The sequence below is a fragment of the Pholcus phalangioides genome, unplaced genomic scaffold, assembly GCF_987345545.1.
Source record: "Pholcus phalangioides strain wild (caught in Gottingen) unplaced genomic scaffold, Ppha-v1.0 ptg000017l_1, whole genome shotgun sequence".
Lineage (NCBI taxonomy): Eukaryota > Metazoa > Arthropoda > Arachnida > Araneae > Pholcidae > Pholcus > Pholcus phalangioides.
In genome coordinates this window covers 58736533-59024890 of record NW_028301610.1, presented here as the reverse complement: position 1 = coordinate 59024890, position 288358 = coordinate 58736533, and the positions used below count along the sequence as shown (strand labels likewise).

General features: G+C 36.8%; 2 protein-coding genes and 1 non-coding gene across 3 annotated transcripts; all 3 read left to right on the top strand.

Moving 5' to 3' along the window:
* Nucleotides 1-65442: 65442 nt before the first annotated feature.
* Nucleotides 65443-65958, top strand: LOC149074184 (uncharacterized). Its single transcript, XM_089247345.1, has one exon. The coding sequence runs from the start codon at nt 65443-65445 to the stop codon at nt 65956-65958; it is 516 nt and encodes a 171-aa protein (XP_089103471.1).
* A 63010-nt stretch (nt 65959-128968) lies between these two features.
* LOC149074182 (uncharacterized) lies at nt 128969-262468 on the top strand. The gene is made up of 13 exons (XM_089246718.1): nt 128969-129251; nt 183521-183578; nt 205184-205241; nt 217314-217469; nt 227352-227486; nt 237508-237657; nt 239461-239613; nt 243669-243839; nt 246635-246751; nt 246849-246962; nt 247620-247745; nt 248686-248808; nt 262159-262468. Exons 2-13 carry the CDS (start codon nt 183528-183530, stop codon nt 262176-262178), a joined length of 1374 nt encoding a protein of 457 aa, XP_089102844.1. The 5' UTR covers nt 128969-129251; nt 183521-183527; the 3' UTR covers nt 262179-262468.
* TRNAA-GGC (transfer RNA alanine (anticodon GGC)) lies at nt 175220-175291 on the top strand. Its single transcript has one exon. It is a non-coding gene; the product is annotated as a tRNA-Ala (tRNA).
* Nucleotides 262469-288358: the final 25890 nt, after the last annotated feature.

Genomic DNA, 288358 nt, shown 5'->3' with positions numbered 1-288358 from the left:
GAATTAAATTACCAAGTCTGCCTGTGGACCACCTGTGCCATCGCCGCGGACCACCTCTGGCGATTATCGTTTTCAGGGTCTCATTAGTGGCCGTTGTCGGGAGGTTTTGATGTACATCAAATTATTTCAAAAACGTGCAACATTGAGACGCCAGACTTCGAGAGGACTGTTTCCAGATGGACAGACATCATCTCAAACGTTGTGAGTACGACCTATATTTAAACGTAAACTGTGGGCTATAAAAGCGATATGTTAGTTTACCTAATGTTGCCCCAAAAGGTCATCATTGCTTCCGGAAACAATAGCTACTCGGTTGTAATAAGACAGCTCTGCCTGTTGACCTCTTGACTTTCTCATGAAATGACCGCCAGACAATATTTGTTCATGTTTTTTCTCTTGATGCCTGTTATAAAGTACATATTATTCTTCTCAAAGATGGCGGCAATTAGCACAAAAGACTTGTAGGCGTATCAATACAGCTCAACACATCAGCAGGAAGTGTTTCAACAACTAATAATTTCCGACGTGTGCATATTATTATTGCTAATATGTATTCATCATTTCAATCTTCAACGGATTGAGATCGTTGTACGTGTGAGACTGACCTAAACAATGACCTAAGTTTTCGTAGCATTGTTTCTTTTTTAATATTGCGGTTGTTAAATTAGTCAGACACGATTATGAAGACCATGAATTATATGATAATTACAATGATTTTTTTAAAAGAACCGTCACTGTAATTGATGGATATTTCTGAATTAAAAACCACCATGTTGTCTTAAACTTGATTGGAACCGGTCTTGCATACCACCGGGGTTGTGATTACTCCGGTTATTATCATTATTAAAACGATGAGTGAATCTGGGTACTTTTTTTGTTTTTTGCTGAGAGAGACCAGATTCGGCCTATGATATCCTACAAACATTGGAATTTCTAACACACATCGTTGTCGTGTTTTTTTCTCGCAGAAAATACGGACGTAATTGAAGAATCACTGAAAATGTTTCGGTTTTGTTGAGAGTAAATGCATGATGTTAACGAAATTTAAGGCCGGGATTATGTAAACTATAAAAGTTTGGTAAAAGATCTTTTACTAAATGTGGAAAAAACAACCAATGAGCCTATTGGTTAAATTCGCTCGAATTTAACCGATGCGCTTATTGGTTACATTTTTCAAGTTTCATGAAAGTTCTTTTATAAAACAGGAATAAAACCACTATAAGCGTCTCGGTTACATTCGCTCGAATGTAACCACTGGCCTAACTGCACGGGTTTTGTCCCGATTCGACCTGGTTCCATGCTATCGTTTCGCTCACGTGCCATTCCCGGCTGGGTCGCATGTGTGTTGTCTCCATCACGAGTAAGCGTCTTGTTCCGTTCATTGGATCCTTGGCCTCTTTTCTGTCAGGTGGGCCTTGTACCTCTTTTTATTCTCACCAGGAGTTCTGTGGGCTCCATCGGGATATGCATGACATTTATAGTGAAGTGTTGCATGTTTCATCAGAGAGAGACACGAGAGAACGAGTTGCAAAAGAGACAGTACAACAACAGAATCAGTGGCGTAGCCGTGAGGGGGGTGTGCCTACATTGACGCCTATTCTCCTAAATGACTTTTGATCTTTAAAAAAATTTAAAAAAAAAACTGTATTTTTCATTTTCTACCTTCATTGACTGAAATGATGAGAGAGAGAGAGAGAAATCTCCATTTATATTATATGCATCTCTTACAGTTTCACAGTCATTAGGTTTGTACTAGCCATTTAAGAGAAGAAGAAAAAAAAGAAAGTGGAGGTTTTTCATTATATATAATTTTTGGAAACTGCTCTTAAGCTCTTCATCTGGAAGCAGGTTCAGATCAGCCTCTGCTCCAAGAGTATTGACCAAGACGCCTTCTGAAGAAATTAGGCACGGAAACCTATTGTGGAGAGACCACTAACCTAGCTAGGAAGTTATGGCTAGGATTCAAACTCCAAGAAGTGTCGCCTTTTCTTTGGGCAGAGGTAGAGCTTGAGCTAGAAATATAGGAGACTTGGCTAGATTCAGAGTGCCTAGAAATGCCACGTTATCTTCAGGTGCCTTGACAAGAGCTACTAGCTTGTACATAGGAAAAGGTGGAAAACTACTCTGAGCTTTTGAACTCTAAAAATTCCAAGATGAAACACAAAAAGGGTTCTGAAAGAGTTTTTCTTAAAGGTGGGTGAAATAAAAATCTATAATCTCTTGGGTCAATAGCGCTCTGAAATGCAGAAAATGAGAGAGGAAATTATATAGTCATCTAATATTTGTACGATAATATATTGTGCTATACGTTGATAATGAATAATTTTTCTGTTGAAATGTCTTTCTGAGAATCATTGTCCTTTTTCATGGCGTACAGCCTCTCTTTTCTTTGAACCATTGTTTATCTCATCATTATGCATATACAGTAGTGTGCTGAATCGGAGAAATTATTCTCTGGAAAAAGTTATGAGAGAGAGAGAGAGACCGGTGTCTTTGTTAACTCATGACACGTCCAATTAATCCATTGTTTCTTAAAGTTTTGGCGTCCGTGGCCCCCTGACTTCGTCATCGTTTATCCGTGGCTGCCCGGAACAACCTAACGCAGGGTCTCTTAAAATTTTCCCATCCGAGGTACCCCTTTCCTGTATTTAATGCTTATTCATGGACCCACCGCGGCGGATCCATGAATAAGCAGGAATAAGCGGGTCCATATTTTTTGTTAAAAAACCGTCGTCAGGGTCACCGCTTCGTGGCGCCCCTGAAAAAGGTTATAGATGCACCAGGGCGCCGTGGTGCACAATTTGGGAATTCTTGGCCTAATGTAAAAAAGAACTGAATAAGCACGCATCAACACACCAACGCGTTGCAACGCCCCTCAAAAAAGGTTGGCGATGAGCCACGACACGTCTCACACTTTGAGAAGCCATTGAATATTTCCGAAATAAAATAATATAAATGCACTATATATACTCATCGCTTTTAAAAGCAGATTCCAATTTTCTTATTTCTCACAACAACACATTGGTGGCCTACGCAGTGCCGAGTTACGAGCATCAAAAGAACTTTTCTGAGTCCCTGTACTTGTTCAGAAATGATTGCCTAACACAGTTTACCCTCGAAAAATTTAACTGGATCTGATTTTCATGAAGTCCCTTTTGCGGCACCTTTGGGGCACTCTTGAGGCACCTGGACACCGGACCTGGAATTGCCCACGTGGAAAGTTTAAAAGTAACTGTGAGGAAACATATGTCACAAAAACAAAAAGTGCCCGCGAAACGTTGAGTCTACTCTTAAAAGATTATCGAGAGTTTTTCAATTAGCACTTAAATGAGGGCTTACGATGCTTACTAATGTGGACTTTGCCGTCGTGCGGTTCGCCAGCACTTACCCGAAGTTCCTCTGGCCAAACAACGAGGGGAAAAAAAACCAAGAACTCCCTTGTCCAGGGGTTCTCAAATTGTGCACCGCCAACCTTCTTCGGGGGCACCGCGAAGCAACAAGAATGTCTATCAAACAGATTCTTTGTTAAACTGTTCTGGGGAGCCACGGATAAGCGTTGATTAGGGTAGGAAGGGGGCGCCGCGGATGGAAGAAGTTTGAGAACCCCCCGCACACAGTCTGTACCATTCATCACTCGATATATTTTCATTCTTCTCTGATTTGTTATAAAACAACACCCTAAATATACATGTACTGTGCACAATGCCTGCTTAAGTTTTTCAATTCAGAGCAGATCTCTCCTTCAAACAGTTTCTCCAAAGGAAGCCGGTAGACCATCAAACATGAAAATTATTTCAATCGATTCATACACCTGCCACTTTCACTTCGATTCGGAAGATGAGCAGTGGCATTTCAAACACGCCTCAGACATATTTAAATACATTATGTACACATGCGACAATTTCCGGCAACACAAATTGGTTTGAAGAAGTGGTTCCCAAACCTTTTTGGATTCATAACACCCATTGCCTTTACGTCTGCAATTCAGTAGTACGTGATAGCCACTGTGCGATCTAGTGGGCATTATGATGGACTCATATCGTGATGATCCAGCACCTCGGGTTGCCAAGTTCATCTGTAACGTCATTAGGACTACCTAGCAAGTTTTCCACATTTTGAAACACAGCATCCTATTTCGTTTCTTCTTGGCGTAGAATCTTCCTGATTGGCTCACTAATACCACATAGTGATTGGATGTGGGGCATAGAAATCGCCAATTCTGAGCCCGAGATCATTTCTTTTCCGCACAACGATGATACTAGCACGAGCTGAGAATTATTTCCACCTGAATATTCTGAGGGAATATGGACTACTTGCTGACGTCACGAGCAGCGTGCGAAGGCCTTTTATCTCTAGGAAGTGCTGGATGTCATCCAGTTTGAACCCTACTAGCGGCAGAGTGGTAGTTGACTGGAGTGAGTGTGTTTTTCGTTTTTCCAATTTCGAGGTACGAATGCTAATCGATCTTTCGTTTGACAAGTTTTCCTGCAGAGATCAGCCAGATTTTGACCATGGTATTTGCATAACACGAAACTTCATGCATCTGCCAGTTTTACTTCTAATATGGAAAACAGATGGCAAAAAACTTCTCGAACACAAACCGCGCATAACCATGACATCATAGATACGCCATGGCCACGCGTAATATAAGAAAGAACTTTCCGGCATGCCCCAATTTGTTGAAAATTCTATAAGAGAAATGTCTTGGAGTACATGTACGCGCGATTGAGTAGTAGTACTGTACATGTGATATGTGCTTACGATAGGAGTATAACATGATGAAAGCGATTATAAATGTGGAAGCATGAAGATTTTTCTGTACTTTCATATCTTGGAATAATGTTAGAGAGGGAGAGAGAGAATTTATATTTTTTTGTTTTTATTTTTTTTTATTCTTTTAATTTTTTGTGTTTTAAACTAAATTTTTTCCCAACCGCCTTTTAGAGCGATTTCCCCGTTGTTTTTGGTGTTTGTAAAAGTACACGAAACATAAAATAGAATTTGCATTTTTTAAATTAATTAATTAAAATAAATTAATCAATTGAAAAATATATAATTTCATTTGAAAAATAACATCAACTGAAAACAAAATAAATTTAATTTGATTTTTTTTTTTTTAAATTGAAAAAAGTTTCAAGTTCTTTCTATACTAATGGCATCATTTTAAGTTTGCGCTTAAAGCAGAACAAAAAATGGCGCCTTTCCGAATTTCGTTTCCCCCCCCCCCCCCCCACTGACCAAAACCTGGCTACGCCGCTGTACAGAATATGACAGGCATGTTGGGTCGGGTGCACAAAACTCCTAAAATCAAGCGGGTGTTGCTGTATAGAAGGGGAAACACACCTGATGCAAAAACAGAGGGAAGAGGAGGGCATGATGTGTGGTACGGAGATTATTTGCGACACTCAATTATCGTATGCGACAGTTCTACATGATACAGAGGAAAAAGAGAGGGATCTGTACAACGTGTGGGGTCCAGGCCCAAACTCTAGGGTGCCTGTGACGCATTTCTCTGCGTTGTGGCAGACGTTTTTGCAAGAGCATGTTGCGGCCAAGTACAATATATTCAACAGTATAATTGGGTATTATTTTCTACAAAGGGAGGACGTGATACAGTACGGTAAAATTTGAGACAAAAACAATAGCATATGCAATGGTACGAATACAGAAGAATATATTGCGGCAAAGAGCAAATGTATTCGAGAGTGCAAGTGGGCGTTATTATACAACGGGAGGACATGATGCGGTACAGAAAAATTGCAACAAAAAAGTGTATGTGCAATGTGCAGTGGTTCGAATATAGAAAGAATATATGTTGCGGCATAGTGCAAATGTAAATATTCGAGAATATATCGTTAATTATTCCTAATTAATTAACCGTGTGGTGGCAGTGAAAGTGGGTATTATTATAATACAAGAGGGAGGATATATAATGCGGTACAGAAAGTTTGCGACAAAGAGGCGTATGCAATGGTACGAATACAAGAGAACTGAAAGATTTGTGTAATATGTAGGGTAAGCATCAAATAAGACAACAAACTATATTCATGAGAAAAAAGCTTAAAAAACGGATAACGAATATATACAATCTCGCTGCCCGGCAGTTGAGAAACACTGACCTATATGATGTTATTGTTTATGTGGATCCCGGATTTTCCCACTGAATTCAATACATCCATCATTCGGGAAGGGTTCAATATTTTCTATATAGTTGGCAACCCGGATGTGTTTAGTTTTTCAGTATCTTCAGTCCAATAGATTCCAATTCTGACAAGAAAACCAAATGTATCTAATATGGGAAACCCCTTATCAAATAGAATGTTTCGAATCAAAATAAATCGTAAACCTAACGCTAACTCTTACCCTAACAATTTCATTTTTATATAATCACGAATAGATCAAGAAACTGATCACCCCCCCCCCATCTATATATATTCTTAATACATAACATCCACTAGTAATTATTATAATAAAAAAAAATTTAAATATATAATAATTGTAAAAAATAAGAGGGTGTGTGTTATTTCTCCGGTCATTCATTTTCGAAACCAATCAAGACATCATTCATGTTGGGGACACACTTTGCTTCCTCATACCGCATTATAACTGTAATTACACGACGTACTTGACAATTGTATGTCAGAATAATATATATATTTACATTATCGACATGAAAAAAGAACGGCAATTTTCAATCGATCCGCCGTGTATTTTTTTTTATTATTATTTGAGGTCAATGATGAAGTTTTATCAAGGAACGCGGTTAAATACCTCTCATACATTGACGGGTATCTCTTTATCTTGATCGTATCTGCCGTAAATGCTTTAAGTATTCAATATACGGTGTATAGTTGTGTGTGTATCTTTCTTTTTATTATATATTTTATAAACTTATCTTACGGTTGCTATTGCAAAGAGGAGTCGGTTGAACCGTTTTGTCATCGCCTGGAATTCACAAAACAGCATTTTTGTAGTTATATTCGATTTGTTAACCCTTTAAGTGGCATTCACGAGATATCTCGTCTTCATAAAAGCCTCTTATTTTATCACTGACAAGCCCGGATATTTTGTAAAGTTGATTTCTCAATGAAAAACTCTTTTTCATTAGTTTGTACCTGCTGAAAATCGGAAGAAAGCTTACTTCATTAAAAGAGATATGGCATTTTGAAGGGAGGTTTAGTGATTTCTAATTCCCGATTGAGGGGTTAACGAGATGTATATCTTATAATTTGTTTTATCTCGATGCACACCTACTCATATAAAATGTTATATCCGCTCCATTATGCGTCCACCAGATGTACAGGGTGTCCGTCCTCAACTCAGATTCGGATTGGACTCGATCTTTGTGAATGGAAGAATAATATCAATAAATCAGGCAGAGGTTTGCTCTTTCTGTAATGAAATGGTAACAGATTCTTGGATTCGGATTGGACTTGATCTTTGTGAATTGAAGAGTAATAACTAGTAGTTTAGTAATAGTAATGTAATAACTAGTAGAGCCCACAGAAGTTTTCAGGCAAAATGCCCTTTTTTGGTTATTTTCAGACTTTTTGTTAAAAATGCCTTTTTTTTTTTAAATTTTCGTGCCATAAATGTGTGTGTGTGCGTGTGCGCCTACTTTAGCATAGTTTTAAGTTTATCAGTGAATTTTAGAGGCCATAAGTCGTAAAGCACTTGGATATTTTGAGCATCGAGAACTTTAAGAGAATTGCTCTTTTTAAAATTCCCTAACTCTCAGTATTATTTACCATCAGAAAGCCCCCCCCCCCCCCACCATCCAGCCTCATTTAGATGTAAACAAATGATCTAAGAAATTGGTGGTGCGATGCAATTAACTGCTTTGATCGGATGGTGTTAGATGTGAATGATTTTGTTTCAGATGAACGCAGTCGGTGTAAGAAAAAGTATGCATTTTGTTTCTCCACATGCTTCACATAATACAGGGTGTTTCAAAAAGAATCACCCGGTTTGAAATGCGTATATTACGAAAAATATTGAACATAGACACTTAAGAGTAATTTTATGTTACATGAATAATCATAAAGTTTTTTTACAAACCAAATTAAAGGTGCTCAATATGTCCACCTTGGGTTGCACGCATATGTCTATTATGTTCGTCCCAAACTTTTACGGCTGCTGTTATGTGTATCTTGAGTTCGGCTAATGTAGCTGGAAGGGGAGGCACATAAAAACGTAGTCTTTTATAAATCCCCAAAAGAAGAAATCGCACTCTGAGCTCCGGCGATCTTGGAGGCCAGTGATGATAAACCGAATCGTCTGGTCCCGTACGGTCGATCCATCGTTTAGGAATGCGATTGTTCAAAAATTCTCGAACGTCCAAGCTCCAGTGTGGTGGTGCCCCGTCCTGCTGGAAAATGAAGTCATCCGAATTGGTTTCTAACTGTGGGAAAAACGAATCTTGACAAACACTGAAGTGGCGGCTGGAAGAAGAGCGTTAGCGCCTGCCGGCAACTGCGTGAAACTCGAGATTTCCCTCTTTCTACCTATACGGGGGTATAAGAGTACGATCCACCAATTTAATTTAGGCCTGAAGGACATTTGCTTCTCACTTGGGGTCACGTACTTGGAGCTTCCCGCATTTACCGATAGGTGGCTTCGTTGGGATGGGATCCATCTGAATAGGAGGTGGTCAGGGAGGTTTACGATAGGCTTAGTTCAGGTTTTTACTCCCAGATCACGTAGACGGGAATGCGGGTCAGTTAATGATAATAATAACAGTATAGACAGGGAATTATGCACCTATGACACAGATGGCTTCCCGATTGACACTAAATCGCAGGTCAAATTAAAATGTGTGCTACAGAATGCCAGGAGCTTGCGTAATAAGAAAGATTTTATAGAAACTATGAGGGACTAGACCTTGTAGCCATGGGTGGAGATACGGGGGGGGCCGTGGGGGGACATTGCCCACCAGCGTCAAAGGTGAAGTTGGCTGATCTAGTGTATATATGCATATATGTGAATTGACATCATCATCATCGTGCCCCCCAGAAATAATGACCGTGCCCCCCAGACCTCCAAGTCTATCTCCGCCTATGCTTGTAGTCATTACATTGCAGAATCTTGGGCAAACGATGGGGATGAATCTTTCTTACACATCTCAGGATATGATACTTTTTTAAGAAATAATCTGATAGGAAAGAGGATGGAGTCTTCATATGCGTGAAATCATGTTTAAAAACTAGAGAGTGTAACGTGCAGCAAAGTGATATTCAAACTATATGGATTGAGCTTGAAAACTAAAGACGTCATAAACTTATCGTTGGGGTTTGTTACAATCCACCGAATAGGGATCCAAACTCCATCGCCAAACTTTATGATGAAATTTCCTACGCGTGTAAACGTAAGAGGGTTGTAATACTAGGGGATTTCAATTACTCGGGTATAGATTGGGAGAATCCTTCAGCTGGAGATCAATATGAAAGAGACTTTCTTAAGTTGGTGATCGAGAATTTTTTGTATCGGCATGTATCAGAAGCCACTAGGGGTACTGCTATTTTGGATGTAGTTCTCACTAGTTCCGACGATCTTGTTCAACATGTTTCGGTGGGGGACGAGTTTTCTTCCAGTGATCATCGTGTCGTCAATTTTCTCTGTAAGTTCGGATTGTAGCGTTAAGTCTGCTTTAAGACCGTTCTATCATTGTATTGATATTTTGTACAGTGTTTTGCACCTTTTATATTTTTTACTGTAGACTTTACCGTGGTATTGCAAAACGGTCTATGAATTTGTCTTATAATATGGTATAACAGTCTTACTCTTATATCATACCTGTATTTAAGTGTATTATGAAATTATATCGTAGTGTATTGTCAAATAGTATATCTGATTGTGTTGTAACCTTTGCAATTGGTTTTATGACAGAAACAATGAACTTGGTTGATATACAGGGTCCCCGGATCAAATAACCACAAGTGTTCTCCATTAAGCTGTTCTGGCGGGGGTGCTAGGCGGCAGATGACACGAATAGTTTCATAATAACTATTACATGTAGTTTTTATTTTATATAATATATTATTCCTTTTTTTAAATTATAAGTATAACCAGCGAGAGCGAGTCAACCAAAACAACAAGACCGAAGCTAATCCTTAGCTAAGGCTCTTTCCAGACAACCCCCCATTTAAACTAATCCTACATTGCCCACCAAAATAGGTTTAGAGCGAGATGACTCGGCCTGGCAGTTATATATATGCATATGAATTTATGTGTATTTCTCTTTCCTTTATTCAAGTTCTTCATGCATTTCATGTCCATAACACACGTGCATACTCATATTGTCGTATTCATGTTGCTCACCAAATAAGGTGCTAAGCGAGATGCCACAGGTGATTCCCCCTAATTGTATATATTCCCCCACACAATATTTCTATTTTGTATATTTTCATCAAATCCACCGGAGCGAGTGAACTCAACCCAATAAAACTAATGCTGGCTTCCAGTCCGCAAGTTATCAAACCCATTTGCTCATCAATAAGGTGTTAAGCGAGATGACTCGCTCCGATGGATATTTTATATTTCACAATAAGATTCTCATTTCGTTTTTTTTTTCTCTTATCCTATGTATATAATACGGCAAGTGTAAGATAACAGATGACATGGCATGTGGGGGCCCCCTCCAACTGCTTTTAAAATATGCCTCCATCCTAATTATGGTACATTAACGAAACCCCGAAACTTTTCTCCAACTCCCAACCCCATCTCGTCTGTAATCACCACAAAATTTGTTAATCGCGACAGTACCCAATTGTCCGAAGAAAATATGTTGTAAAAATTTTGTATGTTATTTTTTTTGACACAAAATAAAGTGTTCCAGACTCTGCCACGAAGCTGGGCTGAAAGAGAACTCGGCAACGGGATAAGTCCAGTGGCAAAGTTCTGGCATTCATTCATTGCCATTGTTACGGGCAAACAAGAGAAAAATGGTATCATCATAGAAGGTACAAATTGTTTATGCAGATAGCTCTCATTGAAAAAGTGATCCTAATTTTCTCTCCAGGACCATTTTTTCAGATGAAGCAACATTCCATATTTCAGACAGAGTAAATAATCACGATTGCAGAATTCGGGGATCAGAAAATCTCCATACAATTTTTGAAGGGGAAAGAAACAATTTCAAAATGAATGTGTGATGCGAGCTCCCACGTGATATAGCCATTGCAACCATCCGGGCCACAAAAAAAAGGCAATAAAAGGTTTTTTTTTATAAAACTTTTCTGATTGTTGCTTGCTTTTTTTATTCGACTTCTTGTGAAGCGCAGGAACTGCTCAAAAATGGGGGCCATTTGAACCGGACACCCTGTTTAAATATATATGGGCTTTCCCAAATTGTTTGCACAGCTCTGCAGCCGTTGACTTTAGAAACATACTTTCAATTACCTAAAGTTTTCAAGTAATGTGCGGTCACTCAAAATGTCTTTAATTTCTCAAAGAGCCTTACATTTTGAAAAATAGAAAAATTAGATTTTTATGTATCCCCTGTGTGCTAAAACTTCCAATTACAATGAAATACATAAAATGCGGCTCTGAAAAGTCATTTACAAAAAATTGCATATTTTTAAATGCAATATTTACGGAGATATTTGACTTGAAGTTTTCAGCATTTATTGCCAATGATTGATGAGTGTGGTTTACTAATTGTGAAACGCAAATAAAATTCATTGCAAAATTCTGTAACTGTCAAAAATGTAATTGCTATTTAACAATGAATAAAAAAACTAAAATGTTTAGTTCAGTTTATTCTATTTATGTACGGTCATTAAAAATGGCAACTTTTGAGCCAATGAAAACTTGCCAACACATAGTGATTTCATGTATTTGATATCTCGGTAGATATTGCATTTGAAACTATAATTTTTTTTGCTGCTTTAAAAACATTTCAAAGCGGGATCTACACTTTAATAACTGGACGTTTTAGCACATGGAGACTGTATAAAAAGTAAATTCCTCTATTTATTTTTTGCATACGACCCCTCAAAAAAATTTTGAGATTTTAATTAACTGCACGTCATTTTAAAACTTTCTGTAATTTAAAGTATGTTCGTAAAGTCAATGGTTGCAGAGATATCTGCCGTATAAACCATTTGGGACAGAATTTATGTGTTACGGAGAATGATAAATCCGGCTATTATACATAATAACCGGTTATTATGCGGAATCGCCGAGCATTTTGAATATAAGTTCGATAAATTTCCCTAAATTTATCGCTTTTGCCGGCGATTATACATAGTACCCAAGCGTCGTTGATAAATTTTCCTAAATTAATCACTTTTACCAGTGGTTACGCTGTGGTGGTCGAGTGGTTATAGTGACGGACTTGCGATGCGAGGATCCGGGTTCGAACCCCACAGTGGTGGTCGGCTGAAGTTGGTTTTCTGTGGTTCCCAACTTCAAGGCGCAAATGCGAGCCGATCTCCCCGTTAAAAAGTCTCGCCACAGAGAGCAACAGATAATGTCGATACGGCAACGATAAATCATTCAATCATAACACTTCACTCATAGTTAGAAAAACTGGTGGCAGATGGCAGCACTACACATAACAAGCATTACAGAGAAACAAAAAACTTCACGTCAGGTTTCATTACACGTACACGCACATTCCCGCATGTACCGATGGCTCGGGGATCCATGATGTTCTTAAGTCAGCCACTTCGTTGGGCAATATGCCTGTTGTGGCGTTGTATTTGTATTTGTATTTGTATTATGTATAATACCCAAGCGTCGCGTCGTTGGCTAACATGATAAATCGTACTATATGATTCATGTGACTATATGATATATATGTATTATATGATAATTCATACATATATTGCACCATTATCTCGGAATACGATAATAAAATTTGTTATCATTATATTGGGGTCTCATACCCATACATACTAGACTCATTTGGAATGTTTTAATGTTTATCATTCAACAATTACACTAAGGTATCATGCATAATCACAGATAAAGGCGATAAAAATTTAAAGTAATTATCAAATTTACCAATGACACTTGGATATTATGCATAATCGCTGGTAAAGGCAAGCACGGATCTAAAGGGGACGATGGGCAAGATCGCCCCTCCCAAGAGTTGAATAATATGAAGAAAATTTATCTCTTCCGTGTAATACGTGATGATGCGATGCAGCTTCACAATAAGTCGCTTCTACGACACATTGACCGACCTCGATCCGCCTGACTCCGCCTTCGCTCCATTCGAAGCGGAAGATGTCTGCCTTCGCTCCATTTGAAGCCGAGGATGTCTACTTCGGCTTCATTCGTTGCTAAAGATCTCCGTCTGGGCTTCATCTGCAGCTGAAAATGTCTCCCTTGGCTTCATTCGTTGATAAAGATCTTCACCTGGGCTTCATCTGCACCTGAAGATGTCTACCTCCACTCCATTCTCAGCTGAAGATGCCTGCCTTCGCTCCAGCGTTGATCCAGAAAAGGGCGGCCTCTTCCAAGAGCCGAATAGTATTGTTAAAATATTCTGTCTCATAAAATACGGGACGATTAAAACTCACACAATTCACCCCTCCCACCACATCATCCTTACCCCCCCCCCTACCACGCCTGGTAAAAGTGATAATTTTTTAGTATTTATCAAGCTTACCAAGACTATTGGTAAGTATGCATAATAACCGGTTACTATTCATAATATAATCACATTTACCGTAACATATGCATGCAACTCTCTATCTAACAATAGTCATCCCGTCAATAAACGTCAGAAAGCTATTAAAAACTGCTTTGGCGTAAGTACTATATTTTATTTTATTTCTTTGTAAAATGGAGGCCATAATTGATTTGCTGTTGGCGTTTTCCTTAAGATGGAATCCCCATTTGATTAATCACTCATTTTAAAGAGATACAAGTATCTATTCTTTTTTTTTTTTAATTATCTTTATCTGTTAGTGGAAGTTCGGCACAGGGACTTCTTTGCTCATCAGTCGAGATACTGCAGATGGAACCTGACTCTCTTTTCTTTTGTATCGATGTGTGTCTGTGGATACGATATCCATGTCTTCCTGTCTTTAAACTTCCCTATTCCATGTAACTTATTCTCATTGTCACCTAACCGGGGTGGAAGGTAGGTTTGAACAAAAAAGAAATGGCGGCACAACAAGAATGGAAAAGAAGCAGCAAAAAGAAAAAAAAAGAAATGGAAGACAAGTTAGTAGTGATAGGACAATCCCCTCTTGTCTTCTTGTGTTTTGTCGCTGTTTGATAACCTTCTCCTGTTTGAGAGTCTTTTGAAGTCATCGACTCTAATATGACAAGTTTGAGAGCTGGTCTGAGACTCACACTTTGATTTACAGCGCTTCCTCTTGTGGTAGTAGTAATATGTGTGTGTGTGGTTGGCGGGCTTGAGAGAATAATCTGTCGTAAATCGCCATTCTGGTGGCTCTCACGAACAACAGCAACAATCAAAAAAAAAAAGAAAGCTTCTATGGCGTTGATAAAAAAATATCGAATTCAGATCTCCATTTTTCTTGTTGTTGTCTTATATATACTGAAGAAGACAAAGAAGACATATGAGTAGTCTTTAATTGATAAGCGACACCAACATTCTCACCATCTTAAATTTTTTTTTTTGTCTTAACAACAACACAATGAAACGGAACTCAATGACCTGTAAGACGATGGCTTTTTAAGACTAAAGGAGAGAGGAAAGATAATAAATGATAAAATGGTAAATAACAATGTTAATACATATAAATTGGTTTTGATTGTTTGTCTCACATCCGGGGGGGAATCAATTTTTATGAAGGACACAAACAAAATCTAAATATGCCGTTTGATGTCGTATCGCTGTGTCTGTAAGAATCGATTTTGAAAGATTAAATAAAAGGTAGCCACTTTTTTTTCGTATGATTGATTTGGTGAAATCAATGAATCATGATGCTTATCTTGGACTATATGTGAGATTGTTTTCAAAACGGAATATATTTCCAATTCTTTTCGAAACACACCAACCTGGAGTTGTCTCTAACTAAACGGGGAGCAGTTGGTTGGCGATTGTATTAATAACTCATGGTCAATTCTATCCATCCCGTGGAAAATTTTAAACATTTCGATCCTCCAATGTAAACATATTCAATCAAGTCTCTCTTCATAGCTCAAGCCTTGTGTGCCAACAAGAGCGCAAACGTAGCTCTTTTCTGCAGCCCCCAACTAAATCTATGTAGTCTATAAATCTTTGGGATGAGCTCTGACGGATTATGCAACAGGGTTTATTCACAAACGGGAATATTTTTGATAGAAATTACAATGAAAAGTTGGTCGTTTCTACCAAAAGGGAGCATATTTATCTCGTTCATACACACTTCGGTATTTTTTTGGTAGAACCTCTCGATAACGACATGGGACCTAAAATTTTGTCGGCTAACGAGGATCGTTATTATTAACTGTTCGTTAATGGATAGTAAAATACATTGAGTCCGATCGACGTAATTCAAAAAGTGTCCTTTATGGGAGGTTTTACTGTAGAACGATCGTGTTTCTTATGTTAATGATGAGAGGGTAGTGACCTTGCTGGGCTAGGTAAAACCTTCTGGAATCTACAGACGACGTGGAAATTTACGATTTTTCGGACTTAACCAGCTCCACTTTCAGTCAAAGGGTAAGATTTCCACTAATTTTCTTTCAAAACGGAACATTTTCAAAACTCAAATGCAGATAACTTCCTTGAGTGTTGATCAAGAAACATTTTATTTAAATATTCTTCTACCACTCTGTTATATGTTACCTGATGGGCTATTTTCTACATTTGTAAAGCAAACGTATTCCGGAAGAATAATATTTTTACTTCTAATGTAAATTTAGCAAAAGTGGAAATGTTCCCTTTTAAGAATAAGCTCCTCAAGTATAATAATCTCAAAATGGATTGGTGAGATTACACGTGGAAATTATGAAATGAATAGTTTTTAAATTAAAACATAAAACATGTTATTTAGTTGCCATTTTTTTAATGGTTTCTGTGTCGAAAGCGATCATGATTGTCAATGAGTATTTTTGCTTTAATTTCAATGTATGGCGAAATGGAGCGTGTGTTTGTTGAGATTGTGAATCCATGGGTATTTCGACATTTCTGTTTGTATTTTTAACAGCAAAATATGGCCCACAAGCCGAAAAGTTTGTGCACCCATGCGTGAGCTAGATTCCAGCTCTCGAAACAACAAGGCTGGGCCTTTACGAGTCCATTTTATACCATGCTGCTGAATTAGATTTGCTCTGTCAACAATTAATTCCAAAAAATGTGTACATTACTTAAATTTTTTGATCATGGAAGAGATTTATCTCGTATTTTGAAACACCAAATACAAATGCAATGACTAACCAGGCAAGATTCCCAATGAGGTGGTTGAAAAGAGTTGCCCAAATGTCAAATATATCTAAACAGAACCCCAATAAAAGAGCAATTAGCTCGGAAAAAATGCTTATGATAAAATATAATGCACTGACCCTAAAAAAAATTATGGTTGTCTTGCATGGATTAGTGTAGTATGGATAGCTTCTCGATTTATCACAATATGTTTGTCGTATTTCTTTTTGAACGTGTAAATTGTGTTAGGATTCGTGACCCTCACAAGGGTAAGCTATTCCATTTATTATAAAAAAATTCCTTGTGACATCACAACCCGGAATTGTCCAATACTGGTGTCCCCTTGTCGGAGCAGTCGATTGACGGTGTATAAATAACTCATGGTCCATCCCGTTGAAAATTTAAAGCACTTCTCTCTCAATCATATCTCTCCGACACCTACGCTCTTCCAGTGTAAACATAAGTCTCTCTTCGTAGCTCAAGCCCCGTGTACCAACAAGAGCGCGCGTAGCTCGTATTTCACGAAAAAAATATTCAAATTATCACATTACTATAGTTCATTGAGAAAAAATAGGTAAACCGGGATCTTGAATAGCGTAAAGTACAGGACATTGCCAATTGTGATCAAAATCGTCGTCAGAAGTAGACGCAATCACCAATTGTTATTAAAATTGCGAAAAAACTGACAAATATGTGAGATGAATATTTTTATTTTTCGCCATAATTATCATAATAGAAATTATATATTATGAAAATACATTGTACTCAAAACGTAAGACTCCAAAAATTAAAAATCCAAATAAACTGGAAAAATGGGACAAATCTATAAAAAAATCTTAACAAACAAAAATTACAGTAATCTGTCAATTTGTTTCAGGTCCTTGGATTCAGAAAGGTTGTGAAACGCTCTGCTCCGTTGGTATGGTCACCAAAAATTTACGACATACAAAATTTTAAATAACAAAAATTTTGATTAACCAGTAAAAAATTTAATCGATTTCCAGCCTTAATACCGGATATGTGAAAACATTATTGAAATTATATGATTCATTATTTTCGGACACCATCAAGTTGCGACTTAAAATCCAATCGCGAGAGCGTAAGGAACTCGATGTGAGGAGTCATTCGACTCTTTCCAAACCCAATCAAGGAACTTGATGAAACATTGATGCATATCTGAGTAAAAATAATTGTCGATATATCGCATGGCCTCATAAAATGAATACCACGATAAATTCTTTGCGAAAAGCGGTCCAACAAACAATTACTTTCCGATCAGGAATTACACCGGTATGATAATTTGTGTGATTGCTGTTCTTTCTTACTAGTACCTACTACTATAGTAGAGTTAAATTTTTCGTGAAAAATCACGATCACATATTTGATGAGATGCGTCAATTTCCAAGTTATTATTGAGCGTTGAGGAACTAATTATACAAGAAAGAAAAATGGTAACACAGAACGGTAGATAACAACGAGCGATTATTATTATTATTATTATTATTATATCATTTCCTTCCGCGTATTGAAGAAAAAGGTTAAACGAAGCGATTTTTTTTTCATTTGAAAAGAATGTTATAAAATAGCAGTTTTTTGATCGATTTATAATCATGATAATAATGCACCGGACCCAAATTAAAATTATATTCGAATTATCAAGGAATTGAAGGTACACATTTATTTATGTTTTCAGTGTTTTGTTGCTTCTTGATATGAAAAGTAGAAGAAAATGATAAACTTTCACCACGGAATCTATGATTATATGGTTGATTTCGAAGACTCGGAACAATTATAATATATACATACATATATCCTTACTTATTATTCACGTGCAATTCAAATTATTCAATATATATATCTAATGTAAGAAGAGAAGAGAAAAACGACCGAAAATGTCAATTTGATAAATTGAAATGGAGTTTTACGGAGAAATCGTTATCGATGAATTGAAAATGAATGAATGATCCGAGAAGTTCCGGGTCTTTCTTTGAGGGAAATAATAACAATAATTAATAAGCTCAAAGTACAACATTATCTTTCGATGAGGAATTCGATTTCGATATCTAAACGGGAAAGGAACAAGAAATGCTTCGGAATGCCGATAATGAAAATGATGATATTCCTACTTTTAAACACCTTTATGTTTTTTAAGGAAGTTGTTAATTCACCATTTGTGGTGATATCAGTGATAAGCACGAATATGTCTCTCCTCGTGGCCATTACAAAACTAGATAACAATCATTTCTTTCGCTTAATATTGTTTCGATGAGTGTGACATAACGCGCGGATTTCATCGATATTTTACACACGGTACGTTAGTCGCACTGTAAATCATCATTATCAACCATTTTTGGATATAGTGGCTACCAAATGATTCCACATTTTTTTCCTACCCTTTCCCTTAAAAAACCTACAAACATTTTGCTAGTTCTTGTGCAATTTCTTCTAATTAATCTGGGCCGTTGCTAATAATAACACCACTGGCGAAATTTGAAATAATTGAGAAATTCAATATTTCTTTCGATTCCTTTATTATTCCGATCTAGCTTCCAAAATATTTATTTTAATATAACGGGAAATAACCTTTATATATATTTGGGTTTGGTTGTGTGTATCTCACTTTAATTTAGATGTTGAATTTTTAAGGATGGGGGTATATATGCTATAAAATTACTATGCATGTGATTGTCAACGCATGCGCGTTTCCTACATTCTAAAGACAAAGACAATAACAGTGGCGGCCGTGAAGTTTACATTCTTCTATTACACAACGACATACTCGGATTCAATAAACATTTAACAAAGTTAAGGGGGGTTAGTGCACGATCTTGGCTTCCCATGCTTTCCTATAGGAAAAATCTCCTTCCTCTAAGGAACATTTAAAATTGTTTTATTCGCTTTAGGCACTCAATTTTTTTCCTCAAATAGTATGGATATTTTTATGCAATTTAACACGAGCATTTAGGATATTAATTGTTTATTTTTTCTGGAATTTTATGTTCAAAAACATGCAACATTTTCAAAAATCACCAAAATTTACCCATATTTTGTGCCAAAATTTTTTTTAAATAATTTTAATGAAAAATCCTCGTGGTAAAGTATGTAACACCATAGTGGGAAAGGCACACAAAGTTTCAAGACATTTGAAAGACTGATGTTCGAAAAAATGTTCCTTATCTAACCAAAAACTTTGCTTTGAGATAAGAGCATTTTAGCGGAAAACATTAACTTATATAATGTCTGTCAGCAGTTTATATTAAAATATTTTAAAAATACTTTTAGTACAGGTAGAGCAAAAAGTTTAACACAGTTAAACGCAAAAAATTTGTAACAACATCCTTAAAAAGACGGAACACAAAAATGCTATACAGTGCTACCCCAATGTTACGGAATAGATGAGACCGACGACAACGGGAGTCGGGGGTTTCCATAGAAATACATATAAATATTAGTTAATTAAGACCAAATTTTCGGAAGAACCCCTGTATTTTGCTTTTCTTACTATTACAATAATGCCACGGTATTCTTAAGTGCAGATGCAGAGGGGGGCAATGGGAAGAAACGAACAATGTGGGAAAAATTGTCTATCCCATAAAATACAGGATGATCCGATGACCTATACGAAATAAGTCGCTTCTCCGACACATCCAGTGGATCCGCCTGATTCCGCTACATTTTCAGCTGAGGTATCTGCTTCAGTCCATTTGAATTTGAAGTTGTCTGGCTCAGCTCCATCTGCAGCTGAAGATGCCTGCCTTCGCTAAGGCACTGGTCCAAACGGGGGTAATGTAATTCCACTGAATTTCTTTTATATTCCTATGTATATGTACATAGGCGTACGCAGTATTTTCCCGAGAGGGGGGTTTAAAACAATTTTTCTTCTGACGTGGGGGGGGGGGGTTTACGTTTATTCCTACAAAATCACACTATAATCTCGGCTTGAGGTGGGCTTGCTTTCCGACCCCACATTGTACGGTGAAAGTTTGTTTTGGCGAGTTCTATCACCCCTAACAGTTCTGACCGTTGGTTTAGTTACACCCTGTATATCAAACTACATTCATAATTAATTATTATTTTTATTATTTTAATTAGAAGTCATAATTCATTGAGAAAATATTCATCCCATTCCGCCATTTTATTCTTTACGTTCGAACTAAACAATCGGGGAAAAAAAGTGATAAAAAAAAATCAGGAACGGATGTATTGGAACTGATATTCGACAAGAAAAAGAGCGCTCAGAAAGCGTGAGAAATCCTCGCACAAGTTCCTTTCAAGGCCTAAAAAAAAACACAACAACAAGAATAATATAACCAATAGAAGAAATTATCGACAGCTACTGTATTTTTTCTTTTCACCCCATCACAACCATTTCTTACCTTATACTGTATATTTCTCCTGAATTTCTTTTATATTCCTATGCATATGTACCAATGACCCCCTGAGCCGTATGTATAAATCCTTCTTTTTTAATATTATTAAATATCAAGTGGGTGTCAGTTGCATGGATTTGATTGTGACAACAAGATTACAGAGCATCGGACGTGAGAATTAAAGCAAAAAAAAAAAAAAAGAAAAAATATATAATATAATAATATTAAAAATAAATAAATAAATAAAAACACGACGGGAGAGACGGCAAAATGGCGGCTGCGACAAAGGTTGAGTCATTGCACTGAAGAAAGTGATAATTTTTGGGGAACGTATAGGCCAATATACGTATGTATGATTCTTTTGGGAGGGGTTAATTTTATTATTTATTATTATTATTATTATTTGATGATACATGACAATAAAATTAACGCACAGGGGGTTTTCTCTCTAGCCAAAAAAAAAAAACCCAATCTTATCCTCTTATACAGGAATACTCTCGAGTTCATTCGTATTAGATGAATGCGGAACAAAGGTATTGTATATAAATATACATATAAAAATATGATCCAATACCTATGTATCAGGTAAGAAAGGTGTGCTTGTCTTGTGTGAATTTTGTGTGAAAATTTCTGCACCTGCTGTTGCTGTCGATCAGTTTTTCCAATGTCTTACGAGGTATTTTTTTTTTTTGCTTTGTTTTGTTCCGGCTTGACACCTTGCGGATATAATAATGGAGTACTTCTATAACCAAATTGACGTCTTGAGATTATATTATTACCGAGAGAGGATCTTAAAAACGTGATTAACAAAAAGCACGGAGACGTGAAAGAATAGAAAATTTCACTTCTCCCTATAGGTGCTATTGAGATTTTCTTTCTTTGACGTGGAACGGTTGTGGCTGGTCATTGGGATGTAGGGTATTGACTGTTTAAAAGTAGTAGGTATTGTTGAGTTATTAGGAAAAAAAAATAAATAAATAACACATCAAAAACAGTGAGTTCGGGAATCTTGTCAGAAACCAGTTGACTTTTGATATCTTTTCTTCAAATGTATAATCGGAAATGGGGTTTTCTCTTGAATGATTTATAATGCTAGTCTCTCAGAAGTGAATCGTTTTTTTTTTGTGTTGTTGTTTGTTATCGAGTTGCATCGGCTACTTGTTTATGCGTGATTTTATCACTAAGATTTTTCTTGAAAATAGAATGATAAATAACAAGAATCACAGAAAAAAAGGAATACCTGTTTTTGAAAAACGCATACCTGAAGTTTAGAATGGACTTCGTATCGTTATCGTGAAATCAGGGAAGCCCTTACCAGACGTGGGGCCAGAGGCATCTTAATAATTTCTAGCGCCGGTATTATATTCTGTGAGTGGAGGAGAATCGATAATTCCGAAGGTGGAAGAGTGAATGAAACAGAATAATTCCAGCACCCAATGCAAATTCAGAATATATGAAAGAAATATTTCCAGCATTCATGAAAATTCATAATAAATGAAACATATAATTTCTGAATTGATGAAAATTTTCAAAATAAATGAAAGAAATTATTCCAGAATTTATTAAAATTTTCAGAGTAAATGAAGTAAATTATTCCGGAATTGATGAAAATTTTCTGAAAATAAAGGAAAGAAATTATTCCATAGTTTATATGAAAATTCAGAATTCCAAAAATGACAAAAGTTCGGAATTCCAAAAATGATAAAAAAATTCAAAATTTATTAAAAAGATAATATTCCAGAAATGGTGGAAATTCAGAATTTATGAAACAAATAATTCCAGAAATATTTCTTTCTAGATGAAAATGCAAAATCCCAGATTTGATGAAAATTCTGAATTTATGAAAGAAATTATTGTGACCAGTGCGACAGCACCTATTACTTTACCGCACACCAACTCTGGTCACATATCGCCATATACGGCAATTTCCAGCCAGTAGAGTTGAGTGGGAAATGAAGGCTCCATCTATCGGTGGTCGCCCCAGGTTCTTTAAGTAAACAAAATGCTCCTGATGCTCTTGGCTGGGATTCGAACCCATGAACCTAGACGGTAACCGTCACAGTGGAAGACGCGCATCTTACTATTGCGCCACTCGGACGGCGACAGCACCTCTCGTAGAAGTAGTAGTAGTTTGAACTTTTCAAGAAGAAGAAGTAGTTTTTCTCTATGTTTTTATGGAAGCATAATTGTCAGATGGGGTGACTAGGGTACTCCAGTGTTTCTCAACCATTCTGAAAACAAGGACCCGTAAAATATCTGACACTATTTGACGGACCACTTGTGTCCAATATTACAGGACATTCCTGTAATTTTCGTTGTTCCGATTTTTTACACATTTGTCCGGTTTTTTCAGCGATTCTTATTCGAATTTTTAATATTTACTTTGAAGTCGTAAACACATACACACACACACAGCGTTTTCGTAATATAAGTTATATTATGATAATTATGGCAAAAATTACAAATATTCACCTCCCATATTTGTCAGGTTTAGCTTTTTGTCCTCATGTTTTTTTTAAAGTTTTAATATTACGATTGTGCTTACTTCTGACAATGTTTTTGATGACTCTGTCCAGTATTTTATGGATTATTATTTAAAAGATCTCAGTTTTAACCGAATTTTATTTTTCTCAATCTCTCTTTCAAACCGAGCACAACTCAGGTATATCACCATCTCTATGGGCGATTTACTACCTAGTGAGTAGTGGCGGAAGTGTAACTGTGTGTGTACCTAACAGTCTGAGCTGAGTGCGTATGTAGTGTTGTGTTTGATTTTTCAGTGATGCCATCTATATTTCAGAAATGATGGAGTGATGTGTTATGTGTGGCCGAGTGACATGATGTTCGTCTACCATCGTGAAGGTTGTTGTCAGGGTCCCGGGTTCGAACCCAAGGGAGGATATAGATAAGATATTTTCCCTAGCGAATTCGAGGCGACCACCGATAGACAGCGCCTTCACTTCCAACCCATCTCACTAATGGCAGTAAATTGCAATATAGCGATATGGCCAGAGTTGGTGTTTGGTTCAGTAGTGATGTGTTACGATTGAATTACATTTTTAGGTCTGCTGCTCTCTGTTTCGAGAATTTTTAAAGGCGAAATCAGCTCGCATTCGCGCTTTGAAGTTGGAAACCACAGAAAACCAACTTCAGCCGACCACCACTGTGGCGACGGTGGGGTTCGAACTCGGGACCTCGCGGCGCGAGTGCGTCACTATGTCCACTCGACCACGACAGCGGCTTTTTCCGCAATCAAATAAGGTCATCAAATCATTTGAATAATTTTTTCATTAAATGCATTTTCGTTTACTGCGATTTTTGTAGCAACATTTTATTTCCACACCCTTCAACAGTCTTGGCGGTAAAAAACAAAATTGTATTTCACTCAATAAACTGCAGTTTTTGGCAAAATCTCGTATTAAGAATTGCCGTTTCCTGCGTTCTCATCGATGATGTATGCTTTGAGAACTTGAGTATCAAGGTATAATTTCATTTCGACCCATATAATTGTTACTAATATCTATTACAACGGATGAATAATTTTATCGAGTGTGTCTGCGGACCACAGGTTGAGCCACGCTTTACTACTCTATTATCTTGATATTTGTCCTATCGAAGCGTATGTTTCTATCTCACCCACTGGAAATAAAAAAAAAGTATAAATACATATAAATTTTGTTTTTATTGTAAATATTTAGATTACTAGTAATTTTATTCTTTAGTGCCTATAATGTAAATCTGCCTAGTCAAACCACATGCCTGTTTTGGAGGGTTTACCTTTCTCAATACCAAAAAAGTCAGAGGAATACCAAATCTCATCCTTTTCAGCTCTGATTTCCAATATATTTTACCATGTTTTTTAATGATAAATTTACATGATATTCATCATAAAAAACTTCAGTAATCTGAAATTCACAGGAAAATTCTGGGTATTTTCTTTCCTCATATTTGACTAAAATAAAATCCCTAACTATGATGTCGTGTCTACTTTGTCCTTCATCGAACTGTTCTGTAGTAAGTGTTAGAAGAAGGGCGCTCAACCTTTTTTAGGAGAGTTCGGGCCATTTCCTTGGTATGAAAACGTGCCTCGGGTCACTTAAGTGATCTGTAAATATGCTACGGGTCAACTGAGTGATCTGGGAATGTGCCGCGGACGACTTAAATCTTGCGGAAATGTGCCGTGGGTAACTCAAGTGCTCTAAGTACTCCGGAACTCTGACGCAGGCAACTTGAGTGTTCTAGAACTGTGCCACAGGTAAATTGAGTGATCTGTAGCTTCACCATGGAAAACGTGAGTGAGATCTGGAACTGCATGGCGTATCACTCAAGTGATCTGGAGAATTGCTGCGGGCCGCATAAGTGATGTGGCCTGTGTCACGGGCCACTGAAGTGATCTTTAAATATGCCACGGTTTCTTTTTAAGTGATTCTAGAACTGTGCTATAGGTATGAAAACTGCGCCGCGGGTAAATTAAATGACCCAGAACTTCCCCACAGGACGCATAAGTGTTCTGGATACGTGCCGCGGGTCACTTTAGTGATCTGTAAATGCGCTGCTTAGTTCATTTTTAGAAAATAAGGTTTGGGGTCGTGGGCCTCATCGGGTGACCCCGAGCTCCGAGGGCCACATTTGGACAGCGGGTCATAGGTTGAGCATGTATGAGTTAGAACAACATGCTTATCTTTCATCTCTAGTGGTGTAGGAGCATCGATTTCAGAATCTTCTAGCATGAAATTTAACTCTTATGTAGTTTATCTATTTATTTTTGGTTCTACTATGATTAGTACTACTGGTTGTGTGAAGCCTCCTCAGGGCTTAGCCTATCCAGATCATCAATGGTTATTCTTTTTCCTGGAGAAACTAATATAGAATACTGTCCCGAAGTCACACCGCGATTCTTAAACGTTTCACTAATCATAACATTATTAATTAACAAATTGATTAAATCAGAATATAATCTATCATCCACGATAAGTAAATCTCTACCAAGACTAACGTGTAACCACTAAGCTCTGTGAACAAAGGCAATGGTTTCATGAAACCTTAAAAACACAGGATATTATAAAAGTAGGCGTAAAAAAAAGATGGGATAATTATGAGAGATTTGGGAGCCATTTTTAATCATGGAGGCTCACTCTTGCGGCTGTGCACTTGGAATCACTTTCTATTTTTCTATACCTTTCTATTTCATTCACAGTGGCTATGGCGTCATCTTCCGACACAACTCTGCCTCTTTTGAGGTAACGGAAGTAAGGTGCTTTGCATCAGTCCGGAGTTGTGAGCGAAATTGATCACAACTTTGGCTGATAGATATCGCCATAGTTCTTTAAATGGTGGATGATATTCTCCTTCGCAAACATGGATCACATTATGATGGATTCGAAATGGTCCCTATCCATACATCCATATTTTTTATGGGCATCTTTTTTCAACCACCTCGTTAGGCATTTTGCCTGTTGGAGCCTTTTTGTGTTTGTATCTGTATATATAATCAATGAAAGTTCTTCGATTTTTTGGAACAAGATGCTATAACTGCTTCGTCGTCATCGACATCTTACTTCTCTTTCTTTGTAGAAACTTATCCATGAAAAATGTTATGAAGAAACTTGACATAAATTATTAAACTTCTGTTCATTCACTTTTTAGTTTGCTTTTTTTTTAGTTCAGCAATTAAAACGTTTTCGGTATAAGGGCCTACCTGGGGATTCAACTTGTGGATGTGCGGACAGACAAACGAAGCAAATTTTTACAACGGTTATCAACAACAAGGTTGCTTCACTTCATTTCAAATTCATCTTAATAATCATTGTTTGGATGCGGTCTTTGCGCGGTATCATTTGTACTCGATAGGATAACAGAATTCAGAGAAATCACAAATAAATACTTAAAAAAAAGCAAGACTTCCGTAGTTTTTCGCGATTCACCGTAATTCCGTCTTTTATGGTAGAAATCCGTGGAACCTACGGGCATTCCGTAATAGTTGGCAAATATGCTTCAGGCGTATAACTAAGAGTTGCAGTTTTCTTGTCACAATATCCGTATTCCTGCGCCGAGATGAAAGTGGCTCATAAGCTGCCCTGCCATGATGCGTCAATCACACTTTGCTGTAACGGCTCAACATATATATCTTCCTCTATGAACTGTACTAACTTAGAACGAGGGCGATGTCCTAGTATGCGTCCGTTGATTTGGAACGTGGCCTGGCCTAAGCGAAGCCTTGATGTCCTATGAATAACTCTAATTTAACGTCATTCACTCTACGCTCTTCCTCCAATTATTGTTCTCCGCGTGATGTCACTTAAATGGTATTTTTTGGGACATGATGGAAGTTCACATTAGCAGTTTCAAGTCAATCTTATCAAGAATTATCGACAAACAGAATTCATGTTAATTTTTTTTTATTTGTTCTGAATCTACCCCATGTAACTATAAGTAACTATAATCAGTTCAGTAAAAAGCTAGCTCTTTATTGGACGTCCATGACTGTTACTTATAGCCATAAGGTGTTTCATCGGACTTGCGGTATTCATTACTATAGCCACTGAAAACCCAGGCAGTCTCATCACCCGAGGTGACCACCGATAGATGGCACTTTTATTTCCAACCAAAAATTTCATCGGTTGTAAATTGCCGTAAGGCGATATGACAGAGGCTTTTGTGTGGTGAAGTAGTAGTAGTATTATCACTACAGACGACTTTATATCCCAGCGGGCTCATCGAGGCACGGTGGAACCAACTCAAGGCCAATGAAGCTAGAGATTCCGTGACTTTATCCGTACGACCTAGGAAATATACTCCCTCTACGATTGAATATATCCCCTATTCTAAATGAATATATTCCCTACGTTTATCCTCAGCGCGTCAGCTGAAATGTGTCACGTGACCAAACACATCGAGTCGGCCACGATCGAGATCGGACGGATAAAGTCACGTGATCTTTAGCTTGAATGGCATTGGATTGAGTCGGCCGTGATTGAGGGTGGAAAAAGTTTGCATGCAAAGTGACGTCTAAGAACACGAACATAGTGCACGCGGGTTCTAATTCTGCGAGCTAGTGTCGTAACGGATTGGTTGAAAAACCTGAAATATTCTGGTTTTTAACCAATCGGCAACAGCTCCGATTCTGAGAATCAGAAACAAGCGTGTACCATGTATGTACCCTAATTTTTTTTAAAAACAAGCCATAAAAAATAGCGCCGACTATTAATTGTAGCGATAATATTGACGTCACACTGCACAGTAATGGCGGATGATAAGCCATTGATTTATTTCTAATTTTTACCACATGCATTAAATTGTGTATGTATTCTATATACTAGAGAGAGAGAGTGCAAAATTTTATATATATCTCCAATACTTAATTTTCTACAAATTTTCAAAGAAATGCGTTAAAAACAGCTTTCACGCCTGATAAAATACCATGGTATCAATGTAATTGAATAAAAATTGATTCAAAATGAAGGAAACTGTTCAATTCATGAAATGAAGCAAAAGTTTGAGATTTCATTGACTCAATCTTATTTAAAATTAAATTTTGAATTAAAAAAATTTTGAAACTTAAAGTTTAAATTTTAAAATTTAATTTTAAATAAGATTGATTCAATGAAATCTCAACCCTTTGCTTCATTTCATGAACTGAACAGTTTCCTTTATTCTGAATCAATTTTTGTTCAACTAAATTGATGCCATGGTATTTTATCATGCACGCAAGCTTGAATTTTTTTTTTAATTTACAAAATATTAAATATCCAAGATATGTAAAAATTTGTACCAGCATAGGATAGCACATACAATCAAGGACGTGTGAAAATTTTGAAATAAATTAATGGTTCAATAATATTTTTAATGACATTTATAATAGAGCATAGTTTTTCACTGTGTTAAAGTCCCCTTAAACAGAAAACTGTTTTTTCCACCCTCGACGAGTCTTCTAAGGTGTATAGTCACCTTATTCATTATTTGTGATCTGATCGACGAATGATCTTTACTAATTTTATAAAGCAAAATGATCACTATCCGAAACAGATATCGAATTCGACCGCTCATTCAAATACTCAATCACCTTATTGTTTATGCATCAAGAAAGCAAAACTCGAAATAGAAAAATCCAACGTTAAATCATCCAAAACTAACCATAAAGAGTGACGACGAGTAATAATAGTACCCATCTTATATTCGGGCTCAAAAAACAGTCAAGCAGCTAACTATAAATTCATGATGATAATTTCCACTTTCCGCTCACAAAAAAATGATCACGGAACTGAAATATTGGCGTAAATTGAAGAAGGGGGGAAAAAGCCACAAATATTCAATTACCAATTATTTCAGCTTATGGTACAGTTTTGAAGCACTTTCAATCCTCTTATTTTTAATAGATTTTCCAATGAAAAATGGCTCTTTCTGAAACTGTTCTTCGCATATCTTCGTTAACTGCAAAACGCCTATAATTTTCTGAGGACGTGATCGCTTTTCATCCTATCATTTGGAGGATCACGGACGGCATCCTTGATTCGATTTGGATCGCTCTTCTATTGTATATATTATATACTGTATAGTGCGAGACGATTATCAGACACTTAAATTTTAGTGAAATCACAAGGAGAAAAGTAAAAAATTTTCAAAAATTTCAAGATGTTTTATATGACGGCAAAAAATAAGTTTATACCAAATATTGGAAATTTAAAAAAATATTTTCACGTTATTTTATGGAAAAACAGAAAATGTAGTATGGGCAAAATTATAAGACACCTCCTGATTTTTGAGGGAAAAAGTAAAATAAAATTCAAACAAATTACATATAAATTTATCAAAATCAAAATCAGTATTTTGTACAACCACCTGTTGCTAATCAAAGCAGAAATGCAATTTGGCATGGATTCAACCAAATCAATGAGAGTGTCACAAGCGACATCATTCCAAGCCTGTTGTATAGCTGCTTTTAGATGTTCGATGGAAGAAAATTGCCTCCTACCTGCGTATACTGATCTACAAAGCATGCCCCACAAGTTTTCCATGGCGTTGAGGTCAAGGGAACGCGCCGATCATGAAAGAACAGTTACAGTTACATCCGACATCAACCCAAGTCATGAAAGAACATTGATGTTTTCTTACATTGATGAGAGATGATATTTAAAAATACAGGGTGAACGTGACATGTTCTGTCAAACTGAAGGGGTGATAGACGAGCCCAGGCCGAACATTAAACACTGTACAATACTGTTCTATCTCTAATTCTTCAAGAGTTATGGTGAATAACCGATTATGGGTGAAAATGCGTCTGGTCTGAAAAAACCCACATTTGTGTAGTTGCTGAGAAGACTTCACAAAACTAAGTACATATTTATAAAGAACAGAATAAATCCTATAAAGTGACATTAGTTTCATCCGAATATCTGGATTTAATAGTCAGTTACAAACGCTGAAAATTGGCGAGTTCAAAATCCAATTTTCGCCAAAGTTTTTCATCGCCAATCGCGCAAACACTTCTAGCTCAATCGGTAAAATTTATCAAAAACTTGCCCATTGCACCAGCTTTTGAAAGAGCCTATAATAAACCATATCGGTGATCTAGTTCTGGAGAAATTTAGTCTTGTTTGTAATACATCACTGAAAAGTGTGTTCTTCGAAGTAATTTCAGTAGGTTTTGACGTTCGATTTTTTTCATTTCAACAGTCTCTTAACGCTTGAAGCTCGCCATTAAATACAAATGTCCATCAGATAGAGGTAATATCACTTCACAGAATGTTTTCTGCAAAATAAAATTGTGCGTCACCAAAATCTGTATTCGCCAATTCCGAATTTCCGTCGCATATCAACTTCGACAAACTCTGATTTCAGTGATGTACTGCGAGCAAAAGGCTGAATTTCTCCAGAACCAGATCACCAATATGGTTTATTATAGCCTCTTTCGAAAGCTTTTGACCGGTTGAGCTAGAAGGGCGTTTGCGTAATTAGTGATGAAAAAAGCTTAGTGATGGTTTTGAGCTTTGCCAATCTTTCAGCGCATGTAGCTCACTCCAAAAAAATTCAGATATTTTAATAAAATTGTATCACTTTATAGGATTTTTTTTTCCAAATGTGTACTTAGAATATGTGTTGGGCTCTCAGAAACTTCACAATTCTAGGTTTTCAGACTAAATGAATTTTTTCCCCTAAAATCAATTATTCACCATAACTCGAAAACGGTTCGAGATAGGACAGGGTTGGTAGGGAGTTTCACGTTTCACACTTAGGCTCGTTTATCACCCCCCCCCCTTTCGTATGGCAGAGCATGTCACGTTCACCTTGTATAATGACAAATATCTAGAATTTATCTTGATTCTATTTCGTGTGATTTTGCATTAACCAATGATGAACATTATGATTATATTTCACACTTTTTTTTAAGTACAGAAAATTATCTAGAAATTATTCAGTAAAAATTCGTACACAGGATTCATTTATGTTATTCGTTCCTTCAAACTTATATATACAAATCATGAAATTTCTGAAAACATGAGACATACTATGTACTACTGGGCTTCTTTTTGGTACTACAAAAGGCACATCTTCGTGATGTGACACTTTACTGGTACGTGGATGTTACGTTTTGTGTTTTTCTTCGGAAAAAGAGGACACCGACCTCGCCAAAAACGCATAATTCAGTCACTTGCAAGCATATCATATTATAGCCTGGCAACCAAAAACGTCACACTTCTTAGCTCTGTCGCGAGAACAGATCATGGCATTTATTAAATAAAAATAAAAAGCGTATACTCAATTAAAAAACTGAAACATCCACGTTGTGCAGCATATTAACTTTAATACTTTGGAACTGCATTTTCATTACGATTTTGAAGGAGTCCCCTGCTCAAGAATCGCGAGAACCTCATACGTCAACCCTACATACGGAAAGCCGAAAGAAAGTGAGTGTAAAGAGATACTTCTACGTTATGAAAAAGTTCCGATTTGATTGGTTAATTGAAGCGGGGAATGGAAGGATATTTACACGTATGTTTTGATGTCTGGGCGCCATTCAGTATAAACCGAGATAGGAAGCTTAGTGCGGGGTAATGTAATCATTTAAGAAGTAATAAATGAGTGTAAAATAAAAAAAGGAAATGTGTTTTTTTCTCTCTGATTAAAATAAGAATAATTCTGCCTATGCAATTTTAGAAGTTTAATACTTTAGATGGGGAAAATATGGTTATCACGACAGCTCTAAGTAGGCGGAGATTTACTCGTGAAACCACTTCAGAACTTTAAAAAAAATATATAGAAACTACCAATGATTTTTCTTGGCCTTATGATTTTAGCACATAAGAGGATATGCAGTTGAAAAATTTATAAGCTTCGTCCAGGTTATTGATCACATTTTTTTCGATTAAATGAGAAAAATCAATTTTTTTCATCTCCTTGTAGCCAAAGTTCACATATATTTGGCCTATAAGTCAATAAAAATTGGTTGAGTCTTAGTTGAGCTCTGTTGAATCTTTGGCTAGGTGCACACCGGTTAGACATGACCAGACAAGAGATCTTTGGACAAACTGCCATTGTTGTTCACATTGTTTTGTATGATACAACGTTTAAATTCGTCTTCGCCATACAAGTCAACGTGAACAACTACGACTAAGCTTGTCTAAAGCTGTCTTGTCGTGTCTAACAGGTGTGCGCCCAGCCTTAGAAAACATATTTTTCCAAATGAATCAGCCATGAATCAGAGTCCGGCCGAAGAAAATTTTTTTGAACAGGTGGCTTTTTGCAGCGACACTACCACCCTTCAGAGTGTTTATGTTAAAATGGCAGCTGCTTCACACGTGGACAACAGCGGTGAGTCAACTGTTGAAGACCCTCTTCCTTACCACGACGTGATACTTTAATACTCCATCACCAAGTTGCGGAACCTATATTCAGACCATAGTCCATATTTGTATCTTCTTCTCTACTCCATAATCCCCATACTTTTTTTATACATTAAGTTATTGTATTACGTGTAATAAAGTTTTTCCCCCTACTCTAGTGTCCCTTCTAGTGCTTTCCAGTGACGTTTTCATGCGAGCCGATCTCCCCGTTAAAAAAATCTCGTCACAAAGAGCAACAGGCCAGCAAACGGTACAAATATGCAATCATTACATTTCACTTCTGACATATAGATCACTGAAAAATCAAACAACACTAGATACGCACTCAAAGACTGCTAGGAACACACACACACTTACCCTTCCGGCACAACTTACTAGATATTAAATTGCCCATAGCGATAGACTTGAGTTGTGCCAACCCCCATTTATCGCAGAAGCCCTCCGCGCAAATCTCGTGACGTCGCTGAAGAAGTTATTTCACCTTTAGTCATTGGATTTGCCGCTGTGGTGGTCGAGTGGTTATAGTGACGGACTCGCGATGCGAGGATCCGGGTTCGAACCCCACAGTGGTGGTCGGCTGAAGTTGGTTTTCTGTGGTTCCCAACTTCAAGGAGCAAATGCGAGCCGATCTCCCCGTTAAAAAGTCTCGCCACAGAGAGCAACAGTCCTACAACGATAAATCATTCAATCATAACACTTCACTCATAGTTAGAAAAACTGGGGGCAGATGGCAGCACTACACATAACGAGCATTACAGAGAAACAAAAAACTTCACGTCAGGTTTCACTACACGTACACGCACATTCCCCATTTCCGCATGTACCGATTCGTTGGGATTTTTCAGACCCTGGTGCCACAAATGTGTGTGAGTTGCTTTTCTCACCATAGAATTTACCTCAGGAAATTAAGTCCTGACCCAAAGGATTGTGCATGTTTTGAGTTAGAAATATGCTGAATATGAACTTAGAGAACTTTCATCAGAGGGGAGCACTTAAAATTGAACTTACAGGGTTTTTTTTTAAGATGGCTTCCAGGAGAAAGTGCCTTTGGGAAAAGTGTGATTTATTACTTAAAATTTAGCAATAAAATTCTGGAAAAATTGTATGTGAACATGAATATACCTTGCATCATCTTGGCTAAAAAAAAATTGAACGAAGTGAATTATATTTTTTCACAAAAAAAAATTTAAATTTCAAGATTTACTGACATCTATGTTTTTAATGTATTTCTTTTTTAAGTACCAAAAATGCAAAAACATTTTGATAATTTCAGAATACTCGGGTCTGAAAGGGATATAGCTATAAATATGATAATCTAAAGTATATATAAAACTCGAATACTACGTTGTAAAGACCTTTTTATTACGGGTGTGGTGTATTTATTACAACTAAAAGTACCGATTGGGAAAATATTAGAAGAAATAATAAATCAATTGAACTTTGAACTTGGATAAAAAACGAGGAAGAAATACTACACAAACGTAATTGATTAACGTGTGTATATACAGTTCAGTATATTTTAACACAACGGTATTTTTTTACGGAATTTTTATGCTTTATTCTCATGTCCCGAGGCAAATTTTTGCAATTGTTGCGGTTCAAGACTCCTAAAGGTTTAAAAGAAACAGACGAAGAGCCAGACGATTGATTGAAAGGGTTCGTATTCTTATTCCGGGGCTGTTTTAAAAAGGGGTTAGGCTTATAATTAAGTTCTTATTATATACATTTCGTTCTTTATCTTTTGAGGTCTGTAAGTAATATTATAGAAACGTAAGAGCTTAGTGATATTATGAATGCAAGCGTAAGAGAAAAGTTATTACCATAATTAAAATTGGTTATTACTATCACTATACGGTATAGAGCTGTGCTTTATGATTATGGGTGTGTTCCGATGTCCGTACTGTGTTGCTTTTTTTTTCTCCCAGAATTGTTCGATAGTTTTATTCGCTCAGAATGCAGCAACAACTGATGAAACAATGAAGCAACTATTTCCCACCGATTTTAATCTTTAAGTTCATTTATATATCATTTTTATGAACAGATTAATTGGAAGCGTTTATTTCAGAAACCCTATAAGTGCAGAATTTTTCAAATTTTGCGATATTCAAGGAAACAATCGTCTAACTTGACTGAAAGAAGATATTTTCTTAAGGAAAAATTCATGAATGTGATAGACGGTTCTATGCATAAAATGGGAAAATGATATGTTCATTGAGATTCAGGGAAGGGGGGAGGGGGTAAAAAAATTCCAGCCTCTGTAGTTATGGGGTTTCTGCAATACAATAAATTTACAACACTGTTTTACCATTTTTATATTAATAAGTTTAGTAGGGGGTATAAATGAACAAAGTGGACTTTTTTAATAACATTGAATTTCATTTTGGTCAATTACAGATATTTTGTAGAAATAAAAAATAATCATATATAATATCATTCATTATTCTGCAGTGAGACTCTTCTGTTATTTCAACTTCAGATGTCGGACAACTCAAAATCATGGAGAATTCAGCATAGTCTGTGGTATATTCGGCAAGCTTTTGCAGATCATCAGTTTTTTTTATTTATTATTGGAATTTTTCCAGTAGGATAGGCTTTCGTAGTTGGCGGTTCCGGAAGGGCTCTAGTGGTCTTTCTCAAATAAATGTTGACGTATATAGTAAAGCCATTTATGAACGCTTTCACACACTTTTCCAGGTAATGTAGAAACACGGTTGCGAATTTTGGGGATCAAGGATGCGGCTTATACGCCAAAGTAACGCGTAACTAATGTCTCGCATGGGTGAAAATTTGGTCTCGAGGTTCGAGTCGTCCATATAGTATGTCTACACAAATATGTTTTTTTATATTTTTTCAATATTAATGTTTATTTTTACAAATAAGTTTTCAGTTTTTGGTATCCTTCAAGAGGAGAGGCGTACACCCTGTGTGAGCAACCACGGGTCAAAAATAGTTCCGCTGGCCCTGGTGATGTCATTCTCTTGTGGGGTTTCTGCACTAAAAGAATATTTCAGGGACGCAAAACGGGGGTTTACGAAACGTTTTTTTCAGTTTGGATTTCTGCACCAAACGAAGCGTCACTCAATCAACTAGATTAAATAAATTTCGAATTTTTTGTCAGTTATGGTGTTTCCTGAAATAAGCGCTTGAATTAAAAACTTCAATTTTTAAAATTACAATTTACAATTACAAGACACCATGGAAATGGACTGATGATTTTTAAAAAGCAATATCGGGAAAATATTAAAATAAAAATAATTATAGCAACAGATTTGTGGGATGAGCCACAGAATTTATTTATGATACTGCCCTGTTGCTACAGCAAAATCTTACCGACAGATGGGGCTTCTTTCTTACAACTGACAACAACTCGGGCATATCGCTATTTATGCCGGGGGGACGGGGGAATTGCACTATAAAAGTTTTATAGAAGACATTTTATAAAACTTGAAAAATGCCACCAAAAGCGTATCGGTGGCATTCGAGGCTCATTTCGAGGCTTAGTTCGTCCTGGACTGGAGTATGCTGTAAGGTTTTGGAAACCATACCTACAGAGGGACATAGACTTGGTTGAAGGGGTGCAGAGAAGAGCTACGTGTGTCCTTATTGGCACACAGGGCTTGAGTTATGAAGAGAGACTTAATTTTTTGAATATGTTTACATTGGATGAACTTAGGTGTCGAGGAGATATGATCGAAGTGCTCAAAATTTTCAATGGGATGGATAAGATGGACCATGAACTTTCAGTACACCGCCAATCGACTGCTTTTACAAGGGGACACCAGTATCGATTGGTGAGGGACAATGCAAGGTTATGGTGTCGCAGGGAATTTTTCTCTAATAGGGTTGTTAATAAATGGAATAGCTTACCCCCGGAGGTAGTAAATTGTAACACAATTGACACGTTCAAAAAGAAATACGATAAACATGTTGGGGTAAATCGAGAAGCTATCCATACTTGGAATAAGACAACCATAAGTATTCTTTATGGGCATTGTATAATATTATATCATGTGTATATATTATTTATAATTTTTGTTAATTGTATTTTTAATTGGGTTGCTGTATTTTTGAAATATATGACATCCATATTTTTATGGGCATCTTTTTCTCAGCCACCTCGTTGGGCATTTTGCTTGTTGTGGCGTTGTATTTGTATTCCAGTGAAAGTAACCAAGAGGCCGGGCCGATCCTACAAATTTTTCCGCCCTTTGAATACGTTTGTCTGAAAAGAGTTTTCTTTCTCCACGTCTGTTACCCTAATACAGTGTGAGTCGCGCCCCCTTGAGAAGGAACGCGTGAAAATGGTGATTTAGGCCCCAAGTTCTCATAATTTTGCCGACCGCGGCTCTCTTGTCACGACAGGGTTGTCCGTGGCTCCCCAGAATAGTATAAAAAAGAGCCACTTCAAAGCACTAAATAGAGTAATAGACAATCATCAATGTCAACTGCTCGCCGCGACGTCCTTATCAAAGGTTCGCGACGCCCCTAGGACTCGTGGCGCACACGTGAGAAAACACATTGGTCCGGTCTCATAGAAAAGACACAGAAGATAAAAAACTAAAAAATTTAAGGTATTGTTTGTGGTGTAGCTCGAAAATTTCTCAATATGTCCCTTCTTTATTAGAACAATATGCTCTAATTGCAAAACCATATATTCCCCAGCTGAACGTGGTTAGCTTGCCGAAATATCCATAGTGCCGAATGCTGTCCTGTGCGATTAGAGCATATTGTTCAAAAGGAAAGACATATTTAGAAATTTTAGTGCTACATATATTAAACATTTGTACGTGTAAACATATTCAATATTTATATGTGTGCTCCGGTGCCACCTATCGACGGATTTTTATACTTTTTTATTTAATAAATGACACACGCACACACACACACACGAAAGCGCATCTTATTTGATCTTTATCCGTAGTAAAAATTTTTTGTCTCATTTTGGAGCAATAGAACGCACTCCAGAGCACTCTGAAGTGAGAAACTTATTCCTCGTTAACCCTGTATATGGATTGCAGAGATAGAACCGCTAGCAATCATAATTTTATACCTAATTTAATTAGACAACCATAAGTATTCTTTATGGGCATTGTATATAATAGTTTATCATGTATATATATTGTTTTTAATTACATTTTTATTTGGGCTGCTGTATTTTTGAAATATATGCCATCCATATTTATCTTTTTCTCAGCCACCTTGTTGGGCATTTTGCCTGTTGTGGCTTTGTATTTGTATATAAGAGCCGGTCTCCTATTGACGAAGTAAAGAATGGGAAAGGATTTGGTCAGTTTTTTTTTCTTAGTCGCTCAGAGCACAGTTGAACAGAACACCCGTAACCCCCAAAACTTCGGTGACTCGGCATAGAATTCTTCACCTTTCGACGGTTCGAAATACCAACGCACAACTTGTTTCGATTGGTTCAAACCGTTCAAAGGTAAGAAATTCTATTTCAAGTTACCGAATTGGATCCTACCTGCGTTTTCTCCACCGTAGTTCTAGGAGTGCCATGTTTTCGAAGTCGAACATTAACCCCATTTTATTGAAGGGAGGGAACAATCTACGAGGATATGAGAAACATTATTTTCGATAAAATAGGGTCTCTCTCTCTTTCAAGACTTCAATTCTTCACGGATTCTTGAGTTTTTTTTATTTTATTTATTTATTCTCAAACCTTTATTACCTCGATCAAAGAAAAAAAAACACGAATCATTCCCCTCCCCCAATATTCTTGGAGTATCACTCAAAGCGATTAGTACCTGTACCGTGAAAACGAACAGCTTTTTAATAGCCATCTTGTTATCCAATCCCATGACGATCGGCTTTCATTTAAAGATACGGGGCCACCCACGATTCCTCCAAGCGATGTCGAGAGAGGAATCCATATTTTTACTCACAAAAAAATACCCCCAAAAAAACTAAGCTTCAGTAAATTAATGGAGCACATAATAAAAAAAAAAGATACAAAAAGGCATCATTTGGTTGTAAAATTGGGCATGGACCTGTTTTTCTTTTGTTGTTTAATGGAATACCAGTGTAAAAATACAGTGCTACCTCGGCTGACGAACGCCTCGACTTACGAATTCTTCGGCTAACGAAGAATTTTTTGTTTTTCGTGATTTTTTTTCTGCCTCGGCTAACGAATACTTTCGTTGATCTGCACATGGCTGACATAAAACAGCCCCGTCACGAGCTGAATTATAGTGGCAATTATCAGAATTACCGTCACTCGAGCGCGATTAACTCATGCCCACCTTGGAATCTTTTCCCCAGATGTACTTCCACTTCTCTTTCTGAAAGTATTTGAACAATTTCATGTAGAATGAAAGATTCAGCATTCACAAAAAAAAAAGCCTATGCGTTCAGAGCACGCGTCCAGACTCTTAGCATCAAACTGAATACTCTCTACATTCTAGGAGCTTATCTTTTCCATCTACATGTGTCAGACACAGAAATGAGCTGACCAAATCACAAATGGATTGGGACCACTACGAACTCGACTGGGTTTCGTCAAATTGGTTTTCTTCACTATCTCGCATCTCTCTACAGATTCTCAGGGCCTCCCTAAACAGATGCAGGGCCCGGTGCGAAACTAATATCGGGGTCCCTTAGGTATGAATTTTATATATTATCTGGGAGAGAGAAGGGCAATCAAAGATTCAGAAAATTGAAATAATGGAAATTCAGAATACATGCAAGAAATAATTTCGGCATTCATCAAAATTCAGAATAAATGCAATAAATAATTCCACCACCAATGAATATTCAGAATAAATGAAAGAAATACTTTTAGAATTAATGAAAATTCAGAATAAATGAAAGAGATTATTCCAGAAATTGATGGAAATTCAGAATAAAATGAAAGAAATTCTTTGAGAATTTATGACAATTCAGAATCCCTATGAAAGAAACGATTGCAGAAACTTGTGAAAATTCGGAATAAATAAAAGAAATAATTCCAGAAATTGATGAAAATTCAGAAAATTGTAGAATTATTTCTTTTTCGATGGAAATACAGAATTCCAGAGAATTTATGAAACTAATTATTATTATTGTAAGTGCGGGGCTTCCTAAAACACAGGGCCCTGTGCGACGGCACCCATCGCACACCCCCTAAGTGCGGCTCCGTAGATACTCATTTATCCAATTTCGAACCTGTTCGTTTTAGCCTCCGGCCATCTTTTTTTTTTGTCTTTTTATAGCGCTCCTTAGTGTTTAAAAAAATGTTATCTAAAAATCTTGGGCCATATCTTTTAACGAATTAAATTAATTTCCCATAAGGGAATTATGGGAAATATCGTTCCGGCTAACGAAGACCTCGGCTTACGAACGCGATCGCGGAACGAATCATCCTCGTTAGCCGAGGTATCGCTGTATAGGAAGAAATCTAGTGAGACAGATACTTTTATGTATAGAAGGTGAAGGTCACTGTCCAATCGCAAGCAATGCCTCGTTCCCGCCCTGTGATTCAGGTGACAGGACAGAAGTAGATGACAAGACAGAAAATAAAATAAAAAACCAAATGCTTCTTCACCAAGCCATTTCGGTAATCTCTTTCTTTTCCCGACCCCGTTTTTTTTTTGTTTATGGCTTATCTAATGTCACATTGAATTCACATCGTCCATTTTTGTTTTATTATTTTGTGTCTTTTGTTTGCTCTGTCTTACCCGATGAGGAAATATAATGCCAATGTCTTTTTTTGTTTTTACGCGTCTCTTGTTCCGGAACGGAAGAAAGTTTGTTTTGCACTTTCAAATCCGTCTTTTTGGAAGTTATACAGAGAGATGTGGATGTGGGCGTCACATTTTTTTTCTTCGAGGCACTGCAACGTAACACACACACACACACACACACACACACAAAAAACAACTTTCCAAATAGTTTTCTTTTAGCTTCGGAAAATATAAGCAGATTATACTTCGACCGTGGGGGCAAAACGGCGATTATTTCGTTCCGGCTTCATTACACTTTTTCCCTCGAACACTTAAATTTTGCAGGTGTGTGTGTGTGTGTGTGTGTGTGTGTGATTCGTACTGCTGCTATTACAAACATGTTCGTCTTTTTTATTTTCCCCCGTGGAAGAGTTCTTTACTGTGGGACATTAGTCGGGGTTAAGCTGCTATTACGAGCACATATTATGTACAGCGGCGTTTCTCAACCTGTGGTCCGCGACGATGGCGTAGGTGGTCACGCTGGCAGACTTGATGAAATTATTCACCCGTTGTGATTGATATTAGTAATATCCATATGGGTTCAAATAAAAACCTTCTTACTTGGGTTTACATTACATCATCGAGTAGAATGCGGGAAATTGCGATCCTAAATATGAGATGTAAGTAAATTTTGCTAAAAATTGCAATTTATTGCCTTAATTGCAATTTGCTAATTACAGTAGAACCTCGAAATAACGGACACGCCTGGGATTAAAAAAAATTTCCGCTAATGGAGCGGTACGATATACAGAGGAACCTCGTTTATACGACGTTGGTCTTCGGTAGCAATTGGTTCCTATTAAAATGTATATGTTACAGTAAAAGCATACGCGGAGATAGACTTGAAAGTCTGGGGGGGGGGGACGATGATGGTGATGATGTCAACTCATATATACACATATACATTAGATCAGTCGACTCCAACTTTGACGCTGCCCCCCCCCCACCCCGTATCTCCGTCCATGAGTAAAAGCGATACACACAACACACAGAGGTGGTTATGCATAATCACCAATCGTCTCGATAAAAGAGTAAGTGACTAAATTTCACAACAAGAGAACGCGAAGAGACCTTTTTTTAGAATGAAACCGAGCATTCTATTCGATTCGGTCCATAGATGTTAGCGTGTATGTTTCATAAGCTATTGTACAGTGTGATTATAATAAAAGTTCCCGTACTCTGAGTGTAGTCTTCCTCAAAAACTGCTCATTCGAATACAGCCAAATTTTCAGGATACCTTAATGAGATCATGGAAGAGAGATTTATAAAATAAAATAAAAGGTTCAATTTTCGACCACTAGGTGAAAAAGTGGCGCTTTTTATTGCATATTTTACGTTGTCCAATGGTCCATATAGCGTATATACCAAGTTTTAATGGAATATGCTTACCAGAACAGCCGCTATATAGGTCTGAGTAGTTTCAGTATACTGACACTGCTCAGATCAATGTAGCACCCGTTCTGGAGAACGTATCCCATTGAAACTTGGTATATACGCTGTATGGTCCATGGAAAAAAAAAACACCACTTATTCACCTGGTGGTCGAAAACTCTTTACTACTTTTTTATTTCAAAAAAATCTCTCTCACATAGTCTCATTAAGATATTTTAAAAATTTGGCTGTATACGGATAAGCAGTTTTTGCGGAAAACTACTCAGAGTACGGGAACTTTAATTATAACCACCCTGTACTTATAAGCTATCCAAAAAAGCCAACATCTAGGGGCCTTTCTGTAATAGTAAAAGGGGTCGTTATAACGATGAAGTACCATTTTTCCCAGATGTCGATTCCACTTAGACGTAAGATCACAAAAATGCAGATTTTTAAGATCTAAATGAAAAAAACTTGCAACCCTAGGTTCCATTTCAAAAAGTGAATGTCTTGACGTGTAAAGTCACCCCTCAGTTTATGAACTTCATTCGTTCCTGAAGTCCGTTCGCAAACCGAAATAAAACTTTTCTGTAGGAATCAATGTAGAAATGAATTAATCCGCTCCCGGGACTCCGAAGATTTTTAGTGTGCAGTTTTACAGAGTACTGCTCCCCCTCTTCTGTGCATAACCAATATATACCCAGTGGCCGGAAATTAGAAACACCCTACTACTACTCGTCTGGCTTTGATGACAGCAGATATTCTTCTAGCCGTGGACTCTACAAGTTGCTGAAACCTTGAGAAGGAATATTTGCACATTCTAACGAAATGGTAGTCCTTAATTCCCTCAGATTAGGAAAGTAATGTTTCGGAGCTTTTAACAGACCTTTCAACCTCGTCCCACAAATGCTTAATTGGGTTGAGATCGGGTGACTGAGGGGGACCATTGAAGCAAATGAAACTCTGAATCATATGTTCCTCAAACCAATCTAAGATAATTATATTATTCCCGCAAACCAATCTAAGATAATTACATTATTCCTCAAACCAATCTAAGATAATTATATTATTCCTCAAACCAATCAAAGATAGTTCTCCTGGAAACAGCCGTCATCAGGAAACATTATGACTATAAATGGGTGCACATAGTCAGCAACGATGTGAAGATAGGCTCTCGCATTGACGGATGTTTCCAGTGGAAATAAGGAACAAAGAATAATCCAGGAAAATGCACCTCAAACGGTGATTCCGCCGCCACCCCCAACAGCTGTCGTGCGGCATGATGTATCCCATGGCTTCATGCTATTTGCGCCACACATGGATCCTGCCATCAACGTCATGGAGAAGAAATCTTGACTCATCAGATCTTTTTTCATTCATCAAGTGTCCGATTTCGGAGTTTTCTTGCCCACAAAAACAGTTTTCTTCGGTTTTGCAGCGGAATCAAAGGGACTTGAGGCAGACACTGCTTATCGCAAAACGAAGAACATCTTTGGTTTTGGTTTGGCTTTGAGACTGGAACTAAAACTAAACTCTCCTCCCCCCCCCCCCCAACTCATGACGAAGATCTTTCTTATACTGTATCACTCGCTGACTCACACAGAGAAGCATGTTCACGTTCAGTTTGTCTGATTCTTAGTTGTGTCTTATATTTGTGTCTTGGTAATTTGTGCTAAAATGTTTACGACACGACCACCTCGTTTTTTTATCCATGATTGAAGAAAAAGTATTGAAATGCAAATTCACATATTATATCACATTCACGAACTTCGGAGTATGCAGATTGTTTTTCTTGTGAAGTCAAAAATCACGTGTCACCGGCAGCAAATGGAACATGGCTTGCAGAAACGATCGAATGCTTTTTGGTTGCTTCAACGAATGAGGGCTATAGATCGTCTTGAAGCAGGTCAAAGACAATCCGTTGTAGCTGAAGCCATTGACGTTTCTCAAAGTATGATTTCCCGTCTCTGGAATCGATTTTTGGAAACTGGAGATGTAAGCTGAAGATCAGGGCAAGGTCGTAGGTCTTCAACATCACAGAACAGTCGAGTACCCGGTACGAAGGAGGCAGATTGGTGGTCTAGGTGGGTATTTCCATAAATAGCCGCACTGACTTGCAAATCATCAAGAATAGATCAGTGACTGTTCAGCGCTATAGAGATGATATTCTCAGACATTTTGGGATCCCCCTTCGCTGCAGCAATTGGAAATAAATTCTTTTGCATGGGTGATAATGCTATCCCACATCGTGCTCGGCTTGTGGATGACTTCCATTTTGACGAAGGAATCCTTTAAATGGACTGGCCATCGTGTTCTCCTGGCATGAATACGACTGAACCATTTCGGGACATTCTAGGGAGAAGCGATGCTGGTCGTCCATCACCCCCCATAAACTGTTCAACAGCTAAAAATCGCACTTCAGCCGGAGTGGGGCAGAATACCTCAGTCCGTCATCTATAATATCTGTTACTCCATGCCTCACTGGTATCAAACATTATTTTCCGATTATCTTTTCTCATTTTAAATGGTTGTCTTTTCTCATATCGCACTACACCTCTGGATCACATTTGAGTCTCCAAAACTTTCTCTAATCTGCTGTTCATAGCCGAAACCACTATATCCCCTAATTGTTTTGAACACTGTAGTAAGACAGTTAACAGATAACTGATAAGACAGATAACTGATTTTTGGCAAGCAATACTACTGTCATATTTCTTAATAATGACTGAAGATTGAGTGCGTGTCGAAAAATCAACATTGCTCATGATTTCTTACAAAATCGGTAAGGTTTTTCCAAAATTGATATTGACTTTCTTTTTTGTATGCAATATCTCATATAGTTTTTGGCATTAGAGAACTTTTCTGCATTTTCCCATTAAAGATAGTGAAATACGGAAGTTCAAGATTGTAAAAAAATTGACGCAATTGGAAAAAAAATCGATAAATAATAGATATCGGCATGGCTCATCGCATAATCCATCTACAAGTGAATTGAAAAGTGATTAATTACAAACATAATATGATGAGTTCGTGCCTTTGGATTTCTGTAGAAATGATTGCGGATTAATATTTTTTGTAATGATTATCTAAGGCAGGAAATTATATCTTGTGCCGCTTAATTTGATGTATTAGGTTATATTTGTTTGTTGATGGTGATTAGAACGAAAAACATCTGTACTTCAGAGATCCGATTTCTGAGGTAACAAGATATGCCAAAAACTGCTGTTGATATCAGTTTGAAACAAATTAATTTTTCATATAATAGTCACTTTATCAGTAGCCATTCTTGGTCACGCTGACCACGCCTGTCCGATAAAACATTACAAAACCCATGATATGTATAAAAAAAAACCCCCCCACCTGCTTGAGCATCATCGATACGAAAGATATACAAGTTCCGTGTCCAGAAGGCGTGGAATTCGATTACCGCTTCCACCATTGTTCTCCAAGTTTTGTTTTAAATTAGATATATTATATATGTGCGGCATATTTTCCCCTCCGCATTATTACGGCAATAAACTGATTGTTTGATGCTACGATTGTTGATCGTCTCGTATGAGAATATTGCTTTATTACACAACGGGGATTCTTATAATAGTTTCACGTACTAATGGATAGATCTATCTCATCGCCTAGATCTCGATTGTCCAAAACTGAGTTCAGCTGAAAATTGTATTGGCAATACTCAAGCGAAAATTAGCCTTGACCTATAATTTAGATATTGTGTAATTTTTGAATTATATCAATTATCGTTAGTTAGATTACTCACACGTAAAAACAGGGGGGGGGGGTTTAAATAAATATGCAAACTAAAATCTTACGAATCAACTTCAAAAAATCGCATATACCATTAAATCTCAGAATTCATTTCATTCAACGGTGGTTTTATCTGGATTCAACAAAACGACTTAACGTGGTATTCACCGACATGGTTTAAAGGGGTTTTGGTGCACGCAAAATTTCTAAAAAACACATTTTCGAGTTTTGCAATTTACAAATGCTGTAGTATAGAATTTTCTGCGTCTGTGTTCGAGTTTTTGTTCCACCCTGCACTAGAAGTATTTTAAACATATATTAATATAAACTGTGGCAGGCATTATAGGGTAGGGGGCCCAAATATCGCCAACGGAAGCCATTATTTTAATTACAGGACTAATTCATGTGCAATTTGTGTAAAAATTGTTCTATTTTATTGTCCTGGCTATTATCTAAAAATAAACTGAATTACAACTCTAACAGATAATTTTAACACACCCCAAAAAAATTTGTTTTGCGACGTCTGAATTTTTCCTATTAAAAAAAGTGTTCCCAATATCGCCGACGTCATAAATGGGTTGAAATAAAGTTTAATTTATATGTTTTATGGTTTATACTTTCTTTATTAAACGTAAAAATTAAGACACAACAAAATCTAAAGTAATACAAGACAGTTTCTTTGTACTATTAGAAATATAATTAACGTACAATTTTAACACGTTTCCTAAATACAACATAAAAAAGGGGGGGACGATCATATTTTCCAAGAATTTAAATGGGGGAAATTCGTCTGTTTCGTAAAACACGGGACGATCCAACGAACCTACACAATGAATCGCCCCCTCCCGACACATCACCTTCGACCCGTGTCTACCCTGGGCACGTCTCAACATCATGAATCCCAGGGTAAAGTGGTGTTCTGGGACCCCTATACAGGAAGTAACAGTTAATGGGTTTGCCTACTTGCGAAGATCATAGTACCACACTAGCTCTCATTGTGTAGGCCTTCCATGGGCATGAGGCATATGGGTCATGCCCAGATGGGCCCGTGCATTGACATGGTCCAAGTTTTATGAGACTATTGGATTCTGAAAATAGTCACAGCTTTTCCAACTATACTTCACTTAAACACTATATCTTCACAGCCGATTTTTTTCTCATCTCTGTGTGGCCCGTAACTACCTTCTGTGACTCCCCTTTCACCTAATTTTCACTCGTGGTCCCCCCTAGAATATCCCAAGACCACAAGGCCATATAGTCCCAGGTTGAGAACCACTGAGCTAGATCGCAATTTTTGAGTGAGAATGGAAAAATTTTCCTAATTTCCGAAAATTGCATGTACATTCACAAATATGAGATATTTCGACACACGCTATGCTCTTTTAATTTTAATTCGAGATTATTCAAAAATTTTTCAGAAAAAATTTCAGACAATTTTTTTTGTTAATTTATAGATGATGAAATAGAATTGTTCAACTGTATGCAAGTATACGTGCATATAAAAATGATATCAAAATATTGTGAGGGTGAGGTCAAATGAAACCTCGCCAACTTGAAATCCTCTTACGGGGTCACATACCTCTTAACATGGGGGAAAGTTAAAATAATATTTAACTATTGACTTATTAGAAATTTTTTTCACATATTTTTGATTAAATATGCTATCCTATATATGCTGGCATAAAATTTTACGTATCTCTAAGGCCGGTATTACACCGTAAAAGTTTGATAAAATTCCTTTTATAAAACTTGCAAAATCTAACCAATAAGGTTATTGGTTACATTCTAGAAAATGCAACCGGTGACCTTGTTGGCTGCATTTTTCAAGTTTTATAAAAGGACTTTTACAAAACTTTTATAGTGTAATACCGGCCTAATACTTAATTTTAAAAAAAATACATTAAAAAAAAACAGCTTGCGCGCATAATAAAATGACATGACATCAACGTAATCATACAATATTGAAATTAAAATGAAGAAAACGGTTTATTTCATAAAATGAACTAAAAGATTTCAGATCCATTTCATAAATATTTGATTTATAAAAAAATAATTTTTTTGAATATTTGAAAATTTAAATTTTGAATTAAATTTTAATTAAGAATCAGTCAATGCAATTTCAATCTTTTTTAGTTCATTTTATGAAAAATGAACTACTTCCTTCATTTTAATTTTAATATTGTATGGTTATATTCATGTCATGACATTTAATCATGCGCGCGAGCTGTTTTTAATGTTTTTTTTTGAAAATTTTTAAAAAATTAAGTATTAAAGGTATGTAAAAGTTTATACCAGCATAGGATAGCATATTTAATCAAAAATATGTGAAAAAATTTCTAATAAATCAATGGTTAAATAGTATTTTTAAAGATATTTTAACTTTTTCCCATGTTAAGAGGTATGCGACCCCTTAAATCGATATGTTTATCGACACTTTTGTGGTGTCGTATTATCGAGGTTCCGCTGTATTTTCAAAGTGAACTGATGTTTTTAGTTGGTTGACACAATACACACTCCCGTGTAGTAAACGTTCTAGGCCGGGTACGCACTGGACAGATACGATAAGCGATACAACCTGCAACTCGATACGGATTGGTTAAATAAATGACACTTTAATACATGAGCTACATAACAGGCCAAGGGATCGAAAAGCAGGTGGGGCTACCGTCGTATTATGACTATACAGCCTTGACATCAGGCAATGATTAGAAGAAAATGATGGTAAATTGGAATCATGTGAATCAGACTCGCGATTTATAGCTTTTCGATTCGATGATGTGTGATCTAAACGTTACTCGGAGCAGGCTATGGCCTTTCTTTTTCCCATATAGTATATTACATTGCCATTTTCTCATGCTTTTTTTTTTATTATCTTATATATATATACAGGGTGTTTCAAAAAGAATCACCCGATTTGAAATGCGTATATTACGAAACATATTGAACACATAGACACTTGAGATTAATTTTATATTACGTGGCTAATCAAAGTTTTTTACAAACCAAATAAAAGGTGCTCAATATGTCCACGTTGGGAAGCACGGCATATGTCTATACGGTAGCCAAACTCGTCCCAAACTTTTGCGAGCATGTTTGCATCCACTGCGAGTGGATTTCTGTGGAAAATGTCGGATGCGCTCCATATTTTCGTCTGACATGCGGGGACGGCGAGGGGATTTCCCTTTACACGGACGACCCGTGTCTCGGAATTGTTTATACCATCGCCTAATGCTCTGAGCGGTAGGAAGTTCAACACCAGGGTGTTGTTGACGAAAAGCATGATGAACAGTTGTTACTGACTCACTCGCACTTCGTGAAGCTTAGAAGACAAAACGATTTCTGTTATGAAGTCGCCATATTGACAAACACTGAAGTGACGGCCGAAGGAAGAGCGCTAGCGCTACCTGTCGGCAACTGCGTGAAACTCGAGATTTCCCTCTTTCTAGCTATACATTATTCGATCAAAACGGATTAAAACCTGAATAGTTATGATTTTTTTTTTAAATCGGATGATTCTTTTTGAAACACCCTGTATATATATACACACCTTTGTTTCGCGCGTGTTCTAGTTTTTTTAGAGCATTGTTGCGGGAAGAGGGTAATATGCGTACTACTCCAGACCAGCATTACTGCCCTTAGGGGTGTGTGACTGATGCGGTCGCACTGGGCCCCGTGGTATGGGAGTCACCGCACTCACGGTAATAGAAGTGAAAAAAATATGCAGCCGTGTATGTATCAAATATATTTCCAATTCAAGGATTTGTCTTCCATTAATTCTAAATTTTCTTCAATTCTGGAATTTTTCTCTCATTTATTGTGGATTTTTATCTCTCTTAATCTGATTTTTTTTCCTTGATAAATTCTGCATCTTCATCATTTCAGTGATTTTTTTTTCTCTCATTAATTCTGAATTTTAATTAATTATGTAATTTTTCTCTCTCATTAATTCTGGATTTTCTTAGATGATTAGATATTTTTCAGCATTCCTGTATATATTCTGTGACAATATAATAATATCACTCTTTCTTTGGATGGCGGTTCCCCGCCCCACAAGGCATAAAATCGGGGTTAAGGAACCCCGGAATCATTTTCGCACCGGACCCCGCGCCTCGTAAGGGCGGCCGTGGACATCAGACAATGATTAGAAGAAAACGATGGTAAATTGGAATCATGAAGTGAATCAGACTCACTTTCCATTGACGATTTTACAGCTTTTCGATTCGATGATGTGCGGTCTAAACGCTATTCGGAGCAGGTTATGACCTTTCTTTTTCCCATATAGTATGTGACATTGACGCTTTCTTATTCTTATCCTCCTTTTTTTAATATATATATATACACACCTTTGTTTCGTGTGTTCTAGTTTTTTTAGAGCATTGTTGCGGGAAGGGGGTAATATGCCTACTTCACCCAGACTAGATGTTTATTTCGGATGAGTAAACTTTTCGTTTTCTTCCCTTCACTCTTTCCACACCTTCTTTCAACTTCTTCATAATGTATACACCTATTCCGAAGAATCACTAAAAAAAAAAAAAGAGAAGAAATCAGTAGTAAATGCTAATATTAGTGTAGTGTTTCTCAGGTATGGAGATGATTCAAAAGCGGATATCCCCAATGCTTCTGTTAAAGGCCATTGTACCGAACGCAGGACCGTAAACGTGAGATATTCTCGAAATGGTTTACGATGAAAAAGGAAAATAATAATATATCAACTCTTTCTCCAGTTTTTTTCTTTACCATAAGATACAGATGAAAAGAAGCAAAATCAGTTTTCGGAGTGAAGTTTTTGTTTTCGTTTACCGTCGATGTATCGATCACCTCCGAAATCAATAACTAAGCAGTAAGCCGTATTTTTCTGGGTTGAAAATAATGTTTTGCACGCCGTCTATACCAGGCATCTTAAACCCGTTGCTCGCGAGCACCACGGTGCTCCCTGAACCACCCAGAGTGCTCGATGCTCGTGTCCGATTTCGTGCTCGCGAGTACTTGATCGACAATTCCAATTAAACACCGTGTACACATGCATTAGTATGTCAAACTTGCTGAAAGGGTGCTCTTCCTTTGATGATGAGTACAGGCAGTGCTCGCTACTTGGAAAAGTTTGAATACCTCTGGTCAATAAACTTTTCCTACTGGAAATATAGTTCAACTTAGATACAGTGAAACCTCACTACAGATATACTCGATATAACGATGAATCCCTCTACAACGATGTTTTTTCGAATCTTGTTTGGAATTGCCTATAATCTAATGTTAAACTACTCTTCATACAACGATATCTTTTACTATGACAAATCCCTCTCTAATGATAAATTGTGAGAATTTTATCTTATTAGATTAGAATCTCCCTATCGCTTGGATTTCTGACTACTCCTATTATCTTCACGTCATCTGCGAATTTGCCAAAAATCCCATCGACACCTGAGTTTTTCGATAAAAAGTGAAAAACGTATGGGCCCAAGGACACTTCCTTGAGGGACACCGCTCCTAACACCTGTCCAATCGGGAAATTCCCCATTCACCATAACCCGTCGCGACCTTCCTCTCTCTCAACCACGATTCTATCCAATTGAACAAGTTATCTCCAAATCCAGTCTCATGTAAACTCTTCAAGAGTTTAAGTTTACCACGTTGGACCCTATTGAATGCCTTCTGCAAATCAAGATAAACAACATCGATGCTTTTGCCTTTTTCAACAAACTCTCCTATTTCTTGAGCAGCAGCATTTGCATCTGCCGTTGGCAGGTGCTAATATAGTCATCTAAGATCCGGTAAAACCGCAACTATGGCCCCGCGGAAAAGCAGAAGTCAGCCAGGGAAAATCGAACTGGTATCGAAAAAACTAACTGGTATCGAAATCTTTGCTTTTTACTTTGCTTTTTGCCGCCTGGCAGTCGAGTTGTTAGGGAACTAGCTTCTCACTGTGCAGGTTTGGGTTCGAATCCCGGTTCGGGCATGGATGTTTACTAACACTAACAAATTCCCTGGACGGATCATGCTGATCCCTTGGGAATACGTGAGGATCACGTTATTATTATTACTTAGAGCGCAACAAAAAAAATTCAAATTTTGTTTATTGAATTACTTTTAATGTTTTAATGTAATTAAATATTATTTGTTGTAGTTAATTATTCAATAACTATATGTTATATTCTGGAGAAGATCAGTAAACCACGAAATAAACAAAATGATGACTAAAAGTTAATCAGAGAAATTCTGAGCAAAAGTAATTTTGTGAAAACATATCTGAACCAAAGGTCGGTCATCAAAAGCATTTTAAAAAATACAATTAAACAGGTAATTTCAACATTAAATTGAATAAGAAACTCAAGGTTAAGTCCTAAAATTCAAACTAACCAAGTTTGAATTAGCTAAATTCGCCTGTATATTGAAAATAACAATTAACAAGCCTGCGTCGGGCTCACGGCCCCATATCTTGAGTGTATAGAATACTTACCTTGAGATATTAAAGTAATCCAGACGAACTAGAAGAAATGATACAAGAACTGGCGAAGGCAAGTATTCAGGTGGACTTGAAAATGAATCCGTAAAAGAATAAAGTTATGTTCAACCCCTTTGCGTTGAAGAGGACAATCTTGCTCAACAACACAGAGATAGAAGAAGTAGAAAGCTATCCACACTCACAAGCAAGTATACTCACAAGCAAAACGATACAAAGGCTACAGACAACAAAAAGGAGCCTGGAAAGATGTAGACTAGGAATCACAAGGAGAGACAGAAAACGAATCACTTGGATAAGGAACCACACAAAGGCATATGATATCATGGAAAGAATTAAACGTTTAAAATCGAAATGGATTGGACATATTGCAAGAAAACAGGACAACAGATGGACCACAAGTATTCTAGAGTCGTACCCCCGTGGTGTTAAACGTCCGAGAAGGCGTCCTCCACACGCAAGATGGATTGACGAGATCAGGAAAGTGGCAAGAATCAACTGGATGGCTAAAGCATACATACAAATACAAATACAACGCCACAACAGACAAAATGCCCAACGAGGTGGCTGATAAAAAGATGCCCATAAAAATATGGATGTCATATATTTCAAAAATACAGCAACCCAATTAAAAATGCAATTAACACAAATTCTAAACAATATATACACATGATAAAATATTATACAACGCCCATAAAGAATACTTATGGTTGTCTTATTCTAATTATGAATAGCTTCTCGATTTACCCCAACATCTTTATCGTATTTCTTTTTAAACGTGTCAATTGTGTTACAATTTACTACCTCCGGGGGTAAGCTATTCCATTTATTAACAACCCTATTAGAGAAAAATTCCCTGCGACACCATAACCTTGCATTGTCCCTCACCAATCGATACTGGTGTCCCCTTGTAAAAGCAGTCGATTGGCGGTGTACTAAAAGTTCATGGTCCATCCTATCCATCCCATTGAAAATTTTGAACACTTCGATCATATCTCCTCGACACCTGCGTTCATCCAATGTAAACACATTCAAAAAATGAAGTCTCGCTTCATAACTCATGCCCTGTGTGCCAATAAGGACACGCGTAGCTCTTCTCTGCACCCCTTCAACCAAGTCTATGTCCCTCTGTAGGTATGGTCTCCAAAACCTTACAGCATACTCCAGTCCAGGACGAACTAATCCTCGAAAAAGCGGAAGAGTGACTTTAGGAGAACGCGAAGAGACCTTTTTGAAAATGAGACCAAGCATTCTATTCGCTTTTTTGACCACCGCTGAACAATGTTCAGAAAACCTAAGTCGCTCGTCAATGAGAATTCCCAAATCGGTGACCCTAGTTGCATCCGGGATAGTGACACCATTCAACTCGTAAGAGAACCGTGGGTTGTTCGAACCAAAATGAGCGACCATGCACTTATCTACGCTAAACGTCATGCTCCATTCATTTGCCCATGCTGCAATCCTGTTTAAGTTGGTCTGGAGCAACTCCCTTTCATTCCCGATTACCCCCATTATCCGCTTCCTTCATCTGCGAATTTGCTAGCAATCCCATCGATACCCTGATCGAGTTTGTCGATAAAAAGTGAAAAAAGTATGGGGCCAAGGACACTTCCCTGAGGAACTCCACTTGTGACGTCTGTCCAACCAGAGAATTCCCCGTTCACCATAACTCGTTGCGACTTATCTCTTAACCACGATTCTATCCAATTCAGCAAGTTGCCCCCAATTCCAATCTCGTGTAAACGCTTCAACAGTTTGCCATCTTGGACCCGATCGAATGCCTTCTGGAAATCAAGGTAAACAACGTCTACATTTTTGCTCTTACGCAGAGCCTTAGTCACGTGATCATAGAAGCAAAGGAGGTTACATGACTTCCCCTTCCTGAACCCATGCTGATTATCCGACAATACATTGTTCTCGTCTATCCACTTCACAAACTGCCTTTTGATGATAATTTCCATAATTTTCGAGAGGGAGCTCGTCAAACTCACTGGACGATAATTTGACACCACTTCTCTACTACCCTTCTTAAATATCGGAACAACGTTAGCAAGTTTCCAATCTCTTGGGACGATACCCTCAGCAACACTACTCCTGTATATCTGTGCGACTGGCCCTAACAATTCATTAGCACATTCCCTGAGGACCCTGGGATAGATATCATCTGGTCCTGGTGCTTCGCTTGCACATACATTTCTTAGAAGATTTAGGACCTCCACGTCTTCTACTTGAATATCGTTGAGGGTTTTATTATCCCATGCAACACCCGTATATTGAATATCATTATCTCCATTAAAAACCGGCACGAAAAAGTCATTGAAAGCACTACACATGCCTACATTGCTCTCTACCCTAGAGCCTCCTATCGAGAGGGGGCCAACTGTCTCCTTACATCCATTATTGACGTATTGAAAAAGTGATTTTGGGTCAGAGCCAATGTTATCTGCCAACCTAGATTCAACTTCCTTTTTACTATCCCTTATCGCTTTCTCCAACAGTCTTCTTTTATCAGTAAAGAATGATAGTTCACCTCGTCCACTTTTATACTCTCTGAATGCTCTTTTCTTTTCAAGATAAAGATTCCGCACGCTATCCGTGAACCATAGAGGGTGCGATGTACAAACACGCCTTTTTCGAACAAAGGGTATGACGTCGTGCAAAACAGAGGACAGCTTCGTACTAAATTCTTCCCATTGACTTACCACCCCTACTGATTCCAACCGGTCTTTGAAAACTTCCGCTAACCTTCTTCTCAAAACATCAAAGTTAGTTCTCCGAAAACAAGGAACCAGTCTTTGGTTATCAACCTTACCCGAGGAAAAGTTACAGTGAAATCTGACTATACGATGATCACTGGAAGAAAACTCTTCCCCCACCGAAACATGTTCAACTAGATCCTCAGAACTAGTAAGAACTAAATCCAAAATAGCAGTACCCCTAGTGGCTTCTGATACATGCTGATGCAAAAAATTTTCGAGCACTAACTTAAGAAAGTCTTTTTCATACTGATTTCCAGATGAAAGGTTCTCCCAATCAATACCTGGGTAATTGAAATCCCCTAGTATGAGAACCGTCTTTCGTTTACACATGTAGGAAATTTCATCATGCAATTTGGCGATGGAGTTTTGATCCCTATTCGGTGGATTGTAACAAACCCCAACAATAAGTTTATCACGTCTTTTGTTCTGAAGTCATCAGATAAAGTGCATCAGATAAAACAAAATGCAAAAATTTAGAGGAGACCTTCATCCAGCAGTGGATTGAAAATGGTTGTTGATGATGGTGATTAAACATCAATAAAATATCTACACAGTACTAGTTAGAAATTTTTACACCCGAAGATAATGTATTTGACGTCTTGTTTTCAGAATGAAAAATGTGCAACTCATGCACTTTCAAACACTAATTTGATAAGGAATAGGTTTGTAGATATTCGCTCAAATTTTGTACGATTTTATGCGTGTACTGTGTGAATTTTTATGACTAAACCAATTGATTTCAAATAATTTTAAATTACTTAAAATTTGTGTGAAAAGTTTTCACGGGAACAATAATCTTGCGCAAAAACAGACATCTTCCCACAAAAATTTGCTCATTAAATTAAAAGCAGGGCTGTCTTAAGAAAATCATGGCGTCTCCCCCCCCCCTCCGACCAAGTGATTTCTCTGAGGCCCTACCAGGTAAATTCTCGAAAAATTCAACTATAATTCTCTCTTTTTTTTCTTTCTTTGAGGCCCATCTTCTCTTGAGGCTCTCAGGACGTGACCGGGCGGACCCATGCATTAAGAGAGTAATGCTCTTAGAGAAAATATTTTCGGTAGTGTTTTTTTTTCATTGGAATCTATGAACTAAGCTTCGATTCTCAAAAACAGATTCTGGTAAGAATATTATTTATATAAAAAGTTCTGTTAAGCTAAGAAGGCAACGTTTTAAAAAAAGAAAATCGTATGATAAAATCCTCTATTTTGATTTTGATTTCTTGCTTATTCAACCACGGAATAAAAAGATAAGTAAGAAATTTGTCAAGCAAAAATAGAGTAGGCTTTGTTGTAATCATGCTGTCAAATAAATGTTTTTACTACTTATTATTGGGTTTTTTGTCCCACTCGACGTCACACCCTTCATAAGTATTTTTGTGATTTTCACCTACTAAACGTGGTTTGCGATACCGTGTTCTATGCCAATTTTTGTTCCTCTTGATTCCTAATATCACACCTCTGAGTCTGTCACCACTTCAAGGCAGCATCCTGTATATTACTTATTGAAGCCAAAATAAGTTATTTTGCAGAGAAATTTACTAATTATTTCTAAAATTGGTGAAGGGCGGGAAAAACGGGCTGTTATACAAATCTCAGTAAATAAAAATGTTTCTCAAGAAAACAGATATTTTCTGGATATTATGCTGTGTGTGAGGTGAACTCGGAAAGAAATGTCATCTTGTCTCCGCCGGGACTCTCACTCAGGCCCTCTTTCATATCTCTTGCCCGGTACGCAAGAAGACCTGGGTTCGAGTGCCCGCTCGAGATTAAATATCTATAAAGATTCCACTGCAGATCGTACCTCCCTATTACCGGACAAAAATTTGTGGTCCCATGGGTGTCCGTTATCGAGAGGGTCTACTGTAATTGTTCTTACATCAAAATACTCTCAAAAATTGCCTGATAAACTCTCGAAAGCGTATGACTCACCTTCTGTCAGTTTTGAAAGTAATTTTCCATTCAAAAAAAAATTATTATAAATAAAATTAAATCAAATATCGTCCAAAATACGAAGATGGAAGAGAGAAAAAAGTGATTACTTTCTATTGGTTCATTGCGACCAATCACGAGACGAAGTACGAAAATGCCTGCATAACCAAGCGGAGATGAAGACAAAGTTCGGAAAGAAAATTCACATTTCTCTGTCTGGAATCCACCCACCAACCTCTCACTGTCCGAGCGAGTGCTCTACCATTAAGCTACAGGGGCAAATACTTACTTTCTTTAGAGCATATCGTTGAACGCTGAATGGGATTGCGCATGAACAGCCTCCTACTTCAGCTAATAGCTCTTAACGCCCCCAGATGGCGACGTATAGAGAGAAGCGCGCGGGCGCCCGGAAAGAAAATTCATATTCCTCTGTGGGGAATCGAATCACCAACCCCTCACTGCGTCACTTTGGTGTTCCAATTCCTCTAAGAGGAATGTTTATTTTCTTTCCAAACTTCACCTTCATCTCCGCAATGTTTCGTGCTTCGTATAAACAGCGGAGTGTGACATCGCGCGTTTCTCCCAATCATGAGACGCTAATTTCCTCTATTATGCCTGGTATATACAATCGAATCCCGTTATAACGAGTTCAAAGAGACCGGAGAAATCACTTCGTTATAAAGGAATTCCAGATTTATTGCATTGTTCCTTATCTGGGGGATTAGAAAAGTATTCGTTAAAACGGGATTGTGCTATAACGGTATTCGTTAAAACGGGATTCGACTGTATATACATCTAGGAATGTGAACCCTGTTTATACGCATACGGCACATGTAGTCACACCATTCATGCTTTGAATTAGTTGTCTGTCGTATTGTTTCAGACATTTTACTGGTCCTTGGGTACAAAAATGTTCAGAAACGCTGGTATAAGGTGTACGTCCTGTTGATGTGGGCTACCACACCCGTAGGGTTAATTACAAAAGCTTTCATTCCCAATGCATATTGGGGGAATGTATATTTTGAGATATTTAACATATTGTGATATAGATTCAGGTGTGACAGGATATTCAAGACGTAATTAAAAAGACCGGATGTACTTCATACAATCAGGTTATTAATGTACACGAAACGATTCGTTTTCTTCCAAGAGATTATTACAATGAGAACGAACTAAATTCAATGCTCGGGTATAACGACATAAAATTTAATATTAGTGTCGTCTCACAATCATTGAATTTGAAATAGCATGGTCGATGATATAAAGCCTCATAATATTGTTAAGATGGCTTTGGAAAGCCCTTCATACACTCGTATATATCGAGATGGGAGTTTCGTAATGGCTGACTTTTATGGTTTATTAATCTGCCCTTAATTGGTTGGAGGTTTCTTGTTATTGCTATTTCTAGATGGTAAAATAATAAAGGAAAAGGTTGTTGTGTTTTTGCTTCTCTCAATCTTTAGATGATAGTTAGTAGCCTGACATTAATCTTTATGGGAGGAAAAGAATGTAAGCCTATTAATTTGTGGTTGTTGAATTTTTTTAAGGAGCGTGTTTTTTAATTCAGTATAACTTTGAAGAAATTGGCTGATTCTCTTTTGCTCGCACGCATTTTGAATCCTGCTTCAAGATTCTTGAAGTTCTGGAAAAATCATTTTTTTCCCAGACAATGTTCACATTTAGAGTCGCACTTAGGGAAGTGCGACAGGTGCGGTCGCAACGGGCTCCGCGTTTTGGGGGCCCCACACTTATGGTGCTAATGTTTTCTTTCATAAATTTTGAATTTTCATAATTTTTTTCATTTTATTTCATAAATTTTGAATTTTCATCAGTTCTAGAATTATGAATTTCTATCAGTTCTAGAATTATGAATTTCTATCAGTTCAAGAATTCTTAATTATCATCAATTCTAGGATTCTTAATTTTCATCAATTCTAGAATTCTTAATTCATTAATTCTAGAATTCTTAATTCATCAATTCTAGAATTCTTAATTCATCAATTCTAGAATTCTTAATTCATCAATTCTAGAATTCTTAATTCATCAATTCTAGAATTCTTAATTCATCAATTCTAGAATTCTTAATTCATCAATTCTAGAATTCTTAATTCATCAATTCTAGAATTCTTAATTCATCAATTCTAGAATTCTTAATTCATCAATTCTAGAATTCTTAATTCATCAATTCTAGAATTCTTAATTCATCAATTCTCTCTCTAGAATTCTTATAATTCATCAATTCTAGAATTCTTAATTCATCAATTCTAGAATTCTTAATTCATCAATTCTAGCATTTTGAATTTTCATCAATTCTAGCATTTTGAATTTTCATCAATTCTAGCATTTTGAATTTTCATCACTTCTCGAATTCTAAATTTTCATTAATCCTGGAATTCTCAATTCTAGTAGAATGGCATTAATTTTTATAAGAGGAAAAGAATGTAAGCCTATTAATTTGTGGATGTTGAATTTGATTAAGGAACGTGTTTTAATTCATTACGACTTCGAAGAAATTAGCTGATGATTCGCTCCTGATCAGAAGTTCCACAGAAATCAATTTTCCCAGACACTCAGAGCTGCCCTTAGGGGTGTGCGACAGGATGCAACAATGCGACAAACCCCCGTGGGTTGGTTGGTCCCGCTCTCACAAACACATTTTTTTTTGTAGGAAACAAGGTGTCTGAGCTTCAACTCATTTGATTCTGGAATTTTCAGCAATTCTGGAATTTGTCCCATCAATTCTGTAATTATTTCTTTCGTCATTTCTGGGAATTTTCCTTTCAACAAAATTCTCGGATTTTTCTTTCATTAATTTTGAGATATTTTTTTTATTAATTCCTTTTTTCTTCAATTTTGAGATATTTTTTTTATTAATTCCCAATTTTCTTCAATTTTGAGATATTTTTTTTATCAATTCCCAATTTTCATTAATTCTAAAATATTTTTTCTCTCTCAATTATGAGATTTTTTTTTTCATTAATTCTGGAATATTTTCTTTGATTAATTCTAAAATTTTCAAAATTGTGCTGGAGAATTATATCTTTAAATTATTTATTACTTTTAATACATCAATTTTAAATTTAAATTACTCCTCAAATCATTTATATAGGCCCTAATTTTTTCATTATTTCTTACATTAATTTAAAATATTCTTCCATTCTGATTTTCCATCGATTCAAAATTTTCATCAAAATGAATGAACACTGATTTATTTTGATTTCCAGAAGGCATTCGATCGCGTCCAACATGGTAAACTCTTGAAGCGTTTACACGAGATTGGGAATGAGGGGAAATTTGCTGAATTGGATAGAATCGTGGATAAAAGATAGAACAACGGGTTATGGTGAACGGGGAATTCTCTGATTTGACATGCATCACAAGTGGAGTTCCTCAAGGAAGTGTCTTTGGCCCCATACTTTTTTCACTTTTTTCGATAAACTCGATCAGAGTATCGATGGGATTGTTAATACATTCGCAGATGACGTGAAGCTAATGGGAGTAATCGGGAATCAAAGCGATAGGGAGTTGCTCCAGACCAACTCAAACAGGATTGGAGCATGGACAAATGAATGGAGCATGAGGTTTAGCGTTGAGAAGTACATGGTCGCTCAATTTGGTTCGAAACACTTACATTTGCCTTACGAGTTGAATGGTATCACTATCCCGAATGCAATTAGGTTCACCGATTTGGGAATTCTCATTGACGAGCGTCTTAGGTTTTTTGAACATTGTTCAGCGGTGTTCAAAAAAACGAATAGAATGCTCGGTTTTATTTTCAAAAAGGCGTCTTCGCGTTCTCCTAAAGTCATTCTTCTTTTTTTTCGAGGATTACTTCGTCTTGGACTGGAGTATGCTGTAGGGTTTTGGAGGCCATACCTACAGAGGGACATAGACCTTGTTGGCACACCGGGCTTAAGTTATGCAAACACCAAACATGGCCCCCGCTCTGTCCCTTGTGGGATATAAGCAGGCTACCTTACGACTGGGCCATGCTGGAAAAAAGAAAATGCCCCGCCAGTCACCAAGGCCACGGGCCGAACGCCGGCGGGCATCGTGCCACCGGACCTCCGACCCGCGCAAAGGACAACACCAACACCAAACATGGACCCGCTCTGAAGCAGATTACGTTGCTGCTGGGCAATGCTTGAAAAACTCTCTTGATCTCCGGCCCGTAAGCCACAGGACCCAACCCCGCGGATCCCCATTGCCTCCGACTCGCGGCAATCATACCTCCAAAGGTTCCCGGAAACCCGAGCCGGCCGCCAAGGAACACGAGCGGATCGCCCGCCAGCACCTCGCCATCGAGTCACCACAACCCTCGTAAGAGACAACGAAAACATCCCGAGCCATCCGCCTTCATCACCGTACTCTGTCCCCAACCATCAGCCGATCTGCAACACCAACTCCTCTCCTCTTGTTCTCTGTTGGAAGGGTTTTTCATAGGCCCGAATCTGAAAATAGAACATGAAAAAAAAAGAGGACACGTGTATACCAATTCAGGTCCAATGAACTATAAAGGTGTAAGCTCTGTTGTGCTACCTCGTCCCGTCCTATAGGACATGCGACTATTTCCGATGATCAGACGCCGCGAGAGCCGTCCCGCTCAGTGTTTCATTTGTTAAATGTTATTAATTCTAAAACTGATAGCTAACCCCCCAACTTGATCGCTCGAGAATCGCCCCCTCTCCTAGCTAAACTAAGCATATTACATAAGGTTCTCAATGTTACAATACCTTATTATAAGGTATTAGTAACACGAAATACTGGACCAATATATGATTAAACATAAAAAGATATATATACACATTATGTAAAATTTTGTCAGTCCGTTCTGCCCGACGTCTGTCTTTCATTCATCGTTATTGATGCTTTTGCCCCCTCAGTCTTCTCAATTCTTTTCCATATAGATACTGCAGTCTCTGGAATTACTCTTATGTCCCGTGGGAATCGTAGTGCCCTTGGCCACGTTGTGCGTATGACAATTGCTGCATTTAACTGCAGCTTTACACTCCCTCTCTTTGTGGTCCACAAAGCTCCGCAGGCTCTGCGCAACTCCTTAAAGGTGTAAGTGGGAATTATCGATATTGATCAATTACTAGTATCAATAATAGTTGATCATTTTTGTCGCACCACGGTCATTTGTATCAATAATATCACAAGACTGAAGGAGCTGGGGGAACTTCGTTGCCAGTTAGAGACATATTTAGATTTGGATATACACTCATGTCCATAAATTAAGGATAATGCCAGCTCCGGCAAATAAAGGTTCAGAAACAAAACAAACGTTACTTATTCATAAAGCCTATTTATTAAACAAAAGATAAAGAACAAAAACGATGGTGTATGTGTGATACCATTCATAAAAACTATGATTTTTGCTACCTGGAGCAATTGTAAAAAATATCTCCTTTACAAAAACTTACTATTACATGGTTGGTATGATGGTTAATACATTGTATGTCTCCCATGCGATGAAATACAGTCTGTACAACGCCTAGGCATGCTGAGTATCAAATTATCGATCTGATCTTGGGGAAGATCACTCAGCAAGCAATGCTCTCCGAAGTTCCGGTACACATGTAGGAGGTGGTTGACGGGCTCCAACTCGTCGGCCAAGCATGTCCCACACATGCTCTATCGGATTCAAGTCAGGTGAGAATGCTGGCCATTCCATACGGGTTATATCCTCAGATTCAAGGCATTCGTTTACGATGTTTGCTCGGTGAGGACGGGCGTTGTCATCCATAAACACAAATTCTGCGCCCATGGCACCCCTAAACAAACGTACATGTTGTTCCAGAATGATGTCCCGATAAATTTGGGCTTTCGTAATTCCGGTTTGAACATGCAGATCTGTTCTGGAACCCAGTATAATTCCACCCCAAACGAGCAAGGCTGCACCACCGAAACGGTGTCGTTCAATGATGTTGTCTTGGTGGTAACGGGTACCTGGCGTTCTTCATATGAAAGTCCGACGTGAATCAGACTGCAAGCTAAACCTGGACTCGTCGGAAAACATCACACAAGCCCACTGTGACGATGTCCACATTGCATGTTCTCTACTCCAGGCTAATCGCTGCAGATAGTGAGTTGCCGTGAGCGGAACACATCTGACAGGCCTGCGAGCATATAGACCAATGTCTCCCAAACGTCTGTACACGGTTTGCCTTGAAACTGTGGTACCCGTGGCTGCAGATAGCTGACGAGACAGGTCGGATGCTGTGCTCCGTCTGCTTCTTTTGGCAGTTACTGCCAAATACCGGTCTTCATTCGGCGTTGTAACTGTACTGTAACGTCTACTGACATTTCCGTTATCTTGGAATCGTTGCCAAAGCCTAGAGATGACACTTTGGGCAATTCCAAGTTCCTCGGATACTTCCATCTGAGTACGCCCACATTACAGGCAGCCGATAATTCTACCACGTAAAAAATCATCCATATGCGTCCTCTGTGTCATAACTATTCGCTCATGGCACTGAGCGCCTTACAGAACTCTTGTGAACAATTTCACTTCTTTGCCACCATTCCTTATATACCCCCCTCTTACACTCTCGTCATTGTGACGTACTATCGGCATCATCTGGTGGCTTCCTGAAATTTGCATATCATTCTTGGAGATGTGTGTGACAATTCTACAGGTGAAATTTTTACTTTAGATTTCGATTTCCGCGTGTGATTCTGAATTATCCTTAATTTATGGACATGAGTGTATTAGTCTTAATGATGATCAAGTCCGGAGAAATTTCAACGTTCACTTGAATATATAAAGTTCAGTTGTGCAACAGTAGATTCACCGGCGGTATACATTCGAACACACGAATATATTATAAATAAATGAATAACAATAATTATGACGTTTCGTATAGCATTGAGAAAGTATGATGTATTTAATTTTATTATAAGCAAGTGTCCGGGTACAACGGCAGAGATTTTGTAACAGATATGCTTTAGGAATGATCTAGACATAAAGCGATACCACGAGACGTAAGATATAGAGAGTACATACATGATAATACGATGTAAACATTGTATAGTATATAACATATATGTGGTAAATATACATGAAAAAAATTAGATAAAATATAATTATGAGTATATATAGGACAACATCTCCACAAACTATGTATGGTTCAATTATAAAAGTTCAATTAACAACTCAATCAATATTAAAAATTCAATCAACAATTGCGCTCAGCCCATCAAAGCAGAGTAGCAAAATTCAAACAAGATATTAAACATTAAATTTGATAGTATATGCTTTGGATAAATAATATATCATATATGAACATGGAAAAAATACAAAATTGGTATCACTGACAGCCACGAATGATCGGGAAGTTCCATCAAAATATCACTATATAATTTATTATTACCGCACTTACGGTACTATAATATTTTTTTCATAAATTCTAAATTTTCATCAATTTTGGAATTATTTCTTCATAAATTCCCAATTTTCATCAATTCTAGAATTCTGAGTTGTTATCAGTTTTTTAATTCTGAAGTTTCATTAATTCTGTAATTCTGAAGTTTCATTAATTCTGTAATTCTGAAGTTTCATTAATTCTGTAATTCTGAAGTTTCATTAATTCTGTAATTCTGAAGTTTCATTAATTCTGTAATTCTGAATTTTCATTATTTCTGTAATTCTGAATTTTCATTAATTCTGTAATTCTGAATTTTCTGTAATTCTGTAATTCTGAATTTTCTGTAATTCTGTAATTCTGAATTTTCTGTAATTCTGTAATTCTGAATTTTCATTAATTCTGTAATTCTGAATTTTCATTAATTCTGTACTACTATTCTACTACCGAGAGGGAAGCGTTGGCGGTTGTGTGGGCATTGGATAAGTTCAGAGGATACGTGGATGGCGCAATCCAAGCAATATCCATATTGCTTCGGATCACCAGCCCCTAAAGTGGCTAATGAGCCTGAAGTCACCATCTGGTAGACTTGCTAGGTGGGCTTTGCTCATACAGGCTCATAATCTGAAAATAGATTACATACCAGGTAGGGAAAATGTACTTGCTGACATGTTGTCCCGGTTAACAAATGCACCTGAAGAGCCTTGTGAGATCCATACAATTACAGTGGATTTTCCTGCTCGCAACCCTAGTGACATTAGGAATGAACAACTCGAAGATGATGATTTAAAAAAAAATCATAGAGGCTTTTGAAAAACCTCAAAGGGACACTGATTTCACAACATGGACTGCTCGTGGCTATCTTATGAATCAAGGAGTGTTATTCAGATACGCCCCAGACAGTGAAAATGAGGAAGCCCAATTAGTCGTTCCTAAACACGAATGTGAACGCGTTTTGAAAGAATACCATGATGCACCTACCTCTGCTCATTATGGTGCGGATGGAACATACCGCAGAATCAGTAAACGTTATTATTGGACTGGAATGAGAAAACGCATTGCCGACTATGTCAAAAGTTGTAGTGAATGCAATCGCTACAAGGCTGATAACCAAAAACCAGCTGGGTTACTTCAAACCCCTGTATATAATCAACGATTTGAGACCATTGCTATTGATCTTTTTGGGCCTTTACCTGTAACAAAGGACGGTAAACGGTGGATTCTTATCGTGGAAGATTGTGCAACCAAGTGGGTGGAGCTGTTTGCATTGTCCCATGCTACTGCGAGACAATGCGCTACAACGTTGCTCGAAGAAGTCTTTCTGCGCTATGGATTACCGAGACGTATAATAAGTGATAATGGCACACAGTTTGTCAGTGCAGTAATGCAGCAATTATGCTATATTTTGGACATAGCCCAAGCACTTACTCCCGTGTATCATCCCCAAGCCAATCCAGTCGAAAGAAAAATAGAGACCTAAAACCTCGTCTCGCCATACTGGTCGGAGATGATCATTCCTCCTGGTCTGAAAAACTATCAATGATAAGATTCGCTATGAATACCGCAACATGTGAAACCACAGGCCACACCGCTGCGTTCTTGCAGTTCGGAAGAGAACTCCGAACTATAGATGACGCTAGACACGACATACGAGCGGTCTTGGCTAACGATAACTTCGTACCTGAGATCACCCCTTACCTCAAAAGTTTTGCGTTCATTATGGACAAACTGAAAGATTCAATCAGTGAGAAACAGCACCAAAGAAAGGGATATGCGGATCAAAATAGAAGAAAAGGACCTGTTTACAATCCCGGTGATCGAGTATGGGTCAACCAACACCTATTGAGCAACGCTGTAAAATGCAAGACGAAGAAGTTTATGCCTCGAAGAGACGGACCTTACATCGTCTTATCCCAGAGATCCCCATGTACATATGAAGTGGCTAATCCGTCTCAACCTCAAATACCGCTTGGAGTGCATTATACATCAGCACTTCGACCCTGCAACAACATTGCACAGACACCGGTGATGCCTATGCGGCGACGAGGCCGCCCTCCGAAAAAGTCGTAGATTGATCTACTTACAAGTCATCGTTCTCGTGAAGAATGAACTGTATATATATTATTTTTGAAAATATGTGTGATTTTTATTTTATTTTATTTTTTTGCCCTCGATTATTGAAATGTGTTCGTCAAATATTTTTGATTGTTTATATGCACCGTATTGTTTATGTTTGAAGACTCTTCCTGGTTTCATACCGAGACGGTTTCATGAAACCAGAGGGGGAGTCTGTGACGGTCAAGGCCGACCGTATTCACGAATATAGGTGGCGCGCCCGAGATTCGCTCTCGTGGCAGTCGTGTTCGAGAGTGGTTCGAACGAAGTTGTTGTGATGTCGCCCACGCGGTGTATATGTTGTCGTATGCCGGATTTTTTTCCCCCCCAGATGTAAATTTTCAGTCCCTTGAAAATAAAAATATAGTAGTTTCAACCCTACGAGGCTACAGCACTAGAATATCACCCGAGGATGATGTCACTCTCCGCATGAAGGTTTTTAACAGCTGGCTGATGCCAAGATACATTTAGGAGAGAGAGAAAATTCAACTGCCCTTGCGAAGGATCAAACCCTCGTCCTCTCACTTGCCCGGTGAGCACCCTAGACCACTAGACTACAAAGGCAACGAATATCGCGATCTTTCCGGCAAGAACGTGGATTTTATTCTCCGCAAGGGCAGTTGAATTTTTCTCTCTCTTTCCTAAATATATCTTCGCATCAGCCAGATGTTAAAAACCTTCGGACTGCACTATCATTTTGAGGTGTGAATATCAGCTGATTCTCAATCCTTAGTATCCATCAAATTAATTTTTATCTTTTCTGCCTGACAAACATGTGGATGGTAGCTTTACCCTAGAGCAGTGGTTCTCAACCGGTGATCATACGGACCCACAGATGAAAATATCGCAAAAGGGGAACCATGGCTGCTGATAAGGGGGCCACGAAGAAATTTGTAAAAAGAGTGATAAAAAGAATTTAATTTCAAACAAAATGCATAGAATATTTTTTTTCGCAATTTTTTCCCATTTAAGTAACATTAACTTGTTGCATTAAGTAACAAGAGGGAAAGAAAGTTTTGCAAGTAATCTGGGTATTTTTACGACATACGTTGTGGGGCTGACAGAGTAGGCCATGACACAAACTGTAGAAGTGGCTTCAGCATAATTGAAGTAACTGTAAAAACAGGAAATTGTGTATGTTCAAAGACTTTTCACGCAAAGAGGCTGCCATTGAAAAAGCAGACAGTTGGGGGCTTGGGAAATCGAATAAAGAACGATTGCTTTGGGGTATTTTTTATGACTTTTGAGAGGAATGCTAATCCATTGCCTCTACTGAAAAGAAATAGTACTGTGTTGTGCTATTACTGCTGGAAAAATAAAAGAAGGGAGGATGACACCACACGTGTTTTTTAAGGATATTTGTTAACCTTCCCACCACCTAATTCTGGGGCTACCCAATATGGTGCTTAAGGCAGGGTCATAAATACAAATATATGAGAAAAAAAAATTAATTTAGACCCCCCCCCCTTCCCCCTTGATTGGTTGGCAGGATATTTCAATGTCTATCATAGGATCTGAGCAATTTAAAGATGGAATTTATCACTTGAAGTCAGAGAATTTCACGAAAACTATACAGACTGTCACTTTATTGGATTTGATATCATATTTTGCAATCGAAAAGAAGGTAAAACTTTTTTTTGTATTGATTTTTTCTCAATTTTAATTTAAAATATCAAATAAGGTCTTTAACAGAAATAAGTCGAAAAATTATATGGTTACTATAGGAAAAAAAAAAGTTGCACGCTTTGTTTTTCTGAATTTCAATGATAAATTAGTACTACGTGTTTGCTTAGAGTCTGAACAATTAGTGAGGAATGTAGATCTTGATAATAATTCGGGACTTTTTATTCATCTCTACTTGTATGCAAAAAATGCTCAACTACACAAAATATGTATATCACTACATGTGTGTAGTACATCAAAATTCACAACATAAACTTCGAAGCCCTGAAATACTGGATGGCGTTTGTCGTAGCAATCTTCATTCCATTATGCATATATGTATCCTTCAATATTTAAACACACTCATGTTTGCTTTGTTAGGAAATTACTGCATTACGAGTACTTGATACAGTGTAACTTCGTTTAAGATTGACACCACTAGCAACTCTTTAAAGGTTTTTCAACCGATATTGTGTGTACATTCTATTAACAGGCTTGCAGAATCCCAAATAATTTCAATGCCCTTTTCATACTCTACAAGAACAGTGCTGTGAAGATTTAAAAAACATTTGAAAGGGCTTAGGCCACTTTTCAAACTATTTAACCCTTACAGCGGCAATACCGAGATATCTCGTCAAACTTGATCTGCTTTATTTCAGTTACCCCGAAATATCTCGGGTTCTTAACACGCTTTTATATTAATGTAGCAGTCATAAGGCGGATCAGGAAAATTTAAAAAAACACTTAAAGAGTTAAATCCGTTTGTTTGATTTCTCAAAAACATTTCTGAAAAAAACTGATTTCTCAGGAAAGTGAAATAAATTCTCACGTAAGCGGTCATTTTTCAATGTCCATAATCGGCTCAATGCGTCTCTTCGTATCTGTCAAATTAAAATTTATGGTTTTTCTGTTGATAATACGCGTGCAAAACTAGTTCAGTGATACGTTTTCACAATCTTCAAAAAATTGCGCAGATTTCATAGTTAGAAATGATGTCTATAGATTCCAAAGATTTGGAATTCGAGTTGAAGTGAAAATGTCAAATAATTGGAATTGCGCTTTGCTTAAATGAAATATTTTAACGTTGAAAGATACGATGAATCGTGACCGAAGTCGAACGTCTCATGAATGTGAAAATCATAACTTGGAGACATAAATTGGGTCTCACTGAGGCGCGGATACCCTTGCGCACAAGTGGAATTTGCAGGCATTTACACGCAACCGAGCCCCTCTTGGCCATCCTTTTCCCCCCCTTACCCCTCTTTCATTTATTTAATTCCTAAAGTTATAAGAGGGACTGGTTTTGCATTAAATTCTTGAAATTCAACTACCTTCGCCCAAAAATGTCAATTTTTTTTGGCATATTTCATCTCAAACTTTTTTTTCATCTATATACAAGGTGTATAGATAACAAGGCGTATGGTCCCAGTTCAAGAACCTAGTTACAAAGTTGTTGTCCTGTCACTTTTGATGCCAACAAAAAAGAATTCCATGTTTCTAAGTGCAATATTCACTGAGATATTCAAATTCGGAAAACGTAGGAAAGTTGGTAAAAAAAAAAAATCAGCGTTAAATACCGGTAAAACGGTTTACCCGCATTTAATGCTGTATTTGAATAACTATACAACCCCTTGCAATTTGCAACATGAATGACGTATCTGAGTACTAAACGTTATTTGTGGATACTTTTTCCAATTGGAAGTATGCCTATAGGATCAATGGTTCACCAGTAAAATACCATAAGCCCTGTCACTTATGCACCCAAATGTAATACGGACTGTTATGTGTTATGTGAAATATTTTGTTGCCACCTCACACATTGCTTCGTTCGCCACTTGGACGTAGCTTATCATATAATGAGACATCAGGTTTTCGCAATCAATACGAATCTCACCGTGTCGAAATTAAAGTCAACAAACCAATAATATTATTTGAAAACTGATTATTTTATATCATTTGATCATTTTTGTCGCACCACGGTCATTTTCTGCACACGAGGGCTAATTAGACCGGGACCTACAATTTATTGCCGATTCCGAACGGCAGGCTTGTTTTTTTACACTCATCGAGAGGTTGGTGCGCTAACTCCTCGATGGGGGGGGGGGGGACTCCTTTCTGTTGTTTGTACACCTGTCAGGAAAGTTTTCTGATTATTTATAATTTCTTATGGGTTTGAAATTCTGGTAATGGATGATTATATGTGCTCACAAATTATCTGAACTCGTTTTAATTCAGAGTATGGCTACAATATTGATCTATATCCTTGATCATTATCATTAGCGTACGCAAAACAGGGGGGTTGTTATAACCCTCTTGAGCCAAGATTATAGTGTTATTTTGCTAGGAAAAACGTAGCCCCCCAGCCCATTAAGAAGAAAAAAAAATTGAAACAGTAACTACTTGACGATGTTGTGCCGTCTTCAAGTGCAAATAATTTATTGTATTTTTTTACTGTATTGTATTTTGTTTATTTTCCTTTTTTCATTATTTTCATAAATGAAAAATTAATTAAATTCAAACAAACACATATTTATACTTCAAACAATATTTGAATAATTTTCTTCTAACAAGAAGATGGGGGGGGGGGGGGTAAGGAGGTAGGAAATAATCATGGTCGAAAAGGGGGCCCACAGGAATGAGAAATGGTTGAATGGGGGCCACGGGCAAAGAAAGGTTGAGAACCACTGTTCTAGAGAAGTGGTTCTCAACCTTTGTGAGCTCGCGGCCCGGTTTCATTCATTTTTGTGAGTTGAAAACCCAGTCAAACATACGAGCAACAGAAAATGAATGAGGAAAAAGGAAACGGCTAATCACTCGCGACCCGGTATGAACGATGTCAGGGCCTGGCGGTTGAGAAACACTGTTCTAGAGGGTGCAAGAAAAGACAGCCCATTCCAAACCTTTTTTTTTTCTGTCTTGGAAGTTTTGACATCTAAAAATGCCTTATTTTAAAAATAAAGACTTGTGCATTCGTGAAGATATTTTGTATGAAGATTCACATACTATTCAGTATATATATTCTAGGAAGTACAGTAGAACCTCGTTTATCCGAGCATCAATTTTCCTCTCAACTCGGTCAACCGAACACCTTTTCAGCCTAACTCATTTTCAGTTTTCTATATTCAATGATGCTCAACAGTTGGCATTTTCTTGGAACTTGAATTCTCTTTTCTCCCAACTCGATAGCTTCGCTCTATTGTACAATAACTCACTTCCAAACAATTGTACACACCGTACCTGTGAGATATAGATATGTATGTAGGGGGGCAGATCCGGGTACAGACAGACAGACATGACCGCTGACCGCCCAGAGAGACCATCTTGGGATGGTTTGCGCTCTTTCCCAAAGGGATGGAGGGTCTCGGAGATCCGGATACACTGCATGTAGTTAATAAACGATTGACAAGCAAACAAACGTGTGAATAGGAGCAGATGCAGCCGTCATCTTTTTTTTTTTCGTCTCACGAATCCCACTCAAATTCAATTTATTCCTTTGCTTCATGAAATTAGTTTCGGAATCGATTTTCGGAACTTATCACTTTTCCGAACACCCTTCGGTCCCGATGTGTTCGGATAATCGAGGTTCTACTGTATATATCTTTGACAGAATGTTTTCTCGAATGTCAAATAAGGGTTTGGCTGCGGTACTAATTGTTTTTTATGGCTTTTTCACCCCTTTCGGTGGTGTATGTCACGCTTTTAAATAATAAAATATTTATGAAAACAAATTATCATTATTCAGAATAGATTTCGTTTGACGGACCAGTCATGATGATTACGGACCAGTAGGTTCTCGTATTCACTGGTTCGTGGGATCAGTGACCTTTATTTTTGAATTCTAACGTTACTCATAAGTAACACTCAAATCTGTTAATGTACGTGCGAATTTTTCGAAATTTCATTCTACAGTTCGTGTATAAAAAAAACACCGTAATTAGATAAATACATGTGACTGTCTGTAGATTTTGATTCCGTGAGCTCACCAATGTATAGCAGCATGCCATGTTAAAATTTCATAATAATGTTATAATAAATTTTTATAAATCATGTTTCAAAACTCAAAAAAAAAAAACTTAAAAAATAGCATTTCTCGTAAAACGCGTTTAAAGTTTTTATTCACGGATTACTTGTATGTAAAAACGCAACACTAAAGTGGACGTAACTTCAGTTCTAAGCGTAATATGAACAAAACAAGGCCTGTTTGGGAATCACAAAAATAGGGCTTTCATAAAAAATGAAAATCGATCTTTTCTTCCAAAAAATGACGTTTTCAACGTAGTCGGATATCTTTACATGTTTAGAGCATACAAATGAAAACGAATGAAAATTAAAGTTGTACAAATGAGATAGTTTTCGTGATCATTAACGTTCTATATGACACGTGCTCCACCCGTGACCTAAAGTGGCCCTCGGAGTCATCTGATGCGGTCCGTGATCTCAAACCTAATTTTGCAAAAATAAACTGAGCAGCACATTATCAGATCACTTAAGTGACCCACGACACAGTTACAAGGCCTTCTGCACATTTCCAGATGAATTGAGTGACACGCGGTACAAGTACAGATCACTTTATACAAATACAAATACAACGCCACAACAGGCAAAATGCCCAACGAGGTGGCCGAGAAAAAGATGCCCATAACAAATATGGTGAAATTTGAAAATGATGGACGTTAGAGTGACCCACGTGCAGTTCGAAGTCACTCAAATGGCCCTTTGCACGTTTGCAGATCACTTTAGTTTTTCCGTGGTGCAATTCCACATCACTTAGGTGGCCCGCAGCTCTCTTCTAAATAACTGAAGTGACCCGGGGCGCGCTCTGAGATAACTTGAGTGAACCGCGGCACAGTTCCAGAGCACTCAAGTGGCCCGCGAAACTTTTTTTCATACCAATTAAGTGACCCGCACTTTGCGAAATGTTGAGCGCCCTTGTTAATATGAACACTAGTGCAACAACAATTGATGAATTGGATAATTCGAATTTTTTTGCTGTTACCTTGAGCTTCGAATTAACCAAGTTCAAACGTATCGTATTTCTCCCTTAATTACCTAAAAAAAGACTGTTTTTCTGTATTATATCTTTTGTATGAAATCACGACATTTAAATCGCTTCATAAAATTGTATTCTTTAAATAAGTAAATAAATATAAATAATGTTCTCTTTTTAAATACAACATCATGTTTTCTTGTTAAAAAGAGAGAGAATTGTGTGCATGTGCTCATGTAACCAGTTGCTAATTGTTTATCGACTGGGAATAATTGACTTTTGTGTTTCCTTAATTACGCGAGATTGTTAATCATTAATTTTTGTTGTTGTTGTCGCATACATTGTATGATAAGAAGAAAATTGGAGTCATATATATATAAGCTGTATAAAACTCATTACTGAGTAATAGTTTCAAAGAAAATTAAAAAAAAAAAATTATTTGAAAATATTCGAATTAAAGTCAATGAATTTTCTTAAATAGGTATTTTATTTTTATTCTTACGTTGTTTAAGTAATAGATACTCATCTTCGAATGGAATACACAATTTTAATGAAACGACCAGAGCGTTTAAAATATACGGAACGGTGAATTTTCAGTTATATGAGAAGTCGAATCCATCAAAAATTTATTTCATTTTGTTTTTTAGATCCCTGCCGTTCAATCGATAAATGAATGGTATCCATTTTAATCGTCACGAAATCTCGATTCGTGATGATTTTAAATACTTTCTCTTCTCCTCCCTTATTTTAATTTCCAGACGAAATATATAAAGGTGACCTGAAAAATAAATAATTTGATAGCGCATCTAATGGTTGGAAGCGTGATGCTATAAAACTCGCAGTCAGATGTGGACAAATTACACTAGAGAAAACACGCAAGATAATTTCCTGATTTGAAATACGAAACTAGAAAATGTTTAAGAATTAATTGAATGCCAATTTTTGTTTTGTTTTTTTCATTCTTCGATCACTTAACTTTCATCCGCTTGTGTGTTCTAGGATCTCTTTATACTCTGATTAAAAGTTAAAATATTTCAGATGAGAGTCAGTCTTGATCGATTGACGTTAATGGATGTTGACGCATGCCTAAAAATCACACACCTGAAACACCTATTTTTTTTATAAATGTTAGAATTCAATTTACATTTACGTGAGATTTATATGTATATTGGATACGCTAGATGAATTTGATTAGTTTAGCTTTAAGGGATTGTAAGATTTAAATTTCTCTTCTACACACAAATAACTTTGATTACCACTCGAAGCTTTTGATACCTAACGATGGATAATGGGATTTCTAAGTCTGACGATCCGACGTGATCCTAATTAATATGACCAGTATACTAGACCAAGACGCCCGAGCGGCGTGGTGGTAAGATGCTCGTCGATGCACCGTGAAGGTTGCTATCGCGGTCCGGGGTTCGAACCCAAGAGAGGATGTAGATAAGATAATTTCCCTAATTCCTTCGATAGACAGCGCCTTCATTTCCAACCCATCTCAATAATGGCAGTAAATTGCGATATGGTCCGCTTTGGAGAAGTAGTATATTAGACACTACTGTGTATTGTCCCGAAATTTTGACCTTTCCGACTTTTTCCATTACAAAAATATCCTGTTATCCCCGGTTATTTTTTGGACGGAATTTATAATCTAGTTCTTAATCTTTATTAGAATCAGAAATAGAGGGATTTTGTGCATGATTTATAAACTGCGAAAAATGAATACACGACTATAAATGAGGGGGTTAAATTCAGAGTGGTGTAAGTCAATTTTCAGCAATTTTGACTCAAGTCCACAAATGCAATCTAAAAGTGCTAAACTATCGGAAGAAAAAATGAAGTAAGATCCCTTTCACACGCAGCGGTTTTGTCGTGCCGTCCAGAAACCGTGTCGTCGTACGTTCGCACCTTTCACACGCCCCGATTTCAACAAAAGAAATTTATTCTTTTTTTTTTTTCATTAGTTTTTAGTTCTATCATGGTTCTTATGTGATTTATGAACATTAATTTTATGAATGTAATTTTTTTTTGTAAATTTGATGACTCGGAAGTACATTCCGATTGTTGTTTTTTTTTGGAAAAAATATTCACTATAACGCATTTAAAATTGGAAATTTTAAATCCCCAATTTTACTTTGAACCTGATCTATGACAGGGGTCTTCAAACTTTCGGATACGGCGGGCCAAATTGAAACTTCGCACAAAGCCCGCGTGCCACCAGTTGATGTAATTTAGTGAAATCTAAACAGAAGGAAAGTCTATTGAGCCCCGACTCAATTAGGGAGAAAAATAATTGAAGCCTTTTATTTATTCTGAAATTATTTCTTTTATTAATTGTCAATTTTGATTAGTTCTGAAACATTTTTTTTCACTACTTCTGAAAAGGTTTTTGATTAGCTGCTGATCAAATTAATTAATTCTGAGATTAATTTTAATCTGAAAGCACTTTGAATGATTATTTAATTACTTATTTTTCGGTAATTCCGAACTTTTCTTTTTCAATATATCTTGAAATCATTTCTTTCAATAATTACTCAATTAATTTATTGATTGTGAAAAAATTTCTATCAGAAACTACGAAATTTCTCTCATTGATTGGCAAGTTATTTTCCTCACTGTTCCTGAAATTATGTTTCAAAATTTCTGAAGTTATTTCTTTCAGTAATTCTGAATTTTCATCAATTCCGGAATTATTTCTTCCATAGTTCTGAGTTTTCATCAATTTGTTCCAGAATTATTTTTTTCATTTGCTCTAGAATAATTTTTTTTCATTTATTTTAGAATTATTTCTTTCAATTCTGAAAATATTTCTTGCATCAATTTGAAAATCATTTCTTTCATTAATTGTAAAATTAACCAGTTTTCAATGTTCTCAACCATTTTCTGAAAATGATCGGCGGGCCACATTAAAGGCCATGTGTTGAAGACTACTGCCCTATGGTACAGTCGAACCCCGTTATAGTGAACCATCCGCAGATCCAATAGAAAGTTCACTATAAACCAAGGTTCACTATATCCAAATTTGTAGAAACATTGATATTTCTTAGCATTTGATGGCGGTTCGGTTGGAAACATTCACTGCGATAACACATAATTTACTAATAAATTATTAATCACCTAAATAGACAATTAATCAAATATTAGAAAACAAAAATTTTAAAGTATTTCTTACTTTTACATCCTATGGGAAAAACTTATTATTTTTGATTGAATACATTTGGATTTTAAGTAAAGCTCAACAATTTTCTTATCGACGATTAGGAAAGAGTCCAAAGTTTTTTGTCCACATTTTCCGTAGAAAAAAGAGTATTCAGAATGTTTGCAGCCGCTTTCACTTCAGGCACCGACGTAGCTTCTGTACTCCATCCTGATCTTTTTCGTGAGCAGCGATGATCACGCTGAGATTTTTCCAAATGTTGGGAACTGTAGATTTCAGTAAAGAAAATTTCTTGCATATTGTCAATTGCTGGCTCCAGGGCCGTAACTAGGCTGGGGGAACCGGGCACTGAGCCAAATGGGGGGGGGGGGGGCTCACAAAAAATGAACACTTATTTTGCATTATTTTTTCCTTTCGTCTGAGAGAAGGTAAGCTACGACCCTGATTAGCTCCATCTTCAATACGTCTGGTTATTTTTATTTCATCATCAATTGAAAATACTTTCCTCTTCACGGAATTCGCCATTTTTACCGATTTTTTTTAAAGATACTGCTGAGATGGCAAAATGTCTGTTTAGTCTGAAGCGGTCATGTGGATATGAAGACAGGGGCAAGAGATAGAAAGGAGGGATGGGGGACATATCAGATGCCTTTAGACCAGCGGTCTTAACCTTTTTTGACTCGCGGAGTCTTTTTTAATGAAAAATTTCTATTGCGGAGCCCCGTGGGCATATTTTTTATTCATTCGTCAAAGATACTGATTTATTTTTGATTTAAAAATATTTATATATTTTTTTTTCATTTTCCTCGAGCGGTCATGGGGCCCCCTGAGAGCGCACACGGTGCCACAAGGGCTCCGCGGAGCACCGGTTGAGAACCGCTGCTCTGGACTATTCTAGAAACATTGGTCTCTAGGTCTGTTTCACAATTGTTCCAATTTTTCAGGGGGTCATTTGAAAAGAGTGGGGGTCTTTTGTAGTGGACCAGTTGATTCCTAGAAACGGTGGGAAGAGTGAGAGTGGAATTTGACACGGAAGTCAAGGAAAGCTGTCTTTCGGGATCCTAATATGTATAAGCTTACCTTCGGAAAACTGGAAAAAAAATCTACGGAAGGGGCATTTCAGTTCACTATAAGCGGACTTTCATTATCTCAGCAGTTCACTGTAAGCGTTTAAAACAACATTAGTTAAATAGGTGCTCAGTGGGGACCACTGAAAAAGTTCACTATAACCGAGAGTTCACTATATCCCGGGTTTACTATAGGGAGGTTCGACTGCATTAAAATCCTCTTTCAGATCCGCAAAAACTTCTTTCTTGGAACACAAGAAAAGTGACATTCCAGTCCTTATAAATACCTAAGGATTTATCCCATAGTACTGGTCAAACTTCTATCAGAGAAATTATGATTTCCACATCGATATGTTCATTCATGTTCTTTTCACGTGTCATTTTAACTCGAAAATAAATAGAGTACTATGGCCGACAGACGCAAGGGCGTAGCCAGGGGGGGGGACTTGGGGGTCTGGTCCCCCCCCCCCCCGAAATGTGAGAAAATGACCGAAAAAAGGGAAAAAGATGGCCAAATCCATTGTTCTGTCACTTTGGTCCCCCCCCGAAATGAAACTGGTCCCCCCCCGAACGAAATTTCTGGCTACGCCCCTGGACAGACGGTAATAAGTCGTGACGTATGAATGCATATTGAGTTGAGTCACATACTCGACTATTAAGACGCCTTCATATATTAAGGAGTATCGTGTATTAAGGAGTTCTATCGACTATCAGCACGGCGACGACACGACGTCATCCATTGTCAGTCGTTGGGACTAAGACGCCTTCATATAGGTGTATTAAGGAGTTCTAGTTGGGACGGCTTCATCAGCGCCATCGGACGACAAAAAGTCGTCTGTCGTCCTTTGTGAAAGTTCTATTCTTTCTTGACTTGACTGCTCCCCACCCACGGTAAAATGGCTGCCGGCACTTTTCTATAACGACCAAAATCGTTGCGTGTGGAAGGGGCTTAAGTCTCAGCTTCAATTCACCCCTAGATTATGAAATTATAAAATTTTCAACATGGGATTTTATGACAAAACAACTCTATTAAAACCTCTTTTTTCTCAAAATGAGGATTACTGACTTTAACCCCCCTCAAATTTTGAATTTTTAACCCTCCATTTATTTTCCATATTAATGTTTGCCCCTGTGAAATACAATTCTAATCACTACATACTTTCTCTGTTGCTGTTTTTCTCGCCAAAGGTTATTCGTTACCAATATATGGCGATTTCTCTGACAGTTGGTTACATTTTTGGCGAGAACTGGTGATATCTCGTATTTATGACGCAATTTTCCATTCTCTCGATCAAATATGGTCCCCCTAATCATAATGAAATAACAGCTTTTCTTGCACAGCATTTGGTTACATCTAATTACATTTTTTCGTCAAAAAGTCTCGAGAACGACAACCTCGGTTTTAACCATACTTTGGATATAACAACAAAAATTCAAGAAATCTTGAGAAGCAAGATGATTTCCTGATTTGAAATCGAAACCATACTTCTTGACAAATGCTAAGGAACAGTGAAATTTTTCGTCATACCTGACGATAGACATCCTTCAGAGAAATGAAACTTGACACATTTTTATTAGACATTCTAAAGTATCTTTATACTGCAAAATGAAACAGATATCGCCACATGGCAAAAAAAGATAAGCAAAAGAAAAAGATGCTCCTTACAGCAATTGTAAACAGTTGCGAAAAATGCTCATTTTGCTGGCAACAAGGACAGATATTGTTCTGACAGATCTTCGTTCGTCAATACGAAGTGTGACCTCGGACACTGATGCACATTTGACATCTGTTGTACACATGCTGTCCACTAAATCGTTGAGGACAGCTTGAGGAATTTTGTCCCATTCATCCTTTAAGGCGGTTTTGAGTTCCTGTATGGTTCAAAGAGGGTTGTGTCTTTGAGCAATACGTCTGCCGAGTGCATCCCAGGCGTTCACAATGGAATTTAGGTCCGGTGGATATGAAGGCATGGCATACGCTCAATATCTTCACTTGCTAGGGTGTCTGACACTCTCTTCATTTGTTCTATGTGGACGGGCATTGTCATCCATGAACAGAAAGTCCGGACCAACTGCACCTCGGAAAAGACGGGCATGACCCAGGAGAATGTCGGTGCAATACCACTTTTGATTTTACGAAACCTCCATTAAAGATAAAAAGCGAAGTTCTGCCGTTTTGCATGGTACCCGAACACACCATTACTCCTTGGCCACAGCGATCGATTTCCGTTATATTCTGCTGATGGTAACGAGTTCCCTGCTTTCTGCTCTCTCCACAGTAGCTGGTGTTTAGAATCACTGTATATGATGAAGCGTGATTCTTCAGAGAACATGACTCTGGACCACTGTTGCTGTTCCCCACGAACATACTCATTTCACCAACGTAATCGTTTTCGACGATCATGCGATCGTAGCGGAATGCATCTTACAAACTCCCTTGCATATAAGCCAACATTATTTAATCACTGAGAAATGGTTCTCTCATATTCGCGAGTGCCAGTACCGTTATCAAGGTCTCTGCTGCTGCTATCGGCCCAGAAATGTAATTTCTGTTTCTTTTTTTCACTAGGCTGACATATTTATCCTCTTGAGGTGTCGTGATCGTCCCACGGCTCCCAGCACCCTGCAGACGATTGCTTAAAGACATAACCTTCCCTGAACCATACAGGAACCAATGGGACAAAATCCCTCAAGCTCTCGTCAACAATTAGGTGGACAGCATATCCAACTGATTCAAAATGTTCATCAGTGTCCGAGGAGGTCACACATCATACTCTCTGACGAACTCATATCTGTCCTTATTTCCAGCAGAACGAACATTTTTTGTAACTGTTTACGATTGCTGTAAGGATCATCTTTTTTTTCCCTTTTGTTTATTTTATTATTTTTATTTATTTATTTATTTACTTTTTTTTTTGCCATGAGGGGATATCTGTTTCATTTTGCATTATAAAGATACTTCAGGATGTTTGCTAAAAATGTGCTGAGTTTCATTTCTTTGAAAGATGTCTATGTATGACGAAAAATAACACTGTTCCTTAGCATTTGCCAAGCAGTGTAGCAAATGTTTGAGGATTAATTAAATACAAAAGTTTTTGTTTTCTTTTGTTTTTTTTTTTCATTCTTTGATCACTTAACTTTCAACCGCTTGCGTATTCTAGAATCGCCTTATACTAATCGCCTAGTCTTGATCAGTTGACGTTAATGGATATTGACGCATGCCTAAAACCACACACCTGAAACTTTTTTTTATATATGCTAGAATTCAATTTACTTTTTACTTTTACGTGAGATTTATATTGAATACGCTACATCAGGATTCTTCAACGCATTATCCGCCGGCCACATTTGGCCTTAGGAACTTATTGTCGTGTCCAACCAATCATTTTCAGAAAATGGTTGAAAAGATTTGAAAACGATTTATTCTAGAACTAATGAAAAAAATAATTTTAGAATTCATGAAAATACATTATCAAAGAATAAGTGAAAAAATAATTCTTTAGAACAGCGGTTCTTAACCGGTGCTCCGCGGAGCCCTTGGGGCTCCGTGTGCACTTCCCAAGGGTTCCGCTGCCACTCGAGGAAATAAAAAAAAAATAGTAAATTTGAAAAAAATATTTTTTCAGATAGTAAAAATAAATCAGTAACTGATAAATTAATAAAAAATAAGGGTCTCCGCCATAGAAATTATACACCAAAAAGGGCTCCGCGAGTCAAAAAAGGTTAAGAACCACTGCTCTAGAATAAATCGAAGAAATACAAAAAAGTCTCTAAGGATAAATGAAAGAAATAATATTCTCTCTCTCTCTCTCTAGAATAAATGAAATAAATAACTCCGGAACAAATTGATGAAAATTCAGAATTACTGAAAAAATAATTTTCGAATTTTCGAAACGGATAATTTCGGAATTAGTAAAAAATAATTATTATTAATCAATGTTAGAAACAATTTCGTAATTTCTGATAGAAAATATTTCATAATCAGCAACTCATAATTAATGAATAAATCACCAAGAATCATTTAAATTGATTTCAGATTAAAATAAATCTCAGAATTTATTAATTTAATCGGCAATTGTTCAAAAACTTCAGAATTATTGGAAAAAACTATTTCAGAACTGATCAAAATTGATAATTAAGAAAGGAAATAATTTCAGAATAAATGTCTCCAATTATTTCTGTCGTTGTTTAACTCAAGCCCCATTGTTTCCTTCTTTTGAGTTGTCACTAAATTACATGAATTCGTGGCCTGCGGTCTTCGTGGGAAGTTTTAGTTTTGCCCGCCGTGTCAGAGAGGTTGAAGACCCCTGCGCTAGATGAATTCGATTAGTAGAGCTTTAAGGGGTTGTAAAATTCAAATTTATCTACAAATGAATACATTCGAAGGTTTTACCTAACGATGGTTAATGGGATTTTTAAGAAGTCTGATGCTCCGACGTGCTCCTAATTAATAAGACCAGTATACAAGACACTAGTGTATTCTTCCAAAATTTTGTTTTTTCAACTTTTTTCATTACAAAAATGTCCTGTTTCCCCGGTTATACAAAAACCTGCTAATATCAAAATTTTATTGATATTAGCAGGAGGGAACATTAATGTGACCCGACTGTGTCGTATCTATAATACCGCTAAATACGTAATACCCAACAATTATTTTTTATCGAAGAATTAATTATAGCTTGACTGCTTTTCAACTAGGTTCAAAAATCTTTTTTAGAGATTCCTATTCCGAGAATAATTCACATTAGTAGTAGTTAAAGGCTTTGGCAACTTGTTGTCGGAGCATTTGGAGAATTTCTTAGGAAGAATAATAAACATTTCATAAAGTACAGTTCATACATACTGTAGCGAATCTGTTTAATTTACGTTCCCCTAAAAAAACAAAAATAAATATTTTTTGTAATTTCTGATTCAAAATTAAAAATCATACACAATATTTTTTCATAATTTAATGTATGTAAAAAAGAGCAATGCTGAGCTTTTCCATGTTATATTTCACTAAAAAAACACTGACTTGATCATGTAAGCAAGAACAAGGAGAAAAAGTGTTAGAATCATCGAAGGAATGTTAAAACATTTCTTCAAAGGGCTGAGAGAAAGAAAACACCAAGGTGTTCTAATAACAGGAAATGTTGACTGAGATGTTGAAAGTAAAAGTTTGTGTATGTGTGTGTCTCAAAATGAAAGTGACACGACTGAAAGATTGTTAAATAGTATTAGTGGTGCGAGATATTCCTGAATGTATTCCTCGAAACATTCTTAGAAGATTTTTAAGGTCATTTACTCGACAATTTGCGTCTTGGTGAGATTTCTTTCCTCAAAAAAAAAAGAGATAGTGTGTGTTGTTGTTCTCGTGCCACAACCATTCCATCACTTCGTATCAAAATCTGTAGGGGGCGTCCTCCTCTTTTTCGGGAGGGGATGGTTTCTTTCACCCAGCCAACAATCATATAAAGCCGAGCACAACATCTGACTTATATAATAAGAAAATCTTTTTTTTTTTGTTTCTTGTTCCTATTTTTTTTTCACTCTTTTCCTATCATTTCTCTCTCTTTACCTTCTTTTAAAAAAATCAGAAGAGGACGACGTTCTTTTTATGAAGCAAACGTGATAGTACAATAGAAGAAGGGAAAATAATAATAATAGACAGACCAGATGGGTACGAGTGATTAGTGAAAGAAAAAGCTGCCACTAAGATACAATTAGCGCGCGCCCCCTAGCGAATGCCAGTTAAATAAGGAAAAAGGGGAGAGGAGCAAGGTAAAAAAGACTAAAAATGACGGCAGCGTTTGGAATAATCGCGTCGAATATTCGTTCGGATTTTTCTTTGGCTTCTGGCAAGTTACCCATCACAATATATATGTGAAAAAATAATAAAAAGGTAAAGAAGGTATGTGCGTCTAAAGGTGTTGAATAATGGGCGCTCTAAATAGGATGAGGAGGCCAAGAGCGGGAGAAATAACCGACACGAACAACAAGTTGTTTGAAAATTTACGAGTTCTTTGTCCAATGGCTTAGAAAGAAATTAGATTTGAAGAATAAAAAGAAATGAAAAAGAAAGAATACAGAGAAAATGAAATCCAATCAAAGTATGTTTGTAATAGAACACCATCCGGGAATACTGAACAACGATAAATTCGACGCAATGCAATATTCGAACAAAAGCTCTTGTATCAAATTTTCTTACTTAATTTTTTTGATACAGACAAAGTGATGAGCCTGAAGGGTCAGTAACAGAAATAAGAAGTTGTTTGCTTTTTTTTTATAGAATTAAGCTGCGGAGTGTTAAATTAAACATGGTAAAAAATTTGACGGATAGAAATTATCCTCATTTAAAGAAAAATTTAAATTATATGTGTTTAATAAAATATGTGCATAAACATTTAAATTATACGTATGTGCTGTATTCTATAACACAAATTTACAGAATATACTTTTCGTCGAGTTTATTTTAAACAAGTTATTTTAGAGACTTGATACTCATTAATTATTATGTTTAAGAGACTATTTTCCATGCTTTTAGGAATTCATCATGGACGTACAGCTCATAATAACTAAAAGAACGTTAGAATATGCAACTAAGTGGTTGTACGAAAATGAATATGAGGATATATTTGATTTAATGGTTTTCATAAATGCCATCTCAAACACTGACTATGTTTTCGATTCTCAATCTTTTTTAATGATTAAATAAATAAAAACACTTCTCTCTCCCATGATGTATAGTAATAGGTATTGTTCATATTTTAAATATAGGTGAAAATAAATTCCGACATGTGCTGTACAAATACAAAATCAGAAGTCACAATAGGCAAAATTGCCCACCAAGGTGACTGGAAAAAATTAAGAAAAAAGGTAAGAAAAAAAATCAATATAAAAAGAAATACAGTGGAATCTCCCCTAAAGGACACTTTCCTGATTCCCGGTCCCATAGAATAGGGCTTTAATGTATTTCATTCCCCGTTAGCGGACACTCTCGATAGCAAACAGTAAAATCAGACAATTTTTTTCCGATCTGAAATTTATTAATTTTTGGTCATAAACCGATAATTAATATCTAAGATTATGTTTAGTCCCAAGTTCGTGTCAGTAAATATGAGAAATCGTCAATTAATTACTTATTAACTGAACATAACTATGGTTCAGGATGATGAATTAGAATGGTAATGTTGGTTTTGTTTGTTGATATGTGTGAAGAAAGCCAACATTACATGACCGATAATGTTGTTATGAATGTTTTTATCCTTTTCACGCCTATTTTAATTTAATTTTTATTGCAAAATACGTGTAGTGCACGTACGAGTAAAAATCATTAATTGGTTTCCATATTTATATCACTTTCCGACATTATTTGGGTATTATGCATTATCGCCGGTAAAAGTGATAAATATACTGGAATTTTATTGAACTTTCTTCACACACACATCGGGACGATTGGTGATTATGCATAACCACCGGTGTTTCACTTTCAGAGAGAGTAACACATACATTTTAACATTAAAAGGAACCAATTACGACCGAAGCCAAACGTCGTATAAATGTGAAAGTCATTTAAACGAGATTCCTGTATATAACATACCTCCTTTATTAGTGGACAAAATTTTTGGTCACATGGGTGTCCGTTATCGAGAGGTTCTACTGTAATTAATATTGGAAAGAAGCTCATACAAATATGGCTGTCATAGCCAAAATACGGCAACCAAATAGAAATAAATCAGAAGAAAAAACTAAAATACACTGACATAAAAATGTCATTCATTTAAGTATGGATAGCTTCTCGATCATCCCCACCCAGCATATTATATTTTCCCTTGATGGTGTCTGTCGTGGGGAACTCACGACATCAGCATGCATGCATGCATGCTATTCTATGCATTTAACAACAATGGCAAAAAACTCCCTGCGACACTAGTAATTGTCCCTAACTGACCGAAACTGATGTCCCAAGAGTTCAAGCATTTGAATGATCGATTAATAATATTTCATGATCCATCATATCGATTTCACTGAGAGAGAGAGAAAATCTTAAATACTTCAATCATTATCTACACAACGCCTACTTTGTTCTAAAAAAAACATATTCAATGCATCAAGCGTCTCTCTTCACAGCTCAAGCCTTGTATACCCGCTAGTGTTCCAGCGGCTCTTCTTTGCACCCATTCAACAGTCTATATCTTTCTGAAGCATAGGCACCGAAACCTAAGGGCTGAGACCCTTTGAGGCCCCCCCCCCAATACATTTTTTAGGGGGGGCTGAACCCCCAATAACTTCTGAAAAAGCAATGCAATGCACCTTCTCTCTCCTGCATACGCACTTGAATCCCGTATATACGGGACGACTAGCAACTTTCAGCCCCCCCCCCCAATATATTCTTCATGTCGGCGCCTCTGTTCTGAAGATAGGGTCTCCAAAATCGTACGGCATATTCCAGGCCAGGACAAACAAAGCCTCGGAAAAGTGGAAGGATGACTCTAAGAGAACGTGAAGAAACCTTTTTGAGGATCAAACTATATCTGAGGATCAAATCTATATGGTCGCTCATTTTCGTTCGATCAACCCACGGTTCTCTTACGAGTTGAATGGTGTCACTATCCCGGATGCAACTAGGGGATGCAGCTAGTCACTGATTTGGGAATTCTCATTGACGAGCGGCTTAGGTTTTCCGAACATTGTTCAGCGGTGGTCAAAAAAGCGAATAGAATGCTTGGTCTCATTTTCAAAAACGTCTCTTCGCGTTCTCCTAAAGTCATTCTTCCGCTTTTTCGAATCATTTATCGTCCTGGACTGGAGTATGCTGTAAGGTTTTGGAGACCATACCAACCTGGCACACGACCTTGCACACGGGGCTTAAGTTATGAAGAGACTTCATTTTTTGAATATGTTTACATTGGATGAACGCAGGTGTCGAGGAGATATGATCGAAGTGTTCAAAATTTTCAATGGGATGGATATGATGGACCATGAACTTTTAGTACACCGCCAATCGACTGCTTTTACAAGGGCACACCAGTATCGATTGGTGAGGGGCAATGCAAGGTTATGGTGTCGCAGGGAATTTATCTCTAATAGGGTTGTTAATAAATGGAATAGCTTACCCCCGGAGGTAGTAAATTGTAACACAATTGACACGTTAAAAAGAAATACGATAAACATGTTGGGGTAAATCGAGGAACTATCCATACTTAGAATAAGACAACCATAAGTATTCTTTATGGGCATTGTATAATATTTTATCATGTGTATATATTGTTTATAATTTGTGTTAATTGCATTTTTAATTGGGTTGCTGTATTTTTGAAATATATGACATCCATATTTTTATGGGCATCTTTTTATCAGCCACCTCGTTGGGCATTTTGCTTGTTGTGGCATTGTATTTGTATTTGTATAAACCCAGCATGTTATTTGCTTTTTTTTCTATACCGAGGAACCTTCATAGCCGTGCACAGAATTTTCTCAAAGGGGGATTCAGCAGAAATTTTTTCTTTTGCGGGGGGGGGGGGGTTAGATCCCCAAAATCCCCCTTTTGCTTATGCCAATGGTAATAAGTAAAGCTCGGATTATAAGCAAACGCATAAGTGCAGTGCATATGCAATTGCATATCACATTATAGCACTTTCCATATGGTTAATGCATATAAATTCATAAAAACCACCAAAATTTTAGAATAAGTGCATATTTTTAGCATTTTTTCTATTATATTGTACTAATATTTGCGAGATTATATAGGCCTATATATATACAGTTGAATCCCGTTATAACGAACTCCAAGAGACCGGAGAAATCACTTCGTTATAACGAAATTTCGTTGTAAAAGAATTCCAGGATTTCGCAATGTTTCTATGTAAACTTATCTGGAGCATTAGAAAAGTGTTCGTTAGAACGAAATTTTCGCTATAAAGGTATTCGTTGAAGCGGGATTCGACTGTATATATGTTACTGCCAAAGCGCCTGAAAACTTCGCGAACTTGCCAGCTCAGTTAAGCCGTATGTATCGATTCCCTATGATTCGTGGTCATCGCCCCGTTGGCGTATTTTTTTGTGATAATTATGGTCATTTATAACTTGTTATAGCTAACCATAATTATTATGCTTTGCTGTGACAACCCTAACGATGAAATTAATCTGAATATCGATATCTTAGTGATCCATATATAGGAATGTATAGGGATCGACATATAAGGGCCCGGCGAAAGCCCGAATTTCGGACATTGACTGGGTCAACTGAGCTGGCCAGTTCGTGAAGTGACCAACTTCGGGCTTTGAAAACAACATATATGTATTTAATCTTTTATTCCTCGAATTTCATCAAATTTCTACAATTTTTTCATGAAAATGTTTCACTATTGAGTATTGCTAGTTTTTGAGCATTTTTTTAAATGCATATTTTTGTACTTCTAAATGCATGTGTTCTTCATTTTTTGAGCATATTTTTTAGTTTTACTGCATATTTTTCTTTTTTCTTAGGTTAGGCCATACTTCAGTTCTTTTAATATGGATGCTCTTGCCATTTTTAGGCCCATTTTTTTCATTTTTAGGGAAACTTCAGCAATTAAAATGCATAAATATATTTTTTTTCGTTTCACATATATTTTTCAGTATACTGTACTTATACGTGACCTTTAGGGTATATAGAAGAATTTTTAATGCACATTTTTTATTTCATTTTTTATTTCGAGACCAGTGATTAAACAACCGGACCACCGAGAAAAAATTGTGTGTTCCGCGAGACCAGTTGCGTAAAACTTCGCCAGTCAATTTGACACCTGGAAATGCCTTATTTTTGGCTGATATGCTAAAAAAACCAGTGCATTTATGTGAAGATATTTTCTTTTAATTATTTTGTTTGAATCTCTGCAAAAAAAAACCTATTCAGTATATTATACTTTCTTAGTAGTAAATATGTTTTGCAAAATGTTTTCTGAAAATGTAATTTACAAAAACGAATGCCTCTTCAAACCCACAGAATCAACAGTTGTAGCTGCATAAGGTTTGACTACAGCTCTAATTTTTGTTATTGCTTTTTGCAACTCCCTTGGTGATACATCACTCTTCTAAATGATAATATATTTAGGAAAATGAATTATTATTATTCAGAAGAGATTTTTCATTTAACGGACCACTCATGGTGTCTGCGGACCAGTAGGTTCTCGCATTCACCGGTCCGTGGGACAATTGACTTTTATTTTTCAATTCTAATCGCATATATTTTTGATTTCATGGTATATTTCCGCATTTTTTAGTGCGTATTTCTGCGATTTTTAGTTCATATTTTGCAACTTTTTAAGAGCATATAACCTGGGGTCTAGTAATGAGTATTGTTGATGTGTGTGTTTCGTTTTCCCCCACTGGGAGAACGCTATTAAACTGATCCTGCGTCACGCTTACGTCAGTAAGCACTACTGCAATGGTGAATTTGAAAGAAAAATTGTGACCGAAGAAAACGAAATACATAGACGTTTCATTGCTGGTACATAAGAAAAAAAAAAATTACGACGCTTACCGCAACTGATTAGAAGCACGAGTGTGTGGCGTGATTTCTAAATGAAAACAAGTAACGATAATAAACACCAGGCGCTACTCTTTTTATAAAACTGTGAGAAATCACGCAAAATATCATTCTACGAGATTCCATACACAACAGTCGAATATTGACCTTCATCCTTCTCGAGATAGGTAAGCACGAGAAAACGAACGAACATCCTTATTGGTTATCTCTAATACCAGAAGTCCGGGGTGTTTTTTTTTTTTGTTTTTTTTTTCACTTTTAAATACCAATGAAACGAACAATAAGACAAAGGGGTACTTTATTTTGTAACAGACAGAATGACATACTCGCGCGACGCTTGACAAACTACTGAATTACTTTGATGGACGTGAGAACTGCTAACTCTCGCTGCTTGGGATCAATTACCTCTGTATAAGAGCAATGAGAAATTTTTCTCGCATCAAAGATAGGGCCCCCGGAAACAGAAGAACACATGAAAAATTATGTCCTGTGTGTGTACACATATTTTACAGCCAAACAACAATTCGTGTTTTTGACCTTCGAAAGTTTCTTTATCGTGTTGTTTTGTTTTTTTGACTTGGGTGAAGATCTTTTAAGGAGAACTCGTTGGAGAAATGAGACAAAATTAGCGAGTGTTTTTTTTTTAATTCAATTACAGTCGATTCGCAATAAGTCGAAGTCCGATAACTCGAATGTCGGCTTGAGTCGAAGCCACAGACTGTTTTCCATATTTTAGTTTTGAAATTTTCCCTTATTCGCAGTTTTCTTCCTTTAGGTCGAAGTTTTCGGGAATGGGAGGAATTTAAAAACTAGAATGTTAGTAATAGACTTTAGAAATTGGCAATATAATTCAACACTTTGCAACATAATTCAACACTTTGCAACATAATTCAACACTTTGCAACATAATTCAACACTTTGCAACGTAATTCAACACTTTGCAATATAATTTTCATTTATCAATATAATTTAGCATTTAACGATATAATTTGTCATTTAGCAATCGAATTCAGCATTTAGTAATATATTTAGTAATTATATAGTAGTATTTTTGAAATATATGACATCCATATTTTTATGGGCATCTTTTTTCTAAGCCACCTCGTTGGGCATTTTGCCTGTTGTGGCGTTGTATTTGTATTTATTTGTATTTGTATAATTTAGCAGATTCATTTATTGCATCCATATTTGTCTGCTTGCAAAAAGTGAATGACTTTCTTCAAAAATGGACAAAAAAAAGAAGAGAAAATCGCTCTGCATTTCTTGACAGAAAATAATCTTGTATACACTTGATTTATAATTCGTTTCATTTATAATCAAGATATCTTTATATATTGAGTATCATGTGCCAGTTTTATCTGAAAAAATAATTTTGAAGATTAATTCCACTCCTCTATAAAAATTCTCTCAATCAATTCTGTTAAAAGAGGGTATTTTTTTAACGAAAAAAAAAATAACAGAGAAATAACTACATTAAAAAATTTACCTGAAATTTGAAGGAAAATTTTTACTCCTCAACGAAATTTGGAGGAGTAAAATAGAATTTTGATGCGTGAATCACACATCTAGATGCGTATTGGCGAACACTGTCATGTGCAGTGCCGTCTTAAAGCATGGGCCCACCCGGGCACGGCCCGGAGGCCTCAGAAGAATGAGAAGTAGTTGAATTTTTCGAGAATTGGTCAGGTAGGACTTCAGAAAATCACTTGGCCCGGGGTCCAATAATGCTCTTAAGACTGCCCTGGTCATGTGCGTCTGCGCCCGTTTAAATAATACAGTATGTACGTCTAGTTTATTTCTAAATATTCTCATTAAATAATTAGATATGATTAAATGAAATAACTTATCTTTAAGAAGTTTTTTAACTCCAATAGTTTGACACGTTTTCTTAATGTGGTATTTGTAATTAGTGCTGTTATTTTAATAAATCTTTCTTTTTCTCACTCTGAAATCGGAATTTCCGATAAGTCGAACTAACGATAACCCGACGTTTTTTGTCACCCACTGCAAATTCGACTTATCGAGATTTTACTGTAATTATGTTTAAACAATATTCTATATGGGCCAAGCAAACTATTATTACAAATGCGCGAGAAAAACACGTGAAATAAAAAATCACGTAGAAGACGCATTGGTCATTATCGCCACAATAAAAGAACACATTGACAATTACCTTCTCAAAATCACTATCGCTTTCGATCGGTTTTCGTGGAAAATATTGATTCTTATTACGCGATTTCTTTGAAAGCAACAGGGAATAGATGTTCTAAAGTAAGATTATGCATGAGATTGATTCATACGCACGATGCGTCACGCGAAATATACTGCAGTTGCTGTTGTTGAAGAGACTGCTTGTCGCTTCAGGAAATGAAGTGCGTGCATACCATATCTATCTGTATTCCTGTCAAAGGATGAATACAAATCATTAAGTTAAAAGAAACTTGTTGTCGACTTTCATTTGATGTGGTGACTCTTTGAAAGATTCATGACGCATATTATGTATCTGTTTATTTTATAATTAATTGAGCCGCTGATATGAAAAAAAAAATGAAGCTTGGAAATATTAATATGGACGTTGAGTGGTGAGAGAGTTTCAATCATGACATTGACAATGATCGAATATGTTGTAATGGAAACTTTTACCCGTTTAATAATTCAAATGTACCAGCTGTTTATGTATATAGTCATTATTTCATTTCAATTACGGAACAATGAAGTCATTGTTTTGATATATATCTAATTCAGAGATGCCTCGATTTAGTATTGTATTGGCATCTGTGCGAAATTTGTAGAATAAAAATGAATTGCAACTTTTTTGTTTTCTTATACTAAATTCTCTGCCTCGAATGCAAAAAAGGCCTGAAAAACATGCTTTCTAAACGTGACTAGTTATTAAGCTAATGAAATAGAATGCTGGATCCGAAACTTCAAACAATCTCAAATGCATAAAACAGCTAATTGCTTTGAATCACGATTTCGATTGAATCACTGGAGACACAAAACCGTATCAGTTCAAAATAATTAAACTTCTCTTACCGATTTCTCTTTTCAAGAAATAGAAGATTACAAAATAAACAATTCAACTGAAACATCGAACTCTTCCGAGCGACAAACCTTTAGTGTTTTATGGCACAAAGACATGTGAGGTCATGCCGAGTCAATATGAAAAGCACACGAAATACATATACACACGTTTCCTGAGACAAAACAGTATTGAATTTCATTATAAGCACTCATCAACCTCTCATTATAGAATAATAGTATTAAAAAAAAAACGAAACCGATAACGAGAGAAAAATATGCCAAAAATTCTGATTTCTAAGAAGTCAGAAGTTGTTTTTTTTGCGGTATTATAAATTATAATTGCTACTATACAACAATTATATGGAAAATATAATAACTCAATTAATGCATATCTCTTTTTTTTGTCAATGTAATACGTCCTGTGTGTTTGTGTCAAATCAGTAATTATTTGGAAAAAATATACTGCGTAACATGATTCAAGATTCGTAACTGCAGTGTTTTTCCTTGAGACAGTCGAGATTTTTTTTCCTTAATTTCCATTTCTGATGGAATTTCCGTAAAAGAGGCATAGGATAGTAGTTCCAAACACAGGTAACGTGGTCAAAAATGGTTCAGCATAAATTTTAGACGAGGAAAACATCTGAAAAATGCGATTGTTACACTGATTTAGATAATCTGAAGTATGATTGAAGGGGAGGAAGGCATAATCGCAGGATAATCGTTGTGGGTATCTCGTGTTTGGGCTGCCTCTGCTTCCTTGGGATTTTTCTGCCGTTAACCATGAGGTCTCAAGGGAATCTGAACGTTTTAGATGGTTGCGTACTCTCTCCCTACAATGTGGTCGTACTAGTGAAGAGACTTTTTTCATCGTGACCTCACTCTATGCTATAATCTGAGATCAGTTGAGGTCTGGTTTCAAGAACGAAACATACAGAGAATAGGATTATAGCCCGCTCAGAATTCTGATTTCGACCTGATTGAACCAGCACCCTCCTAGATCTCTAGGAGGTGCTGATTGAATTCTCAAGGAGCTAGAATGCTGTGTTCACCACTAAGGACGACGGAGTAGGGGATAAAAGGGGCATTCCTCCCTCTGCTTTTGATAAAAAGGGGGCAAGTGGACATTTACATTTGTGGTTGCGATCACCTGCCGCTTATACAATACACCTGTATTGTCCGTCGTCTTCAGATGCATTTCATATGTCATGACAATACTTTTAGGATATGGTTAAAAATTCTAATGAATTTTTAACCATATAATCTAAAATTTCTTTTTACCGGATTTCTAGCCGCTTTCAATTTTTCTGAGTTTCTACCCTTCCTGACGTTTACTAAGGCTCTACCTTATTACTTACATTTTTCTGCATTTCTGCCCTATTCCTTACGCTTTTCTGAATTTTTGCCCATCCCTGCATTTTTCTGCTCCATTCCTTGCATATTTTTGAACTCCTTCCCTATATATATATATATATATACACTTTTCCTTTTTCCTGAATTTTTACCTTATTCCTTGCCTTTTCCTGAATTTTTGAGCCCCATTCTTGACTATTTGAAGCTTTTATCACTGTTCCTTTTTTTTATTTATGTTCCGTGCACCCAACCCCTTCTCTTTTCTTGGTGTCTGCCACCCCCCCCCCCTTCTTTCTACATTTCAGTCCTCTGCTCCAGAGGTCTTCAACCTTTTTCCAGTCGTGAACACTGCCTGTACCCACCATCAAAGAAAGAGCTACCTTAAGCCGGGTTTTCGTAGGAGAGGTTTCTGTAGCGCGCAGCGTGAGAACCCTGATTGGTCAAAAAAACTTCAATTTCAGTTTTTTAACCATTCAGCGTTTTCACGCTGCACACGGCGCAAAATTTCTACTTCTAGGAAAACCGGCTTTACGGCAAATTTGGCATGCGAATGCATAAAATCACGATGATTTCAGTCATTGAATGCAATTATTACAAGGTCTTTAATTGGAACGAACTTCAATGAAGTGCTCACGAGCACGAAAAAAACCTCTTCTAAATTCCTGCCCTCTGATTTTTTATAAATTTCTGCCCTTCTTTACCCTTTTTTGAATTTCCAACCCCTTCTCTTTTCTTGGTGTCTGTCCCCTCTGCTTTTTTACTGAATTTCTGGCCCGCGTGTCTTCTATGAATTTCTACCTTTCCTCATTTTATCTGAATTTCTATCCATTTCTGGCTTTTTTCTGAATTTCAGTTACCTACCTTGCATTTTTCTGAATTTCTGCGCTATTCCTAACCCATTTCCAAAAAAAAATTCTGTCCCTCTTACTTTTTTAAATTCCTGCCCTCTCTTCTTTTTAGAATGTCTGCCTCTTTTCGGAATTTCTGTACCTTCATCTTTTCTGAATTTCTGTACCTTCATCTTTTCCACACCAGTGGTGGCGTAGTCAAAGGGAGGCTTAGCGGGCTATAAGGCCCAGGGTGGCAAGTGCAGAGGAGCGACAAATTTGAGGAATGATTAGCCAAGAAAATTAGTAGAATGAGAGAAGAGCAGCAAAATTTATATAAACCTCAAAGAATCTGCCTCTGCTCAGACAGCTAGGGGCTAGGTCAGCGAGTGATTAAGAAAATGACATAGAGAGTTTGCAAGCACGTGAGTGAGCAAAAGAGTGGCTTAGAGCGTGAGTAAGCATGTGAATGACCAAAAGGAATGACTTATAGAGCGGGGAACAGGTCAGTGAGTGACCTAGAGCGTGTGCAAGTTTGGGAATGACCAAAAGAGTGACCTAGAGTGCGTAAAAACATGCGGATGACCAAAAGAGTGACCTAGAGAGTGTGAAAGCATGTTAATGACCAAATGGAATGACTTATAGAGCGGGGAACAGGTCAGTGAGTGACCTAGAGCGTGTGCAAGTTTGGGAATGACCAAACGAGTGACCTAGAGTGCGTAAAAACATGCGGATGACCAAAAGAGTGACCTAGAGAGTGTGAAAGCATGTTAATGACCAAAAGAGTGACCTTGAGCATGCGTAAAGGTGTAAATGATCAGAAGAGTGACCCAGCAAGGAACCATGTCAGTGAGCAATCAAAAGAGTCACCTAGAGCGTGTGTGAACATAGGAGTGACCAAAAGAGCGTATGCAGGAGTGGAAGGAAACCAATGCTAGTGAATTCGAATGGTGGCGAATTCGAAGAGAGATTAGTCAAGAAAGTTAGACTAGAATGGAAGAAGTGCGGAAAAATTTGTGTAGCCTGCAGGCGGCAAAACCATAAATGCGCCTCTGGTCTACCCCGTTGCTTTTATGAATGTCTATCTACCCTTGTGTTTTTTTCCGAATTTCTGCACCCCTCCTCTTTGTTCTCTTTTTTCAGCTTCCAGGAACGCTACTACTACTAAACCAGACATGCACCTCGTCTGTATTCCTCTGCGGAACTTCTAACGAATGTTAGAATGTGTGCGTATGTATAGTGAACCTTCCGTGAAGTTTGTTTTTGTGCAATGCTTGATGCGAGTCCGTCACTATGACCACTCGACCACCACATTCTGTCAGACCGGTTCTATCCACTACCGTCTGAGAATAATCCCTAATGACATCTATCTAGCAGATGCTTGGCTATAACCAAGAAAAGTGGAAGTATACCACCCACTAATTGAATCAAAAGCATGGCCAAAAGAGTCGGGGCAGTCATGGGCCACATGTACGCAACACAAAACTTCGTATAAGAAAAGGTATGAAGATGTACTATTGGTTGCGTTGGTAATAAAATGAATGATAAATGCTGACGGTAACAAACACAGGTTATAGAATAGGTACTGTACAGAACAGGCGAGGATCCGGGGGGGGGGGCGGCGATGAGGCGATCGTCCCTCTCAAGAGCCGAATAATATGGGGTAAATTTGTTTGTCCCGTAAAATGTAGAATGATCCAATGCACCAACACAATAAGTCGCTTGTCTGACACATCACCTTGGTCTCCCCTACAATCGCAACTGAAAATGGCTCTCTGCGCTCCATTCACAGCTGGAGATATCTGCCTTGGTTCTTATTTGTAGCTGAAGATGCCTGCCTTCGCTCCATTTGCAGCTGAAGGTGGCTGCCTCCACTGCATCTGCAGCTGAAGATGTCTGCTTCGGTTTCATTCCAATACAAATAGACATACAAGGTCACAACAAGCAAAATACCCAACGAGGTGGCTAAGAAAAAGATGCCCATAATAAATATGGAAGTCATATATTTCTAAAACTTCGCGGCTTAAGAGATCTGCTTAGGCTTCACTCGTAGCTGAAAATGTCTGCCTTCACTCCATTCGAAGCTGAAGACGTCTGCTTTCGCTCAGTCGCGGATCCTGTAGGGAAGGGGCAGGTACGATTGCCCCCTCCCAAGTGCCGAATAATATGGGAAAATTTGCCTGACCAGTAAAATACTCTGGGTGATTGCAAGAACTTACATAATGCGCCCCTCTCGGTACATCGTCCTGGATCCAAGCCTGGAATAGAAGTTGTAGTATTTTATCGATGTAAAATAAAATTGATTGTTCTTTTAATGTTGAACTGAAAGTGTTGAAGAGATAACAGGTGGTTTGAGTAAACGTTAGTGTATGACATATTGTATTGGATTCAGGAAGTCTGTGTATGAATTTTTATGAAAGTTTAAGATGGATCAAAGAAGAAAATATAAAAGAAACTATTGCTATAGATGTTTTAGTTCCTGTACTTGAAGAGCGGGGGCGTGGTAAACTATAATAGAGAAAACGCTAGACAAGCTGGAATGTAAATATTTAGGCCCTTATCACCGCATCATCATCATGGGTCTTTCACCTGGTCCACGCCCAAATTTAAGCAGCTCACCCCCTTCAAATATCACGCACCCTTTACCCCACGATGGGTAGGCAATGCCACAAGATTTAGCACGAACAAGGAAAGCTCTAGAAAGTTCTCTGGTTATGTCGAAAGATAAGCCTCCAATTTATTACCGCTCTTCTTTCAATGGTTATAAATACTATAAATAGTTGACAGCTTTTCTTCCCAAATAACGCAGCGTAAAGAGTTAATATGCGAGAAAAATAATACCTATAAAAATATAGCAGACACATATAAAACAGGATAAAGAAAGTGCAACTTTATTTTTCTGCATCTGTTGAAGCACAGTTTTCAAGTCCCGGCTTATTGTTGTCATAACAATATTCATTGACAATGGTTTAGAATTTAATATCTTTTCTTATAGTGAAATATTTCATGTGAGCAAAAAATGTACATGTTTATGAATCCTTATTTCAGGAACGGCCATTCAGTTGAATTAATTATTAATTAGTTTTCTTGGAAAAAATGGTATCGCAATTCCAGCGACTCTAATTTAAAATAGTTTTTTTGTCCTACGACATCCGAATATTATGAATTAGTACCAAAAGAGAGTGTGATGTTTGAGGAGATTCTATGGAAGGACATACATCTATAGAATACTTTCGTGCAAGAAAAGGCTTTATTTGTGGCATTCGGAGACTTGAATAATGAAATTTTAATACCATTTTCTAGGTATTATATATCATCTGGATAGAAACTTCCCGCACGCAATTTTGGTGGATGTATTTGTTGCGCAATCTATTAAACATCTAATGCTATGACACTAAATGTTTTGAAACGTCATCTAAGTCTAATAAAATTGTACATGCTGTTGTTTCCATTCTGTGGCAAGTTATCGTTGTTCATTCCTTCTAAGTTTTTTTGTCTCATTTCTTTTGTTAATATGAGCAAAGGTAGAGAAAGGATAAAACCATCTATGCGAGTTGTTAAGCATTTACCAGCAGATGTAAGAATACGGACAGGCGTCTCTCCTGAACATACATCCTTCACATGTTCTATGAAATTTAAATCAGAGAAGTATGCTGGCTAATTTATTTGAGCGATATTCTCAATTTCCAGCAGCTCCTCCAGAATGCGAGTTCGACATGTTTTCGCATAAGACAACACGACATCTAGGAATAGACGCAATTGAGATGGGGATAAAATATTGACAATATAGCTATCTCGGTTTAAGGTATGTCCTTCGACAATGTCAGATGGCCTATATTCATTACGATGCCTTCCCAGACGATAACACCAGGACCACCCTACCGGTCCTTATACCTGGATGTTACTGGGATGAAACTGTTTGCCACCTCTCCACCTCTTTCCGTATCAGCTGGCTGGTAAAATCACTAAAACGACATCAATCTGCAAAGAGAAAAGTGGCCAGTCTGGTCTTTGTGCTCATTATCTCACTGCAAATAACACCACTGATGTCGATCATCCCATGATACATTAGGAGAATAAACGAGCTAAATGAAGGAATCTGACAGCAGCAAACTGCGACATTTGACGTCTTGTGGCCATACGCCAATGCTGCCTGCTGACTGGTGTCGTTCTCTCGTCGTCCGTGACGGTGATACTGTAGTGTTATTTTTCTCGAGATACAACCACCATCTTTAAAGCTGTTTCGGAAGATTATCCAAACACTTGAAACGCTAGTGCGGGTGAATACCAAATTCGCTTCGGCCAATCTCGTGACATTGCACTCTCACACAAGTTTACCAAAAATTAAAAAAAACAACAACAAATCATCTAGATGGTTTTTTCTAGCGAGTTTACACTATTTACCATTTATCCTTCTTTCACATCAGTGTTTCCCAACTTGGGGTCCCTTGTAGTCGTGGGATTCTAGGGAAAAGGGGGAAACAAAGAATATCAAATGAAAAGAAAGCCATGGCATGTGGCTTAAAGGGTCAAAAAGAGCCATGAAAAATTCAGATGTGAAGAAATAAAGCTTTCAAGTGAAATATTGTCAGCAATCTTTCAGAATTCAGCAGAACTGCTAATAGAACCAGGGCATCTCAACGTATATATGGGCCCATTCTGGCATATGCCGTGGGCCTCATATCCGTAGATCATACATCAGTAGAGTATATGCATGAGATCTAGTACTACGATTTTCAAGAGTAACTATGTAAGCAGTGACTCCCAGCTAAGTACGGGTCCCCCTAGAAAATCACTTCTCCCAGAGGCTCATGATGTTGAAACGGCCCGGCATAGAATCCCCACAAGAGGATCGGGAAGGGGGTTATTGGACTCTGACCAAGTGGTAAGAAGATCGACCTTGTTAAATCGATTTTATGAGTAAATTTATAATGAACAAAAATTCGACAAGAACCACTTTCGGTTCTAGATGGGAAGAGGCGACCGAATAAAATAGAGGAATCTGAATAAAATATGGTCCAAAGTAGTGTTTCTCAACCTGAGACCACTGAAACTTTGAAATAATTTGGCGAACCACTATTTTTACAGTATTTTTTTGGCCTAATTAATTATTCGAACCTGTGTGAATATTATTTATATTAGTTGTATACCATGTAATAATTTTCGTTTAGTCAGGATTAAGTTTCCAAGTCTGCTTGCGGATCACATGTATTATCCTCAGAGATCACCTCTGGTCCACGGACCATAGTTTGAAAAACGCTGATCTAAAGGAGGTCATGTGTGATTAAAGGTTAAGAAACACTGCTTTACAAGACTGCACATCCTATACGTCAACCCCACGAATCTTACAAATTTAAAATGCAGTGTCTTTTTCAACTTTATTTAAACGCTTCCAGAACTTACCATGGTGGATCAAATCGAATGCTTTTTGAAAGTCAACGTTTCTGCATCCAGCTGGAGATCTTTTCATATGCTTGTGGAATCATAAGTGGTTGTCAATACCACGACTTTTCCTCTCCGAAATCATATTATATTTGATTCATGGTCAAATATACGCATTAAAACTTTAAAAGTAATGCATTTAATATTAAGTAAAAAAAAAACGTTTTTGTATATTCAAGAGAAATCAAGCATGCACTGACTTAAACTAACGAGTCTCTATCTTTGACCAACTAAGATAACGATATCTATGAAAGATATTTAAAAAAAATACTTACGTGGACTAACGGAACTTCCCAATGATATCAACTTTAAAAAGAACGCACCGATCCAAAGACAACGCTAACTCCCAGGTCAAATCGTTCTCAGTAGACTGTCGTTTAAAACCAAGGGGACGACGACGTAAAAGAGACAAAACAGAACAAAAGAATCTTAGTTGCTTGTCTTTTTATGGCATTTACTCGAAATGATTGTAATGACCTGATTGAGAGAACGGTTTCTCAAACATATACGAATATTACACTCCACTAAATACAAATATGGCTGCCCTCGTGAAGACCTTCAAGAGTTATACAAACAACTCGTAGAGATCTAAGATGGGATTAACTGTATCGATGTTGACCATCCGAATATTAGTATCACGACAACAGATTTCAGAGAGTTGTGGGGGGGGGGGGGGATGTTACTATGAAAGGCTGTCGGAAGTGGGCTTCGATGGTGCGTGTTATATGGTTATATGTGACACGAAACATTTTCGACCAGCTAAATATGATGGCACCTCACTCTTTAGTGTTTTATTGTATACCATTATTAGAAGCATGGTACCTGAAGGTTGTTGCTTGCTCACATAACCCGCAAGAGAGAAAACTACAAAGACTCGAAAAAAGACAATATTTATGGCTCGTTACTTGTATCCTGCCGAAGAGAAAAATTCCCATAATTGCGTTTGTGAGAGCGGAAAAATAGTAATTTTCAAATTACTTAGTGACTATCAACGTGAAAAAACGCATATAACTTTGAGACAATAATTATTAATTTCGGATTTGAATAGTAATCCTTATTTATACTGATTACTGATAGCGTTATCTCATGGTCGAATCTCGATACCAAATGTAGTTCTATATGGTCTTCTGCACAAATACTTGCCCAACCATTAACTAGTTTGAAACGAGACTCATCCAGGCATACGATACAACGGTTTATTTGCCCATATCAAGTGTAGTGTCGAGGTGCTTTGACCAAGACAAGGATTTATTGGAATCGTCCGATGCATTAGAATTGGTTCATGTCTCATGGTTAAAGACAGGAATAACTTCATCAAATTAAGTTATTGCAATGGAAGAGCTGCGCTTTGAAATAGGGCATGGCATGATACGAATGAACATTGTTTCTGAATTATTATACGCTTTGATGTCTCATTGATGAACATTTCGAAACTGTTAGATCTTCAGCTTCTAGAGTTTCACCAATACCTGATAATTATTTGAATGATTCGAGTTATATGAAATTTTGTTTTTGGGAGCTGTTTCATCTTGTTGAATTTTACTCATGAACACAAGACAATTTAATCTTGATTTATACAAAATATTGACACGCTTTTAAGACATTTTTTGTATAAATTAAAGTTCTAATTTTTGTGATAATTAAATCTTATTTAAATTTTCACGATGCCATAATGACCGGACTTGTGTTAAAAATCTTTAATCCGCACCGTTTCTGCTTAGGTAATGCGTATCCGAAAGTAATGGCTTATATAGTGAGAGATCCATCCATGACTAGTTATAAATTGTATTTGCATGAAAGAGGGCAACGTTTCAAATTTATTTGCAGATTAATAAAGTTTGCTGTGAGCGCACCATTAGTGACTCTGCAAATATCCAAATGGTATTCAACCTCTTGTGAAGTGTTTGGTGACATTTGATGCGTTATTATATCCACAGTTGCAGAAGTGTTTGATATGGATTTGGAAAGAGCTCCACATTCCACTTAGTTCGTACACGAAGTTCTGCACGTGTCATTGATTTAAATTTAACTTGCCAAAGCAGGCACTGAACCACACGTTGTGCCGTCCACATACTGGCTGGCAGTCAGTGTGTTACTGCTGCGAAAGGCGTCTCAAAGCAGCTGTTGACAGTGCGCATGCGCAATCTTGACAGAAACTTCGACCAAAAAACTTGAAGCAATTCCCTACCGACATTGTAGTACTTTCTTAAGGAAGCATTAATGGTTCTCTCAGTATAAGCTATTACTTTTGGGTACCTTTGACCCGAACACCCTGATGCATGCATGATATAGGTGCTGAGGATTGCTCAACCTGTAGCCCGCAACCTCAAACCTGATTTTGTAAAATAAACTAAGCGGCACATTTCCATATCACTTGAGTGACCCGTAACATATTTCCAGATCATTTAAGTGACTCGTAACACATTCCCGGAAACTTAATTGACCCGTGGCATATTTACAGATCATTTTAGTCACCCGAGTGCAGTTACACGTCACTCAAGGGGCCTGTGGCACACTCCCAGATTACTTGAACGACCCACGGCATATTCCCAGATAACTTAAGTGACCCGCGGCATAGTTCCAGATCACTTCGGCTCATTTTCAGGTCACTTAAGCGGACTGCGGCGAATTTACAGATCACTTATGTGATCCTCGGCATATAGTTCGAAATCACTTAATGGCCCGCAGTACTTTTTCTAGCAGATGAAGTGACCTTTCGGGATTCGAACCCATGACAGCTGACAAAGCCTTTCAACCTCCAGGCTGGTGTGCTAACCACTGAACCAAACAGGCTTAAGCTAATGAAGCGACACGCACTCTCTAAAAGGTTGAGCACCCTCGCTGTATATCATGGATGTAAAGAGACTACCTAGTAGTAACGGCGAATCGTACCAAGCAGAAAATGAGTAACAATTGCAAATAATAGCATTATTATATGATGTTTTCCCTATCACCCTTCCCATACAGATACACAAGGTGCTCCAATTATTACATTCACAGTCATCGTGAATCAAATTACTCATTTCCAAAGAAACAACCATCGTAATTGCACAGATTTTTTTTGAAGTTCAAGGTGCTCAAACCATTGAGAAGAATGAACAGAAATATATTTGAAGTGAAATTTCCAACAGAGAGAGATACCTGGCGTCCATAGGATGCAAGCACTGTTATTTTACCGTATGTTGCATGTTTACTTACGCCCGGTCAATTTAGATAACAATCATCTGTTTGATAGCGCATTGTTATTTTCTACGCCAATCGAGCTTGCACCACAGCAGAAGAAGCTTTCTAATTTATATTCAGCGTACGCTGTCATTCATCCATATGCTGTTTGTTGAAGACTTTAACCTTGGACGAAAGCATGTGCGCGTGCCTCTCACACAAAATGAATATGTTTAAAGCTTATTGAGTGATTTCAAAATACCTGTTTAACATCCTGATACTGAAACGGTTTGAGTTCGGCAATTTGCTTATTCTTCTGTGTTTTGCCTGGAAGGTGAACAGGCTTGTATATCGGAAAAGAAGAGATTTCGTACATTTTTTATATCAATGCCTAATGATCAGGGATACGTAAATTTCGTATTTACGAAATAAATGCGATAAATGCGAAATTCACGAAATAAATGCGATAAATGCGAAATTCACGAAATAAATGCGATAAATGCGAAATTCACGAAATAAATGCGAAATTCACGAAATAAATGCGAAATTCACGAAATAAATGCGAAATTCATGAAATAAATGCGAAATTCACGAAATAAATACGATAAATGCGATAAATGCGAAATTCACGAAATAAATGCGATAAATGCGAAATTCACGAAATAAATGCGAAATTTGTCAATTTTGACGAATACAATGTAAAAATTTGAATTTTTACTACTTTTCTGCGAAATCTCGATAGTTTAAATTTTATCGTTAATTCTTCCGTGTGTTTCCAAATGATAATTGACAGCTTAACAGAATTCGAAACCAAATACGAAAATAAAGGATCTAGTATCAGATTCCGTGCGTTACATGATTGCGTGCTTCAAAACACTTCTTGTTGTGACAACATTTTTCACTACCAAGGGTGAGCGCATAAAGTGAATCTTGTGGGTGGTGCATTCATTAAGAATTCAAAGAATTTAATTCTGTTGTGGCCAAGACGAAGATAACTTTTTTTTTGCACTCAAGCAAAATGAGCAGTGCGTATTTAAGCTATAACTATCACTGTATAAGTAGTCTATTACTTTCAGCAAAATTCTTCCCGACGCCTGTAGTAACGAAGCAGAATTCGTGGTTCAAAGGTGTCATCCATCTGAGCGAATATCATATATAGTCCTCCTACCACGAGATGAGATTTGGCTACGGCACGTCATGTCACGTCAAACGGTTCTATTTTATCCTAGAATGACATGCCAATCGTGAAAGCTCAGTCACTGATGAACTTTTCTCGATGTGCAATCGTTTTACCAAAAAAAAATTGAATAAAATCATCCGACGTGGCGTGACATGATGCAAAGAAAATTCATCTCGTGGTCGGAGGACTATATTGCTGCTTTTCTCAATAAATATGAAGACGATTACTCCAGCTTAAGTTCTAAGTTTTTTAACTTGCTTATATCCCCTAAGGGACAGAGCCTGGGTCATGTCTGGTTTTTTAAGTTTTGACAATGAAATTCTAGCTCCTAAAGTACGGGTTCAGTTGACTTTCGTTTCTGAGTTCTGTAGGAAAATTATGCTAATCAACAATTTGAAAGAATCAAACTTTCCATTTGACATGTTTTGTGGTGTAAATTAGTAGATTTGAAATCTTTTGGGCTCAAATTTCAAGGGTATTTTCACGAGAAAAAAAAATTGACGAATGAGTACAGCAGAGTCTCGCTTATCCGACTTAAACGGGCCGGCAGAACGTCGGATAATACGGAGGTGTTAAGGAAAAGCCTATTAAACGTCAAACTATGTTATAATTTTGCACATTACGAACCTAATACAAATACAAATACAACGCCACAACAGGCAAAATGCCCAACGAGGTGGCTGATAAAAAGATGCCCATAAAAATATGGATGTCATATATTTCAAAAATACACCAACCCAATTAATTGTAATAATCATGTACAGCAAAACAACAGAAAAAAATTTAGTGAGAAAATGAACTTACAGTTACAGAATATTTTGAAGTTAAATACAGTACTTAAAAATGTTCAGTCCTGTGATGATTTAAGAAATTTTTTAATCGTAGTCTACTTTCCTGACGAGTGTCGTTTCTTCGCTGCCAAATCTCGCCATCTTTGCAGCGTGATTATGTCGATTCCTGTAGCTTCTTCTTGTTGCTCAATGTATTTAATTGCAGTTTCTACAGCCTTAATTCCGTCGTTATGTGAAATTCTGAAAGATCAACGGTGGTTGTTGTGCTTGATAATTTTTTTTTTTTGCGGTGGGACGTCCGATAATACGCAAAGTCTGATAAACGAGATTCTACTGTATGTTGGAATTGATGAACGGCACAGTATTCTGCTGAATCTGCTGAAGACACAGCAGCAGAAAAGAGTTAAAATAAATTGACTTCACACATGACATACAACCAATATCGTTTTAATGCATGCGTCCGACCGAAACCTCAAGTGCAGAGGGGCCTCATGAAAATGAGATCTGGTTCAAATTACCGAGAGTAAGCATTTCTAGCAAGGTAGGGGCAGAGAGCCTCAGAAAAATCATTTTAGCCAAGGGGCTATGATATGCTATATTTTTTTAATATATTTTATTTATTTTTTTTAATTTTTATTTTTTGTGAAAAAATGAATTTTTTTGTGAACAAATACGAAACTTCTGACCTGAATTTTTTTTTGCGAATAAATGCGAAATTTATAATTTTTGAAAAATGTTTTTGCGAAATTTACGTATCCCTACTGATGATGAATCAAGTCTGGTATTTTAACCCTCCGTTGGACGCAATGTGCTTGATGCGCATACCCTTAGATAATGAACACCTAATTAAATTGATTTGTACAACTGCCAAGTTACTGAATATCGTTATCAGGGATGTCAAAAGGGAAAAAAACAATTTTCTGCAAAAAAACATTGTATTTAACATAAAACTAGTCGAATAAATTTCAATGAAATTTATAACGTACTATCAAACACCATGAATATATATTATAAAGTTAAAAAATCGTTTAGAAACGCTCATAGTATTAATATTCAGTCGTCTTAGTGCTCAAAATTTTCAACTGGATGGATAGGATGGAACGTAAATTATTAATACGCCGTCAATCGACTGCTGTGGCAAGGGGACACCAGTATCGATTGGTAAGGGACAATCCTAGGTTGTGGTGTCGCAAGGAATTTTTCTCTAATGGGGTTGTTAATGAATGAAATAGTCAAATTCACAATTTACTACCCCGGGAGTAGTAAATTCTAACACAATTGACACGTTTGGAAAGAAATACGATAAACATGTTGGGGTAAATCGAGAAGCTATCCATTCTTAGAATAAGACAATCATATAAATATCTTTTATGGACATAATAGTATAATATTATATCATGTATATACAAATACAAATACAACGCCACAACAGGCAAATTGCCCAACGAGGTGGCTGACTTAAGAACACCATGGATCCCCGAGCCATTTTTTTTTAGGAGGCCCTACCTACTACTGCTACACCACACATGCGCCCGCCCGCCCGCGGAACCCCCCAACGAATCGGTACATGCGGGAATGTGCGTGTAGTGCAACCTGACGTATATAGCTTTTAGTTTTTGTAATTGCATTTTTAATTGGGGAGGGTTGCTGCATTTTAGAAATATATGACATCCATATTTGTTATGGCATCTTCTCAGCCATCTCGTTGTGCATTTTGCCTGTTGTGGCCTTGTATTTGTATTTGTATCTTCGGAGAACGGGGGTCTGTACCTTCTCCAGTAAAGCACCGATCGCACACCATATTTGCAGCAATGAACTTCTCTGAACAAAACTTGAATAACTTTCCGTAGTGGAGGTCGAGAACAAACTAACAATGAAAGCGTCCTAAGGTGTCATCCTAAAAAAATTATGAAAAAAATAATGCACACACACTCATCTCACCTCAGAAACACATAAAAGTAGAAAAATTAGCGACGAAAAGCAATTATTAAAGCCTCAAAAATGTTAAAAATGATGACAGTCGGCTACTCATCACCTCTCGCGCTTCTTGGCGATTTACCTATAAAAAACTTATTTTCGCTATCTTTTCCTGTTTTTCGTCCTGTTCTATATAGAAACTACTTATTTTTCTGCGTTGTACCTGACCATGTATTGTTTGAATGACGTCACTCTAGAGCTGCAGGATTTTTTAAATTCATTTTTTGGTCTCTATTGGCGTTCAAAATATCGCCGCTTAGTAGCGGGGCGATGTGAAAAAATAACCGCGCTCTGCTTGTCAGATCAAATGCTCCCGACGGAGGGTTAAAGCTGCTGTGTTTTTGAATATCAATGTGATATTTCACTGTGTCTTACCGTCGTCACCTTATGCATTTTGAGAGCGCGATAGACCAGGTCGATAAGATACTCGCGTAAAGTAAACGATGTTTAGAGGTATCGCGAGTTCGATACCCGGTTAGTCTTTGTCAGAAACTTTCCTGACACGGGGATACAACAGAAATGGCAACGTGACCACAGAAAAAGATTGCTACCGTGTTGAGTTCCACACCGATGGGTTAGCACACCAGCCTCTCGGTGAGTATAAAAAATGCTGCCGTGTTCAGAATGAGCAATAAATTGTAGTTCCCGGTCTAATTAGCCCTCGTGTGCAGAAAATGACCGTGGTGAGACAAAAATGATCAAAATGATCATTTTGTTGTAATGATCAATTATGCAATCTGATACGCCAATTAAGACAAACATATACAGGCAGAATTCTCAGCTAAACTCAAACTTGCACAGTCAAAGTTTTCATGCGTAGAGCACAGGACAGTCATGTGATATACGATCTTGATATTGAGGTGCCTAATAGTCAACAGTCATACCACTGGTAGAAAAATTCCTGGACGAAAGTACATGCAACACTATCCAGAATTGCTATCCAGAAGTACTGGCAGGATGTGTTACGTCATCGTAGAAATGTTACGAATCAAGGCGACATTGAAATTCCTAGCGAACTCATCGTCCGCCATTAATGGGAAATCAGGGTTGTCACTCCTAGTGATGACTCGGAAATCGTTAAAAAAAAAGTGAGGGTTGCGGCACCTAAAACGGCCTGAAAATTCCCTAGCGCAGTGTTTCTCAAACCTCTGTCACCCACGGCCCCCTTTGCCCATTTCATGGTTCATCTGCGGCTTCCCAGAATAGTTTAATAGATATTTTTACTTACTAGAGAACTATAAAACATAAATGGGCGCACGAATTATATATAATATCTCCAGCTTGCCGCAACGCTCCTGTAAAATTTTGGCGACGGCCTTAGGAGCCGCGGCGTACATATTGAGAAACTGCCCTAGCGGGTTTATCGAGGGTGGAAAAACCAGTTTTCTGTTCAATGTGATGTCTAATTGTTAAAAAAACGGTACAAGGCAGCTGTTGGCTGTATAGCCACTGGATAAAGCCAGGCCGACCCATCATCCGCCATTAACCTTTTGTGGTTCTATGTCGAGCTGGACTCTACGTAGGACGGCATCAGGAAACAACGGACCCTTACGATAATCGGAAGGTTCATGTGAATTCCGCTTCTTAGCGAAACTTATAAGCTGTACAAAAAAAAAACCGGAAAAGGACAAACATCCAGGGGCCTTCCTCATTGCAGGGGAGGTACTGTGAAGTACGAACTGTACCAACGAATTGCCGAATTAACCTCTGGACCGCAGAGGGTTAATACCCAGTGTGACGTCAGTATTATAGCTACAGCCAACAGCTATGCCGTGTTTTTGTAGCGGTTAGATGTCACTTTGATGTCACAGTTTTCCCACCCTCGATGAGTGACTAGCTAGGGATTTTTAAAAGGCTTCTTTATGGTTGCAGCGATTGTACCGATTATACCGACGTCACATTGCGTATTAACGGCTGGTGATGAGTCGACGTGGATTTATCCAGCGGCTAAAATGTTCAGAAGGCCTCCACGCGCTGCTTGTGACGTCAGCAAGTAATCCATTTCCCCTCAGATTATTCAAGAAAAAACAATTCTTCTGCTCGTGCTAGTATCAGTTGTGCGGAAAAGAAACAATCGGGTTCAGAATTGGCGATTTCTATTCCCCACATCCAATCACCATGCGGTATTTGTGAGCCAACCAGTAAGATTTTACGCCAAAATAAGATGAAACGAAATACGATGCTGTGGTTCAAAATGTGGCAAACTTGCGAGGTATTCTGAATGACGTTACAGATGAACTCGGCAACCAGTGCGGAGGGGAGGTGAATTCTACCTCTAAGAGGTGCTGCTATGTTACGGTAAATGTGATAAATCGGTTATTACACATAATAACCGGTTATTATGCATACTTACCAATTGTTTTGGTAAGTTGGATAAATTCCTCCCTTTTACCGGCGAATATGCATAGTACCCAAGCATCGAGGGTAAATTCGATAAATACTGAAATTATTATCATTTCTACCGGCGATTATGCATAATAACCAAGTATCCTCAGTAAATTTGATAAACACTTGAAATTTATCGCCTTTATCTGTAATATAATCACACCAATTACACTAGGGCCTAGCGTAATTGGTGATTTTGATAAATAACTAATGAAAAAAATATATATGTGAAAAAATCCAAATCAATTTTGCAACGGTATAGGATAGCATATGCAATCAAATATATGTGGTAAAAATTCTAAGATATCAATGGATAAATAATGTTTTTAATAACATTTACACACAAGAAAGTTTTTTTTTGTATCATGTTAAAAGGTAGGAGACCGCTTAAGTGATGAGTCCTTGGACAAAAAAATAACATAGGAGAAAGTGGGGGTTGATGAGCCAAGACCAAAAACCAACCTAATCAAATTTCAATATTTTTTTTTTTTTGATTTTATTCAAATGTTTCTTTAATGTCCGATATTTACTGTCATTAATCACAAGAATCGAATCATTCCAGATTATCAAAGGAAAGGCTAATATCAATTTTCCACCCTGGTGAGTACGTTTGTCGTTCTGGTTTGTTTGAATGATTTTGAATGATTAAATTTATTTAGATTGGTAAAGATACTGCTGATGTGTATTTTCTTTGACCATAGATAGCACTTTATTTCGTAAAAGAATCACAGTTAAATTCTTTTGTTATACGCTATCCATACTTAGAGTAAGACAACCATAAGTATTCTTTATGGGCATTGTATAGTATTTTATCATGTGTATATATTATTTATAATTTTTGTAATTGTGTTTTTAATTGGGTTGCTGTATTTTTGAAATATATGACATCCATATTTGTTATGGGCATCTTCTTCTCAGCCACCTCGTTGGGCGTTTTGCTTGTTGTGGTGTTGTATTTGTATAAGTGTTGTTTAGGTTTCAAAAATATAATGTCGGGACTAATGAGACAAGCAAACTTTGGTCTGATAGGACTTGTAGTAATTATTTAGAGATGCTGCTGGTTTATTTGACGAATTATTTTTCAGATTTTCAGTAAGTTAGGCTATATAATTGAGAAAGATATGCCCGTGAGATGTGTTTAATTGTATACGTATTATAATGAAACATAACGGTTACATAGAAAATTAATGATGATGAAACTTAAAATATTTTGTCCAGTGTAAAGTGTAATGAAACTAAAAGAAAACCAAAATTTCAAATATACTGCCCAAATATGACTCCTTAATACAATATTATTTCGTAAGTGTGTATCCAATATTTTGTGCGCTTATTTTTCTTGTCCCGGAACAACAGAGTTGATGTATAAAATTGATCATCACTACGAAAGCAACTGAAATTATTTGTTTTGAACATTTGCATCGTGTAACATATAGGGTAGACTGTTATACCGAGGAACATTACTTTTCAAACTTTTTTTTAAAGTCCGTTTTTACCGTAAACTTTCACAAAATTCAGACCTTTAGTATCTGTATACTGTATGAAACATCGGATGATATTTTTTTAAGTTACCTTTCTGTTCATATATAAACATGAGATATGGATTTAACAACGGGCTAAAATATTTCAAGGTGCAATATTGGATCTTGTACCTTGTAATGTTGTAAACATGTAAGGTTGTACCTTGAAAAAGGATGAAACTGCAAAGACAGGTAATGTATTATTGTTTTGATCATTTTGGGACACACTTTCTATGAAAAAGTATTGTTAAAGTTCCCTCCACAGTACCATTTTAAACAAAAGTGACAAGAAAGGTATAGTCGGATACCTTAAACAGCGGAACTCAGTTTTTCCTGTCGGAAAATGAATAGACAAGAAACCAACCACCAAAAATCTAAAATTCAGTTTAACAAAAAGGAAAAGCTAAAAAATGCCAATGACACATAGAGTTGAGGCGGAGATAAACACGAAAAAAGAAAAAAAGGTGAAAGCAACGGTGACGGCCAAACAACATCATCACACACTGCAACGTGAACAAATACATTCGTTTGTGGATTTTCGTGCTACCAAAGCTTTTGTTGGTGTTGTTCACAGATATTTATTTTCCTTCCCATCAAGTTCCAGAAGCACTGACGTGTAACATTACTATCAAAATTTTCCCTAGAAATGTCTTATTTGTGTGTGTTAGCTATTTCTCTCCACCTCTCTTTTTCACTAACAGATTTCCGTGTTGTTAACTTTTTCAGGCTCGGGGAAAATGCTCACTTCCATATTATAAATACTGTAGTACGTACTACTGTCAAATACCGTATGTCTAGACCGGCGTTTCTCAACCCATGGTCCGCGACGATGGCATAGGTAGTCCGCAGGCAGACTTGATAAAATTATTCACCCGTTGTAATTGATATTAGAAATATCCATATTTGTTAAATAAAATTATACCTTCATACTTATGTTCACCGTACATCATCGAGGAGAATTCGGGAAATTGCGGTCTTAAACATGGGATATCGCTAAATTTTGCAATATTTATTGCTTTAAATTCAATTCGCTGATTACTGCTAAAATTACTGAAGGGTGTGGAAATAAAGGGCTGTTACAAATCGCAATAAACAAAAGTATATATAGTATTGCACGAAAAAAAAAATTCAAATAATTCGATGACTATATTTCATTGAGGAAACACAGTAAACAGGGATCTTAAAAATCCGTAAAATACGGGACATCGCCAATTGCCATCAGAAACATTGACTAAAGTAGACACAATCACCGATCGTAATTAAAATTGCTGAAATATTGTGGAAAGAAAGTTAAACCTGACAAATATGCGAGATGAATATTTAGAATTTTTGCCATAATTATCATAATATTTTGCAAAAGAAAAAAACTGCAATTCATTGCTGTAAATGCAATTTGCTAATCTCTACTAAAATTATTGAAGGTGTGAAAATAAAGGGCTGCTACAAATCGCAGTAAAAAAATGTATTCTACGGAAACAAAATGAACTGATGACCATATTTCATTGAGGGAACACTGTAAACTGGGATCTTAAAAATCCGTAAAATACGGGACATCGCCAATTGCCATCAAAAACATTGTCAGAAGCAGGCACAATCACCCCTATCGTAATTAAAATTCAAAAAACATTGAGGGCAAAACGTTAAACCTGTCAAATATGTGAGTTGAATATTATTTATAATTTTTGCCATAATGATTATTATAATATAGTTTATATTATAAAAACGCTGTGTGTGTATTCACAAATTTTGTAAATAATACATATCGTTAAAGAAACGGGACAGATGTACAGAGGCGTCTTAAGAGCATCATGGGCCCCGGGCCAAGAGATTTTTCTGAGGCCCCACCTAACAAATTCTCAAAAATTTCAACTAATTCTCATTATTGTGAGCCTCCCCCCTTTTCTTGAGGCTCCCGGGCCCATGCGTTAAGACGGCACTGCAGATGTATAAAAACGAATAGGAACTTAACGATAATTACAGGAATGTCCCGTAATACAGGACACAAGCGGTCCGTCAAATTGTTTCAGACATTTTACTGGTCTTTGTTTTCAGAAACGTTGAGAAACACTGAGACCATAGATGATCACCCCATGTCCTGTTGGCCAAATGTGGCCCTCGGAGTAATCTGATGTGGCCCGTGACATCAAACCTAATTTTATTACAAATGGAAACTAGATCACTTATATGCGACCTACGATGTAGTTCCATATGCACTTGACTGGACGGCAGCATATTCTCAGACGTCTAAGTGTTTCGCGGCACAATTACAAATAACTCAAGTTACCCTCGACGCATTTCCAGATCACTCCAGTGACCCGAAGCATATTTACAGATCATTGCGGCACAGTTCCAGAGCACTTAAGTGGCTCGAGGCACAGTTCCAGTTCATTTAAAGGACACGCAGCATATTAATAAATCATCGAGGCACAGTTACACAGTATTTAAGCGACACATTTACGGATTATTTAAGTGACCCGCGGCACATCTTCAGATCACTGAAGTCGCCCGCTGTACATTTTCAAATCACTTTAGTGGTCCTATGGTGCATTTTTAGATCATTTGAGTTACCCGCGGTATATTTACAGAGCATTTAAGTGGCTCGCGGGGTACAATTCCAAATCACTTACGTGACAGACGTGACCTGAAAATTTGCAGCGGGCCCCTTGTGTGATCTGAAGATATGCCGCGGGTCACTTAAATGATATATATAGATGTGTCTCTCTTAAATACTGTGTAACTGTGCTGCGGTGATTTGAAATATACTGTGTGTGATCTATGAATGTGCTGCGGGTCCATTAAGTGATCTGGAACTGTGGCGCGATGATCTGTAAATATGCTTCGGGTCACTCAATTGACGGGGAACTGCACCGTGGGTCACATAAGTGATCTGGAAATAGGGCTATAGTTCCCAGATTTGAAACATGATTAGGTTCGAGGTCGAGGACCATATTGGATGACTTCGAAGGCTACAAGTAGAGCCAGGGCAGCCCTTATTAGACGCGGGAATCCTTGGCCCCGATTTTATGTATTTTGTGGAGGAGAGTAATCGGCATCTAAAGATTCCTGTATTATCACAGAATACACAGCAATGGTGAAAATTATCTACTCGCCAATGGAAGTTCAGAATTAATCAAAGAAAAAAATTTCAGAATTAATGAAAAAATTTTTTTTTCCGGATTGATCGAAATTCAGATTCAATGAAACAAAAACTCCAGATTTAATGAAACAAAAAATCCCAGAATCGTGTGTGTGTGTGAGAGAGAAAGAAAAAATCCCAGAATTGAGAGAAATAAAAAGTCAGAATTAATGAGAGATAAAAATCACAAAATTAATTAGAGATAAAATCCCAGAATTGATGAAAATTCAGAATTAATAAAAGAAAAATTATTCCAGAAAACTGAGAGAAAAAAAAATTCAGAACTAATGAGAGATAAAAATCCCCAAATTAATAAAATATAAAAATCAAGGAAATTAATGAGATAAAATCACTGAATTAATTTAAGAAGTAATTCCCGAATTAATGAAAGAAATAATTCCGAAATTGATTAAATAAATAATTCCGGAATTAATTAAAAAAATTTTCCGGAATTGACTAAAGAAATAATTCTAGAATTAATTAAATAAATACTTTCTGAATTAATTAAATAAATAATTTCTGAATTAATTAAATAAATAATTCCAGAATTAACGGGATAATTCCAGAATTGATTAAGAAATAATCCCAGAATTAATTTATAAATAATTCCGAAATTGATTAAAGAAATTATTATGGAATTGATTAAATAAATAATTCCGGAATTAATTAAAGAAATATTTCTGGAATTCACTAAAGAAATAATTCAAGAATTAATTAAAGAAATAATTTCTGAATTAATTAAAGAAATAATTTCAGAACTAATTAAATAAATAATTCCAGAATTAATTGAAGAAATAATTCCAGAATTAATTGAAGAAATAATTCCAGAATTAATTAAGAAATAATCCCAGAATTAATTTATAAATAATTCCAGAATTAATTAAGAAATAATTCCAGAATTAATTAAGAAATAATTCCAGAATTAATTAATAAACAATCCCAGAATTAATTTATAAATAATTCCGAAATTGATTAAAGAAATTATTCTGGAATTGACTAAATAAATAATTCCGGAATTAAATGAAGAAATCATTCCGAAATTGATTAAAGAAATAATTCCGAAATTGATTAAAGAAATTATTCCGGAATTGATTAAATAAATAATTCCAGAATTAATTAAATAAATAATTTCAGAATTTACGGGATAATTCCACAATTAATTAAGAAATAATTCCGAAATTGATTAAAGAAATTATTCCGGATTGATTAAAGAAATTATTCCGGATTGATTAAAGAAATAATTCCAGAATTAATTAAGAAATAATTCCAGAATTAATTAAGAAATAATTCAAAAATTAATTAAAGAAATAATTCCAGAATTAATTAAATAAATAATTCCAGAATTAATTAAGAAATAATCCCAGAATCAATTTATAAATAATTCCGAAATTGATTAAAGAAATTATTCTGGAATTGATTAAATAAATAATTCCGGAATTAAATGAAGAAATCATTCCGAAATTGATTAAAGAAATAATTCCGAAATTGACTAAAGAAATAATTCAAGAATTAATTGAAGAAATAATTCTAGAATTAATTGAAGAAATAATTCCAGAATTAATTAAATAAATAATTTCAGAATTAACGGGATAATTCCAGAATTAATTAATAAATAATTCCGAAATTGATTAAAGAAATTATTCCGAAATTGATTAAAGGAATTATTCCGGAATTGATTAAAGGAATTATTCCGGAATTGATTAAATAAATAATTCTGGAATTGATTAAATAAATAATTCTAGAATTAATTAAAGAGATAATTCCAGAATTAATTATAGAAATAATTCCGGAATTAAATAAAGAAATAATTCCAGAATTAAAGAGATAATTCCAGAATTAAAGAGATAATTCCAGAATTAAAGAGATAATTCCAGAATTAAAGAGATAATTCTAAATTGATTAAAGTAATAATTCTGAATTGATTAAAGAAATAATTCTGAATTGATTAAAGAAATAATTTCAGAATTAATTATCATACTAATAATCAAAGCTATACGACGGATGGTTGATGAAATAAAGGCCGTGCTAATACTCTCTTACAGCTCCGCACTAAGTGCGGAGCTGTCCCAAACCGCGGGGCGCGGTGCCACCGGTCCCACACCCCTAAGGGCTACTCTAGGCTGAGCATGTACGACATTACTGTGACTAAACTTTAGAAAGAGACTATTTCCTAGACTTTAACACGTGTATACGGATTAGTTTACGATTCAATGTCATCGATTTGATCAATGAATTTTCTGTTTTGGTCAATTCATTTCCGATGGACATTAAGGAAGAAGAATCAGAAGCGTTGGCGGCAGTGACCGAAGCGGTCGAAATGTCAGTAAAAGGCCTTTCTTCCAACATGAGAGGGAAAAAAAAATTACATGAAATAATTTCCATTGCGACATTCGAACATGTTCTCCTACACGTTTTGGATCGTCCCACTCAAAACATTCGCTGAATCGAAAACGTTCATTAGCTTTTTTTTTTGGCCATCATTTCGATTGTATTTATTTCTTCAGGCTATTTACGAATACTTGATTAAATTTTAGTTGATATTTGCTGGATAAAACCTATCCAGTATATTCGGGGCTGGATTCAGGGCCAAACTTGGATGTGTGCGTCAGGTGAAGTCGCACCGTGCCCCGCACTCATTATTGCAATTGCGCAAGATTTCACCAGTTTTTAAATAATTTCTTCCGTTAATTCTGAATTTTTATAATGGAAATGGAATAATTTTTCCATTAATTCTGAATTTTCATAATGGAGAGAAATGGAATTATTTCTTCCATTAATTTTGAATTTTCATAATGGAGAGAAATGGAATTATTTCTTCCATTAATTCTGAATTTTCACAATGTAGAGAAATGGAATTATTTCTTCCATTAATTCTGAATTTTCATAATGGAGGGAAATGGAATTATTTCTTCCATTAATTCTGAATTTTCATAATGGAGGGAAATGGAATTATTTCTTCCATTAATTCTGAATTTTCACAATGAAAATGGAATGGCCCCGTAAAATACGGGACAAATCCAACGAACCCACACGATATGTCGCACTTTCGGCACATAGCTCTAAATCCACGCCTAGTCTGGACAGTGCATAAAATTTCCCAAGGTCGTCATCATCTAGGAAGAGATCTTGGAAAGTAGGAAGTCATCGTGGTAAAGAAAAAAAGACTTTTCTTAATTTTCTGTCCAAACAATCCGTACATTCCGTGATCTCCAGGAGCCCATATACGACACATAATCTCCGTCTACGACCTTGGGTATATAGACATTCCATATTCTTTTTTTTCTTACTAGTACACGGAGCCAAATGGATTTGACGTTAGACAAGTCTGAGCATATTTTTTTTTTTCCTCCTTTTTTTTTAAACTTTACGTTCGTGCAAGTGACTTACGTGTACGGGAAAGGTCGCTTGGACGTCACCAGTGACCTCAACGAATGAAGCAATGCCGCTTCTTTCTCTGCAATTGCATCCTTCTCTTGCACAGATTAGTCCAGACACATTTTGAGAAATTGTTTCCTGTCGGCCCGTAAGGGTGGAAACAGCGGGGGATCTGCGCAGGAGACCATTAATATGATGCCCAAAGAAGCCAAGCCACAGCTCGGGGAACGTCAGTAACCTTGTATGTGGGTCATCAAGTTCAATGGGAACATTAAGCTCTGGATCTCTTATACGGCAGATGTCATCTCAAAAGAGAGCATACTGAGATTGGATTCAATGTTATTCTTTTTTTCTTAGTTGTAACATTAAGGGGGTCTCGTACCTTTTAACGTGGTGAAAAACTGTGCTCTGATAGAAATATCATTTAAAAATGCTATTTATAGCCATTGATTATTTCAAATATTTTCATACGTGTGTGAATTTTATGTGTTATTCCTCTACGCTGGTATAAAGTTTTACATATATCTTGGATACTTAATTTTTTGGGGGATTTCAAAAAAATGTATTAAAAACAGCTAACGCGCATGATGAAATACAGCCGGACTCGCTTATAACGAACACTGATATTACGAATTCAAACATATAACGAGGTTTTTCCGTGTCCCGTGAGTTTCGTGTTGCTTATCTTTGCTTTTTTGATTGCTTATAACGAACACCGATTTCAGTAATACCTATAACGAATTTTCGATCGATTTCAAAACGTGACATTGTCACGAATTGCTTTGTAATCTTATCTGAATCTTCTTATCTGTAAATTTACTTTTTTGCAACTGATATATAATGTCTCGTTTCTTTTCTTGGAAGACATTCAAGTAGGGTTGTTTTCGGTATATATGTGTGAAATTCTATTTTGTTCCTTTTTTTTTACTTTCCTCTATTAAATCTTATATTGTTTTCAGAAAACCTCATTAGGAAGAAAGGATGGGGCTATTTATTCCCAAGAATCTAACATCCAAATCACCTTTGTTGCGCATTTTGCATTCTCAAGATAGATTTGGGCGTTAGCTGGGATGAGTTCATCGTGTGCAAATTAGCTTTGAGAATGCCCAAAAGTGTAAAACACTACTCGTTGCTTCCAGAGCAGCAACTAGGGGGGAGCAGGCAGGTCTCGTGCCCGGGCGCTAGACCCAACGGGGCGCAAATTTCATTCTGAAGCCTCTCCTTCAACATTACAAGGGGGCATCAAAATGCGCGCTTGCCCCGGGTGACCAAGCATCTAGTTGCGGCCCTGGTTGCTTCAAAAATTGTTGCTCTACAGTTGGTTGAGGAATCGAAAAATTCGGGGTCGCTCCAAGTTCGTAACTCTCTCTTCAAATGGTTCGAAAAAATGTGCGAGACGAGAAATTTTCCCGTGTCCGTGTTCTTACAAGAAAAACATGCTTATTTGGTAGAAATGATTTGAACGCAAAACGTTCGATTTCCGAAAAATATCTAGAGAAAAAAAGAACCAATGATTGCCACATATTTTTGTTGATGTATTCAATTGAATGTCAGCTTTTAATTAAATGTTAATTTTTTATTAATATATATATTACAGTCGATTCGCGATAAGTCGAACTCCGATAACTCGAATATATATTTAAGTTGAAGTATTCACTTAGCCCCAGAACTTTTTCCGTATTTTAGTATTAAAATTTGCCCTTAACTCGAAGTTTTCGGAAAAGGGAAATTTAAATCAGCAATAGAATTTTTTTTTAGCATTTACAATAGAATTTAGTATTTAGCAATATCGTTGAACATTTAGCAATATCATTGAACATTTAGCAATATCATTGAACATTTAGCAATATCATTGAACATTTAGCAATATCATTGAACATTTAGCAATATCATTGAACATTTAGCAATATCATTGAACATTTAGCAATATCATTGAACATTTAGCAATATCATTGAACATTTAGCATTGGAATTCAGCATTAAGCATTGGGATTCAGCATTTAGCATTGGAATTCAGCATTAAGCATTGGGATTCAGCATTTAGCATTGGAATTCAGCATTTAGCATTAGAATTCAGCATTTAGCAACAGAATTCAGTATTTAGCAATTTAGCAGATTCATTCGGCGGATTCACACACACATTTGTCCTCTTGCAAAGAATTTCTCGAGACTTTCTCGCGAAAGGAGGTCAAAAAACCGAGAGACAGTGAAAAATCACTGATTTTTTTGATATCTCGTACACACTCTATCTATAATTCGTTTCACTTATACGAGTATCACGTATGCATCCGTTTCCATAACACAGTATGTGTACGTCTAATTTATTTCTGTACAAACACAAATACAACGCCACAACAGGCAAAATGCCCAACAAAGTGGTTGAGGAAAAAAGATGCCCATAATAAAAATATGGATGTAATATATTTCAAAAATACAGCAACGCAATCGCAAACAATATACTGTATATACATGATGAAATATTATCCATAAATAGAGATTTATTATTTCTGAATATATTCTCATTCAATAATTAAATATGATTAAATTGGAATAACTTACATTTTCAAATTTATTCGTTTAGCATTTTTTACTAAGACGATATTGGTAAATACAGTGTGCTGTTATTTAAATAAATCTTTCTTTTCCCCCAATCTGAAATCGGAATTCCCGATAAGTCAAACTAACGACAACTCGAAGTTTTTTGTCGGCTGCTGCACCTTCGACTTACCGTGATTTGACTGTATTTTAATCTATTCATTTTAAGAACGCTCAGATTACGGAAAAAATGAGTATCGTGCATGGAAAATGTTTTATTTTGCTTAAACGCTTCATTTTTTTCAAGTCCGTACGGATGTAACGAAGTTCGCCTATAACGAAGAGTTTCGCTGTTTTTTCCGACTTCGTTATAAGCGGGTCCGACTGTACCACGGCATCAATGTAATGGAATTAAAATTGGTTCAAAATATAAAAGAAACTGTTCATTTCACGAAATGAAGCAAAAAGTTGAGATTTCAATGACTCCTCCAATGTTAATTAGAACTAGCTATAATACCCGGCGCTCTTGCCCGGGTTTTCTTCAATTACTGGGAGTGTATTGAAAAGTGACAAACCATTGTATATATGAAGAGATGGTATTTTCTCGGCCTGAAATATACTGAGAAATTGAATTTTCTGGATGTTATGCCGAAACTGATATTTGGAAAGAAAACTGATTTGTATCCACCTGGAATCGAACCCGGATCCCCTTGCATACCGGGCAAGTACACTAACCAATACACCAGAGACACTTTTCAATCCCTTATAACAGGTAGTTATAAAACATGTAGTTTAGGGAGGCTGCTATGACTACACAGCGCTTCACGCTACTAATGCGTGTTATAAGGAATTGAAAAGGGTCTTTGGTGTATTGGTTAGCGCACTTGCCGGGTATGCAAGGGGAACCGGGTTCGATTCCCGGAGGAGATGAATCACTTTTCTTTCCAAATATCAGTTTCAGCATAACATGCAGAAAATTCAATTTCTCAGTACATTGTATACATGTTTGAAACGCATTGCTAGGGAACCACGGTAACCAAAGTAAACATTCCGAAAGTGATTGCTGAGGCCCGGGAAAACCATTGTGGCCGACAGTTTTTTTATTTTTTTTATTATGAGCATTTGCCCAGATCTGACGAAATTTTAAAGTAGCCTATCATTCAAGTCGGATCCTATACATGGTATATATATGCAGAATTTAGAGACGATCGGTCTAAAATTGAAGATTTGTATGGAGAACATAAACACAGACAGACACACAGAAAATCAATTTTATATATATATATATATATATATATATATATATAGATTATATTTTAAAATTTAAATTTAAAAATTTTTAAACCAAGCTTTTAATGGGAACATTAAGCTTTAAATCTCTACAGCAGATGTCATCTCAAAAGAGAACATACTGAGATTGGATTCAATGTTTCCTTTTCTTACTTGCAGGGCCGTAACTAGACGGGGGGGGGGGGGCAACTGCCCCGTGCGGAATTTTTAGGTGGGAACAAAGAACGCCGTGTGTTACAAAATTATATAATTTTGAAGGTGTGGAGGAGGCAAAAAAATCCTAATTACGGCACTGCTTACTTGTAACATTAAGGGGTCTCATACCTTTTCATAGTGAAAAAAACTATGCCCTAATATAAATACCTTTAAAAATGCTATTTAATCATTGATTTATTTCAAATTTTTTTACACATGTTTTCAATTTTATGCGTATAAAACTTTATTATTATGCTGGTTAAAAACTTCACATATCTTTGATACTTAATGTATCAAAGTTTTAATGTGAACTTAATTTTTGTAAAATTTAAAAAAAAAAAAGCATTAAAAACTGCTTGCGCCCATGATAAAATACCATGACATGAATTTAATTGAATAAAAATTGGTTCCAAATAAAGTATAAATGAAACTATATTGAGTTCGTAAAATGAAGCAAAAGTTTGAGATTTACTGACTCACTTTTATTTAAAATTAAATTTTGAATTTAAACATTTTTGAAATTCAAAATTTAAATTTTTGAAATTTAATTTTAAATAAGATCGAGTCAATGAGAGATCCCAACCTTTTGATATATTTTATGAACTGAACCGTTTCCTTTATTTTGAGACAATTTTTATTGAAAAATTAAGAAACCAATTAAAATTAGGGCCGAATAAAGGAAATAATTCCGAAATTGATGAACATTCAAAATTGTAAAATTGATAAAAATTCAGAATTTATGGAAGAAATAATTATAGATGTGTGTGAAAAAAATCCAGAGAATTCTATATATTTCTTTCTAGATGAAAATGTAGAATTCCAGAATCGATGAAAAATCAGAATTCCAGAATGAATGAAAATTCTCAGAGTTTATGAAAGAAATGATTATCTCCGTAAATGATGGGCCTGGTGCGACCGCACACCACTAAGAGCGGCTCTGCGCTAGATGTTGTCTTAGCTCATGGGCCCACCCAAGCACGGGCAGCGGGCCCCAAAATTAGATCTGGGTAAAATTTTTGGAAATATAAAAGCATGTAAATATTTTTACATGCGCAAATATTTCTAGCTTGATCGGGGTCTCAGAAGAATCACTTTAGGAAAATTTTCGCTTGAAATCTTTATTAAATAAATTTTCGCAAGGTGGATTAGCGGTTACGCATCTTCACATAATGCTAATTTGTAGATTTGTGATGGCAAATCTATTCGGATTTTATATTTCACTATATCGCTAAATAACGTCAAACGACGTCGAACTACATCTCCAAATGTATGTCGTTTTTACGTCGAACGATATCAGGCCAGATATAGTTCGATGTGGATTTCTCTACGCTGAACTGCGTCGACAGATGCATGCCATTTTTACGTCGAACGAAATCTGTAAATGACGTGAACGATGACGGATCAGATATAGTTCGACGTTAGATTGTATATGTCACAATACGTCGACACACGTATGTCGTTTTTACGTCGAACGATATCGGTAAATAATGTCGAACGATGTCAGGTCAAATATAGTTCGTCGTCGGATTCTCTATGTTGCACTACACCAACAAATTTATGCCATTTTTACGTTGAACGATGTCGGGTTAGATATAGTTCGACGACTGATTCTCTACGTCGAACTGTGTCGACAAATGTATGCCATTTTTACGTCGAATGATATCGGTAAACGACGTCGCATACGTGCTTTGAACTTGCGTCGTTGTCGCCGGTACCAACTATCGCGTAACTTCGGGGTACTACCGTATAGGCTTGATGCAAAATTTACCAACGAAATTACATTATCACAAACATGATTAGTTCCTTTTTATAGAACTTGAAATTACCTAGATGCGTTGCCGCTGTGGTTTATTGATCTCTATCGAATCTCCTGAACTGATTGGGAACAGTTTTTGGTCTATGATATGATTATCAGAACGAAAACCCTTAAAAAATAAAACTAGCAGTGGCATACCAACTAAAAAAAAAGATAATTATAAAGGGTTTTTTTCGAAAAAGTACCACTATTTCGCTTTAGGAAAATTTTTACTTGAAATCTTCATTAAATCTTCGCAAGGTGGATCAACGGTTACGCATCTTCACATAATCCTAACCGTTAATCGAATTTTAAATCGGTTACTAACGACTTCTCGCTACACCTGGCTGTGTTTTACGGTCCAAGAGATTTGTCGATTCCTTCTTTTTTAAGAAAAAGAAACCGCAAAAGTGTTGTAAAAGCCTCGAAGATATTGTGTCTATTGTATTGTTGCTCTAAAAAACTTTTCTGTTTCCTGAATCAGAATAAGAAACAAAAACTCCGATGGATTTCATATAGTTGTTTTTCTTATTAATTTCAAATTTTAGAAGGGTGTGCCATGGCACCCTTGGATGTTTTGAGATCAATCAGGGGGGCGTTGCAAGATATTTTAGGCACGATATGTCTCTCTTAAGTATGTAGTCTTAACATTTTCAGAACGTTTTTGCAGTTTGGTATTCATTTGGTAAAAATGCATTAAAAACACTAAATTACTAAATTTTAGGTTGAAAATCACACTTTTCCTGGATGCGCTTTCTCCTGGAAGCCATCTTAAAAAATCCTGAAAGTTGAAATTTGAGTGCTACGCTCTGGTGAAAACCCCCAAAGTACATATTAACGGTATTTCTAACTCAAAACTTACACAATCTTTCATGAGTCAGATTAACTCCCAGAGGTCAAAAGGAAAAATTCCTACACAGAGAGAAAGCAACCCACACATTTCTGGCACCTGGGTTTGAAAGGGTTAAAATAAGTTTGCCGAGATATGTGAACCCCAAACGGCCGCAAGAATCAACGAATGCGAATGAAACTCGAGGTATAAATGTGTTTCATAGTATGCGCAATTGTGAAGTGATCGGCGCAGTAAAAAACCATCAATGGCGTTAGAACGGTACCCGTAGCATGACAAACGACAGTGCTAGAGTCAGACAAAGAAACATGTGGAAACAACCAGTAATCATAATATGATCTGCAGTAATATTATTACTGACGTAGGAAGACTCTCACCGAGGGGTTAGAGTGCGAGCCCTTTAGTGGTTTCTTTTTCTTTCTTTGTCTGCGTCTTGCACTGGCGTTTATGGTGCTACAGGTATCATTCCAACGCCATTCAAAGCTTTTCACTGCACCGATCACTTAACAATACATAAAAGTGAGTGTTGCCTTTGCATTTTTCGAAATTTTGTTGCTGTGACCATAACCGTGAGGGCGAAGGTTTTGTTTTTGTCTTTATTCTCGAGAGCGTACTCTGAAACACCAATATCTCGAATTTCATTCACATTCGTTGATTTTTGCGGCCATTAGGTGCTCGTACATCGGCAAAGTTATTTTATGACCACCCTGTATGTCTTGGAACCGGCCGCTTCTACCCACGTGGAGGGCCTTACAAAGCAAAGTACTTTAGGGCGCTACCGATGCCATTCGAAATCGAACGGGGTCGCTATTTGTTGATCATTCTGATCCATTCATTCATATCAGAAAAAATTTGATATTCATAGTTTTTTTAAGGTAATATTTTTGTCATTTTCTAAAAAATTGCATTTCACTACTATAATCTTAGAAACGAGAATCCATGGAATCAGCTCTTAGGATCTCGAAATTCAATCGGTAGTTCCATTCATCGAAATTTGCATAATTTAGTGAGGACCCTTAACATTAGTTAATGGCGTACAAAGTGAATAGCCCAAATTTTTCAGAAATATTCAAGCTTTTTAAATATACCTCATAATCATCACATAGTGCCAGTCAGTCTTTGGTAATTAAAAAATTTCTCGCTACCAGTTGCATTAGAGCTACTCTGTTGCCTACTTAGTATTGCCTACTTCATGTGTCATTACCTTCCGCCTTGATGACGGTGGCTATGGCCGACACCGTAGGCACCGAAACTGATCCATGGCTTCCACAATGGTAGAGGATTGTCGGAGCGGAACGTATGTATCTCTTTGGATATCAAAATAAGATTGAGGCAAGGGGATCTCGAAAAGCCAATCAGGAACCATCATGTGCGTTGAGTGTACATATACCAATTCGAAAATTGGAGAGGCGGCCACCAATGCATCCTCTGGCTGTAGAGCGCAGAAATAGGTGCACGTGATCTGACTAGTCCTTGTACCATCCGCCGGTAAATGACGTTGGTAGATGTGCAGGGTGGCAATAAAATAACTTTCAGTGTTTGGAAGCATCTGCGGCTAAAACTAATAAATGAAATGAAACCGAATTTCTCATATACCCGACTGTGGAAAACATGGGGAGATGAATTTCCACTGAAAAATAATTAGTACCAAAAGTCACCGATAGGCGAGATTTTGGTGCTGCTGTCACATACGCACTAAGACATTCGCATATTTAGATAGATTATGCAAATTTCTCAGTGCGTACGTGACAACAACGCCACTCATTCCTTTTAAAAAGGCAAAACCGAACGTCATCTCACTCCCGTTTCTGTGATGCCTGTTTACGGATGAGACAGCTCCGAATAGGTGAACATTAATTATGTACAAACCTCTAACGTGACATGTTCTGCCAAACGAAAGGGGGTGATAGACAAGCCTAAGTGGAACATGAAACACCCAACCAACCCTGTCCATTTCGATCCGTTTTCGAGTTATGATGGATAATCGATTTGGGGAAAAAATGCGTCAAGTCTTAAAAAACCCGAATTTCTGAAGTCTTTTAGATACCTGCATGCAAACTAAGCACATATTTGGAAAGAACAGAAAAAGTCCTATAAAAACTCATAGTTGAAAAAATTGATTGCAGATGGCAGCACACTACACATAACAAGCATTACACAGAAACAAAACTTCACGTCAGGTTTCACTACACGCACATTCCAACATGTACCAATTCGTTAGAAGTTCCGTAAAGGAATATAGACGAGGGGCATGTGTGGTTTAGTAGTAAATCATATCGGTGTTCTGGTTCAGGAGAAATTTAGCCTTCTGTTCGCAATATACATCACTGAAATCAGCGTTTGTCGAAGTAGATATTCGACGAAAATTCGGAATTGGCGGGCTACAGATTTTGGTGATAATTTGATTTTGCAGAAAAAATCCTATAAGGTGACATTACCTCTATCTACAGGATATTTATATTCAATGGCGAGCTTCAACCGCCGAGAGATTGGTGAAGTGAAAAATCAAATCGAATTGTCGCACAAAACCTACTAAAATTACTTCGACGAATGCAGATTTCAGTGATGTATTGCAAACAAAAGACAAAATTTCACCTGAACTAGAATATAGATATGATTTGTTGTAGATTCCTTCGAAAGCTGATGCAATGGACAAATATTTGACAAAGTTGACCGATTTTAGCCAGAAGGGTATTTACGGAATTGGCGATTAAAAATTTTGGTGTCAATTTGATTTTGAGCTTTGCCAATCGTTCAGTGCTTGTAGCTCACCATAAAATTTAGATATTTCAACGAAATTAGTATCACTTTATAGGACTGTTTTTTCTCTTTCCAGTGGGTCAGTGAACTTTCTTATACAGGGTAGTCTTAACCCTATAAAACATAACTCCCTCTCTCTCTCTCTCTCAGTGAATCTTTATTTTAATTGCTTTTTTTATGAAGAAATAATTAATTTCACACCAAATTTTTTTCAGCCAAGGTGAGATGCAGAGTATATTCATCTTCACATAGAGTTTTTCCAGAATTTTATTGCTAGATTTTATGCAATAGACCACACTTTCTCCAAAGTGCCTCCGGGGAAAAAAGAAAAAAAATCCTGTGTGTGTGTCTCTATACATAAAGAACATTTGAATGAACATTTTTGCTATGCATTCAGTTTAGGCCCTCAATTGTTCTGAAATTTCTTGAATATTTTTATACAATTTAACAAGAGTTTTTCGAATTTTAGTTGCTGATTATTATTTTTTTGGTGACTTTTGAAAATCAAAATTTACTCATATCTTTAATTCTATGAAATTTTTTCAAACCATTTTAAGAGAAATAATTTCTTCTCGTTACAGCATGTAACACCTCAGTGCTGAGAGACACAAATTTCCAAGACATTTGAACAAGTGATGTTGGAAATTCTTATCTGACCAAAGACGTAGTTTTGAGAAAAGAGCATTTTAATGTGGAAAACATTAGCATATGTAATGCCTGTTAGAGGATTACATTAAAATATTTTAAAAATATCTTTAGTGCAGCTAAAACAAAAACTGGAACGCAGTTTAGACGTAGGAAATTTTATAGTATTTAACTCTTCATTTGCACCGTTTCTCTCAAACAACAGGATTTTCCTATACTTTTTAAGTAAAAACATTGTATATTTTGAGCTAGCTTGGGCATTGATGCTTCTAAGAAACTCCAAAACATTCAATTTTTACTTGTGAGCTGATCATGAAGTTTCTATAATACCGGCAGAATATATACAGTCGGTCCCGCTTATACCGTTCCCACTTACAATGTTTTTCCGCTTACTACGACTTATTTTCGTGGTCCCAACTCTAAACAAATGGTCATTGATATTTCCCGTATAAAGCGTTTTCTCGTTTTTTATGACTATTTTTTGAAAAACGTTATAAGTGGGATCCACTATATATAATAGCTTAAAGGTACACGTCTATTTCTTGACGAGCCAAGCAAGAACGATTTCTGATCCTTGCTTATATTTTGGAGGGAAATACCATTTGTGAGGAGACATTGCTGAGCTTCTTCAACAATGATAGAAAAGTAAGTTGTCAAATGATAAATGACATTTTTGAACTGTTCAAACCTATGTTAATCGTATAAATACAGTGTGTTCCCTGAAGTGCAAAATCCCATATTTTCTTAAATATTGAAATTTTTTTTTGTCATGTAATAGCATTCGGGGTACCTCATTTGCTTAATATATAACCCCTTAAAATTCCTTCATTTCTTTAAGTTTTTCTCAAAAATTTGTATGCACCAACTCCCTTAATGTGGACCACTTTCTTTTTTAAAAAAACAGTGTAATTTTTATAAAACGTGTGGCTTGAATTATAATACTGCATAAAACAAGGAAGTCCTGTGAAATTTCTGAAATATTTCTATATAACTTTTTGAGATATTTCATATTATGTTATCAAAATTAGCTTATTTTCAACACTTACGCAGACATTGTACACTGAAACATATATTCGAATAAATTTGGTACTGTATGTCCAAAATTATGCGAACCAGTTATAGATACTTATGACTGGTGTATGTTCAATGGGTTAAAAGTTTTAAGGTACGCAGAATATTCTCTGAGATATAGTAGTTTTTGTGAAAAAAAATACGTAAAAAAATTTTCACAAAAAAATTCAAAATTTCTTATTCAAAACAGCTGTAGAATATCAGATTCTGAACATATAGTCAGGATCGTAGTTCACTGAACAGCTAATGTTATCTATCTCGAATGCTGTTGAAAACTTTCATGAGAATATCTTGCATAGTTTTTGAGAAATTTGCTTTCGCGCGGAATGAAATAACGACAAAAATGGAATCATCAAAAAACGCGTTTGAAAATTGTTTGCTGCCTTTGAAACCATTTTTACATATGATTTAAATCAACCATAACTTAGTTTTTACTTACTTGTTTCTGTGCAAAACATTCTTTCAAATAAATTTATAAAATCATTTCCGACAATTTTCAGAAAATTCGTCATTTGAACTTAGTCAGTTTGCCTTAAGCCGCCCATGCTTTAAGGAATAAAATTGTAGTGTATTTTCCTAATAAACCTTTTAGTATTTCTCACGATCAAAAAAAACGGCAAGAACTTTTCCTCAAACTAATTTCAATATCTTTTAAAAGTAAATACACACATAAAAAAAAGGGGAGGAAAAATTCATCGGAGAAAGTAAGCCCATATATAAGCTGAAAGGTTAACTTAGGGCACCCCATAGCGAATATTCTCGCCGCTTATGAATGTGTGCAATGTAAAAAGTTAACAGAGGCAAGCCAACAGCAGCAGTCACGCATGAACTTCTTGTTCATCTTTTCTCATAAAGTGAAGGGAGGCGATTTCAAGTGTTCATCATCATCACCGCAAGTCGCGGCACCAGCTGACTTTTTTTTTTTCCCAAGGGCCGCGGATGCCAGTTTTCTCGACTTTTCAACCACCAACCAGTAAAGATACGAGATAATACCCTACCTACCCTAAATATCGAAGCCAATATTTTCGTGCGACAAGACTTCGAGAGGACACGCTGCCTCAATAAGAACAAGAAGAACAACGCAAGGAGATCTCTTCATATTCTTCTTCTTTACCCTCGTCTCTCTCACATTTCGATTCTTTTTCTCACTTCCCTGTGTGTCCCAAGGTTTCTTCTCTTCCTCCTGTTCTTCTTGTTGAACGCCGCATACACACACACGTTCCTCCTCTCCAAGAAGCACACACACACAACCAACCAACCAACCGACCCACAACACAACACTCTCTTGTGGACACCGGCAAGAAGAAGCGGCTCATAACCGTCCTTCACCTTGAAAAAAATTATATTGTTGTTGTGTTGTGTGTTATTGTGAAATCGTCTCTCGCATCTCGCTCTTCTCCGGCTCTTCTTCCGTCCTCCGCCGACTTTGTTGCATCACCGTCATCGGTTATTATTATCATCGTCGTTATCGTTCTGATCGTCGGAAAGTGAACTGTTGGAATTATTATTTATTTACATACTTTTATATATACTCGTTTTTCATCGTTGCTATAAACCAGGTGAGATATTTAGAATATTTATTTTTTTTTTTGCATCGACTTGATATTTTTCAATTAATGTTCCAGAAACGATTTTTTGATATTAACCTTTAAACGGACAATATTCCCAATTGGGAACATCGGGTTTATTAACCCTCTATGGTTCACCTCCTATAAAAAACGTATCGAAAATTTATTTTTTACAAATATGGATGTAAATTGTTTTCTTTGGCATATTTTATAGTTGGAGAAATTCTTCGGCACAGAAATTTAATTGATGAGAGTGAATTTTTTGAAAAAGCTAAAATGGTTAATTTTTTTCAGGGCGAAATATAGTTTGCCTTGATCTTAATGCTATTTTTATAGATAGATAAAATCTTGCTTAGCAGAATTAATTAATTTCTACATTGAATTTTGTGTGTAAATCACTGATCACGTAAAATTTCAGAAGCTCTCAAAAACGACACCGACAAGGAATCAACTCTTTCTAGGTAAAAAGAGTTGTATTTATATAGCCGTATTTTGTACTGAAATGGCAGTGAAAGATGTACTTTCTAAAATATCAAAAAAATTAGGAAATAAATTGGTACAATGGATTTTTAGACCATGTATATTCAAATATACACGGGACCAGAGAGTTAATGCTCCAAAAACCATTTTTGATGATAACCTCTTAATGGCCAATATTCCCAATTGGAAACATCGGGTTCATTAATTAGGAAAAAATATTTTTCGTACATAAAAGCGCTTGATTTTTTGTACGAAGATTTTGAACTTTAATTTACCAAACAAAAATTTCATTCGCTGCATTCATAAATGTTTTTAAATCGCCTATTTTTATTATCTGTAAACATGTTTTTATAACTCATTCTGTATAACTAAATTTTCGATCTAAAAATATCGAATATTTAGGGATTTAGAATGAATTTTAGGAATCGTCAATTGAAATTGTGAGAAATTTTTTGATGAATTTTCAGAATTAGTGCTCCAAAAATAAATTTTAACCGTATTTCACTTGAGAAATTATGTAATTTTTTTTTTTACTTATCGATTATTTGAAAATAATTTTCAGCTCCGAAAACTCATTTTCGTTGAAAGAATATCGAATATATGTTGTGATATTTTTTGAATAAACTGATGTTTTCAAAATTATTTTATAAAGAATACAATATTTCACTTGATAAATTTTCCACAAATCATTGAATCTTATAATTAATGATTTTTCAGAGTAATTTTTGATGATTAAATGAAGTTTGCGAGGAGAAAAATATCGTATATATATTTTTTAACGGGGAATGAAATTGAAATACCGATGTGATTGAAATAATGAATTTTTTAACTAAGTTTGAAATTATTTATTCAATCAATAATGTTTTGAAAAATAATTTTCAATTGTATTTGACTTTCCTTTGAATAATTGTTTATTTTAAAATAGTTTTAAGTTATGATAAGGCATTTTTCCAGTAAAGAATATCGAATGTATTAAAATAAATTAAATAAATAAATAATTTTTCAGAATAATTTTAATCATTAAATAAAGTTTTCGAGGAAAAAAAATATTTAAGCTTATAAAATTAGAGCAGAATTTAGGAATCTATAATTGTAGAAATAAGAAATTTTTTTCGAAATAAATTTTTTAAAATAAATCGACTTATTTTCCGTAATAATCAATTATTTAACGATGAATAAATTTGAATGATTAAATGAAATTTTCGGTGAAAAAATTTCGTATAGTAATGAAATTCAGGAATCGACGAGAAGTTTTTTGTTTAACTGAATTTTTTTTAACAAATTGGTGTTTTTTTCCCAGTCCGAGTAATTTTAAATAATCTTTGGACAAAACAATATTGATAAAGTTGGATTAGAATTGAAGGATTGATTATTAAAATAATGAATGATACTTAAAATACTAAAATCATTATTATAATCAATGAATGAATTCACGCAATAATATTTTCACTAAATTCCGGTAATAATTTCAATTTAATAACAGAATTTGATTAGTATGTGAATTGTTTTTTGTATTAGATAATTTGTTGAAAATTAATCATGAGGTTAAAAATTACTTAACCCCAATTTTAAAAATACGTTATTTTATGATAAAAAAAATATTTCAAAAAATTAAAATCTCCCAAAATATTTGAATCTTTTTACGATGTTATTTTACGGGTGAAAATCAATATTTTAAAAGTTACCTTTTTTTTAAAATAATACTGAAGTAACTATGAAATATCGAAATAATGTACGATGTGGTAAATTTTACGCATGTTGAGACCATTATCCAAAAAAATTTTGAATTTATCGGCATTATTCGTCCCATATTACATGTATTTCATATTTCCGTTATCGAGATCCGTATTTTTGATTATAATTATTAATAAAACGGTAGTATATATGATGTATTACCGTATGTAATAAAATGATATAAAATAAATGTTATATACGATATAGATTCCGTAATTTCGATTTGACATCACCGATTTAATTATTGATTAGCGTAACCGATTTCGTGCCCCAAATTGGGCGAAATCGATGTATCACACATTTTTGATTTATTAGTGTCATCAATTCGACATTTTGATTAACGTTATCAATTTTATATTTCAAATTGCTGCAATTTGTTTTTCTTTAAATTTCCGAGTATTCGATTTAAAGTTACAAATAGTGTTACTATCATTAAATTTATTTCCCCGATTTCGAGTGTCATCATTCATATGTTTCCGATAAGCATTATCGAAATCATATTTCGCTGATTTGATTGAAAATTATAAATATATATATATATATATATTTCCGATATTTCTTACTATTAGTTTCAAGTTCTTCATCATTATCGAATTCGTATTCTCAATTGGAATTAACGAATTCATATTCCCGAAAATGGTATTAATTGCTTATATATATTCCAGATTAGCGTTATTAATTTCAAAATCCCAAATAACGTTATAAATTTAAATTCTTTAGCGTTATCAAATTTATATTTCCGATTAGCGTTACGAATTTCATATTTACGATTAGCGTTACGAATTTCATATTTACGATTAAGCGTTATATCAGTTTCAGGTTTTCTTTGAAATTGACAACGGTTTTAATAACCGGAACGTTTCTTAACCTTACGTAAATAACCGAAACGTCCAATATTCACGATTCGGAATTAATTAATTCATATTTCTTACTAGTGTTATAAATTTCATATTCCTGATTGGCGTAATAAATTTTATACATATTCCCAATTACCGTTACAAATGGCATACTCCCAATTAGTGTTATAAATTTCAGATTCTTATTATCTTTATTGAATTCATATTCCCGAGATTGAGTGTTATAAATTTAAAGTTCAATTTTAATGTTATAAAATTCGAGTTTTTATTTAGCATTATGAATTTTAAGTTCTCTTTTAGCGTTATTGAGTTCATATTCAAGATTTATCGTTATCAAATTTATATAAATAATATGTCATTACGAAAATTGAGTATTTTATATATTGCATATATTATATTTCCGATTACCGTTATAGATACCATATTTCCGATTACCGTTATAGGTACCATATTTCCTTTCGGCGTTATAAATGACGTATTCCTAAAATTATTGTTATTGAATTCGTGTTCTTGATCAATGTTATTAATTTCATATTCATCATTAGCGTGCTTTATAAATTTCATATTGCCGGCATGTGGATTTAATATTCACGATTAACGATATCGATTCCGAGTTCCCGCATTATAGATTTCAGTTTCGATTAGCCGTATCAATTTCTTATTTCTGACAGCATTACAGATTTCATGTTTCAAATTAACGTGTGTTATTGATTACACATTTTACATTGCCGGTATTATGTTGTAGATTTTAAATTGCGCGGCATGCGTTACCGACTTCAAGTTCTCGATTAGCGCGTTGTCGAATTTTCATATTAATAATTTTTCATTTTCTTTATTATTTTTTCTACTTTCCTTTCGGGGTTATTCATTTCAATATTGTTGATATAATGTAATCAATAGGGCTAGGACTTTTATGACCTAAAAACTACAGAATATGTTCTATAAAAAATACATTTATGCCGTGAAAAAACCTAAAAAATATGGCGTAAAAACCTAAAAATATACTATTATAAATAGACTGACCATAATTCCTCGAGAAAAATACGGGAAATTACGGAAAATCGCCCCAATCATCGTCAAAAATAATGCCAAAGGTACACAAATAAAATTTACCATTGTTGCTAATATCGCCGAAAAATCGGCAAGCATAGTCAAAAATGATGCCAAAAGTAAATTAAATTCCCATCATTACTAATATCACCGAAAAATCGCTGATTGTGAGAAATGAACGGGCAAAAAGAAAGAGCTTGCGGCAAAAAAAAAAATCCCTCTTCACTGTACTGCTGAAATACGCTAAACAATTCTATAAAATATGAAAATATGCCTCAAAATCTGAAAATCATGAAAAAAAAAGCCTTAAAATTACTGAAAACCATGAAAAGAATGCCCTATATCGCTTAAAAATAGCGAAATATGCGAAATCATGGAAAAAAAAAATGCAAATTCATAGAAATCCCAGCCTTAGTAATCAATTTCATATTGTTAGGAAGCGGTACCGGTTTCATATTTCCGATTAATATGTTATCGATTTTACATTCCCAACTGGCTTATTCATTTCAATTTATTTCTTATATCTTGGTATGAATTATCGATTTCAAGTTCCTGGCCAGCGTTATCGAATTCATGAGTCATGTGTATGTCAAAATATGTATATATGAAGCATAAGAAAGGTAAGTCCTTTTTCTTTTGACTTGAAATAACATGTGACAGCGAGAGAGCCTGCTTAGATAACTATGTTAAAGTCATTGCACCCGACCAGATGCAATAAAAAAAAACGCGTAACGCAATAATTGAGAGGAAGTATAAAAATTTAAATTTGATAAAAAATTTTCTCCTTTTTTTTTATACCAAAAGAAATTTGCCGCATATCATTCACCGAGATATCGGTGATCGAAATGCTTGATTTTTGCCTCTTTTTGATAGTATTTTCGTATTTTTCTTTAATATTCAGTTATTTCAGTGCATAAAAAGTAGCGAAAATCCAGAATTTCAATCATCGATGTCTCGGTGAATCTTTTTTCCGATTATATTACGGGGTAGATTTCTTTCAGAAGAAGCAAATTTTGCCTTACGGGAAGTGTATATACCGATTCAAATTTTTACATTTTCTTTCAATTCTAAGCACTGTTTTCTTATTGCATTTGATCGAACGTAGTAAGTTATTTCGGGCTGGAAAGACCTTCCCATCCACCGTGTATATCAGAGTATTATAGTCGAATCCCGTTTAACGAATACCGATACAGCGAAAATCTCGTTTTAACGAACACTTTTCCAATCCCCCAGATAAGTTTACATAGGAACACGCACAAACCTGTAATTCTTCTATAATGAAATTTCGTTGCAAAGTGATTTCTCCGGTCTCTTGGAGTTCGTTATAACGGGATCCGACTGTATAACCAAAAATTTACACATTCAGACGCAGATCCAGGACGACGTGTCGGGAGGGGTGAATTGTGTAAGTTCTTGGGATCGTCTTGTATTCTACGGAACAGACAAATTTTTCCCATAGTATTCGGCTCTCGGGAAGGGTGATAAGAACGATCCTCCTTTCTGTGGATTCGCGCCTGAGAGAAGGCAAACACCTTCAGCTGCGAATGGAGTGGAGGCATTCATCTTCAGCTGCGAATGGAGTGGAGGCATTCATCTTCAGCTGCGAATGAAGGCGAGGCAGATTTCTGCAGCTGCGAATGGAAAAGAAGAAGGCATCTTCAGCTTGGAATAGAGTGGCGGCAGTCATTTTCAGCTGCGAATGAGGAAAATTTCTGCAGCTGCGAATGGAAGGAAGACAGCCATCTTAAGCTGCGAATAGATCGAAAGCACGCGGAACCAGAACGATGTACCGGACAAGCGACTTATTGTATAGGTGTATTGGATCACCCTTTATTTTACGAGCGACAGACAAATTTCTCCCATATTATTCGAATCTTGGGAGGAAAGAGTGATCACTTCCATCGTCTCCCTTTTTCTTGATCAGCACTTGTACATATTTCTCTATCAATATATAAAACTACGTCATTGTTTTACACAACATTGTTTTATTGTACTTCACATGGCAGGAACGAATTTTGTCTTATTTTTAGGTGGTCATTCTTTTTGGCTTAGTTTGACCTAATTGATCCTCGCTCAAATAAAACCAAAACCCAATCCAATCAATACATAAAAATCTAAAAAAAAATAATAATATTAAAAAAAAATCCAATCAATAGCAAACGCGGAATAGTTCCAAACCAAAATGACAACATTCAAGAACACCATCTTTTTACATAATCTGAGAATATGATGCAAAATTGCAACGTTCTTCTTCTGATGTTACCGACGCATATAAGACGAAAAAAAAAAGTTATTGAGAGAGAAACGACAATTGAATTACTTTTCTCTCAAAACCTTTTCCTCGACTTGTTTTCATAAAAGGCTTGCATATCATTTTCGGCGCCACGTGTATGGATAATCATTGGCTATTGATAGGATACTAACCGCTTCGATGAGCGGCCTATCCATTGGGGATATCATAGATAGATGATGATTGTGCGGGCTTTCTTGCCGCACCGTCTCGAAGAAAAACGTTACCTCAAACTCCTCTTTTCTGGAGATCTTATTTTTTGAAGGTTATGTTTAAAGGTTTTTTCCTTCTCGAAGGCAAAAAGATCTTTTCTCGTGTAGCAAGTCTTGCGTATCTGCAATGGATTGGATGGATCATCATCTCTCCTTGAAGGTTTTTGTTTAGTAATATTTTCATTTTCTCACATAAGGTCAGGAGTTGTCGTCGTTACAAACACACAAAAAGTTTTGTATGTTAACTTTTTTGTTTTGGTATACAAAGGTCATATAATTTTTTTTTCTCCTTCCTTATAATAATAATAATAATATAGATTATTTTTCTGAAATTATAGTCTTTTGGGGAAACCAAAAATAGCTACTGTATTATTTTTTTTTTTGGAGATTAACATTCAATTTGGATTTAGGTAAACGGTGAATTTGGCATTTTTAGTACGTTATGACGCTAACTGCTCGACAAAAAAAATGGGGTTTTTTTTTCATGTTAAGGAAATTTTAATGGTTTTAGAGTATATTGGGGCTGCTGATTCCCAGTCTTGTATTGGTTTTGTCAGATGGGCTCTAGTTTTTGAAATAAAGGGAATATAAAATTTTTCAATGGTAATACGTAAGTAGCGTACAAATCACATTGAAACTGTGCGTTATAAGCAAAAACAGTAAATCATTGGAAAGATATTTCAGTGATTTATTGAGTTATTGAGTCAGTGAGTTATTTTGGAATGTTGATTGCGTATCTGGCATTTGTTTTGTCAGATTGGCACTAGTTTTTTGTGATAAGGAGAAAATTAAATTTCAATGGTAATACATAAGCGCAGCATACAAATCACATTGTCGTGAGTATATATTATCTACAAAACTGGAGCCAATTCGGCAAAACCATTGCCAGATTCGAATCAGCACCCGAAGATGTGACTAAAATCACCAAAATATATTTTCCAATGATTTACTGCATTTATTTATAACGCACAGTTTCGATGTGATTTGCACGCTGCTTACCATTGAAATTCAATTTTCACTTTACCTCAAAAACTAGGGCCAATCTGACAAAAAACAATGCCGGATTCGGGATCAGAGCTCCCTAAAATCATCGTAAAATCACTGAAATATCTTTGAGAACAAAATCGCTGTTGAAAGTGGAAAAACTTGGAAAGAAGAGCAAATATGTCCTTGCAGGATGAATGTATTACGTAATTAAAAAAAATGAACAATGAATATTAGGATTTATTTATTATTTATTTATTTTATCTGAGTCTCTCCATTAATAATAATCTGATCGAAACAATAAGCTTTTTTTGACGTTTTAATTACTTGCGAGTTCCATCATCTTAAACTGTATATGTCATGGACGTTGTTGTCTTATACAAGGCAGTGATTCGTGTCGATCTTAATTGTTTTTTCCCCCCTTAGATTTAATTCACGCGGATTTGTGTGTGTGTGTGTGTGTATAATAAACGATTATACATACAGTACAATACTAAATAAATAAGAGTTCATCAGGAAAATAATTGTTTACCGAACTTAATGTCCATTAATGCGCAGCTGTCTTGTTGATTGGTAATCTACTTGAAGGTGATTGAGGTTGCTTGCTTTGTGGAAAGAGGAATTTAGGGTTAGAATTTGACTTAATCGGTGAACTTTTCTTTGGGTGATGGTGACATAAGGTGTTCTACGATTTTTTAACGATATATAGTCGTTGGAGTATATATCAAACTTAGCAGAGCTTTAAGCGACCAAAATTGTGATAATTCAGCGAACGGGAATTAGGTTCTTGAGGAACTGGTTGTACGTCGACCTTTATCTGGTAATGTAGACATGTTTCATAAAGTATGGTTTCTAGTAGGTTTTGATACTTATTTGAATTTGTAATAATTACCAAAGTCGCAATACACATACATAGCGTTTTATTAATATAAATAATATTATGATAATCATGGAAAAAATTCTAAATATTCGTCTCACATATTTGTCAAGTTTAACGTTTTTTCCACAATATTTCAGCAATTGTAATTACGATCGGTGATTGTGTCTACTTTTGGCAATGGTTTTGATGGCAATCGGCGATGTCCCGTATTTTACGGATTTTTATATAAGATCCCAGTTTTTACAGGGTTTCCTCAATGAAATATGGTCATCAAATCATTTGAATATTGTTTTCGTGAAATACTGTGTACATTTTTGTTAAGTGCGATTTGTAACAGCCCTTTATTTCCACACCCTTCAGAAATTTTAGCAGTAGTTAGCGAATCGAATTTAAAGCAATAAATTGCAATTTTTAGCAAAATTTAGTGATATTCCGTATTTGAGATCGCGATTTCCTGAATTCTCCTCGATGATGAATGGTGAGCCCAAGTGTGAAGATACAATTTTATTTGAACCCATATTGATATTACTCCTTCTAACCAGATCATGTCTGAGTGAAGAGATTTTAGCAGGTGGTCGAAGACCTAGGCCATGGAAGCTGTGCAATGGTTGAGAAACACTGTCATAATATATCGTTTCTGTGTAAGTTTCGAGAGTATAGAGATGCCGAAGAATCACCTAGAAGAATTTTCATCGACCTAAATTGTGATATTTGAGTGAATATGATTTAGGTTTCAAAGAATTTGAGCTTGTGTGTGATCAGCTGACTTCTATTTCGTAATGACGACATATTTCTTAAATTGGAGACTGGAATTAAAAAAAGGTGTAAGTGGCCAAATGTAAATTCCGGGGGGAGAAACTGGTATATTGGAAGATACATCAAACGCTACCTATAGTGGAAGCTACAGAAAACTAACCAATTGTCAGGAAACACAAACCTTCAGCCTTATTTCATTGCATTGGCGTTGGAACTTGCATTATTTTTTCGGAAAAAACAGTTTTTGCAAAAATGGCACTTACAGCCTTTTTCAATTCCAGTCTTCAATTATGATTCCTCAATATGTTTAGAGAGCATAGAGGTGTTCAAGATTATCGCTCCTAGAAAAACTTTAATCAACCAAAGTTGTGATATTTGAGTGAATCTGTGATTTATAGGTTCCAAAGGAATTGGGGTTAAGTAGACTTTTATCTAGTAATGACAAAATATTTTATGAAGTATGATTTCTCTGTAAGTTTTTGAAGGGGACATAGGACTGTTTAGTACTTTCCTGCAATGCATGTGTAGTGATTACTTTGCAAATTAGTTACAAATAATTAGTTTAATGTTATTATTTTAAAATTCATCACATGTTTAGCTGCTGTTGTTTTCTTGCATGGAAAATGCTTTTTTAATTTTCCATACAACACTGTGTGAGTTCTGAAACGTGTTAAATTTTGTTCCTGCAAAACATGGTGTTTTGTGCGCATAGTTAGATGAGTAATTTTTTACTTAGACCTATGTTATTTGCATTTTTCTTAAGGATATGTGTGAATGTGAAACTCAAATGAACTAGGAGTTGTAAAAAACTATGAAGGAAAGTTTTTTTTTCAATTCTGAATTTAAAATTTTGAAATTTTTCTTTTTTTTTCAAAATTTAAACATTTCTAAAGTTTTTAATTTCCAATGAATCTCGAAGATCCTAGTTTATTCTATAGCCCTATGTAGTTTAGTAAATGTAAAAAATTTCATAATGATTGGTCAAACTACTTTTGAGTAATCATGCGCGCAAAGACAAAAATCGGCATTTCGAGAAAAACGCGTTTAAAGATTGTGAAGTACGAATTTTGATGGAATTTATTTATTTCTTACACAAAAACCCAATACTATACACATACGTAACATACATAGCATATATCAATGTTGAAGTATAGCCTAAAAGCATTCCAATATATCTGACTACGTTGAAAATGTCATTTTAGAAGAAAATACCAAGTTTTTTAATTTTCATTTTTTTTATGAAAGCCCCATTTCTTGTGATTCCAAAACAGGTCTTGTTTTTTAATATAACGCTTAGAACCGAAGTTACACCCACTTTTGTGTGTTACGTTTTTGCATCGAGTAATCCGTGAGAGAATAAAAACCCTCTGAAGTTTTTTTACAAAGAATGCTATTTCTGGCATTTTATTGAGTTTCAAGCATGATTTCTAAAAATCTGTTCATTGTTTCATTATGAAATTTTAATATGATAATCTGCTATGTATTGTCAAAGCTATAAGAAAAAAATCTAAAGTATATCACATATATTTGTCTCATATCACAGTGTTTTATAGACGAAATGTAGAATAAAATTTCAAAAAATTCACACGTACATTAACAGATTTGAGTGTAACTTATGAGCATATGATACAATCCTTTAAGTTTTGGTTCATAACCTGCACCATTACTAGTTGAATGTATTGTAAAAATAACAAACCGTTCATAGAATGTTTTGCAATCGTGTTTGGAATATCACATGAATTTCGCTTAAAATTTGACATATTGGATATTATGCTGAGGTGAACTCGAAAAGAAAAGTCATCACGTCTCCGCCGGGACATCCGAGATATCTGGAAAATAACTGTTTCCTTGATATCTCGGGCTGAAAAAGCCATCCATCTCTCTCTAATATACCATACAATCCTTTAAATTTTTGTTCATAACCTGCATCATCACTACTAAACATACTGTGAAAAAAGCAAAACACGTTGCACTCATAGAATTTTTTTTTAAAAAATCGTGTTTCTCGAATATCTCATGAATTTCGCTTAAAATTTAACATAAAAATGACTTTTTCCATAGAAAACGACGTAGGTAGTCCAAAATTTATGATTGTTTTCACCATTCCGAGACAATTTCTATCAAAAAAATGTTATTAAAGTTCACTCCAGTACAATTTTATAGAAAAAAAAAGCGCTAAGAAAGGTAGTCGGATAAAACCTTAATCGATCAAAACTATGATGTTTGAATGAATATGATTTAGTCCTTAAACGAAATGAAATTAACCAGTTGAATTTTTTTTTATCTGGTAAACACAGCGACATATTTCGTAAAGTACCGTCTCTTTGTCAGTTTCAAAGAGCGTATAGAGATGTTAAAGTAATCGCCCAGAAGAACTTTAATCAACCAAGACAGTTGTGATTGATCCTTCGAGCAGATTCGATTCCCCGTGTAATGTAATCTTTTCTAGCGTTGAAAACACATGGAAGATGATCTTTTAGATTTCGATTGAAACGCCACGACAGTTTAAATTAAATTCCTATGACCTCCTGTCCCATGCGTCCGAGCAGAACGTTCAAATTTGTTCATTTCCGGATAAAGTCACGATTTTTGTCTCGAATTCTGATTCTAGTTATGTTGGAGAGTTTGTGTGTGTGAAACCAACGTTATATACGGTATACTAATATTTTCGCTATTTACTATTTGCTCTTTTTTTTTTTTTTGTGTTACTTTTCCGTTCTTGCTCAAATGACACTAAAAACGTGCTCGAGTTTACTTTCCGTGCGTGAAGATGGCAAGGAACACGAACTCCAATGGACATTAGACTGAGACCGGTGGTTGTGGTGGTGTTACATCTCAGATGCTCATCGAGAAGCGGTTTCGTATTTTAGTTTTATGCTTGATGGACACACGTCATGTCACACCGTGGTAACGTTTTCTCGCTCAAGTAGAAAAATTGTTACTATATTTAACTATCTTTTTTTTCTCTACCGTTAAAAGAACTATTGAAATGAAACCCTCAAAGTTATTTCTTGACATGCAACAAATATATCGATACCCAACCTGTATCGTGTTTCTATAGTAAATTCCGACCTATTCGTGCTGTTTGTCGCAGGTTTCGATTCAAGCTCACTGATCACTGAGATAGGATAAGGTCATCTAAGGCTAACAGAGTGTTGTCAGGAATTATCATTTGGGGGAGACACGACCCAATCAATCGATCAGCATTATATGTTCTAGATTATCATTATCATTTGTTGAATTCAAATTTCCAATTGAACGTTATCAATTTCAAGTTTTCTTTTAGCGTGATCAATTTCAAGTTTTCTTTTAGCGTGTTCAATTTCAAGTTTTCTTTTAACGTGATCAATTTCAAGTTTTCTTTTAACGTGATCAATTTCAAGTTGTCTTTTAGCGTGATCAATTTCAAGTTCTCTGTTAACGTTATCGAATTCATATTTATCACTCCAAAGAGTGTTAGACTGAGACTGGTGGTTTTGGTGGTGTATATCTGAGTTGTTTATCGAGAAGCGGTTTCGTCTTTTAGTTTTATCTTTGATGGACCCACGTCATGTCACAACGTGGTAGGTAACGTTTTCTCACTCGTGTAGAAAAATTGTTACTATATTTAACTATCTTTTTTTTCCACCGTTAAAAGAACTTTCGAAATAAAATCCTCAAAATTATTTCTTGACATGCAACAAATATACCGATACCCAACATGTATCGTGTTTCTACAGTAAATTTCGACCTACTCGTGCTGTTTGTCTCGGTTTCAATTCAAGCTGACTGACCCTCGAAATAGGAAAAGACCATCCAGGGCTAACAGAGTGCTGTCAGGAATTTTTATCTGGGAGACACACACAAAGTTCCCCATATTATCGGGATAGGGCGGTCATTCCTATCGCCCCCTGCCGGATCCGCGCCTGAAAGAAGACATATCTTCAGCTGCGAATTAAGTGGAGGCAGGCATCTTCAGCTGCGAATGAATCGGGGACAGGCATCTTCGGCTGCGAATGAATCGGGGACAGGCATCTTCAGCCCAATCAATTGATTAACGTTACGAATTCCACATTCCTGATTAGAAGAATCTTTTAGCGTTATCAATTTCAAGTTTTCTTCTAGCGTTATCAAATTCATATTTATCACTCCAATGAACATAACACTAAGACTGGTGTTATATCTCAGTTTTTCATCCCGACGCAGTTTTTCCTGTTGTGGCGTTGTATTTGTATTTTAGTTTTATGCTTGATGGACACACGTCAATCACACCGTAGTAACGTTTTCTCGCTCAAGTAGAAAAATTGCCCGTATATTTTCTACTGTTTTAAAAGAACTTATAGAATAAAACCCTCAAAATTATCTCTTGACATGCAACAAATATTCCGATGCCCAACCTGTATCATGTTCTACCGAACTAATTCAGAGTTTCGACCTATCCGTGTTGTTTGTCGTCGGTTTCGATTCAAGCTGACTGACCATCGAGATAGTATAAGGCCATCCAGGGCTAACAGAGTGCTGTCAGGAATTATCATCTGGGAGACACGGCCCAATCAAAGTGACCGCTTGAGGTGAAGGAAACCAAGGTCCCGTGATGGCCAATCAAGCGGGAAAGATAACCGTTACGATTGAAGGCCTTCCCATTGTAAGAGGACCTCATTACTGCCAAGTTCAAGCTCATTGAACTAATAACGCCTGCAGTCTTCACTGGTTATAAGAGCGAGCAGTAAATAAAAAAAAAATATATATATATATATATAAAGGATTGTGCTAACCACATAGATAAGGCGAACAAAAAAAAAATAACTGAGCAGCAAAGACAATATCTATATAGATGGTGTACGTGTGTGGCTAGTGATAAGCCGCTAGATGCATGAAGGATTATACTCTTAACGCTATATAATATAAGAGTCCATAGTGTTCGTTTTTAAAAAGAATGACCCTCTCTTTCTTTCTCTCTTTCCTTTTTATTATGATGTCAGCGCTGAACTGTGGCGAAGTTGTAGAAAGTGTGAAAACTTTTGAGAGAGAACTGGACAAGAAAGTGATGCCATTGGTTCCGCTGGATTGATTCGCGCACTAACTAGATGGTCGGGCATCTCAAGAATTCACAATGAACCGTATGAGTAATGCATGAGTTTGTTCGGAGCATGGGGATCGTGTTCCGTTTGCTTGGCGTCAATAAATTTCCTTTGAATACAGTCAATCCCGTTCATAACGACCTCGGTTGTGACGACACCTCGGCTATATCGCCAATATTTGGCGGTACGGACTGATTCCCATGGAGAATAACGTTAATGGAACTTGCTTATAACGTTTTTAAAAAGCAACAAACGCGGATCCAGAGGGGGCCGATAGGGGCGATCGTCCCTTTCAAGAGCTAAATAATATGAGGAAGATCTGTCTGTCCCGTAAAATACGAGATGATTCCCATGCACCTACATATTAAGTCACTTCTCCGACACATCGTCCTGTATGCCTCTGTCTCCATTCCATTTGCAGCTGAAGATGTCCGCCTCCGTTCTATTCGCAGCTAAAGATATTAACTGGACAAGATCTATAACTTGGCTCCATCCACAGCTGAAGATGTCTGCCTCAGCTTCTTTCTGCTGCTGCAGATAGCTGGCTCGGCTTCATTCACAGCTGAAAATGCCTGCCTTCGCACAGGCATGGTTCCACAAGGGGGCGATGGGAACTACTGCCACTCTCAACTCAAGAGCCGAATAATATGAGAAAATTTGTCTGTCCCGTAAAATAATGGACGATGAAACGAACTTGCAACCTAATTCGCCCTTCCCATCAGATCGTCCTGGATCCGAAAAGCAGCCATGTTCAATATAACGACAAATCTTTCGTCACTTTTGCTTCCGTTTCAATGACATTTTCCCCAGAAATTCCTAAGATTAGCACTGATCAGATCCAGGGAATATTTGTGTGTTTATTGATACCTAACGTTGAAAAACTAAAGATTTATTACCGAGTTTTTCATTGGCATGACCACTACACGAAACATTGCGTATTTTGCCCTTTCCTACTATTTTCTTTAAAAATGTCCCTTTTTTTCAACGAAGCTTGCTTTAATTGCTAATCTTTGTTAGAATCAGGAATTAAAATAGTTTCTATAATTTATAAATTGTATCAATGAATATGGCTGTAATATTCATCTCATATATTCGAAAAGTTTCTTTTTTTCCCGAAATACATTTTAGCAGACTATCTGCATATTTTTTTCTCAGCAAGTGTTATTTATAAACAATGTTTGGTAATTTCGTCCTCATTTGGCAACGTGCTTGGCGAGAATCGGTGACATCCATTGATTTTCTCGATTTCATGTCACTCCATCAAGTTGGTCACCCTAATCATAAAGAAATGAAAAATTTATCCAAAACATTAGACTGCCTGTATATTTTCCGTCAAAAACTGTCTTGAAAACGTCAAACTCGGTTGTAGCGACACCTCAGTTATGACGACGAAATTTCGTGGAATATCGTTATAACCGAGTTTGACTGCAATTGGTTAGCTGACTTTTTCTTGTGGAATTTGTTTGTACTGTGTTAGACTAGCTTATTTCATCGAGAAATACAATCCTAAATACGGAAAAATAGTCAAAGCCGGAAAAACAACATCGAAGATTTCGCGAAATTTTGTCGTTACAACCTAGACCTTTTTTGACAAAAACAGGTGCAATCACTATCACCTCGCATGAAGTTTTTAGTTCATTGTGATTAGGGTGACCATATTTAATGACCCACCAATGGGTTAAATTCGGCCCGCGAAGGGCCGTTCCAGTAGAAATACACACAAAACGATAAATGCCTTAGCTGGTCATATTTCCTTCATAAAAATACTGGAAATCGGGATCCAGACGTGATTAAGATCATCAATTATGGCAAAAAAATTGTCAAAGGCAAATAAAGTTGTCAATTAAAGACAAAAAAAATAATTGTTAAAGGCGAATAAAAATGATAATTGCAGCCAAAAAAAATTGTCAAAAGCAAATAAAATTGTAAATTACAATTGAAAAAATTGTTGAAGCCAAGTAAAGTGGCTAAAAGGCGAAAACTGCTGAAAAATCGTCAATGTCGGGAAATAGAGGTCGCAATGGGTAAAAATGTAATTCATGACAAAAAAACGTGTTTGACAAATATGTGAGATGAATATATGATATGTGAGATGACTATAATTAATTTATGACAGAGTCGTAATTATGTCATAATATAATTTACAAATCATGAAAATAATCATTAATTCTTGATTTCAAAAATTCAAGTAAGCTTTGTTGGAAATAAGAAAAAAAACGGGACATTTTTTTGAAAAAAAATTTAGGATGGCCAAAGTTGCGGGAATTTTCCATAAAATACGTGTTATATGGCCACCATATATATACAAGTTTCTGGCTGACGAACTGAAAAAGTTGGGCGACCTTGCTGTATATGCTCTGAATTCTCAAATTTAGGAATTACTGGGAATGTCAATAGATGACTGCAAACTAACCGAGATATATTTTGATGCATGCTTGCCATCGTGACCTGGTGCGACGGTACGCATCCAAGGTTGGAACGTGACACATTGCAGCAGGATTCATAGCATTTCCGGATTAGTATGAAGTGACGCTATCGTAATCTAAAAGAACGTCTAGTGAGAGGAAGAGAGAAAACATTAATAGTTCAAGCCCTTTAAAGCAAGAATGTTCACAACTGGAACACTTAAGAAAAAGAAAATCTTGCTAAACATGTCTAGAAGGCAGATTTGCGCAAATCTCTCTTCTCACGTCAGCACCCGGGGATGGATTTTCTTCCGAATTTCGGTACTCGGCACGTGATTGGTGGTGGGAGATTGGTATATACGATAGATATATGTATGTATTCGATCTTGACATGAGAAAGTTGTCTTCCAGGGCAGACGTCATGCACTGATGACACATGATAACGATGATGGAAAAACCTACCGCGCGTACCTCATGCTCAAGAAAGCAGTTCCACTGTTACCTTGTGATTGATGTGTGGGAAATTTATTTAATTATTTTGATGGATTAAATTACCCGGAGTTTTTATTTTTCTTCATTTCAAAAGGTTGCCGAATTATAGCTGTTTCCTTTCAACTGGAACTTTTCATCTTCTTCCTTAATATTCACCGATAAAGTTCGAAAATGTGGCTGACACATATTTTCCTTTGATACGCTCCGGAATACCTTTCAGTTCACTGATGGGTGATGGACGTGACAGACTTTAGTTTGGCTCTCGTCGGTTTTTGTATTGGCGAGACAGTGCATTGCAAGGGAGAAAAGCGCGTCAGAAAAATATTATTCAAAGAAGGGCTATACTGAAAAGTGAACATTTTTTGTCCCACATAAAATTTCTTTCAGAATTTCTTTATGATTGGAAGACCATATTTGATGGAGACATACGGGACATCGCCGATTCAAGCCAAAAATATTACCAACTGCCAGAAAAATTCACAAATATGCCTTAATAATAACCCTTGGCGAGAAGTACAATACTAGAAAATATGCATAGATTTAAAATGCATTTCACGGGGGGAAAAATAAACATGGCAAATAAGTGAGATGGATATTTATAGTCATATTCATTTTTATACACAATTTATAAATTATTCAAAATATTTTCATCGTGGATTCTAGTAAAGATTAATAATTAAAGTAAGTAAATTTCTTCTAAAACAACCGAGGAAAACGGGACATTTTTGTAATGAAAAAATTCGGAAAGTGCGGAATGACGGGAAAATACAGTAATGTCTCGTATACGAGTCATGGTAATTAGGAGCATATCGGAGCGCCAAAGTTCTTGAAAATTCTTTTTTTATTAATTATTTTTGAAACCTTTTATAAATGTTTTATGAATATATTTTATAAACTAGCTGTTGCCCGTGGCTTCGCTCGCGTGGATTTGGTAATCTGAAAATGATTCGGCGAGGATCCCCCCCCATACAGCATTTGAAACAATCCCGATCCCTTGGGGGGTTGAATTTTCTGAAATCTTGTCTTAGTGAGTGTCTACATTATAAAATATAATACTAACCAAATTTCATATTTATAGCTTCAGCGGTTTCAGCGTGACGCCATGATTGCTCCATATAACCTAAGAACCACCTTATTACCCCTTTAGAGGTTGAAATTTGAAAAGTATCTCCTTAGTGAGTTTCCCCATCATAAAATAAAACAACTGACTAAATTTCATATTCATAGCTTCAGCGGTGATTGCTCCATATAACCTTTGAACCCCTCTTAGATTTTAAATTTTGAAAAGTCCCTTTTTAGTGAGTCTCTACATTACAAAATAAAAATACTGACCAAATCTCATATTTTTTACTTCAACGGTTTCGGCTAGGCGTGATTTCTCTATAGGACCCCCCCCCCTTTGGACCCCCCTTAGGGGGGTAATTATTTATCATGAAATAAAACTACTGAACAAATTTCGTTTCATCGGCTTCGGCTTGAAGATGATGAATCAGTCAGTCGGTCAATGAATCAATCAGGACATGCTATTTTATATATGTAGACTTATATGAACCCTTTTTTTTACATCTACGACTGAAAAAACCATTGTTAGATAAGAAAAACACCATGAAACGACGATAAATATGTCGTTATATCCGAGTTCGTGGCATATTCATCGGCTCTTTATTCATTTATTTGCACATCTCAACAGGCTGAGCCCAATTACAGAGAAATTGAAAGTTGAGCTCAGAGATTGGCACAATTACTTGCGGATGGACGAAGCTACTAATATATATACCTGCTAGTACTGGTCGTACCAGTTGTTAGAAAACAAGATACTCTCGTGCGAATGACTTTATCTTATAAGGAGAGGATTACGTCGACATTAAGATTTCTGCATGACCCCCACATCCTAGAGCAGGACCCCCAAGCCAGACTTAATAGTCAACCAAGACTTATTTGCAGCATGAAAAAAAAATGACGGTAATTTTCTGAGGCCCCACGGCTGGAGCACTGTCTGGAGACGACCCATGTTCAGGGTCTTCTTAAGAGCAACACGGGGTCCCGGACCAAATGGTTTTTCTGAGACCCTACCTTGCTAAAAATGCTTGTGTGCAAATTTACATGCTAATTTTCGAAAATTTCAACCAGATCTCATTTTTGTGAGGAAGTGCCCATGCATTAAGACGACTCTACCCTTGTGGGAGCCATGGATTTCTGACAACTGGCAGAAGCTACAAAAATGTCAAGTTTCAAACTATGAACACTTCCAGAAATTCCCGGCTCATGTGGACTGAACGGAGGTCTCAACAAAACTGAAATGCCGCCCAAACTCCGGTCTGTACAGTTCGGGACTGCACACTTATTCAGAATCGTTTCTTCATTCCCATCAGGCAGCCCGAACAGTCCACTAAGTCTGCGCAGCTTTCTGCCACACACGCTCCGGAAATACCGAAGGTCAGGACTAAACAGTTTTGACGTGAATGCGTCTTTTAAATCATCTTGCCGATACTGGGGGTATTTGCAAAAAATTTCATAAAAAATAATGTAACCCTTTATATCCTGAACGTATTTTAAAGTACCGGGTTAAATAATTTGTTTCACACTAATTGTTTCAAAAACGGTTTTTTTTTGTCTTATATTAGAACTAAAATGGCCTATAAGATAATTCACACGTTAACTATTTATTATTATCATTACATTTGATTTATTATAATTTTCTTCTCATTCTACTTTTCACAATATCGGATATAAAGAGTTAAGTGCTCATATTTCCGGAAGTATTCAGATTACATCAGTGTTTCCGATGTACCTGCGGGTAGATCTCGACAGACAAATTTACCAGTACTCTTTGGCTCTTTGGAGGGGCGATGGGCCCTATCGCCAACTTCAGGATCCACGCCTGTGTCTGAAGGGAGCCCTAGACGAAAAAAAAAAAAAAGTTAAGAAACACTGGTCGACTGCACCGGCCATTTCTTTTCATTGGCCTAAGCCTTTTTTTTTTTTGTTATTTACCTCTGCTAGGGTATTGTACTGTCAGGTAAGTAGAATATTCTCAGAGCCATTTTTTTATTATGTTTCGACTTGAATGGTCTCTGTGGTCATCCAGGCAAGAAATGCGCGTTGCATTCAAGGATTTATGGTATTTCCCCTCCGCTTTTTTTGTATGTTTTTGGGTGGGATTGTGTTGGAGCCCCCTTAGAAGCGATTTATATATATATATATATACGTATATATTTTTTACATTTTTCTTCTACGTCCTTGAAAAGCTTGCAAGTGTGTTTTTCATCTTAAGTTAAACCTGAAAAACTTCATTCATAAAGGAAAAGCTTTGCAGTGTGAATTCTTTCTCTCATTCGTTTTTTCCACTTCGTTTAAACTATTTTTTAATCATTTCTTACTTCATTTGTTAGAATCTGAGCACACCTATGCAATTTCTGTGTATGTGTGGTTGTAAAAAATGTGTATCTTTTTTACGGTAAATTTAACAAATTTGTTAATTATGATAACAAATTTGTATTGGAATTGCATGACAATTGGTATTGGAATTGATAACAAATTTGAATACCAAGACAATTGTTGACCAATTGTGTTGGTAATTTTGATAAATTCATCACTTTTACTGATGATTATGCATAATACCCACGCAAACGTCGTTGGTAAACTTGATAAATACTGAAAAGATTATCACTTTTACCAGCAATTATGCATATAATGGTGTTGGTAAATTTGATTAAATACTTTTAATTTATCGCCTTTATCTAAGATTATGCATAATACCCTAATGTAATCAGTGAATTGATAAATATGAAGAAGATTCCCCCCCAAATGTGTCTAGTATGTGTGATAATTATAGTCGGACTCCGATATAATGACAACAAATTTTACGATAGTACCCCGGGGGGGGGGGGGGGGTCCGTGATGCATTAAATTTTACTAAAGGGGATTCGCGTCATCAAAAAGGTTGGAAAAAACTGACTTAGGTGCTCTGGAACTTTACCGCTAATCACTTAAGTGCTCTGGAACTTTACTGCTAGTCATTTAAGTGCCCTTAAACTTTACCGCGGTCACTCAAAGGATCTGTAAATATTCCACGGGTCACTTAAGTTCACGAGCACTTCAGTGATGTCAGAAGCGTACACAGGGCGGGGCACAGGAAGCCCGTAACCTCTCCCCAAGACGACAAAAGCTGAAATTTTAAAATTTAAGCAAAATATCGAAATAAAATGCATTTTATATGCTATCTTAATCAATTTTTCTTAATATGAAAGGCTTTTTATCAGTTAAAGAGGGAAAAGAGGCGTTGTCAGTTAGTTTTTGGTGTTCTTTCTCAATTTTCCTCTGGATTTGGAATACAAATATCTCTTATATATTTTTTTGTCTGCCGCATTAAAGACAACGCCACAATTTTCTAATTCAGAGTTAGAGGACAAGGGGGCCGTATAAAAGTTTAGATATTTTCATTTTGTATGACACAATATTTTTTCACTCTCAAAACTGGCACAGTCATTCTTGAACACAATTTGAGCATTTTTAAAATTAAAACTATACCTCTATGACGAATGGTTGATGAGACAAAGGTCGAATTCGGACTTACAGGCACCCTGTATATTATATAATATATAATATTACTATACAGGGTGATTCCATAATTTCCCTTGTCACATTTCAGGGTGAGCCGTTGATCCTAGAGAGAAGCATACTTCCAATTAGAAAAATTATCCAACTGACGTGTTGAACTCAGATACGTCATTCATATTCAAGGGAATGTATAGCTATGAAAATAAAACAATTAACTTTTTATACGGTCCTTCCCGTCCACTAACTCCCAAGTGCAATATTCACTGAGATATTTGAATTCAAAATCAGGGGGGAAAAATTGGAAAGCACAGCATAAATGAGGGAAAAGGACGTTGACCGTTAATTTATGCTGTTCTTTCCCTCTTTTTTCTCTGATTTTTGAATTCAAATATCTCAGCGAATATTACACTTAGAGGCATGGAAATTTTTTTTGTTTGCCTCGGGAGAGACAGCGCAACGACTTTCTCGTAAAAAAATAACTTTGTTTTTTATGAGACACTATATTTCTACTCTCTCGAAACTGGTAGAGATTGATTCCTGAACACGTTTTGAGCATTTTTTAAATTATGACCATATTTCTACGACGAACGTTTGATGAGATATAGGCCGAATCAAGACTTAGCACTACTAAACCAGACATTCACTTCGTCCATACTCCTCTGCGGAACTTCTAACGAATTGGTGAATGTTGGAATGTGCGTGTACGTATCGTGAACCTTCCATGAAGTTTGTTTCTGTGTAATGCTTGTTATGTGCAGTGCTGCCACCTGCAATCAATTTTTTTAACTATGAGTTTTTTCTCAACTCAGTGATTGAAGTGTACAGAATGAATAATTATACAGTTATAGGCCTGTTGCTCTCTGTGGCGAGACTTTTTAACAGGAAGTTCGGCTCACATTCGCGAGATCAAGACTTACCGGACATCAAGGGCGTAGCCAGAATTTTCGTTCGGGGGAGGAACCACATCTCCACCACGTACGGTTGATGAGATAGAGGTCGCATTAGCACTTGCAGGACACCCTGTATAAATAAAATATTAATTATTCATTTCTCACTCATTGTGTGTGTGAACGTTGAATTGTCTAAGTCTCACCCTGATTCTGTCGGTAAGATAAAGGCCGCATTAGCACTTACAGCACGCGTCTCCGACCCGTTGCTCGCGAGCACCTACACAGTGCTCGATGCTCACGTTCGATTTCGTGCTCGCGAGCACTTGATCAACGTTCCAATTAAATACCTCGTCCAAATTACATTCAAAGACTGAAATCATCCTGGTTGCACACGCATTTGTATAAAAACTTGCCGTAAGGGTGCTCTTTTCTTTTTTTTCATGATGGGTACAGGCAGCGCTCGCGACTAGGAAAAGGTTGAAGACCTCTGACTCATACAGGCAGTGCCGCCTTAAGGCATGGGGCCCACCCGGGCACGGCCCAGGGGCCTCACAAAAATGAAATCTGGTTGAAATTTTTGAGAAGTTGTTTGGTAGGGGCCTCAGAAAAATCGGTTGCCCCGGGGGCCCCATGATACTCTTAAAACGGTCCTGCTTACAGGACACTACTGTGTAGAAAATACTGCCCAAATGGGGCCCACGGGCCAAAAAAAAATTAAGAAACACTTCTTTATATTATACGCGCATGCAACTTTTATTCATTCTACAATATAATAAGTAGAAATGTTGCATTCATTAAAAACTCTTCCACGAATTATTTCACGTTTTTCCTCATTGGATCCTTGGTTGCATTCAATTATTCTTTTATATTCCTTATCTATGGATTCCGTTTGTTTCCCCCTTTGTTATCATCTTCATTTGCATTCTATTCTTTGTGAATAATTGCTTTTCCGCCTTTCTCTTGAAAAATGAAACGAAATTGATTCGCTTAATATCTTCCGCAACGTCTTTCGACCCGAATTATCAATGTAATTGTTGTTGTTGTTGCGTATAGTGTTTAAAATGATAGACGTCCACGCATCATGTTTTTTAAGACTTCAAGGGTGAGTAATATAACTATTCTAGACATCATCAGAGATATATTAGCGAAAAGCTTATAGACGTCGTATTTTTCTCCCCCCCCCCAAACTAATAATAGTCATAATGACCGTGACAGTGACGTAATGGAAGATTTCAGTTGCGTGCTGTCCTCGAGAGGGATTTTGTTTTTGTGTTTTTAGTCCGTGAACACGATGGGCGATGATAATTGCTCAAAATTATCTTTGTTCCTATTTCTAATTAGAGTCGTATAATAACCCCCCCGCCTTCTTTCCCTCCTTTCCTTCTCTATAACCAGTTAAGGGTGAATAAAACAATATATATTATTAATTCGGATTATCACGGTCGTTTTGTGCATTCTGATAAGATAATCGGATCGAGACTTCGGTTCGAACTCGATTTCGAATGATTACAGAAATGTATTCTAGATTTATTCGATAATTCAGGTGGTTGGTGGTGACTCGATTGCCGTGCGATGAACAAAAGGGTGGTAAACTTATACAGGGTGTTCTGTAAGTGATAATGCGGCTTTCGTCTCATCAACCGTCCGTCGTAGGAGTATGATTCTAATCTACAGGGGACTGTGTGTAAACATTTACATTTTTTATTCTGTTACTCACTGTGTATTTTCACTCTCAAAACTGGTACAGGGTAATTTTTGAACGCCGTTTGAGCATTTTTTAAATTGGAATCATATCTCTACGACGCACGGTTGATGAGATAGAGGTCGCATTAGCACTTGCAGGACACCCTGTATAAATAAAATATTAATTATTCATTTCTCACTTATTGAACATTCAATTGTGTCTAGGTCTCACCCGGGTGAAAATAATTTCGCAAATTCTACTGTGTTTTAATATGCCACGACATGCACATCTGTGAAAGCATTGAGAAAAATCAGTGAGATCTTCAACTTATACATATCATAACGGACACGGCTTAAACCTCTAACCGACACTGACGAGATATCCCGCCACCTTAGAATCCTTTTATTTTAGCCCAGACATTTTGTAAAACTGATTTTCTCAATGGAACACATTTTCCTATCGCCCTTTACTTTACTCTTGATGAAAATCGGAAGAAATATTATTTCATAAAAAATTACAGTCAAACCTCGGTTTACCAACGTCTCGGTTTGCGAACAATTCTGTTTACGAACAAGAAAAATGATTCGGCTTACGAACTAATCCCGATTTACGATGATGCAAAACAGTCGCAGGAACGGATTGATTCATTTTAAATTAATTACTATGGAAAGAATTATTTTTCGGTTTACGAACCATTATCAGAAGGAATAAATTAAGTTCGTAAACCAGGGTTGATTGTATATAGAATTTTTTTTTTGCAAAGGGAGGGAGGGTTAGTTATTTCTCTTGTGCTGGGTAAAAAAAGGGCTAATAACATTTGTTCTGTTGAGAGATTAACAATCTCTCAAGCGCATTGATTTTACAGTCATTTATTAATACTTTATGCCAATAAAATGTTGTAACTACCAACATCAAATACCATTCTTTCACCGACAGTTATATAAAATAGTTGCAGAAGAGGAAAACTAAAGTATATATAAAATTTATTCATTTTTTTACGTGTCGTTCAACTACAACAACATCCACTGACGCACTACAGTGCGATGCAGTAATGTGAGATCGGAGGTGTTACCATCACCTCCAAAGACATTTGTGGAATTGACGACAACGCCCAACAGCCACTGAAAAATAAAAATCAATTATTACACAACGGAACGAGCAAATAAACGAGCTGCCAGTGGCACCTCTAGTTGTTAAACCATCAACTTATGACTATTGCCGGGGAGCAATCGCACCACTAATAACTCTCGCGTCAAGCAGCCATCGGGCAGAGCCTTCGGGTGATCGGCATGGCGAGAACACCCCGAGTTATTTAATCTTCACCATACTTAAGTAAAAAAAAAACAACCCTGGCACAGTGCACGAATTTCGGCAAGTATCAAAAGCTTTCCTAATACGGATAGTAAAAAATAATATGAGCGGGAAGAAGAATGAATAAATATAAAAATGAGGGAAGAAAACGAAAAACAAATTTATTTCTTCGGCCTAAAACAGGAAAATGAAACGAGATCAAGAAACTACCTCCAAAACATCGTCTAGGAAAAAAAACAACAACAAAATAAAAACAAAGACGAGATAAAGTACTTAAAGCACCATTCGGCGTAATTAAGTTGCTGCTGTGCATTCCTCATTTCTGTTGGAATGGGCGCAATTGGGCATTTAATGCGGATTCAAATGGCCTTCCTTATTTCACACGGGCCGGAATATCGTAGAAGTGTGAATAAGAGAAGCCATTCAAAATAATGGTTTGCTGTCCCGGCGATAAAAGTTATGATCAGTTTTGGATCAGCTGCAAACAAAAACCGAAGTAAGTACGAAACCTTTGTGATAAAAAGATACAAACCACAAAAAAAACACGTCCGTGTCCAACAGTTGAGGCTAGGTTTTTCTAACCTGCAGATGCAAAAGAGAATAAATAGATAGGCCTATAACATTTTCTGCCTTCGAGGCATGAACTCTCTCGAGAAACGTTTTCTTTGCAGCAGCAAAGCAATTCAATCCAAGTTTAGCGCGTGCAGCATCCTTTAATAAATGATGAATATGGTTTTGGAAGTTCAATATCACGTAAGTAAGAGATGCAATAATACCTCGGCTTACGAATTTTTCGGATAACGAATGCCTCGACTTACGAATTTTTTGGCTGGCTGACGAAGATTTTTTTTCATGATTTTTCTGACTCGGCTAACGAACATTTTTGTTGATATGAATGCACGCGCTAACATGAATAGCTGCTTCGTGAGCTAAATTTCCGCACCACACACACACACAATCATCAGAATTACTGTCACTAGAGCCCGATTAAATCATGTCCACCTCGAAATCTTTTTTTCAGATGTACCTACACTTCTCTTTCTGACATTCTTTGAACCATTCCATGTAAAATGAAAGATTCAGCTAATAGAAAGGGCATTGAAAAATAAAAGGAGCTTATGTTTTCAGAGCACGCCTTCTTTCACTGCAAGACTCTTAGCATAGAGTCTATATTCTCCTCGAAAATACCCACGCTATTTTCAGTCTGGATATTCTAGGAGACTGTCTTTTCCATCTACATGTATCAGACACAAAAATGAGCTGACCAAATCAGAAATGGATGGGGACACCTTCGAACTCGATTGGGTTGTGTGAACGCGAGGATCAGTAGACTAAAGCTGGTGTTTGCTGTGTACATGCTAGAAAATGAAAAGATCTTCGGCATCTCTCATCTTCCTGTAGATTCTTATTTATCCAATTTCAAAGCTATTCATCCTTCAATCAGTTTTTTTTTTTACAGCATTCCTCGGTGTTTTAAGAAAACGTATCTTTAAATTTAGGGCAGAAACTACAACGCATCAAACGATTTCCCATAGAAACCTTGGGGAATTACGTTTCGTCTAACGAAGATTTCGACTAACGAACGTGATTCCGGAACGAATCGTCTTCGTTAGCCGAGGTACCGCTTTATTTATTGATGCTTGCTCCCAGGGTAAAGAAATAAGAAAAAAAAAAGAAATTAACGTGTTAATAAACGGTAAAGTTGCAACTTCAGATAAGATTAAAGAGACAAAAAGAAAATTATCTGACATATATTGCAATTTTTTTTTTCTCCCTTCGGAACATGACCTGATTCAGCCCACGACGCCATTTTTTTTTTTTCCTAACCTGTCGGGAAAACATCACATGTAAAGATGCAATGTTGAATTTCCTTTATTTTGTTCATTTATTTATTTTTTTCAACAACAGAGGTCGAACAGTTAACGCGAGAAAGAGGTGACGGAAACAGCAGTTGATATATGTGTTGCTGCATCTGACCAGATTTTCAAAGAAGATTGAATATAACCAACATCTGACGTAAGGGGGAAAAAAAAAAATGGAAGAAAGGACAGCATCCCGTGGAAAATACAAAAAAAGGGAGAACTTTTTTTGAAAGTACCATCACGTTCTTATAGTTTTTTACACCAATTCCCTCCGTTTTTTCAGAAATCCGTGATAGAATTTGACCGATATTTTTTAGGATATGGCCTCAAGTACATGACTTTGCCATTGAAGAGGGGAAAAAACCGCTCGGATTTCATACCCGAATGACAATTAAAATTATTTTTGAAATTTTCAATTCCAATCAAATCAGTTACTAATATTCTTGAGAAATCACCAGAAAAATACGTTTAAAACTCTAAAGGATCAGTTTTTTCTTCAAATACAGTAAATCGAAACTCGGACAGAGGATGGGGTGTTTGATCGCTTGCTTTTCATGAAAGAATATTTATAAAAAAGCGTTGGACGAGCCACGCCACAATCATCGTGTTGTGGTTAATATCTTCATCAACAGAAAGATCAATATATAAATCGGAATATAAAACAATTTACTTGATTTGGTAAGAAAACTTTGGGAAGAAACATCGGAAAATGGCATAAATAAAAACACGTTTTTACACGTTGTTTGCGGAAAGATAGATTAAGAGTTAAACCAAACACATATGCGGTTGATTCGCGATTTACAAAGCAATGCTCATAAAGAATATCGAGGATGCCATAAAAAAATAACCACAATATGTTTGCATTTCATTTAGCGAGAGAAAAAGATCGATTTACAAACTAATATTTCGGCATTTGCTTAACTGGTTTAGGAAACGTCGCTCTACTGGAAAATCATTGAAATCGATCACCAAGTGTTTATATTTTGTTCATGGAGTTATAAATCAAGTCGTTGAAGCGATTGATTGACGTTTTTGTTACAAACTATGTTTATGAAGAACTATAAGAATGAAAGCAAATTAACCACGAGGTGGTTATACTTCATTCACCGGTCGAAATGTAATCTATGTGTATATATATATAAAATAACACGTCTCCTGACTGACTGATCCATCATCGCCGAGCCAAAACCGCTGAAGCTACAAGTATTCGGTCAATAGTTTTGTTTCATGACACAAAGACTCACACTAAGAAATTTGTTTTACGAAATTCGACCCCTAAGTGGGTCATAAGGAGGTTCAAAGGAAGCGTAGAAAATTCACGCCATGTCGGAACCACTGAAGATATAATAATGAAATTTGGTCAGATGTTTCATTTCATGATGTAAAGACTACCTAAGAAGGGGTTTTGCAAAATTCGACCCCCTCCCCAAGGGGATGATAGGGGACTTCAACAAGAGGGGGGTTTTATAATGGAGAAATCACGCCGAGACGAAACCGCTGAGTCTATAAATATGAAATTTGGTGAATATTTTTTTTGTATTGTAACGTAGAGGCTTGCTGAGAAGGAATTTTTAAAATTCAAATTTTTAAAGTGGGGGGTTCAAAGGTTATATGGAGCAGTCATCACACACACTGAACTGAACTCTCTGAAGCCATTAATATGAAATTTATTCTGTATTATATTTCATAATGTAGAGATAGACGAGATTTCTGAAAATTCATCCCCCAATGGGACTTATGTTATATGAGGGAATCATCGCCGAGCAACTTTCAGATCATCAAATTCACTCGAGCGAAGCCGTGGGTAACAGCTATTCAAAACATATGCGGCTGGTACGAAGAATATTCTTGAGTGTTAAAAACTGTCGTTCAAAATTGGAAAATCGCCTGCATTACGGTAGATGCCACTACTAAACACACACCACAGCAGAGGCTTCGCACTGAGGCCATGAAAGTTCGCATATGTATTTAATTGTCTGTATTCTTGGCGGTTTGGCTTTTTATCGATAAATTCGATCCAATATTGATTATTAGTGAATTCACAGATAATGTGAAACTAATTGTTGTGGTTGAGAACTTTAGCGATAGGGAGTTGCTTCAGACCAACTTGAATGCCATTCCAACATAGGTAGATGAACGAAGCATGACTTTCAACGTTAGCAAAGGCAATGGTTGCACATTTTGGTTAGAAGAACTCATGTTTTACTTACGAGATAGGCAAAATTATCCCGAATGAGACTGTAAGGCTCACCGATTTGGTGGGGATTCTCATTTGGAGGGGCTTAGGTTTTCTGAAAATTGTTCTGCTGTGGTTAGTAACGCAGTGCTCCGGGCGTTTCCTTCTTAAAAAGGTCTCTTCGTGTTCTCTTAGAATCATTCTTCTACTTTGCCGTGGCCTAGTTCATCTTGGCCGAGTATGCCATGCGGTTTTAGTCATTACATCTTCAGAAGGATGTAAGTATGATCGAAGAGTGCAGAGAAGTGCCATAAGTTGGTATGCAGAGCTAAAGTTGCAAAGAGTCTTGATTCTTTTGAATATGTTTTATTTGGAAGAGCGTAGGTGTCACGAAGTTACGATCGAAGTATCTAAGATTTTGAATGCAATGAATATATGGACCAGGTATTGATACTATACACCATCAATAAAATTCTGATGGGAACAAGGGGACACTAGTATCGGTTGGCTAAGGATGATTCCAGGTTGTTGTGTCTCTGGGAATTTTTCGCTAACAGACTTGTGAACGCATGGAATAATCTTTTTTTTTGTAAATCCCTTCACAATAGCCACGTTTAGAAGTAAAATTGAGAAGCAATACATATGCTTAGATGAATTGAAACTAGTTTTTATGTGGACAGTGTACTACCCCTTCAGTAGGTTTTTGTGTTTCGAAGTTTTAAAACGTTTATTTCTTTATTGTTGTTCATTAATTTTGGGTTGCTGAATATAAGTTCTACGGGCATCCATATCTATTATGGACATCTTTCATATATACATAGTACATTCGGAGATTATGGAATAGTCGGGTAATATATGATATACGCTGTAAAATGAGTTGGTTATCTGTGCACTATATAAACGATTGTTCAACCCTAAAATCGCGGTCATGTGATGATAGGTACTATTTGTGGGCAAGCATGCATTACTTAACAGAAATGAAAAAAAACAAAAAACAAATTTAGTGTTCGTCAAAAAATAAATAAATATATAGGAAGTTTTATGCATTCAATTTATTTGTAATAGAAAAACACACACACACAGTTCATCTATCACTGATTTCCATTTTTCTGTTAAGGAACCAAATTTGAACTGACATAGATCGTGCAGATGTATTTCCAAGCGATAAGTTAGTATCTGTTTTTGCGATAAGGGTCAGTGTCAAGTTCAAGAGAGCTGAGCTACCAGAGCGGACTACCCTCATGATATTCCAGATTGTCTCCAACCTTGATACGATTCGCTTGAAAAGTTACTCCGTCATGTTTCTCATGGTTGCATTTTTATTTGCCCGCAGTGTGTGCGTATCTCTTCTTTTTCATCTTGTCTTACTTCCGTTTGAGTGATATCGTCTATTGTCCTTGCGCTTGAAAACAATTACCAAAAAAGACGGAACGATGACTTCACTTGGCACTCCGAAAATCTATAATGACACTAACATGAGAGCTGGATACGTCAGTCGAGCGTGCCAACAAACCCTCAATTACTAAATGCAAAGTATGAACACTTGTTTCTTTTTTATTCAATGTTTCTGTTTTTCGAATTTGTCCGACTTCCTGAAGATCTTATGCAGTTCAATGAGGAGATGACCGAATGATTAGTAAACTATTTTTTTTTTTTTTTTTTTGGACTACGTGCCAATGAGTAATTTGTGGCACAAAATAAATTTTATAGCCACCATTGTTATAAGTAGGTGAAAGAAAGCAAAGATATGCGTTACTGAATTCCTGAATTCACGGGAAAACGAACTACGGTAAAATCTCGGTGAGTCGTTACCCTAATACAGCGGTTCTCGACCTTTTTTGACTCGCGGAGCCCTTTCAAGTAGAAAAATTCCATGGCGGATCCCATTGGGCCAATTTTTAATTATTCATCGAAGTCACTGATTTTTTTTTACTATTTAAATATATTTATAATTATTATTTATTTTAATTTTACTGTTTTTTTTTAATTTTCCTCGAGCGGCCGCGAAGCCCCTGGAGAGTGCACAAGGAGCCCCAAGAACTCCGCGAAGCACCGGTTGAGAACCGCTGCCCTAATAAGTCGCCACTCTCGTTAAGTCGTCATTTTCTTCGTTCCCGTCTAGCTTTCATAGATAATGCTATTAAGGGGGGGTCTCCTACCTTTTTTAAAATGGTAAAAACCATTCTTATGTAGAAATATTATTAAAAAAATTATTTTTCATTGATTTATTTAAATTTTTTATCACATATATTTGATTGTCAATGCCATCCTATGCTAGTATAAAATTTCACATACCTCTAATACTTGTTTTTAGAAATTTTCAAAAAAACACATGCGTGCATTACATGACACCAATAAAATTGAATAAAATTTGATTCAAAATAAATGAAACTTATTAGTTCATAAAATAACTGAAAAGATTTGAGATCCATTGGGTTGTAAAGATTTTAATTTTTTTTTAATTTTTATATTTTTTTTAATTTAAAATTTAATTTTAAATAAGATTCAATCGATAGAATCTCAATCGTTTTCATCATTTTAAAAACTGAACAGTTTTTTTAAATTTTGAATCATTTCTTATTCAATTACATTGATTTCATGCAATTCTAACATGCGCGCAAGCTGTTTTTAATGCTTTTTTTTTTTTGAAAATTTGTAAGAAAATTAAGTATTGGAGATATATAAAATTTTGTAACGCGGCGTAGGATAGCATACGCAATCAAATATATGTGGTAAAAATGTGAAAGAAATCAATGGACGAATAATATTTTTAACAATATTTCTACACAAAGTTTTTTTTACGATGTTAAAAAGGTATGTGCGGCCCATTAAATTTATATAATTTTCACAGCATATGATTTTCACATCGAAACCGACGGCGCTTCGCCTAAATCGTCACTCTGCTTAAGATGTCAGAACTTCTCGACAACGTGAACACGACGACTTATCGACGTTTCACTATATCAATACAGAAAACACGTTAGAATTTATCGGTTCTTTAGCAAAACATGTTTGTACCTCTCCACTTGTATCTACAACATAATCATACGATCTAGAAAAAAAAAACCAAATAAAAAAAATCCTGCTGAAAACTTGCCATTACCCTGACATTACCGCCATCACAAATCGTCATCATTCCATGGTGCATGACTATCTATCGGAAAAAACGACAATTTTCTACTTTTTCCATCGTTTATTATATATATATATTCATTCTTTAGTGATTTAGTGACTTATTTTTTTGAAACATGGTATCTCTATCGTCGGGTATCTAAGAATTGTATATATAAACCTTAACAGAGACGGGGGAAAAATAAAATAACAGTGGTGGAATATGCAATTCCTTTCCGAACTTCATATTTGTTTATCGCAATATCATGACGAGCGAATGGGAAATAAAAAATCATTATTAAAATAAAAATCTGAACACAACACGAAAGAGCGACCCATGGGGCATTCGCATATTATTACCGAATAAAAAATCGCCTGTTGTCTGTAATAACAGCTTCTTAATAGGAATTGCGCGTGACGATCAGAATCGGGTTATACGGAAGAAAATGGTGCGGTGGCCTTCCCCCACAGCCGCCATGTTAGTGGGAGTGTCCCAGGGTGCTGTAATGCATGGGACTTAAAGTGCGTACAAACCGAGTATATTGTTGGCGGGTAAAAAAAGGAAAAAAATGCGCGGTTTTTCGTTATGTTCTCTCCCCACTTATAATAAAAGTCTATGTCGACTGCATTAGGCCAATGCCTTCATGTCTGTTACAAGCAACGAGGAAAATATAAAAGATCAAAAACTTTTATGTTTCTGGAGGGTCAGATCTTGATATTGGAATCGGAAAAACATTTGATGGTGAGAATCTGAATAATGGTCTTACATTATGCTCATTAATTCTATAATAATATAAAAAATCGGAAGTTATTCTAGAGTCATTCTTCCGCTTTTCCGAGGCTGAGTTCGTCCTTTCCTAGAGTATGCCGTACGGCATGCACGCTCAATCTATGGCCCGTGAGACACTCAAGTGGCCGAAAGATTGTTAAATCACTTGAGTTGCTCAAGGCACATTTCTGATTATTTCAGTGGCTAGCGGCACGTTTCCAGGTCTTTCACGCTACTAACGGTGCATGTCCAGATCATTAAAGCGACTCCAAGCATATTTCCAAATCACTTGGGAGATCCCAAGTACATATTCAAATCACTTGAACGATCCGTGGCACACCTACCTTCAGTTCACCGAAGTGGCACGCACATTTGCAAATTGGTTAAATGGCTGACGACACATTTCCGGATCACTCGAATAGCCCGCGGCGTGCTTCCAGGTCATTTGTGTGACTCACAGCGCACTTACATATCACTTATATAAGCGGCTCACGACACATTTGTAGTTCAATTAAGAGGCCGGCGGCATTTTTATAGACCATTTTAGTGGCTCTTGTCACATTTCCGGACCATTTAAGTGACTGCAAACGCATTTGCAGACCATTTATATTGCACGCGGCACATTCCAGTATCACTCAAGCCGGTCAACGGCATATTTTCCGATCACCCGAGTGATTCGCGGCTATTTTCCAGATAACTCAATTCACCCGCGACGCGTTTTCAAACCAATGAAGTGTGCACTCCCCAAAAGGTCGAGAACCCCTGCCGTACGGTTTCGGTGGCCCTATCTTCAGAAGGGCATAGACTTTAGCGGGAGCATTAGCGGGTGTGCAATTCTTGAGCTACGAAAAGAGACTTCATTCGTTGAACATGTTTTCTTTGAAACAACGTTGGCGTCGTGGTGATACGATTAAAGTATTTAAGATTTTAAAGATCAATAAAATGGATCATAAAATATTGTTACGCCATCATTCAAATGCTTCGATTCGAGAGCATCAGTTTCGATTAGTTAGGGATAATTCTAAGTTGTTGCAGCGCCGGGATTTTTGTGCCAATGGGGTTGTAAACGCATGGAATAGCTTATCTTCTGACGTCGTGAATTTCCCCATGATAGATATTTTTGAAAGGAAATATGATAAGCGCTGTGTGGGAGTAATTCAGAAGCTATCCATATTTAGATGAATGACTACCATATTTCTACTTTTTTCTGGCTTATTATTTTCAGGTAGCTGTATTTAGGCTATGACAACCATATTTTTATGGGCTTTTTTCCCAGTATTATTTATTTTTCTTCTTTTATCCAGTCACCATGTTGGGCGAATCGCCTGTTGTGGTCTCTGATTTTGTATTTGTATTTGTATAACTGACGTTATTTCCCTAATGGATTGCAGAAAATTCGGCTAAACACGCGTCGATACGAGTCACAATCTAGTTATCGATGAGCGTAATTAAAAACCAAAACATATTAACCCACTTTACTGGTTTTCTTGCGGATCGATAAATCTTTCGGAGTAAGAACCTCAACTGAAGATGTCTTGTTATTTCATGGTCAACTTTCCATTTAGAATTTTCCTCATGAACGATACCACTTGACTAAGAGTCGTGGTCGAATCACCTGATTCCATTCAATCACGTGGCAAACCCGGAAAATATGAAATCTATTATGGAACGCGCGTAGTAACGACAGGTATTCGAAACATTTCCGTATTTTCACAACATAAAACTCGTTTAATAGATTTCAACATAATTGATATTTTCAACTATAATAGGTGTAATATTGATTGATTTATTGCCATTCTTCTAATTGCACGTAGAAATCAGACTTTAGTACGACTTTCAGTATGGTACCGCACTTATTGAATATTCAACTCTTGTTGATGATTTATAGGCCGAACAAGTATGATCTAATAACTCTTTTGAACAAAAAATTGTATTTTTTGACGTGAATACGTCTTTTAAATCATCTGACGATACCAGGAATATTCGCAAAAAGTTACGCGTCGAAATTCTTAAAACGCTCATATCTCAGGAAGTACACAACGCAAGCCGAAAGCAATGGTAATCTTCAGATGCACATTGCAAAGGTGCATTCAATGATATCACACCGGTTTCAATATCTGTTCCCGTCTGGGCACCAGACCCGTGGCCCCGATTCGTAACAAATTGTTTTCCGCTGTATCTCAAGCAATCCATAACCAAAATAAACGACATTGGTGTCGTTTGTTGGCTATTCCAAAGACAAAGCCGACGATAATGGCATAATGTACCTACCACGCGATTAATGTACCTACCTTGAGGCACAAAAAACGTATTCACCTCAAAATTTGCGGCCGTGTGTCTATGACACAACCTAGCCCAATATTTTTTTATCGATACATTGTGCAATAGACGATTCCGATGATCCAAGCAAACAACTTACCACAAAATAAGAGATGTATAAAAAAAAAATGAAATTCCTCAAAGACATGAGGTCATGATTTCTGTAATCACATCTCTATCATAAAAAAATCAAGTCTATAACATCCCGATGACAACTACCTTTTCCCTCTTCTGTTTGAACAACCTGGTGCTTGTGAAGGAGAAAAAAATTCATTGAATGCGAATACATTCATTCATACGTATGTAATAATAATGGTATTAAAAAAAACAAAATCCCATTAAAAATATATATAACCTAAAATGATTTTGTTCTTCTGAAGAAACTCTGAGGAGGAAAAAAAATAGAGGCCATAAATGATTATTTTATGGCAGATTCTTTCTCTTTCTTTAGCTCCTAAACAAGTAAGATGTTAGATTTAAGAGAGAGATATAACTTTTTTTTTGTTAAAAAAAATATTTTTTTACGATAATGGATAGACCATACGATAATGATTATATTTATTAGGTGAAAGAAAGTTTATCCGAGAATTTCTCGTTTTATTTTGTTTTTAAGGCATCCGACTACCTCTTTCTTGTCACTTTTCTTTAAAATGGTACTGGAGTGGACTTCAATAACATTTTTGTTTTTGATAGAAAGTGTCCCAGAATGATGAAAACAACAATAAATTTTGGACAACCTATGTCATTTTCTATGAAAAAGTAATTTTCGTGTCAAATTTTAGGCAAAATTCATGTTATATTCCAAACATGATTGCGAAAACGTCTATGAATGAGATGTTTTGTCGATCTCACGATACATTTAGCTAGTAATGGTGTAGGTTATGATAAATAACCTGTTATAATAAATATCTAAAATTTAAAAGATTGCGCGATATGCTCAAAATTTACTCTCAAATCTTTTAATGTACGTGTGAAGTTTTGGAAATTTCATTCTACATTTCGTCTATAAAACACTGTAATTAGACAAATATGCGTGATGGACCTTAGATTTTGGTTCATATTCTTGGCAATGTATAGTAAAATATCGTAATCATAAAGTAAATATATTTTTATAAATCGTGTTTCAAACTCAAGTAAAATGTCAAAAATAGCATTCTTCGTTAAACACGTTTTAAAGTGTTTATTCGCGGATTACTTCTATGTAAAAACGCAACACTAAAAGTGGACGTAACTTCGATTCTGAGCGTCATATAAACAACTACACAAGTGATGAATAACTTCACCGAGGGGCATTTAAGTGATCTTTTAATGTGCCACTTTGTTAATTTTTTACAAAATTAGGGTTGAGGTCGCGGACCACATCAGATGACTACGAGGGCCACGATCGGCTCGCGGGCGATGGGTTATGCATGACCTAGAGAGTTTGCGAACATGCGAATGAGGAAAAGAGTGACTTAGAGCGTGAGCAAGTATGTCAATGACCCAACGAGTGACCTATAGTGCGAGGGATCAGGTCAGTGATTGACCTAGAGCGTATGCAAGTATGTGAGTGGCCAAAACAGTGTGCGAGCATGCAGGGCCGCAACTGGGGGGGGGGGGGATCAGGCGGGTCTCGTGCCCCGTCGCTGGACCAGAGAGGGCGCAAATTGTATTCTCAAACTTCTCCTTCAACATTACAAGGGGCGCCAAAATGTGCACTTACCCCGGGTGACCAAGCATCTAGTTGCGGTCCTGCAAGCATGTGAGTGACTAAAACAGTGTGCTATCGTGACTAAATGAGTAACTGTAACATAAGTGTACTTGCAGGAGTGGTGGGGGGGGGGGCAACCGGGTCATAGCACAGGGTGTCAAATTCGAAGAAAGAGTGGTCACGAAAATTAGACTGGAATGGAGAAGGCCGGCAAAAATTCGTGTAGCCCACAGGCGGCGGAACCATAAACGCGTCTCTGGACGCTGTTCCCATGAAGAAGACCTTTGATCTAAAGTTCCATACTTAAAGTTAATTGTCTTCAAATTCCATGTAATATATATAAGGTTGATCGAAACTATGTATATTTTTTTCCTATTTTTTTGGAAGGCAGGAAACGATGGTAAAGTTCTCGGAAACTCACACATGTGTCATCTAAAAATGGCTATCGAATCTCTCAGCCATAGCCGACTGACTGTGGTGCAGGCAGCGTGTAATTGCAGCCACTATTAAAGCAAGATGACATGATGGAGGAAGAAGTCCTTATTCTCTCTCTCTCACAAAGTGTACACACACAACTTATTTTTTTTTTCTCCTCCCCAATGCTCATCAATGTTATAAACATTTCAAAGCGTCGACGCGGCTATACTGTTACTTGGGCCGTGCGTGATGACAGATTGCGAATCAATGATAATGAATGTCAAAGTAGACTCTTACCCAGTTCGAATCATTCCCTCCATTCGTCATCTACATCACGCTTCACAATAGAAAAAGCTCTAAAAGGCAAGAGAGAGAAGAGTGAAAGAGTCATGGTAGTGTAAAATCATTCTGCTGATGCAATCGTTCATGCGAACATGACATCATGACATGCCAAAGCCAATAATCCCGGATGCGACACACTGGAATCTTGTCACTTTTGCTTTACATCTTCTATTTTTCCCCCTCTTTTTCTACGTGTTTCTTCCTTTCACACTTTCAAGCATCATTATTAAGATGGTGATTTTTGCGATAGAAAGTGTGATTATTTCGAAGGAGACATACTGGATCGAAAATTCAACAAACTCGTTAATATGGAAGAGTAGATAAACTTTACCCAAGAACATTAAGGGCATCTCCTAATAGGACAACTTCTAATAGTTGTATTTTTCGTATATTTGTCTTATACCTTGGTGACTTCTTAATAAACTCGTTAATATACGGTATGAAAACTTGGTTCTGCAGTTTTTTATTTAACATGAGAGAGAGAGAGACTCATTGTGTCAAAAAGCTTCTTAAGGCTGGTTGTCTGCTAGAGGTACCTACACGCGGCAAACAAAACGGGCGATTACAGCCAACATTAAGTTGGACGACTAAAGGCTCAATTACATTGGTCGAGTTTACTAGTTATTTTCCGGTGAGTAAAGTAGCTAGCGAGCGAAATTCAATTAACTAGTAAATTCGCTCACTAGATATGAGCTAGCAACTCATTTTCTTTCCCTTTCTTTTTGTGTACTGTCGTCTTTCTCTTTTGTTGCGAGCCAAAACGAGAGGATAAAAAAGTAGCCACACCCATATTGCACCCGGAAGATAACAAAAACGCCTGCGAGTAGCGAGAGAAAAGTAGCCCACCCTTCAACTTAACTCGCACTAGCAGAGCGAGCGGCGGGTTTACTTGACAACACACAGAGCGACTTTAGTTGCTACGAGAAAAACTGCAAGCGAGTAGCTAGTAAACTTGCCCAATGTGATTGAGCCTTAAGGCCTCTCGTCCACTGGAAGCCACCATGAGCGAAAACAAGTCACGTGTATGTGCAGGACTACTATAACGGTCCTGCACCTACACGCGACTTGTTTTCACTCGTGGTAGCTAGCTTCCAGTGGACGACCGGTCTAAGAGCTACTGTAGTCGTCCACTAGAAAAGACTCTCAATACGCTATTCAGTCGCGATTGTACTTCGTATAAAGCAAAAATAGAAGCGTTAATTTTTGTGAATACGAACTGAACACTTTTTTTATCGACAGCAAATAGTTTGCTGTTTTATGTTATCAGAAATTATCAACTTTACGTCTGTAGTCACCAAATCATTTGAACATTTTTGTCGCACCCGGACCTACAATTTATTGCCGATTCCGAACGGCAGCCTTTTTTTATACTAATCGGGAGGTTGGTGCGTAACCCCTCGATGTGGGACTCCCTGCGGTAGCAATCTAATGTAGTCACCAAAAGTTGGATGTTGAACGTCGTTTGCAATGGAAGATGCAAACTCAATTTCTGTGCATTGGGATTAATCTTATGCATATGGAAGACTGTGAGATATTTGTTTATCGCTCGTAGTCGCTTCCAGTGAACGATCCGCTTAACAGCAACTATAGCCAATTAACATGGAACTAGACCATATATGTTTAATCTATGGGCCTCGGAGTCTTCTGATGTTGCCCGTGACACCAAATACAATTTTATAAAAATGAACTAAGCGCCACATTTATAGATCACTTAATTCACGCGCGGTGCATTTCCATGTCATTCAAGTGACCCGCGACACATTTACAGATCACTTGAGCGGCCCACGGCACATTTATAGATTGCTCAAGTGGCCTCCGGGACATTTCCAGTTCATTCAAGTGACCCTCGGTGTAGTTTCAGATCACTTGAGTGGCCTGCGGCACATTCTTAGATCACTTAAATAACCCGAAGTATATATACAGATCACTTAAGTGACCCTCGACACATTCTCAGATCAATTATGTGACCTACGGCACTGTTTCAGTGCACTTAAGCAGCCAGCGGCTTCTCTCCAAATTGGTTGAAGGACCACAAAACATTTTTATATCACTTAAATGACCTACAGTGTATTTACAGATCACATGAGTGATTCTCTACTCAGTTACAGAGCACTTAAGCTGCCCGCGGCACATTTTTAGATCCTTCACGTGACCCGCTGTACAGTTCCAGATAACGTGACTCACAGTGCCTTTCCACATCACTTAAGTGGTCCGCGGTTCATTTCTACATCACTCAAGTGGCGCGCTGCACTTTCTCAGATCACTCAAGTGGCCCGTGGCACATTCCTGGATCCTTTTAGTGGCCCGCGGCACATTCAAAAATCATTCAAGTTACCCACAGCACAGTTCCAGAGCACTTGAGTGACTTGTGGCACATACCCAGGTCACTTGAGCGGTCCGTAGTACATGCACAGATAACTCAAGTGGCCAAGCGGCACGTTTTCAAACCATTGAAGTGGCCCACACTCTCCAAGAAAAGGTTAAGCACCCTTGGACTAGACCATAGAGATCATCCATCCTCAACATTCCACTGTGTGTTCCTTCCTCTCAAAAATATCGAATCTTAATATCCCTGGAAAAAAAAAGAACAAAAAATTCGACCATCTTATTATTATAAATGAATAAACAGCAATATTACATATATTTATATCTTTTTAATAGCATATCGTTCGGCACAAATAAAAATATGTATAATTTAAAAAAAAAAGAAAGAATGACAGGATTTCTTCCTGAATACGTTTTATGTCAGTTTTTCAGTGAAAGATGCCGCTTGCACGCAGCTCAACCGGTGGTCTTGGGCAATGGCGTGACAGCTTGAGTGAATAAGCCAACCAAAGTAGAGGTCGATGTTTTCATTCACTTCCTGATTAAGAATATAAATTCACTAGAGAATATATACATATATATATTGACTTTACCATGAACCCATTAGACATAAGAATAGTTTTTTTTCCATGTCTCTTTTTATGCGCCTAGATATATATGAACGGCAGTCGGAAATTCAATACTTTTGTAACACGAACAGCGGAAATGTAAATTAAAATACAATGTGGAAAGTGAATTATTTGCTGTAAGATAGGACCGATGTGGATAGTTGAATTAATTTATTTTTTTTAGTATCGTGGCGTAGGTCGCCATTGTGTACGGCGAGCTGTGTAAACGCCCAAGTGGCGTGGTGGTAACATGCTCGTCTTCCACTGTGAAGGTTGCCGTCAGGTCCCGGGGAAAAATATAGATAGCAAGATATTTTTTTCTTTAACGAGCTTTAGGTGACCACCTATAGATGCGCCTTCATTTCCAACTCATGAATTGAGTAAATTGCGTAATGCGATATGGCCGGAGGTGGTGAAGTAGAAGTGCGCGCGTGCGCTGTGCAGTTTTCGAGGACACACGCAGGTATGAATTGATTTCACCTGAGAAATAGGCTTGATGGTTTGAATCAGAACACACTTCTGTTCCATATTCAACTCCATCACCTTAACTGGGCAAGTGTTTCCGTACAATTTACCCTCGGATTCAATTGTCAGGCTTTCCAGGAAAAGCAACTGACCCTCGTGTCTCTAGAGGCCATATGTAGAGGCCGTAAAAGAGGTGCATGAGATTGTGTCGGAAAAGATGTTTTTGAGCAGTAGGGAGGACTGGGATCTTTAAATTGGTTTTCAATAAAAGACCGTAGACCTAAAGCAAGGATCTTCATCTTCTATCAGGTGAAAGGAGCACCCATATGAAAACTCTGTATATTCTTCAGTTCAAATAAGCATAACACTGATCCTTGAATGGAACCTGTGTGTGATTAATATCTCGATGATTAAGCATCGAGTACTCTTGCATGTTCGTAAGCTACAGGTTAAAGATGCTTGATCTAAAGGGGAATAGATAAATGCCCTCAATCTTTTAAGTAAAGTGATATGATGCGTAAACTAGATATTTATTCGCTGTCGTTCTAGCGTTTTGACAAAATCGTATTCATCAGTTGGTTAGAGGACAACACAACCTCTCTCTCGACTCATTATCGTATTCTAAATGTAATTAAAGGCGTTTAGTATTTTATGAACTTGATATATAAAGAACTCTTCAAGTCAATCATTAAGATGTTCAGAGGTTGAGTTTTGTACCAAGCCGTAGTTCGGAAAGGCACGTGTTTATTATTTTTATAGTTTTGTCACGAAGATTAGAAGAGTTTTAATTAATCAGATTAGTAGAATCGGCACAACACAGATATCTAGCCGATTTAGAAATCAAGTCTTCCTGTTTATCAAGAAGAGATACGCGGTTAGAAAGTTAATTATTCACTGACAGAGAAGATGTGTTCCACTAACAATATGCTGTTAAGGAAAACGATCTACCAAACTAGAGGACAATGGTCTGCTCACTCAGCCATTTCTTGCTGGTGGTAAGGATTGAACATAGAATGATCAACATGAGATGACACGAGTAATAATACAGTGGAGAAATGTCTCTTTCTCCTATACGTTTTTATTTCACCTTCACAAAACGAAACTGCTATCGCTCATCATAACTATATAGGATGATGGTCCGGCGTGGAATCCCATTGGAATACTAACTATCCACGATCACACGCGTACGCGCAACGAGTATAAACAGCACACCCAGACACGAGGAAAAGGTGCGCCCAAACATCCTGGATGTAATAAACCGCAATGTTCCTACATAGCGGGTTTCAATTCAGCGGATTCCAAAGCGAGAAAAGCATACCAGTCGATCAAATACGCGAAAAATCCATTTTTGTGAGTTACATTATACTATTTCCCGGAAATAACCAGCTTAAATAGGCTACATAAAAATGTAAAACAGCCAAATATTGTAAGCTGATAATGCTTAATTTTCAGATTAAAATACATTCAGTCAAAGCCACTTCCTATAAGGAATGTCTCTAAAAAATTTCATATAAATGCATGAACGAAACTTGTGCAACGTATGTGCAAAAAACATCGATAAAAATATCTGTCATTTGACTGAAACCACCAATCAAAAATCATTATTTGGTTATATTTACGCGTAGTATATCGATTGTGCCAGTAATATATTTTATTTATGTTTACGTTCATCATAACGCGAACACGTAATTTATTTACATAACACAAAGCGCTTAAATATACACATTTGTACGTTATCTTTACATAACATATAAATGCACGTGGGGAAATACATGGAGCATGTACGCACACGCACACACACGTGCGTGTGCAAAGATATCAGAAATTGCTTATGGAAGGAGTTGACGTTCGTTAGATTGTAGTATTTTACTTTCCCATTTTCCCAGCGCTTTGAAAAAATGAAGTAAAAGGAGTTGCTTTTTTTCTTTTTGATTATTACTTTTGGTTAAAGATAGTGATGTCTACTAAAATAGTTTGAGCAACTATAACTGAAGGTGAGAGAGAGATAACTCGGAAGTCGAAAGTTCCAACGACGCACGCAACGTGTCATTCACGAGACATTTTTGGCTATTGCCAATGGCAAATTGAAGTAAGAAAATGTATCTAGTCAATTGAACAATATAAAAATTCCGTATAACGGTTCTTAATCTCGTTACAACATTTGTTACTCATTTTTTCTCTCGCTGAACTTATCGCTATGGAAAAGAAAATAGAATAAAAATCTTACAAAGGTCAGCATTCTTTGAATAGTTGTCCTGGAACCTCTCTAAAAGTACCCTGAACATTGTCAGCGTTGATTCAGTATCTAATCTACTTGCCACCAAAAAATACATCTTTATCATATAATAATGTTTCGGAGCTGGTAGTACGTAGGTTGAAAAATTTGACTATATGCATAAAGTATTCGACCCAACTTGCTAATGTTGCTCTCGTTCTCTTTGTTCTTATCAGTACGCATTAATGCTTAAACATGATTAATGGTTTTATATGACACGCTACCATCGTTCGATACGCTCGGTGAGGCGTATTCGAATGTTACAGCTAGAAATTGGCTGCTAAGAGGCATGTTATCATGCTTCTTTGAAGTAGGAAGTACAAGGAGGGGGCACCTGAAATCATAATCATATCCGGGTGATCACAAAATTTCGGATTTTTACTCGGTTCAAGGCATCATTACTAGATGATAATGCATTATGGTAATACTTATCCATATATAATAGCAAAAATATCATCTTTGCTTGTTCTCATTTTTATCATTATACACTTGGAATGTAAGCGTAGCAGATCGTGTTTTTAACGTATAAACTCACCTACGTAAGTTATCAAATATAAATAGTTCAATTTTCAAGTTTTCTGCAAGTTTTCCTCGACCCACGTTGATTTAAGAACCTCTGGCAGTCCTTTGTACCGAAAAAAAGCTACTGAACTACCATCACATTCTCAAAATTCGACGGAAATCTAACCAGGAATTAAGATAAAAGAGTGAAGGCTATCAAAACAAGAATGGGTATGTACATTTATTAGCTGGGCAAGAAAATGAAATAGCAATAAGGAAACTTATCTTAGCACAACAACACTTTGTGCATGTTTTTTTTCCAATCGAGTATGATGATCTCCGTCAATAAATATTGCATGATATAATCACAGGCTTTCCGATGCTGCATTTATTGAATGTTTCTTGGTTGTTGCTTTTTTCTTACAGATAAGGGTTGGTTGATTCAAAATCTCGTGGTCATGCCCAACTGCATCACATAAGTGAAAAGACTCTCTTTGCTAAGATAAAGAAAAAAGGCAATGATAGTAATTCGGTCGTTGTATAAACATGAGCACAAACGGAGAATTCTGTAATCAGAAAATGAGGCGCAATTCTTCAAATACTTAACTTTGTGCGCACAGTTTATGGAGGGTGGCGGAATTACATAGAGATTCCTATCAAAAACAAAAGCTATTTCCTCTTGTTCCATTTGGAGTTATTGCTGGAAAAAAAGTAAACACTGTGACCAAACATGTTTTTTTTAAGTTGAATTTTTTAAAAAAAATACTTGAGTGTGTGTCACGAATAAAATGTGAAGGATATACACCATTGCGGATTTTTTTATTATTATTTTCCCAGTAATTATTAGTTATATTATATATTATTGTATATATTATATATAACATTATAATAATTATTCCCGTAACATTAGATGTAACAATTTGATTTTTTGATGATCTTTCTTATCGATATTCACTTCACTAGGTCTGTGGAATTTCTCACCTGGGAATTGGTCACCTTGATAAGTTTCTTCCTATTTAGTAGAGGAGACTTATAGCCTGGCACATTATTTTTCAAAAACATTTTCTCAGTCAATTTTTACTGTGAAATTTTAAGAAATTAATTTTTTTAGTAACTTTACACTGTATGAAACATCATATAAATTATAAATTACTTTTTTTCTTACTATAATCATGAAATATCGATTTTTGAAAAGGCAAAAAATTCCAAGGTACAACAAAGGGTCTTGTACCTTGAAGCATGAACTGTTGTACCTTGAAACAGGGTAAAATTGCAAAGATAAAAAATACAAATGCTACAAGAAAAATAATATATAATAAGTATATAGAAACGTCCTCTCCACTTGTCAATACAAGATTCATCGAAAGACTGGTTATTTGTGGAGATGAAGATTACAAGGAAGAAAATTCATCACTGCCCCTTGGAGCATGCTCCAAGATTGAAATATTCTATCTGCTTTCATAGCTTAGATGGTAGAGCACTCGTCCGGCAAGCGAGAGACCGGGGTTCGAGTCCCCGTGGGGGCAGTGATGAATTTTCTTCCTTGTAATCTTCATCTCCACAAATAACCAGTCTTTCGATGAATCTTGAATATAATAAGTATTTTTTTAAATATAAATCATATATTGAAATATAAAATATCAAAATAATGACACAAATATTTGTTATTAATATATATAAACAAAAGTAACAATGATGGAGGTAAGAACGTATTTATATGGATGAAATACATAATTATTCTTTATTACACTTGTAGAAAGGAAAATTATGTTTCTGAACAAATTTCATTAGGGAATAACCGAACGTGAATGGAAGAGAAGAAATGGACATAGTTGAAGTTTTTATAGGAAAAAAAGTAGAGAACGGTGAAATTTAAAATATAAATTACATTTAAAAGCATAAACAAAATAAGTTCAGCTGTACGATTATGTATTTCTAATCTCTTGCACTCCAAAAACATCAGCTAGAAAGCAATAATGTCAAAACTATTTCAACTGTTTCAAGGTTTACTATGGTCAAGGTACCCCTTGCGTAAGTTTCGAGTTGAAAATTTGGTGAATATGAACTTTGGGGGCTTTCATCATAATTCAGCACTTGAAGTTGAACTTTCAGGGGTGTTTTTAAGACGACTTCCAAGAGAAAGTGCCTTCAAGAAAAGTGTGATTTATTACGTAAAATTTAGTAATAAAAATTCTGGAAAAAAATTGTATTTGGAGATAAACCTCTTGCATCATCTTGGGTGAAAATTTTGAAAAAAAAATTAAATATTTCTTTAAAAAAAATAAATAAAAGAAAAGAAATAAAAATAAATAAAAGGAAATTAAAATAAATAAAAGGAAATTAAAATAAATAAAAGGAAATTAAAATAAATAAAAGGAAATTAAAATAAATAAAAGGAAATTAAAAATTTGGAAAAAAAAAGATTTGCTGACATTTATGTTTTTAATGCATTTTTTCAGCATCAAAAATGCAAAAACATTTTTAAAATTCCAAGAAATGAATGCTCGGGTGTGAAAGGGTTAAATGACATAAGGTTTCATAAAACTTCGTAATTTTTTTGATGGGTCGTGCGCATACGAAATGAAGAAATTAACGTTTTATAAAGTCCTCGAGTGCTAGAGGTTCCAGTTAGTGAAGTGTAAAACCCGCTCTCAGAAATCATTTGCGAAAAATTCCGTATTTTTAAATCCAATATTTACCGTAATATTAAGGATGAAAAATCACGATGTTTTGGCGAATTATTTGTTACCAAATTCGTTTTGGCTAGAAAACTTCTATTTTTATGGACCAACTTCAATAAATGCAGCATTGGAAAGCCTGTCGTTATATCATGCAATATTTATTGACGGAGATCACATCATACTCGATTGGAAAAAACCATGCACAAAGTGATTGTGCTAAGATAAGTTTCCTTATTTCTATTTCATTTTCTTTCCCAGCTAATAAATGTACATACCCATTCTTGTCTTGATAGCCTTCACTCTTTTATCTTAATTCCTGGTTAGATTTCCGTCAAATTTCGAGAATGTGATGGTAGTTCAGTAGCTTTTTTTCGGTAAAAAGAAGACTGCCAGAGGTTCTTAAATCAACGTGGGTCGATGAAAACTTGCAGAAAACTTGAAAATTGAACTATTTATATTCGATAACTTACGTAAGTGAATTTATACGTTAAAAACACGACCTGCTACGCTTACATTCTAAGTGTATAATGATAAGAATGAGAACACGCAAGGATGATATTTTTGCTATATATATGGATAAGTATTACCATAATGCATTATCATCTAGTAATGATGCCTTGAACCGAGTAAAAATCTGAAATTTTGTGATCACCCGGATATGATTATGATTCCAACTTCAAACCACTAGCCACATGAGAAAAGCAAATGGAAAGGTTGTGAAACAACTTGACTGGAAAGGCATTATTATTGAAATAATTAAAGCGTGAAAATAGTCTATTTTTTTATTCACAATGGCAATTAAATTTATTGCAGAATTTTTGCAGTTTGAATTTGTTTTCTCAATTCGTGAATCACATTCTCAATCCCTGAATCACATTCTCAATCCCTGAATCACATTCTCAATCCCTGAATCACATTCCCAATCCCTGGTGATAAATATCGAATATCTCTATAAATACAGTATTGCATTAAAAAATATGGACATTTTTGTAAATAACTTTTTGGAGCAAGCTCTACATTTTTGTTCATTTGAAGTTTTAGTGCACGAGGGCTGTAAAAAAAAGTTAATTTCTTAATTTTTTACGTAAACGACCCCCTCAAAAAAATCACGACATTTAAAAAAACCGCATATAATTTGAAAATTTTTGGCAATAGGAAGTATACTTTTATTGTCAATGGTTGAAAGATTGTTCTGTGGACAAAAATTGGAATTAGTCTATGTAGTATATCATATATTTGCTTTTTTTTGGCTAAAAACATCAAAATTTTAGTTGAGTGCTTTGAGGCGATTGATATAAAACTACCCGCGTGGTATAGAGCAGTGTCTCCCAACCTTTTTAGCCCATAGCCATATTTTCTTCTCGTGGTCCTTCTGTCTTACTCAGGGCCAGGGCCGGAACTACAGCAGTCGGGGGGGGGGGCAACTGTCCCGGTGGAAATATATAGGGGTGGCAGTTTTTACAAAGTGGCAACACCGTTACAAAGTTATCGAATTTTAAAATTTGGGGAGTGACAAAATAATGTTTGCCTCTGGCGACAAAATGCTAGTTACGGCCCTGCTCAGGGCACCCGCACTCATCCAGGAGAAAGAGAGAGACCCTTTCTACAACTAATATTAAACTGAATTTAGTCAAAACTGAATTTATAATGAACATAAATTTTATAAATACGATCGATCTCTGGAACTTTGGATCAGGCACGCATTTATAAGATGAATGATCATACCTCCCAAGAACCAAATTATATGGGAAAAATAAGTTTATGTAAAATACGGGACGATCCAATGAACCTACACAATAAATAACCCCTCCCAAAGCATCCCCGTGGGCCCACGCCTACCCTGGGCTACAGTTCAGTGAGCGTCCTACTTGTGGGGGTTTCATGCATGGCCGTTTCACCATCATGGGTCCCTAGGCAACGTGATGTTCTGGGGCCCCATACTTAGCTGAAATTAACAGCTTACATATTTGGATACTTACACTCGAAAATCATAGCACCAGATCTCATTGTGTATGCCTCCTATGGACATTAGGCCACTGGTTACGCCGACATAGGTTAAGATGACCCTGATTCCACGGACAGATCTGTTGGATTCTGAAAGCAGTCACATTTTTTCCCAACATATAATTTACTTGAGAGCTAAACTTCACAGCTCTATGTACCCCCCCCCCCCTTCACCACTTGTCATAGTTCCTCTTTCATCTGATTTTAAACCCATGGCATACTAAAATATCCCAGGACCACAAGGGGGAGAGGGCAAATGGCCCTAGCTTGAGAGCCACTGGTATCAGAGTTTGTCCCGTAAAACCTAAATCAACCTTGCAAAACAAGAATTTTGAGTAAAAAACAAGTACAGTCGAATCCCGTTATAACGAACTCAAGATACCGCAGAAATCACTTCGTTACAACGAAATTTCTTTATGAAGGAATTCCAGGTTTTTACATTGTTCCTATGGAAACTTATCAGAGGAATTAGGAAAGTGTTCGTTAAAACGAGATTTTCGCTATAACGGTATTCGTTAAAACGGGATTCGACTGTAGTAACAAGAGAACAACAAGTAATCACATCTTTACGAGCCGCAGTTTCCAAACAAAACGGGGAAACACTATTTATGACGTCACATCCGGTACTGCAACGCCACCGAGTGGCTCTAATTGGCAGTACAAGTACCGAGAACTTATTCTGACAAGACGTTGACGTTTTCGATTGGATGGGGACTGGTTTCCTATTCCAACCCACCGGATGCGACGTCATAAATTTTATGTTACCCGTTTTATCTGGAACCTATGGGTCGTAGAGGTTTGGTTTTGTGTTTCTAGACCTTTTTTTTTCTACTGCGAGCGATGATTCTTGTTCTACAGAGTTTACGAGGTCATTACGGGGAACTCAGTATATTTTTGTGGATAGCTAATTTCCATTTCTTTTTTTCAAATTGTTTCTTAAGCTACTTATCAGCATACAAAGATGTAATTAAAAAAAATTATTCGCAAAATAATTCACTAACGTGACATTTAATTATTCCTTAGAAAATAATGTAATTGTGCTTTTTTCTTCAGTGGGATAAAAAAAAACAACAACAACAAGCAATCGTGCAATTGGCCTTTCTTTCTTTTACAATCTCATCGATGGTGGTCTATCTATTGTATCTCCCGTAATGGGCAAATTTACGAGAAGAGGCAACAGTGGATGTGGAAACTATTGTCTTTTTGTGTGTGTCTAATACGTCGAAGAAAAACGTTGTAAAAGGAATGTCTTTCTACCAGTCAATAAGAAACCAATGAGCGTGTCCTGTTGACAAGATCATTATGGGATTAAAGGTTCAGCCACTGACGAACATCGAGTGACCTAGTGTCACATACCCTTCTCTATACATAACTCGGGCTTTCAGATTCCAACATTATATTCGTTCCGGACATATCCTTGCAGTGTTGTATATGCTTCCCTTTCTTTTTTAAACCTCGCTTATCCATGCTTCTTTTCGCCACTCATGCGTGCATGTTGGGTCAATTTTCTAAATACGGACGGTATTTTTTTTTTTCAAGTTTTTCATCTTTCCCAACCTTGATTCGGATCACGCAAGCATGCTTACCCTTTCAGAAAGTTCTGACAATCACAAGTTTTAACAACACGGAGGGAAAAAAATAGTCTTGATCGTACTTTTTTCTTTTTTAAGTGCTTGGAAAATTTTTATAGTTTTTTATAGGTGTTTTGCGGTTTAAAAACCATTCCAACGGAAGCTGTAACACACCTGGAGGCTCTTCTTGCACTGCTTGAATAATTTTCATTGTTTCAATGCCTCGGAATATTTTATTATAGTATATCCTAAGAAGAAAATTGTGAATTCTCAACACGACATGAATACTGAAATTTAATGCTGAAAGTTTTCTTTTTTCAACAAGAATCTATGAGTCACTTGAACTTTTTAGATGCTAAAGAAGTTTTTATCTGGGAGGTTGTGCTGGTATGTTAAACGTTTTGTCCCTGGTTTGTGTTTAGGCAATAACCCTATCCATATCGCATTCTTAAGGTTGAATAATTTTTTGTAAAAATTTTTTATTAGGTGTTTAATGCCAGGAACTGAAACCATTTCCTCGTTCAAGTGTGAAGAAATTGCATTTTTAAGTGATGTTGGTGTTCTGTGAGATTATGAATACCTACATTGATAACGAGCGATACCCATCTGGTCTTCAAAACTATTGGTGCCACCCCTGGTCTTGATAACGACAGATGTCACCTCTAGTCTTAGATAACGGGTGATGCCATCTCTAGTTTTGATAACGGCTGCCACCTCACGAGGAGACATGGTAGTGGAAATTTGTCAGCGGGATTGTTTGCCAAACATCGGATGTAGCTGTCTATGATTCAACCAGGGTTATCTGTATTGAATAACGCGTGTTTAGTCAACACGGCCTATAAAAAAAGGCCTCCGCACGAAACTCGTCACGTCACTGAAGAAGGTCATCTCACCTATAGCCATTGGATATACCACAAAAAAGTGTAAAAATAGCGCATGCGTCGGCCTGCTATATCCAATGGCTATAGGTGAGGTCATTTTCTTCAGTGACGTCACGGGCTTCGTGCAGAGGCCTTCTTATGTAGGTGGCGTTGGTTTAGTCTTTGCTCCACATGTCCCAAACCCACTTAAAAGGATTTAATTTTGTCTTCTCTAAGTGGAAAATTCATTATTCGGGTCCTATAATGAAATGCCTCTCGAATCAGGCAGTAGCAAATCGGGAGCTGTCAGAGGAGAAGTTGTCCTACTAATACACTTCACGTCATTTTGAATTGATGACAGACATGAGGGAATAGATGATCGTACAGTAGTTAAACTGTCTGAGTGGTTCTTGCAAGTAACAGAAGTCCCTAACATTGCCCAGGGAGAACACTTCAAGACATCATCGATTCGCTTGTAAAAAACCCTACATCCCTAGCTACATTATAGAAATTTAGCTCATCGTGATTGGCCGAAATGAGTGATGAACCATTGCGTCACTCAGTGAAATCTTTGCTCTGGTGACGTTTAACAATAGATATACTTCATTGTGCTTGAATCCGACATCCACAGATGGAACAATTGTTAGAGCACAGGACACCCGTACCGAAGGTTGTGTGTTCGATTTCCTCTCAAATTCACCTTCCATCTTTGCTGTCATTCATTGATTCACTAAAAAATACTTTCATTTTTTTTTCTGATTTAATCAAATGCTGTTCAGGTGCATCAAGATTACAATAACAACAGATCACGAAGCTGGGCCGTGCTATTATTGCTTTAATTTTTCGTTAATGAACTTCGAAATTCAGTTTACATCCCTTGTGACGTTTTGCTATCTTTCGTGCTCGTAGTAACCAATCTCCGGCATGCTAATGACTCTAGTGTTACTAAGAATGTAGAGATTGTAATTACACATCCCGGATTCAGGATAGCCTCTTGGGGCTGTTTTCATATTCTCAGCCTGCCATTATTGTGTCACACAGTTGCAACGGGACTCATCACTCCATGCTACTTTTTTTCAATCATAGATTGTTCATTCCTTGTATTCTTTGACCCAAGCAAGACGTTGGATCGATGACGTGAATTGAGCTTCGTTACGCTAGTGTGTCTTTTAATTTTGAAGACCATACGGTGAAGTCTCCCCCCCCCCCATTCAGTTTGGTGACAATCTGAAAAATTTAATAAACTTAGATTGACTACGATAAGGCTAAACCGTATCACATCAGGGTCACTCATGGCTAGTTGTCCTCCGCATTTTATCCGATCATTCATTGTTACACTCTTGACACTGTCAAAGACTATGTAGTTTTCTGGCCGGAGTGGAACTACTTTTAAATTAATTCAGGATTTTTCTTTTAATTTTTGCGGTGTAATTTTATTATTTTTAGATCATGTATCTAATCATCACCGATCTCTAATTTACTCGTATCCTAATTTTTGGGCTTGAAGAAAGATGAAAACTTGAAAAATAATTTTTTCGTGCAAGTTTTTTTGATTGAAGTTTTCCGCAAGTTAAGTAAAAAGATAATCGTTGTGAAATGTTATGGTTATCACGTTATCGCATAGTAGATCGTAATTAGAATCATCAATTACTGATCGTACTCAGTGTTAGAAATGGTGTTTTAATTCTTAAACATCAACTGATCAGAATGTTTTGAACGATTTTCTCGTCAGCACCTATGTTCTAGACAAGGTGGAAATATTTTTACCGAACACTGACCACACCTAGCTAGAAATAGGCGGTCATTTCTGCTAGAAAAACATCGGGCAGAGTTTGTTGTTGATGGTTTTTCTCTACTTCACTAACAACACTCACGAGAATAGAAGCTGGCCTTAAAGGTCTTCCGATGATATCAACGTATAACTTGTTTAAAAAAACGCAACTCGATACATAATATGTAAGTGGTTGGAGTTCCGCAAAATCTCATAATCTTCATTATAGACTCCCCTCATCCTTGAACATTTTGTAATTCGTATATGGTGGGATAAGGATATCTGTATATTCAACGAATTTATTAGATTCGTATCGTATATACAAAGGTAGTTATTTAGGTTCAGCCGAAATAGTATGTTAATAGATGGTGGATGGCCCACTGATGGGCTTGCTCCAGCCAAATAGCTTAGCGCTATCAGTTAGAGAGTGTCACTCTGATACCGTAAAGTAGATGATGGTTTGAAAATTTACCTTCATTTTTACGTTGACTTGTTAGGTAATCATCAATGTCTTCACGAAACGTTTAGTCTAGGTCAAAATTAAAGGATCTATTAAAGATTATAACTAGGTATAGTGAACATTAAAATAACAAATTGGGTCATAAATTCAAATTGTGTCTGCAGAACATTTACTAACCGCGAAAGAGAAAGCAATCTTGTTAAGATAATTGCATGTTGATTACCTGAGAGGATAAGATATGCTTAAAATGTGTTTTGAATACATCTTTTACTGCGCCAATAATTTTTGCAGCTCTTTTGATAAACAGTGTATTATTGAGAATTCGATCTATGTAATTACGTCGATTTATTCTGAATTATATAAACATAGGAATGCATAACTAATATTTTACATCGAATTTCTTTTCAGGTTTGAAATGTCATTAATATGTATACAGCATCTAACGTTAGTGTTCTCATCTCTTGTGGTGAGTATATAGTTTTTATGATTTTTTTTTACATTACTTTAGTATACTGATAGCGTATTTAACTATCATGAAAAAATTTTGTAATTTACACATATTTTATACATTGTATTCTCTCTATGAAATTATTTCAAAATTAAGAAACTCGTAGTGGTCATATAGACACTTTTTTATTGGATCCCTGTAGAATTATCCATACCCTGGCTGATAAATCAACCCCATGAATCATAAAAATCTTAATATGAGGAGCTTATTTTCAAAAGGGAACATTTCCACTTTTTTTTTCGAAATGCACTCTTTTTAATAGTTTATGAAAATTTCCGGAATAAGTTCTGTCAGATTATACAACCGGGATTATTCAAACGAGAATATTTTTGGTAGAAATTACAATGTAAAGTTAGTTGTTTCTATCAGAAAGGAACATATTCACCTTTTTCTTACACTTCGGTATTTTTCATCTCTTGATGACGGACACCCATGGGACCAAAAATTTTGTCCGCTAACGAGGAGTGTCCATTAATGGACAGTAAGATACATTGATATCAATTGAGATAATTGACAGTAAGATGCATCCGTCGATGTAATTCAAAATTGTGTCCGTCATTGGAGATGTCTGCTAACGGGAATGTCCGTTATGAAAGATTCCACCGTAGAATGATCGTGTTTCTTATGTTAATGACGAAAGGGCAGTAAGTGTTCTTTCTTGGACTAGTTAAAACCTTCTGAAATCGACAGGTGACGTAGAAATTACCCATTTTTCAAACTTTGACAGGATCAAATTTTAATCAAAAGGTAATACTTCCACTAATGTTCTTTGAGAACGGAGCATTTCTAAATTCAAATGTAGATAACTCTCTTGAATATTGATCAAAAAACATAGTATTTAAATATTCTACTATCATTCCTACATACCCGTTGGGCTATTTGCCACTTTTGTAAAGCAAACGATATTCTCTCTTATGAGATTTTTTATGGAAGTATAAAACTATTTCTCTTTTTTTATATGGAAGTAAGTATTAAGTTAGCGGTAATACACTAAATTATTTGAAATCTCATTATTGCATCCGTTCTCAACGAGTTCAAAAGGTATATACATGAAACTGACGTGCTTTGTTGGTATTCTAATGACCTGGATATGAACCGTTTATCAATTGGAAATGTTTGAAATGAGAAAACAAATTATCATTGATGACCGGTTATTTCCTTATTTTTACATTTAATAGCAGTTATGTGCAGTAGAACGATCAATCAAATCAATCATGAGCATTTTTTTCTTCGATTGAAGTAGAATTCCGAAAAAAAAAGTGATTGGGTTGGATTTTTCTTTCAATAAGTAGCATAAAATTATGGGGGGAGAAGCAAAATAACGATAGTTTACCTGTCAGAACCCGAATGATTAGAAATACTTCAGCTATTCAATGGAAGTTCAATACACAAAACTTGTGACTCCAAATGCATTGAAATGATTGGGGTATATTTGAACCCATCAGTTTTATTTATCTGTTTTTGATCAGGTTGCTGAACTATTTTAAATTCAATTCAAGCATTATCTATTCCAAATTTATTGAAACATTTGGATGTTGAATATCGTAGTCGTTTTTTTACCTATACATGAATATTTATTCTGGTCGGAACGCAGTATTTATGCTAAATATATGTCTGATAGCATCGAAGACTTAAAAATAGTATATTTTAAATATTTTTTATGCTCACAAGAATTGTCTATACGTACTGATGAATAAATACACTAGAAATGAATAATGATTTTTTTTTTTTGATCGGCAAAGATACATGAAATCAATAATCTTTCTGGATATTATGCCGAGGTAAACAGGAAAAAAGTGTGATTTCTCTCCACCGGGAAGAAATCCCGCGACCTGGAGGCTATAAGCTGAAGTTAAAAAGAGGCTGCAATGCCTCTACTCAGCAAGTCACGTTACTGTGCGTGTTTAATGAAAAAGAAATTGTCTCTCTGTGGTATAATGGTAAGTGCGTTTTCCCGGTATGCAAGAGGTCTTGGGTTCGTTTCCCGGTGGAGAGAAATAACGCTTTCTTCCTGTTCACCTCGACATACTATCGACACCATCTATAGCAGAAGACCTCCGCGCGAAGCTCGTGACGTCACTGAAGAAGGTTTTCGCACCTATAGCCATCGTATATACTACAAAAAAGGGTAAAGATGGCGCATGCGTCGGCCTGCTGTATCCAATGGCTATAGGTGAGATGACCTTCTTCAGTGACGCCACGAACTTCTCGCGGAGGCCTCCTGTTATAGATGGCGTTGATAATATCCAAAAACCTGTTTATTTCAATAAATAAACTGTTTGTGTGTGTGACGTTGAAAAGACGATATTTGTTGTGGCGGAATGGCGGAATATCTCTAGCAAATTTATTGACACATTTGGACTTTGAATAGTACAGTGGTTTGTATGACGTTAATAATGATAACGTAAAAATTGTTGATACATTGAGAAAAGACACAGCAGGCATTATAGAAAAACCCGTGTACATTATATTCTAGAACTTTTAATATATTGCGCTATTCAAGAGTTTTTAGCATCTCTTTATCTTTCGTAAAACGTTGTGTCCACATACCACGATGATAAACTTCTCGCACTGTCTTCAGTTTATTGTGATATTCATGGGGTAAATCATTTATAGATAGAATACTGATCGTTATCAACATTTAAGCCCCCCCCCCCAGCTAATTTCATTTGCGTTTGAAAAGAATAAACGCTGAATGATGTTTATCATACAATCATGCATTTCTTATCGCGATGGTATGGAGTGTTTTAAAATAAATATATAACCCCGAAAGGCTCTCCGTTAAACATTGTATTATAAAACGATAAGAAAAAAGTTGAAAATTAATGAAAATAATGTCATCGGTGATTCTTGAATTCCTTACGGCTCTTGAAAACTTAGCAGGTGATTATGCATCACACTTGCCATACTTTTATCTTCACATATATTTATGTTTTCAATCACTCTATTCACTTTTGTATAAAGCATATACAGTTTATAAATCCAGTGACTTTTATCTCACACTTTATTCGTTGCGAATCCCTCTACACATCTGATTTCCTTTGACGTCATTTTTCGACCGAATACTTACATATCGCATACTTGAAAATGAACTCAGACCACGGAATACAAAACCTTAGCAGTTCCCGTGAATGTAATCACGTGTTTGCTCTGGTTTTTAAAGTTGCTACATCTACCGTCTCCCGATAATGATGTCTCACTCAAAATATTTAGTATTTGTAGTAAAAAAAAATGAAGAAGAAGGGAGACGCATTGTTAGTTCAAGAGGCGAGAAGTGGAATTATAAGAACTCAACTGTTGCCAGTGGTTCAACCATCGAAATTCTTTAAAAATAAGGAATAGCTCGTTTCACTCGATTGCACAAGAGAAAGCTGAAAAAAATGTTGAAAGTACAAACTTTCTTAAAGAGCTCTTCCTTACAATGGAAAGGGGCCCAATTTCCATCAAAGTTTGTTTTTTGAGAAGGAAGATGGAAAAAATCCAATGCTGTCTACCTCACCCTAGGGGGCTTTCCTCATTTCTATCTGTTTTTCAAGTTCACGGTTTCCCATTAACCTTTAAATAATTGATGATTTCAAGACGTTTTGAAAATTTTACCTCGTATCTTCCAAATACGAGATATATACATCAATTATTTCATAACACTTTGCGATTATAGAAATGACAACGGCTGTGGAGTATGCCCCTTATTTCAGTTGTCCTCTGAGAAGATACGAAATGTACAAGTGAAAATTCAAAAATATTCATGTATGTGAAAATATAAAAATTACTATGATTTTCTAAAATTCTTCACCTTGGTGGAAGGAAAAAGTGATTAAAAATTTCAGCATTCCCACTCGCAAGAGGTCAACTTTTCTAGCAATTAATAGATTGCAGAACTTGAAAATAATAACTTAGGTTAGCTCAAATAAAGAAGTCGATAGTTAACACTTTAGCATACGGTCACATGAAGAATATATTGAAAATTATATTGATTCATTCGTGAAATATATTTCACCCATTGTCACGAAGAGTTCAAAATGCCGTCGCTCTTTGAACCCGTCTATGAAAGGCACTTGGTCGAAATCATCAATACAATGCAGACCTGGTTCTATTATATCCACCAACCACACTGGTGTGTGAAATTTTTAACCTCAGAAAAAGACCGTGAATTTCGCATCTAATATTAGAAAGAATTGATTTTTTTTTATATCAAAAAATTGGATTTCGTGAGTTCTTTTGATTGCAGGTGAAAAAAAAAAAACTTGTCAGATGTTGTACCTTATTATATAAAATGGATGAAGGATTACAACGGGGAGACGTATGTGTGATTGACAGCTGAAATGGCCGAATTTCTGACAAAGGTTTGAGAATAAGGGAAATTCATAGATGTGGGAACAAGAACTTTCGCATTGTGCTATTAGGTTGATGCACGATATCAAATGTACAGAGTCTTTGAAACATTTAGTACACTGGGGTTCCACGACACCCTTAAAATTCTAGGAACCCGGGGTGCTTCCAAAAAGAAAGCTCTTGTTATCAATAACACAAAGGTCAGAACAGGCAAATTGCCTAACGAGGTGGCTGAAAAAAGATGGCCATCAAAAAATATGTGTGGATGCCAAATATAACCAAAATACAGCAACCCAATATAAGAGCATACATGACGAGGGAAAAAAAACTGATAATTAATAATAAATAATACACTGCCCATAAAAAAAGATGACGGTTGTCTTATTCTAAATATGGACAGCTTCTCGATTCATCCCAATATTATTATCGTACTTCTTTTAAATGTTTAACAATTGTGTTAGAATTCACGGAGGTAAGCCTATTTATTGACAACCCTTTAGAAAAAAAAACTCTTTGTGACACCACAACCTGGAGTTGTCCCTTACTAAACGATACTGGTGTTCTCTTGTCGAAGCAGTTGATTGATTGTGCATTAAAAAGTCATGGTTCATCCTATCCATCCCATTCAAAATTTTGAGCACTTCGATCACATCCCCGCGCATTCGATCACATTCACACACACACGCGTTTTTCTAATGCAGGCATGTTCGAGAAATCGAATCCTTCTTCATAGCTCAAGCATTGTGTGCCAACAAGAGAACGCGTAGCTCTTCTCTGCACCCCCTCAACCAAGTCTATGTCCTTATGCGGGTATAGTATCCAAAACCTTACAGAAAATAAGTCTTGTGGGACGAATCAAGCCTCGGAAAAGCGGAAAAATGACGAAGAGACATTTTTGAGAATGAAACAGAGCATTCTATTCGCTTCTCTGACCACTGTTGAATAATGTTCAGAAAACCTAATCCGCTTGTTAATGAGAATTCCTAAATCGGTGACCCTAGTTACATCCGGGATAATGACACCATTCAACTTGTAACAAAAACGTGGATTGTTCGAACCAAAATGAGCGATCATGCACTCGTCAACGCCAAACATCATGCTCCATTCATTTGTCCATGCTGCCGTCCTGTTTAAGTTGGTCTGGAGCAACTCCCCATCACTTTGATGCCCGAGTCTAACAATCTCATCGATAGCCTGATCGAATTTATCGATAAAAAGTGAAAAAAATATGGACCCAAGGACACTTCCTTCAGGAACTTCACTCTTCGCATTGTCTTATCGGAAAACTCCCTGTTCATCATAACCCGTTGTGACCTATCGCTCAACCACGATTTTATCCATTTCAAAAAGTTGCCCACTCCCAATCCTAATCTCATGTAAACGCTTCGAGATTTTACGATGTTGGATCCGATCGAATGCCTTATGGAAATCAAGATAAATTACTTCGATGCTTTTGCCTTTTTCCACAGCTTTACTCACGTGATCATAAAAGCAAAGAAAGGTTAGTTACACGTGACTTCCACTTCCTATATCTCGCAAAACTTTTATTTTTTTCTCTGAATTTTAATGAAACAGTGTAATTTAAAAATAAATTCAGATCATTTGGAGAAATAGAAAACAGTAATTCCAGTAGTTTTCTCTCCCAATCTTGTCGATCAGTGACTGCGGACATTAGAACCAAGGAAAAAATTTAACGAAGGCATCACACTGCAAATTCTTTTCCTTCAAATTATTCTTTTAATCAATATTAGAAGCAAAGCATATGGGAAATTTCGCTGTATGTGAGTAAGCGAAATGAAAATTTTGAGACTTCATACACCAGACAACACGCAGGTTCTTACACTCTCCAATCAGCTCTTGTCATGTAACATCACGTGGCAAGTGAAAAATATTTGACAATAATGCGCTCTCTAGCTTAAAACTTTTAACTCTGAGTCACTAAGCTTTATTCGTTTGTGTGCGATGTGTTTTGGAGTTTTTTTTACATTAAATTATCAAACCAGAAGCTGGTTCCACCTTCGTGCGTGGGATAAGACACGATAAATGCTATCTCTTCCATTTTATATGGAAATTATACCTCATAAATGTATGGTTTCTTGGAAACTTTTTATCCACCAGGAGTGAGGATTCTTGGGAAATGAAGGGTTTCGTGTAACATCCTAAAAACTATTTATCCTCTCAGCGGCGTTGACGAGATATCTCGCTTCCTTAAAAGCCTCTTATTTTAGCATTGACAAGCCCAGATATTTTGTAGAGTTAATTTCTCTTTTCGGAACACTTCCCAAAATACTTTTCACTTTGCAGCTTCTGGAAATCGGAAGAAAGCCTACTTCATTAAAAAAGATATGCCATTTTACAGGGGTTCGGTGATTTCTACTATGGCACGGAAAGGGTTAAGGGTTCCGCAAGAGCTCTACGTTGGGAACTTCTGATTTATTGGACAACATCAAAATAGATTTATTGCACCTATCTCGTTAATTGATACTCACAAAATGCAACAATGTTGCAATGCGAGATATTTTCACAAAAATGAGAGCGATAAAAGCTTCTTGACCGAACGAAAAGTACCAAATCCATCAATACCAACTCTTCCTGGTTTTGCAATCACAAAAAAATGTTCTTCCTTATGTTCTAAAAAGACCTCCCATTAGTTTTTAATGTATCAGCTCTGACACCGTTTGGACAGTTTAATCATCCCTCTTTATCAATTACTCTGGTTTTTTCTCCCTCATTCTTCGTATGGTAATTGCATTCCTGTTTGGGTGTAGGTACATCATCATCACATCTTGGCTTTTGTCTCGGCACACTCACTCCGTAATCTTCTGGCCAGGAATACGAGCTAAAATAATAAAATAAAATAAAATACCACACCTTTTAAGTCGAGCTGACACGCAACGAGATATTAGAGCTTTTGTTAGTGGTTCACTGCGTGCTGAGATATCGTCCATCAAGATAAGATGACAGCGACTTGTTATCACAAGTCATCCATAAAACGATCATCCAAAAAACAATGGATCGTATTTAATGATGGCTAAAATGCAAAACGTATGCGCGAAACATCACCGTTCACTTTCACAGTCGTCTTCAAATGTCCGTCCGTCGTCTAATGTGGCAAAGCGTAATGTTTAACTGGTTTATTGCACTAGGTTGGCTGCCTGATGACGAAGGGTGTTACTCTTTTGTGTGTATGTGTGTGTGTGCTGCGGCGGCCCATCTTCTCCTTATTATTACCAGACATCCAGCAATTACGAGTAAACGTCGATTCAGCATAACTTCTAGACTCTCTTTACTCGCTATGCGTTTCACATTTGAGCTGATTACCTGGCAAGAACAAAAAGTGCTTTCTTTTAGGTGGGTTTGTTACCATTTTGATTCTTTCTTCACATGCTGTTGGACGTCGTAATATCAAGAGGAAAAAGAAGCATTCATTGTTCCATGGGTGGCAATAGTGTCTGTTGTCCCGCACGCTTTAACGTTCTCCATTTCGAGATATGCTACCTACCTCGATTAAAAACCGTCTCTTTAACTGCGAGCTTTCTCTTTTAATGCTAATGAAATTCCTAAAAGCAGAGGAAAAAAATAAAGAACACACAGCAACGCAATATACAATTAGGCTGAACTCAACTCACAGAAGCATTTGCAGGTTCTATGGATCGTAGTAAAATAACTCTTTCGTTGTTGACGAGGTAGAATCACGAACCCCAAAGAGTCTTTGTTACCGATTTTCTTCCAGAACAAAACTTTCTAATACAGTGAAACCTCGATATAGCGATACTCTATGGAATAAGAAAAAATATCATTGTAGAGGGGTTATCGTTATATCGAGAGGTGGCATTATCATCAGTCGCCACAAAATTTATGCTGTTGCTGGCATCTCTTCTGGATTTGTGTTATTGGTACCACCATAAAATGCATTTATAATTATTTTATTCGTTGCAAACAAAATATTCTGGCTGATTTGTTTATGAATAAAATTCAGTTAGTTGTTTCACCGTATAAAGTAGTTTTTCACAGAACACTTTTGTGTACTACACAGAAAGTAGCTTCACGGTCACTTCTTTAACTCTTTCGGAGGGTAGATAGTGCCAAATATCGATGTTATTAAACACACTCGAAACAACAAAAACTGGTGAACATCACTGTGTTCACTTTCACAGTCATCTAATGTAGCAAAGAGTAATATTTAACTGGTTTATTATTGCATTAGGTTGGCTGCCTGATGACGAAGGGTGTTACTCTTTTGTGTGTATGTGTGTGTGTGTGATGCTTTGGCCTACAGGCATCCAGCAATTGCGAGTAAACGTCGATTCAGCATTACTTTTATGCTCTTTGCTCGCTATGCTGAATCAATGTTGTTCTTGCGACGATTTTGTTCTTACATTCTAGCTGATTACGTGGCAAGGGGAACAAAAAGTGCTTTATTTTTAGATGAGTTTGTTACCATTTTGATTCTTTCTTCGCATGTTCTTGGACGCCATAATATCAAGAAGAAAAAGTAGCATTCATTCTTCCATGGGTGGCAATAGCATCTGTTGTTCCGCACGCTTTAACGTTCTCCATTTTGAGATATGCTACCTACCTCGATTAAAAACCGTCGCTTCAACTTTTCTCTTCTAATGCTAATGAAATTCGTAAAAGGGGGGAAAATAATAAAGAACACAACAACGTAACATACAATTAGGTTGAATTCAACTCCCAGAAACATTTGCAGGTTCTATGAATCGTAGTAAAATAACTCTTCCGTTGTTGACGAGGTGGAGTCACGAACCCCAGAGTTCTTTGTTATCGATTCTCTTCCAGAAGAGAACTTTCTAATATAACTATTTCAATTGAAGTAATTGCTGCTCATATTGAAAAAGAGTATACAACATTCTTTTAAAAAATTATAGTCAATTTCAAATACAAGCAACCATCGCTTTATGCGGTTAATTGGTTCCGCAAAATAGTCGCGTAAGACGAAATTGCGTAAAATGAGTTGAATTTAACACGGGAAAGATCGGGGTAGGGGGTTGGTTCTCTTCCGAAGAATTTTAAAAAAAATGAACCCAACAGCAAGTGAACCTTTTTTTAACGAATTAATTATTCAGACTTATTTATGAATAAATCCCGTGAATTTAGGCAATATGAATGAATTGAATTAATACTTTTTCTGTCTTCACTACTTCTGATTGATTCTAGTGATTGTGCGGATTGTGATTTTGAAGATTAATTTGATAGTCCCATATTTTACGGAACATAGAAATTTTCCCATATTATTCGGCTCAAGGGAGGTTGTTCCCATCACCCCCCCCCCCTTTTATACTAGGGCTTTAGCGAAGGCAGATATAACGTATAGGTGCATCAGATCATCCCGTATTTTACGAACGGACAATTTTTCCCTGCATTATTCGGCTCTTGGAGGGGGGGGGGGATCGCCCCCATCGCTCCCTTCTGGATCCGCGCTTGCTTATAATGAAACCGCGTAAAGCGAGAGATAGTTGTATTCACACATACTTGAGTTGCAAATACAAAAACTAATTAAAAACAAAGTTTAAAGACAAATATTCATGGTAATAAAGGACCCGACAAGTTTCAATTGGGTGCGTTTTATAAAAGGTTTAAACTAGAATGACACAAATGCAACCTTAATATTCTACGATACAATTCCCATGTTATGTCATACTTGATTGTCGTCTTCAGTCACTGGTGTTCAACCTTTCAGACATGGTGGTCCTCATTCAAAACTTCCCATGAAGCCCTAAGTCCATCACATGAAGTCATACTGCGGTATTTATAACTGTAAGATAAAATACAGAGTCACAAGGACTTAATGAGCCCTCTCCCCAATAATTAAACAATATGCAATGCAACGCATCCCGGCTCCCTCCTGCGTAGGTACTTGAGTCCCGTATATACGGGACGATTGGCAACTTCCAGTCCTTCCCCCCAATGTTTTCTTTACGTCGACACTTTTGGTATTAGCAATGAAAACTATGAATAAAAACGAAGGATGAAACGTACCCACGATTGCATGGTTCACATGATACCAATTGAGAAAAGACGATCGCGTGAAGAATGGGGAAGAATTTGTTGAATTGGGGGAAATTCTTAATGAACATGTGTAAAAAAAAACAAAACTCATGGAAATGGCTGTTCACGCCATTTATTCTTCTTGATGATCAAACATCAACAGTTTTTATTCCCGGAACTATTACAGTAGTTATTGCAAGCCACGAAGCACAATTTTTTTGGAACATCTCTATGGTGTGATACCTTGGTCGTTAACCCTCGGGGCAGGTGCGAAAGGTGAGCCGCTAAATTTTTGGGGGCTACAAAACGGAATAAATATACTTTTATCATGTTACATGGAGTTTGATTTCTATATCAAGCAATAGCTTCAAATTCTTTCGAAGACAGGGAATCCTACAGGTCTAGGGTTTTGAACCCCAAGCCAAGAGTGCACGCGGGTTTGGTGCCCTGGGTGCGAAATTTAAAAAAAAAAAAAAGAAAATACAAACTATAGAGGAATTCACACAAGAATTGAAAGGTATATAATCGCTGGCAGTCATATAATGTCATCTCATAAGAGCTTTTTCACCAACTCTGGCCATATAGCTATATTGCAATGTACTGCCATTAATGAGATGGGTTGGAAATGAAGGCGCGGTCTGTTGGCGGTCGCGTCAAGTTCGATTTGGGAAAACATCTTACCTATATTCTCTCTCGGGTTCGAACTCAGGACAACGACAGCAACCTTCACGTTGGTATACGAGCATCTTACCACCACGCCACTCGGGCGAATCTCATAAGGGCTGGTTTTTTATTGTCGAAGTAAAGAATAGAAAAAGATTTGGTGGCTCGGAGAGCACGTAACCTATACAATTTATGAACAATTTGGGAGATGTCTAAATCTTTGATAACGCTTTCGCTCTAAGAATGAAATGCGGGGCATTATTTTTTATTGCTATTTCCATTAATTTTTTGTTTCTTATGAGATTACCATCAAGAAATGGTCCACCCAATATTAGGGGGGAAAAAATGCAGCCCCTAGAGCGATTGTAGATGTCCACGTCCGGAAGTTGACGTGATGAGAATGTGCAGCTTATTAATCCATCAGGGAGACCATTGCGATTGTTTTGTATTGATTTTCTTTTCCTCTCTGTTGGTGTATCGGAAGAAGCGTGGTGCACAAGACAATGTGCCCATTGTTTTATCTTACCCTGGCGATCAAAAAAACCCCCGGCTTCAGCTTTAGGATGTTCGGTCTCTCGGTCCTCCTCGTTTCTTTTCATACCTAAACTCTTCGCTATTGGCGTAGTATAAAGATGATGTTGTTTTTCCGTGAAATTAGTTTACGCGCCCAAGGTCAAATGGCCAGTGCATTCTCATGATCATTTGCCTTCTCCTTAACAACACTGTGGGCGCACAATTACGATACGGGTATGACTTTTTAGCCATGGTTAACGGCAGTTCGGGCGAGACGCACAAGTATTCGTTCATCGCTTTCTTATCGGTTATATTTATCGCACCACGTGCCTCCGGCAGAAATTAGGGGCTTTAACGGAACAATTCGCCACCCTGTCTTGTTTTGTTTTTTTGACTGGCTCTCAAAACTGTTACGGGTGTGTTTTTCTACCGTTTGAAGTTTGTAGATAATAACAATAATCGTGTTTGTCAAGAAGAAAAAAGAACACACTGTAGCTGCTAAAAAAAAAAGAACTGTCAAACAACATGGAAAGCGTAGCCGTTTTTTTTTCTGCCTTAAAGCAGCGTTTCTCAACCTATGGTCCGCAGGCAGACCTGTAAAATATTATTTTAAAGTGTTTCAAACCTTTGATTGTTTTTGATTGTATGTGCTATCCTATGCCAGTATAAAGTTTCACATATATCTCTGATACTTATTGTTTTATAAATACTCAAAAAAATGCTTTGAAACAGCTTGCACGCATTATAAAATACTATGACGTCAATGTAGATGAATAAAAATCGATTCAAAATAAAGGAAAATGTTCAGTTCATGACATGAAATGAAGAAAAAGGATGAGGTTTCATTAATTTTCGATCTTATTTGAAATTAAATTTTAAAAAATTTTAATTCAAATATTAATTTTAAATGAGATTGCGTCAATTAAATCTCAAGCTTTTGCTTCACTTCGTGAACTAAATATTTTCTTTCATTTTGAATTAATGTTGTATTCAATTATTATTGATGTCGTATTTCATCGTGTGATCGTCCCGCATGTTACGGGACAAACTTTTTCCCATATTATTCGGCTCTTGGGAGGGGCGATCGTTCCCATCAATCCCCTCTGGATCCACGCCTGAGCAGAGGCAGGTGTCTTCATCTTCAAATGGAGAGAAGGCAAACATCTTCAGCAACGAAGGAAGTCTAGGTAGACATCTTCAGCTACAAATGGAGCCGAGTTAGACATTTTCAGCTTCAAATGGAGCGAGGGCTTCATTTTCCGTAGCCCGAAGGCAGACATCTTTAGCTACGAATGAAATGGAGGCAGGAATCTTCATCTGCGAAGGGAGCGGAGACAGGCGATCCAGGGCGATACGTCGAAGTGACTTATTGTGTAGGTGCATCGGATCATCCCGTATTTTATGGGACAGACAGAATTTCTCCATATTATTCGACTCATGAGAGGAGCGATCACGACCATCGCCCCCCCCCCCGGATCCGCGCTTGCGTAAAGGCCGAATTAGGACTCACAGGACACCCTGTATATTCATTATAGTTTGTCTTGTTTTTTGACTAGCTCTCAAAACAGTTACGGGTGTTTTTCTACCGTTTAAAATGTGTAGATAATTACAATAATCGTTACTAAGAAGTTAAAAAACACCCTGTAGCTGCTAAAAAAGAACTGTCAAACAACATGAAAAGCTTAGTCTTTTTTGCCTTGGAGGAATAGAAGAATTGAACTTTACTGTCTATTACTCAACCATAACTCGCAAAAATTCTCTTCTTGCCAAAGAAGTACGTCTTATAATCAGGTAAAAGTCTTTCACTTTTACATGTTTAAATTCATTCTCCCTTCTTTATTTTTAGAAATCACACTAAGTAAAAATTTCAAAAATGCGATGGGAAATTCCAAATTGACATAAAGACAGAGAGAGTGATCTATTCCCTTCCATCATAAAGATTAAATATGGAAGTGCGATATTTGTCTTTTAATTAACGATTCCACAAAATAGGTACTGGGCGCGGAGGCAGAACAGTGCGACGGGAGGGGTGAATTATATTGAGTTCGTTTGATCGTCCCGTATTTTACTGAACTGGCGAATTTTTCCATAATATTCGGCTCTAGGGAGGGGGTGATCTTTCCCGTTGTCACATGAGATGTTGAGTTTGCCTGAGCGAAGGTATACATCTTCAGTTACGAATGGAGCAGAGGCAAGCAATAGACGTGCAGTAGACGTCATGATACACGTCGCCTTTGTTAGATCATAGTGGAACATCAAGTCCACGTGCCACGACATTGTAATCACCGCGATATTTCTTTATTTTTTATGGAAACCCTTATATTTCTTCCGATTCCAAAACAGGACTTGTTTTGTTTATATGATGCTTAGAACCAAAGTTAGGCCCATTTTAGTGTTGATTCTTTACATACAAGTAATATATGATAAAAGAACCTTTCAACGCGTTCTATAAGGAAGCCTACCTTTCACATTTTATTTGAGGTTGAAACATTATTTCTCAAAATCCATTCAATGTATCATTACGAAATTTCAATATAATACTCTGCTATATATTGTTAAGGTTATGAATCGAATGAATCAAAATCTAAGGTCTATCACATATATTTGTTTAATTACAGAGTTTTAAAGATATGTAGAATTAAATTTCAAAAAATCTCGCCTAAATTAACGAATTTGAGTGTAACTTATGAGAATATCATATAAAATCCTTTAAATTTTGGTTTATAACCTGCACCATTGCTAATTGAATGTACTGTGAAAATAACAAAGCATTCTCTCCATTCTCAGGATTTTTTGCAATCATGTTTCAAATATTAAGTACATTTTGCTTAAAATTTGACATAAAGATGACTTTTTCATGGAAAATGACATATGCAGTCCGAAATTCTTTATTGTTGTCACATTTTGTGGGACACTTTCTATCAAAAAATGTTATTAAACTTTTAAACTTCACTCCAGTGTTATCTTATAGAAAAATGATCTCGAACGTAGTCGAATACCTTAAAGTTGAACTTTCAGGGGTTTTTTTTAAGATGCCGTCCAAAAGAGAGTGCCCCTGGAAAATTGTGATTTATTGCATAAAATTTATCAATAAAATTCTGGAAAAAATTGTATGTGAAGATAAATATACCCTGCATCATCATTGCTGAAATAATTTAAACGAAGTTAATTATTTCTTCACAAAAAATAAATTTAAATTTGAAAAGTAAAAATTTGCTGATATTTTATGGTTTTAATACATTTTTTGAGTCACAAAAATATAAAAACATTTTGAGAATTCAAAAAAAAAAAGGAATACTCGGGTCTGAAAGGGATATACACTATCACCCAATATCAGAAACAAATGAAGTGATTACCCTGGTTCAATCATCTGATTGATTCCAGTCCATCGAATACCTCCATTATTAGATGCGCCTCATGGCGGTTGGGGTTCAGATTGTTCTGACTCGCGTATGTGATTTTGTTGCTTCGTTTTTATCAAACACAGAATTTCACTTTTGCTTTAGAAAGCAATAAAATTCTTTACATAATTTGTTCCAAACGCGTTACTGGAATGATACATTCTCAGTTTATGGAAGTAGGAGGAAGAAGTCATTCTAGTAAATGATCTATACCGAAGAACTTGAGAACAGCATCTCATCTCCATTAAGGTTTTTTTTCATTCCATTATATTATCTTTTTCTTCATGGGATTGCTTCCATATTTTCCCATTGAAAACAACATGATAATGAAAAATGAAGAATGTGGGAGTGTTTCGAGCACCTTTTACTAATTACGGCTAATATCTACTTCTTGTTCTATGAAATCCATCTCCATTCGATGGAGCGGAATCTACTCAGAGTTCGTGAATATTCCAACGACTTCATTAATGACTGAATTCGTGCCCGCGGTGCCATCTGCTCACATGATAGGCCGGCCTATAACAAAACAAAGCTAGCTTCGTTATATCTGATTCGATAGATGCTTTCTGGGAGGTCTACTGACCCGAGTTTGTTAACGCGAAAAATTATTAACCCAATTTAATCCGTCTTTTCAGTTCTTTTTTAGGGCAACCATCATTCCGGATATACGCATATATATCGACCCTTGAACTTTTACAATCGCACCCTTAGGCAGGCGTTTTTAATGCGAAACACTACACTAACTACGTACTTAAATATCGTGGTTATAACGAAACAACAGGCACGTTAATCTCATTTCGAATGAATCCGAATCCTCTCTTCACGTATATGGTCTTTGTTGTTTTGGTTTATGGACAGAAAAATTTTTGAAATGTTCTCCCATTTTTTGTACCGCCATATAATAAAATTAGAAAAATGTCTGGATAGACAGACCTAGTGAATGACGAATCAACCACGCATATCCCTTAATTATTAACGAGATTTTCCAACCCCTCTTTAACCAATTTAATTGAACAAAAATGCTAGAAGAATTCCATACGAAGATACGACCAAGAAAAAGAACCTTAAACCTCTCTTGCGAATGTCGGTACGTATGTATGGAGAATCAATGAAGAAAAGAAGCTATTGCATCGCCTTAATGACAGAGTAACCTTTTCATGTTTTATAGCCGCAAACAGCGGAAAGCTTCTTTTGCAGAGTTAGATAGTTTTAGTTTTATTCCTTCCTTTTTTATTATTATTATTATTTATTTATTTTATAATCCAGTCATTTCCCTTCCCATCTTTAAAGAGCTTCCGCTCAACGGCTCTCATGCAGTCAAAAACCCTTTGCAGATCCAGTCGTTAACCTTCACCAAACGATCACTATATGTATAATATGTTATCTCTCTCTCTCACTCACTCTTTTCTCTCCATTCCGTTTTTTCCCATCTTTTCTGTAAGTCTTATTGATAATTCATAATGGGTAACACGTATAAAAAAAATGAAATTTATTTCGTATTTTTCTTCAATAATTCGTAGTATTTCACAGACATTTTTTTTTTTGCTGTTGCTCCGGTTGACAACCTCTTCTCGGGTTTGTCCGCTCATTACCACGTTTGCAGACTAGTCTTGTCTTCCTCAAACAAAGAGAAATACATACAGTACATTGAATAATAAGTCCCATTGCTATTTTGTTTCTTGTTGTCTCGCCATATTTAATTCTCTTATCCTTCATATTCCAAGATGGCTGCTCCCCTATTTGGTTTGTTAATAAAGCTCGCGTGTTGCTAATAGAGAACGCTTACCTGTACTTTGGATTGGGATTATTTCCTTATGTATGTATACTTTCTTTTTCTTCTCTATTTGAAAGTCTTGATTTTTTTTTTTTTTTTTTTGCTTGTCAAATAGCAAGAGCGATTGAACCCTAAAAAGGTTAGGAGACTTGCAAATTACATTTTGTTGCTTCTCGATGGATTAGGTATCGTAATGTTTGATCAAAATCTAAGACAGTAATAATACTGCCGCATATCTGTTTACGACAACAATTAAATACGTGTATGTGCACCCGTGTTATACTTGAAGATGGTGATTGTCAAACTGTGAGGCACCTCTCCCTGGGTAGACACCAATGTTACCCTTTGGGAGGTATGAGAACTTCGCAATTTCCCGAAATTCCCTCGATAATAAGCTTTTTAGTTTTATTTTGGTAGGAGTAGTATATACATGATCATATCTGGGAGTATAGAGGAGGAGTTGTGGAGATTTTCGTTAGTCCCTGATGGTTGTGAAAGTTTTGGAAGCTCAATAGGAGGAGTGAAGATTTTGGAAGCTGATGAGGGGTGTGAAGATTTCGGAACATAGAAACAAAGAACAAAGAAACTTAGAAGTACTTGAAGATTTCGGGAGCTCAGGGAAGGAGAGTGAAGATATTTCGGAGCCTATGAAGGGTGTGGCGATATTTCGGAGCCTATGAAGGGTGTGGCGATATTGGAGCACATGCGAAGAACGCGAAGGGTTTAGAAGCTCAGAAAGGTGTGCATGTAAATTTATGGAGCTCAGTTAAAATGCATGACGATTTTGGGAGCTCAGTTAAGTAGCGCGAAGATTTTGAAAGCTCAGAAACGTTGCATGCAAGTTTTGGGAGCACACGGGTAGCACGTAGAGATTTTGGGAGCTCGGAAGGAATGTAAAGATCTTCAAAGTCCACCAGGATGTAAAGATTTTGGGAGCTTAGGAAGGGTGGGGAGACTCAGTTGAGCTTAAGGAAGCTGATGTCAACTTCCTTAAGCTAAAAATAAGTTAATTTTCAATTTTTATTGAAAATTAACTTGTTTCTAATTGAAAATTAGCTTAAATTGTTTCTAATCGAGGTTTAACTTAGATTGTTTCTTATAGAAAATTATCGGATTTTTTTTTTGATGAAATAATCACTGATTTATTTAATTCGAAAATCTTAATTTACGTCACTTTCAATAAATAAATTATCCGGGAAAAAATTCAATCTAAAGAGATGAAAAATTTGTCGAAAAATCTTCTTATGATTTGAATATCATTAAAATAATATTCGACTTTTCGTGAAAACAAAATTTCTAATACAGTCGAACCAGGTTAATTCAAAGCTAAAGGAGACAGCAAAAAAGTTCGAATTATATTTCACTATAAAAATCAAAATCACTCCAAAGAACTATAAAAAGTATTGAACACTTACCTAAAGTATTTAGCACTTACTATGCCAGATTCCTTGTTGATGCAACTAGCGTTTGAATAAAACGTAAATGATCACAAAAAACAATTTCATTTGAAAATTTTAAATATTTTAATTTTTCTTTTGGATGCCCTTAAAACATCATATAAAATCTTGGAGTTGATTCAAAGAATGGAAGATGCAATTTTCAAAAAAGCTCCATCAGCCTTATTTTTTCCAATATGTCGTAGTTTCTGCAGTGTTCGAATAGGTAACTCTGTTGATTTTTAGATATAGATTCATTTTCGTCTTATTCATGAAAATATTCAACACACGTGACTTTTTTCCCCATTTCTACACCAATGTTTACATTCATAAGTACATCAGTTTCCCCCTAGAGTTTACTAGAGGTATATACCTCAAAAATATTGCTAGGTACATTGGTATTCTAAAATAAACGAGCAATAATGCTATTGAGACACGGATCTCCAACACATTTTGCCAGACAATATATTGGGATTTCAGTGCTCCAGCTTTTAAACAATCCGTCAGTGGAGAAGTTGATTACTGCACCCATAAACAAACGTTCGTATTTCCTGAGTAGCGTTAGGATCTGCTATTGGCAGGTGCTAATGTATTCATCCAAGAGATCCGGTAAAACTTCAGTTACCCGAGGAAAGACAAAAACCAGTGTATGTGTGGGACTGATAAAATGAAAGTATTGCTTCTTATTTAGATCCACGACAAAAGAAGTTCAGATTTTGTTGACTAATTTTTTTTAACTTTTTCATGCTATATTTTGAAAAAAAAAATCAATAAATCACGGTATAAAGCAAAAGATGACTAAAATTTTGCCAGGAAGTCAAAGAAAACCGACATTTTACAAATGACATACCTGAATTAAACTTCGAATTATCCAAAACATTAGGGAAAAAATTAAATCGAGCAGGTAATTTCAACAGTAAATTGAGTAGGAAACTTAACGAAAAGTCCCAAAATGTGAATTATTCAAAAATTGAATCCACCACGTTCGAATTAGCCAAGTTCGCCTGTATTAACAAAATCAATGTAAATGTGATTGATTTAATACATTTTTCATAATCATTATTTTGATGATGATGTGTCCAAGTCCAATGTCCAGCGCATTAGAATCTTTTCCTGACTGCTATTACCTTTATTAACTTGAGTTCTTGGACCGATTGAATTATATTTCCTCTTCTGGAGTCATATCACGGCCTAGATGCTGTGATATCAATTCATTCACTATGAAAAAAATAAATTGATATTTTATGTCACTCCAATTACCTGCCATAAACTTTAATGCAGTTGGACGCAATATTGATTCATATATATATGGAATGATGTAAGTCTTCGGTAGGTGTGACGATTTTCACTATTATTCGTGCCGTTGTAGCATCAGCTGATGGAAAAATACAGTGTAAGATACAAAAAAAAGGTAACATATGCCGCCCACCCAGGCTACCAAGATATATAACGGCCTATGGCAATAAAGTTATCAATTTAACGGACCATCCATCCATGTCCAAGAAATAAACAACTTAGCAACTATCTCAAATGTTGTTGAAACGGTTGCTTGGAAATCGATGGATACTTATATATTGTATATATATATCTTTTTTTGTGAGGGAAAAAGAGAACAAAGTAAAGCGTGAGATATATGTTATGACGATATGAATTGAAAAGTTGCCATCTTCACACGTGTAATTCGTACAATGTGTGGCAGGTATTGCTCACTTTAAATGCTAAGAATTTGGACGACTTGTTGCGAGATGAATGACTTAGTTTGGGATCAACATCCAACCTTGCAATTTCGGGTCGACTGGGTCATGAACTTTGTTCGGGCTCGAGCCTCCTCACGTACAACATGCATTTTTTGACGGAAGAAGAAACTACTCTCTTCTTTTTTGTTTTTTCAAGTCCAAGGCGGACCACATGAAAAAGGTCAGGTGTATGGGATAAAGGACAAAATTACTCGGGCCAATTTTCCGAGATCGTCCCTTTTCGAAGGGAAATTACTTACCAAATTGGAGTTTTGGGGTTCCTTATTAGCATTTCGAGTGCATTTCTTACAAAACGTGTTTATGCTTTCTGATTCTGAGGTTTATGTAATTTTAGATTTCTTCCTCAACAAACATTCTGAAATGGGTTTTAACTTGCATTATTAGGTTATCTCGCCAGATTTGACATTTAAGTTTAACCTTCTTGCTTAAGTTGTCTGTTCGCGTTTATATATATGTGGTATCTATAGTACAATTTCTCTTGCTTCAAAACTTCTTTTCCGCCATGTCTTCCGTATTTATAATATAACCATACGCCTCTCACTGTAGTTCGCCAAGAACACCCACTCCCTTAACCCAGCCAGGCTATTAAAGCATTTACCGTTCTTTCATCATGACCACATGATATACGAGAACGTTCACTGTTATTTCTAGAAGATTGCGATGTTCTGGAGCGGAATTTTTGCGAAGACCTGGGAAAAAAACATCACCATATTTTTAATGGTCTATCTTCATATAGTTATTAACCTCCAGTATCTCTCAAACTTACTCATTTCATTCGACTCCGATGAATTATGGAACATGCTTACTAAACTTTAATGACTTGTCATGGAAAAGTTTAACAATATATATACTTGTATAATATTATCTAAGGAACATTCATACTTTTGTTTTACAACAATATGATCAAAAACCCAAACAAATTGAGCATATAATTATTATTTACTGTTGATTATTAGATATGTCAAAACATGATGAAAATTGGCTGCATTAGTTATGAATGAGATACATCTTATACCGAAACAAAAACATCGTATCACATCAGAAACATATCTCGTTTGCCGTGAAACGCACCGATAAGGGATGGCGTCTTGATTGGGTTAAATCTGAGCAGGTAATCAGATTTAGCCAATAAAATATTTTCATATCATTTACTGTCACATATATATCTCACGGCGAACGGAATATAGTAAAGAAAAAGATACATATTTGTATTTGAAGACGTATAATAGAGATATTATTTGGTTGAATAACATCAAAATAAAGTATTATAATCAGACTTCCCTTTCCGGAAGATATATAACAATTTTCACTCATGTCCACCAGCCGTAAAAGTTTTTGAAGCTATAAGAACTTCAGGTAGTTTGAAAACCGCCTACGTAGTGGACAAACACTGACCAAAGGTTAGAAGAATAATTACCGACAGCAATAAGCATGACAAAGAACCAATCTCAAAGAGAAAGGTGTTGACGCAGAATGAGAAGATGGCAGAATATACGTTTTACTTACTGATTTATGATTTAACCTTTTCAAGATAGGCCTTGGGGTCTCCTTGAAGACAGAAATTAATTTTATACGCTACGATGCGTTTCAGACATCGTAATTTGATTGTAGTATTTACAACGAGAGATGTCAATTCTGTTTAGTAATTGTTTTTTTTATTTAAATTCTATTTTTATAGGCATTCAGACCTGGTTTAGTGGAGTCTATATCAAAAAACAGCAATGCATTAGGATTAGGTAAGAACTTCATTAATTCCAGTATATGTTTCTGTATCATGATCATCTTTATGTTTTTTATGTTCCAAAAAACATGGGCGAAAATGAAAGTCTTACTCACGAGGAAGTCAAAGAAACACCAAAAATATTTCTCATTGAATTTCATATAAACTGACAAAACAGTGATTTGGTTTTGAAAAAAGACTGTGGAAAGCGGGTATGGGGTTAGTATTTAGAGAGTGTATAAATGTTAGATTAATAAATTAGATGTAATTGATTTATTAAATTGTTTTCAAGTTCTCAACACTTTTATAATAAGGAAGAAAAATACAATAAAAAATGCATACATATAAAATAGAATAAATACATATATTACACTATATAAAAAATAATTTTAGAAACATATTTTATCAAATGAATGGTAGGTATTCAGGGTCCAAAGAAAAGTTCATATCCATGCCTTTTACTTCCAAAGAAGCCCCCGTTGGGTCCACCTGTAGTAAGTAGGCATGTACATCTAATCAAAACAAATTACACCCGCTCCTATATACATTATATATTTATTTATTTTTATTATTTATTTAAGTAGGGTAGGGGGACCCAAATATCGCCCACTTAAGCCATTATTTTAATTACAGGACTAATTCATATGAAATTTGTGTAAAAATTGTTCTATTCTATTGTCTAGACTGTTATCTAAAAATAAACTGAATTAAAACTCTAACAGAGATAATTTTAACACACCCAAGAAAAACTTTTTTGCGACCTCTGAATTTTTCCTATTAAAAAAAGTGTTCCCAACATCTCCCACTATATGTTCCTGATATCGCCTACGTCTTAAATGGGTTGAAATAAAGTTTGATTTATGTTATGATTATACTTTCTTTATTAAACGTGAAAATTAAAACACAGCAAAATCGAAAGTAATACAAGACAGCTTTTTTTGTACTTTTAGAAGTATAATTAACGTACCCTTTTAACACTTTTCCTAAATACAACATCAAAAAAAAAACAACTTAGGAGCATTCTACACAAACATAAAGTTTTGTTTTCTTTACTTTCCTCTTATCGCCATTAGTTACATATCAAACATTTTAACCACGTTTCTCCACGATAATCCTTTGAGTAAAAGTCCTCCACAAATCGAACATTGGGCATCATTATCTTCTTCGTCACAACTGCTGTCATTGTCGCGAGTTGACACGTATGGAGGTTCATCTTCTGAAGAGATCCTTCTTCCTTCCGTTTTTCCGATTTGCATTTTTTCGGAACTGGTTCCTCTACAGCTTTGCCTGATGTTTTTTGCCAGTGTCTTGCAAGAAGTTGAACTTTCAAGTGACATTGGTTTCCCCCTTTTTTTCTTTTCCAGAGACAAATCAGGGTATCTGTTGAAAGAAAGAGGGAGAGGCATTTCCCCCCTTCCTGAACTTATTTTTCTTCAGAAAATGGATGGCTTAAATTATTTCTAATGGCAAGTTGAAATTCTCTCCTTTTTACAGTCCATAATAAGTTTTGTCCATTTGTAAATAATACTCAACAAGTTGATCTTCTACTATACAAGATAAAAAAGATAAAAGAGGCCTTTGTCCTAGTGGCACATCAAGTAATTTTTGAAGTTCATCTTCAGGTTTTGTTTTACGTAGTCTTTTAATGTAGATCCAGGTACTTGAAAAGCTTCCGATGCTTTCAATATAGTCCCATCTCGTTATTTTTTTACCGGTATTTTTTTTTTTTATACATCTCTTTCATTTTAATCTTGTTCATGTCTTTCTATGTGACATCTAAAGAAAAAACCTTCTTCGAAAGTGTTCGTGATATCGCCTAGGGCGATATTCGGAACAAATTAACTCTCAAACATGGCGGCATCCATCCTCGGAATCGAATCGCAAACCAAGAAACAAACTACACCAAAATATAGCCCTACAGTCGCTATCACTGCCTCAAATGATATAACGCTATCACTTGAACTTTATTGGTTATACTCATTTAAAAGTAATTAATGTGTTTATTAACTCATCGTACGCGAAAATAAGAAAAAATTTCCAGAGAAAAGAAAAAACAATATACAGATGCGTCTAGTGTTTCCACAAACAACAACTGAGAAGGAGAAAGCTTCGTAGTTCCGGTAGTGGCCAGGTGGAAGCTAGCAGAAGAAACCGTGGTAAGTGAAGCCTTGGCGTACACATAACACAAATTTATTAAACATTTTAGCACAAATTACCAAGACACAAATATAAGACAACTAAGAATCAGACAAACTGAACGTGAACATGCTTCTCTGTGTGAGTCAGCGAGTGATACAGTATATATGAAAGATCTTCGTCAGGAGTTGGGGGGAGGAGAGTTTAGTTTTAGTTCCAATCTCAAAGTCAAACCAAAACCAAAGATGTTCTTCGTTTTGCGGTAAACAGTGTCCGCCTCAGTAGGCGATAATTTGGCCCCCTGCCCTATGTGTATATATATATATACAGGGTGTTCTAAAATTGGACCGACAAACTCAGACGATTGTTAGTAGACATATCAAGAGGAACAAAAATTGCAATGGAACATGGAGTCTCAAACCACGTTGAGAGGGTGGAAATCGCGAAAAACGTGTGCAGGCTTCGACGTCACGCTGGAACGACAAAAGCATAATAATAACTACAAAAAGATTTATTTGATTAATTATTGATTTGAAAGATAATTTATTAAAAGATTTATTTGATTAAGAGTGGCGATACTCATTGAAACAGACAACTAACTGCTACACGAGTATCGTCTGTATAAAAGCATACCTGGTATCTTCGAGTTCGTCCGAGAATCGTTTTCAAGTCGTTGTACACTGTGCAATGACGTCAGCGCCCGCCACTTCCAACAACTTTTGTAATAATTAATCAAATAAATCTTTTTGGAATTATTATTGTACTTTTTGTCGTTCCAGCGTGACGTCGAAACCTGCATGCGTTTTTCGAGATTTCCACCCTCTCAACGTAGTTTGCGACACCGTGTTCCATTGCAATTTTTTGTTCCTCTTGATGTCTACTAACAACCGCCTGAGTTTGTCGGTCCAATTTTAGAACACCCTGTATATATAGTACTGAAATGACAAAAACTATCGAATTTAACTTAATAACACATCAAGATAGAAAAAAAGATTAAGTTACAGATTTGTAGAGCGTTGTCGAATTGTGAGAAACAAAAGTCTCGAAGAAGTGCGATTGAATTGTCACCCATCATTAAGGAGCCCCGTATCCCCGAATCACTTTAACCCTTTAAACGGCAATTCGAAATCTCACTAAGCCCCCCTTCAAAATTCCATATCTTTTGTAATGAAGTAGGCTTTTTTCCGATTTTCAGCAGGTGAAAACTAAGGGTATAGGGAAAAGTTTTAATTTTAAAATAAAAAGAAGTACCAGAAATCCATTGAGAAATCAACTTTACAAAATATCTGGGCTTGTCAATGCTAAAATAAGAGCCTTTTAAGGAGGCGAGATAGCTCGTCATTGCCGCTTAAAGGGTTAAGAGAGATTTTGAAGGGAATAATCAGCATTCTTTTATTTCGCGGGGGAATTGTCGAGTCCATTTCTTTAATTTTCCTATGTACAATCTCTTGTACATCCCTTCGGATTAAGTATTTAATACGTATGAAGCAAATTCGACTGCATAAAGATAATCGCAGTCACGAGTATTGTAAGGAAAACTAAACGACGAAGCCAGTACGGAAGCTCGGAGTTTCGGTATTCTTGCACCCATCAAGTAATGGAGTGCAAATAAAAATCATTAAAGATAAGACATTTTGAGGAAGTTGCATTCCCGTTGCGAGATACTGGAAGTCGTAAGCCACAAGAACATTGTCTCGCGATGCCTTCTCAAGACAGATTATAATTACCGTTGAAAGTAAGCTACCAAGAGAATGATTAGAAACGCATGGCCTTAAGGTTATGTCCTTGACAAAGCAGATACTATCGGCATGATAGCTTGATTGCCGTGAGGATAAGTTGCCATTGTGAGCAATCGACGTGTCATCGTGATTTCGAGTTAATAAGGGTAGATTATAAGAGAGTAAAACGAGTTGCTTTCTGGCAAAGCCGGATATATAAACACCGTATATTGTACGTTTCGAGATAGATCCTCTTCAACTTCGCAAATCGAATTGTTTCTGAATCGAAAAATCTTTTGTTGTTGTTTTTTTTTTCATGATTATCCTCTTGTAGGAAGTGATATAATTGTTAACTTCAATCAGAAAATACGGTGAAAACTCGATATATAACGATACTCTGCGGACCAGGAAAAGATATCGTTGTAGAGCAGCGGTTCTAACCTTTTTCGACTCGCAGAAAGAGCCCTTTTCAGTATATATTTTCTATGACGGAGCCCTGTTTGACTCGAGGAGCCCTTTTTTGTACACAGTTTTATGACAGAACCTGTGGTAGGCCTCTCTTATTTACTTATCTACTAGATATACTGATTTTCCTCGATTCGCCGCGGAGCCCCTGGGAAGGTGCACCGCGGAGCACCGGTTGAGAGGAATCACCGTTATATCGAGAAGCAACATTATCATCGCATTTCATAAAATTTATGCTGTTGTTGTCATCTTTTCTAAGTCGGCATTGTTAGTGGCAATAGAAAATGCGCTTATATGCATATATTCGCCGCAAAAAAAATTGGAATTGATTAGTTGATTGATTAAATTCCGTTAGGTGCAGGTCCGAATTTATTTCTTTCATTTATTCTGAATTTTTCATCAGGTCCGAAATTATTTCTTTAATTTATTCTGAAAATGAAAGAAAGAGAGAGTTGCTTTCTATATTGAAAGTTGTTTACTGCGTTGCACTGCTCTGTCAGACACAGAAAGTACCTATACCAATTATACTACCTTAGCGCTTTCGGTGATCCCGTAGTGCAAAATACCGATGTAAAAAGACACATTCAGAGGAAACGAAACAAGTGAAAAAGATAAAATCAAAATTCAAAACGATTTTGAGCAAATTATTTACAAATATCGTTGTAGCGGATTTTAAAAAAATCTCATGAAATATCGTTATAGAGAGATTTATCATAGTAAAGGTATCGTTGTATAGAGAGGAGTTTAACAGTAGACTACAAGCGATTCCAAGTAAGATGTGAAAAAACATCTATATATATATTTATCGTAACAGTAAGTATCGTTGTAGCGAGATTTCGCTGTATATGAAATAGTTTTTGAAGAATTCGAAGGGATGTCGCTTGAACAGAACAGAAAGTAATAGCGGGACCAGAGGAGTCTTGATAATTACGGGCTCTTCCCTTCCCCCCCCCCCTTCTTAGCCTTGAATTTTATATTGGGAGGATATTCTGTGGGAGAGGAAATCGGAAATTCAAAAATGAAAATCATGAAAATTCTGAATAAATGCAAGAGATTATTCCAGCGCGTTCATCAAAATTCAGAATAAAGGCAAGAAATAATTTCAGCACCATAAAAAATTCAGAATTTCAGAAATCGATGAAATTTCAGTATAAATGAAAGAAATAATTTCGGAGATGAAAATTCAGAATAAACGAAAGAAATATTTCCGGATGATGAAAGTTCCAAATAAACAGAATAAATGAAAAAAATATTTCCAGAATTCCTAATAAACAGAATAAATGAAAGAAATACTTCCAGAAATTCAAAATTTCATATAAAATTGACGAGAATTCAAAATTCCAGAATTGACGAGAATTCAAAATTCCAGAATTGACAAGAAATCAGAATTGCAGAATTCAGAATTCCAGAATTGACGAACATTCAGAATTCCAGAATTGACGAATATTCAGAATTCTCCAGCATTCACGAAAATTCAGAATTTACGAGAAAAAAAAGAATCACTACCATCAGTACGGAACCCCTAAAATCGCGGGTCCCGGTGCGACCTCGCACACCTCATAAGGGCGGCTCTGCCTAATACTCGTCCTTACCATCTTCATTCTCCCAGGAAAAAAAACTTGAGTTTTGTGTCATAGAAACATTATCTATCGAAATCGAATGGTGCATGTGTCCTGAAGAACAGTCTCGGTAAGATTCTCAACAGTCTAGCAGGTCTTTTGAAAAGTCGCGCACATGCATGATAAATTGCACGCTATCGACTGAATAAACCTCAAATCATATCTATAATGATTTGGTTCTTTTTTATTATTATTTTATTTCATTTTTTGGCATATCTTAAGCTTCTGTGGAATTTCAGTCTCGATAACCCTTACGACGTGCTTGCTTTTAATGTGTTGGATGCATAATCTTCTTGAATGAGGCGTGAAACGTGCCGAAACGGTTATTCCCAGACTAGCGTCACCTTTGAGAAAAGGTGTCAGTGCATGCATAAGCAAAAACTGTTAATGCGGCGTGCGATTTTTAAAAGCAAATGGCCGAAAAAAATACCCTTTTCCTTTTTATTGCAGCTTTTTTTGTTTTTACTCTCATCTTTGGAATATTTTGTGACGCTTTGGACGTTTTTGCGATGCGCTAAACGTTTGAAAAGTATTTCGCGAAATATGATAAGTGAAGCATTTCCGTTTTCTTGAAAAGTTTATGGTGTTTTAAACTGCTCTAGTCTCAGTGAAAAGAATACGTACGTTTCCAAAAGTCTGCGTCCTTTTTGGAATTTAGACATTTTTTCTAGAATTTCTAAGCAAATCGGTCTGAAATTTCGGTCATATATACCTTATATATTCAGCCACCTCGGCTTCCAGAAATGGTTTCAGCCACCTCGTTGGGCATTTTGCCTGTTGTGGCGTTGTATTTGTATTTGTACTTACAATTTCTAGTGAGAATTTTAAGAGTCCATTTAGGGGACCAACAAAAAATTAAATAAGAAAAAAAAATGTTTTTGATCAATACTGTATCAAGGAAAGTTGCAAATGGCTTACAACTTTAGAAAATATTGTATTGATTTTGTGAAATATTTCTGCGTTTTCGTGAGAATAACAAGTATATTCACGAAAATATAAATGTTTTCTATAATAATTCCAATTGCCATCGCATGGTTTTTGCATATAACACGCTGAGTTTTCAAGCACTTTGCACGAAATTTACAGAAAAGGAGCCGTTCAAATATTACGCAAGCAAATTTTTAGCCATTTTTGACCCCCTTGTCAGCAAAATTTCGTCATCAGCTCTGCCCCTCTGAATCCTAACACATATTGGTGGCATCAGAGACGTACACGGGGGGGGGGGGGGGAAGAGAATGAAGAGGGGTTCGTGCCCCCACCCCCCGATGATCAAAAATGTATTTTGTTAATGCAAAAAAAATGTTTTTTTTAAATGAAATTTCTTAAGAAAATACCTTTGTATATGTTATTATAATCAATTTCTGTTAATTTCAATGTTATTTGAAGGCTATAAACTGGAAATTTATCTTTAATAAATTCATTGTGACCCACCCTCTAAGCCGTTTAATGATAAATCGCATAAAGGCCCTTGGCCCGCGGATCAAATATGGCCCTGGGGGTTATTTATCTGATGCGGCTGCCCTCCTCAAACCTAATTTTGTAAAAATGAACTAAGCGGCACATTTACAGATCGCTCAAGTGTCCCGTGGTACAATTCCAGAGCATTTAAACGACCCGTGGCACATTCTCAGATTATTTAAGTGATCCGCGGCATATAATTGCGAATCACTTGAGTGATGCGTGACACAGTTCCAGAGCACTTAAGCGGCCCGAACACATTTCCAGATCACTTGGATCCACGGAACATTTAGAGATCACTAAAGTAGGGCACTTATCAACGGGGGGATGCTACTTCAAGTGCCCACAAACTATCGAAGGTTTTTCTCGTCTTTTTCGCACCGAGTAAGATGCCAGTAAAAAAATTTCATATTTTCATAAAGGGTGGTTGATGACGTAAGCATTATCCAACCCCCCCCCCTCTCCCCTTGTCATCAAAAGTCATTAAATCGGAAACCCCCTCCACCCCCATCAATGCTGACGTAATACTTGAATGGCCCCAAACATGCTGACGCTATACATGAGACATACTGTACAGGAATTTAAAATGCGACAAATTATTATTCAATGAGATATTGAGATATGAGTATTTTTAGTAAATGATTATTAATTGCGTCTGCACAGGAAATATAAATTTCATTTTTCATAATTTGATTGCCAGATATATAGCACATTTTATGTAAAAATTCCAACTGAATGGCATAAAATTGCAAAAGGTATGCGTGATAATGTGAGCTGTAATTTCGAAACTTGCTGAAAGTAACTGAATAGTGAGGGATTTTTTACAAATTCGTATGCGATTATTTGCTGTTATTTGATTATCTCGAGAGTAAGCCCACAGCATTATGAGAATGAGTGAAGACGCGTGTCTGATGCTATTCAAGAGAAGTGTTTTAGCATTACACGCGTGTATGGTGTCAAAATAAGCCAACCGAAGTCAGAAATGAAATAACAGCAAATAATCGTATATCAATTTGTGGAAAATCCCTTATTATTCTGTTACTTCCAGAAAGTATCGAAATTACAGCTCACGATATCGCATATATCTTTTATTTGAATTTTCATGGCATTCAGCTGGAATTTTTATATAAGGTGCACAATATATCTGACAATCAAATTACGAAAAATTAAATTTGTATTTCTCTCGCGCAGGCGCAATCGATAATTATTTACTAAAAATACTCATATCTCATTGAATAATATTTTTTTGCATTTTAAATTCCTGTACAGTATGTCTCGTGTATAGCGTCATTTTTTTCTGTAAATTTCGTGCGAAGTGGTTGAAAACTCAGCATGTTATATGCAAAAACCATGCGATGGAAATTTGCATAGAAATCATTTATATTTTCATGAATATACGTGCTATTCGCACATTCTCACGAAAACACATGCACAGAAATATTGCACAAAATTAGTACAATTTTTCTTTTTTATGTTGCAAGTCATTTACAACTTTTTCTGATCAAAAACATTTTTTTTTTAATGTAATTTTTTGTCGGTCCCCTAAATGCACTCGTGACTAAATTTTCACTGGAAATGGTGAGCACCATTATGAGGTATATATGACCGAAATTTTAGAACGATTCGCCCAATATTTTTCTATAAATTCGAAAAAATGTGAAAATGTCTAAACCCCAAAAAGAACACGGACTTTTGGAAACAGTGTATGCTAAGTGAAGCATTTCCATTTTCTTGAAAAGTTTATGGTATTTTAAACTACTCTAGCCTCAGTAAAAAGAATATATATGCATGTACGAGAGCTATAAACCACGAGCACTGCAGTCGAGGAGCCTGTGTTTTCTTATTGATGGCAAGAAAACACTCAAAATGGCCACATTTATACATCGTAAAATTGTCAATGGATGAAGCTCTCAAAACAATTAGTGAGATTTATAACTTTCATCCCTGGATTTTATCTTGCTTGAGTAACTATATGAGAAAGTGCACTTTTTTGAATAAGTATCCCTTCATTACGTAAATGATTAAGAATTATATACCGTCAAATGGGGTGGAAATCGCCAAAATTGTTTGCATTTTGCTATGGTACTAATGCCCTTCATCTTAGAACAGGGGTCTTCGACGTATGGCCCACGGGATACATTTGGCCCTCGGTGAGTTTTTGTCGTAGCCCGCCGATGATTTTCAGCTAATAATTGAAGACTGAAAAATTAATTCCAGAATTAATGAAAGAAATAATTTCGGGATTGATGAAAGAAATAGTTCTACAATGAATGAAAAAATAATTGTAGAATATAAATGAAAGAAATAATTCTATAATAAATGAAGAAACTCTAGAATATAAGTGAAAAACTCTAGAATTAAAAAAAAATGGAAAACTCTAGAATAAAAAAAAATGAAAAATTCTAGAATAAAAAAATGAAAACTCTAGAATAAAAAAAAATGAAAAATTCTAGAATAAAAAAAATGAAAAATTCTAGAATAAAAAAATGAAAACTCTAGAATAAAAAAAAATTAAAAATTCTAGAATAAAAAAAAATTAAAAACTCTAGAATAAAAAAATGAAAAACTCTAGAATAAAAAAAAATGAAAAACTCTAGAATAAAAAAAAAATGAAAAATTCTAGAATAAAAAAATTAAAAACTCTAGAATAAAAAAAAATGAAAAATTCTAGAATAAAAAAATGAAAAACTCTAGAATAAAAAAAAATGAAAAATTCTAGAATAAAAAAAAATGAAAAATTCTAGAATAAAAAAAATGAAAAATTCTAGAATAAAAAAATGAAAAACTCTAGAATAAAAAAAAATGAAAAATTCTAGAATAAAAAAATGAAAAACTCTAGAATAAAAAAAAATGAAAAATTCTAGAATAAAAAAATGAAAAACTCTAGAATAAAAAAAATGAAAAACTCTAGAATAAAAAAAAAAATGAAAAACTCTAGAATAAAAAAAAATGAAAAATTCTAGAATAAAAAAATGAAAAAACGAAAAAACTCTAGAATAAAAAAAATGAAAAATTCTAGAATAAAAAAATGAAAAACTCTAGAATAAGTGGAAAAATTCTAGAATAAATGAAAGAAATAATTCTGTTGCAAATTGATGAACCCAAAATTAATGGAAGGAATAATTTTTGAAGCAAATAATTCCTGAATTAGTAAAAAAAAAACTTATAAATCAATGAAAGAAATAATTTCGTAATTTCTGATACAAATTATTTCACAATCAATGAAAGAATAATTGCATAAATATTGAAAGAAATGATTTCAGAATACATTTAGAAGGAAAATAATTTCAGAATACATTTAGAAGGAAAATAATTTCAGAATACATTTAGAAGGAAAATAATTTCAGAATACATTTAGAAGGAAAATAATTTCAGAATACATTTAGAAGGAAAATAATTTCAGAATTATAATTAAAGAATAATTTAAAATAGTTTCGGATTAAAATGAATCTCGGAATTTATTAATTCAACCAGTAGTTAATCAAAAACTTTTTGAGAATTTGGGAAAAAAGTTATTTAAAAATTAATCGGAATTGAGGTAATTAACATAATAAATAATTTCATAACAAAAAAAATCTTCAGTTATTTTTTTTGCGTAGGGACCCCTTGGCTCCCTTCTATTAAGATGTCACTAAATTACATGAGTTGGTGGCCCGCGGGCTTCGTAGGAAATTTCAATTTGGCCCACCGTGTCTGGAAGGTCGAAGGCCCCTGACTTAAAGCAACTTACCTTTGTGTCGATGTTGCACAGGCCCTAGTATAATATTATTTCTTAAAATTTCAAATTTCCATCCTGTATAATATACAGTATATTGGTTTGTTATATAGAATTACACATACATCGAAATAGCGGGGACAGCATCATTTAGTGCAGGGGTGTGGAACCTCTTTCCAAATGCGGGCCGTGAAAAGTATTCCGGAAGAAAAGCATCAATATATATACACACAACAAGATATACAGGGTGTCCTGTACGTGCTAATGCGGCCTTTATGTTGCAGTTAAAAACATGGAATTTTTTTCTGTTGGATTCAGGAGATACAGAGAAACAATTTTCTAATTGGAAGTTGGGGACCTTATAAAAATTTAGACTTTTTATTTTGTGAAATACTGTATTTTCACTTTCAAAACTGGTACCGAGTAATTTTTGAAAGCCTTTTGAGCATTCCTTAAACCTCTACGACGGACGGTTGACGAAATAAAGGCCGCATCAGCATGTAGTTCCCAAAATGAACGTTAATTTGACAAATAGGTGTGACATGAATATGTATAAGACGATAATTAATTGTAATCACGGTCATAATTATCATAATACAGTCGACGCTCGATATAACGACCCCCCCCCCCCAGTCGAAAATAGACGTTATATTTGGAAAGTCGTTACATCGAAAGCAAAACATATATGATAGTTATTCTATGAAAACATTTAAGACTTATCCTACCGGTCGTTGTAATGGAATAGTCGCTATAACGTGGGGTCGTTATAACCAGCATCGACTTCATAATGTCCGAGTTAATTTTTCAAACGTGTCGAGGACTTTTCGCACACCCTGTATAATCTGATTTTTTTTTCAAATGGAATGTAGAAATTTTTTTCTTTGATTCATAAAAAGCAAAAACTGTACTTTTAAGGAGAAACAAATTATTTCTTGCACAGTGTGGATTGAAATAACATTTTTTTGTGTTTTTTTTAGGAATGCTAATGCCCACGGAGCTTCGGCTGGGTGACCCATGCAGGTCGTCGTATGAATGCCTTCACTATTTGCACCACAGCCATTGCGATTGGGACCGCCGAGTATGTACGTGCCAGCCGTACCACGTCGCTTTCAATGACACGTTCTGCTTACCAGGTATCGATGGTTTCACACATACAATGTCTCTCATATCAAGTATATTAAGCCATTATGAGCTCCTACGACCAGTGGTGTGTTTATGGGGGTGGGGGTTCGCGCTATAGCCCAAGTTGGCAAGTCCGGACGGGGGGGGGCAAATTTTAGGAATGAGTGGCCACAAGAAAATTAGTATATAATGGGTGGGAGGATGGCGGGGGAATTTTTATAATCGCGATTCTCCGCCTCTGCCCGGAGAGCGAGAGATTAGGTCAGTGAGCGACCTGGAGAGTTTGGAAGCATGTGAGTAAACAAAAGCGTGTGCAAGCAGGTGAGTGAGCAAAAGAGTGACCTAGAGCGTGTGCAAGCAGGTGAGTGAGCAAAAAAGTGACCTAGAGCGAGTGCAAGCATGTCAATGAACAAAACATTGTGCAAGCATGTGGATGACTGAAACAGTGTGCGAGCATGTGAATGAACAAAACATTGTGCAAGCATGTGGATGACTGAAACAGTGTGCGAGCATGTGAATGAACAAAACAGTGTGCAAGGTATGTGAATGAACAAAACAGTGCGCAAGCATGTGAATGAACAAAACAGTGTGTAAGCATGTGGGTGACTGAAACAGTGCGCGAGCATGTGGGTGACTGAAACAGTGTGCGACCATGTGAATGGCCAAAAGGGTGACCTAGAGAGAGTGTGAGCATGGGAGTGAACAAAATAGTAATTAAGCATGTGAGTGACCAAATGAGTACGCAAGTACGTGAGTGACTGAAAGGATATGCAGGCATGTGAGTGACCAAAAGAAGGACTTGGGGATACAGACATGTTTACAGGCCGGGGGGAGGGGCAAAGCGTGTTATAGCACAAGGCGGCTAATTCGAGAAATGGCTGGTCAACGAAGTTAAACTAGAACGAGAGAAAGGGCGGCAAAATTCGTGTAGCCCTCAAACTGCAAAGCCGTAAATACGCCTCTGCTTACGACTCTTACATAGGACAGTATTTCTCAACCTTTCTGAACCCATGGACCAGCAGAATGTATGAAACAGTTTGACGGACCACTTGTGTCCCGTATTACGGGACATTCCTTTAATTTTGATTGTTCCAATTTTTTTTTATACAAAAAAATACTGAATTTCTAATATTTACTACGTTTTCATAATACAGGGTGCCCTGTAAGTGGTCTTTATGTCATCAACCGCTTGTTCTGATAATAATTTCAATTTAAAAAATGCTCAAAATATGTGCAGAAATTTACCCTGCACCAGTTTTGAGTGAAAATACAGTGTATCACAAAATAAAAAATAAAATTACTACACGGCTCCAACAAAAGAAATCCCGCTTTTAACTGCAATATTCTCACTGAGATATTCTAATTCAAAAATCGGAGGAAAGTTGGGAAAAAGGAGCGTTGTCCGTTTGTTTTCGCTGTTATTTCTCCACTTTTCTCCAATTTTTGAATTAGAATATCTCAGTGAATATTGCGGTTAAAACGTGAGATTTTTTTTTATTGAGCTCAGAAAAGACAGGGAAGCAACATTCTAATTGGAAGTTAGAGAACGGTGGGACCGTAGAACAATGTAGTTTTTTTTCTTTTGTGACACACTGTATTCTCACTATGAAAACTGGTACAAGGTAATTTTTGAACGCTTCCAAGCATTTTTCAAATTGAAATGATACCTCTACGACGGACGGTTGATTAAATAAAGGCCGCATCAGAAATTACGAAACACCCTGTACATAAATTAAGTTATCATAATTATGATAATAAATTTTCATGTCACATATTTTTTCGGGTTCAACGTTTTTTTCGAAATTTCTCACGAATAATTGGCGATTTTTCCTGCTTCTGGTGATGTTTTTGATGACAATTGACGATGTCTCGTATTTTACCCTATTTAAGATTCCAGTTTAACGTATTTTTATTAATGAAATATGGTCATCTGATCATTTGAATATTATTTTACCGTGAAATACATTTTTGTTTACTGCGATTTGTAGCAGTCCTTCCTTTCCCCCACCCCACCCTCCAGTAATTTCAGCAGCAATCCAACAAATTGCAATTATGGCAATAAATTGCATTCTTGACAAAATTTAGCGATACCCCGTATTTATGCCACCCCATAGGATCGCAAATCCCGACATTTCCCAAGACGCTGTATGTCGAACCTACATACCTAAAAATACCTAATATACCTAAATATATATACCTAAATATATAAATACCTATAATACCTAAAATACCTAAATTTGAAGGTATAATTTTTATTCGAACACATACGGGAAAAAAAATGACATCAATTACAGAGGTTGGATAATTTTTTATTGAATTATAATTAAGTTTCATTAGAATTAATTTTATCAAACCTGCTCATGGAGCACATATACCATCACCGCGGACCATAAGTTGAGAAACACTGTCGTAAACAATGCCGAGTCTATTTACACGGAAGCTCTTTCATTAGCTTAACATTTTTACACCCAGAAATTCCACTGATGTCTTTAAATTCAAGGTGGCAGCGGTGAGTACATACAGGGTGTCCTGTAAGTGCTAATGCTGCCCTTTATCTCATCAACCGTCCGTCGCAGAGGTACGATTCCAATTGAAAAAATGCTCAAAATGTTTCAAACATTACTCTGCGCCAGTTTTCAGAGTAAGAATACAGTGTGTCACAAATGTGAAAAAAATCTAAATTTTTATGTGGTCCTCTTGTTCTCTAATTTCCAATTAGAAAGTTGTTGCCATCTTCTGAGCCAACAGAAAAAATTCCATGTTTTTAACTGCAGTATTCACTAAGATATTTGAATGCAAATATCGGAGAAAAATTATGAAAGAACAGCAAAAACTAACTTAAAACGCCAGGCCCCGCCCTTACGAAACGCGGGGCCCGGTGCGGAAATAATTTCGGGGCCCCACAGGAGCCCCGATTTTATGATTGATTTTTGGGGGGTTGGAGAATCACCTTCCAAAGATTCATGCATTATCACAGAATATACAGGGATGCTGAAAAATATCAACGCATCAAAGAAAACAGAGTTAATGAGAGAAAAAATCCAAAAATTGATGAAAATTTAGAATTAATGAAAGAAAAACCTCAGAATTGTTGAAAAAATTCAGATTTAATGAGAGAGAAAATTCCAGAATTTTGAAGAAAATTGAGAATTAATGAGAGAGAAATTTCCATAATTGTAGGAAATCCAGAATTAATGAGAGAAAAAAATCCTAGAATATGGAAAATAGACACGCGCACACACACACACACAAAACAAGCATATTTTTTTCACCTCTATTAACGTAACTGCGGGGCCCGGTGCGACCACACCTGTCGCACACCCCTAAGGGCGGCTCTGGACAACGCTCCTTTCAATCATTTTTATGCTGTCCTTTCCCAACTTTTCTCTCAGATTTCTGAATTCGAATATCTCAGCGAATATTGCACTTAGAAGCATGGGGATTTTTTTTTGTTGTTGGCCTCAGTAGAGACAGGGCTACAACTTTTCAATTGGAAGTTAGATGACCGGGGGACCGTATAAAAATTTAGATTTTTTATTTTATTTTATTACACACTGTATTTTTACTCTCAAAACTGGTACATGGTAATTCTTTGAAGCCTTTTGAGCATTTTTTTTTAAATTGAAACTATACCTCTACGACGGACGGTTGACGAGATGAAGGCCGCATTAGCACTTACAGGACACCCTGTATATAGAACCATGACCCCGAGGGACGCGGTGCCTTATCCCACTAGGTCATTCAAACCCATGTGACAATGCGGTGTAAGATAATCGGTTTTTTGCTCGTTACGTGACTGGCATTCCAAGGCAGTGGCGAACAATTAATCTAACCTTGTAACGTTTTACTGCTCGCGGGCACATCTTGACAAATCCTACAGTTTGTGATTTCCAACAGAAATAAATGATCGGCAAATGATGCTTAAAAAACTTTGTTTTCGTCCTTAATTATCTCTTAATTAGAGATAAAGTTCTTGGAGTTCGCTTTACCTTTCGGGTGGATGCAATAATGAACGAGGGTAGAGGAGATTTTTTAAGGGGCATGAAGTAAATCTTGATTCCGCGCGATCGATCCGTCACATGCCTCCCATTGGCGAGTGCATCTGGTTGGTAATTTACCTAATCGTTTCCTTCCTGGTCTCTGCTCTGGTGGCCCTTCCGTGAATCTTCGAGTTGAATCCTGGAAATAAGGCATCATTTTTCGTCATGTTAATCGGCTTCCATTTAGAGCAGCGTTTCTCAACCTATGGTCCGCGCAGGGCCACTCTTACCAGACGCGGGGACCGGTGTGAAAATAATAGCGGGGGCCAGAGGAATCTTGATAATTTTGCGCTTCCCTCGCCCCCATAGCTTTGAATTTTATATATTCGGAGGATGTATATTCTACGGGAGAGGGGATCGAAATTTCTCAGAAAATGAAATTTATAAAAAATTCAGAATAAAAATGCGGGAATTCCAGCACCCCTGAAAATTCCGAGTAAATGCAAGAAATAATTGCAGCACCAATAAATGATTCCAGAAATTGTTGAAAATTCAGAGTAAATGAAAAAAAATCGTTCCAGAAATTGATGAAAATTCCGAATTCCAAAAATGATGAAACTGCAGAATATCCAGAACTACTTCTATTTCCTAACTATTAAAATTGAATTTTATGTATGGTTCACCATACCTCATCAAGGAAAATGCGGGAAATTGAGATCCTGAATACGGGATATTACTGACTGTAGCCAAAAGATGTAATTTATTGCAAATTTACTGATTACTGCAAAAATGAGTGAAAGGTTGAGAAAATAAAGGGCTGTGTGCTAACAAATTGCAGTAAATAAAAATGTATTTGACGAAAAAACATTCAAACGAATAGATGACCATATTCCATCGAGAAAAATTATTGGCGAACTGAGATCTTAAATACGGTGAAATACGGGACGTCAGCAATTGCTATCAAAAACGTTGCCATAAGTCGGTAAAATCTCTAATTGTAGCTAAAACAGCTAAAAAATTCAGGAAGAAACGTTGGACCAGACAAATACGTAAGGTGAATATTTGTAGCCGTAATTATCGTAATAATTATGAAAACGCTGTTTATTCACGGTTTTGTAAAACATTATAAATTTAAATATGCATCTAAAAAAAAAATTGGACAAATGTATGAAACGATTCGGAACAACCGAAACTACTGGGATGTCCCGTAATACGGGATACTAGTGATCCGTGGAATTTTTTCCGATATTTTATTGGTCCTTGGCTTTAGAAAGGCTGAGAAACGCTGATTTAGAGCATATATGCTCAACCCAAAGCCCACGGGCCAAATGTGGCCCTGGGAGTCATCTGATGTGGCCGATCTAAAAACGACTTTGAAACCTATTTATTTTGTAAAAATAAACTAAACCATGTGAACTGAATAGATGTGCACTCTTTTGTGTCCTGCGGTGCAGTTTGACATCAGTTAAGTGACCAGCGGAGCATTTACGTTATTCGAGTAACGTGCGGTACAGTTCGAGAGCACTTGAGCGGCCCGCGACACACATTCAGATCACTTGAACGGCCCACGGCACACATTCAGATCACTTAAGCAGGCCTCGGTACAGTTCCACATCACTAAAATGGCCCGCGTCACATTTCCAGGTAACTTAAGTGACCAGCGGCACGGTTTCAGGTCCCTCAAGCGGCTTGAAGCACATTTTACTATAATACATACACAGTTCATTAACAGATCACTTGATTGACCCACGGCACAGTTACAGAGCCCGTAATGATCGGCTGTACATCTAGAAATCACTTGAGAGACACGTGACATATTTACGGATCATTTGAATGAGCCTCGGCTCGGCGTTGTTCCACAGTACGCAAGCGGTCCGCGGCACATTTACCGATCATTTAAGTGGCCAGCAGCGTTGTTCCAGAATATTGAAGTGTCCCACGGCACACTCTGGGATCACTTAAATGACACGACATATTTACGGATCATTCGAGTGATCCGCAGCACAGTTTCAGATCACTCAAGCAAGTGGCCCGCGACCCGCTTTCATACCAGTGAAGTGGTCCGCACTCCCAAAGGTTGAGCACCCTTGGTTTAGAGATATATCAAAATATGTACAGAATGTCCCATAAATTCGTATAGTTTAAAAATTCATAAAAATTGTCGGAATTGTATATGAATGCGGTTTGCTAAAAAGTTATTCTAGTTTTTTGTGGGGGGTCCAGAAAATAGTTCCAATTTTGTCGATAGAGGTCGCTACACGGAACAATCCACTAGAAATTTGCAAATCAGAGTCCTATAAAATGCAGGTACACGATTACCAGTTCATTACAGGATTTTTCCGTTACTGGCGCTTACATAAGATTTTAATTGTGATCATATTGCTGGATAAAACTATTGGTGAAGTTGTTTTATCTCAGCCACGAATCACCGGCGGAAGCTTTACGAACGTTTCGAACGCAGAACCGAGCACAACTTCGGTCTATCGCCATGGGCAATTTACTACCAATTGAGTTCTGCCGGATGTATGTGCAGGCAGGGGCGTCGGAAGTATTTCGAACCTGTGGGTGCTCGTCTCGAGTTCTATGCAGGAAATTTCGATTTCTGAATCAATTCTGTGGGTGCTCGGACCCGTTTTACAAACTTCCCTGGGTGCTCGAGCACCCACAGCACCCCCGGCTCCTACGCCACTGCGTGCAGTTACCTAACAGTCCGAGTGTGTGTCTGGTGCCGTGTATGGCACCATATTTCACTAATGAAAGCTCTAATTCTTCACAGCTCTCTGTGGGCCCCCTTCATGACTTTTCGTGGCTCTCCTTTCATCTGATGGCCCCTCCCATAGAATATCCCAAGACGGCAAGGAGGGCTATACGGTCCCATGTTGAGAACCACTGCCCTGTAGTACGCACTATAGCAAAAAAGATGAAATTCAATAATATTTTTCGCATAGAAAAATTGAAATTTCTGGAATGGTTTGTAGCAACGTTCACGTCCTACAGGTGGCAGCACGAAATCATCTTTGTTCTTGGTATGCTTCAATTTAGGCTTTTATTTTAGGGGGCATATATAGACCTATATACAGTTTAATATACGTTTGGCTCATAGGTGGAGATAGACTTGGAAGTCTGGAGGGCCATGGCCCCCACATCCTAGAGCACGGCCCCTAGGCTGGGATCTTTTGCGGGGCCCCCCCGACCACACTTTCACGGGCCCCTTTACGATGGATTTATAGCGTGAAAAAGCAAAAAAATGGTGAAAATCGTCCCGGGCTCCAGGGCTGGAGCCTTGTCAGCCTATCCCTTGTGGGGGCCATGGGGGGGCTCTGGGAATGAGCCATCGATGATGATTATGTCAATTCATATATGCATATATACATTAGATCAATCGACTCCGCCTTTGACGCTAGGGGGCACTGCCCCCAAATTTCATTCTGAAATCTCTCCTTCAACATTACAAGGGGGTGCCAAAATGCGCACTTGCCCCTGGTGACCAAACATCTTGTTGCGGCCCGGTTCTTGACCACACCGATGACTCAAATTTCAAATTTGCCACCTTTGAGGATTTCTGCTTTGAGCTATAGTATGCTTAGCTCCACCTCCCATTGCCGTACGCAAAGGGGGGTTTTGGGGTTCTAACCCCTCCCCCCCCCCCTCCTTGAGCCAAGATTATAGTGTTACTTTACAGGAAAAAACGTAACCCCCCACAGAAGGGAAAAAATCTGAAACCCCCTCGAGAAAATTCTGCGTACGCCTATGCCACCCCCCCCCCCCGTAAATGTACAGGGTATCCTGAAAGTCCCAATTCGGCCTTTATCTCATCAACCGTTCATCATAGATGTATGGTTTCAACTTGAAAATGCTTCGAAATGTGTTCAGAAAATCACCTTGTACCAGTTTTGAGAAGGGAAATAAACCGAAATTGTTAGGGGTCATTCAAGTATTACGTCAGCATCGATGGGGAGAGGAGGTTTCCCGATTTGCTGACTTTTGTTCACGGGGGGAGGGGGGTTCGGACGATGAGATCAGGATGAAATCGATTTAGAATCTGAAATCATGTGTTGTGTGTGTGCGCTCATATATTTTACATTATTCTCCGCTGTTTAATATGGCCAGCTCTAGTATAATCGTCGCTGTCTATCACTAAGAGAAAAAACTGATGTCTAAAATACAGTGAAAAACGTAAAATTAGAGTTGGTGCCCTTGCAAATGAATTCAAAAAATGCATTGATTAAATAAATTTTCCTGTAGACACGCAATGACGGAAAGTCATTGGATTTTTAGTCTTTCAGCTTAAAATACATTTTGAAGGAGTTTAAATATTCAGCACAACCCATCACACTGCAACTGATCAGTTTTTCTAATAAATTTTAATGCAGTATGTAAACTTTATATAATACAGGGTGTTTCAAAAAGAATCATCCGATTTAAAAAAATCATAACTATTCAGCTTTTAATCCGTTTTGATCGAATAATGTATAGGTAGAAAGAGGGAAATCTCGAGTTTCACGCAGTTGCCGACAGGTAGCGCTGGCGATCTTCCTTCGGCCGTCACTTCAGTGTTTGTTAATATGGCGACTGCATAACAGAAATAGTTTTGTCTTCTAAGCTTCGCGAAGTGCGAGTGAGTCAGTAACAACTGTTCATCATGCTTTTCGCCGACAACACCCTGGTGTTGAACTTCCTACCGCTCAGAGCATTAGGCGATGGTATAAACAATTCCGAGACACGGGTCGTCTGTGTAAAGGGAAATCCCCTCGCCGTCCCCGCATGTCAGACGAAAATATGGAGCGCATTCGACATTTTCCACAGAAATCCACTCGCAGTGGATGCAAACATGCTCGCAAAAGTTTGGGACGAGTTTGGCTACCGTATAGACATATGCCGTGCTTCTCAACGTGTACATATTGAGCACCTTTAATTTGGTTTGTAAAAAATTTTATGATTAGCCACGTAATACAAAATTCATCTAAATTCATCTATGTGTTTGATATTTTTCGTAATATACGCATTTCCAATCGGTTGATTCGTTTTTGAAACACCCTGTATTTCTTTTATAATTTAAATTTCGTATCTCTGCAATAATTATGTATTCTCATGACTTTAAACGTGTACTGTCAGAATTTATTCATATTCAAATAAAGAACCATTTCAGTTACTGATAATACTATATATTACAATTAATACAGGAACCCCCTCTGATACTAACAATTTTTTTTTTTGTCCCGTGAGTGTCCGCAAGACCCGTAGCCATAAATTTCGTTCGGGGAATGACCACTTTCATTTCGGGGGGGGGGGGGATAGAACAATGGATTTGGCCATCTTTTCCCCTTTTTTCGGTAATTTTCTCACATTTCGGGGGGCGACCAGACCCCCCAAGTCCCTCATTGCGGCCTTGGTTTTACTGTACGTGTAGCGGCTTTCACTACCAATTCATTAGGATATTTATAACTTATATATATACGTATATATAATTGTTCCTTATATAAATATAATATAATATATAAATTGTTCCTTCGGGGGCCGTGATTTTGACACCCTTGGTTTAAGCTGTTCTCTCCCACCTTTTATCCGATTTGTATTTGAATATCTCAGTGAATATTGCACTTGTAAACGTGGAACTTTTTCGTTGGCCTCAGAAGAGACGCGGCAACAACTTTTCGTATTGGATTTTTAGGACAGGGTGTCACAGAATAAAAATTTAGATTTTTTTTTTGTATTTTGTAACACGCTCGAAGCTGGTACAGGATGATAATGACATTTTCAAACTGGAATCATACCTCGAACGGTTGATGAGATAAAGGCCGAATTATGACTAACAGGATACCCCTGTATACGCTTTTGGGTTAACGAATATTTCATTGAATAAAAATATTCACACATTGGTGAACTTATTTCATGTTTTTCCACCATTTTCAGCTTCACTATTGGGCTATGGCTGTGCTACTGACGAACAATGCCAGATCAAAGTGAAAGACAGCGAGTGTAGCGAAATGGGCCTTTGTAAATGCAAGTCTAACCGCATTCCATTACGAAAAGATAAATGTCTTCCACGTGAGTATACATGATTATTGTTGTCTATCGTGATAATTAGAGCCTGGAAGTTCAGGAAAAATGTTTATAAATGCCGATTTTTGCTTATTTTCAAACTTTTTTTAAAATCTGATTTTTTTTGAATTTTTCCTGCCACAAATGCCTATTTGTGGAGCTTATTTTCAAAAGCGAACATTTCCACTTATACTAAATATGCAGTAGAAGTAAAAAGACATTTCTCTGGAATAGGTTTGATTTACAAAAGTAGAAAAAAGCCCAACAGGTAGCTTATAAGAAATGGTAGAAGAATATTTAAATACTATATGTTTCTTGATCAATATCCAAAATAGTTATCTACATTTGAATTTTGGTAATGTTCCGTTTTTTGAATGAAAATTAATGGCTATATATTACCTTTTCATTAAAATTTTATTTGGTCGAAGTCTGAAAAATGGGTGATTTCTACGTCACCTGTTGCTTCCTGAAGATTTTAACTAACTAAGGAAGGTGCCCTACTGTCTTCTCGTCATTAACATAAGAAACACAATCATTCTATCCAAGGGCAGCTTGAGTTCATTTGCTGCCCGGGTGCAAAGCCTCATATGCCGCCCCTAAATACGACCCCAGTGGAAATATCAGAAAGATTTAGTTTGGGAACTTTGGGATCGACCTGATTTTCTTCATTTGTCCATATCCATACATCCCGCTTTCAAAGTAGTTGTCCCGTTTTTTGTGTCTGGGGTTATTTCACTGTTCTTAATCATTATGCCAGATAAGTTTTCCACTTAACCCTTCTTATCTGATGAGTCATCATATTTTCCTTCTTTTTTGGAATCCAATTTTTTAATATTAATCTCAAATCTCCAACATAGAGGTGAACCTTGCTAACGACAAAATACCCACTCCAAAGTTCCCAGGGCAGAAACTAACGGTTCTGGTGCTGCAGGCCCTGGATAAATGAGAACCCGAATTCTCTTTCTTTGACCGCTCCTGAAAAATGACTGGGTGAGGGCACTAAACTACATATTTGCCCCGCGTGAGTCTATTCTTGTCTCTGGTGACACTGCCCGAGGCCTTGTCTGTTCCCTCATGTTTTCTTATCTTAGATGTGGCTCAAAAGAGGGACAGCGTGTTGTGCCTCATTAATTTTTATTATTCCAAAATTCAAAAATTTACAAATCTAAACAAAAGCCATGGATGCCGCTCGGATGCAACGCACCCCTTGCACCTTCGCTTAAGAAGCCCGTGATTCTATCTATTTTTTCATGTTGGACTTTCACGTCGGCAATTTTATTGTTGTCTACAGACACCGCTTGCAAAATATTTATTTAACACATTGTATGGTAATATCTCCAAAAAATAAAAGCCGATAGAACCTTTTCATGGTGATATTCATGTTCAGCAGGTCAAAATCATTCGGAATTGTATATTTTCATGTCGGCGCAATTTCATTGTTGTTCAGTGTAATATGAGATGAATATTTATATATTTATGGTCGTATTCACATTGTAATATAATTTATAAATTGTGCAAATTATCTTCATTACCGATTTTAGAAAAGATTGTCAATCCAAATAAGCTCCATTAAAAACCGGGACATTTTTATTATTAAAAAAAATCTGGCGAAATCATGGAAAAATACATGAACGTCATAGAAACAGACATAAAAGAGTCAAAAAATTGTCGTTATATCCGAGTTCGTTGCGTTTCCATCAACGTTACAAGCAAGGCGCATAAACATTAATCTCCACGGGACTCATCACCCGAGACTGTTATTATTGACGTTATAGCCGAGCTGTCGTTATAATCGAGTCTGAGAATATTTATAGTTGCCGCTGTGGGGGTCGAGTGGTCATAGTGACGGACTCGCATCGCGAGGACCTGGGTTCAAACCCCACCGTCACCACAGTGGTGGTCGAATGAAGTTGGTTTTCTGGGGTTCCCAACTTTGAGTAGCAAATGCGAGCCGATCTCCCCGTTAGAAAGTTTCGCAAAAGAACTCAACAGGCCTACACAACGATATAATTATTAAATAATTACACTTCACTCATAGATAGAAAATTTAATGGGAGAGAGAGAGATGGCAGGACACTAAACATAACAAGTATTGCACAGAAACAAACTTCACGTTAAGTTCACACGCACACACACATTCCAACATGTACCGATTCGTTAGAAATTTCACAAAGGAACACAGACGATGTGTATTTGTGGTTTAATAGTAGTAGTAGTTGAAAGTTATGAAAATTTTCTATATCCACGTTTTCATTGAATATATAACGAATATAGTTGGTGTCCTTGAAAAACGGGACAAAAAAACGAGAAAGTCCCGTAATATACAAGTCACACATGGTCACTTGCTAAGATTACATTGATAGTAGAGTATGTTACCTCTTAAGTATTCTTCGGCTTAATAAGACAATCCTAAGGTCAATAGCAAAGCCAATATTTGGTTAAGAGAAGTTTGCACAGTGTCGGTGTGGACAGGCTCCAATATTTCCGTTTCATTTTTGTTTTCCACTAGGTCAATTATAAGGCCTGCATTACCATCACTGTGTTTCAAGATTTCCACCTGTTTTGGTCTCGTTACATTTCGCCATATGTGGCGGCCTAGTTAATCATGGCCGCATTTCATCGAGACAAATACAAAAAATTTGTATAGGCATAGTGAATGCTACAACTTTTAAAAATACCTTTCTAGACAGACTGTTTTAAGTACAGTTTCTTTCCTAATAACATCGATTTTGAACGGAGCAACCTCCCATCCACTATTGTTAACTCACCCACGATCTCTGATTTCTTGTGAAATGCTACTATAAATATCTATGTGTAAATCTACCGTGACTTCTTGTATAGGCCTTTGGAAAAGCCAACAATATTGAATAAATAAATTAATTAATTAGGATAAAAAAAAATGATGTAGTGCCACAAATACAAAAAGAAACTTGGCAAAATTGTGTGAAAATTACAAATTTATATGAGTGTGCCTTCTAAATCCGTTCAAGCTGGGAACATTCAAATTTCACGCAACGCATTTCTACAAGCGAAAGCTAAAAAATGAGGTGTCAAAATATAGGTATGATTCGCACTTTTAAATTTAAAAATTAAATTTTTCGCATCATTTCAATTTTTCCGAATAATCAATCAGCATGTTACAATTTTTATCTCGCACCCCTGGTTAAAGACCTCTGCTCTAGGATTAACGGTTCACCAGTAAAATGCGGGAAGGAGAATTAAGTAATTACCCTGTATATAAAAAAGGGCCAAAAAATCGACAAAATTGGCGAGAATACTGGTCGTTGAATTTTACAGGGTGTTCTGTTAATGGACCGACAAATTCAGAGGGTTGTTAGTAGGCATCAAGAGGAACAATAATTACAATGGAACATGGTGTCGCAAACCACATTAAGAGGGTGAAAATCACGAAAATCGCATGCAGGCTCTGAGTCCAGAGGAGACGAAAAGTGGATGTCAGTTGATCGCTGAATGCGTTCATGGGTTCGCTCACCATATCTGACGTAAGCAGAGTCACGAAATGCATGCGCTGGGGTAGGATCACGCGCTTCGGATGGCGTAAATTAGCGCTATTGTGGCAGCAAGCTGTGTCTGTTTCAATGAGTATCGTGATGGCTGACTACACGAACGAGGAATACACTGATATTCATCCGATTTACGGTCGAGCAGATGGCAATAGGCGCTCAGCACAGTGAATATACCAACAGCAATATCCGATGAGGCGTTGTCTGTACCTCATCCTCCGCAGTGCGTTATCCTACCCCAGCGCATGCGTTTCGCGACGCTGCTTACGTCAGATATGGTAAGCGAATCCACGAACGTGTTCAGCGATCAACTGACATCCACCTTTCGTCTCCTCTGGACTCAGAGCCTGCATGCGTTTTTCGCGATTTCCACTCTCTCAACTCGGTTTGCGACACCTTGTTTCATCGCAATTTTTTATGCCTGCCAATCCTGATGCCTACTAACAACCCTCTGAGTTTGTCGGTCCATTAACAGAGAACACCCTGTTTATGTAAATGCATCTAATATGAATTATAACTAAATATACTAACGTTTCTCACGTTAAAAATAAAAGATATGACTACATTTCGCATCAAGATGTGGATGTCGGTGCATTTTTGAAATTTTGTACACAGACAGCAATAAAGTAAGAAAATATTTTTGTCTAGTACTTTAAAAAAATGGTGTCATTTGCGGTCATTCGAAATTTTGGTAAACAAAATTCATATATTATATTTTATCTAACATTGTCGGCAACAACTTCAAATAGCAGGCAATCTTTATCTCCATCAACAATTTACCACGAAAAAGATAGAGATTGCCATTTTTCTATCATTATTTGCCAGTTATAAGTCATTTATTGTTTGTGTTGTTGATATTAGACTGGTCGGTTGACAAATAACCAAACCGGAAAGTAAATACGATTATATCGGTATCATTCAGAGAATGCTGTTGAACGAGTATTTTTTAATCACTAAAAAGATCGAATTCAACGATTATCCTTCCTGAAACAGATCACAGAAATCGAATATATGGCTGTGATGTTTTTGTCCTATTAAGAAATAACAAAATGGACCAAATCGATAAATATTTCTGTGATGTTCATTCTCAATGTGTGAATAGATCTATCAAATTCTCTAAAACTATGTACACCATGGGGGGGTCTTCAACCTTTCAGACCAGGGCCGACCCTTACCAGGCACGGGGCACGGTGCGGAAATAATAGCGGGGCCAGAGGCGTCTTGAATTAAAAGAATATTTCGGGGCCCTTTAGCCTTGATTTTTTTGTTTCTCTTGTGAGAGAGGGAAATCGAAAATTCAGAATAAATGCTAGAAATAATCCAATTCCCATGCATAACTTAGAATATATCATGGAAATGATTTCAGAAATCGTGAAAATTCACAGAATCCTGAAGAGAGTTCAGAATAAATAAAAGAAATAATTTCACAATTTTTTGATGAAAATTCCAAATACAAATATAACACCACAATAGGCAAAATGCCTAACAAGGTGGCTGAGAAAAAGATCCCCATAACAAATATGGATGTCATATATTTCTAAAATACAGCAACCCAATTAAAAACGATCATTTGATCATTTTTGTCGCACCACAGTCATTTTCTGCACACGAGGGCTAATTAGACCGGGACCTACAATTTATTGCGGATTCCGACAGGCAGGCTTGTTTTTATACTCATCGACAAGTTGGTGCGCTAACCCCTCGATAGGGACGCCTTGCGGTAGCAATTTTTTCTGCGATCATGCACCGTTTTTGCTGTACCCCTGTGTCAGAAAACTTTCCTGACAAATACGAACCTGGTATCGAACTCGCGACACCTCTGAACATCCTTTGGTACTTAAGGCGGGTATCTTATCGACCTGGGATACCGCGCCCATTAAAAATGTAATTACAAACAATATATACACATGATAAAATATTATACAATGCCCATAAAGAATACTTATGGTTGTCTTATTCTAAGAATGGATAGCTTCTCGATTTACCCCAACATGTTTATCGTATTTCTTTTTAAACGTGCCAATTGTGTTACAATTTACTACCTCGGGGGGTAAGCTATTCCATTTATTAACAACCCTATTAGAGAAAAATTCCCTGCGACACCATAACCTTGCATTGTCCCTCACCAATCGATACTGGTGTCCCCTTGTAAAAGCAGTCGATTGGCTGTGTACTAAAAGTTCATGATACATCCTATCCATCCCATTGAAAATTTTGAACACTTCGATCATATCTCCTCGACACCTGCGTTCATCCAATGTAAACATATTCAAAAAATGAAGTCTCTCTTCATAACTCAAGCCCTGTGTGCCAATAAGGACACGCGTAGCTCTTCTCTGCACCCCTTCAACCAATTCTATGTCCCTCTGTAGGTATGGTCTCCAAAACCTTACAGCATACTTCAGCCCAGGACGAACTAATCCTCGAAAAAGCGGAAGAATGACTTTAGGAGAACGCGAAGAGACCTTTTTGAAAATGAGACCAAGCATTCTATTTGCTTTTTTGACCACCGCTGAACAATGTTCAGAAAACCTAAGCCGCTCGTCAATGAGAATTCCCAAATCGGTGACCCTAGTGGCATCCGGGATAGTGACACCATTCAACTCGTAAGAGAACCGTGGGTTGTTCGAACCAAAATGAGCGACCACGCACTTATCAACGCTAAACGTCATGCTCCATTCATTTGCCCATGCTGCAATCCTGTTTAAGTTGGTCTGGAGCAACTCCCTATCGCTTTCATTCCCGATTACCCCCATTAGCTTCACATCACCTGCGAATTTTCTAGTAATCCCATCGATACCCTGATCGAGTTTAGCGATAAAAAGTGAAAAAGTATGGGGCCAAGGACACTTCCTTGAGGAACTCCAGTTTTGACGCCTGTCCAGCCAGAGAATTCCCCGTTCAGCATAACTCGGTGTGACATATTTCTTAACCACGATCCTATCCAATTCAGCAAGTTGCTCCCCAATCCCCTAGTATGACAACCCTCTTACGCTTACACATATAGGAAATTTCATTATGAAATTTGGCGATGTAGTTTCGATCCCTATTCGGTGGATTGTAACAAACCCCGACAATAAGTTTATGACGTCTTTTGTTTTCAAGCTCAACCCGAATAGTTTCAATATCACTTCTCTACACGTTACGCTGTCTAGCCTTCAAATATGATTTCACCTATATCAACAGTCCACCCCTTTTCCTATCAGATCTATTTCTCAAAAAAGTATCATATCCTGAGATGTGTAAGAAAGATTCATCCCCATCATTTGCCCAAGATTCTGTAATGTCTATGAGATCCAGGCCTTCATAGTTTCTAAAAAATCTTTCTTATTAACCACAAGCTCCTGGCATTAATTAGCACATATTCTAATTTGCGCCTTGATTTAGTCTCAATCGAGAAGCCATCCAAGTCAGGGGTGGGTATTTTCCCGTCAATACTCTTGCTTATATCATTAACTAACCCGCATTCCTTCTACGTGGCTGGGAGTAAAAAACCTCACCTAAGAATATCGTAAACCTCCCAGACCCCACCCCCCTCCTATTCAGATGAATCCCATCTCAACGAAGCCACCTATCGGTAAATGCGGAAAGCTCCAAGAACGTGAGGAGCAAATGTTCTTCAGACCTGAATTGACTTGGTGGATCCTACTCCTATACCCCCTACTACCCCTTGGCAGCACTGGCACCGCTGCCACATCTGAACCTCCCTCCCGAGCGGATATAATAAGTCCCAGTACTCTGACAGAAACTCACTAATATCCGCTTCTACCTGATTCGCTCCCACTCACAGGATTACCCGCCCAGGGATCTTTTGACGATGAAAACGTCCCGAACGTTGCTAATCTTCCCCCCAGCAAGACAACAGCGCTCGAAACCCCGAAAATTCCTACACACTCTGTTACCCAGTTCCCTAACCATGGAATCGCCGATGATTAATCTCCTATCACTCTCCCCCTCTACCTCATCTGCGACCACCCATTCGCCCTCTAAACGGTCACTGTTCGTAGAGATTGCTTCTTCATCAACAGGTGGTTCGATGACAAGTGGCTCCGTTATAACCGGGCCCTCTAAAACCCTAACTCTTTCCCGTAACGCTTCGACCTCGAGTTCCAACCTTGCCTTATCCAAACACCCCTTACACTTGAAACTATCAGCTACTATACCCCTAGACCAGGAGAACCTCCCGTCGCAAGCTCTACACAACACTAGTTGAGGTCTATGCATACTAACCCTACATTCTAGAAACTAGATAATAATACTTAAAAAATAGGAAAGCGAGAAACGTTAACAGGAAATTAAAATAACGTAAAATACATTACAATGCAAAATATAGGTAAAAGATGGTACGAAAAAATTAAGTGTAAAATAAAATATTCAACACTAAATCACGAAGAAGAAAATATATATGCATATAAAGAATACAACACACCCACAAAAAAGTATTAAACTACAAAGTCCAATTTATACTTATTGGTATTAGCTGACTATCTCTATTGACTAACACTAAAACAATAGGGTCCAAATGAAAAAAAAATTACTGAGAGAACCCGGGAAAAAGTATACACTGTTCGCTAACACCGTCCAAAAAACCCACGAATTTATTTCAAAGCTGGGAAAACACGAAAATGGCGGGAAACAAAGAACCAGATAGTCTCTCCTATACGAGCACGGGAGCAAAAAAAATTGATTATCGACAAATAAACAACTTTCACAAACCTGGTGAAAGTACAATAAAAATAAAATGAAAGCGAGGAAAAAAAATTTAAGTCGATTGAAAATACACAACTAAAAATTTAAAAAATTGAGAGAAATTTAAAAAATGCCACTTATCATGCAATTCCAACAATATGCAGTCCTAAAAACCCGGTGACAAAATCAAACTAAAGAGTAAATTAAACACACAATCTAGGAAAATAAACAAAACACCGCAGAGAGTATGACCCAAAAAAAAAACACGCTAAATAAAACTCACGAGAACGAAGAAAAACACAAAATGGCGCACCGACGTAACAGATAATCCTTCGGTAATCCCTGAAATAAATAAATGAAATAGTTTCAGAATTGATTTCTGTGTTTAAAATTCACAGAATTCCAGAATTATTGCAAATTCACAAAATCTCAGAATCGATGGAAATTCACAAAATTCTAGAATTCATAAAGGTTCAGAAAAAATGAAAGAAATAGTTTCAGAATTGATGACACTTCACAGAATTCCAGAATTTATAAAAGTTCAAAATAAATGAAAGAAATATTTTCAGAAATTCAGAATAAATGAAAATTTTTTTTGTTACCGTAAGTGCGGATGGAGCCCCCCAAGACGTGAGCCTGGTGCATCTGCAACTATCACACACCCCTAATGCAACACCATCTATAGCAGAAGGCCTCCACGCGAATCTCGTGGCGTCACTGAAGAAGGTCATCTCACCTATAGCCGTTGGATACAGCAGGCCGACGCATGCGCCATCCTTACCCTTTTTTGTAGTATATGCAATGGCTATAGGTGAGATAGTAGGTAACCTCCTTCAGTGGCATCACGAGCTTCGCGCTGAGACCTTCTGCTATAGATGGTGTTGCTTAGAGACGGCTCTGTTTCAGACACGGCGAGCCAAACTGAAACTTCCCATGGAGATCAGACTCATGTAATTTAGTTTGCAACTTAATAGAAGGATCATGGGGGCCCGAGTTAAACAAGAACAGCAATAATTGATTTTATTATGAAATTAATTTTTATTAATTATCAATTCTGATCAGTTCTGAAATTTTTTTTCATTAATTCTGAACTTTTTAAATAATTACCGATTAAATTAATTAATTCTGAGAATTATTTTAATCTGAAATCACTTTAAATCAGTGTGTCCCAAAGTGGGCAATATCCCTCCCTGGAGGGCGATGGAATAGTCCAGGTGGGCGATAGAAGCTACGGACTTAGCATAGGATCCTATGGGTTCACTTGAGTTGGGGGCGATGAGAGGAAACAAATTGCTGATGAAGGGTGCGATGGAACAATAAGTTTGGGAGACTATGCTTTAAATGGTTCTTTGTGATTTAATGATTTATTATGAGTTATTGCTTGTGTGAAATAGTTTCTATCAGAAATTACCAAATTGTTTCTAGCATTGATTAATAATTATTATTTTTTCACTAATTCAGAAATTATTCGTTTCGAAAATTATGAATATGTGCATAAATTGTTTTCTGAATTATTTGTTTCATTTATTCGAGAATTATTTGTTTCATTTATGCTAGAATTATTTTTATTTCATTTATTCTAGAATTATCTCTTTCATAATGTTTTTCATGAATCCCGATATTATTGCTTGCATCATTTCCGAAATCATTTCTTTCATTAGTTCTAGAATTTAAGCGTTTTTCTTTCTTTTAAACCATTTTCTGAAAATGATCGGTATGCCACGAGACAATAAGCTCCAAGGGCCAAATGTGACCCTCGGGCCATGCGTTTAAGTCCCCTGATATATATACATTGTTTGTTTGTTTATTTGCAGCTGCCGAAGTTGGAGATTTCTGTCTGAATGATCAGCAATGTCGGCTTTCGAGCATCCACAGTTACTGCAAATACATCATCCCACGAATTTATGGGAAATGCAAATGCCCTCTTGGGTTTTTCCTTTCCTTGGAAAACAAATGTTTGCCACGTGAGTTGACGATTTCTTTCAATTTCTTTCGATAGCTCTTATTTAAAGAAATGGAATTGAGAGATGAGAGAGACTGTGCACACACACACTTTAGTTTGGATGATCTGCAGTTTAAAACGGATACTTTGCGCTTTAAGGATGGATTCACATCTACAGACACTCACCGTGTCGTGTTAGACACGCAGCAAACATTCTTTAACATAAAACCCAATGAACGTATTCATATCTACCGTATCGTGGCTGCGCAGACGCAGACAGACATGTTATAGAATGTTTGCCGTGTCTGTAGATGTGAATCCACCCTTATACGGATTACTTTCTTCTAAGTATTCGTTTTACAGTGGAATAATAAATCCAACGGAGTTTTCGTAACGATTTATTATAGTTATTACAAATCGTTGATTAATTGTGACATAATAGAAATAAAATCGTTTATTAATCATTAATTAATTATATAACGATAATTAATGATTGTACTAAATCCGACGGCGATTAATTATTGTCAATTCTAATCGCTAGTTAGTTATGACATAATAAAAAGCGAAATCGTTAACTAATCACGATAAAACAAAATCCAACGGAATTTTGTAACGATTAATTATCGTTATTACTACTCGAAAATCAGTTTTCGACATATTAAAAGCGAAATCGCTAATTAATTGTCAATTAATTAACGATAATTAGCGATTGCACTAAACCCAACGGAATATTTCTATTCATCAGTTATTTATGACACAATAAAAGCGAAATCGTTAATTATTTACAATTAATTAACGATGTCACGCGGGGCTGGCGGGATCTTGTGTGAATCAGTATATATAAAGATAATCCCTATAGTAAGAGCTGCGGTCGTCCCTGCGGTCTCGCCATGTTCGTTACCATTACCGTGAACTGTGATATGAACCACAGGCCGAAGCCTCATCTTTCTCCATCATTGGAGCTCGTATTTGAGCTTTTGATTAAAAATGTTCTACTGTGTTTATTGTATAATTTAAATAAACACATGGAAGCTATGTTCGTGGTTGGGGGACGACCCTGAAGCCGGATTTTCCTAGGAGCAGGTTTTATACGGCGCGTGTGCAGCGTGAAAACGCTGATTGGTCAAAAAACCTGAATTTCAGGTTTTTAACCAGTCAGCGTTTTCACGCTGCACAGAAATTCTACTGCTAGGAAAAACCGGCTTAAACCAATGCCATCTATAGCAGAATCCTCCGCGCGAAGGGAACTTACGAGTTCGTGTTGGTTAATTTATTAATTAAAAACGGGTTTTTAGTGTTTGGAATAAATAAATAAATTAAATATGTGGTGGTTAATTAACTCATTAGTTAATTATTAAAAACTAGTGACACTTAATTATATTGTAGTTAAACATATAAATAAGGATGGATTCACATCTGCAGACACTCACCTGTATCGTGTCAGACACCGGAAACATTCTTTAACATAAAACCAATGAACGTATTCATATCTATCGTATCGTGGCTGCGCAGGCGCAGACAGTCATTTTTATATTAAAGAATGGTTGCCGTGTCTGTAGATGTGAATCCACCCCTTAAAGAGATGGAATGAAGAAACTGTACTTTAGTTTGGATAATTTCCACTTCAACAAATATAAGTGCAAAGAATCCGTTTCAAAGTGCGAAGTGTCCGTTTTAAAATGCTACGTGTTTGAATTATAGTTCCATGTAACAAGTGCAAAATATTCGAATTCAAGTGCACTTAATATTAATTCTTATTTAAATACGATTTCGTCAATCTAAATGCTATTATGTTTGTGCATTTCTGGCATCGATTTATTTTCAGATCTGGGAAGCGAGTGCCATACCGACGGAGAATGTCAAGAAGTTACAGATCATTCATCATGCCAGAGTGTTCGAGGACATTCCCAATGTCGGTGTATAGCAGGATATCAAAGCTCTTCGAATGGACTCACGTGTCAGAGAGAAGCGCCACAGGGTATGAATATCTATCCATCATGCAAATTTTTAATAACATTTTTACGAAAATTTTCACTTTTTTTAGGCACCCAGGTTGTATTTACAATTTTTTTTTCTGCACTTGGCATCTTTTAGCGAGGTTGTGACTGTCGTACTCAATCTTACAATGGATATTAAGAATTTTCACATGCAGCTAAGTTTTTCCGTATCCCATGAATTTTGTATTTATGACATGAATGTTGCTCCACTTGTTAATTTTGTATTGCTTTATCTATGCTATTTTGATTGCTTATAACTAGAGCCCGGAAGTTCAGGCAAAATGCCATAAATGCCGATTTTCGACCTTTTTTTTTTTGTAAAAACGCCTTTTTTTTGTATTTTGCTGCAATAAATACCTATTTTAGCATCGTTTTAAGTTTTTTCGTGAATTTCAGAGGCCATATTCTGTAGAACTTGGATATTTTGAGGTTGGATAAGTGTGTTTCCCCTTTTAACGTATCTTGCTCACGCATTGGATAGCATTGTATAGCTGATCGATCACTGTCCCTGGAGGTTATCAGTAGACGTCTTGGCTCACCCAGGCCATGCAGGAGTCGAGAGGGTTCTGGCCCTGAGGGCCCCATGATTTATTGAGGCCCATTTTGTTTTTTGCACTGCAAACAACCATGGCAAGTTATTTTAGGTATTTATTATTCGATTGAATTGACCAGGGACGTCCTCAGTGTCGTGTGACAGGTGCGGCCACACCGGGCACTGCCCTTGAAGTATATGTCCGCATATGTGGAAATTATGATTGAAAAAATAATGTTACATTTTTTTACAACAATAAAACGTGTGTAGCTGTGTTTCAACTATAAAAATGATAATTAATTTTTTTCAAATAATGCAAGAAATAACTGAGAATCATTCGTGACTCGGAGGAGCCTCACGATAATTTCTTCCACGGGGTTCGCGTCTGGTAATTTGGCCCTGGAATTCGAACTAATCCTGAGGGACCACAAACATTTTATTTTTGTTGTAAAATAAATTTAATTTTGAAAATAATGCAGTTATCATAATCTATAACTGAAATAGTAGACGGAGTATAAGGGCATCAGATTTTTAGCCAGTTTTCGGGGGGTAATAAAATAATACCAGGGTTATAGTTACTATATATATAATTATTATATAGGTTAATAGTTAAGTTGGTTAGGGGTTTCCTTTCTTCCATTAATTATAAATGCCTTTTTAATGTCTAGTTTAAACGTTTTTAGTGCCTTTTCACTGCGTATTAGTGCCATTTTCGGTGCCTAAACTTCCGGGCTCTACTTATAACGAACATCGATTCAGCAAAATACGCCTTTAATGAATTATTGACCTATTTTCAAACCTGAAATTGTCACGAATTTCTTATCTAAATCTTCTTAATCTACCTTTCTGCAACTGATAATGTCTCCTTCTTTTCCTTGGAAGACATTCTAGTAGGGCTGTTTTTGGGTACTATTAAAAACTTTTTTCCGTCGTCATCTTTTATACCAGTGTTTCCCAAAGTGGACAATATTGCCCCCTGGTGGGCGATGGAATGGTCCAGAGGGCGATAGAAGTTACGGATTTAACATAGGATCCTATGGATTCACTTGAGTTTGGAGGCGACGAGAGAAAAAAATTTCTGATGAAGGGGGCGATGGAACAAAAACTTTGGGAAATTATGTTTTATACTTTCTTGTGTTAAATCTTATTTTGTTTGCAGAAAACGTCATTATGAAAAAGAGGTTATTCATTCCTAACAAAATCCTCCAAACCATCTTTACTGCACATTTGCTATTTGGAAACTGGTTGTGGTGGTTTCATCGTATGCAGATTAATTTTGAGAATGTCCAAGTGCAAAACGCTGCTCATTGCTTTAAAAATTGTATCTATGCCGTTGGTTGAAAGCCAAAAATTAAAAAGAAATTGAGGTATGAAGGAAATTTGGGAGAATACTCGATGTACGTTATTCTCTTCAAATGGTTCGGAAAAAAATGAAATGAAAAAATTTACTGGTGTCCGTGCTCACAAAAGGAAAGACATTACAAATTTTGCATGCTTATTTGACAAAAATGATTTAAACGCAAAGCGTCCCAGAAGCAAATGTCCACAAAAGTATCAAGAAAAAAGAAAGCAATGATAGACACATATTTTTGTTAATGTATATGTATTCCATTACGTTAGATTTTAATTAAATTTTTAATCTTTATTTTAAAATGTATTACTTTTAATCTATTCATTTTAATAATGCTCAGATTACTCAAAAATGTGCGTATCGTGCATGTAAAGTGTTTTATTTTGCTTAAAAGCATCATTTTTCAAGCCGGTATGGATGTTCGCGTATAACGAATAGTGTCACTGTTTTTTTTCCGACTTTGTTATAAGCGGGTCTGACTTTAAATTGGCGTTTCAGCTGTGATCGTCTGTAATTTCAAAGCACTAGCATGTTGTTCCTTTGCTCGTCTGAGAATTTCGGTGGAACATTCATTCATTCAAACCGAGCACAACTCCGGTATATCGCTATAGGCAATTTACTACCGATTAAGTTATGCCGAAAGTGTGAGAGAGTGTATCTCCCCGAAACCCCTGGAACTTGAAACCCATAGTCAGTGCCGCGAAAACGATTGTATACAAATAAACAAAGTAAGCACAACTGCATCGCGACATTTGGCCAGTCGTGGCACATCCTTTAAAGTTCAGCCGCCTCGCGAGCAGTTGCCTAATTGGCGCGGTTTTCAGGGCCCAGTTGCCTATACGGCGAAGCTCTTACAGTCCCACGAGAAAGGTGCTTAAAGTGTCTAGGGGTCTTTGGGTGGTTGACTCCCAGGTGAGCCCCAGGTGTTCTGTTGAGCGAAGCCTCTTGCCGGTGGAACAGAGGACTGATATCTAATCGTGGAGAAAAAACTGCAAAAAATAATAAAAAATATGTAAAGTGGTTATTATCCGAGTCGCGCTCGAAAAAATTTTTTAGTATGTTCTAATGATAGGATGCGGGGATATTGCAGAGACCCCCTATGCGTCGAAGCCGAGAATAAGGCATATGATAAAAAAGATAACCGTGAAATCTTTGCATCAACCGACATGTTTGTGTGAGACTCATCGGAAACTAAAACATAATACTAAGAGATGCTGTGCATCAAATTTTGACCAAGAATTTGGAAAAAATGTCTTTGAATACGTACAGCAAGCATTGTCAGATGACAGTAAGGGCGTATTCCACACTGGTGCGATAATACAAGATGCCGCTTACAACTCGACACGGATTGGTTAAAGATCAAAATTTCAGGTGCTTTTAACCAACCCGCGTCGAGTTGCATGCTGCATCACTTACAGTATTACACCAGTGTTGCTGCCTGCCTAAGGGTACAAACATAGTGCAGGACCTGAAATTCAGGTTCTTTAACCAATCCGTAACAATGCCGACTCGCAGAATCGAAAACCAGCGTGCACTATGTTCGTATCCTAAGTATTGCTTTTGTGCACAACAATGTCCTAGACCAGTGTTTCTTAACCTTTATCATGTACGGCCTCCTTTAAACAACTATATTATTTTCTCGTGCCCCTCCCGCCTCTTCTTACTTATGTAATTGATTTTTTTGTTAGCGTTACATTCGAGCGAATGGTAAGATGTTCGTTTTACACCTTGAAGGTTATCGTCAAGGTCCACGGGTTCGAATACGGGGACAGAACATCGAAAATAAGTTCTTTACCTACCGAACCTGGGGCGACCACCAATACAGATGGCCACCCAATTCCACTGGTTAGAACATTCGAGCGAATGTAACCAATAGGCTTATTGATTGTTTTTTTTTTTTCAAGTTTTGTAAAAGATACTTTATCAAACTTTTATTGTGTAATCCCGACCTAAGCTATGCATGGATTCTGAGGGAAAACTATTTTGGGTAAACAAGTGAAATTTTGAAAACATTTCACGTCTTATTTTTTTAATGGCACCGTCCAGCGGAACCTGGGCACATTGTGTTGATCAGTTGATTTTCTCTGATTTACTCTGATGGTTCCTTTTTTTTTGTGAGAGTCGTATAGAAATAATTTCTTCTATGAATCTAGGCGATACTTTCATATGGAATGAAGATCCACAATTTGGAGTTCCAGCAGTTTCGTTGGGTAAAACGTGTATTTCATCGAAGCAGTGCAAAAGCAGAGACCCATACAGTGATTGCATCAACGGACGATGCGAATGTATCGTTGATACTGATAGATGCAGCTCTAAACACACCGGTGAGTTCACTATATTTCTACTCAACTAAATATATATATATATGTGTGTGTGTGTGTGTGTGTGTGTAGCCCGAAAACCATACGGTACATTTCTTTCGAATGCAAGACGTCACAATTCCGATAGTACAGATCTGAAAAGGGAAACGAGACGTCTCCTTATCTAGATATGGATTCCAGTCCTACCTGCAAACCTGTAAGGCACCAGTGAGTGCTTTAATTTCGACCACTGTATCAGCATCGAAGTGAAAGACCCTCACATCCCACAACTTGAACTCCAGGGGCCAGCCATTACCTTTTATAGCAAAAAGCCTCAGCGCGAAGCTTTGATGTCGCTGAAGTGGTCCATTTCACCTGTAGCCATTGGATATAGCAGTCGAACGTATGCGAAATCTTTACTTTTTTGATGACTGTAGGTGAAATGGACGACTTAAGTGACGTCTTCGCGTGGAGGCACTCTACTACAGAAATTGTTGGGCCTGCCCTAAGTATGTCTTACTGGTGCTGTGATATGATAAGACCGTATTCAGTTTACATTGGCGCAACTTGGTCTCGAATAGGCCCTTACTCGAATAAAAGCCAAAATTGACTATTAATTTTATATACAATGCCGCTGGATTCCAGTTTATCTCCTCTACTTTGCTGAAATACAAATACAAGGCCACAACAGGCAAAATGCCCAACGGGATGGCTGAGAAAAAGATGCCCATAACAAATACGGGTGTCGTATATGTCTAAAATACAGTAACCCAATTAAAAATACTACTATAAAAACTAAAGATTACTTATACAATGATAAAATATAATACAATGCCCATAAGATATTTTTATTATTTTAAGAATGAATATCTTCTCGATTTACCCCAATATGTTTCTTTATCGTATTTCTTTTTTGAACGTGTCAATTGTGTTACAATTTACTACCCCCAGGGTTGTAAACTGTAATCCATTTATTAACAACCCTATTAGAAAAAAAGTCCCTGTGACACCACAATCTAGAATTGTCCCTTACCAATCGAAACTGGCCTCCCCTAGCCAAAGCAGTCGATTGACGGCGTATTAATAATTCATGATCCATCCTATCTATACCGTTGAAAATTTTGAACACTTCGATCATATACCCCGACACCTGCTTTCTCTTCCAATGTAAACATATTCAAAAAATGAAGTCTCTCTGCATAACTCAAGCTCCGCGCGCCAATAAGGACGCGCATAGCATCTGCACCTCTTCAACCAGGTTTATGTCCAAGTTATGTCTGTAGGTTTTTTGTGGTCTCAAAACCCTACATCATACTCCAGTCCGGAACGAACTAAGCCTCGAAAAAACAGAAGAACTCTAGGAGAACGCGAAGAAACCTTTTCAAAATGAAACCAAGCATTCTATTCGTTTATTTTACCACCGCTTTACAATGTTAAAAAACCTAAACCGCTTGTCAATGAGAATTCCCAACTCGGCGATAACATTCAAGTCGTAAGACAAATGTGGGTTGTTCGAACCAAAATGAGCGACCATGTACTTGCCAACGCTAAACGTCATGCTCCATTCATTTGCCCATGCTGCAATCCTGTTTAAGTTGGTCTGGAGCAACTCCCTATCGCTTTCATTCCCGATTACCCCCATTATCTGCTTCCATCATCTGCGAATTTGCTAGTAATCCCATCGATACCCTGATCGAGTTCATCGATAAAAAGTGAAAAAGTATGAGTACCAAAGACACTTCCTTGAGGAACTCAACTTGTGTGTCCAATCACCGCCTGTCCAATCAGAGAATTTCCCGCTCACCATCAGGGCCGAAACTAGATACTTTGTCACCCGGGGCAAGCCAGAATGTTTGAGCCCCTTGCATTTAGAGGAAGCAGTTAAAGGATGAATTCGGTGCCCCTCCTGGTTCAGCGCCCAGGGCACCAGACCCGCCTGCTCCCCCCCCCCCCAGTTGCGACCCTGCTCACCATAACCGTTGTGATCTATCTCTCAACCACGATTCTATTCTATCCAATTCAGCAAGTTGCCTCCAATCCCAATCTTGTGTCAGCTCTTCAAGAGTTTACCATGCTTTCGGAAATCAATCTTCAGAAATGATCGAATGCCTTCTGGAAATCAAGGTAAACCACATCTACATTTTTGCCAGGGTCGTCTTAAGAGCATCATGGGCCCCGGACCAAGTGATTTTCCTAAGGCCTCACCTGGTAAATTCTCGAAACATTCAACTACCTCTCGTTTTTCTCAGGCTCCTCTTCTCTTTGAGGCCGCCCGGGTGGGCCCATGCGTTAAACCGACACTGTTTTTGCCCTTACCTGAAGCCTTAGTCACGCGATCATAGGAGCAAAGGAGGTTAGTTACACATGACTTCCCTTTCCTGAACCCTTGCTGATTATCCGACAATACATTATCCTCGTCTATCCACTTCACTAATTGCCTTTTGATAACAATTTCCAAAATTTTCGAGAGGGAGCTCGTCAAACTTACTAGACCATAATTGGATACAGCTTCTCTACTACCCTTTTTAAATATTGGTACCATATTAGCAAGCTTCTAATCCCTTGGGACGATACCTTCAGCTACACTATTCCTGCAAATCTGTGCGACTGGCCCCAACAATTCATTAGCATATTCCCTGAGGACCCTGGGATACATATCATCTGGTCCTATATGTAGATATATCGTTTTTGATTTCACTTGCAAAAGTTTCATCACCTATAAAAAGTGAGTTCAAGTCATAAAATTTCTGGAAAAAAAATCAAAATTTAACGAATTTTCATACTTTTTCGTGTATATAAAACATTTGTTTATGATTTAGGATGCGCCAATGACACTTTCCAGTGTTCCAGTGGCCAGTGTATATCCTGGTACTTTGTATGTGACGGGGAACGTAATTGCATAGACGGTAGCGATGAAGATTTATGTGTACCATTCGGTAAAGTATTTTGGAATTTATACAATATACACATATTTTGAATGTATGTACATTATTTAATAAATATTGTTAATTTTGGTGTTTTTTTCCATACTAGTTTGCCCACCGGAATCATTCCAGTGTAATGACGGTACATGCATGTCACGTTCTGTAGTTTGCAATGGCCGCTGGGAATGCCCTGACGGTAGTGATGAAGCTCGCTGTTATAAAGGTGCGCTTTGGGAACAATTTTTAAGATGAATAGTTGCTATTTCATTGTCGTTTTATCAGTATTGATCACACACACCACATCCCACAAAGTTGTACGAACATTAAAAGAATATTTTCAAAAAATATTAAAACAATTGTGCGACGAGATTCCCATTTTCATCACGTATTTGCATTACTTTGCCAAAGAATTTATTTGCCAACCTCTATCAATTTATCAGTTCCATAAGTCAATGGTACTGTAGTTCTGTACCAACGTGTACAGCATTTTTGTGGCATTTTGAATCGATATGGTACACAAGGTGCGATTTGTTTCCTCCAAAGATCAGGAAATTTCTTCCAAACACTGAACTACATTTTAATAAATAGAAATTTTGTGCGAAGAGCCATACTTTTACGACCCATGGTTTCGGGCAACACGAGAAAGAACATTCATCACGTCACATGCAGTATGATTGAATAAAAACCAGTGCCCAGTCAACCGATAGCACCTTGTCAGCGGAGGTTCTTGGTGCTCTATCACCTACGCAAAGTCGTTGGTGTTACAGATTGGTAGGGCACTAATTTCAAAGCTTCCTGTGTTTGTGTAATCTTCACTTTATTTTTTAATTTAAAACACGTTATAAAATATTTTGACGTTTGAAAACTTTGACTTTTTTAGGAATCCCTTGCGACCGGAGCTCTTTTCGTTGTTCCAATGGCCAATGTCTTCCACAATATGCCTTTTGCAACGCAGTGACAGATTGTTACGATGGTTCCGACGAAACGTATGATGTATGTGAGAAAGGTAGGCAGAATATGCTAATAAAAAAAATCACATTTGAAAAAAAGCGGTCTATATCTTTGTATTTTATTACGAGGCAAAGTCTTGAGCCGTGAAATGAACACAAAGGATTAAAGGTAAACATTTTTTTCTATCGGTAGTTCATGTGCTGCTCCATTTCATATAACACTGATCACTGATTGTTTGGACAGTGTTTTATAATGGAAACGGAGAACAGGTAAAAAGAATCATATGTTGCATGAATATCAAGTTGTTTTTATTGTGTTTTTTTTTTTGCAATGTATGGCTTCATGTCTAATATTCGTACATTTCTATTACAGTGACTTTATAACCCTTCGAGCTCAACCAAAATTAATATTGCTTTTGAAAAGTCATGGCTAAATTTTGACGAAATATTTGGAATACTTTATTATCTGCCCATCAAAACATTACATGACATTTCTAGATTTATTTCGAGAATTGTAACGAATGAAGCGTCTAATGAAGAAACTTATTTTGGACTGAAAGACCATGGTGGATTCGAATATTTCCTCGATGTTTTTGGCACTCCAGTGGTGGCATCGTCAGATGTTTGTGGGTCTTGTAATGGTGAAAAACTGCCATTTCCAGCCCTCCAAATATCTCTGGATGATGCGACATACAATCACTGTAGTTGTGAAACGTTGATAGAATGCTCAAATCCATGGAGCTAAAGAATTTCCTTTCTCCTTTCATTAAACTGTTTCTGTAGTTCGCATGGATAGTGCCATTATTCTACAAAATGATCTTCCTAACACTTAAGAAATCATTTCAAAAAAGAGAGAAATTTGCTCTTTTTTTTACGATGATGAGCAAAACAGAATTCCATCTCTAACTCTGTAACTCCTTTCAAACGTCATCTGCAGGGGATGATGTGATGAATATTTACCATCTACCTACATGAACATCTTACCTATACTTCTAGGAGAGGAATGTCCACCTAACAGCTTCAAGTGTGGAAATGGTAGATGTCGGTCCACGGCAATTCTATGCAGTGGTTTAGATGGATGCGGTGACAATAGTGACGAGACCAGTTGTGAAGTTTGCTGTAAGTATAGTGATAATATATATTATTTTCAATGGTTTTGTATTACCTTAGTTTCATAGCTATCTGTTTGGCGGATAGCTATTCTAAATGAATATAGTCATTATGAATTTGATAAAATTTTAAACAATCGGCGACAGTTACAAGAGCGGCATCAAGTTTTTGAAGTCGCGAAAATATACAATATTCCATATATTGATTATTTTAGCTTGACCACATCACATTTTATGCTATTAACGCTGCTTAAACACAGTTAAGTTGTTCAGCTCCCATATCTTATTTAAACCACGTCAGCACCGTCTTCACTTCGTCGACACAACTACTATCAGGTTAAAACAGCAAAGGGCCACATTACTGCCAGAGGCTGAGAGTGCAGAGTTTTCAAGAATGTTGAGGATACTCACTATTCATGTTTTTGGCCACATGAACTAACCTATACCAAACCACGAGAAACCATTTCATAATATGGTCCCTTCACCACCAAACTTGGCTGTTTGTACAATTGATTCAGCAAGAAGCTACCAAACTTGGTGGTGTCTATTGGATTGCCAGAGAGTTTATCGAGATCTGTCACTTCAATGTTCTTGTTTCCACTATTTCACAGGCTGATACTAGTGAGCTTTGCACTACAGTAACTGTGTCTTAGCATTGCATGTGATTATATTTTGTTTGTGAGCGGCTGCCTGCACGTGGAATCCCATGTGTTTCGGTTATTGGCGAACAGTCCCGGAGATAGAGACGATCATAAGCATACTTATGAACTCAACTAGTGATTGCTGTGACCATGGATATGAGCTTTTATATTTTCTTCACAATTTCCTTCGAAGATCGATGGTTGCGTGTGTAATTTTTTTATGACCTACCACAGATATTTTTATTTCATAATTACATCATTCATAGTTGATTGTGACACCTTTATCAAATGTAATACTATGTTTAAAGTACTGATTTATTGCGACTTAGTCATCCAATGGTCTTGCCAAGTTCGATGTCATTCAGCACTGTTGACCCCTTACTCATTTGTGACAGCTCGATTCATTGTTGTCAAGTTCTATGGCATTAGGGGGGGAGAGAGACTCGATAAAAATTCCTATAACTCGCAATGAAAAAGAAATTTTATGAAGCAAATTTGCCCACTTTTCCCTTGAAATACTCAGAGTTATTCTTGGAATTTGTATTTTATTCTACCTATGTTGACAGAAGGGTGCAAGGGAGACAAATATAATGTTAATATCTCTGTTATCTCACGAACCAACCATCAATATCGTATCCGTATTTAGGTTACCAATAGAAGTACAAGTGAAAAAGTATATGATTGAAACACGCCGTTATGAAAAGAATTATTGTGTGATGGCCGTGGCTGCTCACCCATGAATCAAGATATGTCTCTGCTGCAAGTCAACTCGAAAATCCGTCGTCGTTTAATATCTCCAAAAACGGAAGGTTAAGCAGGCTAAAAAACTAAGCTAAAAAAAGCTACTATGCAACTTTTGGCAATTCTCTCACGGCCTTTGTGTAACAAGAAAAGACTTCGACTCCTTCCAAAAAATCTTAGATAACAAAACGTAAAGCCTAAAATCCATGTTCTTAAACGCGAGGATAACGATGTCTAAGCAAACAGAAAATACATAATCAATCATATATTATTCATTCCCCGAGACAAAAACTAATCCTCTGTCTACGAATTTTGTTACCGAAAAAGGAGAAACGTTGGAGGTATTAGCTATGGGCCATAAACTAAACAAAATGCTCTGATTCGATTACCTCTACGATATTTAAACACTGAAATGATTTCTCCATGTGTGGGCCTATAATAAATATTGTTGTTCGACCACAAAAGGAATGTTGAGTTTTATTATCCTTCTTAAATATCGAGAAAAATGACTTAACGTCTTAACGTTGATTTAGCCTCTTTGGGGGATTAAAAACTTTTATTCGGAAAGTCAAGGTATCGTAAATATCTTGCATTTTTTCCCCCATTATTATGCAACGTTACATAAGATACAGTGCGCCGCAAAAGTTTAGACACTCTAGTTGAGATCATTATATGAAAACTACTATAATTGCAATATCGCAAATTAACTACCACTTATAAGGGTGAACATGTACTTTATTTTCAAAGTAATAAAGTTAAACTATACAATTTATAGGCAACATAACCACAAAATAAAACAAATATAGCATACAAGCAATCGACGCAAAAGTTTAGACAGTCAAATTTTAAGAAAAATATAAATTATTAAAAATCTGGTCGGATATAGCCCATTTCCTTACTTAATAAGTAAATTAATGCAAGTTTCCATCGAACAAATCAAGTCTTGCGTTACCCGCGGCTCAAAATTATGCCAACAAAGGGTTCATACAAAACTTTTCAAATGAAAAGTAAGGAGTTTTTAAGGAGTCATGGGGGACGCCGCCCCCCCCCCTCGAAAAAAATTGCACTACTAGACTAAAAACAAAAGAAGCCCACGTGCGTTTTGATTTTCATTTTAAATTTCTATTTCAATGGTTCCAAGATTTCAACTTCCAGAATTAAAATAATGATGGATGGGTAGGAATTTTAGCTACTTAAAACGGAAGAAATATGGGCGCGCGCGTGCGTGAGTAACAAATTGAGAACAACAGTTTGAGAAAAATTGCGAGTAACAGTTTGAGAAAAATTGCGAGTAACAGTTTGAGAAAAATTGCGAGTAACAGTTTGAGAACACAAATTCGAACAGTAGCAGAGCATTATGATCAGGATTAGGCATTGAGAAGTGTAGTAAGAAAGAGAAGAGAGTGAGAGTTTTGCGGTAGTAGTATTAAAATGATTTAAAGAAATCTGAAGTGATGTACTGAGTTTGCAATAAATTTTGTTTTTATCTTGCTTCATAAAGATAAAAGGTAATATTCTACAAAATAACTAACAACTTCATTTTTCATTCAAATCCTTTCATTATACATTGGTTTGTGGCTTATTTTTTTCAAAAAATGTATTTTTAAGAAAACTCATCCAGTTTTTTCTTCTACAAGTCATGACAGCTTCACATGATCTGCATTTGTGAATGAGTCAAAAAAATTTATTAAAAATTAAATATCGGGGAAAAGTTTATGAACATAGCTATACTGGGGTGGGGGCGGCAAAACCTTTTTGCACCCTTCCTCGCTAACACCATTTTTCTCATGACATCATATCTTGTTTATTTCGTCCCACTTTGTCAGAGGGATATGAAAAGTGGCATATGTGAAAGCACCAGCTTACTGAGGAATTTTACAATCTTAAAGCAACAGAAAGAGAACCAATGAGATTCATCAAGCACCCTTCCAAAATGAGTCAACTTCCCCATGAGGGTCCCCAGCCTGGAGCCCTGTTGTCCCCCCCCCCCCCCATCAGGACCACAAAAAATTTAACTTCATATTCATTTTACCAACGACTAAAATCCAACGGTCCAACCAAGGCGCGGGAAGCCAATATGCAGATTTTTTTATGGGCCTGATACATGGATTTATAGCAAAGTTTTACTGCTAAAGCTACAAAAACAATGAGATCCATCCAGGGCCCCCCGAAATAAAACCTGTCAACTTCCCCATCGGAGTCATATCGAGTCCCCTGCCCCCCGTGAGGGTCACGAAAATTTTTCACTTCTATTAATTTCACAACAAATAAATTCCAGGGGCACCTGACTGGATTTATCTCGGGTTTCCGTTGTTGCAAATTTTACAATGTTATATAAAAAAAACAACGAGATTCATCCAGGCCCCCCCCCCGGAAATGATTGGATTGTTAATGACCCTCCCACACACACAACCAGACCTGCCAAACTCTGAAGAAAATAAAAATCCTACTGTAATCATGAAAAGCGTATATATAACAGGACCCGTTTTCAAATTCACGGGAAAAAAGAGGTGGGTTGGGGACCCCCCATACTAAAAATTGATTAGGAAGTTATATAATTACAATTAGAAAAAGTAATTGCTGCATGAGAAAAGAAGATGTGGTTTAATTTTAAAAAATGAAACAAAAAATCGTTTGCTTGTGTCGATCTTTTTTTCTACCGCAATGTTTTATCTAAAATGAAATATGATTTCGCTCACTGGGACACAGTCCCCCGATCACATGAGAACCTAAAAATTCTAATTCCAAAATTATATGGATGCTAAACGGTTGAAAATCAACTGATATTCATAACTCAAAATTAGACATTCTAGTCACCTGAATGATCAATATCAATAGAACTATATCAAGAGCAATATTATTCTTTGTAGAAAATTTCCGAAAATCCAAAGTAATCCAAAAAGTAATTTTATAAATTTCAGACATGAAAAAATTGACGATACTCAAATATTGGAAAATAGCTGTCTATTATTGTGAATCTATCAAAAATGCGTGAATTATGAACTCAATTTTTGGCACAAGTTCATTTAGAAAATTCGGCCTGGATTAAAAAAAATAAAATGCTGTATAATTCATAAAAGCATAAAAGGTTAGGATGCCATACAAATTTTGGAAAAATATTGATCCATCAAACGGATGCTAAAGGATTGAGGCGCCACGCAGTATACTGCGTAATATAGGCGATTCAGGACAGCGTTTCGCCGCACCAATAAAAAAAATTCCCTGCGGTGTTCTTTCTCACCGCTGTGCGTGGGGGAATTTTCGGCTATTGGTTCCGCGGAGTGATGTCGTTCAACGGACCATCGATTTTTAACGCTGAATAGTTTGCGACATAGGCAGGAAAACGTCAATATATCAGCGATTCGGTAATAAATCGTATTTTTAAAAGCAAAATCGTATAATTGTATTAATTTTCTAAAATCGTATAATTGTTCCAATCCCATCCCCTATTTTCACATTACCTCCTAAAGCCCGCTTTAAGAATTTTCACCAATGACTGCTCTCCATTTCTTTCCTTACGAAGGAAAAAAGTCGTCAAAAAAACGGGTGCTGGAATTCCCAATGCTATAGCAATATTTGCACATGCCCAATATTTATAGAGATACATATATCTCTAGGAGGTAATGTGCTCCGCGGAGCACCGGTTGAGAACCGCTGTTCTAGGCAATCCTATTCATCACCATGGGGAATGCCTGTTCTAAGAAAGATCATCCCTTCAGAGAAAAAAATAAGGACTTTTCAGGAGTGGCTGCAAATAAAGTAAGGAGTTATAAGGACCCTTCCAGAGGGAAATGAAAAATTAGGACTTTTTAAGGAATTTGTAAAGATGTGCGAACCCTGTTACACTATAGAAGTTTGATAAAAGTTCTTTTATAAAACTTTTATAGTATGATCGATTACACTATAAAAGTGTTGTAAAATTGCTTTTATAAACAAAATACCACCAATAAGTTGATCGGTTGTATTTGCTCGAATATAACCAATCAGTTCATTAGTTGTATTTTTCAAGTTTTATGAAAGCACTTTTACCAAAATTTTATAGTGTAATGCCGGCCTAACTCTCAATGGACGCTCCAAGATCTTTTACAGACGAATACTATCGATTATTTTCATAAACCTCTCGATAAAATTCCCAAAAGATTCTAAACAGGTTTGAGATTGGGGCCATGTGCTACCCAATCGAGAACTGCAATATTTTGCGCATTAAACTAGACTTTTGCACGACCTGTTGGGTGCACGATCTACCTACGACTGCGACCTGCCTGCATTATCTTGCTGAAACTCCCGCTGGAGACCAGCTAGAGTAGTTTCCCAACCTTTTTGTCCCATCGCCCCCCAACGCAATCTAACCCATAGGATCCTATGGTATACCCGTAGCTTCTACCACCCCCTGGAACTTTCCATCGCCCCCAAGGGGAAGTTGACGATCAAGCTGGGAATCACTGAGCTAGAGGTTCACCAAATAGTAATGGATCGTGCTTTAGTAGACTTTTTCGCGTCGGTTTTTAATGGAGATAATGATATTCGATATACGGGTGTTGCATGGGGTAATAAAACCTTCAACGATATTCAAGTAGAAGACGTGGAGGTCCTAAATCTTCTAAGAAATGTATGTGCAAGCAAAGCACCCGGACCAGATCTATCCCAGGGTCCTCGGGGAATGTGATAATGAATTGTTGGGTCCAGTCGCACAGATATACAGGAGTAGTGTTGATGAGGGTATCGTCCCAAGGGATTGGAAACTTGCTAATGTTGTTCCGATATTTAAGAAGGGTAGTAGAGAAGCTGTGTCCAATTATCGTCCAGTGAGTTTGACGAGCTCCCTCTCGAAAAGTTTGGAAATTATCATCAAAAGGCAGTTTGTGAAGTGGATAGACGAGAATAATGTATTGTCGGATAATCAGCATGGGTTTAGGAAAGGGAAATCATGTTTAACCAACCTCCTTTGCTTCTATGATCACGTGAAGCTTACCCCCGGAGGTAGTAAATTGTAACACAATTGACACGTTTAAAAAGAAATACGATAAACATGTTGGGGTAAATCGAGAAACTATCCATACTTAGAATAAGACAACCATAAGTATTTTTTATGGGCATTGTATAATATTTTATCATGTGTATAATTTTTGTTAATTGCACTTTTAATTGGGTTGCTGTATTTTTGAAATATATGACATCCATATTTTTATGGGCATCTTTTTCTCAGCCACCTCGTTGGGCATTTTGCCTGTTGTGGCGTTGTATTTGTATTTGTATATTTGTATATATTAGTACAGGGATGGCCAACTTACTACACAACGTACCAGAAGTAGCGCGCGGATACTTTTCAAAAATTAAAAAATTCTATATTCCATTTTTTAATCAAAGAAATTCTCTATGAATATGAAATTTGGTCAGTAGTTTCATTTCATGACGTAAAAACCAACTAAGAGGGGGGATTTCCGAAATTCGACCCCTAAGGTGGTATATAAGAGAGTTCAAAGGTTACATAGACAAATCACGCCGAGCCGAAACAGGACCTCCTAGAGATAGAAGGCCTCTGCACTGTTTGCCATAAACGTCATTCAGATTACCTAGCAAGTTTGCCACATTTTGAAATACAGCATCCTATTTCGTTTTTTCTTATTTTGGCGTACTCTTCCTGATTGGCTCACAAATACCGCATAGTGATTGGATGTGGGGCATAGAAATCGCCAATTCTGAACCCAATCATTCCATTTCCTCACAACAGTCATACTGGCACGAACAGAGAATTTTTTCCCCTGAATAATCTGAGGGAAAATGAACTACTTACTGACGTCACAAGTAGACTGCGGAGGCCTTCTATCTCTAGGAGGTGCTGGCCGAAACTGCTGGAGCTATAATTATAAAATCTGGTCAGTAGTTTCATTTCAAGACGTAAAACTAACTAAAAAGGGGATTTTGAAATTCGTCAAAAGGGTCATAAGAGGGTTCAAAGGTTACATAGCGGAATGACGCTTCTCCGGAACCGCTGAAGCTATAAATATAAAATTTGGTCAGTAGTTTTAGTTTGTAATGTAGACACACAATAAATAGGGATATTTCAAAATTCAACATCTAAGGGAGTCACATGTGGAGGGGGGGGGGTGTTTCACAGGTTATATGGTGCAATCATCACTGAGTCCAAACAGCAGAAGCTATAGGTATGAAATGTGGTTAGTACTATATTTTATAATACAGAGAATCACTCTACGACGGGATTTCTGAAAATTTAACCCCAGCGGGGTGCAAATGGTAATGGGGGAAATCATTGCAGAACAATTTTCAGATGGTCGAATCCACACCTGCGAAGCCACAGGTTACAGCTAGTAGCCTACGTATATACAGGGCCGTCTTAAGAGCATCATGGGCCCCCGTGCCAAGTGATTTTTCTGAGGCCCAACCTGGTTAATTCTAGAAAATTTCAACGAGATCTAATTTTTCTGGGGCCCCCCTCTTCTCTTGAGTCCCCCGGGCCGTGCTCGGGTGATCCCATGCGTTAAGACGGCACTTCGTGCATCTTAACGCAACAATCTGCATTGCAATAACTGAATTTGTGACTCAAAAATAAAAACAATTTAGAACTCGCAATTACTCTTACACAAGAGTAATAAACTACACATTTTTTGAAAATAAGAGGACAGCCGAGAGAGGAGTACTTTGGAGAAACACAAAAAGAACGCTGACCTGTAAAAACGGGACATATGGTCTGCGTGTTAAAATTCGTAGACTCACGCGCATCGAAAATAATCTTGATTGCGGCACGGCTTTGGAATAAGGTTGGCCACTTTTGCTCTAGTGTCTGAATGTAATGATGAGCATTTTGGCGACTTCTGAGATAGATGGACAGGTATCAATAGCCTCTATTGATACCTGCCCATCGCAACAGAATGCAGCCGAAACCATCAGTAAACAACCACCTTGTCTATGACTACAATTAGCCCGTGTTTTCTTGCGCAAACCTTGTAAATATTACCTTCGTCCATCTGAACCCATCCAGGTTCCACTTCTCATCGCTGAAAGTAACTGAATACCATTTTGGTCCATATGGCATACACTTGCGAGCGTGTTTCGAGTTGAAATCTCAGCGCAAAAGCTGGTTTTCTCATACTTTTTAGAAATCCTACCGTACCTGTTTCTCGTGTACATTACGAATCGTATGCATTCACACTGAGAGTCCATACGAGCTTCTAAATTCCTGCGCTGACATCGTTTGCGTAGATGCCAGTCACTTCGGCTTCTGCCGTCATCTCTTTTATCCATTATCACGTGGCCTTCCTGATCGACGTTGGACACTATACAATACAATACAAATACAACGCCACAACAGGCAAATTGCCCAACTAGGTGGCTGACTTAAGAACATCATGGATCCCCGAGCCATTTTTTGGAGGCCCTACCTACTACTGCTACACCACACATGCACCCCGCCCACACCCCCCCGGAACCCCCAACGAATCGGTACATGCGGGAATGTGCGTGTACGTGTAGTGAAACCTGGCGTGAAGTTTTTTTTGTTTCTCTGTAATGCTTGTTATGTGTAGTGCTGCCATCTGCCACCAGTTTTTCTAATTATGAGTGAAGTGTTATGATTGAATGATTTATCGTTGTAGGACTGTTGCTCGACTTTTTAATGGGGAGATCGGCTCGCATTTGCGCCTCGAAGTTGGGAACCACAGAAAACCAACTTCAGCCGACCACCACTGTGGGGTTCGAACCCGGATCCTCGCATCGCGAGTCCGTCACTATAACCACTCGACCACCACAGCGGCCACTACATGTACTACCTCCCGAATCTAGATAATATTCGGTAGATAAAGATTTTAGAACTTGTAGAACAGCTGCAATTTCCGAAACAGTCTACTCTATCCCGATTTTAGCGTCCATATTCTGTTTACTTTTCAGAACTGCTCGCTGTAGCTCGCATAATCTCAAACAACTGATGCTATATCGTGAAGAGAATAAATATGAACGGCAGTGACGTCATTAGTGGCGAATTTGCATATTTCGACGACCAATCGCGAAAATTCTTTATTGTGTCTAAAATTTTGCAAACACGAATTTCCCTCTCTCTTTTCGCAAAAACTTATTTTTACCATGAATTTGCAGCACTTTTTTTGGTATTCCAATGTTCGAATGATATTTTTAGAGAGAGTGAGAAGTACCTGATAAAATCTTTATCATTCGATAATTTGGCTTCTTTTTTATTTACAAATGAATTTCAATAAGTGTCTAAACTTTTGTGGCGCACTGTACATTTTTAAATAGAACAGCATTTCGCAACCTATTGCCCTCTGAGAAACCCGGTAATTTAGTTCTTACTGAATGAAAAATTCCTAAATTGTTGTGATTGATATAAGCAATATCCTTATGGGTTAGAATAGAAAATTATCATATATCAATCGACAAAAAATATTGGAAATTCTGATTGTGCAATGACGGGATGTCACTAATTGTAGCAAAAAAAATTCAATTTCGGACAAATTTACTAATACGGACCGTCATTGAGAATATCGCCATAAGTCAGCAAAATCACCAACTGTAACTAAAATTTGTGAAGAATTATCGAGGATTGAGAAAGGGATTAGAAATCGCAGTGAATTGAACTGTAATTTAAAAAAAATTTAATTTGCAAATACAGTATATGAGATAAAAATTTATAAAATTATGGCCATAACTACGATAATGTATTTTATAAACTACGAAAATTATGTACCTTCATTCACGATTTTAGTAAAGATGATAAATTCAAATTAGCTTCGTTGAAAAAAAACGGGACAACAAGTCGGAGCGGCCAAAATTACGTAGAAGTACGAGAATGCCCCGTAAAGTATAGAACATGTGGTCACACTGCTGATAATATGCGGTACATTAGTGGTCCGTCAAATTGTTTCAGACATTTTAATGGTCCTTAGGTACAGAAAGGTTGAAAGAAACGCTGCAATAGAATATTTTTTTCAAGTTTTCTTCTTGTGTGTTGTTGTGTGCCGACTTCTATTTTAACTATGATTATCTCTCCGTATTTTCTGCGTAATAGTTGTTGGCATATGAAATTTCCGGTAAATATCCTAGCTGGAACATTTCCTCGTTCAGTCGTTAATAATTGACTCCAAACTGCAGCTCCAACAGTAAAAGGCATCAACAGTAGCCAAAGTCTGAATTGTTGAGGACCTGAAACGCTGAGTAAAATCATTAAAGACGGGAGTGGCATTTTATGTGGCTCTCTTTGGCTCGTCACTTCAAAATTGTCGCTGACTGCGGTGGTTGAGTTACCTGGCCCATCAAGCAAATGGGGGGGGGGGGTGCCCTGCACCCAAAGCCTCCATTCTCGGCTCTCTTCGAGCCCCCGCCCACGAGAGGGAGAGAGTGGTCTTTGGTGTCCTCTACCCAAGATCCCTCTCACCCTTGGCTCTCGCCGAGCCCCCAGTTCCACGAGGCCCTCGAACAATGGTCAGGGCAGCAGCGCATATGTTGTGTGGAACAGTTTTAGAAATAAGCGAGTCGCTCCACCGTCGTCACAGTGGTGGTCGGCTGAAAGTTTGTTTTCTGTGTTTCCCAACTTTAAGGCGCGAATGCGAGCCGATCTCCCCTTTAAAAAGTCTCGCCACCGGAAGCAACAGATCTACAAATGGTACTAATGTAATTCAATCATTACACTTCACTCACGAAATATAGATGGCAGCACTGAAAATCAGACACAACACTAGATACGCACTCAGACTGTTAAGTACGCACACTTTCCCGTCCATCACTACCCACTATGTAGTAAATTATCCATAGATGGCGATAGACCTGCGTTGTGCTCTGTTTGAAAGAAAAAAAAAAGAAAGTAAGCGAGTGATCTTATATATATGAGTCGAGAGTTTCGCAGTGCTGTCTTAACGCATGGGCCTACCAGGGCAGCATATTTTACAAGTGGACCGCTATTCCGCGATTGTACGATTTTTTCGGTGAAGAGCCCTATTCAGCCAATCACGTCGCTCCTTGGTTAACGGTAATTCCCACTATCGTAGGCTGACCATATTTCCTCGAGAGAAATACAGGAAAATGGGGTTCCAAATACCGGAAAATGGGATTCCAAATACGGGAAAATACGGGACATCGGCAAGAACGACGCCAAAAGTGAACAAAGTTGCCAAATATTGCTGAAATTACGGAGAAGTCGCAATGGCGGGAAACGAAGCGTTACTGCAAATTGCAGTGGATTCCACGAAATAAAACGTTTACCAAGACATTGTTTAAGTTCTTATTTATAGTTGTACACAAAAAGAAAGAAAACCGGGACTGTCCCGGGAAATACGGGACGTATGGTCACTCTACACTATCGTAATATCGCACGATCTTTTGTGCTTTCGGCCACAAGGTTTCGTTATTAACATTATAACTTCGATTAACACGCTGTATGCTATACAAACATTGTTTACTTTAGTTCGCGTAAGGGAAATTTGAAAATTCCGTTTTTAGTGATAATAGCGAGTGATGAAGGTAGTAATTCATTTCGAAAAAAGGCAAAATTTTCACGTTTCACTGAAATTATATACTCTTAGTAGCAGTCTTAGGCCCCAATCGGTAGCTGATTGATGCTGATGATAATGTATTAATCAGACTGAAGACCCGAAGGTTCGAATCCAGGTCATTCAAATTATATTTTTATTATAATTAAATCTTTTTCCAAGTATCTCTGAAACTTAACATGTCTAGAGAGATTTATACAAACTTAATTAAATTTCACATTTCTATCGTCTGTAGTTCATGAGAAATTTGAACTCAGTTTCGTTATTTTGACACTCTGACCGACCGACTCACTCGTCGATCATCAAAAATCCCAGGCACTTCTAGCATCATTAGAAACATGAAATTTGCTATTAAGGTAATGTTTGGGATACAAAGCAAGGACAAATTAAAAAATTTGGAAAAAAATTTCTCTTGGTATCGGAAATACGGGAAAATTCCGAGTATTACCAATTGTCTCTAAAAACAATGCCAAATGATTGCTAAAATTACCAATTCTTGTTGAAATTGCTCAAAACTGGCAGAGGGTTTTTAAAGAAGGGGAAATAAAGGGTTTTTATAATAGTCCACCCTTGGTTTACGAACTTAATTCGTTTTTGAAGTCAGTTCGTAAATCGAAACAAAAAAAACAATTGTTCCATAAGAATCAATGTAAAATGAATTAATACGTTCTTGACAACCCGAAGTTTTTTAGTGTGAATTTTTGCAGCAGCTCCGTGAAACTAATGGAAATCATTTAAATAATAGGCTACTGGAAAAATAACCGTAGGTCGAAAGAGACGAACTTCCCACGAAGCCCGCGGGCCACCAACTCCCGTAATATAGTGACATTTTGATAGAAGGGGACAATAGAGCCTTGAATGAAACAGAGACAAAAGGCATTTGTTTATTCGGAAAATTTTTCTTTTATTAATTATCAATTAGTTCTCTTATATAATTATTTTCAGTAATTCTGAAAAAGTTTTTGATTAATCACTGATTAAATTAACTAATTCTGAGATTAATTTTTATCCGAAATGACTTTAACTAATCATATAATTATTTATTTCGGTAATTCTGAAATTATTTTCGTTCTTAATATATCTTGAAATAATTTCCTTCAATAACTATACAATTACTTTTTTATTGATTGTAAAATTATTTCTATTACGAAATAATTTCTCTCATTGATTTATAAGTTACTTTTTTGTTCAATAATTCTGAAATTATTTGTTTCAAAAAATTCAAAAATGTAATTCTTTCAGTAATTCTGAATTTCTGAGTAATTTATTTTATTACTTTTGAGTTTTCATCAATTTGTTCTGGATCGTTTTTCAATGTTTTCAATCATTTTCTGAAAATGATCTGCGGGCCATTACAAAAAAAAAAAGGCTCCGAGGGCCAAATGTGGCCCGCGGACCATGCGTTGAGGACCCCTGTTGTAAGTTATATTAAAAGTTAATATTGAATATCTCTTATAATTTCAGATTGCCAGAAGCCGTACTAAGATGAATAGTATTAACGAGGAAGACTACTGCTCATATAGATTGGATTGTTTCCAGAGAACATGGAGGATATATATAAAAATTGTTTTATTGCAATTTTTCGAACATTTTAGTGCTGTTACGTTGTTCTATGAATTGAATTGAATCAGAAGTCAGTGGTCGGTGTGTTTTTAATTTAATGTGGTTTCTGCGCACACACATTCCATGTCGTTGTGTTTTTTTTTTCAATGGTTTTTTTCGTTGTGTCACGTGTTATATGGACTTTACACCCGAATTTAGCAGAAACGTTCAGAAAAAAAATTGATTAGGAGTAATTAACGTATATATATAATGCAGCTACAACCTTTTTTCAGTATTTTTCGTCGTTCTACTTCACTATTTGTTTTCCTCATTGTCATTAACTTATTAGCTCATTGAGTCACTAATTTATTTATTGAGCTGTATAGAATTATGCTAAGAATATCGGTTCATATTGGTATTTATTATTATTATTATTATTATCATCCTCTGCATTGAGATGCGAGGTCGGATAACATCTGATTTATATATCACAAATACTCAAATATTTACAGGATAGTTTTTTGATTTTGAATTTATTTGTTTAAAACCGTCTTAAAAAAAAGTCTCCCTTAGTGTCAAAAAAGTCATCTAAAATTTTTGGAATCACTTCTCTGATCATTGGATCATATGACAAATATGTGTAAACCTATTTTACCAGCAATTCAGTTGAAACTCGATCTTTCGAAACGTGATAACAGAAAATCGCTGCTCGTCACTAGAGTAAGCAACCAGCACAAAAGAAACTCTTTACTATAATTCAAAAGTAACATAATAAAATGTTAAAAAATTGCATCCAAACATTCGGGACCAAATCAATGATATAATCATACGTTTTTGAAGAACAATCAGCGATTTAACCATTTTGTGATAACCGAATCCTCTCTGCAATTAATAAATATGATTCTAGTTGAGTTGTATACTAAATAAATATACACCTAAGAGTCAATACATTAGCACCACGCATCTGATATACTGATATACCATTATACAGGGTGCATAGGTAACAGAGCTCAGGGCATTTTGCTGGCGAATCGTTGATCCTAGAGGCATACTCCCAATCAGAAAAAGTATCCAGATAACGTGTGGTACTCAGATGTGTTATTCATGTTGCAAGGGGTTGTTTAATTATTAAAATAAAAATTTTAACTTTTTCATATGGACACCCTGTGCTCAAAAACTCAACTAAAAACTGTCGCCCTGTGTCTCCTGATGCCAAAAAAAAATACGTTTTTAAGTGCAATACTCGATGAGATATTTGGATTAAAAAATTAGAAACAAGTTGGGCAAGAACAGCATATATACTAAAGGAAAACTCGTCTTTCTTTCGTTTTAAGCTGTTCTTTCCAAACTTTTCTCCGTTTTTCAAATTCGAATATCTCAGTGAATGTCGCGCTTAAAAAAGTAGAATTTTTTTTGGTATCAGGAGAGACAAGGCAACAATTATCTAATTGGGATTTTGAGTACAGGTTGTCCTTATAAAAATGTAACATTTTTATTTTAATAACTATACAATCCCTTGCAACATGAGAGGCATATCTGAGGACCATATCTGAGACATATCTAAGTATTTGGATAATTTTTCTAATTGGAAATATGCCTCTAGGATCAACGGTTCGCCAGTAAAAGGCTATGCGTCCTGTTACCTATGCACCCTGTATATACGCAAAATGTTGCACTGCAGAGTAGGCTGTGATACTGCTTGGTCACCACTGGATAAATAAATTTATAAATAAGTCTCATATCGAATAAATATCGCATCAAAACATGAATGGTGCTGATGTAATTTCAATGGCCCTTAGGTGTTACATATATACAGGTAATTCTAAAAACTCCTTATTTATTCCAGCCATAATTTCCATCGTTATAACAAGCATTAAGTTTAATAGTTAAACGGATGATCTTCTGTCATCTGTAAATAAGCCAATTATACAAATATTTCGTCTAAGTGTTCAGTAATTTTCTTAGTATTCAGTAATTACTGCTGCCATGGTATTGACTCGCAACGATAACTATTTTCAATTATGTGAAAAAAAAGATTCCGTCCTACCTTTTAATCAGTGAAATTATTCTATCAAGTCCTGAAACCAATTTAATCGATATTTTTAATACTTTGGATTCCGAAATTCATGATGGTCCTGCTGGTTGGATGACCATCGAGTGAATACTTTTAAGAACCCGAAAGGCCATTTATTTTTCTATGGTTTTTTTATTCCCATAAGTATTTGTGACCTTTCAGCTTACCACTGCCTTTGCTTGGTGGAAGATTGGATGCCCCAGGGGGCTCGTCAGGTTTCCTATGATGTGGCTTTATCGTGTATTATTATTATTATATTTTTTTGTCATTTGGATTGAGTTCTTGTGGCAGCTAATTCGTTTGTTGTATTCGTTGTGTCACGTACTTGTCCCGTATACTTTGAAAGGCTACATACCAGTATTTCAACTGTAACAAATTATGTATTTCTGTTAGTAATAGTTCAACGTTGAGAAAATTGATAAATATAGGAATTGAAATTTTCATGGTATATATAGGTCTCCATTTTATAAGAAAAATTTCACAGAGGAATGGAAGAAAACTCCTTCAAAGTTCTTGATTTATTTGTATGTATATATTATCAAACCTTCTGATTAATGAAACTGCTAAATCTGAAACTTAAATATGGTTTCAATAATAACTTCAATTTTTCCCCAAGAATGTCTTCAAATGATGTCCCGTAATCACCACATACACTCTGTACAGTATACAACGAAAATCCTTCCTAGGAGTAGATAAATTTGCCCAAGAACCATACTTCTACGACCTATAGTTACCGAATAAAACGGAAACAAAATTTATGATGTCATATCCGGGAGATGGAATCGGTGAAATGCCCGGAAGCAGGTTCTAAGTGATCTCTCTACCAGGGCCGCCGGTATCATCTGACGTCGCGCGTGACGTCATTCGCCTGCAGAACCGAGTGCGTCCACTTTGCTACCTTGTTAATTACAGTAGTTTGCACAGCCGTACTGCCCATTATACTGATTGTTTTCCAAAACTATCTTTTCGATTATTTCTATTAGTATCTGTTTATTTATTGGATTGCTTCGTTCAGCCATTTAAACATTTAAAATAAGAAGTTTTGTATTTGCTTTATTTTTTACGGGTTCCACTGAAAAAATATCCATTTCAGTTGAATCACGTACGTTAACTTATATTGGGTTCATTGAAAGCCAACTCGAGACAGATAATTTCAGTTATCTCTTTTGAACTTTCGAATAATTTTTAATTACCTTTTTGTATTCATTTGAATTAGGTATAGCTTTTAGAAGTGTTAACCAATACAACCAGGGCCACAACTAGGGGGTGCAGGCGGGTCTGGTGTCCCGAGAGCTGTACTAGAGGGGGCGCAAATTTCACTCTTTAATCTCTCCTTCAACATTATCAGGGGGCGCCAAAATGCATGCTTGCCCCGGCTGACCAAGCATCTAGTTGCGGCCCTGAATACAACTGCAACATAAGAACATTTGAAGCAAAAAGAAAAAAAAGTCCAAAAGTAAAATGTTGTAGTTGTTATTATTTTGAATGCTAAATATATCTCAAAAGACATTAATTACTTACCAACTGTTTCTTCATTTTATCTATATATTTCTTTGCTTTTTTCACCTATTTCCTAATGCACTTTTATCCCTATTCAAACGTTTAACTCTGATAAAAGCCCTCATCCTAGAATAAATGTTGATGGCTTGTGAGCATAATATCAGGGAACTCTTTCGTGAGTCTCTCTTTCAGCTTTTTAATATAACACCTTTTCTATGGTTTAATGTGTCTCCGCTCACCATGTTTCCCGCTCATGGCCCCCACATGGGTGGGGCTGACAGGGATCCAACCCTGGGGTTCAGGATGATTCCTATTACTTTTTGCTTTTTTACTCTATAAATTAACTACGGAGGGGCCCGCAAAAAGTTTGGTCTAGGGGCCCGGCAAAGGTTCCAGCTCAGGAGCCCTGCTTCAGGATGTGGGGGCCATGCTCCCGCTAATCATGGAGAGATTTAAAAACTCGTTTGAAGCTATCAACTATTCTTCTGCATGTCTCCGACGGTACTGTTAATCCACCAAAGGATAAAGTATTTTTCCAAGAGAAATTTTACCGATAATTGTTCTTGCTCGTTGCAATCGCATAACAACTCATATTTGTCACTGATTTACACAAGAATCACAAAAAATATCATAAATACCACCCGCGCACATCTGTGACACTAAAGCAACACCATGAATACTCACATAAAAACAGTAAAATAGCCAACTAAATTTTCAAATAATCCAGCTTACAAAACGTAGTATTGAAGAGATGTCATCTGCGAGAAAAATTTAGCAGGGCCGTGACGTCACACAGTGGTTTAGAGACCACGCCTACTGATCCAAGTCGGCAAGCGTAACATCAAAGAGATGAAACAGCCCTTACTATATAGCCCTGCTCTCTACCTGCTAGCAGCTTAGTGGCGGGTCGTAGGCGTTAGGGTTTCTATTCTCCGGATGTGACGTCATAAATTTTGTTTCCTGTTATATTCGGAAACTACGGATCATAAAGGTATGGTACTTCTGACACCTATCGTTCCCGAAGATTCTGCAAAGTTTATGTGGTCGTTACGGGACGCCGTATATAAAAGTCTTGAAATTTTAACAATGTAGCCTTACGTGGGTGAAATGTTGGGTATGGTAAAGAAAAAGAGTTCCAATATTTTTTTTAGGAAACCCTCAATTCACTATTGATAGTGCCAACGGAAGTGGTTGTGCAGAATACTGCGAGATATGCATAGGTTTTTCTTGTTTTTTTTAGAATTCGCTATAAGCAGCATTGTATTTATTTATTTTTAAATGGGCATATATATATTTATACACATAATATATCAGCGTACGACTATATATTATTTGGTTTCCTCCCCGATTGGACACAAGAATTTTATTTTTGTATGCTATTTTTCAACAACTTTGAAGTACTATTTATTGTTTTTTCTCGAAGTATTTTGCAGTTTAAAGTTGTTTTTTTTTTTTAATATGAATTTCAATGGTTTAGGGAAAAAAAGAGAAATTTATATCTTATGGTGGGTTGGCAAATATAAAGCTCGTACAGCGAATGTTTGCCTTATGTCTTTCAATTTAATGCGTGAACAATGAAAATATACAGGTTAGATATTTTTCAATTTGAATGAATTAAAACATTTGCTTGTTGTGTAATGAAAAGCTGCTGCTTTTTAAAATATTTGTTTTGTGCTTCGAAACATGTTTCTCTGTTTTAAATAAACATTATTTTCCTTTTAAAGAATATATACACTGAATTTTTTTCTGTTTTGTTTTATTAACCTCTCCAATTTTTTTTCTCTCCCTCTGATGCAAGGATTTACCAAAAGTGGAAAAACTGTGGTTTTTGTCAAAAACAGGGGAAAAGAGAATATTATACAAATACAAATACAACGCCACAACAGGCAAACTGCCCAACGAGGTGGCTGACTTAAGAACATCATGGATCCCCGAGCCCCTACCTACTACTGCTACACCACACATGCACCCCCCCCCCCCGCGGAACCCCCCAACGAATCGGTACATGCGGGAATGTGCGTGTACGTGGAGTGCAACCTGACGTAAAGTTTGTTTCTGTGTAATGCTTGTTATGTGTAGTGCTGTCATCTGCCCCCAGTTTTACTAACTATGAGTGAAGTGTTATGGTTGAATGATTTACCGTTGTAGGACTGTTGCTCTCTGTGGCGAGACTTTTTAACGGGGAGATCGGCTCGCATTTGCGCCTTGAAGTTGGGAACCACAGAAAACCAACTTCAGCCGACCACCACTGTGGGGTTCGAACCCGGATCCTCGCATCACGAGTCCGGCACTATAACCACTCGACCACCACAGCGGCTGTGGGTTACAACCAAAATATTCTGGTTTGATTATTTTTCTCTATGCTTGCAAGCATAAAAGATGTGAAGAGTGATTGTCTCCATCAAGACGAACAATATTTATGATGAAATCAATGCTCAAAATCCCTACTTGCACACACAGGTTTTAGGGATTCAATAACCATAGACGGGCGCGATAGCGGAGGTCGATAAGATACTCGCCTAAAGTACCAAAGGATGTTTAGAGGTATCGCGAGTTCGATATCCGGTTCGTCCTTGTCAGAAACTTTCCTGACGCAGGGGTACAACAGAAACGGCGACATGACCACAACCACAGAAAAAGATTGCTACCGCAGGGAGTCCCACATCGAGGGGTTAACGCACCAACATCTCGGTGAGTGTAGAAAAAGGCTGCCTTTCGGAATCGGCAATAAATTGTAGGTCCTTGTCTAATTAGCCCTCATGTACAGGAAATGACCGTGGTGCGACAAAAATGATCAAATGATAGCAATAGACGATATGGTATTGTATATGAGAGATTTGGGGACGTCTATTATTGAAATTAGTTAATACGGTAGGTAGTGATTTTCGGAGGAGGGACAAGTATTTGTTACCTCATTTGTTTCTTTTTAACACGACAGATTTTAAAACTTCCTACATTAGGGGGACTGTTTATATAACTTCGTTGTTAAAACTGTTACGTCGGAACTATGGACGCTCGAGCACTCCGATATTTTTGGCTTATATCCTCCATGGGACAGAGCCTGGGCCATGTCTGGCTTTACAGTATTTTTTGGCATGCGACAGAGCATACCAGAATTTATTCAAAAATTATAATTTTTTTTACAGGAAACTCAAGCCAAATACCACGAGTTCAATCTTCCGACGCCTTTGAATTTAATCCCGTCAACTTAAACTGAGCATTTAGATTCTAGCACCAGGCAAAAAAAAAATAAAACAAACCAACGACGTGGAATGAAGCTTTTATGAAATAAAAAATACGAAATAAGAAATTAATCCTCAAGTGTATTCATCTTGTGGAAAAATAACTATCGAGTATGATATAATGTGAAAAGATAACACTATATAATGCCAAATAAACTGCTAGTGAACTATGTAATGCCGAATTATCTCATTGGCCTAAACTGGACCACGAGCCCAAGCCCACTCAATATGTGCCAATATCTTGTGACAATACCTTTGAAAACATTGGATTTAGCCCCGCCCCACAAAATTTTTGAGCCCTCCCAATATTTTGAATAACTTCACGCCTTTGCATATTGTAGTGATCATTTCTACACTGCTTGAAAATTGCTAAGGAACAATGCTAATTTTCATCATACTTAACGATAGACATCTTTTAAAGAAATGAAAGTTGGCACATATTTAATAGACATCCCGAAGTATCTTTATTATGCAAAATGGAATAGATATCGCCACGTGGCAAAAAAAGATAAGCAAAAAGATTAAGAGATGCTCCTTACAGCAATTTTTAACACAATTACGAAAAATTTTCATTCAGCTGGAAATACGGACAGATATGAGTTCGTCATATGAAGTGTGACCTCTTCGGACACTGATACACATTTGGCATCTGCTGTGCATGTTGTCCGCTAAAATGTTGAGGAGAGCTTGAGGGATTTTGTCCCATTCGTCCTTCAAGGTGGTTTTGAGTTCCTGTATGGTTCGATGAGGTTTGTGTTTTTGAGCAATGCGTCTGACGAATGCATCCCAGGCGTTCTCAATGGGATTTAGATCCGGCAAATATGCAGACCATGGCATGCACTCAATATCTTCACTTGCTAGTGTGTCGGACACTCTTCATTTGCATATAGAAAGAACTCTTCATTTGCATATAGAAAGAACTCTTCATTTGTCCTATGATGACGGGCATTGTCATCCATGAACAGAGAGTCTGTACCAACTGCACTTCGGAAAAGACGGACATGGCCCAAGAGAATATCAATGCAATACCGCTGTGATTTTGCGATACAGGTATCAAAGTTATGAAGCGGATTTCTGCCACTGTACATGATACACGGACACAACATTACTCTTTAGTTGTAGCGACCAATTTCCTGATTATTCTGTTGATGGTAACGAGTTCCTTGCTCTCTGTAGCTGGTGTCCAGAATCATTGTTGATGCTGAAGCACGATTCGTCAGAGAATATAACTGCTCCCAACGAATACGCTCATTACACCAACGTAGTCTTTGCGGCTCGTAGCGGAATGCATTTTGCAGGCTTCCATGCATACAAGCCAACATTATTCAATAGCCTCGAAATTGTTCTCGCTCATACGAGAATGCCAGTAGCATTAGTAAAGTCTGCGGCTATCTGGCCGGAAGTAGCATTTCTCTTTCTTTTCACCACCAAGCTGACATATCTATCCTCTTGAGGTGTGGTGATCTTCCCACGGCTTCCAGCACTGGGCAGACTTATTGCTCAAATAAATAATCCTCCTCGAACCACGGAGGAACTCAAAACCACCTTGAAGGACAAATGGGACAAAATCCCTCAAGCTCTCCTCAACAATTTAGTGTACAGCATGCACAGCAGATGCCAAAGAGGTGCATCAGTGTCCAAGGAAGTCACACTTCATACTCTGAAGAACTCGTATCTGTTCGTATTTCCAGCAGAACGAACACTTTTCGTAACTGTTTAAAATTACTATAATGAGCATGTTTTTTTTCTGCTTATCTTTTTTGCCATGTGGTGATATCTGTTCATTTTGCATAATAGATATTTCAGAATGTCTATCAAACATGTGTCAAGTTTCATTTCTTAAAAAGATGTCTATCGTTAGGTATGACGAAAAATTACACTATTCCTTAGCATTTGTCAAACAACTTTTCTACAGTTGTTAAAACACGGCAATTTGTCTCCTCCACACATGGTATTTTCCTCCAAAACTCAAGAATTAAAAATCCCTCTTCTTTATCTTGTCAAGATACCTTAGAGTCATTCTGCTATTAATTGTAGAAACTTCATGAACAGCTCACAAGTAAAAATCGAATGTTTAAGAGTTGCATTGAAGCATCAATACCGAAACGAGCTCAAAATATAAAATGTGTTTACTTAAAAAATATAAGAAAACCATGTTGGTTTTGAGAACAACATTGCCAAATAAAGGATTTAATTACATCTCAAATCAAATCACGCTAACAAAAAGAAAATATCCATCCACCTGAAACGAGACAGTCTTAACGGAACATACGGTCAAAGCAGATACAAGTCCTCTTGCCAATTTCGGATGTCGAAAGGCCGAACTGACGCTGGCTATTTGACGAGTTTTGTCTCCCCTCCCCCCCGAAAATCAAATATATACCGTATATACTCGTGTATAAGCCGACCCCCCTCCTCACTTCAGGACCACCAAAACCGCAATAAATTGAAAACCCGTGTATAAGCCGACCCGAAAAAATCTCTCCGTGCATTTTAGAGAAAAAAAATTCTTATACAACGTTGTATTTTTTCATGCAAAATATCAATAGCTTGCGGAAATATACAATGGAAAATGATTCGAACTTTTTAATCCATTTCATCTGAGTCTCCAAGCTCATCGTAATCCACCAGATCATCATAGTGGGTGCGGCATTTTTGTTTTTATCTTCATCTGGGCTGTCACCGCCATTGTCACTTTCAAAGAGAATATCATCTTTAGTTCCGTTCATCGCATTGCGGATGCAACACTTTTTGAAGGATCGGATGATAATTTCGGTGGAAACAGAATTCCACGCTTCATGCACCCATTGGCCAATGTCAGGTTTCTTCAAGGCACCACATTTTGTAGTTTCTTTATCATCGGAACTCATCCATTCGATCCACAAATTCCTAAAATAGTCTTTGAGAAACTTGTCGATGCTCACATCTAAAAGCTGTGCAATAGACGTTAGCCCACCTAGTATCAAACCCAATGATGTTTTCGATTTCTTTGCCTCGGCTTTGACATTATCGGTTCTATGGGGTATGAACATATCCCATGCCAACAATGCCAACAATGCCGGTTTCTCGAACACTGCTACAAAAATGACTACTGATTGCGGGGGTCGATATTTTCTCATCAAAAACTGACCCGAACATAAGCCGACCACCCCCCCCCCAATTGAGGAACGAATTTTTCCACACAAAAAAACGGCTTATACACGAGTATATACGGTATATATACAGGGGTTGGACGAAATAATGTGAACACCTGTGCAAAAAACAACACTCGAGGGAACCTGTCGTATACGCCTGCCCTCTAGTGTGGAAGAGTTCCACTTAGTGGGCGATAATGTGCACAGATCAGTCTAGTCGTAGCAGTGATAGCGTTCGGATGCGATGTATATTGGGGCGTTAAAACTTCGTTTCGTTATGGCTGACCTCTCAGATTTCGAAAGAGGCATGATTGGTGGAGCCCATCTTTCCAGGGGCCACAGTAATGAAAACGGCCACCCTTGTTGGCGTCGGGAGAAGTACTGTGTCGATGGTAATGACAGCCAGACAGCCAAACGGAAAGACATCATCTACCAAGCATAACAGTGGCCGAAAGTCGAAGATGGCTAATAGATCCAGAAGGGTTTTGAAGCAGATTGTGGCCAGAAAGCACAATATAACAGCATCCCAGATAACATCTGAGATGAACGCACATCTACAGGAAGGTGTATCGACAAAAACTGTCCGCCGTGAACTGCATGCAGCAAACATACAAGGTAGAGCGACTATTCCAAAATCATTGGTGACACCATGCAATGCCTTGAAACGACGAACATGGTGTCACGAACATAAGAATTGGACACAACAACAATGGGAGAATGTCATCTGCTCAGACGAATCGTCGATCACATTATTCCAGATCAACGGACGTGTTTACGTTTGGAGAACGACAGCGCAAGCTTATGATGTTGACTGTCTCCTTTCTACTATTAAGCATGGAGGGGGATCAGTGATGCTGCGGGGCGTCATGTCTCACCATGGTATCGGCCCATTTGTCGTCCTGGATGGGCGGGCTTAAAGCATCGGTTTATGTCAGTATTCTGGCCGACCATCTTTATTCAATGGTGCAATATTAGTTCCCTGATTCTCGACCTGTGTTCCAAGATGTAATTCGCCCGTTCACACTGTTGGAATTGTCGGAGACTGGCTTGATGAACACGATGATGAACTGCAACATCTCGTGTGGCCCGCTCAGTTCCCTGATTTTAATACAATTGAACCTTTGTGGGGTATTTTGGAGGCCAAACTGCGCAGTAGGTTTCCACCTCCAAAGACATGTTCTGAATTAGTGACCTTTTTGCAGGAGGAGTGGCTACGTATCCCCGTGACTGTGGTGCATGACTAGTATTTATCCATCCCACGACGGATACAAGCTGTAATTAACGCAAAAGGAGGACCAACAGCGTATTAATAAAGATTTTGTCTCATTTCACAAGTATTCATATTATTTTGTCCAACTCCTGTATATCTAGTGGCTCTAATAGACGCAATAGCGACAATTAGAGCCACTAGAATATCTTTCAAAGTCGCCTTAGCTGCAATTCACATTATGCTTATGACGTCATTTCGGGCACTAAAAACGAAAGCAAAGTATTCCCAAAAACTTTGGGAATAATTTCCCCCCCCCCCCAAAATAGGGATTTTTTACAATCACGGTCGAAATTCGGGAGATATAAAAATTGTTCGCGAGTCCGTGAGATGGAGTAGAAATTTGGGAGACTTAGCAACTATATCATCTAGTACCGAAAGAGAAGAGTCTAGGTCAGAGTGGTTCTCAAACTTTTGTCACCCTCGGCTCCCTCACTCAATTCATGGTTCATCTGCGTCTCCCCAGAATATTTTAGTAGATATTTTACTTTTTAAAGAACCGCTTCAAAGCATAAATAGGTACACAGAACACAATATCTTCAGCTCGCTGCGACGCACACTTTGAGAAACACTGGTCTAGGTAAGTAGAACTTGGGAAAAAAGAAAGCGATGGTTAGTCACACAGACTATACGCCTTCATGCCACTCGGAAAATAGCACCCGCGGTTATTGATGCCGCCATGGCCCCACATGCTAGTGCCAGGATTTTTCGCGTCCCTCTACTCACTCGAGAAAAGATTATGGTGTATTTATCCAGTAAAAAAAACCCTTTCGGGAAGAAAAAAAAATTGTTGAATGCCCCCCATGAGAAAATCTTGCATACGCTACGACACTTGTATATGCAGTAAAACATCGCTACAACGATAATCGATAATAAATACATCTACAATGATATTTTTTTCAAATCTTGTTTGAAATTGCCTGATTTAATGTTAAACTCTCGTTACAACGACATCCTCTACTATGATAAACCCCTTTATTATGATATTTTTAGGAGATTTTTGAAATCGCTACAATATTTTTCATATTTTGTTCAAAATCGTTTTGAATTTAATTTTAACTTCGTCACTTGTTCTTGATCTTCTGAAGGCGTCTAATAACATTAATATTTTGCTCTAAATGAGATCACCGAAAGTTAAAGTTATTTGTATTGCTGCACTCTGTGTACCACACAAAAGTGCTATGCGGTAAACTTCTTTACAGGGACAATACACATCTCTAAGTGAATTTTATAAATAAACTAATGAATTACAATTTTTTGTAACGAATAAATACAAATACAACGCCACAACAGGCAAAATGCCCAACGAGGTGGCTGAGAAAAAGATGCCCATAAAAATATGGATGTCATATATTTCAAAAATACAGCAACCCAATTAAAAATGCAATTAACACAAATATATAAGGGTATATTCTAAATATACCCTTAGTACATAAAAACGGAGAGACGGAAAAAATTACAACAATAGCATAAATTTGATCACACGTAAGGATAATGTTGCTTCTTATATAAATCTCTCTACCACAATATTTTTTCTTGGTCCGTAGAATATTGCTATATCGAGGTTTCACTGTATATTTAAACTAAATAATAAAATATAATTCTGTGTGTGTAATAAATATTATTACATTTCGATATGATTATGTGATTTGTATATAATTTTACGCGATACAATAGAGCTCCCCTATGGGCCAGTTAAGAGAACAAATTGGTTAGGCGATATGGTGTTCCCATAGAAACTTGTGATTGCCATAGGTGTACACAGGATTTTTGCGGGGGTGGAGGGTTACGTTTTTTTCCCTGCAAAATAACCCTATAATCTCGGCTCGGGGGGGAGGTTAGAACCCTAAACCCCCCCCCCCCTTTGTGTACGCCAATGGTGATCGTGATCCATGGTCGGTAGGGCCGCAACTGGGGGGGGGGGGACAAGCGGGTCTCTTGCCCCGGATCAGAGGGTGCGCAAAATTCACCTTTTATAACCTCTTCTTCAAAATTACAGGGGGTATCAAAATATGTGCTTACCTCAGCTGATCAAGCATATAGTTGCGGCCTTGATGGTTGGTGTTCAATGTCAGTCTCTCGATTAACGATAATACCTCTATTATGGTATTTTTCTTCGTCCGCAGAATATCGTTATATCGAGATTTCACTGCAGTTTTATTATGCATAATACTAGCTATAATACCCGGCACTACCTGTGTTGTCTTCATTTATTGGGAAGATTGAAAAAGTGACAAACCATTATAAAGGAATAAATATATAATACTGGCAGGATTAAAGAAGTGACAAACCATTGTAAAGGCATATGCACGTCTAAAACGCATTACTAGGGAACCACGGTAACCAAACTAAACATTCCGAAAGTGATTGTTGAAGCCCAGAAATCATTGTTGCCCGACGGTTTTTCGTCTATTTCGGGCATTTGCCCTTCTCTGACGAACTTTTAAACTAGCCTATCGTTCAATCTAGGCCCTGTTTGGTATATATCCAAAATTTGGCGACGATCGGTCTAAAATTGTGGGGTTTGTATACAGAACATACACACAGGCAGAAAATCAGTTTTATATACATAGATATGTATGCGCAGCATCAAATTTATCCTTAGTTTCTCTCAGATAAGATATCCACCGCATCTCTATAGTTTCGTTGTTCACCAAGCAAGCAAGTATACTCATACTGCATCAAATGAAAAACTACTGTAGACTCTCTACATAACAAACCAGTTTGAAACGTGTTTTACACAGAACAAAATTTCTATCCAAACGTTTAACTTTCCTTTAATTTGGAACATCAAAGATTATTCCTCTAACGCAGGGGTTCTCAAACTGTGCGCCTTAAACCTTTGTCAGGGTCAACGCGGCGGTGACCTGACAAAGGTTTTCGAAAATATTCTTTGTTAAACAGCTCTGAGGAGCCGGTGGAGCTCGCGGATAAGCATTTTTGAGACGCCCTACTCTAACGTTAAAGTTATTCTATGCAATGCTTTTTTTGATAAAACGAAGCGATTCCGTTATGCCAGGCGATTCACTACAGGCGTCCAAAAAGAATAATTGAATTTAGTGAATTAAAGAGTTAATGAAAGTAATAATAATGAAAACCATTTTCATTGGCCTTGGCCGAAGCACCGGCCTGCAAAATTGAACTGAAATAATTCAAATATTTATGTTCACTCCATCTATTCAACTAAGCAACTTGACAATTCTGTTACAGTCGTTTATATGACGTTCAAGAGGCCGAGTGAAAACGTTTTATAAATGTGTAAGTCAAAGTCGAATAACTGAGCCTTTTATAAAAAATAATTCCCCCCCCCCCCCCCATACATATAAAATGTTATAAAATTTAATGTGTGTTTGACTGCATTCTCCAATTCTGTTCTAAAAAAATATCATTTCATACTTCAGAGGAAATTAAATCACATTTCAAATCATTTAAAGAAATTAAATTTAGTACAACATTACTTTTGGGGCACGACATTGGGTACGAAATTGCAACAAAATCTTCTCGACTTGCGAAAATTTCCCATCTTGGACTCTCATTTTTTTTTTTTTTTTTTTTTTTGGCAGTTGACGATTTTCAATCAGGAGCTTGTTCTTTGGTTTTGTTTCTCTGCTTTATAATCGTTTCAAAAAGTTTAAACGAGGATATTCTGCTGGTTTGCAAGAGATAAACTTTCGTTATTAATTTAAAATTCTTGTTGAATTCTTCCAAAATTTCCAGTTTTTTTATCCGATATTACGAACGGCGGATTTGAGAGTCAGTAAGCAGTGCCGTCTGAACTCATGGCCCCACCCGAGCACGGCCAGGGGGCCTCAAGAAAAGAGGGGCCTCACCAAAATGGAAACTAATTGAAATTTTCGAGAATTCTCCATGTTGGGCCTCAGAAAAATTAATTGGCCCGGGGACCCATGGTGCTCTTAAGACGGCCCTGTCAGCAAGCAAAGCCTTACATCGAAAGAAAATTCTACACGAAATGATCGGAAGAAATTACTGTGCATGTGTACCGTATCTGTCTCTTTTCGGCAGACCCTCGTCCAAATGCTTGCAGTAGACTTTCTCACCCTCTCGGGATAACGCTGAAAACATTGGAAGAAGAAAGTTCTGAAAGGACATGGATCGGGACTCGCCACATCTGCGTATTCTCAGAAACAAGCAATAACCAAATCACCTAAGTGTCCACTCTAAATGGTCATCAGCCATCTCGCTGGCATTTTTTGTATAGCCTAGGTCAGCAATCACCCTAAAATTTATGTCTTTTGCGGTGACAATATGCAAGAAGAACTGTTGCGGCAACGCGTTTTAAGTCAAAACCTGCATACAAAAAACTTTTTTTTCAAAAGTTTCCGAGTTTGAGTCGAAGTGAAAACGTCGAATAATTGAGGTTTTTTAGGTTAAATAAATGAATTAATTATTTTAACATTAAAATATATAGGAACCAATTGCTACCAAAGCTAAACATCGCGTATAAACGTGAAAGTCGTATAACTTAGTTACGTATGAACGAGGTTACTCTGTAATTTGTAGATATGCCCTATTAAAAATAAGCTTTTAAACTTTGTGAAACACAATTCAACAAACCTCACAACTAGCCTCGATGCAGGGCCAAACTGTTCGGACATAGATTTATTATAGTTAACTCTTAATGCTCAAAATAAAAATGTAACAAAAATTTACATTTTTAGCTTTGCTTACCGTTCTTTTGGGCTAGAACCATAGGATTCATCCACGTGGAAAAATAAAATTAATCCTTTATGTACGCACTCGTTCAACTATTTTACTAAAAGATTTCGAACAACTGTATTTTTGCAGACGCGAACCATAAATATTTTTCTGTTTAACCGATTCAACAATGTCGTCTGTGAATATGAGGGGAGATGTGTCCTCAAGACAGTACAGCAAATAAAAAAGGCCAGTGCAGAATGTAGCCTCTTTTTTCAGAATCAAGGGAAAAAACCCTTGATTTGTTCGGACTGGAGGAAGGAGGGGATTATTAGAGGGGCCGTGAGCGAAATCACGTGATTCAGTACATACGTCATTCAATTGCCATTTTGTACAATACTTTTTGCAGGAAAACGCTTTAAACGAGAAATCTCGATGATTATTAGTAATAAGAGTTGGCACCAGAGAGAGGAAAATAAGTCGCACTAAGGAGGAAAACGTTATAAGCAGGATCCACTGTATTGTGTACAAAAGCTTGCAGCAAAGCTGTCTAAAAGACCTGTCCCAAGAGAATTTGCTTGGGGACGCAGGGTAAGATAATTAAAGTTAAAGATAATAAAAGTCTTTGTCAGGATCCGCGATCGTCTCGGGCCTCCGGGAAGCAATAATTTTTATGGCTTTCAATACCACGGTATTGAAAGCCATAAAAATTGTTGCTTATTCAATACCACGGTATTGAAAGGGGGTCTTAATTTACTTTTTCTTTTATTACTTGCTTTTTGTCCGCTCTGTATGTATATTACCTATTATTATTTGTCGGTATATTATAATGTTTATCCTGTGTCTGCTTATCATTCATTCATTATTTTCCCTTGCCTTATATTAACTGTTCTGACACCAACATATGTGCTTCATTATATTCCCAATGCATGGTATATTTTGTAAATATGAATAAATGTAGCAACAATGAATTGCCACTCATTGAAGGACCTACTGGTCAAATCAATAAAATTTATTATTATTATTATAGAAAGGGGGGTCTACGTCAAAACATCGCGAACAAAAACATCGCCCGTCAAAACATCGCCGTCAAAACATCGCTTGTCAAAACATCGTCGTCAAAACATCGCTTGTCAAAACATCGCCGTGACAAAAACATCGCCGTGACAAAAACATCGCTTGTCAAAACATCGCCATGACAAAAACATCGCTTATCAAAACATCGCTTGTCAAAACATCGCTTGTCAAAACATCGCTTGTCAAAACATCGCTTGTCAAAACATCGCTTGTCAAAACATCGCTGTGACAAAAACATCGCGGTCAAAAACATCGCCAAATACGTCAAAACATCGCACGTAAAAACATCGCACGTAAAAACATCGTACGTCATAACATCGCACGTCAAAATATCGCAGGTCAAAACATCGCACGTCAAAATATCGCAGGTCAAAACATCGCACGTCAAAATATCGCAGGTCAAAACATCGCACGTCAAAACATCGCCTGAACATGGCCCTGGAAAAAAGATCGCTTTATGAAAAATTTTTTTAATTAAAAATTGTAATGAAAATCACCTCATCCCTTTTTTTTGTTCAACTGGTAACTAAAGCTGCACTAAAAGTCCATTAAACTTTCAAGCGGCTTTGGTTGTGACAAAGCCAAACTGTCATGTGTATGTCTGCGGTCGACTTTTTCCACACATATGTATTAGTTTTCTCTCAATCCTTCGAATTCGACCTTTTTTTTGAGTAATGGACAATGAATAGAGAGAGTTCTTATAAATTCTGTATTATACAAAAAAAATGGTTTTTTTAATAGCTAGCTGATGCGAAGATATATTTTGGTAAGAGAGAAAATTTAACTGCCCCTGCGGGGAATCAAACCCATACTTTCTTTCACTAATCGAGTGAACGTCCTAGACCAGCGGTTCTCAACCATTTTTTGCTCATGGCCCCCTTTCAACCATTTCTCATTCCTGTGGCCCCCCTTGCGACCATGATCAATTTCCTACCCCCCCCCCCCCGTTTTCCCTTTAAATGACAATTGTTCAAATATTGTTTGCAGTATAAATATGTGTTTGAATTTAATTTATTTTTAATTTATGAAAATTAAAATACAGTAAAAAAAATATATAATAAGTTATTTTCAATCAATGTGTAAACATTGCGCTTGAAAACGGCATAATGTCATCAAGTTACTGTTCAGGATAAAGTTTGAATTATTTACAAATTAGTTTTTTTGGGTAAATTTGAATTTGGGTGAATCAGAATTTCAAACAAATCAGGAAGTATAAATAATCAGATTTCAAAAAAGAAAATTATCGGTTTATTTTGATTATAATTTCGATACGGTGAGATTTACATTCATCGTGAAAATCTGATGTCTCACTGAATGACAAGCTATCTCCAAGTGGCTTTTTGGTACATAATGTGACCTCTCTCCCACAGGCGAACGAAGTAACGTGTGAGTTGGCTTAAACACAACACAATATTTCACATAACAGACACTACTATATGTAATGTACAGAGGGCATAGGTAACAAGAAGTATGGTATTTTACTTTACTGGCAAACCTCGTTCACCCTACAGGAATACTTTCAATTAGAAAAATTATGCGTAGTACTCAGATATGCCATTCATGTTGCAAGGGGGTGTATAGTTATTAAAATAAAAATGTTAATTTATACAAAAATTGCCACGTTTTCAAGACAAATAAATTCAATTGGTGGCAATTTTTGTATAAATTAAAACCAGGCAAAGTTTCTCATTTTTGTGATAAAAATGTTAACTTTTAGTACGGACACGTATGCTCAAAAACCCAATTGCAATGTTCTTGCCCCGTCTCTTTTGACGCCAATAAAACCGTTTTATCCGCATTTAGCGGTGTTTTTTGGTTGGTTGTCTTCAAATAAATGTTACTGTCAATAACTGTCAATAAAGTGACACTGTATGCATATATACAGTACATTCATCTCGAAACCTTATAATTATTGATAACGCAAGCTTATGACAAGGGCTTTGATTTTTATGACCTAAAGAAGAAACGTAGTAGCTAATAATTCATCAGCAACGACGTTTCGTCTTTAGGTAAAATTCAGAGCCCTACTTATGAGAAATTGGTTACACACACGCAAAAAAATCATTGTGCTTTTTTTGTGAAACTCTTAAAATTTTTGATATTTCAAGTGCTAAATTTCATCTTTTTCAACTACTCAAATCCTTATGCTCGGCATTGAAATATTCTGCCCACCAATCAAAAATCAATCAAATCTTTATAACTAAATCTTTATTTACTTAAATAGGGAACAAAATTGCGAAAAAAAATATTCTATGCATTTTGTTTGAAATTAAATTTTTTTGGCCACTCTTTTAATAAATTTCCTCATGGCCCCCTTATCAGCAGTCATGGCTCCCCTTTTGCGATATTTTCCTCCATGGCCCCCCCTGGAATATCCTGGGTCCCCCGGTTGAGAACCACCGGCCTAGACTATACAGAGGCAACGAATATCTCAGTCTTTCCTTGGAGCTCGTGTGCACTGAACACGTCCTTTTACCCGGAGAGTGAAAGGTCGTGGGTTCGATTCCCCGCAAGGGCAGTTGAAGTACCTCTCTTTCCACAATATATCTTCGCATCAGCCAGCTGTTAATAAAGTTTATATGGATAAGCGGAGAGTGACATCATCCTCGGATTTTGTATTATCTGTACCCAGAGCCGTTATTAGGCGCTTTTTCAGCCGGGGAGACATTTCGCACCACTCCATCATGGAAATATGGTTTCCAGATTCCAAAAAAAGGGAAACGAATTTTCTGGTAAACCGTTAAATTAATAAACCTTTCACTATAGTTTTCTTCATCAAACTGCAATATTCGTTGCTACTACAATAATTGAGCTGTCGATACTCTTTCATTACGAGGATTGTTCGTAGAAGAAATTATTCTTTTATTAGAAATTACTCAATATTATGGTGATACATATATGGAGGGATATATAATGATCGACATATAGGAACCGGTCAAAGCTCAACGAAAGCCCGAAATTCGAACAATGGCCGTTTCAACTATATAAGAGACATTTTGCAAATGACATATTATCTGCATCAAACATCGAATTATCCAAAACGTTGGGGGGGGGGGGGGTGGGAAATCGAATTAAACAAGTAATTTCAAATTGAATTGAAATTTTTGCAAGAAACTCAAAGGGAATTCCTGATATTCGAATTAACCAAGTTCGAACTAGCCAAGTTCACCTGTACCTTTATTATTTCTCTAATAAAATCTCAGAAAAATATGCGCTAGTGTATAATCTTAAGGAATAAAGCAATAATAAAATAATGAAACGCAATTAAAAATATCCGATGTCTTTTTGAAACTCAAAGCCGCTGATTATATGCAGGTAAATACGATATATATATATAAATATTAATTTTCGGCGATGTTTTTGTGACGGCGATGTATTTTTGACGTGCGATGTTTTTGTCACGGCGATGTTTTGACGGGCGATGTTTTTGTTAGCGATGATTTGACGCGATACCATTGAAAGGTCACGGAACGAGCGTCTTCCTTTGAAATGTACGAACAAGTACGGGATTACCTTCACGCCAGCTGTGGTTTTTTGCGATTGGTCCAACAAAGACTTTTATTACACTGGTCAACAAAAAAAAATTTTTTTTTTGGTGCCTGGGATTTTAGAACGGATTTTAGCTATATTTGGGTTGCTGAATCTAAATATGAAATCAGTTTTTCTCTATCAGCTCTACATTTTTAGATAATTTCACTTATATATCAATGTTATTTCCTATTCAATTCTTTCAAGTATGAGTGTCGTAAAATTTATACAAGGATTGGTTCTTGTATATTTGACCCATTGTCAGTCTTATTTTTATAACAATTGAATTAAAATAATATTTATGAAATAATAATAATATATTTTTTTATAAATAAATACTATTACTTTAATCCAATTGTTATAAAAAGAAGACTAACGCTACTTCAAGCGGACGGCAGCAATATGTAGGATTTAACTTTCTTATGAACCGTCTGCCGTCCTGTTAGTTCCAGAAAAATCCGATAGATGGAATTACCTATCCTGTTACCTTCAAAACTTCAACTGCAGTTGAGATTAGTTTGTGAGTTCGCGCCGTGCAGATAGGTCGATGTTGGTGTCGCTTGAAATGTCTGTTTAGTAAAGAGTTGTTATAAAGTTAACCTATAACGTAGATTGTTGTTTTTGTGTTGTTGAATAGAAATAAAATGAGTTCAAGTAGAAGAAGCTGTGTACATCATCCTGATGTCTTTTGCTACATATGTGGAGAATACACGTTTCCGGAAAACAGAAAATCTGTTAGTGACTTTGTAAAGAGAGCTTATCTTGGATATTTTGGTGTTAGGCTTGGTGATCAGGATAAAACCTGGGCACCGCATCGGGTCTGTAAAACTTGTACAGAGCATTTACGACAGTGGACTACCGGAAAAAGGAAAAGTCTGAAATTCGGCGTACCAATGGTTTGGAGAGAACCCAAAAATCACTTCGATGACTGTTATTTCTGCCTAGTAAATATTACTGGAATCAATCGAAAGAACCGTAACAAGTGAACTTATCCTGATTTAGTCTCTGCAAGGTGCCCGATTTCTCACTCAGAAGAAGTGCCAATTCCAACGTTTCACCAGCTACCAGAGCTCTGTGAGGACGAGTATTGTCCCTCTGATCAGCCTTCTGATACCACTGAAGGTGACAGTGATTATGAGGAGATATCATCAATTCCCCAACGTTTCAACCAAGATGAGCTAAATGACCTCATCAGAGATCTCAACTTGTCGAAAGAAGCTTCTGAAGTACTGGGGCTGTACTACCTGCTCATGCTTATTCTCATCCGATCCGAATTATAAGCATCCGTTCATAAGCATGACGTTAAGAATAATCCGAAAAACGATACCAAGAAATTATTCGTAGGGTCACTCCTTAACGTCACGTGACATGAAAGAGGGAAAATCAAAGAAATCGCTTTCTACACAGGGAAAAACGATTTTTCCCTTTGGCCGATCGACCACTGACCAATCAAAATTAAGCTTGGGGTATACAACTACTACTATACATTTACTGAATTTTTTGTTCAGCGACGGTGGCAACGCAATTCATTTTTAATGCACGTGCAGAACCTTTTGTTGTTGTTTTCTTTCCACAATCTTTAACGTCAAAAATGGAAGGTGTTAGCGGGGTATCGGCTAGATACTTTTTTTTATTTTTTTTAATGGGGAGGATGGGAAATAAGAGTATATGAAGAGTTATTTCTATAATTAAAATATATTTTTCAGCGTGTAAATATTATTCAGAAGGATATTTCAGCATTCTTATTAATTTACTGAAGTTCTTTTTAAGCCGTACTTCATAAGGAACTACCAAAATCGCATTGGAATAATAATGTATTGTCCTCCATTGCCTATTTTGATGGACGTGGGTGATTATTACTTTGCTTCATTTATTTTATATATATATATATAATTTTAGAATAATATAATTATATCATCGAGAAATATACCGTGAAAAAATATCTCGAAAAAATATAGCTTTAGAGGGAATTATCGTTATATCGAGTATCGTTGTAGCGAGGTTTCACTGTATACTACACTTGGATTTCCAATTGAATCCGTCCAATCAATTGTAAAAATCCGATGAAATTGCAATTTTCTTTCAACGAAAAACACCACTTAAGTCATCGTAATAAATTTCCGAATCCAAGAAATAAATTTTTCATTTTTCGTATTTTCCACTTGCGATGGCGAGTAGAGAATACGATCATCCGATGCTTAAGAAGTGGGTCTCCCTTATCCTTATCGTCATCCGAATATACGAATCCGAATATCGTCATCCCCTGGGGCTGTACTATCTCTTCATGCTTATCAGGAATCCGATCCGTATCCCCGCCGATTATGACAATATAAGCATGAAAGGGAAATTTCCGTACTAGCGGCATTCTCCCTCCGAAAACAAGCATCGTATTTCTCCGAATATTCGGATGACGATAAGGATAAGGGAGACCCACTTCTTAAGCATCGGATGATCGTATTCTCTACTCGCCATCGCAAGTGGAAAATACGAAAAATGAAAAATTTATTTCTTGGATTCGGAAATTTATTACGATGACTTAAGTGGTGTTTTTCGTTGAAAGAAAATTGCAATTTCATCGGATTTTTACAATTGATTGGACGGATTCAATTGGAAATCCAAGTGTAGTATACAGTGAAACCTCGCTACAACGATACTCGATATAACGATAATTCCCTCTAAAGCTATATTTTTTCGAGATATTTTTTCACGGTATATTTCTCGATGATATAATTATATTATTCTAAAATTATATATATATATATAAAATAAATGAAGCAAAGTAATAATCACCCACGTCCATCAAAATAGGCAATGGAGGACAATACATTATTATTCCAATGCGATTTTGGTAGTTCCTTATGAAGTACGGCTTAAAAAGAACTTCAGTAAATTAATAAGAATGCTGAAATATCCTTCTGAATAATATTTACACGCTGAAAAATATATTTTAATTATAGAAATAACTCTTCATATACTCTTATTTCCCATCCTCCCCATTAAAAAAAATAAAAAAAAGTATCTAGCCGATACCCCGCTAACACCTTCCATTTTTGACGTTAAAGATTGTGGAAAGAAAACAACAACAAAAGGTTCTGCACGTGCATTAAAAATGAATTGCGTTGCCACCGTCGCTGAACAAAAAATTCAGTAAATGTATAGTAGTAGTTGTATACCCCAAGCTTAATTTTGATTGGTCAGTGGTCGATCGGCCAAAGGGAAAAATCGTTTTTCCCTGTGTAGAAAGCGATTTCTTTGATTTTCCCTCTTTCATGTCACGTGACGTTAAGGAGTGACCCTACGAATAATTTCTTGGTATCGTTTTTCGGATTATTCTTAACGTCATGCTTATGAACGGATGCTTATAATTCGGATCGGATGAGAATAAGCATGAGCAGGTAGTACAGCCCCTGGCTTCTAGGTTGAAGGATAAAAATTTACTTGAACCAGAAACCAAAATTACATTTTATCGTACAAGAGAGAAAGATCTGCTACCCTTCTACTCTCAAGAAGAAAATATTGCATTTTGTCACGATATTAGAGGTCTCCTGGGAAAAATGGGTCTTCCAGAATATTTTCCGGATGATTGGCGCCTATTTATTGACAGTTCTAAGCGAAGTTTGAAATGTGTTCTTCTACATAATGGGAACAAATATGGTTCAATACCAATTGCTCACTCAACAAAAATGAAAGAAGAATACGATACCATAGCTTTGGTTTTGAAGTATCATGAACATCAATGGGTGATTTGTGTAGACTTAAAAATGGTAAACTTTCTCCTTGGACAGCAAAGTGGCTACACCAAATATCCTTGCTTCTTGTGCCTCTGGGATAGCACAGACAAAACACATCACTGGGTTAGAAAAGAGTGGCCTAGGAGAGAAAACATGGACATTGGGGAAAAGAATATCATTAATAACCCCTTAGTTGCACGAGAGAAAATCATCTTTCCCCCACTGCATATTAAACTAGGTCTTATGAAGCAGTTTGTAAAGGCTCTTGATAAGAATGGATCATGCTTTACATATATAGAGGAGAAAATGCCTCAGTTGAGTAGGGAAAAAATTAAAGCAGGAATATTTGATGGCCCACAAAAGACAACTGATTAAAGACCCTGCCTTCGTACATTCGATGAATGAGGTTGAGAGAAAAGCCTGGACTTCATTTGTTGCAGTTATCAGAAATTTTCTGGGCAAACGCAAAGCTGAAAACTATATTGTACTAGTAAATGAGATGCTTAATAGTTTAAGATCCCTTGGGTGTAATATGAGCATTAAGGTGCACTATTTATACAACCACTTAGACCATTTTCCTGATAATTTAGGAGACACTAGTGAGGAACAAGGTGAAAGATTTCACCAGGATATTAAAATTATGAAGGAACGCTGCCAAGTGAGATGGGATAGCCATATGATGGCAGATTACTGCTGGTCTTTAAAACGGGATTGTGCCAAAATACATTCAAGAATGTCACGGAAAAGAAGTTTCCGAAGTGTTCAGTGAGTAATTGGCTTAATTGATGTCTTTTCTCTTTCTTTAAATACAATAATATTTGTATAATAGAATAAAAATTCCGTATTTAGTTTGTTTGTTTAATCCATGGATTTCATTTAAAATAGTGTAATGTATAGTTCACTAAAATGTTATACAAATACAATATCTTAAAAACTCGAGCTGCTAGGCAAAAACTAATACTATATTTGAATTCAGGGCATCAAATTCATATGAAATCACCTCAAAAAACCTTGGCACCAAAACCACTGTTGACCAGTGTTATCTTTCACTTTAGTTATTTTACCCTGCGTCCCCAAGCAAGTTCTCGTGGGACAGGCCTTTAAAAGCCCCATCCCACGATCACTTGGTTCGCGACGCAGGGTAAGGTAATTGAAATAGAAGATAATAAAAGTCTGTCCAGATCCGAGGTCGTCTCGAAAGGCCACGGAACGGGAAGAATATCTAGCCAACAATAGGGAACGTTCAGACATTTCGAAATAGATAGAGAAGGAAAACTACTCATCTGCGCTGCTGCGTATTGTCCTACAGCTAACACACACCCCGAATTTTTTTCTCCCCACCAAGCGATTCCTTCACGCCGGCTGTGGTTTTTGCGGTTTTACTTTTTATTATCTTCACCTTAATTATCTTACCCTGTGTCGGGAAACAAGTAATCGTGGGATGGGCTTTCAGTTTCATGGCCCGCTCACGAGAGTGGGCCTGGCGGCGCTTCAGGCCTGGACCATTCTTGTCATTTTTTTCACACTATTAGTTCACTATAGAGGGGGGGGGGGTCCGCTGGAGAGCGCAGCCTACGGGCCCCTGTTCTAGGATGTTGGGGGGTTCATGTGCTTTATCAGCACCCAAAGACAATTTCTCACTGTGGAATGCGACATCTGTTTATGCCAATTTTCATTCCATCCAGACATTATGGCCTACGAACTGAAATAGCAGGGGTCACGTGGTAGCCCTGAGGACACACAAAATGCTGGTGTCCTTATACGTCAGTAGCCATGACCATCACGTCTTTTCTTCTTTCCTAGGAGAACGACTGCCATCCGAGAGCGCGGGGGGGGGGGGGGTGGGGGGGCTTGTATATTCTTTTCTTCTTCGTTTCCGTTTTTTTTCGTTTACTTGTACATGTGTATTGTTA

Excerpts from the sequence above, each read along its gene's own strand:
- LOC149074182 (XM_089246718.1), top strand. The coding sequence starts at position 183,528 with ATGTCATTAATATGTATACAGCATCTAACGTTAGTGTTCTCATCTCTT. Across the intron at positions 217,470-227,351 it reads TGACACGTTCTGCTTACCAG|CTTCACTATTGGGCTATGGC; the intron begins GTATCGATGGTT and ends CACCATTTTCAG. Across the intron at positions 243,840-246,634 it reads ATGCAGCTCTAAACACACCG|GATGCGCCAATGACACTTTC; the intron begins GTGAGTTCACTA and ends TTTATGATTTAG.
- LOC149074184 (XM_089247345.1), top strand. The coding sequence starts at position 65,443 with ATGAATACCGCAACATGTGAAACCACAGGCCACACCGCTGCGTTCTTG.